Genomic DNA, 288,358 nt, shown 5'->3' with positions numbered 1-288,358 from the left:
CTATAAACAATATATTGAAACTTAAAAGTAAGTAAATGCAGAAAGATGTCTAGGTTAAATTATGTCAGACCAATGAGAAGTAATCACACACAACAGTCCTTAAGGAAATGCTTTTTATAAATCCTGCAGGTTTCATGTTGCTGACAGATGTTAGTGATTAAAAAAAAAAAAATCCTTGAAAAAGAAAGCAGGTTGTTTTGATCCAGGATGATGTGTTTTTCTGTCTTGCATGGCATGGAAACTATTTCAGTGCCAAATTCCCTTGAGAAGAGAAGGAAAAGCCCACAGGACTCCAAGAGTGCCAGATGCAGTAGCTGTAAGACTTTTAGACTGTAGTACTAAGTTTCCTTTTAGATTGAGGTATTAAAGGCTCATGGTTAGCACTGATGCAGTGTCACTAACTATAGTCCCGTGACAACTGATAAGAACCAGAACCAGACATCTGTGCTGAATCTAGGGCTTTCTGGATTGAAAATTTGGTGAATACCAATAAAATCTATGCTGCTTATATTTACAAGGGAGAAAAGGCATCCATTACTGACAACACATGAAACTCAAGAAATGTGGGCTCTTTCCCCAAAACCCAGATATTTTTCTAATAAAATAAGCGGTGAACTTCAAACAGCTCTGAAGTTATGACATAATGGTGCAATCACACACATAACCCCTTAGGCTTACACTGTAACACACGAACCAATCCTGTAATAATCACATAAGCCAGAGGAATTGAATTACCCACCAAAACAAGCCAATTTCAAGTTAAGAGCAGAGGGTCTTCCATTTGAGGGCTTTTTAGGGGCAAAAAGTTTAATCCACTTACTTTCTTTACTAAACTGAGACATTATAATTCACATGCCTGATAAATATATTCTTAGAATTTTACGTATTTTTCCCTCCATGTTCCATGACAGAGCTGTTGGCAGTACTTCTACTGTTCACACAGATGTGGCTCAATTGGCTCTTTACATTCTTGTGTTTCAAGTCAATAAATCACCGGAAGAGATGAGAGAAAGGAGGAGTCATGAGGATAAAGGACGGTGAAGAGGAAAATCCTTTTACCATGAAATGGTTACTTATTCTGTCTGTCTCCCTTGAACCCTGGATGATGAAAATAAAGAAAAAAAGAAGGTTTCTATGTAATATCCCTTCATATGCAATTATTAGAAGATTGGTAAGAGAGTATAAATTATGAAAAAGTATAAATTGGGGTAAATGCTAAATAAGACATTGTCTTGTATGGAATAACCTTTCAGTTGGAAGCATTTACATGTTTTAAAATGTAATCTGAGACATTTGGCCATGATACAGTAACCAGGACCAGGTTTATCCCCCTACCTGAAACAAGTTAAAATACTAAACAAAATATAGGAAGCATCACTCTAGGATTCAAATAATAAAGTCAAACAGTGGCAAGGAGAGAGAGTAAAGATGAAGATAATTAATTGTGTTAAAAGGAAGTCAATATTTGTTGTTATGATAAATATAAACACAACTAATCACCTGACACACTGTCTGGCACACAGAAGGCACTCAACAAATATCTGTTGGTGGCATCAGTTAAATCAAAAAGCTAAGAAAAATTAGACAGTGATGACATTAAGCTCTCTTGATAACCATCAAAGCAGAGTAGTTTGATACGGGTCAGAGAAATCAGAGTATTCAGGGAAAATGATTATATTAATAACAAGTTAAACAGGCAGTTCAGAGCTGAGAGCTTAGATACATGATTTCCAGAGAAGTGAAAGTAAAGTACTGGGTGATAATGATGGTTGAGCAGTTAAAAAAAAAAAAAAAAAAAAAAACCGATCTGGAGAATCCACCAGGCGAAAAAGAAGATACGTTTTGAAGCAAACAGGTAAAAATCAGTCAAGAAAAGACAAGTATAACTAGGAGCACTTAACTAGAATTTTCCATTTAGAAAAGAGAGGGAAAAAAAAACAGGGTAATCTGGGACTAGGAATTCATAAAGTTATTCAATTGACTGTGAGAAGAACAGTTCGGAACTAGAGCCAAAGTATGACTAACTTAGGCAGAAAGTATGAATTTCTTTTACAAATATAAAGAAGGCAGAAAACATACAGGCTATCTGACTTAAGTGAGGTATTGACAATAGCATGTTTCCATATTCTATTTTGATAAAATGAAAAATTTACCTATCAAAACCCAGCCCTTCCACTTGTGCCCTGGGACCCCTCCCCTTTCACCTTCCCAAGGAATTTTCTCCAGCTTTCCTCCCATATGGTTAACTCTCACACCCTACACAGGATCATTTCCATCAAACATGTTCCTGTGTCTCCTCCTTTGAAAAATCCTCCCTTCACTCCAACTTTCCCTCTGGCAACTGCTCCATTTTTCTATTTCCATTCAGAGTCCATTTTCAATAGCTTTTCTAAGCATGATGCTATCTAACCTCACCTCCTATTCACTCACCCACACTGGTCTAGTTGCTAAAACCAATGATCACTTCTGTGTCTCCATTATACCCAAACTTTCCTGGCTACAGTCTCCCCAGCAAGTATCGTTCAGTTCGAAATCTTAAATGTCACCAGTATACTAATAATGCACAAATTTTATCTTCAGTCCAAACCTTTCCCCTCCAGATACATTTATGTGCAACTGCGAACTTTACATTTCTACTTGGATATCTGGTAGGTGTCTTCATTTTGACATGTCAAAAACTCTTGATTCCTTTGCCCCAAACTCGATCAACCCCCAGTTTTCTCCAGTTCAGCAAATCGCATCATAATGCCTAAAACTGCTTCAGCACCCTTAATTCTTCCCCTCCTCCCCCTATGGTCATTATAGCTTTCAGTTCTGCCATTTCTATTTCCAGAATCTATCTTGAATTGGTTCCTTTCCTTCCACCCCCACTGTCCCCCACTGTCCCCCTCGGGTCCAAACCTTCTTTCTTCCTGCTCAGACCATTACCGTGGCTCTAACTTGCCTTTCTGCTTTCACTCTTGACCCTTATCTGCGCTCCACCTTGCATACAGAAAGATCTTTTTAAAATGCAAATTATTTTACTACAAGCCCTAAACCTTTCAATACTTCCCATTAACCTAAGAATAAATTCTGAACTCCTTAAAATAACCTACAGGGCCCTGTGCGATGGAGCTCCTGATTTCCTTTCCAATTTCAAATTGTACCACTTCTTCATCTCGCTTGCCACACTTCTAACTGTATGTCATCCTTTCTATTCATAATGTAACAATCTCTCACCTTTGCACCTGCCATTCCTTCTTCATGGTGTGCTCTTCTCCTAAATCTTTCTATAACTGGCTTCATCTTATCTTTCATATCGCAGCTGAAATATCACCTACACAGAAACCACGTGTACCCAATGTGTATGTGTTAGTTTGTTCTCACACTGCAATAAAGACATACCTAAGACTGGGTAATTTATAAAGAAAAGAGGTTTAATTGACTCACAGTTCTGTGGCTATATAGGAAGCATGGCTAGGAGGCCACAGGAAACTTACAATCATGGCAGAGGGTGAAGAGGAAGAAGGCATATCTTACATGGCCTGAGGAAAAGGAAGAGAGAGAAGCGGGAGGTATTACACCCTTTTAAACAACCAGATCTCATGAGAACTCATTCACTATCACAAGAAGAGCAAAAGGGAAGTCTGCCCCATGATCCAGTCACCTCCCACCAGGCCCCATCTCCAACACTCAAGATTACAATTTGACATGAGATTTGGGTGGGAACACAGAGCCAAACCATATCAGTGTGCATTGCTTGCTCCCTGAGATTCCTAAAGATGGTAACCTACTTCTTATAATTTAATTAGATAATATGGTGATCAAGTGAGCACAATAGAGAGACCACAGGAACATGAATTGTTTATACTAGTCATTCTCACCTCTGACTGTATATTAGAATTTGCAACGCCCAGGATTCATCTAGACCAACTAGACAAGAATCTCTGGGAGTACAGTGTAGGAATCCATCTTTTTACAAACCAAACCCCTTCCCCAGGTGAGTCTCACATCCAGGGAATGTTAGGTTCTGCAGTCTAACATGCAGAACCACTGGCTTAGTGAAGACCAGTATTCCCCTAATTCTATCCCCTTCTGATCAATTGCATGGTTTTCAGCCTCTGTATATTAAAAATAATCTAAGAAAAAAATTTAAATATCAGTTCTCAAGTTATATCCTGGGCAGTTAAGTCAGAATTTCTAAAGATGTGTCCTAGCTATTGATATTTTAGAAACCTCTCAAGTTATTATAACATACAATCAAGACTGAGAACCACTGGCCTAAAAAGTAGCAAAATTAGTGAAGGTATCTTTGGTTTAAGGAATGTTTGGGGATGTCTTATCACATGTTTATTCACTTTGAGCATGTAGAATACAGGAGTGAGAAACATGCTAATCAATATCTGTGCTTCCTTCATGATGGAATCCTTTCTCTCAGCTCTGACATCAAGGCAAATCTAACACAAGAGATCGTCCATTTTCAGTATTTGTAAAAGCATAATTACAGCTTTACTCATACTCCCTTTTGACCATCCTAGCTGGAAGGCTTTAGAAAAGGTTCTGTGCCATAAATATTGTTTTTGCTGCCTCAGTTAAACTGTACAACATCAAGGGGTCTCAATAGTAAACAACTCTTCAGGCCCAAGTTGCTCAAGCCCTGCACATTCCAAATAAAGACCTGACTTCAAGAGGGCTGACCCTTGACCAGCTCCTAAACATGACCTCTGAACCTTTGGAACATCCTGCCTAATAGAGTGTTTTTATATGCCTAAGGCCTTGGACCAGGTTGTATCAGTTTGACCAAATAGTTTCTGCTAAAATGTGACATGTGGTGAATGTGTGTTTTCATGCAACTGAGGCCCTAACACACATGTGTCAGTTTAACTTTTATAGGACAGGAGACTGAGTGACTCAGATTAATCACACAGGTGCTGCATGCATATGTGACTGACCCCCAGTAAAATACCTGGACACTGAAGTTCAGGTGAGCTTCTCTGGTTTGCAATACTTTACCCATATCATCATACATCATTTCTGGGAGAAATCTCCATGTGATTTTACTGGGAGGGAGCACCAGGAACCTTGTGCCAGCTTTATTCTGGACTTTGCCCATGTGCTTTTTCCCTTTGCTGATTTTGATCTGTATCCTTTTACTGTAAGAAACCACTGTGAGTACAACAGCCTGAGACCTGTGAGTCCTTCTAGTGAAGCACTGAGCCTAGGAGTGGTCTTGAGACTCCTGACTACCAGGTGGCCCTCAAAAAGCTTCTTCTTTGATTCTTCATCACTTAGAAAATACTCAGAGAAACAAGGGCCTACAGAATAGTTACTTTCTCAGTATCTTTTAAAAAGAAGAAAAAAAGAAATAAAACCTCATTTAAATCATCATGAAGTAGAAATTAATTTAATACACACTTCTCTTTTGAATTGGTCAACTTGCCTGTTACCATTTCTTACTCTTTCTTCTGTTCTTACACTTCATTCCCTAAAACAAACATATTGGCTCCATCAGGGATTAATAAAGCTATGTTGGCAAGCTAATTTGGGATCCTAAGCTTCTTTTCAAAAATATTATTTACAACATGATTTCTTTAGAAACATATATCCTGTAACAGACAAAGAGAAAGGAATACAATTCATCAAGGAATGCTTATCTCAGCAGACCTCCCACCACAAATCTAATAACCACAAGACACCCAGCACCCATGACAAACTGTCTTGCTTTTGGAGGAGTACACGGTGATGCCATCCAGTGAGGCTGCTGGGCATCACATCTTAGCCTGTCCCACAGCAGAGATCATCAGTGAACAAGAAACAAAACTATTTCTCCACATCTTTCTTCCTCTCCATTCCTCCAAAACATACTCCTTTCCCCCAAGTTCTGGGCAGGCTTAAGCACTCATTTTTATGTGCACTTCAGATATTTGAGACTCAGGTTTACCAGAAGATGTATCTCAAGCTAAACGTAATTTCAAAATATAAAGTCACTCTGAGGGCTTTTCTTGTGATTAATTCACAATACTGAAGAAAATCAAAGCCCACACCCAAGTTTGAGGCATATATAAAGCTCTTGAGAGCCAGCAAACTGTCAGCTTCTGAAATTTTCTTCTTATCTTATCCAAGCATCACCACTTGGGAACTTGGGACCACCTAACAATCATATCCTAGACAATTAATTTTTCACACTATCTACATAATGACATGCACAGGAGACAGGAAAATACTGAGTAGAAGAGGGTGGTTTGCCAGCAAAAGCCCAACCCTCAAGCCTTTGAAGACCCATGGCCCTAAATAAGGGCAGACATTTCTGGTTCTGTGCCCAAAAAGTTGCCTTTTGGCCCACTACACCCCCATTCTACCCCCATATAAACCTCAAACCCTAAGTTCCAGACAAGACCTGCAAGCGAGGAGATGAGAAGGCAAGCAGACCCGTGGACTGGCAGACCAGCAGACCAGTGATGGCAGAACAATGCGGCAGACAAAGAAGAGAAGGGATGTATGGACATTGAGGGGAGTTTGGCTGGGGCAGTCAGAGAAGAGTCCGGCGCTGGGTAACTCCAGGGGAAGACCACTTTACCACTGCATCCCCTTTTGCAGCTCCCCATCCACCTCGCTGAGAGCCCCCTTCACCACTCAATAAAATCTTACACTCATCCTTTGAGCCCACATTGGATCCAATTCTTTCAGGACACTGGGCAAGAGCTTGGAATACAGAAGTCTGTCACAATGGTCCCCTGTCCTTGCAATAAGGCAGATGATCCATTAGGCTGATGAACACACAAGCTATCTGCAGACATCAAAGCTATAAGAACACATGGTAACACATGCCCAGCTGGGCTTCAGGGGTTGCAGACACCCACCCCTAGGCACTGCCATGGGGACAGAGCCCAAAAGCATTCACCGCGGTTCCTGCACCTGCCTGTCTGCATGCTCCTTGTCCCGTAAGGGGTTTGAGCTGTGGGGCGACCAGTCAAGTGACATCCCTGTTGCACATCCTGTGAGGGGAATCAGGAAACTCCCATTTCATTAAGAAATACTGATTACTCCAGTACCCTCTGATGGAAGCAGATATTGGAGTAATACGCATTAAAAATGGAAGAAGGGACCTCACCCCAAGCCAAGGAACAGAAGCTGCTTTAGAGGAAGCTCAGAAAGACAAGGAAACATTCTCTGTCAGAAGGATCCAGAAGGATCCAGCCCTGCCAACACCTTGACTTTAGCCCAGTGAAACTCATTTCAGACTTCTGACCTCCAGAACCTTAAGAGAATAAATTTATGGTATTGTAAGGCACTAAGTTTGTATCAGTTTGTTACAGCAAAATAGAAAACTAATATGCCATATTTATGGGCCCACAGGTATTTCACTGTGAGAAGCATCAAGAAATTCTGGTGGGGGACACCTTTCCAAGTACATAGATTAACTTTATTCAAAAGCCATTTTACACACAGCATTCCTTTGTGCAGGATTATCTTAAATTAGAGATAAAATATTACAGAAAGGAAAAAGCATTTGGTAAATTTTTAAAATTGCCACTTATCCAAAAAGTATTTGCCATGGCTAAAGAGAGTCTTTGTTGGGGAATCGGTCTTTAAATAGAGAAAATAATGATCCAAGTCTCAGATTCCTGCATTAGGGTTTATTACATGCAATGTCTAGGTTATATTAAACTCCTGGAAATCAGGGTTTATAATGGAATGGCTGACAGACCCTTAACTTTAATAGCCTTTCCAAGTACTGCAATAGTGAGCATTACTTTTTAATGTCGTAAAATGATGGTTAAAACACTACAGAATTTTCTCAAGACAGATAAGCAGGTGTTCAAGAGAGCAGAACTATTTAAACTTCATTGATTTATGGTCTATCTTATACTGAAGGCCAAAAGTTTTATTGAATTCCCACAGTTGATACTCTGAACTTGATTTTCCAAAATAGAACGATTTCAGCATTCCCCATAATATTAATTTCTTCATTTTAACATGTATGCTTCTGTATTCTTAAAGTTACGAGGCATAATGAAATAGAAACCATAGACAAAAATGTAAGTTATCCTATGTTTTCTTTTTATTGGTTGACTTTTCAAAGTACATTGTGTGTAATAAAATCCCATGTATAGCTACTAAATCATATAATCTAGGAATATAAGTCCCCAACTAGTTGTTTAAGCTATATTATATTTCTATCACTCTTTAGAATTGTGAATATGACCCAACTTCTTATTTTAGTGTGAAAGAATGTAAAACATTTCTCACAGGTCTTTTTCTCTCCAGGTATTCTCTCAACCCACCTCCAACCCCGCATCTCCAATCTTTATGCTGTCTGACTGTAAGTAAGGTGGCCATCAGAAAAACTCCAGTAAACTATCAAACATGTCATGTGATCTATAAGCCTTTTCTGTTGATTTACATAGAAGTCAATACTCTTGTAACTATTGGACCCAACCCTAATGATTTAGTTAAACTGTTACTTACTGTGGAAAAAAATAGAAATGCCATTAGCTCCCAAACCAAACACCATTAGAGGATGCTAGAAGCAAAATAATTACTATAATTTAGATATGTGGCTACCAAAGCATCTGCTATTCCAAGTTTACCAAGTTTATCTTTAGTACTAACTGTAGTAACTTTAAAGTCGTCTTGTGAGAGGCATGGCTGGGGAGTGACTCAGGTAGCTGATGAATAGACACACACACATGGCTTACAGTGTACCACCTCTCTGGCATTCCTCTTCATGCTCCTAGGCTCTGACAATTAAACTAGTCAAACTCAGAAAATAAAGAGTGCTAGACCCATACCAAGACTAAAATAACAACAAAATGATCAAAAACTAAAAATCTTAGCCAGTAGTAGTTCAAAAAAACCTTAGAACACACTCAATTCATCGAAATATCTCTGTAACTTCCATCCATGTGAACAATTAATTTTGTTGAAGTCTAAAAAAATTACCAAAGACATGTCTCTTTAAAATTAGTTATCAATATAAAGTTTTTTTTAAAAAAAAAAAATGATGGACTTCAGTAACATCCAGTGCCAGAGTATTCTTTGATACTCTTTCAATGAAATTGTTTATCTCATTTAGTAACATCAGTCTGCTCATTGAGATTTCTCACGCTGCATTCACTCCATTCCAAATACCAAGCAATTGAGTTGAAATAGAAGCCTCAATTTTTGAATAAATAAGGGAAGCTGCACAATACTGTATAAGTTACTTCTTAGATCTGTAAAATGTAAATATTTTTCATTTATATACAGCATGATTTTCATTGTTTATAAGACTGTGGGTTGGGTGTCTTTAAAAACATCATTCATTTAGGAGTATATCAAACTGAACATTACTTCCACAAAAATAGCCACTTATTAGACCATATTCATCTGAGCTTATTTTTCTCATCTGCTTTGTCAAATAAAAAGCACTTTTGTGAAGCAGAATGAGAAGACTAAACATAAGGGAAGCTGGAATTCTAGTCCTCTAAATCCTCATCTTCTGTGATTGAAAAACTCTGCAAGAAGGAAAATATAATTTTTGTCATAAAACAATATTCACTGTGACCTGAATTAAGACAACATTTTCCACCTAATATCTCTCTCTTCTCTAGGCAATTTCTATATGCAACTTCCCTAAAGTAATCCTGCACGTTCAAAATTGTGTTTGAATACTTATTGACAACAGGGAGTTTTTTAACTTTGTGAACTTCCCAACATGCCTTTCCTCTGAAGTGAAGCTGGTTAACTTTCACCATATTTTCTTGTTTCTTTACCTTTAACTTTGAGTTATTAGGCATGGGAGAGGGAGAGGGGCTGGCTTACTCTCTCATTTTGAAAATACATAGGAGAAAATAATATATAGCCGCATTTGTAATTTTTCTAATTCAAAGGAGTACATAATTATGTAATAATTTTAAAATTAAATACTGAGACATGCATATGCTTTTATTTTTATTATACTTAAATTTATTATACAAGTTCTAGGGTACATGTGCACAACATGCAGGTTTGTTACATATGTATACATGTGCCATGTTGGTGTGCTGCATCCATTAACTTGTCATTTACATTAGGTGTATCTCCTAATGCTATCCCTCCCCCTCACCCCACCACACAATAGGCCCTGGTGTGTGATGTTCCCCTTCCTGTGTCCAAGTGATCTCATTCTTCAATTCCCACCTGTAAGTGAGAACATGCGGTGTTTGGTTTTCTGTCCTTGCGATAGTTTGCTGAGAATGGTGGTTTCCAGCTACATCCATGTCCCTACAAAAGATATGAACTCATCCTTTTTATGGCTGCCTAGTATTCCGTGGTATATACATGCCACATTTTCTTAACCCAGTCTATCATTGATGGCCATTTGGGTTGATTCCAAGTCTTTGCTATTGTGAATAGTGCCACAATAAACATACGTGTGTATGTGTCTTTATAGCAGCATGATTTATAATCCTTTGGGTATATACCCAGTACTGGGATGACTGGGTCAAATGGTATTTCTAGCTCAATATCCTTGAGGAATCGCCACACGGTCTTCCACAATGGTTGAACTAGTTTACAGTCCCAGCAAGAGTGTAAAAGTGTTCCTATTTCTCCACATCCTCTCCAGCACCTGTTGTTTGTTGTCATTTTAATGATCACCCTTTTAACTGGTGTGAGATGGTATCTCATTGTGGTTTTGATTTGCATTTCTCTGATGGTCAGTAATGATGAGCATTTTTTCGTGTGTCTGTTGGCTGCATAAATGTCTTCTTTCGAGAAGTATCTGTTCATATCCTTCACCCACTTTTTGATGCGGTTGTTTTTTTCTTGTAAATTTGAGTTCTTTGTAGATTCTGGATATTAGTCCTTTGTCAGATGAGTAGATTGCAAAAATTTTCTCTCATTCTGTAGGTTGGCTGTTCACTCTGATAGTAGTTTCTTTTGCTGTGCAGAAGCTCTTTGGTTTAATTAGATCTCGTTTGTCAATTTTGGCTTTTGTTGCCATTGCTTTTGGTGTTTTAGTAATGAAGTCCTTGCCCATGCCTATGTCCTGAATGGTATTGCCTAGGTTTTCTTCTAAGGTTTTTATGGTTTTAGGTCTAACATTTAAGTTTTTAATCCTTCTTGAATTAATTTTTGTATAAGGTGTAAGAAAAGGATCCAGTTTCAGCTTTCTACATATGGCTAGCACAATGTTTTCCCAGCACCATTTATTAAATAGGGAATCCTTTCCCCATTTCTCGTTTTTGTCTGGTTTGTCAAAGATCAGATGGTTGTAGATGTGTGGTATTATTTCTGAGGACTCTGTTCTGTTCCATTGGTCTATATCTCTGTTTTGGTACCAGTACCATGCTGTTTTGGTTACTGTAGCCTTGTATTATAGTGTGAAGTCAGGTAGCTTGATGCCTCCAGCTTTGTTCTTTTGGTTTAGGATTGTCTTGGTAATGTGGGCTTTTTTTGGTTCCATGTGAACTTTAAAGTAGTTTTTTCCAATTCTGTGAAGAAAGTCATTGGTAGCTTGATGGGGATGGCAATGAATGTATAAGTTACCTTGGGCAGTATGGCCATTTTCATGATATTGATTCTTCCTATCCATGAGCATGGAATGTTCTTCCATTTGTTTGTGTCCTCTTTTATTTCATTGAGCAGTGGTTTGTAGTTCTCCTTGCAGAGGTCCTTCACATCACTTGTAAGTTGGATTCCTAGGTATTTTATTCTCTTTGAAGCAATTGTGAATAGGAGTTCACTCATGATTTGGCTCTCTGTTTGTCTGTTATTGGTGTATACGAATGCTTGTGATTTTTGCACATTGATTTTGTATCCTGAGACTTTGCTGAAGTTGCTTATCAGCTTAAGGAGATTTTGGGCTGAGTCAATGGAGTTTTCTAAACATACAATCATGTCACCTGCAAACAGGGACAATTCAACTTCCTCATTTCCTAATTCCCTTTATTTCTTTCTGCTGCCCGATTGCCCTGGCCAGAACTTCCAACACTATGTTAAATAGGAGTGGTGAGAGAGGGCACCCCTGTCTTGTGCCAGTTTTCAAAGGGAATGCTTCCAGTTTTTGCCCATTCAGTATGATATTGGTTGTGGGTTTGTCATAAATAGCTCTCATTATTTTGAGATACATCCCATCAATACCAAGTTTATTGAGACTTCTTAGCATGAAGGGCTGTTGAATTTTGTCAAAGGCCTTTTCTACATCTATTGAGATAATCACATGGTTTTTGTCTTTGGTTCTGTTTATGTGATGGATTACATTTATTTATTTGCATATGTTGAACCAGCCTTGCATCCCAGAGATGAAGCCCACTTATCATGGTGGATAAGCTTTTTGATGTGCTGCTGGATTCAGTTTGCCAGTATTTTACTGAGGATTTTTACATTGATGTTCATCAGGGATATTGATCTAAAATTCTCTTTTTTGTTGTGTTTCTGCTAGGCTTTGGTTTCAGGATGATGTTGGCCTCATGAAATGAGTTAGGGAGGATTCCATCTTTTTCTATTGATTGGAATAGTTTCAGAAGGAATGGTACCAGCTCCTCCTTGTACCTCTGGTAGAATCCAGCTGTGAATCCATCTGGTCCTGAACTTTTTTTGGTTAGTAGGCTATTAATTATTGCCTCAATTTCAGAGTCTTTACTGGTCTATTCAGGGATTCAACTTCTTCCTGGTTTAGTCTTGGGAGGGTGCATGTGTCCAGGAATTTATCCATTTCTTCCAGCTTTCCTAGTTTATTTGTGTAGAGGTGTTTATAGTATTCTCCGATGGTAGTTTGTATTTCTGTGGGATCGGTGGTGGTATCCCTTCATCATTTTTTATTGTGTCTATTTGATTCTTCTCTCTTTTCTTCTTTATTAGTCTCGCTAGCAGTCTATCAATTTTGTTGATCTTTCCAAAAAACCAGCTCCTGGATTCATTGATTTTTTGAAGTGTTTTTTTGTATCTCTCTCTCCATCAGTTCTGCTCTGATCTTAGTTATTTCTTGTCTTCTGCTAGCTTTTGAACGTGTTTGCTCTTGCTTCTCTAGTTCTTTTAATTGTGTTGTTAGGGTGTCAATTTTAGATCTTTCCTGATTTTTCTTGTGGGCATTTAGTGCTATAAATTTCCCTCTACACGCTGCTTTAAATGTGTCCCAGAGATTCTAGTATGTTGTATCTTTGTTCTCATTGGTTTCAAACAACATCTTTATTTCTGCCTTCATTTCGTTATGTACGCAGTAGTCATTCAGGAGTAGGTTGTTCATTTTCCATGTAGTTGAGCAGTTTTGAGTGGGTTTCTTAATCCTGAGTTCTAGTTTGATTGCACTGTCGTCTGAGAGACAGTTTATTATAGTTTCTGGTCTTTTACATTTGCTGAGGAGTGCTTTACTTCCAAGTATGTGGTCAATTTTGGAATAAGTGCAATGTAGTGCTGAAAAGAATGTATATCCTGTTGATTTGGGGTAGAGAGTTCTGTAGATGCCTATTAGGTCCACTTCGTGCAGAGCTGAGTTCAATTCCTGGATATCCTTGTTAACTTTCTGTCTCATTGATCTGTCTAATGTTGACAGTGGGGTGTCAAAGTCTCCCATTATTATTGTGTGGGAGTCTAAGTGTCTTTGTAAGTCTCTAAGGACTTGCTTTATGAATATGGGTGCTACTGTATTGGGTGCATATATATTTAGGATAGTTAGCTCTTCTTGTTGAATTGTTCCCTTTACCATTATGTAATGGCTTCTTTGTCTCTTTTGATCTTTGTTGGTTTAAAGTCTGTTTTATCAGAGACTGGGATTGCAACCCCTGCTTTTTTTGTTTTCCATTTCCTTGGCAAATCTTCCTCCATCCCTTTATTTTGAGCCTATGTGTTTCTCTGCACATGAGATGGGTATCCTGAATACAGCAAACTGATGGGTCTTGACTCTTTATCCTATTTGCCAGTCTGTGTCTTTAATTGGACCATTTAGCCTATTTACATTTAAGGTTAATATGGTTATGTGTGAATTTGATTCTGTCACTATGATGTTAGCTGGTTATTTTACTCATTAGTTGGTGCAGTTTCTTCCTAGCATCGATGGTCTTTACATTTTGGTATGTTTTTGCAGTGGCTGGTACCGGTTGTTCCTTTCCATGTTTAGTGCTTCCTTTAGGAGCTCTCGTAGGGCAAGCCTGGTGGTGACAAAATCTCTCAGCATTTGCTTGTCTCTAAAGGATTTTACTTCTCCTTCACTTATGAAGCTTAGTTTGGCTGGATATGAAATTCTGGGTTGAAAATTCCTTTCTTTAAGAATGTTGAATATTGCCCCCCACTCTCTTCTGGCTTGTAGAGTTTCTGCCAAGAGATCCTCTGTTAGTCTGATGGGCTTCCCTTTGTGGGTAACCCAACCTTTCTCTCTGGCTGCCCTTAACATTTTTTCCTTCATTTCAACTTTGGTGAATCTGACAATTATGTGTCTTGGAGTTGCTCTTCTCAAGGAGCATCTTTGTGGCATTCTCTGTATTTCCTGAATTTGAATGTTGGCCTGCCTTGCTAGGTTGGGGAAGTTCTCCTGGATAATATCCTGAAGAGTGTTTTCCAACTCGGTTCCATTCTCCCCATCACTTTCAGGTACACCAATCAGAGTAGATTTGGTCTTTTCACATAGTCCCATATTTCTTGGAGGCTTTGTTCATTTCTTTTTACTCTTTTTTCTCAAAACTTCTCTTCTCGCTTCATTTCATTCATTTGATATTCTATCACTGATACCCTTTCTTCCAGTTGATCGAATTGGTTACTGAAGCTTGTGCATTTGTCACGTAGTTCTCTGAAAAGCCATGGTTTTCAGCTCCATGAGGTCATTTAAAGAATTCTCTGCACTGGATATTCTAGTTAGCCATTCGTCTAATCTTTTTTCAAGGTTTTTAGCTTCTTCGCAATGGGTTCAAACTTCCTCCTTTAGCTCTGAGAAGTTTGATCATCTGAAACCTTCTTCTCTCAACTCAAAGTCATTCTCTGTCCAGCCTTATTCCATTGCTGGCGAGGAGCTGTGTTCCTTTGGATGGGGAGAGGTGCTCTGATTTTTAGAATTTTCAGCTTTTCTGCTCTGTTTTTTCCCCATCTTTGTGGTTTTATCTACCTTTTGTCTTTGATGATGGTGACATACAGATGGTGTTTTGGTGTGGATGTCCTTTCTGTTTGTTAGTTTTCCTTCTAACAGTCAGGACTGCATCAGAGTCTCTTAGCAGAATTGATCAAGCAGAAGAAAATAATTAATTATCTCCAAGACAATCTATGAAAATACAGTTAGAGGAGAAAAAAGAATACATCCAATAAAGGAATCCTACAAGATATTTTTAAAAAATTGCCTCAAAAGAGAAAAACCTAAGAATTATTGGCCTTAAAGAGGATACATATAGATAGAGGTTAGGTTAGAAATGTTATTCAAATTAAGAAGAACACAGAATTTTGTACAACTAGAGAAATATGTGAATATCCAGGTACAAGAAGGTCAAAGAACACCAGGAAGTTTTCAACCAAATAAGACTACCTCAAGGAATATAATAATCAAACTCTCAAAGGTAAAAGATAAAGGATCCCAAAAGCTGCAAGAGAAAGAAAACAACATATAGAGGAGCAACTATACATCTGGAAATAGACTTCTCAGTGGAAATCTTATGTGCCAGGAGAGAGTAGAATAACATATTTAAACTACTGAAGGGAAAAAATAACTTCCCATGTAGAATATTATATTCAGCAAACTTATCCTTCAAACATGAAGAAGAAATAAAGATTTTTCCCAGACAATCAAAAGCTGAGAGATTTCATCAACACCAGACCTGTCTTACAAGAAATGCTAGGTGACTTCTGAGGCTCAAGACCACCATTTTGGCCTGCTGGATCCAGGGAGTCTGGGCAGTCCAGACCAGGAGGAATTCCCCACAGCCAGCACAGCTACTGTGGCACATCACAGCCAGACTGTTTCTTTAAGTGGATACTCAATCTATCCCTCCTCACCTGGCAGGGCCTCCCTGTGGGAATTTCAAAAACTCCAGCCAGGGTTTTATGAACAGAATTCTGATCTCTTCCTGGAACAGAGCCACTGAGAGGAGGGGCAGCTGCTGTATTTGCAGCTAAGCTGATAGCCTTTCCCACCTGATGGCTCTGAAAAGTACAGGTGGTGTGGACAAGGGAGATTCGCCCCAGCACAGTGCACCTGCCCGGCCAAGGGGCAGGCTGAGTGCTTAGAGTCTGAGTGATCCTGTACCACCTTACTGGGTGAGACCACCCAGTAAGGATCTCCAGACACCTCCTACAAGAGCGTTCCAGCAAGCATTAGGTCAGTGATCCCTGAGACAGACCGACCAGAGGAAGGAGCAGGCTACCATATTTGGTGTTTTGTAGCCTTTACTGGTGAAACCTCCTGGTGAGGAAGGGTCTGAGGAGACTACGGTCTGGAGCAGACCCCCAGCAAACTGCAGCAGCCCTACGGAAGAGAGGCCTGACTGTAAAACAAACAGAAAGCAACAACAACAACAATATCAACAAAAACAACCCCACAAAAACCACATTGAAAGGTCAGCAGCCTCAAAGATTGAGCACAAAGGCTAGGAATCATGATAAAACATTATAGGAGCTAATAACCAGAATACCCAGTTTAGAGAGGAAAACAAACCGACCTGATGGAGCTGAAAAACACAACACAAGAACTTCACAATGCAATCACAAGTATCAACAGCCAAATAGAATAACAAGAGGAACAAATCTCAGAGCCTGAAGACTGTATTTCTGAAATAAGACAGGAAGATAAGAATAGAAAAAAAGAATGAAAAGGAATGAACAAAACCACTGAGAAATAGAAAATTATGTAAAAAGACCAAACCTATGAAAGATTGGGCTACCTGAAAGAGAGGGGGAGAAGGGAGCCAAGTTGTAAAACATACTTCAGGATATCATCCAGGAGAACTTCCCCAACCTAGCAAGACAGGACAACATTCAAATCAGAAAAAGCAGAGAACCCAAGTAGGATAACACATGAGAAGATCAACCCCAAGACACATAATCATCAGATTCTCCAAGGTAAAAATGAAAGAAAAAATGTTAACGACAGCAAGAGACAAAGGCAAGGTCACCTACAAACAGAGGCCCATCAGACTAACAGTGGACTTCTCACTGGAAACCCCACAAGCCAGCAGAGATTTGGGGGCCAATATTCACCCCATTCTTTTTTTTTTTTCTTGAGACAAAGTCCTGCTCTGTCACCCAGGCTGGAGGGCAGTGGCGTGATCTTGACTCACTGCAACCCCTGCCTCCCAGGTTCAAGCAATTCTCCTGCCTCAGCCTCCTGAATAGCTGCAATTACAGGTGCACACCACCACACCTGGCTAATTTTTGTATTGTTAGTAGAGATGGCGTTTCACCATGTTGGCCAGGCTTATCTCAAATTCCTGACCTCAAGTGATCTGCCCGCCTCAGCCTCCCAAAGTACTGTGACAACAGGCATGAGCCATCATGCCCAACCCAATATTCAAGATTCTTAAAGAAAAGAATTTCCAACCCAGAATTTCGTATCTGGCCAAACTAAGCTTCATAAGGGAAGAAGAAATAAGATGCTTTTCAGACAAGCAAATGCTAAGGGAATTCATCACCACCAGACTGCCTTGCAAAGGCTTCTGAAGGAAACACTAAATATGGAAAGGAAAAATCATTACCAGCCACTACGAAAACACACTGAAGTACATGGACCAGTGACACTGTGAAGTAACTGGATAAACAAATCTGCAAAATGACCAGGTAATATCATGATGACAGGATCAAATTTACACACAACACTATTAACCTTAAATATAAATGGGCTAAATGCCCCCAATTAAAAGGCATAGAACGGCAAGCTAGATAAAGAGTGAAGGGCAGTGGGTATGTTGTCTTCAAGAGACACACCTCACATGCAAAAATACACATAGGCTCAAAATAAAGGGATGGAGGAAAATTTACCAAAGAAATGGAAAACAGAAAACATCAGGGTTACAATCCAAGTTTCTGACAAAATGAAATTTAAACCAACAAAGATCAAAACAGACAAAGAAGGGCATTATGTAATGGTAAAGGGTTCAATTCAACAAGAGCTAACTATCCTAAATATTGATGCACCCAATATGCACCCATATTCATATAGCAAGTTTTTAGAGGCCTACAAAGAGACTTAGACTCCCACAAAATAATAGTGGGAGACTTTAACACCCCACTGACAATATTAGACAGATCATCAAGACAGAAAATTACCAAAGATACTCAGGACCTGAACTCAGCTCTAGATCAAGTGAACCTGATAGATATCTATGGAACTATCCACCCAAAACAGCAGAATATACCTTCTTCTCATCACCACATGGCACTTCCTCTAAAATTGATCACATGATAGGAAGTAAAACACTCCTCAGCAAATGCAAAAGAACTGAAATCATAACAACCAGTCTCAGATCACAGCACAATCAAATTAGAACTCAAGATTAAGAAACTCACTCAAAACCACACAGTTACATGGAAATTGAACAACCTGCTTCTAAATGACTACTGAGTAATTAATAATATTAAGACAGAAATCAAGAAGTTCTTTGAAACTAATGAGAACAAACAGACAACATACCACAATCTCTGGGCCACAGCTAAAGCAGTGTTAAGGAAATTTAGAGCACTAAATGCCCATATCAAAAAGCTAGAAAGATCTCAAATTGACAACCTGACATCATAATTAAAAGAATGAGAACCACGAGCAAACAAACCCCAAAGTTAACAGAAGACAAGAAATAACTAAGATCAGAGTAGAACTGAAGGAGATAGAGACATGAAAAATTCTTAATAAAAAAAAAAAAAAAAGAAAAGAAAATTCAATGGATCCAAGAGCTGGTTTTTTGAAAAAATTAATAAAATAGCTAGACCTCTGGCTAGATTAATAAAGAAGGAAAGAGAGAAGAATCAAACAGATACAACCAGAAATGATAAGGGGTATATCACCACTGCCCCACAGAAATACAAACAACCTTCAGAGGATACTATAAACACCTCTATGCACATAAACGAGAAAATCTAGAAGAAATTGATAAATTCCTGGACATGTACACCTTCCCAAGCCTGAATCAGGAAGAAAGTGAATCCCTGAATAGACCAATATTGAGATGGCAATAAATGGCCTACCAACCAAAAAAAGCCCAGGACCACACAGTTTCACAGGTTACTTCTACCAGAGGTACAGAGAGGAGCTGGTACCATTTCTACTGAAACTATTCCAAACTGTAGAAAAGTAGGGACTTCTCCCTAAGTCATTTTATGGGCGAGCACCATCCTGATTCCAAAACCTGGCAGAGACACATCAAAAAAAAGAAAACGTCAGGCCAATATCCCTGATTAACATCAATGAAAAAAATTCTCAATAAAGTACTGGTAAACTGAATCCAGCAGCACATCAAAAAGATTATCCATCACGATCAAGTTGGCTTCTTTCCTAGGATGCAAGGTTGGTTCAACATGCACAAATCAATAAATGTAGTTCATTACATAAACACAACTAAAGACAAAAACTACATGATTATCTCAATAGACACAGAAAAGACCTTCAATAAAAATCAACATCTCTTCATGTTAAAGACTTTCAACAAACTAGGTATTGAAGAAACATACCTGAAAATAGTAAGAGCCATCAATGACAAACCCATAGACAACATCATACTGAATAGGCAAAAGCTGGAAGCATTCCCCTTGAAAACCAGCACAAGACAAGGTTGCCCTCTCTCACCATTCTTATTCAACACAGTATCAGATGTCCTTGCCAGGGCAATTAAGCAAGAGAAAGAAATAAAGAGTGTCCAAATAGAAAGAGAGGAAGTCAAACTATGCCTGTTTGCAGAGAACATGATCGCTAGCATTTCTACACACCAACAACAGACAAGTGGAGAGGCAAATCATGAATGAATTCCCATTCGCAATTGCTACAAAAAGAATAAAATGTCTATGAATACAGCTAACAAGGGAAGTGAAGGACCTCTTCAAAGATAACTACAAACCACTGCTTGAGGAAATCAGAGAGGATACAAACAATGGGAAAATACTCCATGTTCATGGATAAGCAGAATCAATACCATGAAAATGACCATACTTCCCAAAGTAATTTATAAATTCAATGCTAATCCCATTAAACTACCATTGACATTGTTCACATAATTAGAAAAAACTATTTTAAAATTCCTACAGAATCAAAAAAAGGCTGTGTAGCCAAAACAATCCTAAGCAAAAAGAACAAAGCTGGAGGCACCACATTACCTGACTTCAAACTATACTACAAGGCTAGAGTAACCAAAACAGCATGGTACTGGTACAAAAGCAGACACATGGACCAATGGAACAGAATAGAGAACTCAGAAATAAGACCACACACCTACAACCATCTGATCTTTGACAAACCTGACAAAAACAAGCAATAGAGAAAGAAATTCCTATTTGATAAATGGTACTGGGAGAATTGGCTATGTATGTGCAAAAAATTCAAACTGAACCTCTTGCTTACACCTTATATAAAAACCAACTCAAGATGGATTAAAGACTTAAATGTAAAACCCAAAACTATAAAAATTCTAGAAGAATATCTAGGCAATACTATTCAGGACATAGGCATGGGCAAAGAATTCATTACAAAAATGCCTAAAGCAATTGCAACAAAAGCAAAAGTTGACAAATGGAATCTATTAGATTGGTGCAAAAGTAATTGCTGTTTTTGCCATTACTTTTAATTACTTTTTAATGGCAAAAATAGCAATTACTTTTGCAACAACCTAATAATTAAACTAAACAGCTTCTGCACAGCAAAAGAAACTATCATCAGAGTGAACAGACAACCTACAGAATGGGAGAAAAATTTTGCAATTTATCCATCTGACAAAGGCCTAATATCCAGAATCTACAATGAACTTAAACAAATTTACAAGAAAAAAAACAAACAACCCCATTAAAAAACGGGGCAAAATACATGAAAAGACACTTCTAAAAAGAAGACATTTGTGCGCCCAACAAATGTATGAAAAAAAGCTCAATATCACTGATCATTAGAGAAATGCAAATCAAAACCACAATGGGAAACCATCTCATGCTAGTCAGAATGACAGTTATTAAAAAGTCAAGAAAACAGATGCTCTTGAAGTTGCGGAAGAAAAGGAATGCTTCCACACTGTTGGCAGGAATGTAAATTAGTTCAACTATTGTAGAAGACATTGTGGTGATTCCTCAAAACCTAGAGGCAAAAATATTATTTGACCCAGGAATCCCATTACTAGCTATATACCCAGAGGAATATAAACCATACTATTATAAAGATACATGCATGCATATGTTCATTGCAACACTGTTTGCAATAGCAAAGATATGCAATCAACCTAAATGTCCATCAGTGATAGACTGGATAAAGACAACATGGTTCATATACAACATGGTACACATGGAATCAAAAAAGGAATGAGATCATGTCCTTTACAGGGTCATGGATGGATCTGGAAGCCATTATCCTTAGCAAACTAATGCAGAAAGAGAAAACCAAACATCACACGATCTAACTTATAATTGGGAGATGAACAATAAGAATATATGGACAAATGGCGGGCAACAACACACTGGGGCCTGTTGCGGGAGCAGGGAGAGGGAGAGCATCAGGAAGCACAGCTAATGGGTGCTGGGCTTAATACGTAGGTGATGGGTTGATCTGTGCAGCAAACCACCATGGCACACGTTTCCCTATGTAATAAACCTGCACATCCTGAACATGTATCCCAGAACTTAAAATAAACGTTGATAAAAAAAGAAATGCTGAAGGAAAATGTTCAATCCAAAAGAAAAGAACATTAATTAGCAAAAACAAATAATCTGAAGGTATAAAATTCAATGGTAATAGTAAGTGCACAAACACTGAAAAACTGAATGTTCTGACATAATTGTGGTGTATAAACCACTCATATCTTTAGTAGAAAGATGAAAAGCCAAACCTATCAAACATAATAACCATAACTTTTTAAGAGACAGACAATATAAAAAGATATAAATAGAGACAACAAAAAGTCAAAAAGGTAGGGGGCAAGGATGGAGTTAAATTGTACTTTTGGGGTTTTTTTTTAGTTTTCTCTCTTGCTTTTTCTTTTATTTATAATCAGAGCTATGCTTTCATTCATTTAAAATAATTGGTTATAGGATGTTATTTGCAAGCATCAAAATTCATAACAAATACACAATTTAAGGCAAGAAATTAAAAGATACTACCCAAGGAAATCACTTTTACACAAAGGAAGAAAAATGGGAGAGGACCAACAAATAAAACAGTCAGAAAAAAAAAAATAACAAAATGGCAGTAATAAGTCCTAAACTGTCAATAACATTGAATGCAAATTGACTAAATTGTCCAATCAAAAGACATACAGTGCATACAGTGGCTGAGTGGATTTTTAAAAAAGACCCAACCATATTTTGCCTACAAGAAACTTACTTTGCCTACAAAGAAACAGGTGGACTCAAAATAAAGGGATGGGAAAAGATATTTCATCCAAATGGAAACCAAGAAAGAACAGGAATAGCTATATTCATAGCAGATAAAACAGATTTCAAGGCAAAACCTGTAAAAAGACAAAAGAACTTCATTATATAATGATAAAGGGGTCAGTTTAGCAAGAAGATATAACAAGTGTTAATTTATATGCCTTGAACACGGGAGCATGCGGATATATTTGTAGCAAGTACTATTAGAGCTAAAGGGAGAGATAGACCCCAATGCAATGACAGCTGGGGAATTCAACAGCCCAGTTCCAGCATTGAACAGATCATCCAGATAGAAAATCAACAAAGGAACTTCATACTTAATCTGTACTGTAGACAAATGGACCTAATAAGCATTTACAGAAAATTTTCTCCAACAGCTGCAGGATGCACATTCTTCTCCTCAGCACATGGAACATTCTCAAGGATAGATGATATGTAATCCACAAAATAAGTCTCAAAAATTTCAAAGAAATTGAAAACATATCAAGTATTTTTTTCTGATCAAAGTGGAATAAAACTAGAAATCAATAACAAGAGGAAGTTTGAAAATTATAAAAACACGTGGAAATCAAACAGTATGCTTCGGAATGACCATTGGGTAAATAAAGGAGTTAAGAAGAAAATTTAAAAATTTTTTGAAAGTCTCAAAAAAAAAAAAAAAAAATTTTTTTGAAACAGGCCGGGCGCGGTGGCTCAAGCCTGTAATCCCAGCACTTTGGGAGGCCGAGATGGGCGGATCACGAGGTCAGAAGATCGAGACCATCCTGGTTAACACGGTGAAACCTCGTCTCTACTAAAAAAAATACAAAAAACTAGCCGGGCGAGATGGCGGGCGCCTGTAGTCCCAGCTACTCGGGAGGCTGAGGCAGGAGAATGGCGTAAACCCGGGAGGCGGAGCTTGCAGTGAGCTGAGATCCGGCCACTGCACTCCAGCCTGGGCGACAGAGCGAGACTCCGTCTCAAAAAAAAAAAAAAAAAAAAATTTTTTTGAAACAAATAAAAATGTAAATACAATATACCAAAATCTAGAGGATACAACAAAAGCCGTACTAAGAAAGAAGTTTATAGCAACAAATGCCCACAACAAAATAGTGGAAAAACTTCAAATAAAAAACCTACAGATGCATCTTAAAAAACTAGAAATAAGCAAACCAAATCCATAATTAGTAGGAAAGAAAGATAGATAAGAGCAGAACTAAAGGATATAGAGGTTTAAAAAATACAAAAAAAAAAAAAAGTTTTGAAAAGATCAGCAAAGTCAACAAACCTTTAGCCAGACTAAGAAAAAAGGAGAAAAGACCCAAATAAAATAATAGATGCAAAAGGAAACATTAAAACTGACGCTACAGAAATTCAAAGGATCACTAGAGAGTATAGTGAGGAACTATAAGGCAATAAATTGGAAAATCTAGAAATAATGGATACATTCCTAGACACACACAACCTAACAAGATTGAACTATGAACAGACCAACAACAAGTAACGAGAATGAAGCAGTAATAAAATGTCTCTCATGAAAGTAAAGCCCAGGACCTGAGGGCTTTACTACTGAATTCTACCAAACATTTAAAGAAGAACTAATATCAATCCTATTTAAACTATTTCAAAAAGTCAAGGAGGAAGTGATACTTCCAAACTCATTCTACAAGGCCAGTATCACCCTGATATCAAAACTAGACAAAGACACACACACACACACACACACACACACACACACAACTACAGGCCAATGTCCCTGATGAATATAGATATAAAAATATTCAAAAAATACTAGAAACTGGCCGGGTGCAGTGGCTCATGCCTGTAATCCCAGCACTTTGGGAGGCCGAGGTGGATTGATCACCTGAGGTCAAGAGTTTGAGTCCAGCCTGACCAACATGGAAAAATGCCGTCTGAACTAAAAATACTAAATTAGCTGGGCATGGTGGTGCATGCCTGTAATCTCAGCTACTCAGGAGGCTGAGGCAGGAGAATCACTTGAACTCGGGAGGCAGAGGTTGTGGTAAGCCAAGATCACGCCATTGCACTCCAGCCTGGGCAACAAGAGTGAAACTCTATCTCAAAAAAAAAAAAAAAAAAAAAAAAAAAATACTAGAAACTGAATTCAACAACACATTACAAAGATCGTTCATCATGATCAAGTGGGACTTATCCCAAGGATGCAAGGATGGTTCAATATACAAAAATCAATAAATGTGATACATCTAATTAACAGAATGAAGGACAAAAACTGTATGATTATTTCAAGAGATGCCAAAAAACATTCAACACAATATAACATCCTTTCACAATAAAAATTCTCAAAAACCTGGGGGATTAATAGGGGGTTAAGTTAATCATGTCCTTAAAATATACTTGAGGGTGACAGGCAGTGTGTGCATGCTTTATGGCCTTATTAAATTAAGCACTCTGCTCTTAATTTACTGCTAAATTCTCCTTGGGCCCTTAGGTTTCATAAGGATTATCATGGGATTTTCTAGGAGTAGAAAATGTAGCCCATTTCTTACCACCTCATGAGCTATACTTTGATCTAACATTTTTATGTAGACACTTGTGCTTACTTTGCAGCTTTTACTAGGGTTTGCTGAAGATGGTGGTATATAGGCTGAGCAAGAGATGGTGAGGTAAATTGGGGTTTATCGATTATAGAACAGGCTCCTCTAGGGGGATATAAAGCACCGCCGAGTCCTTTGAGTTTTAACCTATTGCTTGTAGTGTTCTGGTGAATAGTTTTGTTGATTTAACTATTGGAGTTTAGGGCTAAGCATAGTAGGGTGTCTAATCCCAGTTTGGGTCTTAGCTATTGTGTCTTCAGAAATATTAAAGCCACCTTCATAGTTTATTTTATTTCAGCTAGGGTTTTTTACAACTTAGATGAAGCTTAGCTTTACTGACAATAAATCTAAAACACTCTTTACACCAAATTCTATTAACTTGAGTTAATCATATGGCCATGGTGGCTGGCACGAAATTAACCAACCCTGGGTATTAGTATAGTTTAGTTAAACTTTCGTTTATTGCTAAAGGTTTATCACTGCTGTTTCCCATGGGGGTGTGACTGAGCAAAGTGTTTTGAGCTGCATTTGTGTGTGCTTGATACTTACTCCTTTTGATTGTAATGATTTAGAGGGTATTTTCACTGGGATGGGGATACATGCATGTGTAATCTTACTAAGAGTTAATAGAAAGGCCAGGACCAAACCTATGTGTTTATGGGGTAATGTAAGTCCGTCTAGACATTTTCAGGGTCATGCTTTTAATAATTAAGCTATATAAACTGTATATACGTTAAGTGAAAACTTGGAGCCTAGAAGAGACAAATATTATTCAGAGTTGTAGGGCTTAGGGGTTTAAAGTGGAGTTAGCAGGAGTTGGTGGGGTAGTTGCCAGTACTGGTGAGTGGTTGGGGGAGTGGGGTGGGGGGATAGATGATGCTTTTGGGAGTGCATCAATTTAGGGTATGGGCTTAGTAATGGATGAGTATATGCATTAGATGAAGTTACTATAAAAACAGAATTCGATTTGGGAGGGTGATGGAGTGGAGTTTCTAAAAATAAATGCATTAGTTGAGGGGTAGCTGTTGAGAATACCCATAGCTAAAATATAAATATTCAGGCTCTGGCTGAATTAGATTAAGACTTTTTTGTTTTTGGGGTTTGGCAAGGGTGCCTTTTTCCTGGGTTGGTGAGGTCAGAGATGGGGGAGGGGAGGTTTGTGGAATTTTATTGTAAGGTCTGGTATAGGGAGCAGTTGAGAGTTTATCCATTAATTGTTATTATGTCCTACAAGCATGAATTAATTAACACCTTATGGTATTATGCTTGGCCAGAGTATTGAACGTAGGTGCGGTTAACAAGAGCAGGTGCCAAGAATCAAAGACAGGTCTAGCTGCAGGTAATGGGGAGGGGTATGGAAGAAACATATCTCAATGTGATAAAAATCATACACAACATATCTACAGCTAGTATTATACTGAGTAGGGTAAAACTGAAAGCCTTTCCTCTAAGATCTGGAACAGTACAACAGTGCCCCCATTACCACTTTTATTCAACATAGTGCTAGAAGTCCTAGCCAGAGCAATGAGACAAGAAAAAGAAAGTGCATCCAAATTGGAAAGGAAGAAGTCAAATTAGTGTTGTTTGCAGATCATATGATCTTGTATTTAGAAAACCCTAAAGACGTCAACAAAAAAACTATTAGGCTGATAAACAAATTCAGTAAAGTTGCAGGACACAAAATCAACATACAAAAATCAATAGCATTTCTATATAACAACAGCAGACAATTTGAAAAAGAAATCGAGACAGTAGTATCATTTACAACAGCTACAAATACTATAAAAATACCTATGAATAAACTTAATCTAAGGAGTGAAATATATCTATGATGAAAACTGTAAAACATTGAAATTCAAGGTTTTGAATCCTGAAATTTAACCTTGATAGAAATTGAAGAGGATACAAACATATGAAAAGGTATTCCATGTTCATGGATTACAAGAATCAATATTGTTAAAATGTCTATTCTCCACAAGGCAATTTATAGATCATATGATTCAATGCAATCCCTATCAAAATACCAATGACATTCTTCATAAAATAGAAAAAATAATCATAAAATTTACGTAGAACAAAAGACCCAGAATAAACAAAGTAATTCAGAGCAAAAAAACACACAAACAAACAAACAAAAAAAACCCTAGAGGCATCACATTATACTACTTGCCTTCAAATTGTACTACAAAGCTATAGTAACCAAAACAGCATGGTACTGGCATAAAAAAAGACACATAGACCAATGGAACAGAATAGAGAATCCTGAAATAAATTATTTATATTTACAGTCAACTCATTTTTGACGAAGGTACCAAGAATATACATTGCTGAAAGGACAGTGTCTTCAATAAACGGTGCTGGAAAACTGGATATTCATATGCAAAAGAATGAAACTAGACCCTTGTCTCTCACCATATACAAAGAAAAAATAAAAATGGTTTGAAGACTTAAATCTGACTTAAATCTAAGATCTAAAACTATGAAATTATTAATATTAGACAAAATTCTTGAAGAAACATTCCAGGACATTGGTCTGGATAAAGCTTTTTTGAGTAAGACCTCAAAAGTGTAGGCAACCAAAGCAAAAATTAACAAATAGGATCACATGGAGCTTAAAAGCTTCTGCTCAGAAAAGAAGAAATCAGCAAAGTAAAGAGACAAACAACAGAATGGGAGAAAATATTTGCAAACTATGCATCTGACAAGGGATTAATAACCAGAGCATATAAGGAGCTCAAACAGCTTAATAGAAAATAAACAATCCAGTTTTTAAACGGGCAACAGATCTGAACAAACATTTCTCAAAAGAAGACATACAAATATCCAACAGGTATATTTTAAAATGTGTAACATCACTAAGCATCAGAGACATGCAAATTAAAACAATGAGATATCACCTCACCCCAGTTAAAATGGCTTTTATACAAAAGACAAGCAATCATGAATGCTGGCAAGGACGTGGAGAAAGGGGAACTCTCATACTCTGTTGGTGGAAATGTAAATTAGTATAGCAACTATGAAGAAGAGTATGGAGGTTTCTCAAAAGAAACTTAAAATCAAACTACTATATGATCCTGCAATCCCACTGTTGGGTATATATCCAAAAGAAAGGAAATCGGTATATTAAAGTGATATCTGCTGTCCCATGTTGATTGCAGCAGTATTTACAATATCCAACATATGAACCTAAGTGTCTATTATCAGATGAATGAAGAAAATGTGGTATATATACACAACGGAATATTATCCAGCCACAAAAAAAAGAATGAAATCTTGTCATTTGCAACAACATGGATGGAAATGAAGGACATTAAGTAAAATAAGCCAGGCACAAAAAGATAAATGTCATATGTACTCACCGTAAGTGGGAACTAAAAAATAAAAAATAAATTTAAAACACTTGAATTCATAGAGATAGAGAGTAGAAGGAAGGTTACCAAATGTTGGGAAGGGTAGTAGGTAGGAGAAGAAAAAGTGAAAATGATTAATGGGCACCACATACTGTTAGACAAAAGGAACAAGATCCGATGTTCAGTAGTACAACAGGGAACTATAGTTAAGTATAATTTATTGTATATTACAAAATAACTAGAAGAGTTGAAGTAGAATGTTCCTAACACAAAGAAATGATAGATGTTTGAGGTGATGGATAGCCCAATTGCCCTGATTTGATCATTACACATTGCATGCCTGGGTCAAAACATCACATGAACCCCATAAATATGTACTATAACAACTATTGTGTGTCCATGATTAAAAATATTTTTAATTTACTTATATAAGGGTACAGTAATATATCTGTACTCATTTCCTGATCATTAACTCCTCCAAATAATTCCTTTGACCAAATAACATACAATTCTAATAAAGAAAAAATATATCCATCTAATTTTTAAAAGACCAAGATAAATAAAACAGCTGCTCCTGAAGAATTATAGTATGCCACCCCAAAGGCTACCATCTCATTTTGAAATAAAATTATTTTTAAGTCCTTGTTAGACAGTAATGTTTCATAGGGATAGAAAGAGAATACTTAGAACTAGACATAACTCAGCAGACTTTTAAGTAAAAATATACTTTGAAGATGCCTTAGAAATTACTATTCGACTACAACCTGTGAAGGGTGGATTTGGGGAGGTGAGATTATTATTAATATTCCAGAAAGAAATATATTTAGCCACTAGACTCTCTGGCAACCAAGGTGCTGATTCTAGTACAGATACACAACCTTATTCAATCATTATTCACGGAATAAGTTGCTTTAAACTGCACTGGCAAAAAGGTTTTCATATTCTATTTAGTCTCAAAATAATACTTGACCAGTTGATTTTTTAAAAATTCTGCTAGTATGGTATTTCTTATTTCTATAGGTCTCTTAAATCATCTTTTATTTTTTTTGCCAGCTTGGATATTAATGGTTGTGTATGATGTTTCATAGCTATCCCAAACAATCAGAATAGCTGACAATAACTTGAGAGTAATTTAGATGCTTTGAAATCTCTGACATATAAAACCATCAGTTCATCCAACTCTGATATCATTAAATAAGACTATTCTTTTTATCAGTGAAATCGTTTGGTTCATTCCAACCTCTGCCCTCCTAACTTCTGTGGTAAAGTGTTCTTTAAAATGTATAAATTATTACCAAGGGATATTATTAAAAAATAATTAGAAGAGTAACTAGCAGGCTCTTATGTTCTGCCAGGCATGTGAACCTATCCATTATTGAATTAAGATGTCTTTTTCATCTTCCTTGAATAGATATAAATGAAACTGCCTCTTCTTCAGAGAGGAAAATCCACTTTAGAGCAATGACATTTGCTGATCAATATATGGGTCAAAAAAAAAAAGGAATCTAGGACTTAAAATATTAAAACTAAATAAACTAAAACCTAAAGTGGAAAATCATCTAAAAGTAGGATACTAATTCTTATTAAAATCCACTAGGTTTAAAATGTGAGCTGAATCAGGTCCATTGTTGTAATTTCCTGAGCATTTGTCTTGAAAACTAATTACAAAATCTAGAGATAGTACTTGGTATTCCTAACATGTTCGGGAAACCTTTGTGTTTGTTCTTTTGATTCCAACCTCCCATTTGGAAGCAGCCCAGAATCCAACAATCACACAAGTTTAACTAACCAAGATTCACACTCTCAAAGTATATCACTCAGTGAGAATATGAGAACAGTAACTTGCTATACTGTGTTAGAGACAAAAACTGAGAAAAGCTATTCTATTACAATAACACCAAAACAGCTCTCCATCAGTCTCATACATTCAGTCTTTATAAAACAAATGTGTTGTTGCTTTGCTTTTGTACACAGATACGTCTTTAAATATGCAAGAGAAACCACACAGAGTAACTGGAAATCAATCATGTCAGCATTATGCTCTGCTTATTTCTAAACCATAGGCTGAAGTTCAGCTAACCTAAACTTAACTGAATGTTAATATAACAGCTGGCAACATGAATTTTTTAAAAAGGATTCCAAGAGTAATGAAAATGAAAATATAACACATGACATTGATCTAAGTTTTGACAGACGTTTTTGGTCAGCATAACGTATGAGCTCAGAAATGAAGTTCCAGTCATGTACCTTTCAGAAAAGACTTCCTCTATACATAAAGTTGTTACAGAAAATGACTAGCAGCATCATATCCTAAGCATCTTGGCCAATAATAAATTGAACATTAATGGAAACTGACTATTTCTTACATGTCCCCATGAACTAATAGACTAAACATCCAAGGCATCTGGAATTACTTGTTCTGCTATGGGCTGTCATACCGTTTATCATCCCAGGACCCATTTGACATGGATGTTACTCCTAAAAGCCCCAGTAATTCTGCTGCTGAACTGAAATTCCATTTTGAGTAGCAGTAGCATTTGTTGATCAGGACAGTTGGGAAGAGAAGGTGTGTGAAGAGAACTACTTATCATGCTCAAATAATATTCACAGAGAGAAGAATGGGACCAATGCATTATTTTAAAATTGTGTCTGGCCAGCATGTCAGTATTGATTGAAGAATCCAGCAGCAGTGAAAACAGTCATGTCTGCATTCAGAGAAGAAGAGGCAGTTACGTTATCCACTCTCTTATCAACTGGTTAGATCAGTCCCTCATTTTTAGGACAAATAATAATACAAATCGTGAACATCTTGCAGGACCTCAAAAGAAAGTGTTGCTTTCCCTTCCAAAAAAACTAAAAAAAACAAACAAACAAAAAAAAAAAACTAATACCTTCCTCCCCTTCACGTAGAAAGGCAATTTGATGCGAAAATGTTTTCTCCTAAGTGATGGAATGTGCAGTCATGCACCAGCAACCCAGTGCTGAATATCAACTTGCCTGTTCTGGATGAAACTGCTCTGGGGTTGGACAGAACACACTGTTAGAAAAGGAGGTACTTCAATACATGAGGAGAGGCTGTGCACTCTATTTCAGAAGATGGAGGTTTATCTTCCAGTGGAGGGCTTTGATGTTATTCATATGCTAACAATATCACCATTTCCTCACAGCACTCAATACACAGAGAATAAAAGACATCATTTGCTGACATGAGGCTCAACACTTTCTGTCCAGCATACTGATCAACAATCTGCATTCAGCTTCACAGCTAAGCCATCACATAACCTTTAAATTGTTCTTTTAACATTTTAAAATTCTGGTCAAAACAATTTACCATTTTATAGAATAAAATGATGAAACAAAGAACTCTAACTGTATTTTCCCTCTGCTCCTAAAATGTAGCTTCAGTGCCCCGGGGGCTCCTTTCATCTCGTCTAAGTGCTGGCATATGATGTGATTGTTAACATAGCTGGCCACCAGATGAAGTGAATTATCTAAACTGCCAAGGTTCCCACTTTCTTTCCAATTTAAACATCAATTTAACACAGAAACTGAAGGGTATTATGAAAGCTTTAATACGAACCATTTCAGACATGAGAAAAAAAAAATACTGGAAGGTTTTTTTCAAACAGCCAAACAAACATGCAATTTTTTGAAGCTGAAGATGAGTCAGGAAAATGAATGTACCACCAGTGCACACACAGTATGCACGTCAACCAACAGCAACAAAGAAGGGCCTCTTTGTCTGAAACATGCTTTTCTGAGCAGGGGGAGGATTTCACTAAAGAAAATACCCCGGATGATCTTGTTAGGTCATTAACTAAATACAAATTATCATCAACAAAGAGAACACTTCTTATTTTAAACATTTCAAAATGCGTATCATTCATGTGGATGATATGGAATTTTTTGATAGTCTTCTCTGGATTATTAGTGTTCTTTCATTATGTAACTTGCTTTTCTCATGGAAATGTTTTCTCCACTTGGATCACTAACTGCTAACAGAATGTGCAAGCATATGTCCTGCATATCTTTTTGAAAATGAGACCATTTCATAGCTAATTCATGACAATAAAAAGTGATGCTTTCTTACACAAAATAGAGTATTTCTTGCTATATGCCATTTCAATTAAGGCATACAAGTTCGAATCAAAACAAAGTGAACTATTTGCAGGCATAATCTTTATTCTTTTTAAGCCTTCACAATATAAATGATATTAATATGTAAAATATATAAAGAACTATAGTCACCATTATGTGTCCTTATGAAAATATGAGATTTAAAGATTTGAAATAAAATTTGAAGTTATATTTAACCAAGATTAAATAATATACAAGTTAAATATATATGATTTTGCTATCCAAAAGGATTCCTGAAAGTTAACATAATTACAGATTTTCCTCTGGAAAATAATCTTCCTTAGAGTCAGTTAATGAGGGAAAGAGAAAAGAAAAAGGGAGGGATGGATGGAGGGAGGGATGGAGAGAGGGAGGGGAGGGAAAGGGGGGAGGGAAGGGAGGGAAGGGAGGAGGGAAGGGAGGAGGGAAGGGAGGAGGGAAGGGAGGGACGGGAGGAAGGAAGGGAGGGACAGGAGGAGGGAAGGGAGGAGGGAAGGGAGGGAAGGAAGGGGACAGAAGGGGATGGAAAGGGAGGAGAGAGGAGGGAAGGGGAGGGGAGGGAGAAGGGAATTTTATTACACAGAGCTGCTCTAATTACTTTCTTCTTAAAGGTATATTTGGAGAACGTGCAAGACTATAAAACACATATGCATTAATTATACAAATCATAAACAGCACTATATAAAGTAAAAGGGATATTACCATATAAGGACTGCATAGCTGTTCCCATATGGAATGCACAGGGAACATTATTGACAAATCCAGAACAGCCATATGTAACGCTCAGTGGCACTTCCAAATATAAAATACAAATACAATATGTAATACACTTACAGTACGTTGCATACCAAATGATCAAGCAATTTACCAAAGATTAGCATTTAAGAAACAAATACTACTACAAATAACATATGCACCTGTTAATGATTTATTTTTTACATTGGTGGTATTCATCAGATTGATCTTATGTTAAAAAGAAGTTTCCAGGAAATTTTCTGGCCCAGGGCTCTTTGTGGTAAACTAAAGGAAAATTATAGAACCATCTTGCCAAAGAAATGTTAGAGATCATGCAGTTTTACTTTTAAGTGGGAAAATTGAAGCCCAGAAATGTTAAGTTGCTTGCTCAAGATTACAAAGTCCGTTCATGGCAGAATTCCAGAACTCCTGGCTCTCAGACCAGACCCCAAATTAAAGCTATCCTAATTAGCTCCTTTTAACTCACAACACATATATATTTTAAAATCTCCATTGTCTGCTCTGTTGTCCAGCACAGCAATCATCTGCGGAAACACCCAACTCTGGGTCTGACAGTGTAACACCACCATTCCATTCCCAGTGTGATTTCATTGACTCTGACTCACACTGCCCTGGGATTTGCTGGGGAACAGAAGGAGATGTTGACCTCAATGAAAAAAAAAAAAAAAAAAAAAAAAAAAACCAGCCATGACTCCATGAAAGTCATAACAGAGCCTAAAACTGTTTAATTCTGAAACCAGCCCCACAGAGAACGCCTTTGAAGAGGATGTTTTGTTCTTCCTCCAGAGCGCTTTAAGAAATACACTGAATGTGTGCCAAAGCCTCCTCTCCTCTGCCACTAGCCGTAACTGGAAGGCAAAAGGAAAAGGACTGAAAATTAAAGTGGAATATGTAGCTCTCAACTGCACACTTCAATATTTTGTAACTTTCCACCCCTTCTCTCACCACCTCAGAGAAGAGCCTCCCCAACCCTACCACTGTGGAAAACTGTTAAATCACTCAAGTGAACTTCCAGATATATACCTAGAAATAAAACAACAACTTTAAGAAAATCTGGCCAATCACTAAACATGTATTTTCCCCCAACAGGACCTTGAGAACTTTCTGAATACTTAAATGTTAAACATCTAGACAGGTTCTTAGTAAATTAAAACAGTGCAATCACTGTTTCTCCCTGAATATCAGCTTTTTCATTTCAAGGCAGACAGATCTAGCCTAAAACATTCCCTCAAAACCAGGATTAAAATAGGAATTCAGTGTTTCAACTTGAAAAATCATGCCAGAAAAATCATGTTTTCTTTGAGGGAGGGGTTCAGGGAGAGATTTAATTTTTTAATCACCAAAACAAGAAATTTCTGTTAGTCCTGGAAGTGCTTAGTCTTCTGTGGATTACTGAAATTGGGGATCCCTTATAAAACTAAGAGGATTCGTTAGTAAGTTTTAAAATCATTCCCCAACCATCAAATTTAATAATTCCACATTCAGCATTGTTCATAAGGTTCTGAGCACTGTAATTAACTAGACATAGAAAAGGACTCTGCTCCCAGATCAATCACTCTAATTCCTTCCCTGGCTCAGTAAATCCCCACTCTCCCATCTATCCAATTATAGTGAAAATTATCCTATGTTATTTTAACTTTCAACACATTTCTAAATACATTAAATGTAATACATAGAAATACCTTTTTTTTTTTTTCTGTTTGAGACGGAGTTTCGCTCTGTCACCAGGCTGCAGTGCAGTGGCGCGATCTTGGCTCACTGCAATCTCCTCCTCTCAGGTTTAACCGATTATCCTACCTGCAGTGGCGCAATCTTGGCTCACTGCACTCTCCTCCTCTCAGGTTTAACGGATTATCCTACCTCAGCCTCTCAAGTAGCTGGGACTACAGGCGCGCATCACTATGCCCGGCTTATTTTTCTATTTTTAGTAGAGATGGGGCTTCACCATGCTGGCCAGGCTAGTCTTGATCTTCTGACCTTGTGATCTGCCCACCTCGGCCTCCCAAAGTGCTAGGATTACAGGCATGAGCCACCACGCCCGACCAGAAATATCTGTACCAACCAAGCTATTTATTAGCCATGTTGTGTTATTAGTTTCCTTTAAAAAATTAATAAACCTGGATGTGTAGAAATTATATGACTAAAACATGTGCCCAATTTATCACTAATACAATGCAATAGCTACACAAACCAAATTTAATACTGAGACACTAGTCAGTTCGCATGACAGGTTCAAAGCAAAAAGGCACTGCAGTCCAGGCCCAGAGTTTTCACTGATCAGTGATAGCTGTTATGTCTCTTTTTGACATGGTATGTGATGTTACACTCTGGATTCTTTAAAATCAAAGTCTTCAAGATGACAGTTAGTTTATGGGTCTGGGTTCAGCTACACGAATGCAGCAGGACAAGTGATAGATGATGTCAACCCTGATGGAGTTACCACTTGAATTCAGTCCCCTGGAGAAAGAGAAGGAGCCATGCCTTCATTGAAGTTCAATTACAAATATCTGCACAGTGTATTCTCCAGATCAGTTTGGATACACCTTCAGATTAATTATACTGAGGATTTCCTTGCAGAAATAGTGACCAATAATCATTGCTTTGGCATGGAGAATTGGCAGGTTAGAAAAACTCCTCTGAAATAAGACCCAAGAAGAGAGCTGTTGTGGATATAGGGTGTTGATTCCCAACCTCCACCATGTTCATCATTTACCTGTACTAGAGATTGAGTCATATGATTTGCATTAAGATAATTTGTTCCGAATATTGTTATAATAACCAACTTTTATTTCTGTAGACTGCAATAGGACAAAGAGGAGAATTTTTTTAATGCACCACATTTCTTAGTGAAAGAAGAAAATATTAGGTAGCTTGAAGTGGTCAGTACATAATTATCTAGCACCTTGCTATTGACATGCATCTGTGGATTAGCACAATGGCCATCACCTGGAAACTTGTTGGAATGCAGAATCTCAGATACTACTGGACCTCATAAAGCAAAATTTACATGTACATTATATACATATTGTATACAATATGTATACTATAAGTACATGTTATATGTGTATATAATATATATGTACATATATGTGTATATAAGTACATATACATGTATATAAGTACATATTTTATGTGTATATAATATATAGCAATATTATTATATGTGTATTATATACTAGTATATATTGTGTATTACATATTAGCATATACTGTGTATTATATATTAGTATCTATAGTATATTCTATATTATATATTAGTGTATATAGTATATATTAGTATACATAAGTATATATTAGTATATATAATTCTAATTAGTATATATAGTAATATATTTATATTAGTATAATATATATTTTATATACTATATATTTATAGAGTATATATTTATATATTTTATATATTTATATATTGGTATATATAGTATAACATAGATTATATATACTATATAATATTCATATTTATATACTATATATAATTTTATATATTATATTTATATACATATATGATTATATGTCAGTATATATTACATATTAGTATATATATAGTATATTATACATTATATATTAGTATATATTATAATATATATTAGTATATATTATAATGTATAATATATTAGTATGTTATATATTATATATAATAGTATATATAATATACTAATATATAAATTATATATCAGTATATGTAATATACAATATATAATATAGTATAGTATATATACTATACAAACTATATTTTATACTATACTATATACTATATGTAGTATATAATATAGTATATATAATATATTATATATCAGTATATATAATATACTGATATATATAAGTATATTATATATTATACTATATATTATATATAGTATATTAGTATATATTATATGATATATAATATACTATATATCACATATTATTACTAATAATTAATATATGTTATATATGAGTATATATAGTATATTATATTTATAAAATATATTATATATTATATATTGTTTCTCAGAATTTAACATAAGGTGATTTATATGTATATTAAATTCTGAGAAGCACTGATATAATTATCTTTAGGATGTTAAAACCAAAGAGAAGAATCATAACCAATATAGTACCTGTACTTCTTTCCTGTGGCCCCTAGAAAATGCCAACTTGCATTTGATATAATTTTGTAAAGTCTCACGGCTAAAGAAGTAAAGGCCAATGGATTTGCTTGACACCACTTGAGTAATTTGTTTTCTCAAATCTCCAAATTATCAAATATTTTTTAACAGAAAATATAAGACTGAGAGTCAAAACATTCAAACACTAGCTCCAAACCCCAGCCAGTATTTGTGTGTCGTTGGGTAAGTCAATCTCCCTCTCTATGTCCCTTCCATGTTTGGGTTCTTGGGATTCAACAAGGGACAAAAGAGATATAATCTCTTTTCTTCAGTTTCCCATCTATAAATGAAAGAGCATTTTAAGAAAAAAAAATTAGTACATACATATATATAAACCGTCATGGTAATTTTAAAGAATAATGAGTAACTTGACAGAGAAGAACAGTCCACTTTGTTTAGAAGTCTGGTCTCAGGCTAAAGGAAGTCATCTCAAGTGTGTGAGGACGGGAGAGACATGAGAACTGAATTTTAGAACTATTTATCTGGCATTGGATAGATTTAACAAAAAACAGACTGAACGCAGGACATCCAGTTAGGATGTTGAAGTTGGCCAGCAAAGAGATGATAAAAACTTGAAGCAGTAGAAGTGGCACAGACAGAGCTGGTAGGACTAAAACTCACAGAAGTGTGCACATGTGTGCATGCATGTGTATGTATGAATGTGCATGCACATGTGCTGTGTGATGAGGGGAAGGAAAGGAGTTGTGAATAGCTCCTAAGTTTTGTAGGGCAATTGAAGGAAATGACGAGGCTACTGAGAGAGAAAACATGGTGGGAGGAAGTAGGTTTGGAACAAGGAAAGGAAAGAGATAATGAGTTTTACCTTGAGCACTCCAGATTTGAGAAGCCTGAGGACATCTAAGTGGTAACATCAATAGACTAGAAGGAATGAAGATCTGTTCCTCAAACAAGATGACACATAAAAGACAAACTAGTAAATCCATAGTATCAAAATGGAAAGTGCTGACATTTTGAAGGGCATATATATAGAAGGAAAGGCTTCTGATGATAGTGTATACGTACAGCCACTTCAGAAAGAACATTTAGAAATGCAATTAGCCTGGATTATTTTAACTCTAAGAAAAGTATGAAACTAAGACAGAGGAGACAAAATCAGGAGTATAGAGCGCCAGCAGCAGCAACTAATAGCTACTCAACAAACTGCAAAAGAACACAAATATGTTCTACAGACATAAAGAGGGACTTATAGAAAGATTTTCTTACATCTAGATTCTGTTCAATAATGACCTGTGGTTTTGTTGTGTTTTTTTTAATCATTTCTAGACTTAAGGGGTATATAGTCACAATATATCTCACTTTTACAAGAGATCATCTGTGATCTCTTGGTGTGAGGTCACAAGATATTAGATGTTTTCCTCTTTGTAAGTAATGAAACACATCCAGAATGCTCAATAAACCCATTTTCCAGTAAAGTACCCTGTCCGTTAGCTCTCACTATGTTGATTAATACACACCACTATGAATATTAAACACACATAAACTGTACGAAACATCCATAACTAGAGAAAAATGGGAGAGAACACTACAAAGCAAGGTAAGAAGCTGTTTCAATCGCTGGTCCAGAAGAGGCTTCTCCCTCATGTGTAGATGAGATGGGAGGGTAGATTGTTAGAATACTTAGCCTATTTGATTTAGAGATTCGAAAGTAAACCCAGTTTAGCTAATCTCACATTCTTGCAGCTCCTAACTGCTTTCTCATTCAATCCTATGGTGAGTATTTAAAAGAGTTGCAGAAGATTTGAGCTAATAAAGCATTAAATACAAAATCTTATTTAAAATGAGCACTATTGTAAAGAATCAATATTGTGTGTTTGCTTTTGTAAATCCGCCACCTATATACACATGCTTGCTTCAGCAAGCATTGGAGCAGCAGGACTGCCCTGTCCCTCAGAGAATGTAAGGGACTCTCCCTGGGATATCAGATTCTGACTTCAAAGAGTTGGTGGAAATAAGTGGCTTAAGTGGACTGACAGAGAAATACACCTTGGCTTCATCTCTTGCTTACCAGCATTCAGGGCCATCTTGAACTCTCAGGTGAGAAACGATGTTTTGGCACCTACCACAAGCCCCACCAGAAGTACTGAGGCTAACATTTCTGAAGCATACACACACACACACACACACACACACTCTCCCCCCCACCCCCCCACACACATACACTGTAAAGAGGAATTGGAACCACGGGAGAAGTTCTGTGGGCACAATATGAGTTTGCTGCTTTTGTCTTTCTTCCTGGGAAGGAAGAGAGACAGGAAGTAGTAGAGAAGAAACGCAGGTTGGAAAAGCTAACAGTACAGTGAAAGCAACTGGAAAAAATGAAAAGGAATGCAGCAATACCAGCGAACTGAACCAGTAATTAATTCAGAAGCAAGAGGTCATTATGGATTTAGTGTGGAAGAAGAAAGTAGCTTGAACTCATTTAGATAAACACCAACTAAATGTGAAACAAAGTGCCAAAGTCAGCAACGAAACCGGCAGAAATCAATTCAACAGAGAACATTTTTCAGAGTCGGACACCAAGCTAAGCAGAGGCATCAAAAAAGTCTCCTTCCTGCTTTTCTGCCTTTGTCTTCCAGCAATCCTTGAAGACTAGTCTATTTCCAACAGGAGAGAGAGGATGGGACAATAGCTGATGTTGGAGCATACTGAACTGGCCTGGGATTCGTGTTCAGATCCTAATTTTAGTAATTAACTTAGGATTTGGCCTAATTTTCCTTGTTTGTAAAATAGAGATGATTATAGTATGTTCATAGTTGGTTTGTTGTGATATTTTTCACAAGAGATAAATAATATTTAGCCCATTTGTGGTGATAACATTAACTACTCAATAACTAATAAATGTTATTAAAACCATGGAAGTCAGAATTGGAATAATAGCTTACTTACAGAATTTACCTGGGTAAGTAGTTTATACATATCAACTCAAATCCTTATAACAACCTTGTCACTGATGAGGACCCCGAGGCACAGAGAAGGTAAGTAATTTACTAAGGAATTGAACCTCAAGTAGTTCAGCTCCACTCTGTCCTTTAAAAACTAGGTTACATTATCAGAAGGGCACTTGGAACAAATCTGTACAACTTTTGCATTTCACAGATGAGAAAACTGAGGCTTACAATGGTGATGTTATTTATCCTGCATTGCACAGCCAGCCAGGACCATTGGTAGAGGAATTTAAGAGCCTGTTTCTATTGGAATCATTTCCCAACCCCAAATGTTTAATCTAGGGCCTGCCACTAAAGGTTAAAATAATTGTCACATTTTATCCAGCCACTTTCCTCTATAAAAAATGCAGTGAAACCTGTATTTATTTATATCAGATTCATAGTGGAAAAGGCATATTTGTAAAAAAACTTGATAAATCTGCAACTTGTGGTATTTGTTTTTATGATAAATACTAAGGAATAGAGAGGACGGGAACCAACCTCTATTAAGTAACAGCTATGCTTTGTACTTCATGTGCTATGAAAACAGACAGCCAACATCTGATCCACACAGATACAGGATAGGTCCTGTGGCCAGGAGAGTCTAATTAGAGTTAGTAAAAATAAGATTCTCATTCTGAAGGCTATAAATAAAACATGAGCAGTTGTATTATTTGGTAACATTTAATTGACTGGGAGGAGGTAAACTATGTGTTTATACTGAAGTAGAAATCTGATTATCACAGCCTTTGGAATTCACTCAAAATTTGTCGAGTAGTCATTAATTTGGTAGGTGATGAGTAACAAGCTTTCCTGGTACAACTTGAGCACCCCTAACTGGAAAATCTAAAATCTGAAATGCTTCAAACTCTGATAAATTTCATGTTTAGACTTGGGCCCATCCTCAAGATATCTCATTATGTGTATGCATATATCCTAAAATCAGGGAAAATCTGAAACCCAATACTTCCGGCCCCAAGCATTTTGGCTAAGAGATATTCAACCAGTATATGGGCAACTTTCCTTAGACTAAGCATGCTGCATCAAGCTGTAGGAAATCCACTTCAAACTGGCATCCAATAAGGTTCTCAACTTCAGTACCAGAATCCACCTCAGGTTACGATGTAGGTAAAGGGGCAGAAGGAGGTAACAGCTCCATCTAAAGAGTTGTTTGTCCTAAAACTACCTTTGGACAAACAAATGCAAATAAAGAATTGTTCTCTTCTCCACACTTCTTCTCCCACCTCAATATGAATCGAGGCTACCATAATAGTGGTGTTGAACTCTTTTAGGTGAAAATAGTGATTCCTGAAGACAGACACCAAAATTCAACATTAAAACCTCAAATAATTCTTCCTAAAATAAAGACTCCATGCTCTACAAACCAAATCTTGCATGGTGTCTTTACACTAATAACACTGTTCCCATTCATTCAGGTCCTAAAAGTGCTACAGCTGTGCAGTTCTGTTTACTAGTGTTTGTTCAGTTTTTTCCATGCACCTCAAATGGACACTTTCTCTCCACTGAGCCATTCGCTAGAACTTGTGGACTCAACTTATGGGAAACAGCAAGGGTGTGGTAGAATCAAGGCTATTGGAATATGAGCCACCATTACCCTAGCCCCCCACTAATATAAAGGCAATAAGTATGTGTCTTGGCAAAGAACTCCTGCTTGGGTGAGAAGAACAGGAGGATGGCCTGCTCTTTCTGCACTCTTGCACCTTATGCCTCCTGTCCAAGATAGCTTGTAGTGATTCCAAGTGCTGACTCTGCTGCAGCTGAAGATCGCAGTGGGGCAAGTGTTATGGAGAGTGATTGATTGAAATTCAGAGCACTTGGCAGAATGATTTGTTTGACATTCCCAGTAGGAAACTCTTGTTTGTTGAACTTATTATTCATTCATGTATTCATGAAAAAAATACAATAAATGCATAATCTCTGCATAGTGCCTCAATGATCACATTGAAATGAACCTGGAGCTTTCTAGCACTAAGCAAGGTCTTTAGTCTGCAACGGAACACTTTTACATTGCAATATCATTAACTGTGTCTAGAGTTTACATTATGTTTATAAATCAGCAAGGGAAATTTAACTTGCATTGTAATTTAAGGTTATACAGAGAATCAGACATTAAAAATGCATATGCATAATAATAACTCCTTGTGTGATTTTTTTTTTCCTCCTACTGAGTGATTTAACAATTACCATGTTGAGATGTAACTGAGTCTGTTCAGCTAGTGTTTGTGTTTTGACTTTTTGACAACTAGAATGTAAGCCAGGGGAAATGCAGAAATTATTTTCAACATCCATGGGTAACTTGGGAAAATGGTTCTTTATATAAGCTATTAGAGTAGGGGAAAACATGCTACATTATTTGGAAAACAACTGCTGTTAAATGCTGTTTTTTTGAAAAACAGCATTACTAGGCCTGAAACAGTAAGGTCAAAGTGTTATAATGGACTACACTCGTTCTGGACCTTAAATGTTTATATATACAGCTGCTATAGTGATAGTTTCTGGCCTTCCTATAAAGAGCCATAGCAGGAAATACAAGAAAGGACCATCAGAGCATAGTGACCTCTTTTCAAAATTGAGTACTCTCGTCAAGCATCAGAAGGCAAAAAGGAATTGCAGAACTATATTGTACCTTCTCTTGCTTCTGAGTTTTGCCTGTAATAACCTCTTTGATTCTTAAGCAATCCTGGCGAAGGCTTCTATTATCCCCCAGCATATTCTAAATAATAATAATAATAATAATAATAATAATAATGAATTTACCTGATTTTTTTTTCTTTTGGTGTTGTGGGGATGGAGTCTTGCTCTGTTGCTAGACTAGAGTGCAGTGGCACGATCTCGGCTTACTGCAACCTCTGCCTCCCAAGTTCAAGTGATTCCCCTGCCTCAGCCTCCCAAGTACCTGGGACTACAGGCATGTGCCACCACATCTGGCTAATTTTTTGTATTTTAGTAGAAATGGGATTCACCATGTTGGCCAGGATGGTCTTGATCTCCTGACCTCGTTATCTGCCTGCCTCTGCCTCTCAAAGGGCAGGGATTACAGGCATGAGCCACTACGCCCAGCCACCTGATGTTTATCCTGCTCAAATTGTTAGACTCAACTGGAAACACCAGATTTAACTCTCATTTAAGGGTTGTTAAAAAGCCAAAAAGAGAAACCTATCCACCTGAAAGTGCTTTTTGAAGCTTGAGGAAACCAGACCCCTGAAATCTTTGGTGACCCTGAATATGATTTTATATTTTATTCTTGTGTCTAGAACATCTGTAGAACATCTATTTAATATCACATAACTATTATGTATCCTGAGCAGATACCCGCTTGCCCCTTCCACCCTGTTAGGCAGCTCAACCCAATTTCTTTACCAACATTTATTATACCAGCTTTTTTTCAGTTCTCAAAATCTTAAAACTTTGCAACATTCTCCTTTTTAAAATTTTCCTTCTCATACCTTTTCCCACCGCTAAAACCACGCATGTATTTCCAGAGTCAATATACACCATATTCTCTTCAATATTATACTTTGGGTTCACACTTCATTTTTCCATTTTCAAAACAACTTATCTAAATCATCCTTGTGTTCTTTTAAGCCTTTCTGAGGCAGCATCCCAAGAAAAGCTCTCTGCCTTCAAAATCCGAGCATGTCAACATACCAAAGCTGTTGAAATAATTTTCTTCCAAGTCTATTTCAATTATATGTTTCCAAAGCTTATAAACATGGCATCATTTCTCATCATCAGCTGTTTCAACTCAGAAGTTCTTTGCCTAGCCCTTAGGATATTCCTCAAGACCCTTCATCCCACCCCCCTCTTCCATCTCAACATCTCACACACCTTTCCACACACATTCTTGCTTTGTCTTTATGTGTGTTCTTCTTCTTGTGTAATATAATGTTGTCTTCTCTCTTTAGCCCTCTCATTTCCTAAACTTCACTAAAAATACACTCTTTGAAAATGTCAAAATATGATTTGAAAAGGCAAAATAGGTAAAAGTTTGGTGAATGCAACAAAGAAAAAAGATTAAACAAATTTTAAAACATTAGAAGTCATATATAGGAAATGTCATATATAGGAAAATGCCATATATAGGAAAAGGATAAGGATTTTCTGAATCATGAGGGAATTATAGGTGTAAATACATACAACTTAGATGACATGATTAGGAAAATAAAAAGTCAAACAAGCAGAGGTAGAAGGCCAGACATGGTGACTCACACCTGTAATCCCAGCACTTTGGGAGGCTGAGATGGGAAGATTATTTGACCTCGGGAGTTCAAGACCAGCCTGGGAAAGATGGCAAGACCTTGTCTCTATTTAAAAACAAAATTAAGAGGTAGGAAACACTAATATATCAATAATTATAAAAGAAATTTAAAAGGCACTCCAGAAATAAAATTATTCCCTCTATCTCCTAATAAAAGATCTAATACAGATATTTTCATTAGAAATGTAAGATGAAAAGTATAAATTCTGGTTTTAGAACTATTACAGAGCATGTAAAAAGTTTAACAACTTTCTAAATAAATTTACAAATTACAACTCTGATACTAAAGTCAGGGAAAAATAGGATTAAAGGATACTCCCAATCATCCTTACTTATGAATCCAAATATAAAAATTCTAATTAAAATATTAGTGAAAGTACCTAAAAATGTATACATGAGTAACATATTATGAAAAGTAGGGTTCCAAATATCGATGTAATTTTTAGCAATGAAATTCAGTACATTAATATAAATAAAAACTAGAGAAAGAACTTCCACTTCTTCAATGAGGAAGTAAGTGGCTCCAGACCTATTCGTGTCACCCCATAAATAAAAATAAACCTACACAAATGCAAGAAGCAATGTTTTCAGACGTTAGATAACAGGTCCCATATGACTGCAATCTTTGAAGATAGGTAAATGATTAAGATAAGCCTCATGGCTGCTCTATCTTTTTGACTGAAGGCACTTTTTGGATCATGGTTAAGGAAGGTTCCAAACAAATTACACTTAATAAGTAATGTGAACCTCTACAAAGGCAAGCAACAAAGCACAATGGAAAACTAATCTGAACAATTTCCAAGTTCACAAAGAACTGAGAGATGTTCAATTTCTAATACGTCATAGTGAAGGGACCTTATTAAAAGCCCAGCACATTGAGGGAAGATCCCAAAAGGGTCATACTTAAATTATTTAAGGGTTATGCTTAAACAAGCAAACCAGATAGTCAATAAAACATCTAATATCCAATAAAAAATTACTATATGTGTGAAGAAGCAGAATAATGTGACAAATAAATAGGAGAAAAGTCATTCAATAGAAATAAAACCAAAAGCGATAGGCATAACAGAATTCTCATACAAGGATTTAAAAACAGGTAATATGAATTGTTCAAGGATTTTAAGAAATACAAGAAGGAAATGATAAAAAATGGAAACTATAAAATAAAATTATCAAATGGAGCTATACAGGTAGAAAACATGTTATCTAAAATTTAAAAAACTCAGTGAATAGGATTAGCAGCAGTTTAGTTACTATAAAAGAAAAGATCAGTAAACTTGAAAATACGTGCTAATTGCCTAAATTGAAGCACAAAAAAAAGCCAGAGCCAATTATATACTGTCTACAATAAATGGCTTTAAATAAAATTATAGAGAGGTTGAAAATGAAAGAATGAAAACAAATATTCTCAGCCAATAGTACTAAAAATAGCTAGCATAGCTTTATTAATATTAGACAAAAATTTCAGTGCAAAGAATATTATCAGAGATAAATCAGATCATTTTAAAATGACAAAGGAGACAAAAATCAAAAGGACATAACAACTCTAAATTTTCATGTCCCTGATAATGGAGATTCAAAATATATGAAACAAAACACATAGGACTGAAAAAGTGGTGGAAAAATTCACAACAATAGTCAGGGATGTCAGCACACTTCTCTCTATAATGATAGAATAAGTAGGCAGAAAATCAGTAAGTATATAGGACATTTAACCACTGCCATAAACAAATTTGAACTAATAGATACTTAAGTAGCATTACATCCAATAACAGCAGAATACACATTCTTTTCAAGTGTACACAGAATATTTATTAAAATAGGCCATATTCTGGGCCACAGAACAAGTCCTAGTAAATTTTAAAGGATTCAAGTCATGCAAAGTAAGTTTTCTGGTAACAGAGAATTGTATTAGGAATTGATAAGAGGAAATCTCAAAATATTTGGAAATCTAATGACACGTTACTAAATGCCTATTGATCAAAGAAGATATCACATACAAAATGAGAAAGTCTGTATCTGAATGAAAATTAAAACACAGGATATCAAAATTTGCATGCTGCAGTGCTTAAAAAGAAATGTATAACTTTAAATGTCTTTATTAGAAGTTAAGAAAGGGAGCTAGGCATCCACCTTAAGAAAATAAAAAAGAGGAAGAAATCTGCAGTTAGCTATAATCACACCACTACACTCCAGCCTAGACAAAAGACTCCATTTGTGAAAGAGAGAGAGAAAGAGAGAGAGAGAAAGAGAGAGAGAGAGAGAGAGAGAGAGAGAGAGAGAGAGAAATAGGAAGGAAGGAAGGAAGGAAGGAAGGAAGGAAGGAAGGAAGGAAGGAAGGAAGGAAGGAAGGAAGGGAGGCAGGCAGGCAGGCTCACGCCTGTAATCCCAGCACTTTGGGAGGCTGAGGTGGGCGGTGAGGAGATCGAGGTCACGAGGTCAGGAGCTCGAGACCATCCTGGTCGAACATGGTGAAACCCCATCTCTACTAAAAATTGGTTATGAGAAAAATCTCAAATAGGTATTTATAAATTTAGTGGATTTGTCTGCAACCCAGCCACTTGGGAGGCTAAGGCAGGAGAATGGTGGAATCTGGGAGCATGGAGCTTGGTGAGTGAGCCGGATCAAAGACCAGACCCAGCCTGGCAACAGACAAGATCCGGTCTGGAAAAAGAAAGAAAGAAAGAAAGAAAGAAAGAAAGAAAGAAAGAAAGAAAGAGAGAGAGAAAGAGAGAAAGAGAGAAAGAGAGAAGAGAAAGAGAAAGAGAGAAAGAGAGAAAGAGAGAAAGAGAAAGAGAAAGAGAGAAAGAGAGAAAGAGAGAAAGAGAAAGAGAGAGAGAGAAAGAGAGAGAAAAAGAGAGAGAAAGAGAAAGAGAAAGAAAGAAAGAAAAGAAAGAAAGAAAGAAAGAAGAAAGAAAGAGAAAGAAAGAAAGAAAGAGAAAGAAAGAGAAAGAAAGAAAGAAAGAAAAGAAAGAAAGAAAGAAAGAAAGAGAGAAAGATCAAACACAAAGCAAGCGAAAGTAAATTACAAAAATAAAGACAAAAACCAATAGAATTGAAAACAGAAAAAAACTGGAGAAAAATCAATGAACCAAAGAGCTGTCTCTGTGAGAAGTTTAATACATCTAATAAGTCTTTAGAAAGAATGATCAGAAAAAAAAATTGATTTACCAACATCAGGAAGAGAGAGGAGACATAACAACAGATCCTACAGATATTACAAAGATAATGAAGGAATATTATAAAGAACTTTATGCTAGTAAATTTCATAGTCTAGATAAAATAAATTTATTGAAACAAAGAATGCATGAAAGCTCACTTGGAAAGAATACATAACTCTAATAGCCTTTTACCTATTTTTTAAAAATATGACTCTGTACTTAAGAACCTCTCACAAAGGAAACTCCAGGCCTAAGTGGCTTTGTTGATGCATTTTATCACACTTTTAAAGAAGAAATACCATTTTTTTTGCAAACTCTTTTAGAAAACATATAAGAAGGTAATACTTTCCAACTTCTCCCATGAATCCAAAAATACTCTATTACTAAGACCAGTAATCAAGCATTAAGAAAAAGCAACTACAGAGCAATCATGAATATGGAAACAAACGTTCTTAACAAAAAAATTACTAAATGGAATCCAACATTATGTAAAAAGAATAAGAAATCATGATCAGGTGGGGTTTATCACAGAAATTCAGGGTTGGGTTAACAAAATACAATCAACCAATGTAACTCACTATATAAACAGATTACAATAACAACAAAAAAGTGATCATCTTCATAAATGCATTAAAGCATTTGACAAAATCCAAAATATCAAGTGATATTAACTAATAAGAAACTATAAAAAAGGAAATTTTTAAAACTTGATAACATCTATTGAAAATCTAAAGGTAACAGCACACATAATGGTAAAACAATGAACTCTTTCCTTCTCAAAGGAAAGGTGTCTACATTTCAGTGGAGGTCCTGGCAAGAACAATACAGCTAGAAAAAGAAATAATATGTATGGTAGAAAAGGAAAAAAGTAGAAAGAACATTCTTTGTGAATAAGATGGTTCTCTATGTAGAAAATCCTAAGTAGTCTACAAATGATTGCATGCATGAACCATACATTAATTATGCTGTTTGAGACCTTCTCAAAGAAGGGTGTGGGAGGTATTCTAGATGATGGGAAAGGCAGAGCAAGATCCTCAAGCAATATGAAAAAAGTGACATAAACAGAATAAGTATGCGAATGTAATATTTTAAATTGCCATGATAAGCTGATTATGCAATTTCTACCTAATCAAACAACTTTAAGAAGGATCAGAAGTAATAAAAGGATTTAGTAAGATGACCAGAACCACCATCACACAGATCAAAACATAGTGGTTCAAGAGCAGACTGTGGAGAAATTCTTTGCCTTGTTTCACTCTGGCTCCACTTTTTCCCAGATATAATTGTGTAGTCTAGTTACTCAACTTCTCCATATCTCAGTATCTTCTTCTGTAAAATCAGATTAATAATGGCACCATCCTCATTGAGTTGCTTTGAGAATTAAATGTTTTTATATATGTAAAGCACTATGCCTGGCATACAGTAAAGTATATTTAAGTGTTAGCTATTTTTTCTTATGTCAGAGCAATAAATAATTCAAAGATGTTATGAACAAAGGTACTCCTTACAATACCTGCAAATATTGTAATGTCTCATGATTTAGTCCTAAGTGCTAGAAGTATGTGAGGAAAGTTATAAGATACATGAAGAAAACTGTATTTTATGGAAGGACAAAGTAAAAACTGAACAAATTGGTAACTATATTTTAGATTTCAAGTCTTAACCTTATCAAGGTGTTTTATAAGCATTTAAGTCATGTAAAGTCATCTAGAAATTAATCTATAATTAATCTACAATTCAGTGCAATCCCAATCAAAATCCCAATGGGGTAATTTGTAGGACTTGATACATTAAGTTCACCTAGAAGAGCAAAGAAAGGAGACTTGCCCTACCAAATACAGTAATTAAAATAATATAGCAATAATTAGTATCAAATTGGTTCAGGAATGGAAAAATAAAATAATAAAACTAAATAGAATCTAGAAGCAGAGATAGTATCAATGAGACTTAGATAATAAAAGTAACATTTAAAATCATTCAGGAAACCTCAATAGAATTTTAGCTATCCACTGGAAAAAAAATTAAGTTAAACATCTATCTCACGTAATTCACAAAAAATAAATTCCATGTGGGTTGTTCCACAATTTTATATATGCACATTAAAATATAAAACATTTTTTATATTTGAGATGTAAAAAGCTTTTCTATGCAAGACATAAAATCCAGAAAGCTTAAAGATTGAAAGCTTTGACTACTTAATTTTTCAAAACAAATTATGCAATGAGAGATGGATAAAAACATTTAAAAAACAAGAGATTATGAAAAATATTTGCAACATATAGGCAAAGAGCTACTAATTATTGAAAATAAGGTAACACAATAAAAGTTCAGAAAAATTATAAACAGGAAATTCACAAGAAATAAGCCCTGAAATTGCCAGTAAGTATGAAAAAAGACTCAACCTCATTGGTCCTTTGGAAAAGCCAAGTTAAAATAACAATTATACTAAATGTTCACTTATTATTTTAACAGTAATGAAAAGAATTGTTAATAACCACAGGTGACAAGGCTGTGGGCAAATATGCATTTCTATAGGCCCAGAGTAAAGGTATAAATTGGTACTGTTTGAAGATCAGTTTGGTAGTATCTACTAACATTTAAAAATGCATATACACTTTGACACAACAACCTTACTTCTAGGAATCTATAATACAGAACTGTCTAATATGCACACAATAATAGGGCAATGTTAAATTGAGATCAAGGACACTCAAAGACATTGTAGTATAAAGACTTTAGGTTCAATGCTGCTTATGACTCATTAGCTGTGAGATTATGGTCAAGCTGCAAAATCTCTGAGCCTCAATTTTCTTACCTAAAATGGGAATGATTATGGGACCCAGTTTATAAATTCCTTGGAAAGGAACGATTAAATAATTCTTGGGAAGGGCTTAACACAGGTCATGGCACCTCATAAGCCTTTAGTAAAAAAACTTTTCTTCATCTTCTGCAGTACTTTCCAGAACTTGAAGTCGTACCTGTCATATAACAGGAGCTTCATAAACACTTGTTGAAGGAATTTCATATTACTGTTTCTCCTGCAGGTTCATTTCCCCTGCAATATGGTTTCCGTGGTGGATGCTGTCATCTCTCTGATGTGCCATGGAGGCCTCCTTCAAGATGCTATGAGTGCAGTCAGCAGCCAGCACTCCATTGCAGACCCCTTCAGGAATTATCTTAACTGAATAAAGCCACCTGGTTCAAGGACACAACTCCTTCCCAAGGTGGTCCACATTTAAGTGATTTATTGACATGAGGACTCAGCCCATCCCTCTTGTCCTAACTTGGTAGAGTTTTGAGAAGTCATTTTACCTCCAGAACTGCCACAGAGTCACCTGAGGTTCCAGCTGAGAAGGCATTGCAGCTCAACCTCTCGCCCTCCCAAATCCTGCTGTCTTTTCTCTCCCAGGTGGTGGTCTTAAGAACACACCCTAACAAACCCCCTAACTGCTAATTCTCTTCTGATTGGCTTCTAGAGAAAACCAATCTGTGACAGTCTCTGACACCTGAACCTAATGTAGCACAGGATCCTCTTATAATAGCCTATTGTTTTCCCTCATCACAATTTGTGAATAATAGTAATAATAATAATTTTGTATTTATTTAACGTCTCCTTAACTAGACTATGAGCTAGCTACAGACTCTTTTTATTTAAAATTCTCATATTTTATCATAGAACTTTTAATTAATTTTGACCTTTAAAAAATATTGCATTAAAGTATTTATCATGATTACTAAGTCCATGGTCCCAACTCTATCAGTAACCACATATTTTTGTTATCATTGGTTTGTTGGTTGGTTAGTTGTGTGTTTTTTGTTCATTTTTGCCACACCTAAGGCAATGCCTGACATATGGTAGTCACTCAATAAACATCTATCAAGTGAATAAATAAATGAATTAACTGCAAGAATTTTCATTGCAATGCTGTTTGTGATAGATGAAATGTAAAAATCAATAAATGAAAGTTTACATTAGGATACATACATGCTATATAAAATTTTTCAAAAAAATATATACATAATACATATATATGCATTCTAACATGAGAAAAATTGTAAAAATATTGACAAATTAAAGAGAAAATTGCAGAATATATATAGTTTGATCTCATTCATGGACAGATACATAGAAAGAAAAATAGATGATAGATAAATAGAGATAATCTGAATATAGCATATCATATAGCAAATGCTAACAGAAGTTACCTTACATAAGTGAATAGAATTGGAAGTTTGAGAAAGGATATAAAGGAAAACTTATATCCGGTACTATATGTACTTCTGAATTGTTTGAATGTCCAAAGAACCTATGTGCATATATTAGTTTTATAAGGTTTTTAAATAAAATTTTTCAAAAATAATTACTAACTCCAGGAAGTCTTCTGTATTGGAATACTGCCGAATACCACTTTGTCGTGAGCCTTCTTAGCACAGGGCATTGGCCACCACTTGTTTGCATGATGCACCATAAGACCCAAGTGATTCACATCTATGTGTATTCTGTCTCACCCACCAGATGGAAATACTCCTTTAACGCTGAAACTGAGAGCCCTATTTCTTATGGCTTTCCAATAATATAGTTCAATAGTACTCTACTGTTGTATCTAAGGTTATATCTGACCACCTTATAAATATGAGGCCATGTTGGTCTTTTTTATAATATTTGTATATTACATACAAATCTGTTACTGTGAGATTTCTTTTATACGTATACCTCTTTATATACATGTTAGAAATTATAGTAAGCACTAGGCTGAACCAAAGTTATAAAAAACATTTATGGGCCTGTTTTGGTTAGGGTTCTCTAGAGGGACAGAACTAATAGGATATACGTATATATGAAAGGGAGTTTATTAACAAGAATTGGCTCACACAGTCACAAGGCAAAGTCACATGATAGGTCATCTGCAAGCTGGGGAAGAAGGAAACGAGTAGTGGCTCAGTGTAAGACCAAAGCCTCAAAAGCAGGGAAGCCAACAGTGCAGCCTTCAGTCTGTGACTGGAGGCCTGAGAACCCCCAGCAAACCACTGGTGTAAATCCAAGAGTTCAAAGGCTGAAGAACCTGGAGTCTGACATAGAGGGACAGGAGGAATGGAAGGGAGCATCCAGCATGGGAGAAAGATGAAAGCCAGAAGACTCAGTGAGCCAGCTTATGCCACCTTCTTCAACCTGCTTTGTTCTAGTGGTGCTGGCAGCCCATTAGATGGTGGCTACCCACATTGAGGGTGGGTCTTCCTCTCCCAGTCCACCAACTCAAACGTCATTCTCCTCTGGCAACACCCTCACAGACACACCCAGAAACAATACTTTACCAGCCACCTAGGCATCCTTCAATCAAGTTGACACTAATATTAACCATCACAGGACCATACTTAGTCTGCAGATTTCCTTCCCATAGGAGTTTCCATGCACCAGTTTTACTTATGGTAAAACTAAAATAGTATCATAGGATAACAACTTAATGTCAAATTTAAGAGAAATGACTACAAAACAACCACCAATCAAGTATATCATTCATCTCTGTTATCTGTAAAACTTTTCAGCAAGTATTGAATCAGACAAAAGAGGCAACAACAACCAATGACAGATTTTTAGTAAAGTGTCTTATACTCAAGACAGTATGTCTTGAGTATACTGTACATTCTCACACTGCCGATACGGACATACCTGAGACTGGAAAGAAAAAGAGGTTTAATTAGACTTATAGTTCCACATGGCTGGGGAGGCCTCAGAATCATGGAGGGAGGTGAAAGGCACTTCTTACATGGCAAGGGCAAGAGAAAATAAGAAAGAAGCAAAAGTGGAAACCCCTGATAAACCCATCAGATCTCACAAGATCCATTTACTATCACAAGAATGGCCTGGGAAAGACCGGCCCCCATGATTAAATTACCTGCCCCTGGATACCTCCCATAACACGTGGGAATTCTGGGAGATACAGTTCAACTTGAGATTTGGGTGGGGACACAGCCAAACAATATCATTCCACCCCCTAGACCCTTCAAATTTCATGTCCTCACATTTCAAAACCAACCATGCTTTCCTAACAGTTCCCCAAAGTCTTAACTCATTTCAGCATTAACCCAAAAGTCCACAGCCCAAATTTTCATCTGAGGCAAGGCAAGTCCCTTCTGCCTATGAACCTGTCAAACCAAAAGCAAGATAGTTACTTTTTAGATAAAATGGGGGTACAGGTATTGGGTAAATACAGCCATCCTAAACGTGAGAAATTGACCAAAACAAAGGGGTTACAGGGCCCATGCGAGTACATAATTCAGTGGGGCAGTCAAATTTTACAGCTCCAAAATTATCTCCTTTGACTACAGGTCTCACATTCAGGTCACACTTACGCAAGATGTATGTTCTCATGGTCTTGGGCAGCTCTGCCCCTATGGCTTCGCTGAGTACAGACTCTCTCCCAGCTGCTTTCACTGATGTGGGGTGTCTGCAGATTTTCCAGGCACATGGTGCAAGCTGTCCATGGATCTACCATTCTGAGGTCCAGAGGACAGTGGCCCTCTTCTCACAGCTCCACTAGGCAGTGCCCCAGTAGGGACTGTGTGTGGGGGCTCCAACCCCACATTTCCCTCCCACACTGCCCTAGCAGAGGTTCTCCATGAGGGCCTTGCCCTTGGGGAAAACTTTTGCCTGACCATCTAGGCATTTTCATACATCTTCTGAAATCTAGGTAGAGGTTCCCAAACCTCAATTCTTGACTTCTGTGCACCTGCAGGCTCAACAATATGTGAAAGCTACTGAGGCTTGAGGTTTCCACTCTCTGAAGCCACAGACAAAGCTCTACATTGGCCCCTCTCAGCCATGGCTGGAGCAGCTGGGACACAGGACACTAAGTCCCTAGGCTGCACACAGCATGGGGACCTTGCGCCTGGCCCACAAAACATTTTTTCCTCCTGGGTCTCTGGGCCTATGATGGGAAGGGCTGTCATGAAGCTCTCTGACATGGCCTGGAAACATTTTCTCCATGGTCTTGGGGATTGACATTAGGTTCCTTGCTACTTATGTAAATTCCTGAAGCCAGCTTGAATTTCTTCTCAAAAAACAAAAGGGTTTTTCTTTTCTACTACGTCATCAGGCTGCAAATTTTCTGAACTTTTATGCTTTGTTTCCCTTTTGAAACAGAATGCTTTTAACAGCACCCAAGTCACCTTTTGAATGCTTTGCTGCTTAGAAATTTCTTCTACCAGATACCCTAAATCATTTCTCTCAAGTTCAAAGTTCTGCAAATCTTTAGGGCAGGGGAAAAATGCTGCCAGTCTTTTTGCTAAAACATAACAAGAGTCACCTTTGCTCCAGTTCCCAACAAGTTCTTTACCTTCTTCATCTGAGACCACCTGACCCTGGACCTCATTGTCCATATTGCTATCAGTATTTTAGGCAAAACCATTCCCATTCAACAAATCTCTAGGACGTTCCAAACTTTCCCACATTTCCCTGTCTTCTTCTGAGGCCTCCAAACTGTTCCAAACTCTGCCTGTTACCCAGTTCCAAAGTCACTTCCACATTTTCAGATATCTTTTAAGTAACACCCCACTCTACTGGCACCAATTTCCTGTATTAGTCCATTTCCACGCTGCTGACAAGACATACCTGAAACTGGAAGAAAAAGAAGTTTAATTGGACTTACAGTTCCACATGGCTGTGGAGGCCTCAGAATCATGGCAGGAGGCAAAAGGCACTTCTTACATGGTGGTGGCAAGAGAAAATAAGGAAGAAGCAAAAGCGGAAACCCCTGATAAACCCATCAGATCTAGTAAGACCCATTCACGATCACTAGAACAGTTGGGGGAAGACCAGCCCCCATGACTCAGTTATCTCCCCTCAGGTCTCTCCCACAACACATGGGAATTCTGGGAGATACAATTCAAGTTAAGATTTGGGTGAGGACACAGCCAAACCATATCATATATGAGGATTTTTAATTTTTTACTTTTAATTTTTGTGAGTACATAGTACATGTATATATGAGGTACATGAAATATTTTGATACAAACATAAAATGTGTAATAATTACATCATGGCAAAGGGGGTATCTATTCCTTCTGGCATTTATCCTTTGTATTACAATCAATCCAATTATTCTCTTTTAGTTGATTTAGAAAATTACAATTAAATTATTTTGGTTATAGTCACCCTATTGTGCTACTAAATACTAATTAATATTTATTCTATGTTTTTAACTTTTAATTTTGTGTATACATAGGTAGGTGTATATATTTATGGAGCACATGAGATGGTTTGATACAGGCATGCAACGTGAAATAATCACATCATAAAGAATACGGTATCCATCTCCTAAAGCATTTTGTGCTATCAAATAGTAGGTCTTATTCATTCATTCATTCTTTTTTTAACCCATTAGCAATCCCCACCTCCCATCTAGGCCTGCACTACCCTTCCCAGTCTCTAGTAACAATCCTTTTACTCTCTGTGTCCATGAATTCAATTGTTTTAATTTTCAGGTCCCACAAATAAGTGAGAACACGTGATATTTATCTTTCTGTGCCTGGTTTACTTTAGCTAATATAATCACCTTTAGTTCAATCCATGTTGGTTGCAAACCAACACGCCATCTTTTTGATGTCTGAGTAGTATTCTATTATATACAAGTACTACATTTTCTTTATCCAATCATCTATTGATATACACTTAGGTTACTTCCATATCTTGGCTATCATGAACAGTACTACAACAAACACAGGAGTACAGATAATTCTTCAATATATTGATTTCACTTCTTTTGAGTACACACCCAGCAATGAGATTGCTGGATTACATGGTAGCCCTATTTTTGGTTTTTTGAGAAACTTCCAAACTGTTCTCTACAGTGGCTGGAATAATTTAAATTGCCAACAGTTGTGTATAAGAGTTCCCTTTTCTCCACATCTTTACCAGCATTTGTTATTTCCTGTCTTTTGGATAAAAGCCATTTTAATTGAGATTTTATCATCTCTGGGGTGTGATATCCCATTGCAATTTTGATTTCCATTTCTATAATGATGATATTCAACACCTGTTTGTATGCCTGTTTGTCATTTGTCTTCTTTTGAGACATGTCTGTTCAAATATTTTGCCCATTTTTAATTGAATTTTTTTTTCTATAGGGTTGTCTGAGTTCCTTTTATGTTCTAGTTGTTAGTCTCTTCTCAGATGGGTTATTTGCAAATATTTTCTCCCATTTTCTGGGATGTCTCTTCATTTTGTTGGTTGTTTACTCTGCTGTGCAGAAGATTAACTTGATATGATTAAATTTGTCCATTTTTGCTTTGGTTGCCTGTGTTTGTGAGACAATACTCACGAAATTTTGCCCAGACCAATATTCTGGAGAGTTTCTACAAAGTTTTCTTGTAGTGGCTTCATAGTTTGAGGTCTTAGAATTAAGTCTTTAATTCATCTTGATTTGATTTTTGTATGTGGTAAGAGATAGGGGTCAAGTTTCATTCTTCTATATAGGGATATCCAGTTTTCCTAACCAAATTTATTGAAGAGACTGTCCTTTCTCCAACATATGTGCTTGGCAACTTTGTTGAAAGTGAATTCACTGTAGGTGTATGGATTTGTTTCTGGTTTCTCTCTTCTGCTCCATTGGTCTGTGTCTCATTTTTATGCCACTACCATGCTGTTCTGGTTAATATAGCTCTATATACTACAATTAGAAGTCAGGAAATGTGATTCTTCAGTTTTGTTCTTTTTGCTCAGGATAGCTTTGCTTATTCTGGGTCTTTTGTGGTTCCATATAAATTTCAGGATTATTTTTTTCTATTCTGTGAAGAATGTCATTGGTATTTTTATAAGGATTGCATTGAATCTATAGATTACTTTGGGTAGTATGAAGATTTTAACAGCATTAATTCTTCCAATTCATGAACATGGAATATCTTTCCCTTTATTTGTATTCTCTTCAAGTTCTTTCATCAGTGTTTTTATAGTTTTCGTTGTAGAGATCTTTCACTTCTTAGGTTAAGTTAATTCCTAGGTATTTATGTGTGGCTATTGTAAATGAGATTACATTTTTTAATTTCTTTTTCAGATTGTTCACTGTTGGCATATAGAAATGCTACTGATTTTTGTGCATTGATCTTCTATCCCACAATTTGTCCATTTCCTCTACATTTTCCAAATTATTGGCATATCATTCCTCACAGTAGCCACTAATAATTCTTTGAATTTCTGTGGTATCAGTTGTAATTTCTCCTTTTTCATTTCTGATTTATTTGGGTCTATTCCCCTTTTTATCTTCATAGTCTGGATAAAGGTTTGTCAATTTTGTTTATCTTTTCAAAAAAACAAACTTTTTGTTGATCTTTTGTACCGTTTTCTTCAATTCAAATTCATTTATTTCTGCTCTGATCTTTATTATTTATTCTACTATTTTGGGGTTCAGTTTGCTCTTGCTTTTCTACTTCTTTAAGATGTATCATTAGATTATTTATTTGAAGTTTTTTTTCTTTTTTGATATAGACACATAGCTATAAATTTCCCTCTCAGTACTGCTTTTGCTGTGTCTCATAGGTTTTGATATGTGTCTCATAGGTTATGGTATCACTTGTATCAATAAATTTTTCTATTTCCTGCTTTCTTCATCAATTCACTGGTCATTCAGGAGCATTTTTGTTTAATTTCCATATTTTTATATACTTTCCAAAATCCCTATTGTTGATTTCTAGTTTTATTCCATTGTAATCAGAGAAGATACTTGATATTATTTCAATTTTTTAAAATGGTTTCAGACTTGTTTTGTGACCTAACGTGTGCTCTATCCTTGAGAGTAAGCCACGTGCTAGACAGAAGAATGTGTTCTACAGGCTTTGGATAAAATGTAATATAACTATTAGGTCCCTTTGTTCTATAGTACAGATTAAATTCCATGTTTCTTTGTTGAATTTCTGTCTGGGAGCTCTCTCCAATGCTGAAAGTGGGGTGTTGAAGTTGCAGCTATTATAGTCTTGAGGTCTATCTCTCTCTTTAGCTCTAATAATATTAGTATTTCCTTCATATATCTGTGCACTGCAGTGTTGGGTGCATATATATTTAAAATTATGACTTCTTGTGGATTGACCCCTTTATCATTATATAATGACTTTCTTTGTATTTTCTTACAGTTTTTCTTCTGAAATCTATTTTGTCTAATATAAGTATAGCTACTCCTGCTCTTTTTGGGTTCCTTTTGGCATGGAATCTCTTTTCCATTCTTTTACTTTCAGTATATGTGTATCTTGATAGATGAGTGTGATTCTTTTAGGCAACATATTATTGGGTCTTATTTTTTTAATCCATTCAGCCACTGTATATATTTTGATTAGGGAGTTTAGTCCATTTTCATTCAATATTATTGCTAAGTAGGGACTTACTTCTGCCATTTTGTTGTTTTCTGGTTGTTTTATGATCTTCTCTTCCTTCTTTCCTCTTTTCCTGTCTTCCTTTTAGTGAAGGTGATTTTCTCTGTTAGTATGATTTACTTTCTTGCTTTTTGTCTTTTGTGTATCTATGTTGTTCAATTTGAAGTTACCATGAGGTTTGCAAATGCTATCTTATAACTCATTATTTTAAGCTGATGACAACTTAACACTGATCACATAAACAATTAAAACTCTACATTTTAACTTTGTCCATCTGCTTTATAACTTTTTTTCTCTATGTCTTATTGTACTGTCTTGAAAAGTTGTAGTTATTTTTCATTGGTTCATCATGTAGTCTTTCTACTTAATAGTTGACACACCACAATTTTAGTGCTACAATATTCTATATTTTTCTGTGTGTTTACTATTACCAGTGAGTTTTGTTCCTTTGGATTCTTCCTGTTCATTAACATCCTTTTCTTTCAGGTTGAAGAGCTCTCTTTAGCATTTCTTGTAGGACAGTTCTGGTGTTGATGAACTCCCTCAGCTATTGTTTGTCTTGGAAGATCATTATTTCTGCTCTGTGATTGAAGGATATTTTCACCAGATATACTATTCTAGGGTAAAAGGTTTTTCCTTCAGTGTTTTAAATATGTCATGTCACTGTGTCCTGGCCTGTAAGGTTTCCACTGAAAAGTCTGCTTCCAGATGTATTGGAGCTCTATTTTATATTATTTTTTTCTTTCTGCTTTTAGGATCCTCTTTTTATCCTTGATCATTGGGAGTTTGGTTACTATATGCCTTGAGGTGGTCTTCTTTGGGTTAAATCTGCATGATGTTCTATAACCTTCTTGTACGTGAATGTTTATATCTATCTTTAAGTTTGGGAAGTTCTCTGATATTATCCCTTGGAATAAAATTTCTACCCCTCACTCTACCTCCTATTTAAGCCCAAAAACTCTTAAATTTGTCCTTTTGAGGTTATTTTCTAGATCCTGTAGGTATGCTTCATTCTCGTATCTTTTTTTCTTTTGTCTCCTCTGACTGTATATTTTCAAATGGTGTGTGTCTTCAAGCTAATTCTTCTGCTTGATCAGTTCCACTATTGGGTGACTCTGATGCATTCTTCAGTATGTCAACTGCATTTTTCAACTCTAGAGAAGCACCACAAGCCCAGTATCACTGTGGTTTTTACAGACTCATAGAGGTACCACCTTGGTGATCTTGGATAAGATCTGGAAGAATTCTCTGGCTTACCAGGTAGAAACTCTTGTTATTTTCCCTTACTTTCTCCTAAACAAATGGAGTCCTTCTCTCTGTGCTGAGTCACCCAGAAGTTGAGGTGTGGTGATGCAAACACCCCTGTGGCCATTGCCACTGGGACTATGCAGGGTCAAATCTGAAGTCAGCGCAGCACTAGGTCTTGCCCAAGGCCCAACATAACAACTACCTGGCTACCATCTATGTTCACTCAAGGCCCTAGAGCTCTACAATCAGCAGTTTATGAAGCCAGCCATGTTTGTGTCCTCTTCTTCAGGGTGGCAAGTTCCCCCAGGCAGGTCCAGAGATGCTGTCTGGGAGCTAGGGATTAGAACCAAAAACCTGAGAAATTTGCTGGATGTTCTATTCTACTGTGGCTATACTGGCACTCAAATCACAATATAAAGTTCCTCCCACACTTCACTCCCTATGGGTACAACCACCCCCATCCCATGGCAGGGGAGTTCTTCTAGGCTACCACTAACATTCACTTAAAGTCCAACGGCTCTTCAATCAGTTTGTGGTGAGTGCTGCCAGGCCTGGGACTCATGTTTCAGGGCAGTAGGGTCCTCTCTGGCCCAGAACAGGTGTCTAGAATGCTGTCCAAGAGCCTTGGCCTGGACTCAGGGAACCCAAGAGACTGCTTGCTACTCTATCCTACTGTAGCCAAGCTGGTACCTAAGGTGTAACAAATTTCTCTTCACTTTTTCCTCTGATTTTCTCTAACAGGAGTCTTTCACTGTAGCCACCACAGCTGAGAATGTGCTGGGTTACCATAGTCAGTATATCTCAGAACCCAGAGTCCACCATATACTACCTGGGCATTGCTAATGGTTCTTCAAGACCCAAGGGCCCTTTATTCAGCAGGTGATAAATCCTGCTAGGATGGGGCCCTTCAAGGCAACAGGCCCAGGGTGTGTCTAAAAATGTCATCCAGGAATTAGGGCCTAGAATGGGGACCTCACAACTCTGCCCAGTGCCCTATCCTATTGTGGCCAAGATGTAAGACAAAATCCTTTTTATTCTTTGCTCTCCTCTTGTTAGTGGAGGGACGATACTTTTATTCCTGTGAGCTTCACTGCCTGGGCATTGTGGGAGGGATGGTACAAGCTCTCCTTTAGCTGCCCAACTGGTATCTCCCTAAGTCACATGCAACCCTAGTCCTCTTGGCCCAGCTCAACACTAACAGTTGCCTAGGAATTGCAGTCCTTGTGTCCTAGACTGCTTTTCAAGATTTAGGACCCCAGAGCACTTTTGGTCTGCAATGGCAAGGCTTGCCAAGAAGCTCAAGTTTCAGTTGATGGAATGGGCAATTCCTTTCTGGCTAGGTCAGGTCCAAAAGCTCCCTCTACATACAGACACTGGCTGAACCCAGCACATCTTTGATCTCTGCTATGACAGAGCAGCAATGAGTTCAATGTAAAGTTCCCCAGTCACTGCACTCTCCCCTCCCTCAATGCACAGATCCTCCATGCTGCATGGCCATTGCTGGGGGATGGGGAAGCGATGGTGTTGGCAATCTGAGAGTATCTCTTCTCTCCCACCCTCCTCAATGCCTCTTTCCATTATATGAAGTTAAAACCGGGTGCTGTGATTGTTCACCTGATGTTTGGTTTTTGAGACACTGCTTTCCTGTGTATTCAGCTGTTAAAATTTGATGTTCCTGCAGAAGGTATGAACAGTGTAGATTCCTATTCCACTATCTTATTCCCTCCTCCTTTATACAATGATTTTATCTTTCTTTTTCTAACTCCTGATTCTGGAGATGGTTCAGCATGTTCTTCCACATCCTGGAATTCCCAGAAGAGTGGATGACTAGATGCTGATGGGCATGGCTGTGAAGACTTGAAGACAAAATTAAATGATTTCCCATGAACCAAGTTCATTGAGGTTTACCTTTTTGTTTCTTAGTAAATGTACTGCAGTTTCTACTTGTCTTGTATTACATTACAACATAGTTCTTGAAAGTTGACTAATGTTTGTGTAGAGCCTAAAGTGAATAGAGTAGATCTAAACATGAGTTTAAATCTCTGAATACAGAGATATTCAATATAATTCATTCTTACATTTCCGGTTAACAACACATTAAATTTGGAGACCAAATGCATTTAAAATTTCATTGTTCCCATGTTCGCATTCAGATTTAGAATCTAACATTCTTATCTGCAGGCTGCAAAACTCTAGATTCTAAATTTTCTGTTGGAGAATGGCAAAGAGAATATATTTTAAAAAGTTAATGGGGAGATTTTTTTAAACCTGGCATCTGAAAGTTATAAATTTTAAAGCCTCATTTTAATTTCCAGTTAAAACTAATTATCTTTATTTAATGCTCCAATTAAAAATGAATGTGATGCAACTGCAAATGTTAAGATTAGCACAGACACCTAGGAGGAAAAAAATAGGCATAATTCTCTGGTTTATTTTGAAGTAAACATGCTTCAAATTCTTTTTTCTTTTAAATAAAGTCACTCAATGTTTACCACTTATTTGCTATCCATCATCACTTACTATTTCTGAACCAAAATTTTCTTGTGCATTTTATGCTTAAGTTCCTACATAACAATAATAGTGCGAATGATAAATTAACACAATCATAAAAGCATACAGAAAACAGCATCTAACATGTTATTGAATAGCCAAGGCCCAATTTTACTTAGAACCCCTTATAATCAATGTCAGCTGAGAGAAATGCTGATTCATTTTCATAAGAGTCAGTACATAATCAGACTGGAAAGACAGAAAAGTCATACCAGAAGTAAGTGCCAGATTTAGTTCACACTGTTGGAAGTCACACTTTTTTTTTTTTTTTTTTTTTTTTTTGAGACAGAGTCTCACTCTGTCGCCCGGGCTGGAGTACAGTGGCGTAATCTCGGCTCACTGCAAGCTCCGCCTCCCGGGTTCCCACCATTCTCCTGCCTCAGCCTCCCAAGTAGATGGGACTACAGGTGCCCGCCACCATGCCTGGCTAATTTTTTGTATTTTTTAGTAGAGACAGGGTTTCAACGTGTTAGCCAAGATGGTCTCGATCTTCTGCACTCGTGATTCGCCTGCCTCAGCCTCCCAAAGTGCTGGGATTACAGGCGTGAGCCACCGCACCCAGCCAGAAGTCACACTTTTATCCTCAAATACAAAGATTGAAAAGATCATGCTTTGCATAAATTCTGTCTTATAGGGAAATACTCATGTGTCTTAATTCTAGTTGAGGATTAAGAGTTGTTTTAAATTTTTTTTTCCCTAGAAAATTCAAAATAACAATTGAGATACTGAAGCTCTCCACCGACTGGGAAAATAACAAGTTCAACAAATAAATTTATAAATAATATAGCCTAGAAAATATTCCTAAAAATGTCTTCCTCCCTCCTTACAGATGCTTAACTTAAATGTCGAGGGGTATGGAACTACTTCTTTCATTGCACTGGAAACTAATTGTAAATGCAAAATAATATGCGTCTTGAACTGCAGCTCTACCTCTCCATTAACAGAATTGGCTCTGGAAACATGGTGTAACAAAGAATGACTGAGGGCTTTGGCATCAGAAGATCAGGGTTTTGCTTTTTCTCTTCCCATTCTTCAGCCAATTATTTACCTTTTTTGAACCTCAGTTCCATCATCTATAAAATGGTCAAATGAATTGTCTACACAGTAATGCACGTAACACAATGACATGGTACATAAGGTTGCTCAGATGGTAACTTTTTCCTATTGTTTCCCTTTTGTATGATTGTATCTTTTCACAGCATGGCCTATTTTCTTTATAGCAAGGGTACTAGCCGCATCTGCCATGCTGGGAACATTTCACAAGTATTCAGCAGCATTCTGGATTACTAGAGGCACAAACTAGGACTTTGAATTACCAAAGAGGTGAACAAAATTATTCACTTAGTGATGACTCAAGTTCTTGGGAGTGAATTAACATTTACCTGTTCTAACTAAATATCTCATTGGGTAAATTGTTGGCAGACGCTGAAAGAAAATAAATTGCTGTTAAACAAATATGATTTTATCAAATGAGCTAAGCTTCTGTGAGTTTTACTTTATGTTTTATGTAGAAATAAACATATCTATCACATCAGTGAATTTGTGCTAGGCTTCTTAATGTTCTATTTTAGAGATTTTTTTTCAAGTGTTCCTTTTTTACAAAATCCTGATTTAGGCTTGCTGCTTAGAATAAAATATCAAAATGACATTTTAAAAAATATTGAAACTCTCCATCTATTGGAAATATGATATACCACCAATAAATTCATAAATACAACCTAGAAAACATTTCTATAAATTTCTTCCTCTCCCCATTCCCACTGAACCGGCAACTTCCGTGCCTGAGGCATTTGAAAGAGTGACCAGAGTATTAAAAATGAAAGCGTAGCAAGGTAAGCAAAAAGGAGACAATGGATTACTCTGGGGAAAAAAAGGTGTCAGCACTTACCAAAATATGTATCCCCATGAGCACACAGAAAACCAAACCGCTACAGCATTCTTGACTTCATAAATACCAAAAGAAAAGGGAAGAGAGCATGTGTTAACCACTCACACTCCCTCATTAAAAACGGTTTGGCATATGAAAGATAAGCTATTGCCAAAGTAGCAAAAAAGACTTTTTCAGGCCCTACACCCAAAGTCTATCTGCCACAAGGGGCCACAGCATGACACTAAAAATGATGTGCTTCCTGCCTAGGAAATGATACAGATGGCTGTGCCTGACTGAGTGCAACAGTAGTGTAATGGCAGGCTCTGAAGGCTGCTTTATTTGGTAATTGTTTGGGAATAGGTCTCTATACTAGCTACATAATTTCTCACAGGGATGCTATATCATCTGAGGGCTTCAATTCTATTCACCTGGAAAATGTAATCTACAATGAGGGAGAAGAAAAAAAGTGTACGACAGCATGACCATGATGTCTCTACAAGGCGAAAATGCCTGCAGTAAAGAACGACACACTGATTTAAGCGCTGCTGTCAACATTTGCTTCCTGTAGGCTCCAAGGACCAATACGCTCTTGCAGGGAAGCAAATTTGGGTCTTATAGACAGACAAAGCTCCTAGAACTGATTATTCAGTCAAGTCCCTAGGAACTCTTAACACATTTCATATTTTTCAATTTGAAAGAATGTACTACTTATCTAGAAACCTCCTTTCTCCCAGAAATATAATCCATCAACAAAAATATCACATCAGCAAAAAAAGGAGAATTAAATGTCTTCCTATTTACTGTTACCTTTTGAGTGTCCTGAACATTGATGTATGTCTAGTATCTAGCTGCCTGTCTAAAAATAATCATTACTCGGCAGTACCATTCTCACCCGTCACAGTGAATGACTCAGTAAAATGTTGCTGAGTAGGGATCTCAAACGCTACTAGTCCTGATAACCAGCATCACAAGATTCATCCCAGGAAGTGTGTATTTAGAGAATTGACCTAAGACAAATGCAGTAAGAGAGACAGACTGACAAATCCAAATCGTTTAGACAGATCTTAGCTCTGGTGACAAGTTCTGATATATTAATAAATTTTCAATTTTCATCATGTCATTTGATATTATCACTTGGAACTTACCATTCATTTAATGTTATAAATTGTCCTGACATTTTTAGCCAATGACTCAGACCAGGATAAAGCTAGGAGCCTTAAATAGTCACTCTTTAGAACTGACATTTATGCTTACTCTACCAATTTCTATAAACATTCAAACTTTTGGGGCAGAGAAAAAACAAAACTGAAAAACCACCTGTACAAATTGGAATGAAAGGAAGCTGATTAATCATAGACTCCCAGTGTGGGTCACACAAAAGTGGGTGTAGCCCACCTAAAAGATTCAGGAGACCAAAGCAAGGTTCCACTTCATTTCACTTCACAGTGTCTGCTCTCTTTTGGCCCCAGACACTGTTCTAGGGCCATGTATAGAAAGGTGAATAACACCAAATTCCTACCCTCAGCAATCTCTTAGTTTATTAAGAGAAAAGATAAAACACAAACCTTTACTCTACAAAACTCCTAAGAAGATTTAAGAAGGTCATCTGAAGAGTTAAGGGAGGAGGGAAACCTGATTCTTTAGAAGATACTGGAGGGATATGAAGAGTTAAGCAAGTCTCAGAGGAGCTCACACTTCATCATGGCATGTGATAAGGGAAGGTTCTTGCCTCAAGATTGTTGAGGGGATGAAATAATGTCATTTGCTGCAATGGGTGGGGCAACTTATTGTTGACTTAAAATCTGTGAACATTATTTGTGTCATAATTACATTGTCTTGAAACAAGATAGGAGCCCAGGGCTCTTCATGCCCAGTCCATCCTCCTCCCATTGGGTGGCCCCTCTAACAGGTACATCAGTGGCTGCAGCAGCAGCTTGGCCTGCACAGTGACGTGCCTCTTTTTATGCCACGATGTACTTGAAGGGATGTACATCCATGTGTACCTAGAGGAAACATGCCATTTAAACTACTAGGCTGTGGCTCCTCATAAGATGCTGATTTCTCAGACATCATGGCAGTTATCTCATTGGGTGGAAATGTTTGATTAAAGCAAGTCTTTCCAACTGGATTTTTTTTAAAGGTATTTATGCCCCTTAAATAGTAGCTATTTAAATTTACTGGTGAATTAATGAAAATGTGAATGGTGTTTCTGATGTACACCAGAACATAAGCATGATTTCTAAACAAAGGGACTTTAATCAAGACATGCTAAGAGTGTTTAGTGTTATTCTCTCTTCTTTCCAAGAGACAGTCCATGTCTCTGAAAGGTCACAGATACCTTAGAATGCCTAAGAATACAAGAACAACAGCAACATGAATCCATCTGTTCTACCAAAAAGGAAAAATTGTTTCAGGTAAGTAATAGATACTATGGAATCCATTTCATCAAGGGTCCCCAACCCCCAGGCCACAGACTGGTACCAGTCCGCAGCCTGTTAGTAACTGAGTAAGTGGTGGATGACTTAAGCATTCCTGCCTGAGCTCTGCCTCCTGTCAGATCAGCAGTGGCATTAGATTCCCATAGAAGTGCAAACACTATTGTGAACTGCACATGTGAGGCATCTAGGTTGCATACTCCTTATGAGAGTCTAATGTCTGATGATCTGAACAGTTTCATTCTGAAACCATCCTCCTCCTTCCTCTGTCTGTGGAAAAAAATATCTTCCATGAAATCAGTCCCTGCTGCCAAAAAGTTGGGGACTGCTGTATCACCTAGTCATTTAAAAACAAATATTATGTGGCAATATCCAGGTCTGAAAAGGAGAGAATAAGAGATGAAATATCATTGTTGAACATGTTAAGTGACTTTTATCTCCCCCCTCTTTCTGTGGAATATAGTAAATAAACTTATGAAAAAATGTTCAACTCCTAAAGTTATAAGGAAAGTACCAATTAAAGCAGCAATGAGATACAATTTTACACCCATTAAATTGGCAAACATCTTAAAGTCAGACAATACCAAGTGTTGAAGTTGTTGAATAATAGGACTTCTCATATACCACCCGGGAGAGAGAAGATTGGTACAGATATCTTATAGAGCAATTAGGTTATAACAAGTAAACTTAAAGATGTTGAGCTTACACTCTATTCCTCTGGAGAAATTTGCATGCATACACAAGAACTGCATAATAATATTCCTCACAGCACTGTGCAAGAGCAAAAAAACGGGAAACAAATTAAAGGCTTATTAACAAGGGACTAGATATATCACAGAATATTCAACAATGGAAAACTCTGACTGTTAAAATGAATAAATTGGGGTCACATTAACATGGAAAGTCCTCAGAAACATAATGTTGTAAGAAAAAATGAGTTGTAGAAAAACACATACAGTACAGCAAGTTTTCAAAATCTGCAAAAATACACCAATTACAGAATATAGATTTGTACCAAAAGTACTTTTAAAAACCATTAAAATAAAAGACATCAAATTCAAATCCATGATAGTGGTTATTTCTGTATGGAGGACAGGGGAATAGGACTGGGGAGGAGTATTCAACTGTCAAAAGACAAAATTACAACAAATTTAATTTAAGGATTTAATAGGCTTTTATTTGCAATTCTAGAATCTAGCAACACTCTATCTATAAAACAGAATGAATACTCCAATGAGCCAAGCACAGGTTGTCTTTATAGGCAGAAAAAGGGCAGAAGTAAGCATAATCAAAGAACAAAAAGTAGATTGGTTATTTTGAAGTTACTTTCCTAAGAGGGTTAAAACAGGGGACTTCCTTATTATGCTGACTCAGGTTGAATGGAATCTCCAGCTGTCTGGAAAACTGGCCTGTTTCAAAGTTCAATTTGATTATGTGGCACATAGCATAAGTCACTCTACTATGGTTTGGCATAGTCTGCTGGGGCCTAGTACAGGAGGCTAGTCCAAAACAATAGCCTCTCATAAACTTTATTTAACACAGCAGTCCTAAACTCTTACCATAATGATTTGAGGTTTTTAAAAAATATATCTGAAGTGAACATGTAAAATCTTAAAGTTTAACAAATCTGATTGGTAGATATGTAGACGCCCACAATGTTGACCTCTATACTTTCCCACAAAAGTAAAATGTTTATAACATTGATTTTTAAATAAAATAAAATGAGATTAGATGAAATTTGTTTCTTTGTACCTAAAATAAGGCAAATAGAATTTGCGAACATGGGCTCATACTACCTACTCTGAAGAAAGTAATTTTAAAAATCAGCATGTTCTATTTTCCACTTGTTCCTGCCCCAACTCCCAGAGTAGATCATTCACTGGTTATCCCTGCAGTTGGTGGCAGCTGGCTGCTGCCTGCATGAAAAACCCCTCTGCCGTTGACCCCGCCAGCCACTGCCCAAAGACTGTTTGAACCTGTGTAGAATCTATCTTCAGGAAGGGGTGGGAAGAACAGGAAGTCATCCTCTAATACTTGGCCTTGCAATCTATAGGGAAGAAACTGACACAATTCATTGGCCATTCTCTATGTTTCATTTTCTTTGTAATTCTCATTTTGTTGCATTTAAAAAAAAAGGAGTCAAGGTATGACCTTTCCCAGAGTGAACAGACATTGCCAATAGAAACACAAAGTACTAATAGTAAATCATTGCTTACCCTTCTTCAATCCTATCTTAAAGTTTTTTTTTTTAAATACTAGCTTCATTTATTTGTTTTAATTTCCATAGCTAATAGGTTCATGTATCATCTTGTCTTAGGCACTGCACACCACTTCCTTTGTGAAATGACATCACCCTTATAAAGGCAAGCAATTTAGTGCCATCTTTATTTTCCATATCATACTCATCTCCCTAGTGAGGTAGAAAAGACAAGCATCCAAATTATATAGAAATCCCTAGCCAATAAAACCTAAGGATTTTTATATTGTTTGGATGTTTGACTCCTTCAAATCTCATTGAAATGTGATTTTCAATGCTGGAGGTAGGGCCTGGTGGGAGGTGATTTGATCATGGTGGGGGGTGCCTCAAGAATGGTTTAGCACCATCCCCTTGATAAGTGAGTTCTCAGTTCATGTGAGATCTAATTGTTTAAAAGTGTATGGCATCTGCCGCCTTGCTCTGTTGCTCCTGCACTTGCCATGTGACATTCTGGCTCCTTCTTTGCCTTCTGCCATAACTATAAGCTTCCTGAGGCCCTCACCAGAAGCTGAGCAGATGACAGCACCACACTTCCTGTACGGACTGCAGAACTGTAAGTCAATTAAACTTCTTTTCTTTATAAATTACCCAGCCTCACGTATTTCTTTATAGCAACACACACAAAAAAGGCCTAATGCAGGTTTAAATACAAAGTTTTGTTTTATTACATTATTATATATCATTTTTCAAGGATGGTTTTTAAAGCACTAAGATTATTTGGACATCTTTATATGTTTAATTGGTATCAGTGGATACTTTTTTTTTAATAGTCAGACTTCTCCACATTTTACTTTTTTCTTTCTATGTTTAATCAGCTAGGACTGTGCTTCCCAAACTTTAATGTGCATATTGATCACCTGGAGATCTTGGGGTGGGGCTTGAGAGTCTGTATTGCTAACAAGCTCCCAGGTGATGCTGATGCATTACGTTTGAGCAGCAAGAAGCACAAGTACGTTTTTCAAGGATGGGTAAATAGTAAATTACCCAAACCTTTGCATATTTGAGAATGTCTTTCTATTGTCTATACATATGAATAACACATTCACTAGGAACAGAATACTTGAAGCATAGACTTTCGCCCCAAATCTCTTTGGGTAGATGCTTTATTATCTTCCAGCATTCTGTGTTGCAGGGAATATTGAGGATTACTTTCTGTGAGCCCCTTAGAATATGGGACCAATTATTTTTTCTGTCTGGAAACTTGAAGGAGGTTTTTTTTAGTCATACAAATTCAAAATTTTGTCAGAATATGTCTAGATGTATTTCTACTTTCACTTAATTTGGTCACAAATTTTTAATTTGAAATTAATAATTTTTTTCAAACTTATAAAAATCTTTCTACTATGAATATGTTAAAAGGACAAAAGAAAACCAGTGTATAAACAATTACAGTAAACAAAGTAGCAATATGTAGGATAAACAACTCAAAGCATCTAATGTACAACATAAGGACTATAATTAATAGTAGTGTATTATAGTTAAGATTAAGGCTGCTTTTACCATGGGGGGAAGAATCGGTAACAATATGAAATGGCACATGTGTTCATCTGTCCCACTATAGTAACCATTTACTATGTATATCTTATAGCATCATGTTGTGTACCTTAAATATGCACAATAAAATTTATTTTAAAAAATAATTAAAGCCAGAAAGTGAGAAGACAAGCCATAAACTGAGATAAAATATTTGCAAAAGACATATCTGATAAAGGACTATTGTGCTAAATATACAAAAGTACTTTTAAAACTCAACAACAAAATGAACAACTAGACTGAGAAACATCCACATAACTGAACAGATATCTCTCCAAAGAAGATATATTGATGTCAAATAATCATATGCAAAGAGACTTGACATCATACCTCATCAGGAAATTACAAATCCAAGCTGCACTGAGATACCATTACACATCATTAAATGGTGAAATCCAAAACATTGACAACACTAAGTGCTAACAAGGATGTGGAGCAACAGAAATCCTCATTCATTGCTGACAGAAATGTAAATGGTACAACCATTTTGGAAGAATTTGGCAGTTCTTACAATCTAAACAGATTCTTACTGTACAATCTAGCCATCACACTCCTTGATATTTATCAAATTAGTTGAAAACTTATATCTATATAAAAACCTGAACCCAGATGTTTATGGCAGCTTTATTCATAATTGCCAAAACTCAGAAGCAACCAAGATATCCTTCAGTAGGTGGATGGTTAAATAAACTACAATATATATAAACAAAATATCATACAACATTAAAGAGAAGTTAGCTGTCAAGCCATGATGAGACATGAAGGAACCTGTATTAGTCCATTCTCACACTGCTAATAAAGACATATCCAAGGGTAGTTTATTTTCTTAAAAAAAAAGAGGCTTAATTGACTCACAGTTCTGCAGGGCTGGGGAGGCCTCAAGAAACTTATAATCATGGTGGAAGGGGAAGCAAACATGTCTTTCTTCATGTGGCAGCAACAAAGTACAGAGTGAAGTGAGGGAAAAGTCCTTATAATACCATCAGATCTCAAGAGAACTCACTATCACAAAAACAGCATGGAGGTAACTGCCTCCATTATTCAATTACCTCCAACTAGGTCCCTCCCACAACACCTGGGGATTATGGGCATTACAGATCAAGTTGAGATTTGGGTGAGGACACAGCCAAATCATATCAGAATCTTAATTGCATATAACTAATTGAAATACTCACAACACATAGGGATTATGGGAGCTACCGCTCAAGATGAGATTTGGGTGAGGACACAGCCAAACCATATCAGAACCTTGATTGCATATAATTAAGTGAAATACTGACAACATGTGGGGATTATGAGAACTACAGTTCAAGATGAGATTTGGGAGAGGACACAGTCAAAGCATATCAAAACATTAATTGCATATAACTAAGTGAAAGAAGCTAATCTGAAAACAATTATATCTGTTTGATTCCAACTTTATGGCATTCTGGAAATGACAAACCTATGGAGATATAGAAAGAATCAGTGGTTTCCACTTTCCTAGCAGGTGAGAGGAATAAATCAGAGCAGAGAGGATTTTTATGGCAGTGAAATTATTCTGCATGATACTGTAATAGTGGGTACATGTCATACATTTGTCAAAACCTGTGTAATGTACAACACTGTGAGTGAATCCAAACTATGAGTGATAATTATGTGTTAGTGCTGGTTCATTAGTTATAAAAAATGTAACTACTCTGATGTGAGATGTTGATAGTAGAAGAGGCTGTGTGTGGGGAGGGTTGTATATGGGAACTGTCTGTACATTCTGTTAAATTTTGTTATGAACCTAAAACTGGTCTAAAAAATAAGATCTATATATTCAAAAATTAAAGGAAAGAATGACAACAATTCTCATATAATGACAACAATATCTCACAGAATAGAAAATATCAATAGAGAATTAGAAATTATAAAAGTAACACAGAAATTCTGGAGTTGAAAAGTACAATAACTGAAATAAAAAATGTATCAGAGGAACTCAACAACAGATTTATTCTGGCAGAAGACAGAATCAGCAAACTTTAAGATATGTCAGTTGAGGCAATCCAGTCTGAGAAACAGAAAGAATAATGAAGAAAAATAAATAGAGCCTCAGAGATCTCTGGGAGGCCATCAAGCATACCGACATGCCTAAAAGAAGTCTCAGATGGAACAGAAAAAGAGAAGGGGGCAGAAACAGTATGGGAAGAAATAATGGCTGAAAACATTAATCTATAACCCAACAAGCTCAGTAAATTCCAAGTAGAATAAATTCAAGGATATCCACACCTAAACAAAGCATAATTAAACTCTTAAAGACAAAGACAAAGAAAAAAAAATTTGAAAGCAGTGAGAGAAAAATGATCCATGGTATACAAGGAATTATCAATAAAATTAACAGCCGATTTCTCAACAGAAACTAGAGGCCTCAAGAGAGTGGGTTGACAAAATCAACACACTGAAAGAAAAAGATAGTCAGCCAAGTATTCTATATGCAGAAAAATTATCCTTCAAAAATAAAGGAGAAATTAAGATATTTTCAAATAAGCAAAATTGAGAGAACTAATCACTATGAGGCCCAGTCTTCAAGAAACACTAAGAGATTCCTTCAAGCTAAAGGAAAGGACACAGGAGTACAACTTGAGTTCACACAAAGAAACAAAGGACACTGGTAACGGTAATTACATAGGTAAATATAGGACAGTACAAATATATTTTTATAATGTTTTTCTTCTATCTGATTTACAGGGCAACTGTATAAAGCAATTATTATAAAACTGTATTTAGGAGATTATAGTATATAAACATGTAATCTGATAATAATCACACAAATAAGTGGGGAGAAAATGAAGTTATATTAGATCAAAGTTTTGTGTACTATTGAAATTAAGTTGGTATTAATGCAAACTAGACTATTTCTGGTTAAGATATTAATTTTAATTCCCAGGGCAATCACTAAGAAAACAAATCAAAAAATATAGTAAAGGAAATAACAAGAGAATTTTTCCCTAGAATGGTTCATACCCAGAGTCTCACCCAGACCTGGTTAAGATAATTTAGAAGACGAGACTTGTAACTTTGAGTGGATGACATTTAGATGGGACTGATGCTATGAGTTGAGGCTTTGAGGGATGTTGGAAGGAGCTCTATGTATTTTGCATGTGAGATGTTACATGAATATTGGGAAGCCAGAGTACAAACTGCAGTAGGTTTAACAGTGGCCCCCCAAGAAGTTATGTCTAGGCCCTAATTATCAGAATCTGGATGTTATCTTATTTGGGGGAAAAAAAGGTATCTGCAAATATAATTAAGGATCTCGAGGCAAGATTATCCTGGATTACCCAAGTAAGCCCTAACTCCAATGATAAGTATGCCTAAAAGAAACAGAAGAGGAAGAAGGGCAGAGGAGAAGGAAGCAATGGCAAACTCCAAAATAAGGTGAATTAGAGATTGGAATAACATGGCCACAAGTGAAGGAATGCTGATAGTCACCAGTTGGAAGAGGCAAAGAACAGGTTTTCCCCTAGAGCTAGAGGGAACATGACCCTCCTAGATCTGATTTCTGGCCTCCAGAGCAGTGATAGAATATATTTCTGTGGCTTTAAGCCACCGATTTGTGGTCATTTGTTATAGAAGCCATAGAGAACTATTTCATATTCCAGTCGAAAGGTGGAGATTGGCAGAATGGATTAAAAAAGAAAAAACATGACCCAACTATATGAGATCACACTTGAGACCAAAGACACAAAAAGGTTGAAAGTACGAGAGTGGGAAACAATACAATACTATGCACACAAGAACCAAAAGAGAGCTAGAGTTACTGGCTATACTAATATCAAATGAAATATACTTTAAGACAAAAGCTGTTAGCAGAGACAAAGAAAGACATGATAATAAAATGGTTAATCCATCAGCACAGCATGATAATTATAAATACATATGCATCTTACAACCAAAACCCAAAATGCACGTAGCAAAACTGACAGAATTTTAAAAAAAGAGACAATTCAAAAATAATAGTTGGGGGCTTCAACACTACCACTTTCAATAATGGATACAACAACTGAACAGAAGATCAATAAGGCTATTGAATACTTTAACACTATAAACCACTTAGACCTAACAGACATCTACAGAACACTCCACCCAACAATAGCAGAATACACATTCTTCTCAAGAGCACATGGAATATTGTCCAGATTAGACAAGATGCTTCATTATAAAATAGGCCTAACTAAACTTAAAAGGGCTGAAATCATACAAAATATATTCTCTAAAATGGAATTAAACAGAAATCACTAACAGAAGCAAACTTGGGAAATTCACAAAAATATGCAAATTAAATACTCCTAAATTACCGATGAGTTAAAGAAGAAATCACAAGAAAAATTAGAAAATATTTTTAATGAAATAAAAAACACAACATACCAAAACCTGCAAGTTACAACTAAAACAGTGCTTACAGGGAAATTAATAGCTATAAATGCTCATATTGAAAAAGAATAATTATGTTAGTGGGATAATACTTATGAAATATTAATTGATGAGTTGTTTCTAACTTCTATTATTTCTCCTTGGGTTTCCCAGCAGTCAGTTCTCAAGGTAGCCAGGGAAACTACATCATTACTTTATCCATATTAAATCATTTAATCATCATAACCCTAAGCTATAAGTACTACTATTATCTCCATTTCACCAGTGAGGGAAAGCACAGAGAAGTAACTTGTCCAAGATCACAGAGCTTATAACTGAGACACAGGGAAAGAAACTTAAAATGTCTAGTATCTAAAGACAGAGTGCACTCAGCTAAAGGACTCAGTTCTTGGCTTCTGAGTTGCAAAATGAAAGTTTAAATTTTTTAGTAATATACCACAACTTGGCAAACCATGCCCATGGTCTGTTTTCATAGGGTCCAGGAGCTAAGAATGTTTTTCAACTTCTAATTTGTTTTTCCAAAAGTCCAAAGAGGAATACTTTCTGACCCATGAAAATTATATAAAATCATTGTTAGTGGCATTTGTTTTGTCAGAATAGAAGTCAAATTGCCTCACTTATCATACCATACAGCGGTTCCATGGTTTAGCATGGTAAAGTTTTATTCCTATGTTTTTTTGTTCAGGGCCAAGACTGAACTTTTCTGAGTGAAAACTGCCCTCAACTGTGATTATCAGACACCGAATGGATTTTGAAATAAGTTTTGTTGAAGATTTGACAATGTTTCTAGACTTAAAAGTTTTCCTTCAAATTTCTAGCTCTGGCCGTGACAATGTAGATGATACTGGGCTAACTCTCATGCCCAATGCAATTATGAAAGCTGAACAACATGTTTAAAAATTACTTGAAGGCATTACAGAGCAGTCATTGCAGGCGGTATTTAGGGGACTGCATGTTCCTTGAGCAAAACGAAACACGGGAAATGAACTTTATAATCACTTTGGCTTTTTTTCCTAAAAACATTTCCCAGTTTACAGAGCTGAAGAATCAATGGAGCCCAAGCAGAAGCAGTGGTCTCACTGGGCTGGCAGAGCCGATCTCCAACAAAGGGCAGCGAAAGAGATTAAAATGTAAGGGCAAAGACTCAAGGAACAGGGACCACAGAGAAAAGAACCTCAAAATCTGCAAACAAATTCCTCTTTTGTAGTCAGCTGACACTAAATTGCATGTGCACAGGATTGTGCTGCAGCAAGTCCAGAAGTAAACAGCAGCCGGCAGGTTAAAAAACGTCAGCACCAGCTGAGCCGCCTCTTAGTGCTGGAGAGACAGGGGTAGAGTTCAAGGCCCCAGCCATGTTAGAGGGGCTGAAATTTCTGTGCACCCAAATGGTCACACCCGAGGTATGAGGACTACATTCTAGGATTAAGAGAGAAATATGAACCCTTTAAAAACAGCCATTTATAGAATCAAAATGATTTGCTGTACTCATCCCTCTGTCAAAAAAAATCAACCCTCTTTAGTCTACCTTTCCCCCAGCATATGGTCTATTTGGGAACGGTGTATTACCAGTTATGAGCTGAAAAATGTTGCAAAACCATCTTGTGGGGGGGCATATCCTGATTTATAGCATTTATTTCTTTCCCTTGTGTAAATACTTCCACTATGACCAATTTCAAGTTAGCAGTGTAACATCATGAACAGAGATTTGGGAAGGGATGTGTACAATTGAGTCTCATCAGCGGTGTGTGCCAGCTCCAGAACACAGCTACAATCACACACCTAAACCCCGTATTTCACATCTTCAACCCAAATAAAAAGGAAAGAATGACCATAAACCAACATCTGTGTAATAACTTATCATTTGTTTTAATATTTGGAAATGTTGAATTCATTTGAATAATTCCCTTTTCAGATATTTTCTTTTCTATAAGATGAGACTTAGAAGATAATATTATTCTTGAACATAATTTCTTCCCTAGGCTACAGCCTGAGTCTCTCTCATTCAAAGACAAACAAAAGAAGTGACTTGGGCACCAATGAATAATTTTTCCATTGATTTGCCTTAAACAGATGGTGATTAAACATAGTTCAATTCAACAAATATTTATGGAATGTGTACTCTATTTAAGTCACTCAGCAATGTAATGAAGGGTTTCCCATGTCTTCAATTATTCTTATCAAAACAAATATTCAACAGCCTAAAAGAAAACTTGTAAGGAAATATTTATTTCTCAAGATTGCAGAAAGGAGGGGGGAACCTACCCAAAGCAAAGAGCAGGGATATAACTGCATACATGATGAGTTGGAAAGACCAGAAAATGAAAACACTGTGACTCCAAGTCTTCATTTGTTGTCCTTCTGTGGCACATGACTCAGCTTGAAATCATTCCCACCATGACCCATGCCAAAAAGAGACAACGTTTACATTTTGATTTCATTATTCTGGTACCTTATTATCTTATTTTTGGCTCTCCTCCACTATCAGGGAAGAACCAGACAAGTCCTCTGGGGCAGTTCATGTATGCCTAACTCACTTGTTTTCTAACACTTAGGAAAAGCATCTGGCCAGGCACAGTGGCTCACTTCTGTAATCCCAGTAATTTGGGAGGCCAAGGTGGGCAGATTATATGAGACCAGGAGTTCAAGACCAGTCTGGCCAAAAAGGCAAAACCCCATCTCTATTAAAAACACAAAAATGAGGCAGGCATGGTGGTACACACCTGTGGCTATGCCACAGCTACTCACAGAGGCTGAGACATGAAAATCACTTGAACCCCAGAGGCGGAGATTGCAGTCTGTCAAGACTGCACTACTGTACTCCAGCCTGGGCAACAAGAGCAAGATTCTTGATGTAGAAAAACATATATTCTAATATTAAATTATCTAGCCTGCTGAAATGCAGCCATTATGTTTTCCCTGGCTTATGTGATCTTACTTGTGCCAGTTTCTACTTAGCTTTATTATGTTAATTTATCTGTCATAGTAATATGGAAAAGTGTATCAGTTCCCTACTGCTGCTATAACAAATTACCACAAATTTAGTGGCTTAAAACAATGCAGATTTATCTTACTGTTATGAATATGAGAAATCTGAAATTGGTCTCACTGGGCTAAAATGAAGGAGTCAGCATGGCTGAATTCCTTCTGGAGCCTCTAGAAGGGAATCATTACTTACCTCTTCCTGCTTCTAGAGGCTGTCTGCACTTTGTGGTTTGTGGCCCTTTTCTCTACCTACTAAGCCAACAGTGACCAGTCAAGTCTCTCCCACCTCACATTACTCTGACACTGACTCCCCTGCCTCCCTCATTTACTTATAAGGACCCATCTCAAATAATCTCTCCATATCAGTTATCTGACTTAGCAATCTTAATTCCCTCTGCAACCTTAGTTCCACTCTTGGCATGTAACATGGCATATTCACGAGTTCCAGAGACTAGGACATGGACATTTTAGGATGGCCATTATTCTGCCTACTATGAAAGGGGAGAAGGTAACAGTGAGTTTCAGCCAGAAAAAGACCAAAGAGTAAAGAGTACACAGAACATTTTACAAGTCCATTTGTTCTAAAAAAAAAAAAAAAAGGAATTATACATTGTCATTCTGAAAATGAAAATACCTAATTTTAATGGACAATTCTTCATCCTGCATGTGCATGGCTGAGGTACTTTTTTTGCAAATGGAATGCCCTTAAAAATATCTGCATTACTACAATAGAGAGGTGCTTTATCTATTGACTGTTCTGCAGAAGTTACCTCATGTGACCCCGAAGTTGAAGCATGAGAGTCAACATTCCACAGCCAAGGAGCTTCATACCCAAAGGCATGATGAAACTCACCTGCATTTTCACACTTTGTGAGTGAGAGACTGACTTCAAAACCCTGTCTCTTAACTCCCACTTCAGGGTTATTTTCCTACACAAGACCACATACCAGTGACTGAGGATCCTTGGTAACTTTCTTACTATTGGCTTTAGAGAGAAATTGAGTATAAAGTTCATTACTTTAGAAAATTAAGGGAGAACAGACATCTGAATGCTACTGTAAGTACTGATACAATTTATCGTTACAAGGAGATGGAGTAGATCACAACTTTGTTCTGAATGTTCCTGTGACAGACAGTGTTGATTGACTGACTCCACAGTTATTCCAAATTCCCTCATAGGATAGAGGTTCGAAAACACTCATTTTTTCCTACTGCTTAATGAGAAAAAAATAGGAACTCTGCCAAAGGGTTGAAAGATGCTCTCAGAAAGCTTTTGCCTTCATGGTTAAATTAACAATCAGGCCTAGATTTCCTCTTCCTTTTTATTCCTACTTGGAGATAGGCTTTTTTTGTTTGTTGCTCTATCCAGAGCATCAGAACATTGCCTGGAACATAAATATTTGTTGAATAAATGAATAAATATGTTTGAATGATGCCAGAAGTTAGAGCAGCTACTTGAGACTTAAAAGGAAATCGGGAGAATTCCAGAAACATCATCCTTGATATCATGGTGTCACTGAATTAATACCAACAGCTGCTCATTTCCATATTTCTTGTTATATGACAAGATTTAACTCCACTTGATATTTTCATATGCCAGGTTTTTTGTTCCTTGCAGCCAAAAGCATTCCTTCTCAACAGAGTCACTTTGTGTGTTGCAACTCTGCAAATGAGACATATAAAAATATCCTTCTTTAGTATGAGGGAAATGTATAGGGTAATGTTAATTTTCAATATCTTGATAGAGGATCATATATGCATTTTTCAAATCTTAGTAAATGTGACACTTAGGATTTGTGCATTTAATTATGTCTAAATTTTAATTCAAAGAATAAAAGCCATAAACAAGTATTGAATTCTGGTTAATAAAATGCATTATGAAGTTTTAAAAGGGAAGTATATAGGTATCTGTAATTTACCTTGCAATGCATCAAAAAAATAAGCTATGAATTGAAGGATTGACAGAAGAATTTATAGGCATGTAATAAAGCAAGTATTCTCTAAAACAAGGTACAGCCAAGTAAGATGTACTTGGGAGTTTACCCTAAAATTAGTTCAATTTTTCTATCCATTTGACAATGTTCATAATATCCTCATCTTATAAATATATGTACCAAAGCTACAGAAAATGCTGATTCTGAAATTTTTAATTTATGTGAGACTGAGTAACTCTCTAGCTGGGAGCAGTAGGAAACGGCTTACTACACATCTACATACATCTGAAAATGTGTAGTAACCATATGGTTACATCTGAGGGTATGTAGTATCCACAGTACTAATCCACCCAAAATGAAATTCTCAATGGTAATTTCTTTTTGAACTTGATAAAATTAATACTAAATTTACCTGGAAGAATGAATAGATAACAATAATTATGAATTAAGAAAAAAAGAGTAAAAAGGAAAAATTCATTCAACTGTACATTAAAACAATAGAAGAGTAATGAGAAGGCATTTACCCTGATTGAAATATAATATACTCTATTTTTGGAATTACAACATATAATATATTTTTTAAAACTTTCTGGAAATACTGGGTGACATGCAACTGACATCCTTTTAAAGGCATAACTGAGATGTAAAAAAAAAAAAAAAGTAAGGGAAGTCTCTGAGGCCAAAACCCCGGAGCCCAACTAAGAACCTCTTGCCAACTACTTTGTGTCTGACATAGAACACATTTAACCATGATGGAGTGTGAGAATAGAGACACCAAAAGGAGAAATTATAAAGAATAATTTTATTAAGTAAGAGCTACACTGAAAAACAAGAATAGCTTTATGGGCAAGTGTGAAGATGATCATATAAATAAATAATCTCCAAAATATTGACATTATGGTTTGATCAGGAAAAAGCTATTTTGGTTTATAACCCCCACTACATATGTTTATTCATATATTAAATATTATACACATATACAAAATGCTAACATATTATGAATATTATAAAAGCACACCCAGAATGAAAATTTAGGTTGGGTACTGTGGCACATGCCTGTAATCCTAGCATTTTGAGTGGATGAGGCTGAGGCAGGAGGATCATTTGAGCTGAGCCTCAAATGATGACTGAGACTGGCCTGAGAAACGTAGGGAAACCCCACCTCTACAAAAAATAAAATCATAAAATAATGAAGAAAGAAATGTAAATTTAAAATTTAAAATAGGAGTTGTCTATATGTGCACACATATGTGTGTGTATGTGGGTGTATTCTAATATGGATTATCCTGAGCACTGCCTGGGATGCTCACACTCTCCTCCCCTACTTTGTTGTTTTTGTTTTTGTTTTGTTTTTGTTTTTGAGATGGAGCCTCACCCTGTCGCCAAGGTTGGAGTGCAGTGGCAATATTTCGGCTTGCTGCAACCTCCGCCTCCCAAGTTCAAGTGATTCTCCTGCTTCAGCCTCCAGAGTAGCTGGGATTACAGGTCCGTGCCACCACACCCAGCTAATTTTTGTATTTTTAGTAGAGACACAGCTTCACCATGTTGGCTAGGCTGGTCTCAAACTCCTGACCTCAGGTGATCCACCTGCCTCAACCTTCCAAAGTGCTGGGATTACAGGCGAGAGCCACCGCGCCCACCCTACTCTCCTCCCCAACTTTAGAAACCCTTGGTCTTTATGAATCTATGTCATGTGAAGTGAGGATGAATTAGTTAGAAAGTCCCATGTCCTTTGACTTCCTGGCTGATGACTGAATGTATTTATTTAGTTTTAGCCTGTAGCATAAATAATTCCTAGTTATTTTCCTGGGAATTCATTTAATTACAAAATGTGAAGCGCAAGCATGGAAGCAGCAGCTAACTCAGTGGGGAAGAGATCAATCTGGAAAGCAGAGAAAAGCATTCTAAGTCCTGAGATCCCTTCATGTCTTTTAGGGACATGAAGTCATTTACTTGGGAGGAATTTAGAGCACATAATTTGACAAAACTAGAATATTTCTCATTTCTTACAAGTTTTATTTTTAAATAAAACATTTAATGATCAGCCTACTTCTTTATTCCAAATAGATAAGAGAATAAGCCACAGTATCTTCCACCCCACTCATCTACACATCAGGTTTGGTGCAACTGGCTGGCTGGACAGCCCCCACTCTAACTTTTGCCACTCCCATTCTCCTCACACTCCACCTCTGGTCAAAAAGAATAAGGCACCAATGAAGGTCAAGAATTTCTGGGTATTACATTTCTTTCACCCCAGCTGGATTGAGGACTTGGATTTTTTTAATTCTGGAATTTTCCATGCTTCTAATCTTCCTTAATCATTAAAAACAACCCTTAAAAAAAAACTTTGGATTATTTCGAATTATATTCTTTCAATTGCTTTTGCTATTTTCCATTCATTTTGTAATCTTGAGGATATAGCTATTTTAGCTTTGAGTAAATGAAATTAATAAAATTCAAAATAAAATCTAATAATTTTCCTTAGCTTTTACAGAAAATTAAAATTCTAGCTAATCTAATGAGAAAAAGAATTAGGAGGGAAAGTTTGTTTTTTGTTGGGCTGTTTGTGAATATATGGAAAACTCCTATTCTTTCTTTCAGATGTAGCCCTAATGCAGTCTTCTTTCTCTATTGACACAGATGTGGGCTAGAGCTAGGACTGACTGACATACTCAAAGCTTCCATTATCATTCCACTGCATCCACACATCTATAAGTCAAACGCCACCCACAGCTACAGCTTCCAATCTCCGTTTTAAGGAAGAAGAGCTATTCCAAATACCACGTAATAGAGAGTATAGCCCTTTGCATATCAAAAGGCTTTTTTACTTTAAAATCAAAAAACTTGCAAAAATAAATGTTATGTTCTAATTCAAAAGACATCAGACATAATGTGATATCTTATTGGTAGATTTGGGACTGTTATGATGAATACCAATTTCTGTACCTTCATGCAAGAATGAAATAATGCCCTTAACATCTGTGGAATATCCAAATCAGCCCAGACATATATACTTCTTAAATTCACATTCATTTCTTATCTTGTTCTTGCCCCTTTCCTCCCCGTCTCTTATTATGAATTTCCTTGTGGCCAATATGTCTGAATGCAGGAACTCTTTTACCAACTGGAAATCTGTACCCCCTAATGGACTATAGCTTAGAAAATAGAAGCCATCCTGTAAGTGGTAGTGGATAGCCCCCATGGGAGAATCTGAAAGATGTTCCTATGAAAAGTGCAAGGTACTCTTACCTAATTTGGTTGTTTATCATACTCTTGGCTATATTTGTCTTTCAGCTGTAATGTAAATTGTGAATGCAAGGTAGGTAAAATATCATTTAAGAACTAATCCTCAGAATATCCATGTAATAACCCAGAGTATATCAGTATCTTGAGTGGAAAAACCAAGGCTCCAAGCAAAAATTTCTTATCCAAGTCACATTAAATCCATTATGATACTGAAAACTGAATTCATGCATTCATGCATATACTAAGTAGGTTTGTTTCCACTTGGAGATTAATAGATATGCTGAATTTTGATTACGTATTACTCAGTCTGCTCTTCTAGTCCACAATCTCTAACACTTCATTTCACTCTATGCCTTGGAAATGTATTCCATTGAGAATTTCTAGGCATGCGCATGATGCCAGAAAGGCAGAATCAGTATGGGTCAACCCCTAAATTGCAGATTCTTAAGTAACAGAGGCAAAAAAGTAAACTGACCAAAAATAATCACATCCCCTTGGAACCAAGTATTTACTTTAAAAGATTAAGGCAATTTTTCTGCTTCCTGAATTATCAGGATTATAACTTCAATTCTTCACTTACTTGGACTTTGCCAGACTTGGCTTCAAATCATGTGGCACTGATGTAAAACACACCCAGAGACCTACCATGAAGTTAAAGCATCAGGAAAGCAGCGCCACAAGCAGAACAAGCAAAAAGTAGCAAAACAGAAAAGTTAACCACTGCCAGGATTTCTAGAACACATCATCCATAAGAGGTGAAACCAGAGAATCTCCTACATGGGAAAACTTTGTCTTATGGGGAAATGTCAGGCACAAAAATAACCCATGTGACAAATAAAGATGATAGAAACAGTTAGCAAAATCCTACAACAGGCAAGAATGCATCTGATGTCATCTGTGACACCAAATTTCAGATTCTCTCTCATGTATAAAGAGAGTGGGCTTCAGCCACAGGGTGAGGGACTGCCCATTGAAAACTACATATTGTACCTCTAAAATGGTATGCTGTCCACAATTTTTTTAGAACAACTAGACCAGAAAATCTGTTCTGAATGGAATAAGCCCCTTAAGATCTGTATTTGGTTCTTCCCTAACCGAACAGCATCATCACCCGGCTCTCCTTTCTACAATGCAGTGATGAATAAACTAAGTGCAACAAAACCGCACTAGTATGGGTGGAATAAAATAGATCCAGGCAGGCACAATGGGTTATGTTTCAGGAGGCTGGATAATTCAGTATTAAAATATGTGCCTCTGTATACCAAGATGCAATGAGCATCCCAGCCATTTCATTCAGCAAATCAAATAGTCTTTCTTTCTCAAAGATGACCATGTTGTGGAGCAAATACATTTAGGACCAGTGTTTCAGGAAGCAAAAGAATGTTTTTCCTAAGTGCCAGAAAACAGGTGATTTAGACATAAGCAAACAGCCCAAAGAAGCTGGCTGCCTCTTCCCTGACAGAGGAGAGCCACAAATAAGGTAATAACATTTCAATTTCATGAGTCAGATGCTAGAGAATGAAAAGATTTCCTCTTTCTGCTGTGGGTCATTGTGGGGATGACTTGAAGAGATATCACCATGGAGTTCACACAGCACAACAAGCACAACAATGGAAACTTGGAATGACAGCATTGCCTGCTCTCTAACGTGCCAAACCCTTAATGTTAGCTCTTACACACATGCTATTTGCTTAGAGTATTATTTTTTTCCTCCTCATCTCTGCAAGTTTGATAAGTAAATAGCTTCTTTCCCGTAAGTTTCTTACCCGACTGCAGAATCTAATGGCCTTATAAGAATAATTGAAGAAATGTAAAGCCTCTCATTACCAACCAGAGAGCCTTAAATACATGTTCCATAAATGTTTGTGGAATCAAACTTTGCTTAATCAACATGTTTGAGGCAAATACATGTAAAAGTTATTCATTAAGGTCCAGGTCATCTCCACTATTTGACTTTGAGTAAGATTTGCTCCTGATCTAATCCAAAGGAGAAGTTACGTTCATGAATATTTAATTAGTGCCACCTTTTAGAAAAAAAAAAAAAAACTAAAAGGAGAGCAAATAGCAGTTGCTTTCTAAAACCTTACTCTTTCCTGCATCCTCAACCTCCAACAAGAATTCTAGCCAACCATGCTGCATATACAGATGTTTTAACTTTCCTCCCTGTGGCAACAATTATAGAATTTGTCTCACAACTCCAGCCCAATTCTTTTGGAATATACTCCACTGACAATTAGGGCAGGAAAGCTTAGGGCTCCCAGGCACTGACATAGCTTGGGCTCCTTCCATGACCCAGTCTCTACCAAGTAGACACACCCACATGTGATTTGGAAGGCCAGAGGCAGAACCTCAACTTGTGCTGCTTCTTTCTGTTGATGAGCACAGCCATGGAAGATACTAATTTCTCTGTTGCAGTAGTAATCAAAGACCCAGGGTCAAGTCCTTAGCATGGTGCCACACTGGACCCAGTAAGCCTTTCCTGGGGCCAGAAAAGGAGGACTGAGCATAAGGCAAGAGAGAAAATATCCAGACTCAAGGTTCCTGACTCACAGCTCAGAAGGAAAAATAAAAACTTGTGGAGGGAGAGACACCCAGATAGCTGAGGCCTGAATTGATAAATAGTAGGGCTAGTGCGCTTCTCTCCTAACCTAGGCAGATAGCAACCCTTTTAGAAAAGTATCACGTTTGTGAAGGATATGAACAGACACTTCTCAAAAGAAAACAATCAAAAGAAAACATTTATGCGGCCAAGAAACATAAGAAAAAAAGCTCACATCATCACTGGTCATCAGAGAACTGCAAATCAAAACCACAATGAGATACCATCTCACACCAGTTAGAATAGTGATTATTAAAAAGTCAGGAAACAACAGATGCTGGAGAGAATGTGGAGAAATAGGAATGCTTTTACATTGTTGGTGGGAGTATAAATTAGTTCAACCATTGTGGAAAACAGTGTGGCGATTCCTCAAGGATCTAGAACTAGAAATACCATTTTACCCAGCAATCCCATTACTGGGTATATACCCAAAGGATTATAAATCATGCTGCTGTAAAGACACATGCACATGTATGTTTATTGCAGCACTGTTTACAATAGCAAAGACTTGGAATCAACCCAAATGCCCATCAATGATGGACTGGATAAAGAAAATATGGCACATATATACCATGGAATACTATGCAGCCATAAAAAAGGAATGAGATCATGTCCTTTGAAGGGATATGGATGAAGCTGGAAGCCATAATTCTCAGCAAACTAACACAGGAACAGAAAATGAAACACTGCATGTTCTCACTCATAAGTGGGAGATGAACAGTGAGAACACGTGGACACAGGGAGGGGAATATCACACACACTGGGGCCTGTCAGGGGGTTGGGGGGCAGGGGGAGGGAGAGCATTAGGACAAATACCTAATGCATGTAGGGCTTAAAGCCTAGATTATGGGTTGATGGGTGCAGCAAACCACCGTGGCACATATATATCTATGTAACAAACCTGTACGTTCTGTACATGTATCCCAGACTTAAAGTAAAATAAAATAAAATAAGAAAAGTCCCACATTTAACATGATGCTGTATTCAACATGAGAGAGATGGAGTAAGCAATAGCTGAGGGCAGATGGGTGTCAGGACAACAACGTAGGGTTCCACTCCAGAAGGATATATAAAGAATAATCAAGAGTTCTTAGTACTCCACCTACAACAACAATTAGAGGGGGCAGAAATATTATGGGAGGTGGTGAATAGGAAGATATATGAGGTCAGGAGGTGGTAGCTGCAAAGTTCAGGGCTTTTGCAATTGGAGGCAAAAGCCAATTGCCAATATGCACCACACCTTGGTGGATACCAGCTCAGGATGTTCAGGGAACAGGTACACCACGGAACATCACTGCAGGTAACACAGTGACAGACTGATGCCCAAGTCCAAACAAGAGCAGATGAATAATATGTAAGCTGTCCTGTGAAAATAGACCACTCTCAAGTGGTAGTAAAAGGACACAAGTGAGACATAAACAAAACACGAAAGATTGAGAATGTATGCAAAAGTAGCTAAGATAGAAATTGAACTATTATTGTAATAATATTTTAATGTCACTGCAAACGCACTGATTGGACCGAAAATACTGGAATTAGAAAAAAGGAATAAGTTGTCTGATCAAGACAGACTGGGAGAGTAGAGGACAAAATGGAATTATAAAAAAATACAATTAAAGAAAATAGAATTACTTTAAAACACACACACACACCAATCGTTATGTATTAATTTTGACCCTACTCTCATAGATAGAATTTATTAGTGTTTACCATGTGCCAGTCACTGCTCTAATTAAATATAATGAATATTATGTAATCTTGGTGTCTAATTATCTTCATTTCACAGGTAAGGAAACTCAATCTCACAACTATTAAGCAACTTGCCCAAGGATGAACAAAATTATCTATATGATAAAGATATGATAAAGTCATATCTATAGCCAAGCAGTTGCACAAATTATCCCCAATGACTAATCAGTCACTTCAGATGTTTTCTTTCTTCTTCATCCATTTGATAGATACTACAGAGACAGACAGTAATGACTGCTGTTTGCACTGTGGGTAGGAAGGGAAGAAGAAAATGCATCTCCCCAAAGCTGAGATTTTCTTCCCATAACTAGAGTTCGCTTTCCTTGCCTTTCTCTTAACAGTATTTCCAACTTCATGAAAATAAAGACTAAGAACAAAAATCATGGTGTTTGGACATGGAAGAGATGGTTGTTTCTGTATATTAGACATGACCCATGTCCTCTTCTGGGATTCAAATCACTTATTCTGTCATTAATTTACTCAAAAAAGGACTGGCTGTCAGATATTCTTCATCTCTAAGACTTAAAGAAAGAATTATAAAATCAATGCTGACATTATTTTTAAAATTCTAATGCAACATAATTTTAGTGTGGCATAAGATTTAACATAAAAGAACTTGCCTATGGCATTTTCTTGTTCTGCTTAGTCCTTTGGGACTAAGCCTGGATGCATTGTTTTTCAATGTTTAAAATTGTAGTCCTCCTTTGCTCACAGCACTTGTAACAGACCATACAGGCTTATAGCATTCTGGACACACTCTGCCCAGTCCTGTCATCCAGATTCCATTCTCTTTCTCTTTGCCCATCAGGCCATCCCGGAAGCTGAGGAGGAGGGTGTGGGTGCCAGCTGTCAGTTCTGAGTTGGAGAGCTAGAGCCAACCCAGGCCCAACTGGGAGCCCAGAAACCAAGCTTCCCCAGCCAAGCAGTGCCTGCTTACTTTGCTGAGAGCTTGCAGGGTGCAGTCACTGAACATGTTCTGGATGGTTGTCTTCATAACTTGTGCTGTCATTGTCAGACTGCTGAGCTGGGAACTTTTCCCAGAGGATCAGCAGCATATTTCACTCCAGCTTATGTGCTTCTTTCTGCATCTATTTTTGTATTCGAAACACAGCAATTTCTTAGCATGTCCTGTTTGCTTTTGTATACACCCATTATGGAGCCCAAAATATAATAAGTACTCACTAAATACTTATTGAATAGATGAATGAATAAATGATAGAATTAATCAGGAACTCAAGGATAACCATGTAAAAATAGATTTAATTTAAAAAGCAAACTTTTTAGCCAGGCCCAGTGGCTCACGCCTGTAATCTCAACCATTTGGGAGGCCAGCAGCTAGAAACAAGCCTGGGCAACATAATGAGACCAATTCTACAAAAAAATTAAATAAATTAGCTAGGCATTTTGACACGTGCCTGTATTCCCAGCTACCCAGGAGGTGGAGATGGGAGGAGAATTGTTCTAGCTGGGGAGATCAAGGCAGCAGTGAGCCATGACCACACCACTGCACTCCAACCTGGTGACACAGCAAGACCCTGTCTCAAAAAAATAATAATACAGCCAGGCATGGTAGCTCACACCTGTAATCCCAGTACTTTGGGAGGCTGAGGCTGGTAGATTGTTTGAGGTCAGGAGTTCGAGATCATCCTGGCCAATATGGCAAACCCCGTCTCTACTAAAAACACAAAAATTAGTTGGGCGTGGTGATGCACACCTGTAATCCCAGCTACTTGGGAGGCTGAGGCAAGAGAATCACTTGAATCCAGGAAGCGGAGGTTGCAGTGAGCCAAGATTGCACCATTGCACTCCAGCCTGGGCGTTGCAGTGAGACTCCATCTCAAAAATAATAATAATAATAATTTTTAAAGCAGCTTTTCTTGAATCTGGCATTGCTGTCAGATAACAGGGTTCCCAGTGTGGATTTCTGGTGCTTCTCTAACTTTAACATGTATAAGAACCACTTAAAGATCTTGTTGTAATGCAGGTTTTGATTCTTTTGGTCTAGGATTGGGCTTAAGTTTCTGCATGTCTGAAAAGCTCCCAGGTGATGCTGTTTACTCAGACAACATTTTCAGTAGCAATGTCCTAATCAATTAATTGGTGTCACCATCATTAGAATCTCAGTGAACTTCTGAGGTCAGGCAAACCTATCCATGGTTAATAAAACAACACATATATCTTGTATCATAATAAGCAAGAAATAAACATGAAATCAGGATTTCATCAGGAAAGGAATAAATTTGGCTGACATAAAGTACAGGAGAATTTCTCTAGCAATTCAAAAGGAATGTTTACATGAAAAGTTTTCTCACTCCTACACCTCAGAATGAATTTCAAAACTGCCTATAAAATGAATGCAGTGTTGCCACTTTTGAGTCATGGCTTAAATTCACTTAAGATTGTGAATTTAAGATTCACTGCATTCACTTTATAGAAAGTGGATTTAAATTCATTCAAATCTTCAGTTATAAAATGTATTCAAACCAAGATGTAGTTCTTCCAAACTGCTTCACTAACTTCACGCTCATGAGAAATGGGGGAAAAAAAGTGAAAACCTGACCAGTAGCTCACTTGACAGTTAATTTCATGTGGCAACTTGACTGGGCCACCAGATGCTCAGATATCTGATTCGACGTTATATCTGGATGTGTCTGTAAAGATGTTTCTGGAAAAGATTCACATTTTAATTGACGGACTGAGTAAGGTATATGGCCACTCCCCAGTGTGGGTGGCATCATTCAATCCGCTGAGGGCCTCAATAGAACAAAAAGGCGGAGAAAAGTTGTATTTGCCCTCCCTCTGCCTAATTGCTTGAGCTGGAACATCAATCTTCTGTTCTCAGTGCCCCTGGTTCTCAGGTTTTCAGATTCAGACTTGGAATCTACACCATTGGCTCTCCAGCTCTCAGGACTTCAGGCTACAACACTGGCCTTCCTGGGTCTCCAGCTTCCATTCACCAGATCATGGGACTTACCAGGTTCCATAATCGTGTGCCTATACTTTATCATAAATCTCTTTCTAGATTATATATATAAACATAGAATATATATATACCAATAACATATACACATACACGCACACACTGATTATCTGGAGAACCCTGGCTAATATACCAGAAGAGTTTTTAAATGTTGACATGTGTTGTTGATAAGAAGGGGAAAGTAGAGAGTAAAATGGAACTTAAATTAACAGAGTAAATTACAGATGAAGTAGGCTGCAGTTTTCCAGAAACTGAAACCTTTGGAGATAGAATGGAAAGAGACAAGATATTCCTCTAAGTAATGCAAAGCATGATTTTGGAGAAAAATACTGATGTATTTACAGGGGCTTTAGGTCACAGATTGATATGTAGTGGCTTCTACAAATTAAATAATTACAGGAAAATCTCTCTCTTAAACTTTGTGTTTTAGAAACAAATATTTTAAATAGTGGCTATGTTTAACCCGGGTGTTAATGTGCAAGCTAAAATCATAATAGGACCTCACTAATAAATATATAACCTAAAATGCAGAGAAATGAGTTGCTCATCCTCCCAAGTTTATAACACAGTCATCAATTATTCGTATAAGGCTCCTCTTTTGCTTTTATTTTTCTTCCTTTTGCCTCAATCTGCACTGACAATCTCTTCCTAGACCTGTGGGAAATAACTCTATTGTGTGTAGCATTTTCCCTGATATGTAGGTATATTTCAAATATGGTACTGTTTTATTGTGTGTTTATGTTTTAAATTTGCCCAAGTAAATGATGTTATAGAACTTGCTACCTTACTTTTTCCTCTGAACATTATGTTTGAAAGATTCATCCACATAGGAGTTTTGTTTCCTCTGGGAGCATCCCCAATATTTTTCACCCATCTGGTTCCCTAGATACAGTTGCATAGGTTGTCTACAATGCCCTATTGTACAAATAATGCTTAATCAAATACACATGCCTCCTTAGGGACCAGAACACAAATTCCACAGGATGAGCAGGAGACCTATGTGTACGAAACTAGACTAAAATATCTAAACAAAATATCTCCAGATTACTCTCCAAATTAGCCCTTTGAGTTGATAGTCTCTGCTTCACATGTTTCTGTATTGGTTCCCTATTTTTTTCTAAGGTTTTGTAGGGTTGGGGGAATTTTTTGTATTCTAGTTATCAATATCTTCTCAGTTTTTGACTTCTCAAATAATTCCTCCTGACCAGGCATGGTTGCTCAGGCTTATGATCCCAGCACTTTGGGAAGCCAAGGCAAAGTTAGGAGAATTTCTTGAGGCCAAAAGTTCAAGGCCAGCCTCAGCAACAAAACAAGACCCTGTCTCTATTTTTAAAATAAGAATAATTTCCTGAGGCAGGAGAATGGCGTAAACCCGGGAGGCGAAGCTTGCAGTGAGCTGAGATCCGGCCACTGCACTCCAGCCTGGGCGACAGAGCGAGACTCCGTCTCAAAAAAAAAAAAAGAATAATTTCTCCCAATCTGTTCCTTGTTGGTTGACTTTATTAATGGTGCCCTTTATTAAATAGAAATGTATAATTTTTTATGTGGTCAAGTTCTTTTATTTTCGTTTTTTGTTTTTTGTTTTAGCTCATTGCAACCTCTGCCTCCCAGGTTCAAGTGATTCTCCTGCTTCAGCCTCCCAAGTAGCTAAGATGACAGGCACACGCCACTACACCCAATTAATTTTTGTATTTTCAGTAGAGACGGAGTTTTGCCACGTTGGCCAAGCTAGTCTCAAACTCCTGACGTCAGGTGATCCACCCATCTCAGCCTCCCAAAGTGCTGGGATTACAGATCTGAGCCGCCACACCCAGTCAAGTTCATTGTTTTTAATCTTATGACATACTTTTGGGATCTTATATACTAAGTCTTCCACAATTCAAAATCACAAAGCTGTTTTCTGATGTATTTTTTTTCACTTCATAGTTTTACCTTTCATACGTAAGCCTGTAGTCAATTTAAATTGTAAATTTGAAAACTAACTTTTTTTTTCTATGTAGTGGCCAGTTTTCCCAATATCCATTGATTAAAAAACAATCCTTTTCCATTTGGCCCCCTTCTATTAAATATCAGTTTCTCATGTAAGCATGGGCTTGTTTTTAGAGCATTTAATTTTGTTCCATTTCTATGGCCTTGTAGTAGTCTTTGGTTTCTGAATTGACTGACATTTTTCTGAGATAAATCCAACTACATCATAATTATTTTTAGTTTCTGGATTCAGCTTGCTAACATTTGAGTAAAAATTTTTACATCTATATTCATAAGGGAGAGCCACACAAAAGTAGTCTTTCTTGAACTATTGGGAGCAGTTATGATCCCCCTAGTTTTTCCCAGGCAATAGAATACAGACTTTGTAGCAGGAATAGATTCCTTGATTTCAGGGGCAAAGTAGGCCATTCTCTGACCATAGAAGATGAATCAGGATTGGTTTAATCCCAGTCATAGGAATTCCACACTCTTCTGCCGGTGACTGCCTGGGAATCTGCATGTGACCTAGTTCTGGCCAAGGACGTGTGTTCTGGAACTTCCCTTCCTTAATATATAAATAACCGCACTTGGGGAAAGCCCTATCCCTGCCTCTTCCTTTCCTAGAAACTCTAGTTTGAGATTGTGAGGCTCTAAGTCACAACATGTGGTATCAACCATTACGATAAAAAAGCAAAAATAAAAAGGATAGAGATAAAAAGGTTAAAAAGAAACTAGGTTTCTGATAGTATCATTAAACAAGTAAATCAATTCTATCAACTTTAAGCACTATAGTTTTTGTATGTAAGAAAAGTAATCACATTTGTTTAAGCATGGCTAAGTTTTTTTGTGATTTGAAGCTGAATTCATCTTAAATTATACACTTCTGGCCGGGCGCGGTGGCTCAAGCCTGTAATCCCAGCACTTTGGGAGGCCGAGACGGGCGGATCACGAGGTCAGGAGATCGAGACCATCCTGGCTAACACAGTGAAACCCCGTCTCTACTAAAAAAATACAAAAAACTAGCCGGGCGAGGTGGCGGGCGCCTGTGGTCCCAGCTACTCGGGAGGCTGAGGCAGGAGAATGGCGTAAACCCGGGAGGCGGAGCTTGCAGTGAGCCGAGATCCGGCCATTGCACTCCAGCCTGGGCGACAGAGCGAGACTCCGTCTCAAAAAAAAAAAAAAAAAAAATTATACACTTCTGTCTTATAGTAGGTTTCCCCAGAAACAGACCCTAAGGTAAAGCTTCAAGAGTAAAAATCCTATGTAAATATTAACAAAGTGCAAAGATACATGAAACGGATAATATACCAAGATTTAATTGGTTTTATTCTAGTAATATAAGGCTGATTTAACATTTGAAAATCAATGTAATTCACTTCATCAAATATTAAATTAGAAAAATCATATAATCTCAGTAGATGCAAGAAAATGATGTTATTAAATTAAATCATTTTAATATAATTAAAATGTAATTAAATCATTTATTCATGATATAAATTGCTATCATACTAGGAATATATGGAATAGCGTATTGTGTAAAAAGGTATCTGTGAATCCTATTGCAAACATCATGGTGAATGGTAAAATATTGAAAACTTTACATCTGAGAATAAGGACAAGATACAGATATCTGCTTTCACCACTTCTCATCATCAGAGTCCTTGCTATTGCAATAAGGCAAGGCAAGACAAAAATAAGAAAAAGATTGGAGGAAAAACTAAAATGATCATTTTTTCCGGATGACATGATATTTGGGTATGTAAAGAAGTCCCAAAGTATCTACAAATTAATATTATAACTGATACATGAATTCAGAGCAATTACAATATCCCAAATCTGTTTTATGTCTATATACTAGTAACAAACAAAATTTAAATTTAAAGAAATTTTATAATGACATTAAAAAAATCTAACAGCTTGGAAAAAATCTGACAAAATAAAAAAGTCTGCAAAATATTACTTAGAGAAATACAGAAGCCCTAAGTAAATAATGAGATGTAATATGTTCCTGAATTATGTATCAGTATTGCAAAGATGTTCATTTTCATAGTTGATCTATAGATTCAATGAAATTCCAAACAAAATCCCAGCAAGTGTGTTTGTGGAAACTGGCTAATTTAAATGATATACAGAAATAAAAATGATTGTTACAGCTAAGACCTCTTGAAGAAAAACAGATTGGATCACAGACACACCCAGAATAATCAGAGAGAAAAACATATTGGGAAACTTCCACTAATGGATATAAAACTACATTAATCAAGGCAGTGACGTATTGGTGTAAAAATAGACAAACCAATGTAACAGAATAGAGTCCAGAGCAAGATAGTGGAATAGGAAGCTCCAGACCCTCCTTTCCCCCAGGGAGACACTGACTCAACAAGAGTACATAGACTATAATCCTTTGTGAGAAATACGGAGAAAAGTTAAGAGGTTACTGCACCAGAGGAGAGCATGAAGCCAATCACATTGAAAACAGCAGGGAAATTTGTGGCACTGACTCACCATTCCAGAACTCCAACAGATCAATAAGAAAAAGACAAATGACCTAATTAAAAATAGCCAAAAGATTTGAACAGACATTTTAGAAAAGAATATTAAAATTAAAATTGCAATAAATAGGCAAAATGTTACTCAACCTTATAAGAAATTAGAGAAATGCAAATTAAAATTCACAATTTGATACCATTACACACTGAATGAAATAGCTAGAATTAAGACTGACACCAACATGAGGTACTCCTGTGAATCAACAGAAGCTCGCATATACTGCTGATGAAAGTATAAATAGATACAAATAGTTGAAAAACTGTTGGTCATAAGTAAAGCTGACCATACATATACCTGATAGCCCAGCAATTTTGTTCTCTGTAATTTACATAAGAAAAATGTGGACCTATGTGCACCAAAGGTCATACACACAAAAAAAAGAATTTTCATGGCAACGTTATTCATAATGGTTAAGATTTTGAAGCAAATCAAATGTCCACAAAGAGTGAAATGAATAACTAAATTGCAATTTATACAATAGGATACCAGATAGCAATAAAAATGAACAAATTATCACTACATGCACCACGGCAGATGAATCTCGTATAGATGATATTGAGTTATAATAGCAAGATACAAAAGAATGATACCTGTATGGTTCAATTTTTATAAAATTTGGAAACGGGCAAAACTAATCTGTGGTTGTTAAATTCAAGGCAATGACTACATTTAGAGAGATAGAGGGAGTAGTCAAGAGAGGAGACACAAAGGGAATTTCTGAGGTCTGCTCCTATCCTACTTCTTAATCTGAGTGGTGCTTACATGGGTAGGTACATTTTGTGTTAAGTCATCAAGATATGAACATCATTTGTGCATTTTCCTGTAAGTATGTTGAGAAAAAGACATATAGTAACAATTATCCCTGTTTCTGCTAACTCCCTTCTACTTACCATTTCTACCATCCAGCCCAGGGTAAAACTTTTTCTTTTTAGTTTGACTCCCTCTATATTTTGTTGTTTTGTGTTTTGTAATTAAATATTTTGATATGATTACAGATTAACATGCAGTTGTAAGAAAGAATACAGAGAAATTCTATGTATCCTTTACCCAGTTTCCTCCAAGGGTAACATTTTGTAAAACTATAGTACAATATCACAACCAGAATGTTGACTTAGATACAGTCAAGATTTCAAAAAAAAGAAGAAAAAAGATTTCCGTCACCACAAATATCTTTCACGTTATTTATAGCCACAGCTGCTTCCCTCCTGCCTCCACCCATGTGGCCAACCTCTGGCAACCATAACCTCTTTGTTTTCTTTCTATAATTTTGTCATTTCAAGAATATTATATAAATGTAACCATAAAGTATATAATATATTGAGGACTGAGTTTATTTTAACTCAGCATAATTAGCCAGAGATTCTTCAAAGTTGTTGCATGTATCAATAGTCCCTTCCTATTTATTGCAGAGTAGTATTTCACGGTTTGGAGGTACCACTGTTTTTTATAACCACTCACCTATTGTTTCCAGTTTGGGGCTATTATAAACTACTACTGTAAATATTCATGTACATGTTTGTGTAGAACACAAGTCTTCCTTTCTCTAGTTTTAATTTCCAAGAGTGTGATTGCTATTTTATGGTAGATGCATGTTTAGATTTAAAAAAAATAAAAACTGTGAAACTATTTTCTAGAGTGCCTGTGCCATTTTACATTCCCATCTGCAATGTATGAAGGATCCAGTTTCTCTGTATTCTCTGTTGGCATGGTTTTTTATTTTAGCCATTCTTATAGGTATGTAGTGATATATCTTTATGGTTGTAATTTGGATTCTCTTGTTGTCCACCGATGTTGAACATCTTTTCATTTATTTACTTACCACCCATGTATCTTTGTATCTTTGGTAAAATATCTCTTCATGCCTTTTGCCCATGTGCTACTTCAATTGTTTGCTTTTTTTTACCATTGAATTTTGAGAATTATTACTACAGCTTAGATACAAGTCCCTTGTTGGATATATGGTTTGCTAGTCCTTTTTCAGTTACATGGGTTTTCTCCCACTCTGTAACTTGTCTTTTTGTTCTCAGCAGAGTCATCCATAGAACAAAAGATTTTAATTTTTATAAAGTCTGATTTATCAATTTTCCCTTTTATAGATTGTGCTTTGGTGTTAAGCCTAAGAACGTTTGCCTAGGCCGAGATCCTGAAGTTTTTCTCACATTTTCTTCTGAAAGTTTTATAGTTTTATGTTTTATATTTTAGTCTGTGGTTCATCTTAACTTTTTGGCTATGGATGTTCCATTGTTCCAGCATCATTTGCTGAACATTCTACCTTAACTCTATTAAATTGCTTTTGCACTTTTGTAGAAAATCAGTTGGGCATGTTTGTGTGGATATATTCCTTGGATTCTCTACATTCTGTCCCAATGATCTATTTGTCCCTCTGCAAATACCACACAGTACAGATTACTATAACTATGTAATAATGCTTGAAATTGAGAAAATGAATTTTTCTCATTTTATTCTGCTTTTTCAAAACTGTTCCAGCTCTTGCAGTTCCTTTTTCTTTTCAAATAAATTTCAGAATTATCTTGTCTATATCTACAAAAACTCTTGCTGAGATTTTGATAGCATTTTCATTAAACCTTAATCATTTTGAGTATGCTTTTCTGCACTGAATTAGATGACTATGTGATTTTTCTTTTTTAACCTATTAATGTGGTATATTACATGAATATGTTTTCAAATGCTGAATCAGCCTTGCATCCCTGAAACAGACCCAACTTGGTCACAGTGTATAATTCTTTGTTTATTTTGCTGAATTATAAGTGCTAATATTTTAAGTCTTTTTGAATCTATATTCATGAGAGATATTGGTCTGTAGTTCTTTTGGTTTTTGTTTTGTTTTGTTTCTGTATCTGTCTGGTTTTTGTACATGGATAACAGTAGTTCATAATATTGGTTGTGAAATGTTTCTACCTATGCATTTTCTGAAGCAGATTATGTAGAATTGATCTTAATTAGTGTTTAAACACTCAGTAAGATTCTTCAGGGAAATCATGTGGTTTTAGTGATTTTTTGGGAGTTTATAATTATGAATTCAACTTCCTTAAAAATTTCAACAGAACTACTGAAATTGTCTTTTTCTTATTGGGAGAGTTGTGGTTGCTAGTATTTTTCAAGGAAGTGATTCATTTCATCAAATTTATGTGTGTAGGGTTATTAATAATATTTCATTATTAGCTTTTTAATGTCTGTGAGGTCTGTGGTGATATTCCTTGTTTTATTCCAAATGATGATCATGTCTGCTCTCTTTTTCTGTCAGTGTGATGGTGAATTTTATGTGTCAAATTGGGTGAGTCATGGTACCCAGATATTTGGTCAAACATTATTGTGGGTATTTCTGGGAAGGTGATTTTGGATGATATTAACATTTAATTTAATTTTTTTCTAAATTTTGGATTCAGTGGGTACATGTACAGGTTTGTTATATGAGTATATTGAGTAATGTTGAGATTTGGGGTATAGACGGTCCCATCACCCAGTTAGTGAGCATAGTACCCAATAGGTAATATTTCACCCCAAACCCTCTCCCGCCTCTCTCCTCTAGTAGTTCCCAGTGTCTATTATTCTCATCTTTGTATCCATGTGTATTAAATGTTTTGCTCCCACTTATAGGTAAGAACATGTAGTATTTGGTTTTCTGTTCATATGTTAATTTCCTTAGGATAATGCCTTCAAGTTACATCCATGTTGCCACAAAGGATATGATTTTATTTTTTTATTCCATAGCATATCTGTACCACATTTTCTCTGTCCAGTCCACTATGGATGAACACCTAGGTTGATAACATGTATGTGCTTTTCTGAATAGTGCGGCAATGAACATATGAGTGTATGTCTTTTTGGTGTAATGATTGATTTTCCTTTGGGTATATACCCAGTAATGGAATTGCTGGAATAAATAGTAGTTCTGTTTTAAGTTCTTTGAGAAATCTCCAAACTGCTTTCCACAGTGCCTGAACCAATTTGCATTCCCACCAACAGTGTATAAGCATTGCACTGATATTCTTTGACTTTTTAATAATAGCCATTCTGACTCACATGAGGCAGTATAGTATCTCCTTGTGGTTTTGATTTGCATTTCTCTAATGACTAGTGATGTTGAGAATTTTTTCATATGTTTCTTGGCCACTTGTACATATTCTTTTGAGAAGTGTCTGTTCATGTCCTTTGCCCATTTTTAATTGGTTTGGTTTTGTTTTGTTTGTTTGGGTTTTTGTTTTTAATTTGTTTAAGTTCCTTCTAGATTCTGGATATTAGAACTTTGTCAGATGCACCATTTGTGAATATTTTCTTCCATTCTGTAGGGATTTACTCTGTTGATAATTTATTTTACTGGGCAGAAATTCTTTAGTCTGATTAGGTCCTACTTGTCAATTTTTGTTTTTGTTGCAATTGCTTTCAGGGATTCAGTCAAAAATTCTTTGCCAAATCTGATATAGAAAGTGTATTTCCCAGGCTTTCTTCTAGGATTTTTTAGTTTGATGTCTTATACTTAAATCTTTAATCCACCTGGCGTCAATTTTTGTACACGATGAAATGTAGTGGTCTAGTTTCTTCTTCTGCATATGGCTAGCCAGGTATCCCAGCACCATTTATTGAATAGGGAATCCTTTCCCCAGTGCTTACTTTTGTCAACTTTGTCAAAGATCAGATGGCTATAGTTGCACAGCTTTACTTCTGAATTCTCTAACCTGTTCCATTGGTCTATGTGTCTGTATTTGTACCAGGACAACGCTATTTTGGTTACTGTAACCTTATAGTATAATCTGAAGTTGGGTAATGACTTTATTCTTCTTGCTTACGAGTACTTTGGCTATTCAGTCTCTTTTTTTGTTCCATATGAATTCTAGAATAGTTTTTTCTACTGTGAAAATGGCATTGGTATTTTGATAGGGATGGCATTGAATGTATACATTGCTTTAGGTAGTATGGCCATTTAACAATATTCACTCTTCTAATCCATGAGCGTGGAATATTTTTCCATTTCTTTGCGTCAAATGTGATTTCTTTCAGCAGTATTTCACAGCTCTCCTTGTAAAAATATTTCACTTCCTTAGTTAGATGTATTCCTAAGTATTTTGTTTTATGTGGCATTATTGTAAGTGTGATTGTGTGCTTGATTTGGCTCTCAGCTAGAATGTTATTGGTGTATAGAAATGCTACTGATTTTTGTACATTAATTTTGTATCTTGAAACTTTATTGAAGTCATTTTTCAGTTCCAGGAGCCTTTTGGCAGAGTTGTTAGGGCTTTCTAGGCATACAATCATGTTGTCAGCAAATAGAGATAGTCTAAATTCTTTTCCTATTTGGATACCTTTTATTTCTTTCTCTTGCCTGATTGCTTTTGCTAGAACTTCTAGTACTCTGTTGAATAGGAGAGAGTGGGCATTCTTCTTTTGTTCCAGTTCCGAAGGAGAATACTTCCAGTTTTTGCCATTTCACTATGATGCTTCTGTGGGTTTGTCATAGATGGCTCCTATTATTTTGTGTTCCTTCTATGCCTAGCCTGTTGAGGATTTTTATCACGAAGGGATGTTAGATTTTATCAAATTCCACATCTATTGAGGTGGTCATACGTTTTTTGTTTCTGATTCTGTTGATGTGGTGAATCACATTTATTGATTTGCATATATTGAACCAACCTTGCATTCCAAGAATAAAGTGTATTTGATTGTGGTTGATTAACTTTTTGATGTGCTGTTGGATTCAGCTAGCTAGTTTTTTGTTTTGTTTTGTTTTGTTTGAGGATTTTTATGTTGTATTCATCAAGCATATTGGCCTGAGGTTTTCTTTTTCTGTTGTGTCTCTGTTAGATTTTGGTATCAGGATGATGCTGGCTTCATAGAATGAGTTAGAAAGGGCCCTTACTCCATTATTTTTTGGAATAGTTTCAGTAGGGTTGGTACCAGTTTTTTTTGTACATCTGGTATAATTTGGCTGTGAATTCACCTGGTCCAGGACTTTTTTAGTTGGTAGGTTTTTTATTACTAATTCAATTTCAGAGTTTAGAGATTAGCATTTTAAGTTAGTGGGCATTGAGTAAAGCAGATTGCCCTCCAGAATGTGAGTGGGCCTCAACCAATCAGTAGAAGACCTGAATAGAACAAAAGACTGATCTATCCTGAGCAAGAGAGGATTCTGCCAGTAGATGGCCTTCAGACTTGAACTGCAACATCAGCTCTTTCCTAGGTCTCCAGCATGCCATCCTACCATGCAGATTTTGAAGTTGCAAGCCTTAATGATCACATGAGCCAATCCTCACAAGAAAAATAAAACCTCTCTCTCTTTCTCTATTTATATCTTTATGTCTTCACATCCTATTGGTTCTGTTTCTCTGAAGAACCCAGACAAAGTTGGTCTTGCTAGAAGTGTATCATTTTTATTGATCTTTTCAAATAACTATGTCTTTATTTTATTAATTTTCTCTATTGTTTTTCTGGTTTCAACTTCATTGATTTCTTCTCTTGGTTTTATTTATTCCTCCCTTCTCTTTCCTTTGGGCTTATTTTGCTCTTCATTTTCTAGAGTTTTCATGTGAGAGCTTAGATTATTGATTTGAAACTCTCCTCCTTTCTAAAGTATGCATTTAGTACTATAAGTTTTTTTCTCAGCACTGATTTAGCTATGTTCCACAAATTTTGATATGTTTAATTTTATCTTCATTCAGCTCAATGTGTATGTTTATTTCTTTGAGACTTCCTCTTTGACCCATGGATTATCTAGAAAAGTGTCATTTAGTTTCCAAGTGTTTGGAGATCCTTTTGCTATCTTTTTGGCTTTATTTCTGCCGTAATTCCATTGTGGTTAGAGGACACAGTCTGTATAATTTCAATTCTTTCCAATTTAGTTCAAATTTTTTAATGGCTCAGGATATAGTTTATCTTAGTATATGTTCTGTGGGCACTTGAGAAAATGTGGATTCTAGTATTGTTAGGTGGAGTGCTCTATGAACATTGATCAGATATAATTGATTGATAGGGATCTTTTAGCTACTCTATATTCTCTCTGATTTCTGTCTAGTTGTTCTATCATTGTTGAGAGAGTAACATTGAAGCCTCTAACAGTAATTGTGTACATTTTCCTTTCAGTTTTATTAGTTTTAATTCACATATTTTGCAGCTCTTTTGTTCGGTGCATTCACATTTAGGATTTCCACATCTCCTTGTGAAATGACATTTCTATCATTATATGACACTATCTGTCTCTTATAATATTCTTTGCTCTCTAGTCTACTTTATCTGGTATTAATATAGACACATCTGCTTTCCTTCAATTGATCTTCATATCATATATCTTTTTCTGTCCTTTTGCCTTCACCGTGACTATATTATTATATTTGAAGTGAGTTTCTTTATTGACAGCTTAGAATGGGGTGAGATTTTTTAATCCACATGTGTATTTAGAGCATTTGCATTTAATGTAATTATTGCTATATTATGCCTTACATCTGTCATTTTAATTTTTTTGATTTCTGTTTTTTCTGTTCTTCATTTCTCTGGGTTTTTTCCCCTGCTTTCCTGAAAATTACTTGGATAATTTTGAGAATTCCATTTGATTTAGTTACAGCATTTTGAATGTATCAACTTCATATAACTTTTCTAGTGGTTGTTCCACTACACTAGAAAATATATATACCACAGTCTTCTGGTATTGTCATTTCACCAGGTCAAGTGAAATACAGAAACCTTACCTCGCTCACCCTCCCCTATTTATTATATAATTATCTTGTGTTTCTTTTACATATATTTAGAACCACACCAAACTGTTACATAATTTTTGCTTCAATCATCAAGCATACTTGAGAAAAATCAAAAAGAGAAAGAATGCTTATTGTTTTTAACCATATTTTTGCTGCTCATATTCTTTTTATCTTCCTGATGTTCCAGACTTCCTTCTTTTATTGTTTCCTTTCTCCTCTCCTTTCAGAACTCCAATGACACAAATATTAAGTCTTTTGTATGAGTCCTCCCAATTTGTTCTTCTTTTTCAAGATAGCTATAGCTATTCAGAGTTTCCTGTAATTTCACATGAATTTTAAGACTGGTCAGTCTACTTCTGGGAGAAAAGCAAAACAAAACAAAACAAAAACACCAGGTAGGATTTTTATAAGTATAATATCCAATCTGTAGATCAGTTGAGGAATGCTGCCATTACGACAATATTAAGTCCATAGACATGGGGACATGGGATATTTTTCCACTTAAATACATTTTCTTTTTGTTTCTTCAATAGTGTTTGTAGTTTGTAGTGTGCAAGTCTTGCATGTTTGTCCTTATATCTTAAATCTTAGGCATCCATATGATTCTTACTTTATTTGTAAATTTTAAATAACCTTTGACTATTAGCAATTAAAAATAAAGTCTTTAGCATGCTAACTTTTCTGCAACCCCTTCTCTCCTTCCTCTCTAACTTTGCTTCTTGTGTCATTTCCACATCATTAGAGTAAATATGTATATATACTGTGTTGTTATTCTAATCACCACATTTATTTTAGTCCCAGTTCTGTGGTTAAATATATGTAACCCACACAGAAGGCATTTTTCAATTGGATGAAGTCTATTTTTCTTTTTTCAGAACTGTATTCCTTGGACTTTTGGAAGTTATCATCTAGGTTTATAAGTGAAATAGGCTTATAATTTTATTTCTTGTATTTTCATTTGGATTTATAACCAAGGTTATAGTAGCTTATAAATGAGTTGGATGACTTTCTTTTTTATATTTTCTATAATTATCTGCATAATACAGAGATAGTCTATTACTTAATTTTTTGGTAAAATTCTTCTATCATCTATGAGATTTTCCAGAGAAAATTCTTTGATCTTTATTGCTGGGGGTTTTTTTTCTTTTTTTTTTAAATGATTATTGGTCTATTTATTTTCTTTCTTTTTCCTCATATCAATTTTGGCATTTTCAGAAATCACCCATTTCATCTACATTTTAAACTGTCTGCATATATTTTTTATAATATTTTTCTTATTTTAAACCCTGTGCTATCTGTAATTATTTGGCAATTTTTTCTGTACTTGGGCAATTTTTTTTGTACTTTGTCTTTTTTTTCCCCTCTTATATTGCCCAATCTAGATTAGTCTCAGTAGAGGTTTGTCTCTCATAAATCTTTTCAAACCAGTTCTTAATTTTGTTCTCTGCTGGAGGCCTTTAGACATAGATTAACAATGCTAATGTTCTCCAGATGCTTTGGTTATAAACATTTTTTCTGTAGATATAAGTTCAAAATATAATGAAGCAAATCAATTTTTTTTTACATGTAGATAGTGCTCAAGACCAATGGGGTTTCTTTCTTATTATGACCAGTATTTTCATTTGTCTGGCCCTCTTATACATATTTAGTACCTAAATCATGTCATTGTTATCACTGCTATTATGACAGACAAATCATTAGAACCTCAAAGTGTCTGAGTTGACCGTGCAACAGCTATCTTCCTAGGGGTCACCACATCACAACAAATAGCATTCTCCCTAAATAAATCATGTTTCCCAAGAAACAAAAACACTTCTATTGGTAAAAATGCATGCTGTGACAGAACTTCTTATACTTACTTGTTTTGTGGTGGTTGTGGTTAAAAAATAAAAGGAAAGCCAAGTGAACTCTTTCAAAAATTTTTTATAGGGGCAATGAAACTAAACTTAGAATCACATGATTTAGTGTGGTTTGGTGTTAAAAGTGACCATAGAAATAAAATAGTTCGTTGCCCTCATTTTGCAATTGAGAAAGGCTTGGCCTGGAGAATTGACATGTACAAGATGATGCAGTGAGAACCAGAACTCTTTCAGACCACTGATTACAGCTTGAGAATAAACTGATTTTTTTTCTTACTTTAACACACTAGAAAAGAAGCAAAATTCCCAGAAACTACAAACTTAGTAGTGATGGTAATGATGACAGGAGGATGGAGAATTGAAAATGCAAGATGGGAAACAGAACTTAGAGGAAGAATCCTACAAAGCAACATCAATGAGGAAAACATAAATTTGCAAATGCTATTTTATTTAAGGTGTCATATGATAATAAATGAAAACTATCTTTATTCATGTCATTTTTGTAAATCAAAGCCAAAGTGCCCATTTGTATTTTATTACGCATATTGGTATGATTGTTCTCACTGTTAAAACAATGATATGGTCCGGGCATGGTGGCTCACACCTGTAATCCCAGCACTTTGGAAGGCCAAGGCGGGTGGATCCCTTGAGGTCAGGAGTTCGAGACCAGCCTGACCAATGTGGTGAAACCTTGTCTCTACCAAAAAAAAAAAAAAATTAGTCAGGCATGGTGGTGGATGTCTATAGTCCCAGCTACTAGGGAGGCAGAGGTTGGAGAATTGCTTGAACCCGGGATGCAGAGGCTGCAGTAAGCCGAGATCATGCCACTGCACTCCAGCCTGGGCAACAGAGTGAGATCTGCCTCAAAAAAAAAAAATACATTTACCTTCAAGTTATCTTTGCAATTACAGAGGATGGGGTGCAAAAAAGAAGGCAAACAGAAAACAGGCATCAACATGACTTTTACTAGGTAATTCTAACTCATGCCAGCATTTTCTGTCCATTGTGTTTGCAATCTAGGAGGAAGAGGAAAATATATAATGTAATTTTATTTAAACTCAGAGCCTAATCACCAATGACCTTTAATCTCTGAAATCAGTACTACTGCCCACATGCTAAATGCAACTAAGAAATTTGATTTCCTATATGTAGTACGCAATGAAACTGTTTTAATTGACACTGATATATATTTGTAATAACTTCTGTAGAAATTAAAAATCAATGCCAATTTCAACTCTCTGAGTCATTTTTTATTGAACAGATAAAAAATTCACATGGGTTCAACACTTGCAAACAGCAAAACAACAAATGAAACAACAACAAAAAAAATCTGGCACAGCACTCTACTGTTCTAAACCCAAACCAGTCTTTAGGCTACAGGGCTTACCAAGTCCATTGACCAAACTTGCTAGACCCTAAGTTTGCTTCAGAATTTAGGGAGACTGGCAAATGTTCTGACAAGCAGGAGCACCTCAATCACTTTCACATTTTCTCTACTCCTTCTCTCAGACCAAACCGCCAGCCCTTCTATGCTTCATTCTCTTTTCTGAGACCTTTTTGTTATGCCTTAAATGAGACCCACAGCTGAGGATAATGTAGTAAATCTCACTATAATCAAAGTAGGTCCCTGTATTCAGACACCGCACAGTGGGAGGCCAGGTACACTGACCCAGGTTCCAGTAGTTGGCCTTTGATAGACTATGCTAACCAGAAGAGTCAACATAAATGAAACAATGTTCATGAATGCAGGGACGTGTGTGTGTGCACATGCGTGCGCACGCACACACACACACACACACACACACACCCCACTGGGTAATTGGTGAGACAGTTGTTGCTGAAGCTGTTGCAACTTACAGTTGGCATTTATAGGTAAGAAATTCCCAGTACCTTTCATTACCAGTGGGAGGGACAGCATTGTCCTGTGGGCACTCAATATCTCTGAGCACCAGGCAGATTGAAAACAAGCCTCTCCTAAAAGGACAGTCAGCCCCTCTTTAGTGCATTCACTTCAGCTTTTCCTTCCTAAACTGCTGGCTAGAATTTAACAAGACTTTACAGACAGCAAATGCTGCAGATTGGGAAAGCTGTCAGACCTATTATTTCCCTTTTCTTTCCCACATTGATTTCATCTGAAACTGAACATATCAGCAATTATGCCTGTCAAATCTAGAATTAAACTTCCTATATAATTTTGAAAGTATTCCCTGTTGTCATCAGGCCATCTGGAGTTGGGTCCTCCGTATGAATTCCCACAGGGACACAATCATACCAGGGGTCCAAGTCAGGTAGTGTCTTTTCCAGGGGTCCAAGCCAAGTAGTATTCCTCATAATAAGAAATATAAAGGTGAAGCATAATAAGAAATATATGCTTGTGTTAAAAAGAAGAGGAGTAGAGGTGAATTGTATAGCAATAGAAATTATGTTCAGCTGGGTTGGGAAAAGCTATGCAAAACTAATGTATGTTCTAATTTTTATAGTATAGATTTGTATTTATTTATAAGTGTGTGTATGTATGTGTGTGTGCATACATATATATAGAGAGAGAGAGTGCTAGACTGTAACAAATAATAGCATGGTAAGATATTATATGCTTTTATTTATTTTCACTTATCCATATTTTCTAAAGTTTCTACAGTAGTCTTGCATTAGTTTTCTTATATAAAAATATTTTAACTAGCATGAGATGAGCTATAGGAAGAATGTGTGTGGAACATAAATCTCCTTATATAGGGCCAGAAAACCCAACTGTGTATAAACAGAAGGAAATGTACAATTGTATGTAGGTAAACATACACAGAGCTCAGGAAAATAGAATTGAGCCTGTGAAAATAGCAGAGCTGGGATCGCCTCCCCAGAATATTTATATACACCCACAAAGTTATTTATATCAACTCATGGTCCAAGACTTCCCATGTTACATTCTTGCCATTGATGCAGCCCCAGTGGCCCCAGAAGAGCCTCCTTTACAGCTCTACTGTTGAGTACGTTAACCTTGCTCTGACATACAATTTCAAATAGCAATATATTATAATATGGGAATCTTCTCCAATCATAAAGCAAAAAGAAAAAAAAAAAGCCACCAAACTCTTCCAAATGCCAGTATTTTTTAGGAGAAATAAGGGGCCAGAGGAGAAGAAGGGGTGGTTTAAAAACAAACAAAAAAATGATTCCCTCCTTTCAAGCCAAAAGCACGAAATCATAACCACCTTATAAATCTCTACCAATTTGTGCCCTATGTAAATCTCAAATGGGAGTTCTCCTAGTGAACCCTCCCCTAGAAAGTTGTTGCCAGGATGTTTATAGAATCATTACTGGTAAGGTTTTTTTTTTTTCTTTTCCTGCAGGAAAAGTCTCAGCTGCAGTTCTATTATTTGGGGGGTATTTCAGGAAGCAGTATGCTCTTTTATTTTTTTAAAGACTAGTTCAGATCATAATTATATTCTCACAAAGAAATTGAGAAATAGGAAATTTTTTTGGTAGATCAATGGCTTTATTCAAGCAACGGCTCATGAATAAATCTCTTTTTAAAGACCTAAAATGTGACACAAGCTCATTATTAAAAAAATATTCAAATAACTAAGTATATAGCTTTAAGGGGAAAAGCTGTGGTATAGTATTCTGAACCAGAGCTGCGTTCTCAACGATAAATCTTATTTTTTAATTATTGGGAAAGTACATTTTTGGTTAGATTAAAATGAGATCTGTGAGATCACTTTTCCTACAGATATTTCAACTGTAACAAAATAATGCAACACTAATCTGTAAGACTTTTTCGGTAATAGATGTTTTTCCTCAGTAAATCAATGCAAAGGCTAATTGGGGTGGAAGGTGACTATCTCTCGTGGTTATAAATACATTTGCATTGCTATCAATCTTTTTTCCACCACCAATGTTAAACGAGGCTGAACAACCTAAAGCGGGGAAAAAAGAAAAATTGAAGTTCAATGTTAGCACATAGTAAATGCTGCCATCAAGTGGCCAAATAGAGAGTTGCCCTAACCAAAAAAGTTGTCAGCTAAATTACTAACACAATGTTTAAAATCAGCTATCAATCTTATTCATAGTTTGATATACATTTTTATCATAATCAGGGGCCATATGCGGTGTGTGGCCCATTTTTGTATGGCCCTCAAGTTAAAAATGTGGCCCATAAAGTCTGGAAAAAAAAAAATAAAACAACAAAACTCTGCAAGTGAATATTCCCACAGTAGCTTATTACTAAATCATATGTCCTGATCTCTTATTCGGTCTGTTGCAAGTTTTATGCTGGTGACAATTGACCTTGGACCATTTAATGTTAAGTCACTGAACTTTGTTTTCTGATATAAAAATAAATCGTTTTATTTAGTAGGCTGAGCACCTAATATCTGCAAATTTCATTTTAATAATTTCCACTTCTCATTGCTTAGGACCAACTTTGAAGTGGATGGGATATGTCTGAATGATAATAAGTAATTTCCCTAAAAGACAAACTAATGCTTTCACATATTAAACCGTGTGAGATACAGCTTTTCAAGTCCTTAAACCTCCGCCCCCATGTCACTATGATTAATTCTAATATTAATGATATTATTTCAATTTCATGTGTCAGGAAAGTAAAGTCTGATATGATGTTGAGAATCAAAAAAATGTGCACTTTTTTAAATCAAAAGATTTAATAATGGTCATGAAAATCAAATTTTTCTTTTATTTGCAAAATAACAGATGCAAAGCATCGCATACAAGTTAGAATATTTATTCGCAGACATTACAATGATGCAGACAAATAGATAATCATTGCTCTGTGAACAAACATTTTAAGTATGAATTTCATAATTAATAAAATTTTGAAAGTAGGCACAGGTTTTGAGGTTTCCAAAGGTCTATAAAATTTATAATATAAACGATTTCTCAAAGTAGAGTCACCATTCCTGGCACTGAAATTGTAAGTGCTTATTGTTTTTTTAAACTTTTAAGTTTGGGGTACATGTGCCAGTTTTTTACACAGGTAAACTTGCATCATTGGGGTTTGTTGTACAGATTATTTCATCACCTAAATATTAAGCCTAGTACCCATTAGTTATTTTTCCTGGTACTCCCCCTCCTTCCACCCTCCACACTCTGATAGGCCCCAGTGTGCATTGTTCCCCTCTATGTGTCCACATGTTCTCATCATTTAGCTCCCACTTATAAATGAGAACATGCAGTATTTGGCTTTCTGTTCCTGTGTTAGTTTGCTAAGGATAATGGCCTCCAGCTCTATGTATGTTCCAGCAAAAGACATGATCTCATTCTTTTTTATGGCTGCATGGTGTATATGTACCACGTTTTCTTTAACCAGTCTGTCACTGATGGGCATTTAGGTTGCTTCCATGTCTTTGCTATTATGAACCGTGCTGCAATGAACATAAATATGCATGTGTCTTTATGACAGAACAATTTATATTCCTTTGGGTATATACCCAGTAATGAAATTGCTGGATCAAATGGTAGTTCTGTTTTTAGCTCTTTGAGGAATCACCACACTATCTTCCACAATGATCGAACTAATTTACACTCCCACCAGAAGTTTATAAGCATTCTTTTTTCACTGCAACATCACCAGCGTCTGTTATTTTTTGACTTTTTAATAATAGTCACTCTGACTGGTGTGAGATGGTATCTCATTGTGGTTTTGATTTGCATTTCTCTAATGATCAGAGATATAAAGCGTTTTTCATTGCTTGTTGGCCACATGTATGTCTTCTTTTGAAAGTGTCTGTTCATAATCTTTGCCCACTTTTTAATAGTGCTTTTATTTCCTGTAAATTTAAGTTCCTTATAGATGCTGGATATTAGACCTTTGTCAGATGCATAGTTTGCAAAAATTTTCTCCCATTCTGTAGGTAGTCTGTTCACTCTGTTGATAGTTTCTTTTGCTGTGCAGAAGCTCTTTAGTTTAATTACATCCCATTTGTCAATTTTTACTTTTGTTGCAATGGCTTTTGGCATCTTCGTTATGAAATCTGTGTCCATTCTTGTGTCCAGAATGGTATTGCCTAGGTTGTCTTCCAAGGTTTTTATAGTTTTGGGGTTTACATTTAAGTCTTTAACCCACCTTGGGTTGATTTTTCTATATAATGTAAGGAATGGGTTCAATTTCAATCTTCTGCATAAGCCAGTGGGGGAGTCCTTTCCCCATTGCTTGATTTTGTCAGTTTTGTCAAAGATAAAATGGTTGTAGGTGTGCAGACTTATTTCCAGGCTCACTTTTCTTTCCATTGGTCTATGTGTCTGTTTTTGTACCAGTACCATGCTATTTTTGTTATTGTAGTTGTGTAGTAAAGTTTGAAGTCCGGTAGCATGATGCCTCCAGCTTTCTTCTTTTTGCTTAGGATTGCCTTCACTATTTGGGTTCTTTTTTGGTTCCATATGAATTTTTAAATGGCTTTTTCTAGTTCTGTGAAGAATGTCAATTGTAGTTTAATAGGAATAGCATTGAATCTATAAATTGCTTTGGGCAGTATGGCCATTTTAACAATATCAGTTCTTCTATCCATGAGCGTAGTATGTTTTTCCATTTGTTTGTGTCATCCCTGATTTCTTTGAGCAGTGTTTTACAGTTCTTGTGGAGATATTTCACCTCCCTGGTTAGCTGTATTCTTAGTACTTTTTCTTTTTTGTGGCAATTGTAAATGGGGTTGTGTTTCTGATTTGGCTCTCAGCTTGACTGTTTGTGGTATATAGGAATGTTAATAATTTTTGCACATTGATTTTGTATCATGAGACTTTGCTGAAGCTGTTTGTTAGCTTAAGGAGCTTTTGGGCTGAGATTATGGGGTTTAGGATCATGTTATCTAAAAACCGGAATAGCTTGACTTCCTCTTCCTATCTTGATCCCCTTTATTTATTTCTCTTGCCTGATTATCCTGGCCAGGACTTCCAACACTATGTTGAATAAAAGTGGTGAGAGAGGACATCCTTGTCTTGCGCTGGTTTTTAAGAATGCATCCAGCTTTTGTTCACTCAGTATGATATCGGCTGTGGTTTTATCATTGATGGCTCTTATTATTTTGAGGTATGTTCCTTCAATACCTAGCTTACTGAAAGTTTTTAATATAAAGAGGTGTTGAATTTTATTGAAAGCCTTTTCTGCATCTATTGAGATAATCATGTGGTTTTGTCTTTAGTTCTGTTATTGTGATGAATCACGTTTATTGATTTGCATATGTTGAACCAACCTTGCTCCTGTGAACAAAACCTACTTTATTGTGATGGATAAGCCTTCTGATGTGCTACTGGATTCAGTCTGCCAGTATTTTGTTGAGGATTTTTGCATCAATGTTCATCAAAGATATTAACCTAAATTTTTCTTTTTTTTGTTGTGTGTCTGCCAGGTTTTGGAATCAGGATGATGCTGGCCTCAAAGAATGAGGTAGGGAGGAGTTCTTCCCCCCCGGTTTTTTAGAGTACTTTCAGCAGGAATGATACCAGCTCTTCTTTGTACATCTGGTAGAATTCAGCTGTAAGTCTATCTGGTCCTGGGCTTGTTTTGTTTTGTTTTGTTTTGTTTTTTGGTTGGTAGGCTATGTATTATTGCCTCAATTTCAGAGCTCATTATTGGTCTGTTCAAGGATTCAGTTTCTTCCTGGTTCAGCCTTGGGAGGGCATATGTGTCCAGGAATTTATCCATTTCTTCTACATTTCTAGTTTGTGTGCATAGAGGTGTTCATAACATTCTCTGGTGGTCATTGTATTTCTATTGGGTCAGTGGTAATATGCTCCTTGTCATTTCTGATTGTGTTTATTTGAATCTTCTCTTTTGAAGTGCTTATTTTAAAAATTCAGATTCTTATACCTTATTTTTGACCTATTGAGTCAAAATGTCAAGGTGAAAAGGGACCAGGAATTTGAATTTTTAATAAATCCCACAGGTAACTTGTATGACCTTATAGTTTAGGAACTTCCTCATTGTAGTTAAGGAGCGACTAAACTGATTTTCTTAAGATCTCAAAGCTAGACTTGGAGAATTAGAATCAAAAGTAGAAGCCAGCCTTCCTTGCCTCCATTCCAAAATTTCTCACCCCAGACTGCATGAACTGGGAAATACTTTCCCATATCAGGTCTCAGCATCCTTGCACTATTAATGGAAGCTATTACCTACATGTAGAGGCATTTCTTAAGTTTTATTTTATAATCCTTTAAAAGATAAAAAAAATAAAATAAAATGTGCTATGTCATTTTTTAAAAGGCATAACATTGAGTTTTTAAAATTATTTGTCATCATTAAAATCAATAATAGTTTGATTTCCTGTTAAAAGCAGCAGTATAAAATTGTCTTTGCTCTATTCTTTACTATGACACCAAATAAAAATAAGGTCAAAAAACAGATCAATAGATGAACTCGATGGTAGATTATTTGCCCAAAGAAAGGCACAATAATCCTCCTACCAGTGGATGCCCACCCATTCTGAATGTGACTTTGCCACCCCTTAAAACTGGATTGGTCTCCTGACTTACTTTGACCAATAGAATGCAGAATAGCTGATGCTATGTGTTGTTCTAGCCTCAGCCATTAGCGGTCTGCAGCTTCTCACCCTCGTGGTACACAGCGATCTCCATGCTGTGAAGGCACCCAGGATGAAAAATCATGTGGAGAGAAAAAGGCCAGACATTTCATCTTTTTGAGCCATTCCAGTTGAGCCACCAGCTGACCACAGACACATAAGTGAACCTGGGTGAAACCAGCAGAACTGCCCAGTCAACCAGCAGAATTAGGAGAATTAATAAACTGTGGTTTATTTAAGTCTAAGTTTGGGTTGTTAATAACAATATATCATTAATATGCTAAGAAAAAAACATAAACCTAAACCACAACATATGAAAAAACAACCACAGTGCTAAACCACAGCCGCTGTCAAGAAAATAATACAAAGATAGAGGAGTGCTCCATGAAAGACATCACACTCTGTAGGCCTTGAGTGAGGCATTTTTCACACTAAGTGAAAGACAGCATGACAAAAAGAATCATCCTTTACTTGAATGGCCAACTGACTTTCATACAGATGTTGTGGAACCCTCGGTAAACCTTATTTTATACCACAGTGGCAATATTATCAGGCTGAATAAGAAAGCCTACAGACATGCCCGTTTTCAAGACAGTAGGTGAAACAGGGTGGTAGAGACATTATCAGTGGTAAGTAGCCCTGCAGAGAAGCAAGAAAACAATCACTACCAAAAAAGAAAGAAAAGAAGAAAGGAAAACAGAGAAAGAAAGAAGGAAAGAAAAGAGAAAGAAAGGAACGAAGGAAGAAAAAAAGGGAAGAAGAGGCTAGATAGATGATAAAGTAAATAAATACAATTGTGGCTTCCCTATGTGTCAGAGGTTTCTTGCTATCTCATAGTTGATTTGCATTCATAGGGAAGAATATTAGTGAGAATGTATTCAAAGCCATGGCCTAAAATTCAAACTACCTGCTGTACTCTACATAGTCTTCCTCTGTGCTATCCATCATCAAATAGCTGATTCAGGTGTGCATTAAAGATGAATAATAGTCAGAAAAAAAATCAGCTTGGGGCATGTACAAAGACAGTACCAAAACCTAAAGAAAAGAATATGGCAAACAGAAGACAAAAAATACAAAAGACTGAAACACAAATCAGGCAAAAAATTAACACATAAATCGGGCACACAAAACATAGTATTCTTAAAATATCAGGAATTTAAAAAATTATAACCCCTCTGAAACAAGAGTTCAGACAAGACATAATAGGACCCAAGAGAAAAGATAAGAAAATAAAGGTAATGAAAAATTATGTGTCAGAGTGAAAAAAATAGAAAGAAAAAATAAAACTATTCCATAAATGAAGGTTACATTAGAGGCATCAAAAGGAAAAAAAATCATTTCCAAAAACAGAACAATATAAAAGAATACAGATTGTTAAAGTATCAGAGGGAAAATTACCATTATCGAACCAAAGGAGATCCAACATGTGTATAATTGATATTTCTAAATAAGAAATATAACAGAATAAATATTCAAAGATATAATAAAATAAAATTGCCCTAAAGTAGAAAAAGAATCAAATGAATAAATTAAATTAGCATTGTGTATTCTTTAAGACAACTACTATAGCATAAACTTGGAGATGAATGGAAAAATCATTGTAAAGACACTACTCAACTGTGAGAATTAATAGTACTATAGAACAAAACATAAATGTAATAGGTCAATTTAGAAATGATAATAGAATCCACTTCAAGTAATATAAGGAAAGAAGTGGGAGGGGAAGTAAGATAAAGAGGAAGCATACTCACCTCAACACCTCTTAGAGGGGGAGTCAAACAGACATTGAATCTTAAAGTAATACCACCTCAAATCATGACTTACATATGCAAACACATTTTTAAAATAGACATCTTAGAGCATATAGCAAGCAAAAAATGATTAAAAACTAAAAGATTACTGATAAAATTACAGGTTTTAAGTCCAAAGTAGTTGTCAAAATTCTAAATGTAAAGGAGAAGAACATAACCCATGTGTGTATATAATCCCCTCATATTAGATAAAGAAGGAAAAATTTTCTATATAAAATTTTCTGAAAGTCTTGAAGAAAAAGAATGGCAAAGATACACCAGTAAACAAACAGACAGACCAGAAACTGCTGGTGAAAGAGCAGTCAGAGATCCACTGAGTAGTAGTTGAAAGACTCTACTCTTCCCTCATCCATGGCAAGGACAATGAAACCCATTCCTGGCTGAAGGAGGTATACAATCTAAAATAGGAAACCAAAATTTAACAAATAATCATAATAAATAATAGCCCAATTTCAACACACCTCACTCCCTCTTTCTATGTTTATTCATCAGCATCAACAATTTTTAAAACATTTTCACTATATTTGTAAGTCATTTTAAACTGAGAATTTAAACACGCATATCCTGAATTAAAGATTTCTTTTTTTAATAGCTGTATTTCAGAGTTGCTTTTACAAATAACAATACTTTCCCTTTTTACGTAATTTTTGAAATTCCTTTTTATTCTCTGGCACAATTTACTTGTTCACTCGAGAGAGAGGAGAAGAAAAAGGACTATCTGAAAGGTGATGGTAACCCACTGAGTTTGATATTATTTGCATAATTTTCACAATATGATTCAATGCTTCTTCAAAATGCACTAAAGTGGTCTGACAGCCACAAAAAAAGCTATGTTATAATCCTCCAGGAAAAGATACCTCCATAATATTCCATGCAGCTTAGGAAAACTCTAAGGCTCATGGAAAATGTGAGCTGTTACTAACACCAGAGAATCATAGGACAACGGGGAAAGCTGTCTCATTCCCCACAAACTTGGGTGTGATAGGTCTTCTTACTGAGGACATGATGACTGGAAATGACAATCTAGAAAACAACTGAGAGCGAAAACCAAAAGCTACCAGGATGTGGCAGGCAAAATTTTCACCGGGAAGTGTCAAGTTCAATAGAGACCATGGATACCACAACGTTGGACATAGTAGTAAGAAAGAAAGTCTCAGCAGAAGTTACCAATATGTATCATAAGTGCCCAACCAGAGGAGTAAATGAGTCCAGGTGATTTTAATACATGAAATTTTAGTTAATAAAGTTACATGTACCTAATCATGAGGTCCTAAAATTATTACTAATTAAGCTGTAACATTTGAAAGTGAATTCATTTTAACCCTTCCACTAAAATGGACCAACAGGTTTTGGGTGAGAGTTTGAGTCAATAAGAAAAAGGTAAATCACCAAGAAGCTGCTCTCTTATGTTCTTCTGCTAAAATGATTATACAATATTGACATGAGTTGATGTGCTTTCATGAGTTGATCAATCCTATCTAAATAAATGTTTAAAATGCATATCTTGGGTATTGTATGTGAAATTAGATAGGAACATTATTTCCCTTGTGTCTTGAAAGACAACTGACATGAGTAGTATATTGAAAGAGGGAAGGGGCTAAGAGGAAAAAAGCAGATACCTGAGAGAACAAAAAGCTGAAAACTGAACTAACCCATTATTTTCCTCTAGTCTAGATGTTTTACGGGGCCAACAATTCACTTTCAAGCCTTAACTATTTATTTATTTAATTATTTTCAGACAGAGTTTCAGTCTTTCACGCAGGCTGGAGTGCAGTGGTGCTATCTCAGCTCATTGCAACCTCTGCTCCCCGCCCCCTACTGCCGGTTTCAAGAGATTCTCCTGCCTCAGCCTCCCGAGTAGCTGGGATTATAGGCACCCACCACCATGCCCAGTTAATTTTTGTATTTTTAGTAGAGATTGGGTTTTGCCATATTGACCAGGCTGGTCTTGAACTGCTGACCTCAGGTGATCCACCAGCCTCAGCCTCTCAAAGTGCTAGGATTACAGGCATAAGCCACTGCACCCGGCCAAGCCATTAACTATTTTAACAGAATCACCTTCTTGAAAAAGTTATTTGTGCCTTAATTTCATATAGCTCACCACACAAAAATAAAAAATTTTCATTCATACATTTTAGGACTGCCACTATCCCAGTTAAGAACTGTTAAGAAGACAGCTGAGAAGCTTTTGTTTTTACATCCTGAGGAAAGCAGCAATGATCACAATGAAAACTTCGAGTGCCTATGTGAACCAGGTTTTCTCACATATACTATTTCATGTAGTTTAAGTGAGAGAATGCAAGGTCTTGAAGAGAAAATGGGGTTTGGTTCTAAGGGGTGAAGTTGCAGGTGGGCTAGGAAACAACTGGAAATCTCGGAATTGACAGGGGAGGGGATGGTTCTGGTTCTTGTATAGAAGACCAGAATCTCCCTCTAGTACAGTGTCCTGATGAGGTTGACTGAGATAAAAATGAAACCTAGGAGGTATGGCCTTGGCTACTACAGAAGAATTTCCACTGGCTTAGTTGTTTATAGGGAAAACTGATGCTCTGAACAACTGACCAATCCACTTTTAATTGTTCCAACTGGACTGAAACAACGAGCAGGGTCTGATCAACTATGCTCACAGAAAACCAGAGCCCCTACTGCAGATTTCTGGCCTGATGAAACTCTCAAGGATTTGTTCAGCTCTAGGGTAAGGGAGGGCCTTCCCAGTCATGACTGATATTGGTTGTCATGCTAACCTATGTGAACAGAGGCTTAGATTTAATTTGACTTAGAAAAATAAAGCAATACGACATGTCTTGCACTCAAGTGTTATGAAACAAATACATCTCTGCCTCAATCATAGTCACCACAAGCTCTCCCTCAGCAAAAAATGTATTGTGCTCAAACAACATGACTGCATTAAATTCAACTATTACCCAGAGTTTTTAGTCTACTGTCATTCTCTTCACACTTTGCCCATAACATGGCTGTTACACAGATTTAAATGAAATATTATCAATGGCAATTAACAGATGAAATTGATGTGAAGATGGGACAGAATTCTAAATTCAAGGCCAACCAGTAAGACTCACCATTTGCTTTCTAAGCTTAAATGTCAGTAGCCCAAGGGCTCTGATAGGCATCTCTCTTTGTGAGTCATTCCAATGGCCCAAACATATTAGGGGCAGTGAAACATTGTCAGGGACAAAACGCTGTAGCACTGCAAGCAAAGATACTCTCCTCTGATCTTTACATCTTGTGGTTGGCTAAATAATGGCCCCAAAGATGTTCATGTTCTGATCCCCAGAACCTATAAATATTAATTGATTTGACAAAAGGAACCTTGAAGAAATGATTAAGTTAAGGATTTTGAGATGGGATTGACCTAGATTATCCACATGGGCTCATGTATTCACAAGTATCCTTATAAAAGAAAGTTAGGATATCAGAGGGAGGAGAAGTTAATATGATGCCTGTGGAAGCAGAGACTGGAGTGATTCCGTGATAAGCCAAGGAATATGGGCAGCCTCTGGAAGCTCGAAAAAGTAAGAAACAGATTCTCTCCAAAGCCTCCAAAACAAACCAGTCTTACCGTACCCTGATTTTAGCCCAGTAACACTGATTCCAGACTTCTGACCTTCAGAAATGTGAGATAATAAATGTGTTATTTTAAGCCACTAGTTTTGTGATAACTTGTAATAGCAGTAACATGAAACTAATACATATCTCCTGCTTTCCATATTCAGAGTAGTGGATAATTTAGATTGTGCTTTTTTATGTAGCTGGCCTAAGAGTCAAACTGGTCTAATATTAATTTAGTTTTCCCATTCAAATTTTGGAATTCATGCATTTCAGGCTAGAAAGAGAGAAAATAAAGCCATCCACCGTGAACATAATGAAAACATGGAAAGCCTACATGTTCCAGGCTTTCTCACACATGCTACCTGGTATAATTCTCACTACAACCCTGAAGGATAGGTGGCAATTTCCCAATATTTTGCAGAAAAGGAAATAGGTCCAGAGATTAAGTAGCTTCCTTCCTCAAAACACATCTCCTCCAAGAAGCTTTTCCCTAATCCCTCTCCCCACTGTTATTAGGTTGGGTAGTATGACTGGGCTCCCTCACAATCTCACTATTCCCGTAGCACTCTGAGTCATAACACGTATCCACTTGTTCACCACATCCGCCCCTCTACACAGCCTTGAAGCCAGAAACTATGCTTCATTTATCTCATCTCTAGAAAAATAGCTAGTATACAGTTGGGGTTCAATATATGTTTGATAAATATATCAATTAAATACAAAATTAACACAAAATGTAGGAATTATGTAAGTATGCCCAAAGGATGAGAGCCCTCTGATAGCTCACACACCCATCCAGATAGGATATTAGGAATCTTCTGACCCTCCTGCAAGTTCTGTGACCCCAGCCTAGCCTTCTCAATTAGGAATAAGCCTTGATGATACACTTCAAATTCAGAGAAGCAAGGAGGAGATTAAAAACAAGGAAATAATCATCTCTAATTCTTATCTCAAGTTGTTTTTAGCTAACACTGTAGTTAAATAGAAAGCTACATAAATTTCTCCTCCTAAACTATCCCATAAAATTCTCAGTGTTTATCTAAGGAAAAATATACCATTTCTAGATAAAGTACGTACACTATTTTTTTGACAACCTACCTTGTTGATAACATTTTTAGTCATTAATTTCAGATTCAGGAAGAGAGGATTCAGCCATTTTTCATAGTCCTGCTGAAATCAGACACATTTCTGCTCAGCCAAGCACAGGATAATGCTCCATGATCTACTCAACTGAAACACATCACCTCAGCCACCATACGTTACCAACTATTAAAACAAAATGGGAATCAGCTTTTCAACCCAATAGTTTACCTAAAAGTCTCTCTTAGGCAGGTTTGACCTTTATAGCATGAATTTCATTTTGCTGTAAGCTCTTACATTTATATTACTGCTTAACATGCACTCTTCATAGAAATCTGCCCTAACAATTTCAAACTATATTTATTCATGCTGAACAGTCTGCTTAACTACAAGCCTAAAATGCAGTACAGTTACTGGAGAAATATTTCCTGTTATTTCAGAACTATGAAGGTCAAACTAGTTTTATGCAAAGGGAAATGAAATGTTTTGTGTCTTTAGGCTGTGGAGTATAATTTAAATGCTTTCCTTACTGTTTATGGTAGAGCCTTCCACTGTTCCTTCTTTTCCTGTTTTTTCACCATTGTTCTCCCCTGCCTTTTCTCCCTTCCCTTCTTAACTGAACACGGTTATTTCTAATACTCAGCCACCTATAGAAATTATATAACAGCCATTAAAAATTTAAGTTAAATGCAGCCTTTTTTTCCAACCAGAAAGCAAGAGTTACATTAATGAAATTGTTCTGCAAACTTCTTTAATCACATAATTAATCCCTTGGATAAAGTAATTTATTTCATTTTCTATACTATTTTGAGGAGTCAGATAAGCTCACAGAGATTGCCTATTGTTGGGTTCCTATTAAACTTGCACACAAGAGCAACACAAACCCAGTCCTGTTGTAAGCGACTGATTTCCAATGGAGCCTTACAGCACAGTGACTGAGTGCTTGAGCTCTGAGATTAGAAAGACCTGGGTTTAAAACTTAGTTCTGCCTGTCGTTTACTCTGTAAACCTAGGCAGCTTGCCTAGCCTCCTTTGTTCTGCGTTCATCAAATTTTTGAGCACTCACTGCTCTATCATCATTACTCCTTGCTTACGGAATTTCAACAAAATGAGCCTAGGTACAGTTGCAAAATTTGCAAATATTTTCTTCATTGAAAATCCAGTGAGTGCTGAAACCAGGCCAGGACCCCCACAATGTGGCTGAAAGTGGGAAAAAAAGTTCTATAGGGCCAAGCAGTGTGTCAAAGTTTGGGTCCAAAATAGGGTCAACCAAAGCACAATGAAAAAAGAAGAGAGCAAACTTAGTTGTGGGTGGGACAAGTATCAATGTCAGGGGAGTCCAGTCTTCAGGTAAGACACAGCAACAGGTAAAATCCTGGCTATATCCAAAAATAGGCATTTAAGTGGTCTTACAATTGTTCCTTGGTCTTCAACCACCACTGCACAATTCACTATTACTAGAGATCAATGGGCAAGAGGTGAAGCTGAGAATTCCCATAAATCTCAGCTTACAACTTTCCTGTATACCACCTTTTTACAGATGGACATATATGTGTGTTATACATGACAATGTCATCCAATATGTGTTTTGCAATTGTAATGGGTTGAATAGCCCCCCAAATATATGTCCACCCAGAACCTGTGAATGTGATCTTATTTGAAAAGAGGGTCTTTGTGGATATAATTAAGTTAAGGATCTTAAGATGAGATCATCCCAATTAACCAGGTGAACCTTAAATCCAACGACAGTGCCCTTTTTACAGACAGAAAAAAAAAGAGAGAGAGACTAGAGGAGAAAGCCATGTGAAGACAAAGGCACAGTAATGGGAACCCAAATTATTAGGCAAGTTAAAAGCCTGACTGTCTCTAGAAGACAAGGCATTTATTCATTCAGCAGATGTTTTATGAAAGACCCAGAATTTGATGGATATGGTCCAGTCAAATAATATAAGCTGGGGTAGTAGGAGGGTGTTTCTGTGACTTGAAGTCCACCAGAATACCTTGGACTTTTCCTTAACCTGTGGGTAGCACTGCTAATTCCGGGTCTTATCCACAAATAGATCTGGGCTTGTCAACATCTTAATTTTACCTTTGTCAGGGTTGTCTTGGGAACCAAAGAAGTACAGAGTCATCAGGAGAAGGACATCAGTGGCTACTACTGTCAGGGCAGTGCCTGGAACAAGGCATTACTTCTTCCCTCCTCAGCTTCTTCACCCTATAGACAGCTGTCACTCATGCTTCACTGGCACTTTTCCATGGCCTTAGAAATGTGATAAAAATAAATTCAGACTTTAGTGTTTCTGACTTAAAGTGTCATCATCTTTAATACATTGTCTTTAATGCATCATCTTATTGCATTAAAGTGTCCTTAATGGAATATCTCCATTCGAGAAAGAGACTGACAGTGAGAGAGCAATGCCTTCTCCAAAGGAATGGCTTTTGCGTGTGATCACTATAAAGATTTCTAGCTAAGAAAAAAAAAAAAAAAAATTTCTAGCTAATGTGGCAGAACTCAGACTCCCCTCTTTGAAATAAACACAAAACTACAATGTGAAGAAAAATCATAAGTACAAAATATAAATGGAAATATGAAATATAAAGGTATATGTGTGATATGGTTTTGCTCTGTGTCCCTATCCAAAATCTCATCTCAAATTGTAATCACCACATGTTGAAGGAGGGACCCAGTGGGAGGTGATGATCATAGGGGCGATTTCTCCCATGCTGTTCTTGTGATAGTGAGTGAGTTCTCATGAGATCTGATGGTTTTAAAGTTGTTGGCAGTTGCCTTCTTACTCTCTCTCTCTCTCTCCTGCTGCCATGTAAGACATGCCTTGCTTCCCCTTCACATTCTTCCATGATTGTAAGTTTCCTGAGGCCTCCCCAGTCATGCAGAACTGTGAGTTAATTAAGCCTCTTTTAGTTATGAATTACCCAGTCTCAGGTGATTCATTATAGCAATGTGAGAACGGACTAATACAGATGATTGGTACCGAGAGAAGTGGGACACTGCTATAAGATACCTGAAAATGTGGAAGCAACTTTGGAACTGGGTAATGGGCAGAGGTTGAAACAGTTTGGAGGGCTCAAAAGAAGACAGGAAGATGTGGGAAACTTTGGAACTTCCTAGAGACATGTTGAACGGTTTTGACTAAAATTCTGACAGTGATATGGACAATGAAATCCAGGCTGAGGTGGTCTCAGAAGGAGATGCAAAACTTATTGGAAACTAAAGAGGTCACACTTGCTATGTTTTAGCAAAGAAACTGGTGGCATTTTGCCCCTGCCTTAGAGATCTATGGGACTTTAAACTTGAGAAAGATTATTTAGGGTATCTGTCAGAATGAATTTCTAAGCAACAAAGCATTTAAGATGTGACCTGGTTATTTGTGAAAGTGTGTAGTCAAATGCATTCACAAAGAGATAATCAGAAATTGGAACTCATGTTTAAAAGAGAAAGAGAACATATAAGTTTTAAAATTTGCAGCCTGACCATGTGGTAAAAAAGAAAAACCCATTTTCTGGGGAGAAATTCAAGCCAGCTGCAGAAATTTCCATAAGTAATGAGGAGCTGAATGTTAATAGCCAAGATAATGGGGGAAAATGTCTCCAGGGCATTTCAGAGATCTTCATGGCAGCTTCTCATCACAGGTCTGAAGGCCTAGAAAGGAAAAATGGTTTTGTGGGCTGGGCCCCTGGCTTTGCTGCTCTGTGCAGCCTTGGGACATGGCGCCCTGTGTCCCAGCTGTTCCAGCTCTAGCCATGGCTAAAAGGGGCTAAGGTATAACTTGGGCCTTTGCTTCAGAGGGTATAAGCCTCAAGCTTTGGTGGCTTCCACCTGGTATTTGGCCTGTAGGTGCACAGAGGACAAGAGTTGAGCTTTGGGAGCCTCTGACTAGATTTCAGAGGATGTAAGGAAATGCATGGCTGTCCAGGCAAAAGTCTGCTGCAGGAGTGGAAGCTTCATGGAGAACCTCTACTAGGGCAATGCAGAGGAGAAATGTGGGATTGGAGCCCCCACTCAAAGTCCCCACTGGGTAATGGAGCTGTGAGAAGAGGGCCACCTTTCTCTAGACCCCAGAATGGTAGGAGGTGGAGCTGCCCAAGGACTTGGGAGCCTGGCCCTTGCATCACTGCGCCCTGGATGTGAGACATGGAGTCATAGGAGATCATTTTGAAGCTTTAAGATTTAATGACTCCCCCACCGGGCTTTGGACTTGCACAGGGCCTGTAACCTCTTTGTTTTGGCTAATTTCTCCCATTTGGAATGGGTGTATTTATCCAATGCCTGTACTCCCATGTATCTAGGAAGTCACTAACTTGTTTTTGATTTTACAGGCTCATAGAAAGGATTTGCCTCGTCCCAAATGAGACTTTGGAATTGGACCTTTGAGTTAATGCTGGAATTAGTTTAGACTTTGTTGGACTGTTAGGAAGGCATGATTGTGTTTTAAAATGTGAGAAGGACATGAGATTTGGGAAGGGCCAGGATGAAATGATATGTTTTGGCTCTGTGTCCCCACCCAAACCCCATCTCCAATTGTAATCATCACAAGTAGGGGAAGGACCTGGTGGGAAGTGACTGAATCATGGGGTGGTTCACCCATGCTCTTCTCAGGGTAATGAGTTCTCATAAGATCTGATGGCTTTAAAGTTTTTAGCAGTCCCCTACTCCTCCTGCCACTATGTAAGACATGCCTTGACTGCCCCAGTCAAACTCCCTACTTGGTACCATCCCCAGAGCGGGTCATACCCTCTTGAAGTCTCTCTTCAAAGTTCTTTCCAACTTTCCCTTATGGTACATGTTGACTATTGGTCTCACGCCAGTATTTAGCCATAGATGGAGTTTACCACTCACTTTGGTCTGCATTCCCAAGCAACCCAACTCTGGGAAGAACTGGGCCTGGTAAGCTGGGGACCACTACCAGCATCACACCGTCCATGGGCTGGGCCTCAATCAGAAGGACTTGGGCCCGCCGTGAACATCGCCAGGGAGTCGGTCTTCAATATGCCCCATTTCCCACACCCCACTGTGGGGCAGAGATTCAACACTGGGCTCTTCCCTGTTCACTTGCTACTGCTGAGGGAGTCCTGGTTAATTTCTTTTCCTCTGCTGACTAATATGCTTAAATTCAGTAGGTTGTCATGTCTGATCTGAGGTTATGTTCAGAAGGACTTGCCTCCTCACCTTCGCCTTTCATCATGATTATAAGTTTCCTGAGGCCTCCCTAGCCATGTGGAACTGTGAGAAAATTGAACCTCTTTTCCTTGTAAATTGCCTAGTCTCAGGGTAGTTCTTTAAAGCAGTGTGAAAACAGACTTATAAAATGTGTATGCAGCCACATTGATGAACCAAACTTCAAGAAGTCAACCAAAGGCAGTGAGTGTTAGAGCTCATTGAGAGAGGAAGCTGATAGTGGGATAATGCAGATCTTCAGTATTATGGGGAGATCACCAGATGAGGAGGGAAATCAATAACTCCTTACTTGCAAAGGCAAGGTCTGGATACATGGCAAAGCACTTGAGACTCCTTATAACTGTTTGACAACACACTGTGGCAATGGAAATCAAGATAAGTAAGGGAAAAATCTGATAAACTGAAAGAAAAACCCACCGGCTGGGGTGAGAGGAAAGAAATGAGATGGAGAATAGTGACCTGTTCTTGGTAAGATAAAAGGAACATCAATTCATAAGAAATCTTGTGACATGGGAACTTTCAATGTGACCAAAAAAGATATTCTACTAGATAATAGCAGAATCTAACCCACAAAGGGTTTTTTTTTCTTTATTTTGTAAAGCCTACAAAGACAATTAACACAGCTCACTCTTGCAGCCTTTCTGTTATATTTTATCTTTAAGAGAAATAACCAGCCCACTAAAAAATAGCTTTTCAAGCCTACTCTCTTCATCATTGACTGTGTTTCTGTGCCATCTACTCTATTCTTTGCAGCATCTAATGTTGTCTTGATTTCTGTTGGGTTTTTATTTTTCTCTCTCATTTCTTTTTGAGCTCTACCATTTCACTATTTATCTCTTTTTGCTGTTGTATCATTTTTTTTTCTTAAGGCTTTTTCATCTCTTCTCAATGCTCTTACATCGAAGGACTATGTTTTCTTTTATTTTGTTAAATGGTCCATCTTCTCCTACCTCACTTTTTTTCCCCAAAAACCTTAACTCTAAGATGAATAGTAACTAGAAATGAACCAGCATGAAATGTATAAAGCATGGAATGTACTACATACATAATACATGTAATGGAATGTATTATATTGTCTATATAAATACACATATATAAAAGAAATGTATATATAAAGAAATACTTCAAGAAAAAAACAAAAAGATAGCCAAATATGACAGAAAACTACATTATAAAGCATATTTTTAAAAAGCAAATGAAGGTCAAGGTGAAAATAGCTTTTCCATAAAATTAATAAAATAAAATAAATAGAAAAAATAAAACCATGATTTAAATGAAGGAAACATTTGACATACCAAAAGAGGACATAGACACTAGTGAAAATAAAGTCATAAATATGAAGAATCACATTGAGGAAACTGAGCAAAATGACATGAAAAAGAGAAAATACTGCACAAATAGCAGAGAGAAAATGAAAGAAAATGAAAGACAAAAGGGCTCCAAAATAGGAATAATTGGTATCGCTAAAAAAGGAAACAAAAGAAATAAGAGAAAGGTTTGCAAAAAAGGACAATAGGAAAAAACCTTCTATAAAAGATTGAAGAGGCATACTGTGGCCCTCTGAAATTGATATATAACAATCAACTCCAAAATTTCAAAGATGAACCTAAAAGATACTATAAGCACCCAGGCAACAATCAACCAATCAATCAATCAATCATCTCACCTATGGGGTGGGATGTGCAAGGAACTACTCCATTGGCCACGCAAAACCTTTGTTGCCAGAAGACTAAAGCAAGTCTACTGAGCCCCAGAAGTAAAAGGGTAGATATTTATTCCCAGCCAAGCTAGTTTTATAAATAAAGGCAAATAACATAAATTATTAAACACAAGGAGACTAAAAAATAATTGAAGAAATGATAGTTAAAGGCTTGGTGGAATAAATTGATTACACTCACATATAAAAGCTGCCATGCACGGTGGCTCACACCTGTAATCTCAGCGCTTTGGGAGGCCAAGGAGGGCAGATCACTTGAGTCCATGAGTTCAAGACCAGCCTGGACAACATGGCAAAACCCCGTCTCTACAAAAAATACAAAAATCAGCCAGGCATGGTAGCAGGCACCTGTAGTCCCAGCTACAGAGGGGCTGAGGTGGGAGGATCACTTGAGCCGGGGAGGTTGAGGCTGCAGTGAGTTATGATCGTGCCACTGCACTCCAGCCTGCACTACAGAGTGACACTCTGTTTCAAATTTTAAAAATCTGTGACATAATAAAAATATAAACATTAAAAATCATGATTACATTTTTCACAATCTAATTAAGAAATATTGAGAGAACGAAAGAAACAGTTTGGTATAAGAATGTAAACATGTTGAATTTTTTTAATTTTGTAAGGCATATTATTACTGGATTGTTTAAAGCTAATAAATCAAGCAATGGGAAATAGTTTAGGATATAAAAGGGAACACTTAAAGATACACAAATAATATACCCAGGCAAATTAAAATAATAGCATATCCTGTTATTCTATGAGACAGTAGGTTGTAATGACTTTACATCTCCATAAATCATATAAATTGTGATACCAGAAAAAAGAAAACTGTTCCAGGCTATTCTTTAACTAAAAAAATTAAATTTTAAGAATTAGGTCAGAAAATTAACATGCAAACATAAATGACTAGCTTAATCATATATTAAGATATATGATAAAGCTGTGGTAATTTTAAAAGCTGAGTAAACAAGTTGATTGAACAGAATACATTCCAATAATATGTACACATGGGACTTTATTATATGATAAAAGCTATTTTTCTGAAGCAGTGTTGAGAGATCTCCTGGTCAATAGGAGTCTTGGAGAAAACTAGCTGCAGTCTGGAAATGCATCAGCGTAGACCCCTATATAAATTGAAAAATTCTTTTTCATTAGGCTTCAATGATAAAACCAATCTGCAAACAATAATGTATTGTTTATCTGTAAAGCACTATACTGGGCACTTTGAGATGCCAGCATATTTTTGAATAACAAGGCCTCTGATGGAAGGATGCTAGAGAAAATCCATCTCAGTCTTGTTAGTCAGTCCTTGTTAACTGAGCATTTAAGCCTCCCAGCAGATTCTAGGTGACATAGGTAAGCAAGAGTCTTTATAAAATAAATGCAACCACTTAAATTTCCTTCAAAAAATTTGAGCCCACACAAACATTTCCCTCTACTTGCCACTAATATATATCTCATATCATACTAATATATTGTAGATCATTTTTTCACTGGATATATATAATATTCTACAATATAGTATAAAGTGCCTTTAATTGCAAATCAAAGTTTCAAATTTTGCAAATAAAAGATATCATGATGTCATTGAAAGTGATGTTTACAACTGTTCAGATCACATCCAAAGCTGTTAACAAATAAGGATTTTCTAGAGTTGGACCAGTTAACAAAAAAAGGAGGCGGGGGGTAATAATTACACATCTTTAATCATGTTTGGGTTTGTTAAAATTCTTGAATATGAGAAGTCGTGACTTGAACCAAATTAGGGAAATTTTCAGTCACTGTTTTTTCAAACAATTTCTAAGCCCCATGTTATCTTCTTACCTTCTTGAACACCAATCACACCCGTATTAATCCTTTTGCTTTTGTCTCACAGATGCCTGAGGCTCTATTTATTATTTGTAAATATTTTTTTCTAGTGTTCTTCAGATTAATTTCAATTTCTTTACCTTCAGGTTTAATAACTCTCATGTGTCATCTCCTTTCTGTTATTATGCCCATCCAATGAATTTTTTATTTTAGATATTTTATTTTTCAGTTCTAAAATTTCCATCTGGTTTTTAAAAAGTAGTTTATATTTTTTTATGAGGTTTCCTTCCTTTTTATTCTCTGTAAGAATATTTGTCTTTACATCTTTGAGGATACTTTTAATAGTCACTCTAAAATTCTTGTTTGCTAATTTTAAACTTGTGCCACTGTGGGTCTGGTTTCTACTGATTGACTCTTAAGAATTAGTTACATTTTCCTGTTTCTTTTTTTTGTTGTTGTTGTTTTTTGTTTTTTGAGACGGAGTCTCGCTCTGTCGCCCAGGCTGGAGTGCAGTGGCCGGATCTCAGCTCACTGCAAGCTCCGCCTCCCGGGTTCCCGCCATTCTCCTGCCTCAGCCTCCTGAGTAGCTGGGACTACAGGCGCCCGCCACCTCGCCCGGCTAGTTTTTTGTATTTTTTAGTAGAGACGGGGTTTCACCGTGTTCGCCAGGATGGTCTCGATCTCCTGACCTCGTGATCCGCCCGTCTCGGCCTCCCAAAGTGCTGGGATTACAGGCTTGAGCCACCGCGCCTGGCCTCCTGTTTCTTAATATATTGAATAACTTTGGATGGTATCTTGGCATTGTCAATGAATGTTAGGTTATGGAGACTCTCTATTACATTGTATTCCTCCAAAGATGAAGATGATTGCATTTGTTTGCTTGTTTTTTGCTTTGTTTGTTTGTTTGTTTGTTTGAGCTGGAGTCCTGCTCTGTTGCACAGGCTGGAATACAATGGCACGAACGTGGCTCACTGCAATCTGCACCTCCCAGGTTCCAGGGATTCTCCTGCCTCAGCTTCCCAAGTAGCTGGGATTACAGGTGCCCGCCACCATGCCTAGCTACTTTTTTTGTATTTTTAGTAGAGACGGGGTTTCACCATTTTGGCCAGGCTGGTCTCGAACTCCTGACCTCAAGTGATCTGCCCGCCTCGTCCTCCCAAAGTGTCAGGAATACAGGCGTGAACCATTGCTCCCGGCCACTTGTTTGTTTTAATACACTATCAATTAGGTTGTTTTCAAACTTCAAATTGTGTATTTTGTGTGATAGCTCAACTTTCATTTCATTTATTTTATCCTTAACTAAAACTTGCTCTTCACATGTGCAGTTTGCAGGGCTTACCTAGAGATTTTGTCAAAGATTACGCAAAGAATTTCCTCTCTGGAATTCCCTCCTCACTTTACATTCTCTGTGGATTCTCTGAAGTCTACTGTCTGGTAATGCAGCGCAGAAATAGTGCAGATTTTACATTTGAATTTTAGCTGCACCATAAACCAACCGCTGCCCTCTTCAGTCTTAAAGCCATGAAAATGGGTAAGTTACCTGTGCCATCCCTTCTTCCAAGTATTGAAAACCCTACATTGTCTTCCTGTTTTTGTTCACACGCTAGTTCCAGAGTTTATTGTGGTTATCTATAACCTGATCAGGTCTAGTAAGAGCTCATTTGGCCATATCAGAAATAGAAGCTGAAGATTCATGCTTCAAATAAAAAGGTTAAATTAAATGTCAAAAAGTTAAAATAATAAATTTGTCTAATAATTTTACAAAACTGACTTATTGTATGAGCATACTACAAAACCAAAGTGAAATGTCATATCTCGATAGCATACAATTTTGTTAGAAATGTTGCTTCAAAAAATATTAATTCCTTCTTTGATTTATATTCTAACTTACATTTGCTCAAATTAAATTTGTTATTTTTAAATTTTTTCAGTTTCCCTTTTTAAAAGCAAGACCATGAAACCTATCACACTTTTAAAAAGTTGCTATTTACTATAAACTATACTTTAAATTTTATTCAAATTTACTTTACATAGCTTTCTTTCCAGCATTAATTATCCTCAGTTAAGGAGTAGTTTCTGTACCTTCAGGTCCATCTCACATACCTAAGCATTGCCATTTATGATGGCAATTGGGAATCCTCAGAACTCAGAACAGTAGTATTTTAGACTTCAGGTCTGTTCTCAGTCCACTCTTTAATCCAGTTCCTGAATCAGCCCCACTTTTTGGTTAGGATCCTTCTTCTATGTCAAAAGCTTATATTTGGTCTCTCCCATCTCTCACATACTTTGATTTTGTTATTTCCTCTCTGGTCTTCCCTGCTGTCCAACATCTTCTGCTATGGTGTGGTACTGCTTCTGATATGAAACCTAGAGGTCCCTGCCTCCCGGTATTCATGCCCTTGTGTAATCCCATCCTCTAAGTGTGAGCTATAGCTAGGGACTTGCTTCTAATGAATATAACACTGCAAAATTTGGAAATGTCAGTTCTGTGATCAGGTTACAGATTATTGTGACTTTGTCCTGCTAGCAGACTCTCTCTACTTCCTCCTCAGCTTGTAGTTTGATGAAGCAAACTGCCACATTGGAGAGGCTCACATGGCAATGAGCTGAGGGTGACGTTCAGCCAACATCCATTGAGGAGCTAAGGACTTCAGTCTAACAACTCACGAGGAACCACATCCTGCAAAGAACCACATGAACCTAAACTTCCCTAATCAGCCCTTAAGATAACCGCAGCCCAGTCAACACTTCGACTGCAGCTTGTAAGAGGCCCTAAAATAGAGGACCTAGTTAAATTCTGTCTAGATTCCATCAAAAGACTTCAAACAATGAAAATATAGTATTTTAGAATAGTGGTTCTCAAACTTAAGCAAGCATCAGAATTACCCAGAGCATTTGTAGAACTATAGATTGCTGAGTCCCATCCTCCCCTTATATGATATTGATGATGCTGGTCTCGGGGGTCACACTTTGTGAACCACTGTTTTAGAACATGACTCTGGTTACATATGGAAAAAATAATGGGGGAGGAGGGCAAGCAAGGGACCTGTTGAAGGCTATTATAAGAATCCAGGGGCCCTGATCTAAAAAAGTGGCATTGAGAATAGAAGTAAGTGGGCAGATATGTTAGATACTTAGGAAGTATAATAAACAAGAATTGGTAACAAGTTGGATAAGGAGAGAAAGAGAAAAGCCAGGAATGACTCCTAGACTTCTGGCTTAACAAATTGGGTACATGGTCATGTCTTTTAAGGCAGAAGTGATTAAAAGACATGTAAAAGAATAACTATAAAATGTAGCAACAGGACAGTCACTGGCAACCTTAGTGGAAGCAGTTTTGTTAGAATGAAGGGAAGAGTGAGTGGGCTGTAGCCAAATCACAGTGGAGGAGGTAAGTGGAGACATAAGGCATACACAACTCTTTAAGAAACTGGGCGACTGGGGAAAAAAATAAATAAGACTTTAGCTAGAAAAGGACACTGAATTAGACTAGTAACTAAAGCCCAGGGTTAGTATTAAGACCAACCCAATCTATCTAATTCATCTTTCTCTGGATTAATTGAGCAGACAGTTCTCTGGATGCTGGTTTGGATAGTGAAAGGAGAAGAGGGAATCTGAGTTCAGAACATGGCAGGCTCTAGAGGGATTCTGGCATTTAGAAAATAGCTGTGTTGGTTAATTGGCAGGGGTGGGATAATAGCATCAGTTCCTAGGGCAAAGTGTTGATATGAAGGCACTAAATATTCCTGATCGATGTGAAACTGATAAAATACTTTGCATCTTGGTTTATTCATCAAGAGACTTTGAAGTGTACCTTCCTTTTTCTCAATAACTCTGCTTCTAAGATTTATCCTGAAAAAGTAGTTCTAAATATGAACAAGTGATTATGGAGGAAGATGTTCACCACAGCACTTTTTGTAGGAGATAATTAAAACCTTACACATCAAACAATAAAAAATAGATTAAAGAGACTATAGTATAACAGTTTGGTAGAATTATACTGCATTTTAAATGGTCATTTACAAAATGAGTAATAACATAGAAGAATACTTAGAGTATATTACGTTTTTTAAAAGTCCCTAAGGACTGAGGGACAAGGGGTATCACTAGAAGTAAATATGTCCAGTTGTATATAGCTGCTACATTCAGATAGTCAAACAACCTGAGGCTTAGTTTTATTTCTTTTAAAAATGCTCATACTTTGGCTATATTTAAAACTTCATAATTTGTTGTAAAATGTTCTGCCAACAACAGAGAAAATATAATAAAAATGTAAGTACAATGGCCTTGGAAGACCACCATATAAGTAGGAAGGATAAGATTACAAAAGTATCTGTTTTATTTAGATACTTTTTCTAACCTTATCTTTCCTACATTTTCACATCTCAAGGAGGAGGAGAATGAAAAAGAGAGGTGCCACATGAATTTCTAAGAACCAATTTTGCTATTTTCTAGCAATAAACTAGATGTATATTCATGGGTCTGGATCGCTAGTTAGCTGAATAAAAGAAACTAAAGTATGAATCACTTTTCTTCCTGTGATTGAAACTGAGATCTTCAGGTTCAAAGCAAAGAAGTAGAAAGCAGAAAACCTGAAATGACAGGTAAATAAATGCATATAAAAATAAATGAGATTAACCTTCTCAGGTGCAGGCCTTCCTCTGCTCTTGTTATGGTACATCAATTAACCAACTATTTCTGGCGACCCTTAACTTTTCCCAATGGCTCATAAAAACTTTTCCTTCCTGGTTTGAGAGCTTTCATAAAATCATACTCTCCCTTCTTTGAGACTTCACATCTTAACATAAAATTGACACCTAAGAGGAGTTTAACATTGCTCATTAAAGGCAACACTACTTCATTTCTCTTCTTTTAGGCAGAGTTTTGAAGTGGAAAAGAACACGAGTAATCAACCCAACTATTCTTCTTTTAATGATTATAATAGTGGTTCTCCTTTCCTTCAAAACAATGGAGAAAAGTTTGGACACCCCTCAAATCTGAAAGCAGTAGCAGATGGTGGAAACTTAGTTAGGATTTGTTGAAGTTGTAGAGAACAACTTCTATTCTGTTTTGAACATATGTACTTCAATCATTGATGACTCCCAGAGATAGTAAAATAGCCACAAGCATAGAAGACGGCGCACACACACACAAGCGCACACACACATACATGCACACACACACAGAGAGAGAAAGAGACCACTACGGAAAAGATATAAGAAGTAGATTTAGCAGAGTGTTTTTTAGTGTAGAGTAGACAAATAAAGAGATATAGATGACATGAGAGCCATTTTTATCCTGCAGAACCTTTAAGAGGCTAGGGTCTTGAAGAAACAAGGCAAGAAGGTGTTATGGGTGAGACACAGATTAAAAATAGGAAGATGGTTTATATGTTAATATAAAAAGAAGATGCTCCCTTTTTTTGTTGTTTTGTTTTTGTTTTTGTTTTTGTTTTTTTGAGACGGAGTCTGGCTCTGTCGCCCAGGCTGGAGTGCAGTGGCCGGATCTCAGCTCACTGCAAGCTCCGCCTCCTGGGTTCCCGCCATTCTCCTGCCTCAGCCTCCTGAGTAGCTGGGACTACAGGCGCCCGCCACCTCGCCCGGCTAGTTTTTTGTATTTTTTAGTAGAGACAGGATTTCACTGGGTTAGCCAGGATGATCTCGATCTCCTGACCTCGTGATCCGCCCGTCTCGGCCTCGCAAAGTGCTGGGATTGCAGGCTTGAGCCACCGCGCCCGGCCTATGCTCCCTTTTTAACACCAAATATAGAACACTAAAGGCTACGCACATACCCTTCAATGAGAGACACGCAATGTTCCCTATAGATATTAAACAATCTCAGATGAAAGACGCTCACATGTCAATAAATAAGGATGCTCTAGGAAAAATGGCCTCCTGTTTGGCCACTCCAAGAAAAAGACTATGCACAATACACAAATAGATTAAAAGTAAAAAGATAGGGAAAAAGATATCCTGTGCAAACAGTAACCAAAAGGGATCTGCAGTGGGTATACCAATGCCAGACAAAATATATTTTGAGACAAAAAAGTCTTTTTAATTAAAAGGAAGACTCTACATGCACTAGGATGTCTATAATTTTTTAAAAAATTTTTTAATGAATAATAAGTATTAACAAGGATGTGGAGAAATTGGAACACTCATATATTGCTGATGGAAATGTAAGAGTGCAGTTACTGTGGAAAAGTTTGGCAGTTCCATAAATTATTAAAAACAGAGTCACCATATAGCCTAGCATTCTACTCAGAGAATTGAGAACATAGGTTCACATAATTGTTAATAGCAACCCTATTCATAGTAAGAAAAAGGTGGAAACAACTCAAATGTCCTTTAACTAAATGGATAAACAAAATGTGGTATATCTATAAAATGGAATTCTATTCAGCCATAAAGAGAAATGAAGTATTGATACGTGATGCAACATAGATGAAACTTGGATCGCTAATTGAAAGAAGCCAGTTTTAAAGGCCACATCTTATGTAGTTTCATTTATATGAAATGTTCAGAACAGACAAAGCAATAGAGACTGGAAGCAGATTAATGGTTGAAAATGTTCTGGAATTAGATAGTGGTGCTAGTTGTACAACACGTAAATGTATTTAATGCCACTACATTGTTCACTGTAAATGGTGAATTTTTATATGAATTTGATCTCAATAAATAAATAGATGATAGTGTATGAGAAGAGGTTGGATGTTGCCTAATGTATACCTGTGTTCGAAGACAGAGAAATGTACAAGACTTTGCCTGTTTTAAGATTTTTTTAATTACAGAACAATATTTTTCCAATGATAAAATGTCTAGAAGGAAGAACCCTTTTAAGTGAGCAATTGAGAAGTGTTGCTGGTCTGCATTCATATTCTTTTTACCTCCTAAAAGTATTATCTCCCTTTCTTGTCACATACATTTTATTTACTGTAAGTATACTGTGAAAGCACAAAGGAGGAAAAAAAAAATGAAATCTGATTTCCCCTCTGGAAGAAGAAATTTCTATTTGCACTGATATACAAATATGTTGCAAATAGAAACTTATACATCTGTGTCTAAACCAGCAAATAGACTCAGACCTTAGCTGGTTAAAACATAAAATGTGTTATGTTCTAAAATAAAATGAAAATTTGAATTTAGTTTTTTAACTGATGAATGTACAACAAAGAAATCTAAGATCATTTTCCTGTTCTGCTTAATTACATTCCTTATTTATTTCCATTAATGAAATCAATTAGAAGCAATATAATTTTGTGTATTTTCTTTGTTTTTATTTTGGCTAACACCTGATTTAGGAAAGCCTTGTCCTTTGTGTATAATCTTCATAATGTATATATATAAAATTAGTGGGAGTTTTTGTTTTTGTCCCTTTTTTTTTTAACTTTTATTTTCAGTTTAGGGGTACATGTGCTCTGTACATATCTGAAAGCAAACTGATAAATTGCATTGATACTGAATTTTTAGATCTTGAACTAATTAGATTTCTACATCTATACAAAAAAATGTAAGATGATGAATATGGAACATTCATGAAAGGTCAGTACATGCATAATGCGTCTAATATGGCCAAGAACTCTTTAAAAGAGCAATTTGCTTATGAAATATTTCTTATATATAAAGATACTTTTAAAAATTATTTCTTAACATGACAGAGGAGAAAAGAGTTCTTCATTTTAACACAAGTTTATAATTCAATCATTTTTATGTCAGTAACTTTATACATTGCCCAAAGGAAGACTGAAGGCCATGAGTAACAAATATTATAACAAAATTAAGTTTGAAATAATTATGCTTGCTCTTTGAAATTTTTGAGAACCACCCTTAGTCTCTTGATGGTTCCATTTTCTCTCAGATAAACAGCAACTTGTGGGCAGCCTTCTCTCAGACTCACTTACATCTCAATCAAACAAAAACACTATAGCCAATCCCTGTCTCACCTCCCTCATACACACCATCCCTACAAAGCCTAAATCTAGGTAGCCCCTTCTTTTCACTTTCCCCTTTCTTTGGAATCCTAGCTCACCTTCCCAAGGTTTTAGTTTCCTCCACATTCTCTCTCTCCCCAGTAGCTTAGTCTATCCTCACTGATAGATTCTTCCCTCAGTAAGCAAAGTCAAGCTTCTCCAATCCTAAAAACACAAGCAAAACACTCTCCCTTGATGTTCTGCTCCTCCCTCATTATTTTGCTGTCTCCTTTCCTCTCAGCCAAGCTTCTTGAATAGAGAATTTAAGCAATTCAAAGTCTCCGTTTCCTCACCTCTTCATTCACGTACTTCACTGGTTTTAAATTTTCATTTGAAAATTATGTATATGTACACACACGCGCGTGTGTATACGTATATGTGCGCGCGCGCGTGTGTGTACGTATATGTGCATGTGCGTGTGCGTGTGTGTATGTATATGTGCGCGCGCGTGTGTGTATGTATATGTGCGCGCGCGTGTGTGTCTATATGTGTAATTTCCTCATGATCTCACCACTTCTTAAGAAAAATATGTTAAAACATGAAAGTTTACCTTCTCCATTTGTGCCTCTCTTTGTCAGGCTCCTAGAAAACTATGCCAAGGCCTTCTCTGGGATAAAGATGAGCCATGTGCAGGGTAGCACTAAAACATAAAACTTGCTCTTTTATTCCTTTGAAGTAATTTATATACCTTACTATCAGAAGGAAGCAAAATCATGCAATAGTTTTCAATCATTTTATCTCCCTCAATGTCATGAGAACTTTTACATGCTTACAGCTTTGAATATTTCTATGAGAGAAGAAAGGAAATATACTTCTCAGTGTCCTAAATGTGAAAGGAAAGGTAATATCATTGTTGGTATTTGGTACACAAAAAAAGGAGCATTGGACTAGATTGCATCATGGAGCTTAATCACAGATAAACCTCTTATAGGGTGATATGGTTTGGATTTGTGTCCCTGCCCAAATCTCATGTCGAATTGTAATCCCAGTGTTGGAGGAGGGGCCTAGTGGGAGGTGATTGGATCATGGAGGTGGATTTGCCCCTTGTTGTTCTTGTGACAGGGAGTGAGTTCTCAGGCAATCTGGTTGTTTAAAAGTGTGTGACACCTCCCACTTTGCTCTCTCTTCCTCCTGCTCCAGCCATGTAAGTCGTGCCTGCTTCCCCTTGGCCTTCCACCATGATTGTATATTTCCTGAGGCCTCTTTAGCCATGCTGCTTGTACAGCCTGCAGATATATGAGTCAACTAAACTTTTTCCTTTATAAGTTGCCCAATCTCAGGTAGTTCTTTATAGCAAGGCAAGAATGGACTAATACATAGGGCTGTCTTCATTCTTTAAGTTTCTTAAGTAATTCGAGGAAAGAAGCCACACAAGCAAGAACGGAGAAACTAATGGGAATAATATGTAATAATCACTTTATATAATCTTAAGTAGAAATAGAAGGGTTTTTGTTGAAGAGCCTTTCTAGCTGAATCTGTCCCTTGGTGTTCTGAACTTTTCACTCACTGTCTTATAGGAAGAACTCATTAATTAACTTGGGATCTGGTCAGAAGAAGAGTTTTAGCCAATAATTTCCTTAAACACCACACCAACTGACTTCTAAGATTTTCCATTTTTTTCTTGCATTTATCTGTACTTATCTATGGATGTTCACAAAACACAGAATAAAACAAGAATTGCATTTCAAACAAATTCAAATGCTATAGGATTTACTTTTACAGTTCTGGCTCCCAAAGCAGCAAGAGTAGGCTAGCCCTAAGAAGGCCAGGCAGTGGTCAAGTAATCACTGATTCAGTCCCCGGAATATTAAAGGAAAATACTATATCTCTTGTTTCAAGAAGGCTGACTGGAAAGAAAGGAGAAAACAGAGGAATAACTAGATGGGAGATCGGGATTAAGAGAGGGTGTTTTCCTTGTGTTTTTAGGATCGGAGGGGACTGGATGTATGTATTTACTGGGGATTGGGCAGTATTGGCCTAGATCTGAGAAGGAAGGCCAGTCAGAAGCTAAAATAGTGAATATTAAGACCGTTGAGCAGCGTCAGAAAAGCAAGTCTTCTATATCCATTATTTCATGTGATCAACACATTATATGAAAATGCCAAAGGCTAAGAGAATCTTCTCCACAGAATCTTTTAGTTTGTTTTCTTGAAGGAAGGTGTCTTAGTCTGTCTTGTGTTGCTATAACAGAATACCTGAGACTGGGTAATTTATAAAGAAAAGACTTTTTTTGCTCACAATTCTGGAAGCTGGGAAGTCCAAGAAGCATGGCAACTGCATCTGCTTGGCTTCTGGGAAGGGTGTCATGTTGTGTTACAACATGGTGAAGAAGTAGAAGTAGTGGGCATGTGCAAAGAGGTCAAACATGAGAGTCAACCTCACTTTGTAACAACCCGTTCTGGCAGAAACAAATTCATTCCTAGAAAAACTAATCCATTTCCATAAGAACTATTTCAGTTTCTTGAAAAAGATATTAATCTATTTTAATGACCTAATGATCTCTTAAAGACATGACCTCCCAATATGGTTGTACTGGGAATTAAGGTTCCAACACGAGTTTTGGCAAAGACACCTAGACCACATATTCCTTTATAGATACAAAATTGAAGACCAGAAGGACTGAGTGACACAACTAACTAGTTAGTGGCTGATCTGTTGCATGAGGGATCCAGTTCCCTTTCTGAGGCCACTGTGCCACTGCTGAGGTGGAAGAGAAGAAGAAGAGAAAGGAGACAGGAAACATTTGACACCTACTTAACATGGGATTATGACCATCTCTCAGCAGTCTTTTCTATTTTCTACAAAATAAATTCAATTTCCTCATTGATTTGTTGCCACAAATACCTTACTTGCAGAGATTTGAATTACTACAAACATGTGCCCCAGTTTCATGCTGAGTAAATGTGCAGTCAGGGTTTTCACACATCATCTTTTGCTTGACATCTCTACTCTCTGTATGACTTAAATGATAATAGCCAATAATACTACCATTCGTTAAATACCTACTGTGAACCAAGGATTTTGTTACAATTAACATATCACATCTTCCTCACTAAAACTTCATAAAATGAGATTTATTGATTTCCTTCTTGAAATGAGGAAATCAAGGCTTAGGAAGTTAAATAAGTTTCCCAAGGTCACATAGTCAGGAAGTATTGGACCATGATATAAATGGTTTACCCAACTGTAGAATTCAAATCTTCAACCATACCACCACTCTGTCTTAATCCTAACTGCCATCTTCTCTTCAGAGTCCCATGTTACCCTCATATCTGAGAGTCACAATTGTCCAAAATCACTGATAATAATTCATCTTTTTGTGAGAGAGCTCAAACTCAGAGTTATTTCTTTTCTTTTCTCAGATTGATAGTATTTGGTTATTTTTTCAAATTTATTTATGTATTTTAAACTAACAAATAAAATTGTATGTACTTATTAGGTACGACATGATACTTTGAAGTATATAAACATTGTAAAATGACTAAGTCTAGCTAAAATATAAGTTACTTCACGTAGTTATTTTATGGAGAGCATTGTTCAAAAATACAATATATGGTCATTAACTATGGTCATCATGCTACAGATCTCTTGAACTTATTCCTCCTAATTGTAATTTTGTATCCTTTGACCAACATCTCTCCGAATCGCCCCCTCTCCCACTCCCTGCCAACCAGCCCAGTCTCTGGTAAACAAGATTCTTTTCTGCTTCTATGAGATCAACAATTTTAGATTCCATATATGAGTGAGATCCTATGGTATTTGTTTTCCTGTGCTTGGCTTATGTCACTTAACAGAATGTCATAGAGGTTTATTCATGTTGTCATAAATAACAGAATTTCCTTCTTTTTATGGCTGAATAGTATTCCATAGTATATATATATCTCACATTTTCTTCACCCATTCATTCATGGATAAACACTTAGATTGATTCCATATCTTGGCTATTGTGAATAAACATGGGAGTGTAGATATCTCTTCGACATATAGATTTCATTTCTTTGGTGTATATACCTACTAGTAGGATTGCTGAATCGTATGGTAGTTCTATTTTTATTGTTTGAGGGACATCCGTGCTATTTTCTATAGTGGCTGTATTAATTTACATTCTCACCAACAATGTAAAAGAATTCCCTTTTCTCTATATCCTCACCAATATTTGTTCTCATTTGTGTTTTTGATAATAGGCGTTCTTACAGGAGTGAAGTGATATCTCATTGTGGTTTTAATTTGCATTTCCCTGATGACTAGTGACATTGAGCATATTTTCATATGCCCATTGAACATTTGTACGTCTTCTTTTCAGAAATGTCAGTTTAGGTTCTTTGTCCATTTTTTAAATTGGATTACTTTCTTTTTATTTAATTGAATTCCTTATACACTTTGGGTATTAACCCTTATCAGATATATAGTTTGCCAATACTTTCTCCAATTCTGTAGGTTATCTCTTCACTCTGTTTATCATTTCCTATACTGTGAAGAAGCACTTTAGTTTAATGGAATCCCATTTGCCTATTTTTGCTTTTGTTGCCTGTGTTTTTTAAGTCAAAAAATTATTGCCCAGATCAATATAATGGAGACTTTGCCCAATGTTCTCTTCAGACAGTTTCATTGCTTTGGCTCTTATATTTAAGTCTTTAATCTATTTTGAGTTGATTTTTGCAAATGGTGTAAGATAAAGATCTAATTTTATTCTTCTGCACTTACTTGAATATCTAGTTTTCCCAACACAATTTATTGAAGACAATGTCCTTTCTCCATTGTATGTTCTTGGCACCTTTGTCAAAAGTCAGTTGGCTATAAATGTGTGGATTTATTTCTGGGATTTCTACTGTGTTCAGTTGGTCTATGGGTCTTTTTCTTTCTTTCTTTCTTTTTTGACATCCAATGACCTTTGAACTTTTTATTGGCTTCCTGCTCCCCAAAGGGTACCCTGCTTCTGCTGGCTTAATGCCTCACAACTTTGGTGTCCTTGGTCTCAGACACCACTTTGCCACCCACTGTCCGGCGGGTGGTAGTCTTTTGGATGGTTTGCGTGGAGTTACTGCTATGCAGGGTATCACCAAGATTGAAGTCCTCACCATCTTCCAGCAGGCAGTGGTAGGTGGCAATCCGGGCCTCCAGCTTGACCTTGAGGTTCAGCAGGCCCTCTTTGTGGTTCTTCTTCATGACGAGCAGATCTCCTTGAGAGCCTCTATCTCTGTCTCCAGCTGCAGCCAAGTGACATTAGTGTCATCAATGACCTTGCAGAGCCCATGGATGTCGTTTTCCACAGACTGGTGCATGGCCAGCTCTGTCTCATTCTTGACTCTAAAGTCATTAGCAGCAAGGCGGGCATCGTCAATCTGCAGAATTATGTGAGCATTGTCCACAGTATTTGCGAAGATCTGAGTCCTCAGGTTCTCCATGGTCTTGAAGTAATGGCATCAGTCTCTGACCTGGGGTCCCTTCTTCTCCAAGTGCTCCCAGATTTTGCTCTCCAGCCTCGGGTTCTCGGTCTCCAGGCTCCTCACGCTGTCCAGGTAGGAGGCCAGGTGGTCGCTCAGGCTTTGCACAGTCTCCTTCTCTTGCTGGATGCCTCCCATCCCTGCCAGACCCCCGGCCATCCCCGCGGCCAGGCTCCTGGACCCCATGCCGCCCCGGAAGCTGGTGGAGCGGGACACAGAGATCCGGGAACCAGAGCCCCCGGCGCCTGCATAGACGCTGTCTGCTCTGCTGACTGGCCAGGCGCCCTAGCTAGGCGCCTGGACAGAGCCCAGGGACCGGTAGTTGGTGGAAAAGGTGGAGTGAGTGGTGAAGTTCATGCTGTCCCGGGAGGAGGGCGACAGGACAGGACTCAGGCTTTGCCGACCCTATGTGTCCATTTTTATGCCACTACTATGCTTTTTTTTGATTACCATAGCTTTATATATTTTGAAGTCAGGTCGTATGATGCTTTTAGTTTTGTTCTTTCTGCTCTAGATTTCTTTGGTTATTCAAGGTCTTTTGTGGTTCCATACAAAATTTTGGATTGTTCTTTCTATTTCTGTGAAGAATGTGATTGGTATTTTGGCAGGGATTGAACTGAATCTGTAGATCACTTTGGGTAGTATGAACATTTTAACAATGTTAATTTTTCCAATTCGTGAATGTGGGCTGTCTTTCCATTTAATTCTGTCTTCCTCAATTTCCTTCATCAATGCTTTATAGTTTTCAGTGTACCTCCTTGGTTAAATTCGTTTTTAAGTACTTTTTTTTAATCTTTTTTGTAGCTCTTATAAATATTTTTTATTTCTTTTTCAGATAGTTTACTGTTAGTATATAGAAACACTACTGATGTTTGTATGTTGATTTTGTATCATGCAACGTTTCTGAATTCACTTATTGGTTCTAACAGTTTTTCAGTGGAGTCCCTAGAGTTTTCCATATATAAGATCATGTTGTCTGCAAGTGAGGAAAATTTAACTTCTTCCTTTCTAATTTGGATGCCTTCTGTTTCTCCTTTTGCCTGATTGCTCTGCCTAGGATTTCCAGTAATATGTTTAATAAAAGTGCCAAGAGGCTGGATCTTAGAAGAAAACTTTCAACTTTTCCCTATTTGGTATGACTTTAGAGGTGGGTTAGTCATATATGACCTTTATTATTTTGAGGTATGTTTCTCGTATACTTAATTTGTTGAGATTTTTTATGAAGAAAGGATGTTGAATTTTGTCAGATGCTTTTTCTGCACCTACTGAAATTATCAGATGATTTTTGTCCTTGATTTTATTAATGTGATGTATTATCTTTATTGGATTTGCTTATAGTGAATTATCCTTGAATCCCTGGGATGTATCCCACTTGATCATGGTGAATAATATTTTTAATGCACTATTAAATTTCATTTGCTAGTATTTTGCTGGAAATTTTTGCATCAGGCACATTGTCCTGTCATTTTTTACTTTTTGTAGAGCTCTTGTCTGGCTTTGGTATCAGATCAAAGTGTCCTCAAAATGAGTTTGGATGTATTTCTTTCTCTTCATTTTTTGAAAAGAGTTTGAGAAGAATTTGTGTTTGTTCTTCTTTAAATGTTTGGTAGAATTCAACCATAAAACAATCTGGAACTGGGCTTTTCTTTTTTTTTTTTTTTTTTTACTTTTAAGTTTAAGGGTACATGTGCATGTTTGTTATATACCTACACTTGTGTCATGGGGGTTTGTTGTACAGATAATTTCATCACCCAGGTATTAAGCCTAGTACCCATTAGTTATTTTTCCTGGTGTTATCCCTCCTCCCACCCTCCACCCTCCAATAAGCCCCAGTGTGTGTTGTTCCCTTCTATGTGTCCATGTGTTCCCATCATTTAGCTCCCAATTATAACTGAGAACATACAGTATTTGGTTTTCTGTTACTGCATTAGTTTGCTAAGGATAATGGCCTCCAGCTCATCCATGTTCCTGTAAAGAACATGATCTCATTCTTTTTTATGGCTGCATAGTATTCCATGGTATATATCTAACACGTTTTCTTTATCTAGTCTATCACTGAAGGGCTTTTAAGTTGATTCCATGTCTTCACTATTATGAATAGTGCTGCAATGAACATACACGTGCATGTGACTTTATGACAGAATAATTTATATTCCTTTGGGTATATACACAGTAATGGGATTGCTGGGTCAAATGGTAGTTCTGTTTTTAGCTTTTTGAAGAATTGTCACACTGCTTTCCACAATGGTTGAACTAATTTACACTCCTACCAACAGTGTATAAGTGTTCCCTTTTCTCTGCAACCTAGCTGGCATCTACTATTTTTTGACTTTTTAATACTGGCCATTCTGACTGGTGTGAGGTGGTATCTCATTGTGGTTTTGGTTTACCTTTCTCTAATGATTGAGTTTTTTGTTGGCCACATGTATGTCTTCTTTTGAAAAGTGTGTGTTTATGCCCTTTGCCCACTTTTTAATGGGGTTGTTTATTTTTTGCTTGTAAATTTGTTTCGTTCCTTACAGATGTTGGATATTAGACCTTTGTCAGATGACAGTTTGCAAACATTTTCTCCCATTCTGTAGGTTGTCTGTTAACTCTGTTGATAGTTTCCTTGGCTGTGCAGAAGCTCTTTAGTGTAATTAGATCACATTTGTCAATTTTTGCTTTTATTGAAATTGTTTTTGGCATCTTTATCATGAAATTGTTGCCTATTCTTGCATTCAGAATAGTGTTGTCTAGGTTGTCTTCCATGATGTTTACAGTTTTGGGGTTTACATTTAATTCTTTAATCCATATTGAGTTGATTTTTGTATATGGTATAAGGAATAGGTTCAATTTTGATCTTCTGCATAAGCCAGTTATCCCAGCACCATTTATTGAATAGTGAGCCCTTTCCCCATTGCTTGCTATTGTCAGTTTTGTTGAATATCAGATGGTTGTAGTTGTGTAGCTTTATATCTGGGTTCTCTATTCTGTTCCATTGGTCTATGTGTCTGTTTTTGTACCAGTACCATGCTGTTTTGGTTACTATGGCCCTGTAGTATAGTTTGAAGTCAGGTAGCGTGATGCCTCCAGCTTTCTTCTTTTTAGTTAGGATTGCCTTGGCTATTTGGGCTCTTTTTTGTTTTAATATGAATTTTGAAATAATTTTTTTCTAGTCCCGTGAAGAACGTCATCAGTAGTTTAGTACGAATAGCACTGAGTCTTTATATTGCTTTGGGCAGTATAGCCACTTTAATGATACTGATTTTTCCTATCAATTTGTATGAAATGTTTCCCCATTGTTTGTGTCATCTCTGATTTCTTTGAACCGTGTGTTGTAGTTCTTATTATAGAGATCTTGTTAGCTGAATTCCTAGGTATTTTACTCTTTCTGAGGCAATTGAGAATGGGAACACATTCCTAATTTGGCTTTTGGGTTAGCCATTGTTGGTGTAGGAATGATAGTAGCTTTTTTCTTTTGACTTTCTATCCTGTGAGCTTAAGGAACCATTTGGCCAATACTATGGGGTTTTCTAGATCTAGAATCATGTCATCTACAAATAGAGATAGTTTGACTTCCTCTCTTCCTATGTGGATGCCCTTTATTTCATTCACTTGCCTAATTGCTCTGGCTAGGACTTCCAATACTATATTAAATAGGAATGGTAAGAGACAGCATCCTTGTCTTGTGCCAGTTTTTAAGGGGAATGCTTCCAGCTTTTGCTCATTCAGTATGATGTTGCTGTGCATTTGTCATAGATGGCTGTTATTATTTTGAAGTATGTTCCTGCAAAACCTAGCTTACTGAGAGTTTTTAATATAAAGGGTGTTGAATTTTATTGAAAACATTTTCTGCATCTATTCAAATAAGTATGTGGTTTTTGTCTTTAGTTATGTTTATGTAATGAATCACATTTATTGATTTGCTTATGTTGAACCAACCTTGCTCCCAGGGATAAAGCCTACTTGATCATGCTGGATAAGCTTTTTGATAATGCTGCTGGATTTGGTTTTCCAGTATTTTGTTGAGGATTTTTACATCAATGGTCACCAAGGATATTGGCCTAAAGTTTCCTTTTTTGTTGTTGTTGTGTCTCTGACAGGTTTTGGAATCAGGATGATGCTGGCCTCATAGAATAAGTTAAGGAAGAGTCTGTCCTCCTCAATCTTTTGGAACAGTTTAGTAGGAATCATACCAGCTCTTCTTTGTACATCTGGTAGAATTCAGCTGTGGATCATCTGGTCCTGGGCTTTTTTTGGTTGGTAGGCCATTTATTACTGATTCAATTTGGAGCTCATTACTGATCGGTTCAGGGATTCAATTTCTTCCTGGTTCAGTCTTGGGAAGGTGTATGTATCCAGGAATTTATCCATTTCTTATTTATTTACTAGTTTCTGGGCATAGGCCTGTTCATAATATTCTGTGGTGATTATTTGTATTTCTGTGGGGTCAGTGGTAATATCCCCTTTGTCATTTCTAATTGTGTTTATTTGGATCTTCTCTCTTCTTTATTAATCTAGCTAGTGATCTATATATTTTTGTTAATTTTTTCAAAAAACAGACTCCTAGATTTGTTTATCTTATGAATGTTTCTTCATGTCTCAATCTTCTTCAGTTCAACTCTGATTTTGGTTATTCCTTGTTTTCTATTAGCTTTGGGGTTGGTTTGTTTTTGCTTTTTCTGGTTTTTTTTTTTTAAGTGATGTTAGGTTGTTAATTTAAGATCTTTCTAACTTTTTGCTGTGGGCCTTTAATGCTATAAATTTCCTGCTTAACACTGCTTTAGCCGTGTTCCAGAGATTCTGGTATATTGTATGTTTGTTCTCATTAGTTTCAAAGGACTTTTAGATTTCTGCCTTAATTTCAGTATTTACCCAAAAGTCATTCAGGAGCAGGTTATTTGATGTTCATGTAATTGTATGGTTTTGAGTGATTTTCTTCGTCTTGATATCTAATTTTATTGTGCTGTGGTCCAAAAGAGTGTTTGTTTTTTTATTATTTCAGTTCTTTTGCCCTTGCTGTAGAGTGTTTTGTGTCTGATTGTGTGGTCAGTTTTAGAATATGTGCCATGTGGTGATGAGAAGAATGTATATTCTGCTGTTTTGGGGTGGAGAGTTCTGTTGAACTCATTTATCACATCCATTTGATCCAGTGCTGAGTTCAGGTCCTGAAGATCTTTCTTAATTTTCTGCCTCAATGATTTGTCCATTACTTTTAGTGGGGTGTTGAAATCTTCAATGATTTATTGTGTGGGATGCTAGGTCTCTGTAGGTCTCTTAGAACTTTCTTTATGAATTCGGGTGCTCCTGTGTTGAGTGCATATATATTTAGGATAGTTAGCTCTCCTTGTTGAATTGAACATTTTGCCATTATGTAATGCCCTTATTTGTCTTTTTTTAATCTTTGCTGGTTTAAAGTCTCCTTCATCAGAAACTAGGATTGCAACCCCTGCTTTTTTCTGATTTCCATTTGCTTGGTATATTTTCCTCCATACTTTATTTTGAACCTATGGGTGTCATTATGTGTGAGATGGGTCTGTTGAAGACAGCATATCATTGGGTATTGCCTTTTTGAATCCAGCTTGCCACTCTGTGTCTTTTAATTGGGGCATTTAGCCCATTTACCTTCAAGGTTAGTATTGATATGTGTAGATTTGACCCTGTCATTGTATTGTTAGCTGGTTATTATACTGGTTTGTTTGTGGTTGCTTTATTGTGTCACTGGTCTGTGTATTTAAGTGTGTTTTTGTACTGGTTGATAACAGTCTTTCCTTTCCATATTTACTGCTTCCTTTAGGAGCTCTTGTAAGGCAGGTTTGGTGGTAAAAATTCCCTCAGCATTTGCTTGTCTGAAAAGAATCTTATTTCTCCTTTGCTTACAAAATTTAGTTTGGCCAATGTAAAATTCTTGGCTGGAATTTCTTTTCTTTAACAATGTTGAATATTGGCCTCCAATCTCTTTTGGGTTGTAGGGTTGCTGCTGAGAGATCTGCTGTTAGTCTTATGGGCTTCCTTTTCTAGGTGACATGACCTTTCTCTCTAGCTGCCTGTAACATTTTTTCTTTCATTTTGACATTGGAGAATCTGAGGATTACATGTCTTGAGGATGATCTTCTTGTGACTTATCTTACTGGGTTTATCTGCATTTCCTGAATTTGAAGTTTGGCCTCTCTAGCTAGTTTGGGGAAGCCCTCATGGATGATTTCCTGAAATACATTTTTCAAGTTGCTTCCAGTCTCCCCATTTCTTTCAGGCACACCAGTGATTAATAGATTTGATCTCTTTACATAATCCCATATTTCTTAAAGGTAATGTTCATTCCTTTTTATTCTTTTTCTCTGTTTTTGTCTAACTGTCTTATTTCAGAAAGCCTATCTTCAAGCTCTGAGATTCTTTCTTTATCTTAGTCTATTCTGCCACTAGTACTTGCAATTGCATAAAATTCTTGTAGTGTGTTTTTCAGCTCTAACAAGTCAATTACATTCTTTTCTATACTGGCTATTTTGTCTATCAGTTCCTGTATCATTTTATTGTGATTTTTAGCTTCCTTGGATTGGGTTTCAATATGCTCCTGCATCTCAATGATCTTTATTCCTATGTTTATTTGAATTCTATGTCTGTCATTTCAGCCATCTCAGTTCAGTTCTGAATCTTTACTGGAGACCTAGTGTGGTTGTTTGGAGGAAAGACAGCACTCTGGCTTTTTGAGTTTTCAGAGTTGTTGCACTGGTTCTTTCTTATCTTCCTGGGCTGATGTTCCTTCAGTCTTTGAAGTTGCTGCCCTTTTATCCTATTTGATGACCTTGAGAATTTGACTGTGGTATAAGGTGGTTTCGTTTATGGAAGATTTGAGAGAGCCATGGTTCATCTCACAACTCCTAGACTGCATGCTCTAACTCTGGGGAACTGGTATCAGTCCCCAGAATTTGTTCTCTGGTAACTTGAGATTAGGAACCCACTGCACTGGCAGTGCCACAGTGCTCCAGGACCAGGGTGTCATAGCACTCTGATGGATGGTGACACTCAAAGCTTTTTGTATGGTGGCAGCAGCAGGATCTTTCCTCATTTGCATGTGCCAGTGGCAGTGGCAGCAGCAGCAGAGCAGGGTGGACTTCTCTGCTGTGGCAGGGTGCTGGCAGGTTCTGGGGTGCTGGCCTCTGAGAAGGCATTCACAGTAGCAGAGGAGGCAGCATGGCTGAGGGGGCCTCTGGCAATTATGTGCACAGTGGTGCTGGTGATGGTGTTAGCACAGCGGGCAGGGTGCTGGTGGGCATAGGACTGAGCGTGCGCTCTATGAGCATTCACACAGGTGGAGATGGCTGCTCAAGGTGGGGAAGGGCCCACGCTTCTCTGTGCCTAGTTTCACTCCCATGGCAGTGTTGTCACAGGGGTGGGGTGCAGGGGGTCGGCTGGCAGGCTCTGTGCCTACCAAGGCTTTAACTGCAATGGAGATTTGGCGGGGGTTGGGGTGGCAGGGAGCCAGGGGATAGAGTGTACTCATGCAGGCATTTCTTCTTGGTTTTTCAGAAGTTGGGTGTATAATTGTTGGGTGTATAATTGTCCATAATAGTCTCATAATCCTTTATATTTCTGTGTTATCAGTTTTAATGTCCCTTTTTCCTCTCTGATTTTATTTGAGTCTTCTTTTTTTCTTAGTCCAACTGGCAGGTTTATTAATTTTATCTTTTTTCAAAAACAAAAACACAACTCTTTGTTCTGTTGATCCTTTCTATTGTTTTTCTAGTCTCTATTTTATTTGTTTCTGCTCTGATGTTTATTATTTCCTTCCTTCTACTAATTTGGGGCTTAGTTTATTCTTTTTTCAAGTCCTTGAAATAAAATATTAGGTTGTTTACTTGGTATCTTCTTTTTTGATGTAGGTGTTTATTGCTATAAACTTCCATCTTAGAAATGCTTTTGCTGCAGCAAAAGAAACTACCATCAGAGTGAACAGACAACCTACAGAATAGGAGAAAATTTTTGCAACCTACTCATCTGACAAAGGGCTAATATCCAGAACCTATAAAGAACTCAATCAAATTTACAAGAAAAAAACAACCCCATCAAAAAGTGGGCAAAGGATATGAACAGACACTTCTCAAAAGAAGACATTCATACAGCCAACAGACACATGAAAAAATGCTCATCATCACTCGCCATCAAAGAAATGCAAATCAAAACCACAATGAGATACCATCTCACACCAGTTAGAATGGCAATCATTAAAAAGTCAGGAAACAATAGGTGCTGGAGAGGATGTGGAGAAATAGGAACAGTTTTACACTGTTGGTGGGACTGTAAACTAGTTCAACCATTGTGGAAAACAGTGTGGCGATTCCTCAAGGATCTAGAACTAGAAATACCATTTGACCCAGCCATCCCAGTACTGGGGATATACCCAAAGGATTATAAGTCATGCTGCTATAAAGACGCATGCACAACGTATGTTTATTGTGGCACTATTCACAATAGCAAAGACTTGGAATCAACCCAAATGTCCATCAGTGACAGACTGGATTAAGGAAATGTGGCACATATACACCATGGAATACTATGCAGCCATAAAAAAGGATGAGTTCGTGTCCTTTGTAGGGACGTGGATGCAGCTGGAAACTTGCATCAGCAAACTATTGCAAGAACAGAAAACCAAATACTGCATGTTCTCACTCATGGGTGGGAATTGAACAATGAGATCACTTGGACACAGGAAGGGGATCATCACACACCAGGTCCTATTGTGGGGAGTGGGGGGAGGGATAGCATTAGGAGATATACCTAATATAAATGACTAGTTAACGGGTGCAGCACACCAACATGGCACATGTATACATATGTAACAAACCTGCACACTGTGCACATGTACCCTAGAACTTAAAAATATATATATATATAAAAAGAAATGCTTTTGCTGCATCCCAGAAGTTTTGATATGTTGTGTTTCCATTTTCATTTGCTCAAGACATTTTTTAATTTTACTTGTAATTTCTTCATTGACCTATTGGTTGTTCAAGATGTTCATTTTTCATGTATTTGTGAATTTTTCAAAGTTCTTCCTGTTATTTTTAGTTTTGTACTATTGTGGTCAGAAAAGATACTTGATGTGATTTCAATCTTCTTAAACTTGTTAAGATTTGCTTTGTGACTTAATGCATGATCTAGCCTAGATAATGTTCCATCTGCACTTAAGAAGCATGTAATTTCTGCAACTCTTGAATGTAAGAATGTAAATTCTGCAACTCTTGAATGAAATGCTCTGTATAAATCTGTTAGGTCTATTTGGTCTAAAGTGGAGTTTGAGTCCAAAGTCTCAATGCTAATTTTCTGTCTGAATGATTTTTCCATTGCTGAAAGTGGGGTGTTAATGTCCTGTACTGTTACTGTACATACTATTATTGTCTATCTCTCCCTTTAAATCTGTTAATATATGTATTGTATGTTTAGGTGCTCTAATGTTGGATGCATATATATTTGTAATTGTCATATCATGTCCTCCTGCAGATTAACCCCTTTATCATTATATAATGCCCTTTTTCATCTTATTTCACAGTTTTTTATTTAACGTCTATTTTGTCTAATACTCATCTAATATGCACCTAATATGCATCTAATACTTTTAATTTCCACGTGCATGTAGTATCTTTTTTCATCCCTTCTTTCAGTCTATGTGTGTCCTTACAGCTGAAGTGAGTCTCTCATTTGCAGCATATACTTAGATCTCATCTTTTTAAAAATCCCTTTAGCCATTCTGTGTCTTCTGATTGGATAATTTAACGTATTTACATTAAAAGTAATTATCGCTAGATGAGGACTTAACCACTGCCCTTTCACTTGTTTTCTAGTTGTTCTGTAGATTATTTGCTCCTTTCATTCTCTTTTGCTGTCTTCCTTTATGATTGTTTTTCTCTAGTAGTATGTTTTTATTCCTTTTTTGTGCGCATCTACTATAGGTCTTTGCTTTGTGATGACAATGAGGCTTACCAAAAAAAATCTTATAATGAAAACAAGTTATTTTAAGGTGATAAATTAACTTCAATTTAAAAAAAAAAACAACTTTACACTTTTACTCCACTGCCCCTAACTTTGAATTTTTATCATAATTTACATCTTTTTGTATTGAATATCCCTTAACAAATTATTATGATTATTTTCAATAGTTTGTCTTTTAATCGTCACACTAAAGGTACAAGTGATCTTTTTTTTTTCTTACCACGATTACAGTATTAGAGTATTCCGAATTTGATTGTATCCCTACTTTTACTAGTGAGTTTTATACTCTCAGATGTTTTCATGTTACTCATTAGCATCCTTTTCTTTCAGCTTGAAGAACTGTCTTTAGCATTTCTTGTAAGACAGGTCTGACGATGATAAACTTCTTCAGCATTTGTTTGTGTGGGAAAGTATTTATCCTTTTCTCCTTCTTCTTTTTTTTTTTTTTTTTTTCATTTTGAGACAGGGTCTCACGCTGTCACCAAGGCTGGAGTACAGTGGCATGATCATGGCTCACTGCAGCCTCCGCTTCCCAGGTTCAAGCGATTCTCCTGCCTCAGCCACCCAAGTAGCTGGGATTACAGGTGTATGCCACCACACCCTGCTAATTTTTTGTGTTTTTAGTAGAGATGGGGTTTTGCCATGTTAGCCAGTCTGGTCTCAAACTCCTGGCCTCAAGTGATCCATCTACCTTGTCCTCCCAAAGTGCTGGGATTATAGGTATGAGTTGCCATGCCTGACCCTTCATTTATAAAGAACAGATTTTCTGAGTACAGTATTTTAATTGGTAGTAGTTGTTGTTGTTGTTTCTTCCCTTCACCACTTTGAGTATATCATCTCAGTCTCCTGGCCTATAAGATTTCTAGTGAGAAGTCTTCTGCTATGTGTACTGGAATTCCTTTATATGTTATTTGCTTCTTTTCTCTTGCTGCTTTCAGGATTCCCTGTCTTAGATATTTGACATTTTGATAATAATATGTCTTGAAGTAGCCCTATTTGGACTGAATCTGACTGAAGATCTTTGACCTTCCTATAATTAGATATTTATATCTTTCTCCAGGTTGGGAAAGCTTTTTGGCTATCATTTCTTTAAACACACTTTTTGTCCCTTTATTTTTCTCCTCTGCTTCTCTAACTCCTATAACTCAAATATTTTCTCTTTTGATACGTTCTCACAAATCCCATAAGCTTTCCTCATTTCTTTTCATTATTTTTCCTTTTTTCCCCTCTATTTATTTTGAAATAACCTGCCTTTGAGTTCACAGTTTTGCTTGATCGGTTCTTCTGTTTATGTTCTCTATGGCATTTTTTATTTCGTTCATTGTATTTCTCAGTTCCAGGATTTCTATTTGATTTTTATTTTTATTTCATTCTGTTAAATTTCTTGTTCTGATCACTTATGGTCTTCCTTTTATTAAATTGTTTCTCTGTGTTTTCTTGAAGTTCACTGAAAATGGTTACTTTCACTTCTTTATCAGGCAGCACATTCATTCATCTCCATTTCCTTAGGGTTGGTCACTGGCACTTTATTTTGTCCATTTGGTGGTAACATGTTTCCCTGATTATTCTTGATCTTTGCTGTTCATTGATGTCTGAGCAGAGATTCTAGGTAAATCATCTGGCATGCTCTCTAAAGCTGGTACCACTGAAGTACCATTGAGACACTGAGGGATGCCCTGATCCTGGGATCACTGCAGCCATATGATGCCAGGCTGGAATCTCATGTCTGCTGAGGATATCATGGAGCTGGGATGTGACTGAAACTCACAGCTGCTGAGGTTTACCTTCCACTGGGGGTTGTCCAGAGCCCAAGGTCACTGTAGTAAGCTGTCAGTGATGCATACAGCAGACTGAGTTCACCTCATAGAAGCTATGGGTTTCTGCTGATGCCAGGGCATGTCTGGAGGCTCGGTCTGCAGGTACTCCCCTAAAGTCAGGGGTTGTGGGAGGTCTGCCTGGTGCTACCTAACTTTAGGTTTGAAGACAAAATCCTATGCTCATTTCTCTTCCCTCCAATTTCATGATATCTTTTCACTTTGCTGCCTAGGGTTGGGAAAGCAGTGACATGGGTAACGTGAAACTGTCCTTTCTACTCCCTTCAATGCATATTTTTAATAATTGTGCTATTACCGGCCGGGCATGGTGGCTCACACCTGTAATCCTAGCACTGTGGGAGGTTGTGGCAGGCAGATGGCCTGAGCTCAGGAGTTCAAGACCAGCCTGGGCAACATGGTGAAACCCTGTCTCTACTAAAAAATACAAAAAATTAGCCGGGTGTGGTGGTATGTGCCTGTAGTCCCAGTTACTTGGGAGGCTGAGGCAGAAGAATTGCCTGAACCCAGGAGGCAGAGGTTGCAGTGAACTGAGATTGCACCACTGCACTCCAGCCTGGGTGACAGAGCAAGACTCTGTCTCAAAAAAAGAACAAAAATTCTGCTATTACCAAGTACCATGATTGTTCACCCGACTCACTTAGCTCCTGTGAAGATATTTTTGTGCATGGATAGTTGTTCAAACTGATGTTTCTGCAAGGGGAAAGCACTAAAAAGTCCTGTTCTGCCATCTTGCTTTGCCTTCTTCCCTTCTTCTCCATTTCTTTTTTTAAATGTGAATAAAGGAGACATAATCTACTCTGCCAAACTGGTCCTCTTGCAGAATAAAGACTCAGCAGAAGGATAGTCTTGACCATGAAAGCTTACCAGTCCAGATGCCAGAACTTGTTTAATACATTTGGATGGAGATCTCTCTACATCTTTAGTACATAGCATACAAAATACAGAGTGCATAGTTTTCTGATTTCCTAAGCACTGCATAATAAGTTTAATAGTTCACATTAGTTAGGGCAGTACTTTTCAAGCATTTTTTAAAAGAAGAACCCATTTTTGAAACATTTTTCCTGGAATCTTAGTGTAACAGAAGGAAAGAGAGGGTAACAGTAATAGAGTAGCTGAGAAAAGTGTAACAAATTGACTCTTTAGAAAGGTGCAGCAGGGTTAAAAGAAGTCAAAAAGGCTGATAATATTCCTGGGTGTGGTATTTCACTGGAAGAAGCTGCTGTTGACCAACAGACTTTCTACAGCCTGGTTACTGAAGCAAGGCACTTGCTGATCAGCTATTGTCTAGAAGCATGGGGCTGTCATTAACTTGCTTTCTTTCAGAAGACTAGAGTGAAGCTGTTGTTGACTAGCTTATTTCCAGAAGCATGGCCAATGGATGTCATTGATTGATTTTTTTGTGTATTTACTAAAGTTATCTTAAACTAACAGCGGTTACTTGTTCACAACTTGGGGCTTTGGCTAAAATTCAAATAGCCTTTTTCTTTCTCAAATATGAAACAAAAGTACTTTCAAGTTTTACTCCCCACTTTTGGTATTCATTCAAACCTGCAGGAGAGATAAGGGATTGTTCAGATGTTTACTTGTGGAGGAATAATTTTCAGCTGCTGTTACCACGTAAGTAATTTAAGCATTCCACATTACTGTGGAGTAAAAAGGGCTCTAATTGCCAATATTCTTGTAATTTATATATTTTAAAAAGGCCTAATAAATACAGGACATTTAGGGCACCCTGACAAAGTCAATACAGGATTCAGGACAAAATACTGTACAAGAAAGACATGATTGATTTTCTACCTATATGACATTTAAAATGAGATGTTCATTTCCAAGACTTAATTTAAGATGGCTAGAATGTAATGGTATAAGCATAATTGACATGTTAAAATGATTTTTTTTTTTTTTTTTTTTTTGCAATGAGGAGGATGAGGGTGAAAAAAGAAGATAAAAATCACAAAAGGGATTGTTATATATACCATCTGGTTAGAGATGACCAAATGATTCACTCCAGAGAACTGAGCAGGAAGTCTGAAAATAACAACAAGAAGTCTTCACACTAATGCACATACAAGACTATGATCAAGAAAACTTACATACAAATCAGGGTAGTGCAAGTAAGACATAGAAATCATTGACATGGTATGATGAGGTTTCTGACTGGAATACACACTTATGAGAAGGAAGGGGCAGAGGAGTATACTGAAAAGACGTATACTTGCAATGAAATTTAGTACACCCAAGGTAAATGCACTGTGGAAAATATTTGGGCAGAGAGGGGAAATTAAGATAGTATTATGAAAGTACATTACAAAATGCCAGGCCAGTTAAAGAAAATCAGTATTTAAGCACACAAGCCACTGCCTGACACGAGGTGTTCAAGAGGAGCGTAAACACTAAACATAAAATTGAGTAGTGATAGAGACCCCCGATTGTCTGGAAATTTCTAGTTCTTATTTTACTTAAGCTAGAGTTTCTGATGTTCTCACTCCTTTGTGGGAGCTAAAAATCAATACAATGTATCTCATGGAGATAGAGAGTTGAAGGATTGTTATGAGGCTTCAAAGGGTAGTGGGGAGGGAAAGGGGTAGGATAAACTGGGGATGGTATTAATGGGCACAATATATAGTTAGATCGAGGTGGGTATGGTGGCTCACACCTGTAATTCCAGAACTTTGGGAGGCTAAGGTGGGCAGATCACTTAAGATCAGGAGTTCGAGACCAGCCTGGCCAACATGGTGAAACCCCATCTCTATGAAAAATACAAAAATTAGCCCAGCGTGGTGGTGGCACACACCTGTAGTCTCAGCTATCGGGAGGCTGAGACAGGACAATCAGTTAAACCAGAGGTTAGCCGAGATCACGCCACTGCACTCCAGCCTGGGAGACAGAGCTAGACTCCGTCTCAAATATATATATATATATATATATATATATATATATATACACACACACACACACACACATACACATAGTTAGATCAAATGAGTAAGATCTAGCTTTTGGTAGCACAAGGTGACTATAGTCAACAATAATTTATTACATATTTTAAAATAACTAAGAGTGGAATCGGAATGTTCCTAACACAAAGAAATGATAAATGCTTGAAGTGCTGGATACCTTAATGACCCTGACTTCATTATTACACATCGTATGCCTCTATCAAAACATCACAGGTACCCCATATAGATACCTATCATGTACTTGTAATAACTACAAACAAAAACAAAAACACTTTAAACCCAGAAACTCTGTAAATTCTTTATATGCCTAAAATCTAATCTTCCAGGAAACAGAGAAAGCAAAAACTGAAGCTACTATTCTGGACCACAAAAATGACTAGCAAGAGGAATGTGTTCATAAAGCAGAATGGTCGGCCACCTTAAGAGAATGTGAGTATCTCATCTTAGGTTTATGATAACCTTGTGAAAAGAACTCAAGACTCTGATTTCATTTCTGCAATGAAAAGTGATCCTAAAAAGAAAAAACGTTTTGAGAAAACAGTCTCCTTTCTAACAAGCCCAGCTTTTAAAAGAGTATAGGAAATAAATGTAAAAAAATAAATAAATAACATCTTTAAGGTTTTGTATTAGCTGGAGATTCTTTTTAATGCTAAAGCCAACAAAAAAAGAGTTTATAATCTGTATGTGGAGCCATATGTAAAGGAAAGACAGAGGAATGAGGAAGAGAATGTAAGGCTCAGCTTTTTTAAAATTAAGAATAATTTTTAGCCTTAAAAGTTAAGGGGGTGGGGGAGAAATGGCAAGAAGGAAATAAAATCTAAAACTAAATTCAATTCCCTTTTTGATGGCATAATGAGAATGACAGGGCATGGAAACAGACCAAATGGTTTACTTGGATTTCAGCAAAGCTTCTGATAAATTACTATTAGCTAATAGTAATTAAGTGGTGTTGAAGGATTCATACATTACAGAGAACATTTAGACATGTTATTGGTTCAATGGATTGATATTGACCCTAACATGGACTACAGCAGCTTCAGACAGGACTTTGCCCTGGCCCTCTCCTGTTGTCATTTTTATCAATAAGGGTATAAAATTAAATATTTTGAACTTGTTGATGTCATTAAGTGAGGCAGAATGGCAACTGTACAATGTGATAGAATTAGGGCCCAATATTTTTAAACAGATAGGAATAATGGTGTCAGTCTAGGAAGACAAAGTCTAATACCAGACCTTACCCTTATCTTAAAGAGCAGAAGTGTACACACTGTATGAGAAATTAAGGTGTTGCTCAGTTTAAAATCGTACTTTTAATGAAGGTAATGGTAAATGCATTGAGCTATTATAAAGATCATTCACTAATCCTCAGAATCACACCTCAAAGTAGGCATTATCTCCAGTTTAAGGTGAAGAAACAGGGTGAGTTAACTTGCCACAGTTCTCACAAGAAGTTTAAACTAAAATTAAATTTGTCTAATCCTGACATTCATGGGCTAAGGCTGCACACTGCTTCAACATCTAAGTTAATATGTGAGCTCATTTGATTACTAACTCCCTATGTACTGTGGTTGCATTTTCCGTAATATTTTAATTCTTGGTGCTATTTCAAAATGAAATTTTCTTTTATAAACGGAGGAGAAAAGGTCATCTTTTGGTAAGCAGTTTCATGCAATTAAGTAAAAACTAATTTACTTCAAACATTCAAATCTTTCCAGTGTGGCATAAAGCAAACGTTGGCAAACTACGGTCTGAAGGCCAAGTCCAGCCCACCTCCTATTTTTGCTCAGTTCACAAACTAAGAATGACACTTAACATTTCTAAATGGTTGAAAAAAATCGAGAGGGAATTTTATGACACATAAAAATTATATGAAATTCAAATTTTAGTGTCCATAAATAAAATTTTATTAGAACACAGCCATGTTCATTCATTTACATATTGACTATGGCTGCTTTCATGCTACAAAGGCAGAGTTGAATTAATTGTGACAGTAACCATATGTGGTGCTCTCATTGTTTTGCACTGCTATTCAACATGCTACAAATCTCAGTGATGGCTATAAAACTCAACAGCATTTCAAGTGTCATACATATTGTCATACAGACATTTTATTTTTTATTACCAGTGCATATACATCATGTCAAAAAAAGTTTTAAAAAGTGGACTTTGAGTGTTGCACTTTTAAGGCACAGTGGAGTGTGAATTGTCGTACAACTATATCGCAAAGCATTGTGTTTATTATGCAATGACACTTTCACTGTGCTAAAAAAATATATTTGCAGACTAAGCACTCATCACAATATTCCCAACCCACAGGAAATCAACAGTTAGAACAATCAGAAAACTTAAAATGTAGTATCTTATCACAGCATAATCTACTAATTTAAAAAATTAGAATAAGGGTGTAACCAAAGTAACTTTCTGAGTGGCTCATTTGTTAGCCAAGCAAAGACAGCTATATACTGATGGTGAGTTAGAGTTAATTCAATTGTGTTTGATTGTAGCAACCAGAGAGTGGGCCCAGAGAAAAACTTCTTCAACAGTACCAGCTTTTCACCAAGAATACTTGCTTGGAGACATGAGGACACTGTGGCAACACCAACAGTCAATTAAAAAACAAGGCAAATGATTTCAAGTAGCTTTGCTTTGCTTTTGGTGAGTCAACAGATGTTACCAATACTGCCCAGCTGTACACTTGAGAAGTCAATGCTGAGTTTGAAGTGACTCAAAAACTAGCCTTTATGAATAGTCTGCATACAATAACTATAGGAAAGAATATTTCAAAGAAGTCGAGAAAACACCAATTTAGTACAACCTGAAGTAGAATCTGCTAAGATGTGTTGCAATTCATGGTGGTAAAAATGTGTGAAGTGGCAAAAAAATGCATAGTTGAATAAATTAGTCAATGGTTACATGCTGCATTATTCATCAGCAGGTATTTGTGGGAAATATTTAAATATATCATGTCATCAAACTAGTAAAGTCAATGGTAAATTTTATTCACTTGTGATCTTAATCATCATTGGTTCCATTTGGTTTTGTCAGAAATAGAAGTTCAGTATTCTGACTTGCCCAATTACATAGCGGTTTGATGGCAGCAGTAAAGTTTTTTGGTTTTGTTTGTTAGACACAGGATCTCACTCTGTCGCCCACGCTAGAGTGCAGCATCATAATCATGGCTCGCTGCAGCCTCGACTCCTGGACTCAGGACATCCTCCCACCTCAGCCTCCTGGGTAGCTGGGACTGTGGGTGTATGCCACCATGCCTAATTTTTTTTAGAGATGGGGTTTTGCCATGTTGCCCAGGTTGGAACGGTAGTTTTATTGTAACTTTTTAAGCTCAGAACCAAGACTGAAATTGTTATGAATGAGGAGAACCACCCTCAAACTATTTTCAAACACTGAATAGCTTTGGAAATTACTTTTGCTGCAAACTTAATAATGCTTTTTAATAAATTCAACCTACAATTACAAGGCAAAATGGCACTTATATGTGAAACATACTGTGACAAGGTCATTTTGATGGCAACTAATGTTGTTTAAATCACAAGTATTATCAAGCTGGCTTTATATATTTCCCATGCTATCAAGATAAGAAGCAAGATCTCCATTCCCACACAAACCTGTAGTGAACATATTTTCCAAGTTCCACTATTGTTCAAGCTGCACTACTGGACCTTAATGCAAGTGCAAAGGAAATTTTTCTATTTCAATATTCATTTAAATATACAATTGAGCATCCACCTAACCTTCAATAGGAAGTGATTAATATGCAATGTAATGACAGCTAAAAGGCAAATAACAATAGCAGAATCTAATAGAATTCTATAAATACCTTCCAAATGATGAATATGATCAATTAAAATTACACACTCAATCACAACTGATAACAGTACACGGATGTATCTATTTGAGTGAGAAGACGTTTTCAAAGATGAAATACAAAAAATCACATTATAGGCCAGCATTAACAAATGAATACTTGCAATTAATTTTGAACCCCAATTTAGTGAGACATTATCCCCTCAAAATCACTCGATTCTTATCATTAGTAGCCCTGTATCACAAAAAAATATTAAAGTATTAATATATTTTGAATTTTATCAATAAAATATATGCGAAAAGTTTTCTTTCCCATTACTTAAATATATAAAAGCCTCAATTTTGCCTTTTGGCTCACAAAGCTAAACTTTGCCAAAAAAGTTTCCAACCCCTAGTCTGCAGAAGTGCCAGAGCGTCTGTCCATTTAAGTGAAATCAAAGTATAAGTATCCCAATAAACAACTGGTCTAACAAAACCATTTTTATATCCCAGTAATATTACCTGATCATCCTTCTATATATAGTCCTTTCTTTGGTTATGATCCACGTAGTCTTATGAACAAGTAAATTTCCTAAGAAAATAATTTATGTGGGTCTGTATTACAGCTAGGCAGAGAAGAAATTAGTTATCCTGAATATCAGCAAATCTTTATAATTGTATTGGCACTCTAGTAGAAAAAAATGTTCTTAACTCTTCTCAACCAGTTCCATCACCAATGTGTCTCCTCAAGGTCAAACCATGACTCAGGCTCAGCCACTGGGAGAACAATATTCCCTCGTCCATAGTAATTGGCTCAGGGGTGGGCACATCAACCAATAAGGGAATGTCAGTCTTAGGCTTCTGTTGGAGCTATTGAGAAAAATGGCCCTTTGTTTTTTGTTTTGCTGAGAATACTAAGATGGTGGATGGCCACTTTACCATGACACATAGAAAGTCTTCCTGATAGTGAAAACAGCAGGGTAGGAAAGCAAAACCAAAAGATATGGAGAAGATTCCTGTCTTAACTCCAGGATTAAGCATGTCTGAAGGCAGTCCTACCACTCGACTTTTCAGTTAAATGAGATAATGCACACTCTTATTGCTCAAGCCAGGTTAAATTTCTGTCACTTTCAATTCAAAGAGTTCTGACTAATGCAACTATATATTCATTCAGATTGAAATCCCCATCTTAAGTCAAATTTTTCTAAATAGAACCTTTACAGTTATGTGTCATCTCCAGATCTTTCTCCTGCTTCTGAAGGTCTCTGCTGCTTAATGGACACAATATTCACAGGCTGAGAGCAGGCTGCTTTGCCTTATCTTACCTGTAGCATCCCTCAGTAAGTAGCATACCATTAATGCCATTTTGTAAACTCCCGTAAAGCACCTAGCACAATGATGAACTATGAGATACTGTTAGAAATATGGGCTCCCCATCTGCAATGATTTTAAAGTCATTCACTTAAAACTGGAATAATGCTTAATTTCTGTGAACATAATAGTATGATTCCATTCTCAAAGAGGAAAAATGATTCTATTTCCCTTAATTTATCAGAAGATGTATTTAACTATTGCTCTATTAAACAGTTCAGAGAAGTATAATTTTTTTTTCAATATTAAAGAAAGCTTAGATCCTTTCTAGTGTGTGCTCTTTACCACTGGATTTCAAGAAAGCAAAACAAAACATAAACAAAATAACAAAAGCATATTCCTTTAGCTCTGCTTCTCATATATAACCAACTAAATAAAGCAAAATTTTAAAATTCCTATCTTAAATTAGGGAGTGACATTATTTTACCCATCATTAGAGGAAATGGGAAAGAGCAAGTTTAAAAAAACTACTTTTATTTTTTTTTTATTTCTTTTTCAGTTACATACTTTTAAACAGGGATGTGTTTCATTATTCAGACATTCAGGCAATGTTGACTTCATTAGTGTTGACAGAAAATAAGCATAAAAATGCAAAACATTGTTGGCTTAACCTGAACATACCTGCATTACCTATTATTGACCAGTTTGTGTTGCCAAAAGACTTATTCCTTGGCATTAAAATGGAGCACTTAAAAATATTGCTAAAAAGCAAATGTCTACACACTGGTCTTTGCAGCAAATAAGGGTATTTATACTTTTAAAATATTTTAAGTCCATAATTGGATTAATATACACACCTTCTTATGTATAAGGAGTTCAGATCATATAAACACTGTACAATCCAAAAAACCCTACTGAGAATAAAACTAAATAGGCTTATGATAAGAAATACAGATATTCGCATGTATTTACAAATATCATAGACACACAAATTTGGTCAAATACTGTAAAGAAAGAAGTGGTTTCACATTATAATTGCCAAAACATCCATCTACCTTGCTCAAAGCAAATAAAAATATAAACTCAGTATGTAACTCCTGCAGTTTAAGACATCATGACAGTATACAGATAGACAGAATGGAAACTGTTGACCAAATTATACAGCAAATGTTTTCTAGGTTAAGTGTAGGTCTTTAAAATAAAAAGAGATCATTCACAGGATTCATAGCAACAATGAAAAACAATGTCCTGATTTGTGGTGTTCATGTGGGTGCCTAATTCATCAAAAAAATGCATTAAACTTTTGGCTAATAAGAAAAATAAATTACAAAGTATAATTAAATCCCTGTAAATGCAATAATGAAGTAAAAAAATGTAGATTTACTTTAATATACATCTTAAATGTTACCTTGAGACAATAAAAATAAATAAGCATGCCTGAAGGCACACACTTAAAGACAACGAAGAGACTGCATGGAAGGAGTAAGTAACAATTTTATAAATGAAAGATGAATATGAGATTTGTTCAAAATAATTATCCTTCTAGCCAGGCTTTGTTTTAACCCTTCTTGAAAATTCTGGCTAGCAGAATGTGACAAAACTACATGTGTGTCTTTATGGCTTAAAACAAAGCATACTTGAAAAGTGGAATGGGCTTCCTTTTTTACAGAATTAGTTTTTTTTTTTTGTTCATATGCAGGCACTTCAAAAGACTATGGAGGCAAAGCACCTGACCCATCCTTTCCAAAATATTTTTCAATCATCAAAATTATGCTAAAGAGTAGGAAAATTCCAGAGAATCAGCAAAGTTGAATACAAGAGACTAATGTGCACAGAGGGCATAGAGTGACCCACTTTTTATTGCTGGGGGTCTTTTTTTTTTATCAAAGAGCAAAATAATTACACAGACACCATTGCATGGCACATCCAAAGTTTTCTGCTTAGGGGAGAATGTAATCATTCAGCAGTAAGTTTCAGTGAGATTTCTTTAGGCTTCCACCTTACACATTGCAACAAGGTTCACATTTACTACCTCTCCTTAGTGTATTTCTTTGTAACTCCAACATATATCACTGTTTAAAGTATTCATTTCTTGCTGTCTAACATACATTATTATTTGGAAGCATAAAGTTACATTGTACAAATATTTTGCATTTTAAAAAATAAGCGCTTTTGCCACTTCTGCAACACAGTACTTCACATGGTGGTGCAACAAAAGCAGAGCACATATTTACCGCACTACTTAAGATTCATTTTACCACTACCATCTGCGGAACCCATATTGCTTTTTCCTCAGTACCTCTGGGCAGTGACTGTACCATGATTTCACAGAGAGAATGTTAATATGACTTATGAATAACAGTACCATCAGTAACACTGAAATCAATGCAGATGTCACAAAATATGAACTTCTCAAGGAATAACTTCTTTTAAATATTTGGGCAACTCTGTTTTCTCTGTTGTATTATCCACTGAGAAAGAAAATTCCTGTTTGATTATGCCCTTACAGAAGTTATAAAAAACCAGATTAGGTATACAACTGGTTGACACTTAAGATACTGTATGCTTTCTGCAACAGAAGAACTTCTGAAAAATGTTCTATAGAATTATATTCATCGATACCACCTCATTGGTCCATTCCATTCACTGATGCGCACAGCACTCATGTTTTGACAAAACTTTAAAGCTTCCATAAAAGTTCAATTAGAAAAAAAAAAAGAATGTAAGACAACCACAAAATGAAGTATGAAAGTATGACATTTTTGTTTCTAAGAGTGAGTCCTTGAAAATATATGTGGTCACTACAGAGATGATTTTAATCACAAGACAGCAGATGAACATGTAAGTAACTCCCCAGGATCTGTCTGTGTCCAGAGTCATTTGTGGCGCTGTATGGTTTTCCTTTTCCTTCGTTTGAAAAAACAGCAGCACCTGCAGATGAGGGAAACACTCTTTTTAGTTTAAAAGCACTAAAATGTCACAAAGTTGACTGTATCATATTAACTTAAATGATCATAAAAAGCAACAGTCTAGTGCAAGATAAACAGTGATTACACCAATGAAGCGTATGTATTAGTGAAAATATGGCAGAGTTATTACTATTATGTTTCATCCACATGCCTTTTAAGAATAGCAAGACACTCTATGCAACATAAAAAGGAGCCATTAAATTCAAAAGGTTTTTCACTAAGACTAACTGAGAATTTCATTCTATGCATTCTCACCCTTTCTCCCGGATATTTATATGTGATTGTTGAAGCCATTAGGAAGGCAATAATGATCCTAACACTGGGGAGCTTATTCTTACCAATAATCAGTTTAGACTCCAAAAATAAAAAGATACTCCAATATACACTAGTCAACATTTTCCATCATATTAAAAAAGTGAAAAACAGAAAACACATTTTATAGAATGTCAAGACTGGCAATTTTAAATTCTTTAAGAGTTAAAGAAGGTCAAGTTTATTGAAAGTTTAGTTAAGGTAAAAACTATGCTTAATATTTAAAGTAGCACAACTGAGGTGATTCCATTGTACAAGTCAAAATTGCATATGCAAAACAATATAATCCTGACTTTTATTTCTAGGTGAAAAAAAATCTTAGCTGGGCACAGTGGCTCATGCCTGTAATCCCAGCACTTTGGGAGGCCAAGGCAGGAGGACTGCTTGAGCTCAGGAGTTTAAGAATTCAAGACTAGCCTGGGCAATACAGCAAGACCCCATCTCTAAATCTCTCTCTCTCTTTAACTATATATACACATACACAAGTATCTCTAAATATACACACACACACACACACATGCTGGACATGGTGGCACCCGCCTGTTGTCCCAGCTCCTTGAGAGGCGGAGGCAGGAAGAATGTTTGAACTATGATTGTGCCACTGAATCCCAGTCTGTGTAACAGAACAAGACCCTGCCTCTAAAAGAAAAAGTTTAAAAAAAAAAAAATCTAGATGTAATCCTTAAGAGAACTAGTTTCTCTCACAGTAAATTCTTCTAGTCATGAGGAGATGCAACACATCAAGGCTGCTGTGGGAAAATGCTGTGGTCTGGTATGAAATGAAGAATGAGAATCACTGATCTGCTCCCACCAAAAAAAAAAAAGAAAAAAAATTACATACACACCTATCTTAAAAGCCTCACAGTCTGAGTCAGTCTATTAGAATATACAACATGACAACACTACATATAGTTAGGCACCTTTTCTTTTAACCTTTAACAGTCAACCCCTTCCTAACATTGAGTTTACTTTTGGCACAGACAAGCATGGTTGGGTATCCCTGATTTCCACTGAAACCCTCTGTGCGTGTGTGGGCATGTTTATAAATCACATTTTGTAATAAAAGCAAAGTATATTTATACACATGGTGATTTCATCACCGAGAGCTCCCAATTCAGACTGTGTATAATATGACCTTATAAAGATGTTTCTATAATTCTTACCAATCTATATTCATAAAAGAATAGCTTTGGCCCTGTGCGGTGGCTCATGCCTGTAATCCCAGCACTTTGGGAGGTCAAGGTGGGTGGATCACAAGGTCAGGAGTTCAAGACCAGCCTGACCAACATGGTGAAACCTTGTCTCTACTAAAAATACAAAAATTAGCTGGGCGTGGTGGTGGGCGCCTGTAATCCCAGCTACTCAGGAGGCTGAGGCAGAAGAATCACTTGAACCCAGGAGATGGAGGTTGCAGTGAGCCAAGATTGCACCATCGCACTCCAGCCTGGACAACAGAGTGAGACTCTGTCTCAAAAAAAAAAAAAAAAAAAAAGCTTCAGGTGTCCCATCCAGCAAAAGATTACTGAATATAACATAACTTCTAGATATGTTTTATATACTTCCGTGAAATAAATGTAAACAGAAATCTACATCGTCCAGTTAAATTACATAATCTCTCTACCCACATTATCTTCAGTCAAAAATAATTTTAAATTATTTATTGTGATTTCTGCCATAATTATGAAACGACTATGAGGGTACTGAAAACCAAATTACACAACTGCATTTTTTAAGTAAACCAAACAGTACACATCGACTAGACCATGGAATGTAAATAATAAAGATTCAACTAGAAATATATGTAATGATGAATGTTTATCAACTTTACTCTCATGGAGATGACTAGCAGAAAGAACGGAAATGGATTACCCAGTCAAGAGCCTAGAGAAGAGCTGCCACAGTACAAGACTACAGATGTAAGAGATTTGTTCTGGATTTAAAAAAATAAGTCAAATTTATTTTTAACTGTCAGCTACCTAATATTTCTCAAATCTCAATTACTTTCTAAAAAATAAAATCCTTTACTCCAAATGAACCTTTAAATTTAAGACTTAGAAAAGAGAAGAAAAATGTCCAAATGGCAGAAAGCAAGACATAAAATAGGTATTTAGAAGTGACAGAACAAATACTTAGAATATTAAATTTAAGTATATAGCCATATTTCAATTGAAATTTATTGTTTGATATAAAATTCCTTTAATAATGCTCACTATTCTTAAACACTGTCCTTTCAAATTCCAAATAGATTCTTTCAAAATTTTCTAAAGTTGTATTAGCCCTTTGAAATGGGTAATTTAATGTAATACACATTTTGATGAACAAGACCAAGTCCTAGATTTTCTACACTTGTATCAGCAATTTACTTTGCTTAGTTTGTATTTCCAGTACTGAGAGTTCTGAGAGTTGAGATCTTCACACTTAAGTAATCTTTCCTTCAACAGTGTTTTACTGAACTATGACAAGCACTTATTTGAAACTAAATAAGATTTTCAAATAAATTCTAATGGCCCTTAAATTCAAACACAATCTAAAAAGGATATCTATTTTAAATAAATCCCACTAAATAAAGAACACATCCTTATAACAGATTTGCAAAAGTACAGCTGGCATGCTATTAAAGTTACTACCACCAGAGGACAGCATTGCCTTATGTGATACAAATACATCCAAACACATAGATAAGAGAGAGGTGCTAAAAATATGATATACTTACAGAAGTTAGGAAATAAATTGATGTTTTAACCTTATGGCTTATTTCTTAAGATAAAAGCAATTACCGAAATAGCTAATTTATAGCCTTAGAAATTAAGAAATCAGGTCTCATCTCAATTGCTTCCTCTTCCCCAGCACTTAATCTGAAACAGTGCTGCTCCCATGTAGCCACTTGATCACACTATTGTTTTATTTTTCTGTAATAACTTACTCTTACTTTGAAATTATTTTATTTATTATCTGCCTTTGCACTAGAATTTAAGCTTCATAAAGGACTGCTCAGTTATAGCCCAACAAACTGGCACAAAGTTAGTACTTATTTAATAGTGGTCCTCTCACTTCAGCCTCCTGAGTAGCTGGGACTACAGGCACCCAGCAGGCAATTTTTTAAAAATTATTTTTAGTGGAGACAAGATCTCACTATGTTGCCCAGGCTGGTATCAAACTCCTGAGCTCAAGTAATCCTTCCACATCAGCCTCTCAAAATGTGAAGCTACATCTCTACTCTAAAATTATTTGGGAATAAATGTTAAGTCCTAAGATGAACTTTAGAAACAACTTTAGTTTCTTTAAATACTATTAGGCAACAAACAGGCAATCAAAACGGATCAAAGTCCGAAAACACACAAAGGCTTTTGCTATTGACACCGCACCACCATTTCTCCTTTGTTCACTGCCTTTTTCTTCATCTATTTGCCTTGTCTTCCTGGATATATGACATATACTTTCTTCTCTCAAATCCACCCAGAAACTGAAGCATGTTTCCCTATCTGGATATGATGTTCTTATTTATCCCTTCTAAGATGACTCACTGCTCACCCTTTGGTTGAGAGACTGTTGGTACCTCCTAGACCTACCCACGTAGGACTCCAGGACCTAGCTTCTCCTGACCTGGGTTGATGAGTGTACAGAAAGTATCTTTTATGGCATCTAATCTTTAATTCTTTCACAAAGAATATTTCCCCTTAAGGTTTAAACCTGAAGTGTAATTTCGTATCTCTGGATCTCTTGATTTACAGAAAAAACGAGGAACCGTTTAGCTAAGCAAAAAGAGTTTAGATCAGAGAACAAGATCATCTACAAAATTACTCCACCCAAAAGCCTGCAGGCCCATTTTCATCTCCAACTTCTTCCTCCCTGTCCACTTGCAATTAGTCCCTTAAGTCTGAAATGACTTTCAAAATTTTCCCATCTTCTCATGTTGGCTTAGTTCAGAACTTTTCAACTTGCCGCCACCACTGCTAAGTGCCTTTTAAAGGACTTCCCAGTCTAAGTCTCTCCTCTCTCCAATCTGTCATCCAAATTGCCCCCATCATAAATAAGGCCATGCCCTTTTCCTCTTAAATCTCATCAATGATTCTACATTGACTAAAGCATTAGGTTCACACAGCTCTTCGGAATTTGGTTCCCAACTTATTTCCACCCTCCTCTTAGTCTCATCCTCCATTAGGCTTCCTTCCCAGGTGGCCTATACTATGGATGGAAGGAAGGGAAAAGTAAGAAGAAGCAAAAAATCTCCTTGCCATTCCCAGAATATGCCAAGTGGGATTTCTTACCTCTGTATCTTTGCATATGCTCTTCTTTCCACTTAAAATCCATTTGCTCTCTCCCAAAAGAGTGACACAGTCTCTGTCACTTTGTATTATAATTTTTATACCTCTCTCTTCCTCACTGAACTGATCTCTTGAGGAAACATATTATTCTTTACTTATCTTTACAGTTCTAGAGACTATCAAACTCCTGAACACTCAGTATTATAGAAACTAAACAAATGGTCCCATACTGTAATCTTAAAACATTTTTTAAGGAACAGTTTGTTTACTAGAGACTACTAACCCAAAATATAAATTCTCCATCTAGTTTCATAGGAAAACTTAATTTATATTCTTAAACCATTTTCTGCAATCTGTTGAACCCCAGGAAGTGACATAAGCCTCATAACTGCAGCCAAATTAATTTTCCTAAGGATCAACCTGATCATAGTTTCTTGGCTTAAAACCACATGTCATTTCTTGGCTTCCTTTCTTTTGCTGAGAAAGATAATGTCCAAATTTGTTTACTGGCTACCAAGGCCCTTTGAGATTTGGGAAATTAGCCTATCTCAATTTTCATTAATGTGTTCATATATTCTCTGCCTGCATGAGTTACTCCTTGGACTGGTTCAATTCTTTCCTTGCTCCAACCTCTTCTCCCTGACTCCTTCCACCCATTTCCCTTGCCAAATCATTCTCATCTTTCAGAACTAGTGTAAATGCATCCTTACCCATGAGGACTTCTCTGATCTTCCCAACTAGGAGGACATACTCCATTTTCTGAACTCCAGTAACAATTATCCCTCTCCTACATGATTAGCAATCGTGTAATACTTTGTATTAGACCAATGATCCTTAACACTGGCTGCTCCTTAGAGTCACCTGAGAAGTTTTTTAAAAATACTGATAACCAAGCCCCACCATAGACCAACTAGTAAAATCAGAAACCTTGAAAATACAGCCGAAATATTAGTACATTTTTAAAATTCCCTAGGTAACTATAATGTGAAATCAAGGTTGAGAACCATTGTATAAAAGTTGTTGGTATACGTTCCATCCAACCTAATGGTATACAAACTTTGACATATCTTAATAATCATCATATTATCAAACACACGATAATCTGTTCAGTAAATGTTGGAAGACGGAAAGAAAGAAAAAGAATAAAAGACGGTTTCATACTACTTAAAAAGTAAATACTTAAACTATTTTGTTCTCCTAAATACCTGGAATGAATGATGAAGGTGCTATCATTTGTATCACCTGTCTTAAAATTCTCAACTACAGTAAACAAGAAAGACAAAACCTCATTACTAATGAAGCTAATTAGCTTTCCCATCATTTTCCATATGGGAGAAAGAGTATTTTCCATCATTTGGAAATCAAATATTTACCCCAATGAGGTACTATTCTCAGGAAACATGAGGATGCTAAAATGTGCATTATAGAATACATTCTACTTAATGGGGTGGGGTGAGAAGGATCTCTGCTAATTATAGGTAAGACGAAAGATGAAAAAGAAATTCTGAAAGAGAATTCTAAGCACGTCCCTAGTCATGTGTCAAATGGTGGCAGAGAGAAGTGTAAGATGCAATTTAGAAAAGGAGCTGGGTATGGTGGTGTGCACCTATAGTCCCACCTACTGGGGAGTCTGAGGCAGGAAAATCACTTGAGCCCAGTAGTTCAAGGCCAGCCTTGGCAATATAGCAAGATTCCTATCTCTTAAAAAAGAAAAAAAATCATGCCCAAATTTCTTAGTCACAGATTAAGAGGAGATGAGGAACACAATAATAAACTTGTAGAAATGTTAGAATAAACCTAAAGAAAAAAATCTTGTTTAAATAGAATGTTTATCCAGCAAAGAGGTAGGAAAGTTCTGAGGATTTCTGTAACCTACCTAACCCACCTGATGTAAGGCTTCACTGATATCATGAGTTGCTATACTTTTTTTAAAACAACCATTTTATTAAGATATTTTTCACGTTATAAAATTTATCCTTTCAAAGTATATAATTCAGTGTGTTTTAGTATTCACAATTGAGCAGCTATCACCACTATCTAATTTCAGAACATTTCCATCACTCTATAAATATATCCCATCCTCCTCTTCCCTGCCCTGGGCAATCACCAATCTTTTGGTGCCTATATATTTGCCTATTCTGGACATTTCAATTAAATGGATTCACATAACATGTGGCCTTTTGTATCTGGCTTCTTTCATTTAGCACAATGTTTTCAATTTCATTTCTTTATATTGTCAAATGGCAGTCCATTGTATGGGTATACCACATTGTTAATTATTTAGTAATGATTTATTAGGACATACAGCCACTAGGAATCTGAGGATGAAAAAAATCCTTGTTTTCAAGAAATTCAGTAAGTTTCAAGAAGTGGGAAGTATATAAAGAGGATAACATAGCAAAGGCAGATTTAAGGAACCAATGCTATATAAAGTTCAGAATGGAAAACGGAGTTGCAAAGATAGGCAAGGGCCAGACTATGACAGGTACGAGAGGCCTTGATGTCATGCCAAGAAATATGGCAGGCAATGGAGAACGCTTCCTATAGGAACAGCCTTCCCACCACTTCCTTTTTTCACATCCTCCAGTGTCTACAGATAGGGACCCAAACACACACCCACACTCATCCCAGCTGCATAAATTACTATGCCATTCTTCAGAGCCACTTTCCATCAAGTATTCTCTGATCATCCATGTCAGCAAGTAATCTTTATCTTTACAACCTCTAACCATTTTTAAAAATATCTTTTTCATCATATTAATCATATACCGACATATACTAGTACAACTGCAATCTTCCTGCTGGCTTGTACTTAAGAACAAGGACAGTATTAGGTATTTCGGAAACCTCAGCAGTGTAACTGCTAAATGAATAAATGGATAAATTTAATAAATTTGATTAAAAGCAAGTCTCCAGGAGGATGTAAACACAGAACCGCTAGTTTCAGTGAAGAGTGTGGGTATGGAAGTAAAAATATAGAACACAGATAAAGAGGCACAAGCCCAAAAACAGAGATGAGAAATGTCACTGGCAGCTGGAAGAGAAGAAATAAACAGGGGTAATAATAGCTATTGAGCACCTGCTGTGTGCCAGACAAAACACCAGGGCTTTATCACATTTAATTTTCTCAACCTCTGAAGTAGGTATTATTAGCTTCATTTTACAGAAAAAGAAACAAAACTTTCTTGAAGGTAACAAATCAGTGGCAGAAACAGGATTCTACAAACTATGTTTAACTGCAAAGGACATGTGCAGTCGAATCTGTCACACCACCACCCTACTTTCCTGTCTTAGGATTGTACCTAAAATTCACAAAGATAAGCTGTTGTTTTTATCTCTGATTTAAAAACACACAAGTAAGACTATACTTTCAGGGATTTATTTCTGTGGTTCATAAAAATATACAAGTATACAGCTAATTATATCTTGAAATACACTAGTCTTAGTCACACTGTCAATACATTCTATAGTCAAAAGTGATTAAAATGGATTCTTAATCACTGCTCTTTAAGAAAAAAATCCACGAAAGTTTCCTAATTTTGCAGCCAGCAAATGAGCATTATTTTGAAAATTATATAAGGTGTCTTTGGATATAAGTAAAATATTTCAAAATTTACTAAACTAAGCAACTTCCTTTATTCACTCCCAGTCTGACTCAAAATTTGTCCTGAAACTGACAGAAGCATTTTAAGCACAGTATTACAACTAAAGGCAAATGTCAGAAAATAATTTAAATCCCCAATTATTTCTATTAATACTACTTTCCATAATATCTGCAATTATTAGTAACTATTTAGATGAGGATTTTTAAAATGGCTTTCTCACTACAAGGTTATCATGAAATTTATCAATATTGTATTCAAGGGCAATGATAACTGGTTAGTAAATGAAATACTGTTTTAGTGATACTACTGTGGGGGATGAGATCTGCTACATGTATTTAACAATTGCAAACAGAAAAAAGAAAGCTTAATGCAAAAATCTATCTATTTAAACAGCAAATAAAAACTATTATAAAACAAATGCACAAGCACAAGCAGGGTTGGTGTATCATCTATGCAATTAAAAAGTGGCCCCAAATCTATGTCACTTAAAGTAAAAAAGTTGCAGCAGGCAAAAGAGCTCCTCAAACAATTATTTCTTGCTTTTTCTGAGCTATCTTAATGATATCAAATACTTTTGAATAACTTTTACCAATTATAATTGCTGTGTTGAGAGTTTTGTTTTCAAAATACACAAAATGATGCTAAATATTTGAAATTACAGTCAACGGAGCTATTTCTGCCTGCCTACACTTGAGACTCACCACATGTTCAACACTTTCTGGCAGCTATACACACACAAAAAAAAATACAAGGAAAAAAAAGAGAGACAGAGAGAGAGAATCAGAAACAGCCCACATTGAAATTATCACATTGTTTTTCATACTTAATTTTTTCCAAGCAATGTTGTTATAATTTATGTTTTGAAAAACTAATTCAAAATATTAAAACATGCATTTTATAAAGTTAATATTTACTCTTATGCTTACAGAAAAAAGACTGATAGTACATCAATAACTTCCATGCATCAACACTCCTAAAACTCAAAAGCTAAAAATAACGCTGTCAATTCTAAATAAGAATTTGAACACAGTTCTTAAATATTTTGTATTATTAAAATATTTACTGGAATAGAACTGTTTTAAACTTATTCTAGTGATTAAAATAATTAAGTATACCACTTGTTTTGCATGCACCTATTCCCTAAAAAAAATTTCCTGAAATAATTGTATGTAACTATAAATCTCAAACATGCATAATTTAAAAACAGAGAGTTACTAAAACAAGTAAAATAAACACATACTTGGTTTCATCCATCACTTCTACTTCAGTAGGGGCTGTGATGGGTGCATTTGAACGTCCTGCGGTGGGGTCATCTGTGTTTAACTCTCCATTTGTAGAACTTACAACCTGTTTAAAAAAATTTTTTATATATATACATATGTACACACACTCATAAATATACATACATACTAAATAGGTTATACAAGGATAAACATAATTAAGGTTAAAGTATTTCAATTAGAAAGTTAATGTGAGGAACAAAACAATAGGTAGCAACATGTTCATAACTAAATACAGTAATAGGTCTAGCATTGTATTAAAGATCAAGGTCATCTAATACGTGCTTTTCAACTTCCTTTCCTTTTCGAAATCTCTGTCTTCTGTCTCCTTCCCTCTGGTTTTTAAGGCTAACTCCTACATGTATGTCTCAATCAGTTTCCTCTTGTGTGCCTATGTCCTTTGGCACCTTGCTATATCATGAATTACTTTCCTTGAATATTGAAAAACTTCAATATTACTCCTTCTAATGGACCCTTCACTTCAATCTGCAATTATGCTCAAGTCTCCATTTCAAACCGCCCGTTTAAATAGACAACACCATCATTCACCCAGTTGTTCAAATGTAGGGGTCACTGTGATTCCTCTTTAACTTAAAACCCACATCTAATCCATCAATGGCAGATCCTGTTAAATCCTTCTCCAAACATATCCCGTATCTAATCAGTTCTTACCATCTCTATTAATACAAGGACTCCAGTCCAAGCCACTATGATATCTTATGTGATTAAGAGCAAAAACCTATCATCTAGTCTTCTGCTTTGTCCCCCACTCAAAAGTATTATCCACACAGCAATCAGGGTGCTCCTTTTAACATGCAAATCACATCACATATAGCTCCCTGCTTAAAACTCTCCAACTGTTGGCTTCCCGTTCCACTTAGAATAAAAAATCTATACTCCTTACACAAATTGACAAAGTCCCACATGATGTGATGCCTGCCTACCTTTCTGATCTCACATCACCTTCTCTGAAGCTCACTAGCCTCCATCCAGTATGTCAAGATTCTTCCCACTTACAGGCCTTGGCATTATCTATTGTCACTGCCTAGAATTCTCTTCCTACTTATTAGCTGACTTCTCATCTTTCAGATTCTCAAAGAGCATCTCTGAGACAGGCCTTTTCTATCACACAGCTAAAAATGTCTATGCTGACACAGTCTTTTATGTTACACCCTATTTTAAATTATCTGTACAGTATTTATCAGTGTTTGTGTTTTTCTTATCCGCTTGTTCATTTATTTGTTGTATTTCTTGACATCCGTCCCTACCTCCATTAAAATTAAGCTCCAGGGTAACAGAGACCTTGTATTGTTTCCTGCTATGCCTGGCACAGAATAGGCACTCAATAAATATTTGTTGAAATAAATGAATGCATGTACGCATGAATGAAATCCTGAAACAAGATAAAAATCATGCGGAAATTCCCAAATTCTCCCAAATTCTCTCGTTTCCGCAAATTCGCCTTATTGTCCTATTTCTTCCTTTTCCCTCATCACTAAACTTTTTGGAAAAAAAGTATATAACTCACCACTTCCATTTTTATAAAATTTTCCATGTGTTTATTCCTTTACTCCTTGCAATCAGTTCTCCAACCCTACATAAGAACCCTAATAAGAGTTATCTTAAAGGTTACCAAAGATTCCTAGAAAATGTATTCAGGATACTCTGCTCGGTGCCTCATTTTCTTGTACATCACATCAACTCACTTGGCAATCGCTGAAAATTCTGAAGTAAGTTGGGTCTAGACTCAAAGCCTAGCTCTACCACTTACCAGCTATGAGACTCTGGGAAAGATACCTTACCTTGCTAAACCTTAGTGTTCTCAAGTATGAAATGGTGAACAGTAGCATCTAATTAACAAAGCTGACATGAGGGTGAGATGAGATCAATATATAAATGTCAACATATAAAGCACAGTGCCTGGCATATGGGAAGAGCTCAATAAATGGTCGCCATCATTATCACTATGTTTCATCTATAATCATGGCTTCAACTATCACCTCTAGGTAAAGGACTCCCTAGGCCTAACGACTCACCCATATCCTCAGTTTGCTAAGCCAAGTTTGGCACTTCAAACTCTGCATTTCTGAAGGAAAATTTATCCTACTCCCTCTGAAATGTATTGCTCTTCCTATGGCTCCCATTTCAGTTAAAGCCCTCCCATCTTCTAGACTTCCAGACTCAAAAATCTAAGAATTCTCTTTGATGCCCCTCCTACTCACTACCTAATCTCTTTAAATGAAATAAAAGGTTAGCAACACTGGCATGGGCTACAGAGTTGACAACTGACTATTAGACTTAAAAGTAGTATTTTAGTACATTATATTTTTAAAACTTAATTAAGTTCTTACTTTAGTCTACAACATGCTAGGCACTGTTCTAGGTATTTGGAATATCAAAGTAAGCAAGATAAACATCCCTGTCCTTGTAGACCTGACACTTTAATGTAGAGAAACAAGACCCTCTCCATTTCCAAGGAAAGTATTAATAACTACAAATCAACCAACATATTTGAGTTAACTTAGGAATAGTGGAAATTCAGTTTCCTATATCCTATATGGAGTAAGTACTTAGAAATGAACACTGCATTTGTGCCTACAGCTGAAAACACACAAAACTGCCTTGATAATCTTCAAAGGCAATCTAAAGAAAAGAATACTCTTAGATCTAAGCATGCCTCTCCTTTTCTGGGGTACTTGCTTCCTCCTTTCTGTCATTCTATTGAGTTGTAAATTTTTTCTCTTTATTTCTCTCTCTCTGAAAACATTTAAAAATAATTATCTGTTCTAATTATTGAACATAATTTGGTTCTTTATTCTTAATTTTGAAAATGTCAGAGCCTCTGCACTAAATTGGAAAGGAGATAGAAAGCAGTATTCTTATCTCACATATTCTCCACTACCTTGAACAGAGTACATGTATCCAGTACATAATCAAACAGTTCACTGAACAATTTCCACTGCTCTTTTCTCAACATACTATACAACAGGTTTCTTAGTCTCCCTTTTGTTCAATGGCCCTAGAAAGGTAGAGGGATGCCACCTCAACTTACAGGCAGCTCCTCTGACACGTCTTCCCTTATTTTAAGCAACATAACTGAAAATTTTAAAACCCAGGTAGTCTAAATTCTAGCAACATTAATTACAACACATTTTCTAGCAACAGTGACTATATATACACTGCAATTATATAATCTGATTTACTTCAGTTCACAGAGGAAGACTTTTTATAGCTGACTTTGGTAAACTTTATTTTATTGAAATGTTTCAAATCCCATTTTACCTGGTTGACCAGAACCAGACCAGAAAGAAGCAACATCTTCCTTTAATGTAAATATTCCAGGGTTTCCCAGATTCCCCAATCCTCTGAGTAGAGACTAGTATCCCAAGCTCAGAATAGAATCACTGTGGTAACAGAGTTAAGATAGGATATTGTTGTTGACCTTCATAAAACTGGCCTATTTAACACCAGTGACTTGAGACTGTATCATGGCATTAAAAGTATTTTCACTTAAAATTTGTGTCTTTTTGCAAAAGGGTTTTACAAAGAAGTAATGAAGATATAATACTGTAAATAATATATCATTATATTCCTGGAAGGCTAAAACAATCAAATATGTACAAATTTTTTTATAAGCCAAATTCTAAAGAACAATTCTATTTAAGTGACATTTCTAGAATTATAACTTGAACTAGAAGATGAGTCTCTGAAATACTAGTGTACATCAGGCTGATTTCTTAAAAGTATATAAAAATGGCAGATATTCTGAGTTTTGACATTTCAAAAAATAATTCAGGCATTATACAGGATTGTTGTTGTTCTTAAAAAAAAATTTCCTCTGACATTCCCAATTTAACAAGAAACTTACTACGGTTCTGATTTTAAGAAGATTAAAAAAAAAAAAGGCAACTAGACTCCAGTTTTACTGTCAGAATTTAAGAGGGATATTGGAGAAAGAGCTCACAAGCAAGTCTGAGACATAATCGTAAACTTAACAGATGCCTGACAAATCCAATTCCAAAAGATGTTATTCTTATAGACTTTATAGAGTACAGACATAACACGTAGTATCTTTATTGTCAATGATTTTTAAAAGCCAATTAATGTACTTTCCAAATATAATGAATTAAATTAGTTATACTACTGTCTTCCTAATTGCCTTTTTTTTTTTTTTTTTTTGAGATGGCGTCTCATTCTGTCACCCAGGCTGAAGTGCAGTGGCACAATCTTGGCTCATTGCAACCTCCGCCTCCCGGGTTCAAGCGATTCGCCTACCTCAGCCTCCCAAGTAGCTGGGATTACAGGTGTGCACCACCATGCCCGGCTAATTTTTGTATTTTTAGTAGAGATGGGGTTTCATCATGTTGGCCAGGCTGATCTTGAACTCCTGACCTCAAGTGATCACCTGCCTCAGTCTCCCAAAGTGCTGGGATTACAGGCATAAGCCACCACGCCCCGCCTGTCTTCCTATTTGATATCCTGTAAGCAAGATTACCAAGTAGAGCCTTGATACAATGTATGAATTTACCAAATATATTAATTAGCCAAATTCTCATCTATCCAATCATCGATTAGAAATTCTAAAACATTATATATTTATGTATTCAGCTTTTTTAAAAGGCATCTATAAGAAAGCACACTAATGAGATATATTAATAGTTAAAAGAGTGACTTCAAATAATTTCCTGAACCTGTGTTACAGTATACATATACTATATGAAACCAACTTCTTTACATATCCTAAAGACTAAAGGCATAATTGGTATTCTTGGTATTGCAAAAGATGACCCTAAAGCACAGTGACATGCTCACAAACTTTCAACAAAGATAAGCCAAAATGGATTTTCAATTAACTCCCACTCAGGATAATTATTTTCCTTGATCATCCCAGTCTTCAGAGATGTTACTGTAAATATTAATGCAAAAAAAAAAGATCATAATACTGATTTACCCCAATGATAATAGATAAGGAATTTCCTAAACTAGATCAAAGGAGATGAACTACAATTTATGTAATAAAGGCATATAACTATACTCCTTCCACAACCTCTCTTTTGCAGATTTCAGTACCCCAGAAAACTATGAATAGAAAGATGTGATTGTAATAGTCACTAGATTTTGTTCCTTGTTAATAACTGCATTTTCAAATATTTTATAGACTAAAACTAGTATTAGAAGTGTTTTAGAAAGGTCAGTATTCACAATTAATGTAATTGAGATAATGGTATCTACTATTCCTCTTGACTTTTAATCACGTATGTTTTATTATCATCTCAAGATACATTTGCCTAATCCTTTTCCGTTATCACCAGCTGTATTTTTATTTGTTCTGATGCTTTATCGGCTGAAAGATCAGACTGCTTATTACAACAATGAATGTTATTCTTTCGTTTTCCTCAACAATGCCTGGTTGCACAACATATATGCACCATTTGTAATTCTGCCCCTTTTTCTCCCAAGTGCTCAGAGTCACACTATTCGTTAGATTCAAACCAAAGACTGTACAACTATAAGAGATTTCCAAACAATCAGGAGGTATTCATAGTACATGTACATAGTACAAGCATGTAAACAATTTTTCAGCAGTGTCCTTAATATTTGTCTTTTTACCTTTGCTTACAGTTGCCTCTATACAGGATCAGATTTTCAGTTGGCACTGAGCTCAATGGATTTGTGCTACAGTGAAAAGCACAGCTAAAATGGAATTAGAGATTACTACTATCTGTTGTCAGTGGTATATTTTAAAACCTAATTTTGGGGATCTTGATTTGCCATGTAGAAACATATCAAAAAGGGGTAACAACGGAACTTTTCCTCAGGCCCATACCCAACTAAACTCAACCTTCTAATTCTTTTCAAAGTCTTTCATTTCTTGTTATCCCCACTACTCAATATTTTTCCTCAACTACAGACTTTTGACAGCTGTATCCCTTATTTAGACTTGTCTCCTTTCAATCTAGTCTCCAGCAAAAGCAATCTTTAGAAAACACTAATCAAACTTGGTCTCCCAATCCCCTTATGGCTACCCATTATCCTCAGAATAAAGCCAAATTTAGTAACAAGACCCGGTAGATCCTTTGTGATTTACCTCCAGCATACCTTCTCAGTCTCATTTCTCAACACACACCAGCTTGACTAAATCAGCTTCTCAATATGTCTCTCTCGCCACAACCTTATTCATACTGTCTTCACTGCCTGGTATACTCCTCTCTTGACCCCTTCTATCTTCTTCAGTTGATTAACTCCCACTGATTCTTTATGTCTCAGTTTAGATGTCACTTTCCCCAGAAAGTCTTGACTCATCCAGGTTAGGTGCTTTTCCTATCAATTCTCCTAGTACCCTGTGCTATCTCCACGTATCACCCTGCGTGTTCATCAGCCTTCTCCACTGACTTCTTTATGGACACAGGCACCATGTCTTTATACACTTCTTTTCATTCAAAAAAACCTAGAAGAGCCTAGCATATAACGAACACTTAGCTATTTGCTGAGTAATGAATGGCCAAGACACTGAATGTGGTTAAGTCTGAGTTTCTCAGCCATATTTATTATTACCAATGATTCTAAGAGAGAACCAAGAGGGGCACACTTGATTACCCTAGGGGTTTTCCAGAACACAGGCCGATACAAAATAAAGTTTTTAGATATTTGAATATTATTCTTATTCTCGTGAATGGAAAAAGTTTATCGAATGTACAGCTGTTTCTTTTTAGCTACTGACTTAATATGATTGAACTAAAGAGATAAAATTAGAAAAATCCCATTCATCAATGCTTTCTTTTGACTATACCTCTAATACTTCACTTCCCAGAGATCAATAAAATAAAACTACTACTCAAGTTTCTTAATTTGCAAAAACAACAGATTCTACTTATCTAACATTTCCTAAGCCTCAAGCTCTATGCTAATTACTCTTTAAAATTTTCACAACAAAACCATAAGGTAGAGGAATTGTTAAAATCCTCATTTACTAATAAATAAACTTGGCACAGAATTTGAACTCAAATCTGACTGCAGAGCTTGGGATCTTAACTGCAACATCATCAACTTGGTAACTCTATGTCTGGTCTGCTATACAGTAATTCTGGAAAGGTGGGGAGTTCAAATGTAGACTCTGCTGGTAATTTCCACTAAAAGTACATGTGAAATAAATATCTGAGGATTTTTCCATAGGTCAAAAATGGCAAGAGATTTCATCTTATATGTCAACTCTAAACAGCTTGGAATGATTTTCAGTGCTGCACTGACAGCAAAGATCAGTTCCAAGGAAAAGACTGCACTGATGAGGAGTGAAAGCCATAGTTTTACCAAGGCTCATTTTAAGTAACTGTTGATTCTGTTTCTGGATATCTTAAATCTGTATCACATTTCAACACCAGACAGCTACCTATTAATTATGGAAATGTCTTTCCTAAAATATCTATCTGATGATACACTCTTAGTATGTTTGTTATGAATAATTCAATTGCCATATAAAGTCTTTGCCTCTCCTACAAAGCCAATGCTTGAAAGTTTGTTCAACAGGTGATTTAATGATCATTGCACAAAGAAGCCCAAGGCAAATTCTTCTCATACTTTTGTATTACTAAAAAGTTTTTTTCTCTATTTCTCCTCCATCAGACAACGAGAGTAATATTAATAGAACATATTGTTTCCCTTTCTGCCTTCATTTAGAATCAAACATAGTATTCAATTATAATAATATTAGTTCAAATTTCAGGTACTTTTCTTTGGTCTTATTATGTTTTAATTTATAATTTCATTAGTCCAATTACACAAGGGTCATACCATAAATTTTCAAATAATTTTGAAAGTGTACAGGACATAAATTATAAATGAATTCAGTCTTTATTTTGGAGTGGGAAGGATTCAGGCATGATCCTACTTAGGCTGTCATATTAGTCCATCATATCATGTGTCAGTTAATATTATAAAATACATGAAGTCAATGAAAATACTATTCTTTGTTTTACCTATGTATTTATGTATTACTAGAAATCTATTAAGTTGATCACTTATTGAACATTAGGATGAAGTCCAATGTAGTCTCAGTAGGCTGAAAACTCTTAGAAATAATGAGAAATGAGCAATGTTCAAACACCTCTGTGAAAACATGTGAAACAATAAACATGAAGTAGTGAAATAATGAGTGAATAATGAAATTCATTGACCCTTTGAGCCACCTCAGGGAATCACATACGAGTAAGAAGAGGCTAAGAAAATAAATCTGGTAATGGTACAGAAATGGTAGGACAATTTTCTAATAGTGCCTTAATTGTTGCACTGAGCAAAACACTTGCACACATACACACAAACTTAAAAACATATGAACATATATAGATATGTACAAAATATAGTTTGTGTTATGCAAATAGAATATAATTTGCTTGGTTAGCTTTTCTAACTATATGAATTGAGGTCATAAAAATTTTTACAATTTAGATACCCTTGCCTCTAAGTCCTTCACCCTAGACTTTTATAGATCTACTCAAATAAGTCTACCACACATTACTGAAAATTCCATAAACTACAAAAGTCTACAAAAGTACTTGATTACATAATTTAAATTACCTCTAAAATTTAATGGTGAGAAAGACTTGAGAGCTCATAAGATTTAATTTTTAGAATTCAAATCAAGAAAGAATAGAATCCAGAGTACAGAATCAGTTGATTAAATATATACATTAAGAAAAATGCAAATTTGATAAAATTGCAAATTATTCAGGTGAAAATATGTAAAGAAAAAATAAAAATATAAAAAAAATTCTAAATAGAAATGTACTGAGATAACATTTGTTATCTCACTTACTTTAAGCTTTTAGATTACCTAAAACTAACGTTTTAAAAGACAATACGAGATGCAGCAATCTTTCCCTATTTCTACAATATACATAAATGATTAAAATTTACGGGGCAATGGAGGGCTGAGTACATATAAGTAGCTGTCTCTAAGTGTATAAAAAAGGTGAAAAGAAATCATAAATAAGGGAGTGCTTTAAATTTATCTAAAAAGGCACACAATTTATTGACGGGAGTATTAAACATTTGTCATCAAAATTTCCATCTCATATTTTTTATAAGTACAAACAAAACATGCTATTATAAAAATTAGGGTCATGTTTATTTGAACAATTAATCAGAAAGTATATTCTGAGTACTAAGGATGAAAAAAGATATTTAACTGATTAAGTTTAAAGGAGGCAAAGTCAATGAATGGGAAAAAATACAAAAATGTTCTATTAATTAAAGCATTAAAAAGACTGATCTTATTATTAGAAAGTCAAGTTTAATACCTATTTCAAGCACAATACTGTTTATTTTTCTAATCTCCTGTATGACTTAAATACTGTTGCATATAGTTGCAAAAATGAACAAAGGAAAAATCTTGGTATTCCTGATGGTCTTTCTAGACCATGTTAATTTTGGCTTTTCTGGTTAAATAACAAAGGAATAGAATTATGGCTAGAGAAGTTCAGCAACAAATTTTCCATTAAGATATGAAATCATGCCATGAGTTCCAAAAAAAAGGGTTAGTTGTATAAATCTGGGTAATAATCACTCATGCAAAAATCAGAAAATACCTGTACCGAGCCACCATGTCTGTCTGCTGCAAGGTGAGCTCTCAAATGGTGGGGATTTGCCTGCTGGGAGTCCCAAGCTGCCCTGTGGTCTGCCGACTGCCATTTATTAAATGCATATGGCATGCATGGAAGAAGAAAAACCCAATATGTTAAACATCTTATCCTCATAATATATAAAACAAATGTATAAAAGGAAATTTAAAATACCCTTACTATTCTGAAGCACGGTGCAGTTATCTTTGTATACAGAATGTGGAGTGATTTTAGCTAAGTTGTCAAATTGTGTAATGATCAACAATAAAAATAAAATAGAACCATAAAATTTTAGAAGTAAAAATACCTTAGAAATCACAGACTCTACCCTCTGGCTTTATAAATGAACTAACAAAGAACCAGAAAGGTAAAAATGCCATGACCAAGACAGAACTCCAAATAAATTATGGGCACACTAGAAGCCCACCCACTATATTTTTACACAGTAGAGGTCATCACTGGTTTTCTGATGAGGAGCTATTTCTAGCAAGGTACAAATGATAGCCCTTAAATAACTGTACCTGAGATTCTAAAAATATTTTCTCTCTTGCTTAGTCCCCCATTTCTGATTGTGAGAATAATATGAGAAAACAGAAAAGTTCTTTGAAAAGGGAGAAGCACTATACAGAATACTATCAGAATATGACAAAACAAACATTTTTTTTTCTAAGTGATAATCCTATACATATGAATCTCTTTGCTTCCTTGATCTCCTTTTATCTGGTTCAAATTAAGGAATCCATGTCTATGAAATAATCTGAAAACTCTTGATGTTTTTAGATCCCTTGGCAAATCTGCATGGCAATAACAAACCAGTAAAATTCATAATCTACCAGTAAAATTAAGACTAGTTTCTTAATAGGGGTCAACTTCTGTTTCAGGAAAATGTGGACAACACTAATAAAAAGTAGGGAGAAGAATATACTACTTAAGCTTTATTACATGTGTGATTCTGAATTAGCTGCTTTATATTTTATCGTATTTTGAGGTAAATATTATCATCCCCTTTTACTGATGAAGACAGTGAGACATTAAGCACTTCCCTACAGTCACAGACCTAGCAAGGAGTACAAGAGGAATTCCAACTCAGAGCCTAATGCTCTTCCAGTAATACTACCCAGCTCCTTAGCAAAATTAAATACATTCTAAAGCCTTCAGTACTCTTTTCTTTCTTTCTTTCTTTCTTTTTCAAACAAAGTCATGAAAATCTTGCCACAAAGTGCCAAGCATATTGGAGTATAGGGACCCTCCAGCATATTGTTGGCCAGAGCAACCTTAAGGGGAGAGATGTAAAATTCAAGTAGACACATGAATAAATGTTCTGGCACTAAGCTTCCTAAATTGTACACTGCAAAATTACATACTCTGTGGCATAAAGTATGTCATCAAAACAATGATAGTTCTATAATGTCTTTTCATTAAACCCTCCAAATTCATAACCAGAATTAAGCAGATTTGTAACTTAAGTTAAAATCAATCAGATGAAGTCAAGTCTAGAAAAGATTAAAGAATAAAAATGATGCTAAAATTGAGACAAATATCTAGGGCAATCAGCAATATTTTGGGGTCGTGGAACTCTCTAAGAATACAGTAAGAGCTACACATTCTCTCCTGAAAATAAATAATTACAGGTACCCCACAATTTCAGGATCCCCTCAACTTAAATTTATCATTTGTCTAGGGGAATTACGAGGTTTAAGTCATTTGAAACAATCTTTCTTCCTCTGGGATTGTGAACTGTGGGTTTCTCGTAGAACTTAAGCTGCTTAGTGGTCTAGAGATATTTAAGAAGAGTTATTTTTAGATATACAACTTTTCTATCATGATGAAAATCTGTATATTCACATCCCAAATTCAATATATAAGGCTATCCTAAAGAATTGCCTACAAATTATATATATACATATATATACATATATACATACATATACATATATACACATACATATACATATATATACACACACACACATATATACACCCTACATTTAGTGCAACAAGGACTGGACAAATGAAACATGGTTCCCACTCTCAGTGAGCTTACAATCTAGTTAGCAAGACATGTCTGAAACATGTAGAAAACTAAAAGTCTAAAATATTAGATTTGTAATTTAATTCAACAATAGAGGAATTTCACTTATTATAATACCTAACAGCTCAAGTAGAGAATTTCTAGGAATACCATATTAATCTTCTTCCAAGTACATTCAAGGAATTAACTCTGGTTTATAAAACACATACTAAGTCTCAACTTCTGAGCCATTTCTTTCTTTATACAGAATCTTTTCACAGCACTCCAGCTGTCAACTAATTTTAATTTATATATGAAGTAATTTATGTATGAGATGCTTTATAGTACCAATTTTTCTAAGTCAAAAATGTAATATTAATCTTTTAAAATTGGCCATGATTTACAGCATAATATTGTTAAACACTCCCTAAAATGTAGCATTTTATTTTGCTATGATTTTTAACAAGTGGTGTTCTTTCTTTTGATTTTCATCCTGTTTTTATCTTTAATCTTCACTTAAACTTTGATGGGATAAACAATATAAAAGTAAAAAAGGATGGCACGCTATCCTTCTCCAGAAAGGATTGTAACAGAAAATTTCTAGCCACTCCTTAACTCAGCGTGATAGCAAAATTTTTAAGTCAAAGATGTCTTCAATAAAACTTTCTTACCAAAAAAAAAGAGAAAGAGAGAGAGAGAGAGAGAAATTAAAACACTGCCCAAAATTTCAACAGCTTTCCATTCCTTTACCTGGCCAGGAAACATGAACTCTCTACTTGATCAACTTCTATGCCTTATCTCAGACTGACTCTCTACTCCCTCTCTAATCCATCTCTACCTACTCTCTGCTCCAAACAAATTGAACCGCTTGCTATTCCTCAAATTCTCTATTTTTAAACTTCTGCTTCATATTTTATATTATTCACTCTCCCCAAAATGCCCTTATTTCTACATTTCCCTTTAAAAATTCCATTCATTCTCTGGGTTTGTGTCAAAAGCTACCTTTTCCATAAAATCTTCATAGAGCCCCACATATGATCTCCTCCATGGCACTTTATTAGTGCTTCGTGTAATATAACTTATTCTCTTTTTAAATATAGTTATTTCTGTATTTATTATAATAATAATGATAACAGTAACAGCAGACACAGAGTTTTGATTGAATGAAAGCTTACTGTATGCTATAAATTAACATGTATTATTTCCATTTTATAGATGAGGAAACTGAGGCTTTGAGAGATTAACTTATTTGCCCAGGGTCAAACCATATCCATGTATTCCTGATTCTAGAGAACTGAGTGAGCTCTTAGCTACAATACTGCTTTTAGTCACTGGTGACAAAATCATTCTTAAAGGTTATACATTCTTCTTTACTTCTGAATTTCTATAATGTGTAGAATAGTAGCTTTACAATAGCAGAAATTCAATAAATAATTTACTGAACTAAACTACAGTTAGAAAGATCAAGTGCTATTACAATTCATTCCAATAGGGTATCCAAATACCCCCATTCTAACAGAATATCCAATATTGCTCAGTTTACACTAATTTGTACCATTAATTAGGGATTTATGATCAAACATTTTAATGCTATTATTAAACTAATAAACAGTGAAAATTAAGAGAAAATAGTTTATCTATTAAAAATATGTATTTTCAATCCTTCAGTATGTTTTATCTATTGAAGAAAAAAGTGTATGTTTCAATCATGAAAGGAAGATATTTCATATCTAAAGGGCAGCAAACCTGGTTTTTGGATTGTTGCATCTTATCTCTGTGTTGATGTGCTTCTCTGTTTGATGACAGAGCAGGATCTTGCTGAACTGCACCCACTGGAGTAGGCTACAATACAATAACAATTGGTATCAATACATTCTATTTCAGAAATCTTATTTAAAATCATTTATTTATCTGCTTAAAAGAATTAAGGAAAAAACAAAAGACTGTTAAATAAACTAAGGCTTTAAGTAAAGGCATCATTCTCAAAATAGGTTGTTAAAGCTAAGAAGATAAAGCAAAGAGAATATACCTAGTTTTTAAAGTGTTTTTAAAATATTTAAATTCTTTATAAAGTACTTATTTTTACATCTACAAAAGATCTTCTAATGCTGCCATCACTTTTAGGTTACATTTTCATATCAAAATGATAAAAATGTGTATGTTTATGCCTCTCATTTCCAAAGCAAATGTATAAATAGAATAAATTTTCAAGAAAATTAGAAGAATTTTTAAAAACTATTAAAATTGCTTATTTCCAATATTTTGACTTGAAGAGACTTATACAAATTTTAATTTTCATCAAGGTATTAAAGTATTAAATTAATCATGAGAATATTACACAAAAAGTTATTAAGAACTAAATCAGGATGGAAGTTAAAAGTAACTCTTCATGCTAAAATGCAAAGAATCCAGATGTAGGGCTTTTGAGAAACTCAAAGAATACTAGTACGGCGCTACCTGCAGAAACGTCCTTTAAAAAACAATAAAATGAATCCTTTAAAACAACTATTTGTTCTCCACTCTTTTCAACTGAAGATACTGTACTATTAAAAAGACAACAGATACTATAAATAATATTTTATTATGTAGAATACTCACCAACTGTTTACCAATCCAGTCATATTCATAATCAAACATATATCCTTTTCGATCAAACAAGTCAGTAAAAAGCTTTCTTAAGTAGTCATAGTCTGGTTTTTCAAAAAAATCTAGCCTTCTTACATAACGAAGATATGTTGCCATTTCTTCTAGAAATAATATAAAAATTATCTGGACTATTCTTTTCTTTAATACTCAATAATAAAATTAAGTATCTAAAAGCACATTGTATTATATAAAAACACTTGAAAAGTAACAAAATTATATTTCAATTTAAATTTTTCTAAGTTAAATTACAACAAAATAAAAAAAGAGGAAAAGAAGGAAGGGTATATAGACACAAGAAAAATGAGAGGTTTAGTTTAACAACCACTATTTTTGCTTCATTTCATTAGGAAAAGCTAAAATTTTTATTTTTATAAGATTATTTTTAATATTTGGCAGTATGAGAAGTTGAATAAGCAGTTTAATAATGCATGATTAATCACAAAGCATCATATTCAGTTTACAAATTTAAAATTTTTTTAAAAATACTGGTGAGAACTGATTTATATGAAAGCGTCTGTATTGGCCTGCTGGATTTCCTTTAAAATCAGTGACATATACCAACTAACTAACAGAGAATTCAAATTCCTAACCTTGGTTTTGAGCAGTATTCTAACCAATCAAGCTAACAAAGGAAAGCTAAAACAAATCTCAAAAACATAACACAAGAGCACAGTGTAAGTCTTCTCTTAATTTCCAGTCAGATATTTAACAATTATTTGGCAATATACAAATCTCTGCATGCTATTGTAATTCCCAAATGTATTAGATATAAGTATTTTTAAGGGTAATACTTTTCAGAAGGAAAAGAAAAACAAAAAAACAAACATATATATATATAAAAAACAATAGGCAAAATGGTGAGCAATTAGTAAAGCAGGGCATTTCACCATCACGACAGGGCACAGAAAATCACTACAGTAAGAGATGGTAAGTTACACCTAGCATTCACAGGCAGCCCCAGACAGTAGGAAAAAGGTCACACCCAGCACAATGAGGCAATAAAAGTGGTATGCAGTGGCCTTCTTTATGTGGTGACTCTCCCACTATTCCACTTTCTAGCTAAATACCTGGCCAATTTAATTCGGCAACCCCATTTTCCCACTTTTATATAGGCTTCCTTAATGACAACTATCCTATCTGCCTACACCTAAACTGCTAGTACTATTAACCGATATTTTAAAAAACCTACTTCTAGATATTACAGCAAGAAAGGAAAATATATAAAGTTTGCTGTCAATGAATAATATAAACAAGCTTGAGAAAGAGCTACTTTCGTTATGTTGATGATAATATCATTATTACATTAATAATGCCAGCATTATACAGGAGAACCAGGGAATACTAAAGTGAGATAGGAATTCAATATTTTATCTTCAAATTTAGTTCTCTTTTCACTTAATGTGGCTGCACAAATAAATCACAGTCGTTATTTTAATATACTAACAAGTTATTCTTATTCCTTAATTGATTTAGAAACCTTAAGTAAATTTTTGTTGGCTTAATTTGAGTTGCCATAAATCTACTTGAAAGCAAAATTATTTTCATAAATGCATACAGCTCCCCAATAAAAAATTAGCACAAGGCCGGGCGCGGTGGCTCAAGCCTGTAATCCCAGCACTTTGGGAGGCCGAGACGGGCGGATCACGAGGTCAGGAGATCGAGACCATCCTGGCTAACACGGTGAAACCCCGTCTTTACTAAAAAAAAAAAAAAAAAAAAAAAACCCGCCGGGCGAGGTGGCGAGCGCCTGTAGTCCCAGCTACTCGGGTGGCTGAGACAGGAGAATGGCGTAAACCTGGGAGGTGGAGCTTGCAGTGAGGTGAGATTCGGCCACTGCACTCCAGTCTGGGCGATAGAGCGAGACTCCGTCTCAAAAAAAAAAAAAAAATTAGCACAAAACTAGTGAGGTCAGTAAGGTTTTACTGGCCTTACTTAATTTAAGTAAGTTTAATTTGAAAACTAAACCAAATCATACTTCATATACCTCCTTTGAGCTTGACATTGAGACCCAAATGACTAACACTGTATACCAAAACTTTGTAACTGGCATTTCTTAGCAAAAATTTTAACTTATTAAAAGTACATCACGAAAGAAAATATTACTTCAGCTGGTACTGATCAACACTATTAACAGATAGGATTTTCTTCTATTAATACCATTTGCAAAGCAAAGGTACAAAGTGTTCCTGTGGGTTCGGCATCAAATGCTGACATCCTTTAAATCATATTTTTAGCTCTTTTTTTTTTTTAAAGCATAGAAAAAAAATTTATAAACTTAAGCAATAAAAATTAGCATTTCTTGTTTTCTGTATATAATGCATCAACCTCACATTATTCATTACCTGGAAAATTTTCACATAATACTTCTATTGGTGTAGCCCGTTTTGTATCTCCAATTTTCTGATACCTCTCTTTTAATGTGTCAGCCTAAAACAGAAAAAAAAAAATCTTGAGACTGTGGTAATTTAAAAATTATTTAGCTGGGGTAGCCTGTAATCCCAGAGCTTTGGAAGGCCAAGGCAGAAGGAATGCTTGAGCCCAGGAGTTTGAGACCAGCCTGGGCAACACAGTGAGCCCTGATGCCTACTTACAAAATAAAATGTTAAAATATGAAAATTGTTTACTTGGAAGAGAGGACCTTAATATCTTCATATTTCGTGAAATTCAATAAAGAAACACAAAAACAATTACCTTTAAGCCTTGCCAAGGAAGACTGCCTCTCAGAAAGTACATGAACATATGACCTAAAGCTTCTAAATCATCTCTTCTACTTTGTTCTGAAATACAAAAGAAATATAAATTTCACTTTTCTCTAACAGTTAAGGATGGAAGAATGGAGAGTTTGTTCTTTCATTATGTATAAATTAATTTTCAAAAGTTCAACATATAAATACAAAATACAGATATAGTACCTATAAGTGATAAATTATATCTATATAATGTTTTTACATTAAGATTATTGTGCATCTTTAAAATATTCCTTTATAATTTTTAGATGCTGTTAGAGATTTATTTTTCTGCTTAGATATCTATTCATGGAAGTACAGGTCAAGGGGAAAAGAATTCCATGGTCAATCAGAGTCACTATATACTATAGCTCTGTCTTAAAGATTCAGAAGGTAACATATTAAAACTTCTGAGAAGTCTAGAGTTTAAAATGTTTAACTTTTTCAACCCTGCATTTCCTAAAGTTATATGAGCACAAAACTTCCATGATAAATATTCTCCATTAAATTAAACATGATTATGGGGTATTGTGTTTAATATATTTTAAGAAAAACTTGTGTTTGACACATACCAACCTTAATAACCCCTTCACTATCACCAAAAATACTGCTTGACCAACTGTCATTTTCAAGTTGTTGTAACAAAATGTCATTTAGCACATACGTGAATAAAGATCACAGACAAAGGCTCAGGGAGATGCTTATAAATATTTGTTGACTGAATGATATTTCAATTTTTCTGTCACTGAAGTTAAATACTTAAGATTTCTCGATATTTTAAAATAATACCAAAATGTTAACTATCAATGAGAAAATACTTTAATAAGAGGATGTTTGTTTATGTGCAAGATGTTGTATCCACATCAACAACCATACTATTTAGGCAGTACTCAATGCTTTCAGAAAAGCAAACTTTTGAAAGTATGGATCTGAACTAGGATGAAGGGTCAGAAAAGGTTCTGATTTTTACTGTGTAAACATTCTATACTTGTTGATATGGTTTGGCTGTGTTTACACCCAAATCTCATCTTGAATTCCCATGTGTTGTGAGAGGGACGCAGTGGGAGGTAACTGAATCATGGAGCCAGGTTTTTCCCATGCTGTTCTCATGACAGTGAATAAGTCTTATGAGACCTGATGGTTTTATAAGGAGTTTCCCTGCACAAGCTCTCTCTTTGCCTGCTGCCAGCCACATGAGATGTGACTTGTTCCTCCTTGCCTTCCGCCATGACTGTGAGGCCTCCCCAGCCATGTGGAACTGTAAGTCCATTAAACCTCTTTCTTTTGTAAATTGCCCAGTCTCAGCTATATCTTTATCAGCAGCAGCAGCAGCAGCATGAAAACAGATGAATACACTTGTTTTTAATAACACTTGTTATGATTTAAAGATACTATGTTTGCTTTTATTTAATCCATATATATACTTCCACCAGACTGCAAGTTGAAGAAGTATACATCAAAATTGGTAGTCATTAAGGCTACGAGACTGGAAGACTAGAGAAAAGATTTCAACTTGCCATTTCACAAGCTAAAAATGTGATATAATGGAGAGTTTTTTTTTTATTTTTTGCACTTTTTGTTATAAAATATAAGTATACGTTATTAAAAATAGCAAATTTTCCAAAATAAGTAGTGGCCTTAAAGTCCCTACATCCACTAATGAAAGTGGGGATGAGAATATGAAAAAAAATGTTACAACTTTTATAACAAAAACTTTACTTCATTAGATTCTGGTAGTCTTAAGGGTATAGTTTGATAAGTTTTAACAACACACACACCTGCATAACTACCACCACAATCAAGAGGCATTTCTAATGCTCCAAAAGGTTTCCTAAAGTCTCTTGCCTATTACTCTCCTCCAACTCCCACAATACCATTAGCCTCAGGCAACCACTTATCTGCCTTCATCACTACAGATTAGACAGGTGCACATGAATGGAATCATACAGTATAGATTTGTGTCCAAATTCTTTCACCTACTAAGTTTTCAGGATTTATCCATGTTGTTATGTACAATTATACCTCATTACTTTTTAATGCTGAGTAGTACATTAAAATGTGTTTATTCATCTGTTGACGGACATTTGAGTAGGTTCCAGTTCGAGGCTATTGTGAATAAAGCTGTTATGAACATTCTTCTTGTACTAGTCTATGTTGACATAGGTTTTCATTTATGTTGGGTTAATATCTAGAAAGCAGATTGCAACATGTTGTTGTAAGTATAGGTTTAACTTTATAAAAACCTTCTATACCGTTTTCCAAAGGGATTGTGTCATTTCACATTTCTACCAGCAATGTATGAGAGTTTCAGTTGTTTCATAACCTGTCCAACCTTTAGTATGGTCTTCTAAATTTTAGCCATGCTAGTGGCTATGAAGTATAAGCAGTAATAAATCCTTTCAGAAAAGCAAACTTCAAAGTATGGATTAACTGACTGAACTTGCATTTCACTGGTGACTAAAGTTGAACTTTATTTCATGCGTTTGCCCATTTAATAAACTGGGTTGTCTTATTAAACAGTTGTAATAGCTCCTTGTATATTCTGGATACAAGTTATTTTCAGATATGTTTTGCCAATGCCTTTTCCCTTCAAGAAAACAGTTTGCTATTTTTTTGTTTCCTTAAAAGTAGGTTTAAAAGAAATTTTACATTTTGATGAAGTCCAATTTATCAGGGTTTTTTTCCTCTTACTTTTTATACTTTTTGATGTCCAATCTAGGAAATCTCTACTCACAGGACCACAAAGATCTTCTCCTGTTTTTTCTTCTAGAAATTTTATAGTTATGGTTCCTACATTTTAACCTATTATTCATTTTGAAGTAATTTTTCTTTTTGCTTTTCGTGTGGAGTAAGGATTTAGATTTATTTTTTTCAAATTGATATCTAGCTACTCTCGTATAGTTTCTCGGCAAAACTATCCTTTCCCCTCAAGTTGCTTTTGCACCATTCTCAAAATTCAATCAACCATCTATGTATAAGTCTATTTCAGACTCTGTATTCTGACCAACTTATCTTTATCTGCCTTCATATCAATACCACCCCAAATAAACAGAAAGACAAAATAATGACAAATGAGGAAATCAATGACCAGAGAATGACCAATGGACAATCAGTAATGAAAACCGATGAAAACAAAAGCTCAATAAAATCATTAATCTTCTTAGCAGGCTAAAAAAAGAAACACAAATTACCAATAACAGAAGAAACAGAGGAGGCATCAGAACAAATCCCACAGATATTAAAAGAATGATAAAAGGGTACTACGAAACAATACAATAAGTTAAACAACTTATATGAAATGGACAAATATCTTGAAAGCTACTAATAACTAAAACTGCCTCAAGAAGAAAATGTAAATAGCTCTGCATCAATTAAAGAAATTAAATTTATTATTTAAAAACTTCCCAAAATACAATCCAAATAGCATCGCTACTGAATCCTATTAAACAGTTCAAGAATAATACCAATTCTACACAAACTTGGGATTAGAAGAGTTCCCAACTCACTGCATTACCCTGTTACCAACAACAGATAAAGACATTACAATTAAAGGAAACTACAAGAAATATTCCTCATAAACACAGACACGAAATCCTTAAAAAGATAATACCTCATGACTAAGTAAGGCTCATCCTAGGAATGTAGGTTTGGTTTAACTTTTAAAAATCAATCAATATAATTCACCAAATTAATAGAATAAAATATAAATCATGTCATCATCTCAGATACAGAAAAAGCACTTGACAAAATTCAACATGTATTAATGATTTTTAAAAACTCTCAGCAAACTAGGAACTACAGGGCAACTTCATCCTGACAACAACTATGAAAAAAGTCAACTAACATAATTCTTAAATGATAAAAGTCACTCCTAAGATCGGGAACGAACAAAGATATCCACTCTTACCCTTTCTATTCAGTATTGTACTGGAAGTTCTTGCCAGTACAAAGAAGCAAAGAAAACAAAATTAACAGATATTCAGATTGGAAATGAAGAAATAAAACTATTGCTCTCTGCAGACAACGGGATTGTATATGTAGAAAAACCTAAATAATCTACAAAAGGTCTATTACAACTAGTAGGTGAGTTTTAGCAAGGTTACAGGATATAAGGTTAATATATAAAAATCAACTGGGGCCAGGCTTGGTGGCTCACACCTGTAATTTCAGCACTTTGGGGAGGTCGAGGCAGGAGGATAGCCTGAGACCAGGAGTTCAACACTAGCTTGAGCAACACAGAGAAACCCCAACTTTATGAAAAAAAATTTTTTTTTAATTAGCTGGTGACTGGGTGTGTTGGCATGCACCTATAGTCCCAGCTACTAGGGAGGCTGAGGTGGGAGGATTTCTTGAGCCTAGGAGGATGAGGCTGCAGGGAGCCATGGTTGCACCATTGCATTCCAGCCTGGGCAACAGAGCAAGACCCTGTCTCTACAAAATAAAAATAAAAATCAACTGGATTTCTATACTCACAACGAGTAAGTAAAAATTGAATTTTAAAACCAATACCTTTACAACAGCATCAAAAAACACGAAATAAGTAGGGATACATTTATCAATGTATATGCAAGACATATATTATATGCATATAATATATATACTATATATGCATATAGTTTAAAGAACTTAAAATACAGTACAGTAGGGATACATTTATCAGTGTATATGCAAGACATATATTATATGCATATAGTTTAAGAAACTTAAAATACAGTACAAGTAAAAGTATGCTGAGCCCTACAGTAAGACTTTGTTAAGGAGAGAAACTCAATATAAAAGGCAAGTCCTCTTTGAATTCTATCCAAGAGGAGCTTTAGTCACATAGTGCTAATAAGTCATGGTCATAAGGTGATCTCGCCTACATGGTTCTATCAGAGAACAGTATTAGTCTCATAACCCACAAAGCATTTCAAAATTCAAGCCATAAATATTAGCTAGTAAAATAAATCTACTACTGAAAGTCTCAAATGCTCTTTACCCTCATAATTCCTCTCTTTGTGTTCTTTCACCAAATGACATATCTGGAAATAAATATTGCCATGTAGTAAGTTATAGAAATCACAGGAAGGCTTTCTTTTTGAAACACAGTAACTCAAGAACACCCCCTAGGGTCTTTAGTAGTTCTTTTACATGAAAAAAATCTCCCAACAGTAATCTGGCCCTTATTAAACCCTGTTCATATTTTTTAAAGCACTTAACTACAAAGGCCTGTTTGAAAACGAATGTTTTTCCACAAGGCCAAGAATCATTATAAGAACTCTTGCCATGAGCACCTAAAGAAACCAGAAAGTCATTATTTTTCTTTACAATAGGTTTCATTAAAGATTCTTTTAAAAAGGTCTTGAAACCAATTTAAAAAGGTACACAGTCAATTAAAATTTTCCTCTTCAGGAATATATGTACCATACAAAATAATCAACACGTATTAAGAGTCCGTGTCCATGCTTTATATACACTATCTTTCAAAATTACAGCTACACTGAAAACAGTTATTTGTAATCCCAAATAAGGAAAGTAAAGCTCAGAAAGATTAAGTGACTACTTCAAAACTAGGTACCTAATAAGTGAAGGGCAAGATTTCAGCCCAGTTGTCTACAGTTCTTTCATTTCGGAAAGCATTTCATCACTTAATCAAATGTTAACTGGAAACCTTCTGCAATGTTTTTCTATTTAAAAATTCTACCCTTAATATCTCAACATTATTTATTTTTCTTTTTTTAAATCTGATTTCATTACTCACTTGCCTAGCACTGTTTCCATTTCAATTGAAATTTCAATTCAATTTTCAACAGAAAAATATTCCCTATTTCGTTAACTCAAATTTATCGACGCTTCACATAGAAACAGGAAATTTTCTATGACACATGCATATATTTGCAAAAATAAACTTACTACTGCATTTTCTAACATAATGAAAAACAATGAGGCCAAAAGACATGTTGGCTAAGCTAAGTAGGGACATGAGAAGACAAAAAAGACAGCTCAAACAACAAAAATTCTCCCTGAAGAAAGTTTAAATCATTTCTTATAAGTAAAAAAAAAAAAGATACACATTATCTACTACAAGGAAGTAAAAGGTTCACTTCATATTTCCTTCTTAAATATTAAAAGTTACTTTAGTTGGCACTACCCTAAAAAAAAAAAACAAAAATACATCTTCCTCAAGATTCATTGAGCTCTGTTTTCAAAATTATATAACAAGGATTTTGAAAAAAAAAAAAAAAAAGAGGGAGAACACAAACCTAAAAAGGAAAAGAACAAAACACAATCATGCAAGACAATACACAGCAACAGTTCACTAAACACCGAATCTAGTAATATAAACAAAACTTAGAAATAAAAGTTTTCTGTGCAACTGAACCCAGTACATGCATTCACTTAATTCCTAAAGTTCTTCTGAAATCTAGTTCTCTTAATTTAGACATAATTCTAGTAAGTTTGGTGACAAGGTCAAAAGAAGTAAACCAAAGGTAGAGAAAAGCAAAGTATTGCCAGCAGTAGCTATACTACATACAATATCAAAAATTAAGGGAAAACACAGGTGAAAGTCAAAAAAAAAAAAAAAAAGAGAGAGAGAGAGAATCTATTAAAAAGTATAAATAAGGCCGGGCGCGGTGGCTCATGCCTGTAATCCCAGCACTTTGGGAGTCCGAGGCGGGCGGATCACGAGGTCAGGAGATCGAGACCATCCTGGCGAACACGGTGAAACCGCTGTCTCTACTAAAAATACAAAAAAATTAGCCGGGTGTGGTGGCGGGCGCCTGTAGTCCCAGCTTCTAGGGAGGCTGAGGCAGGAGAATGGCGTTACCCTGGGAGGTGGTGCAACTTGCAGTGAGCAGAGATCGCGCCACTGCACTCCAGCCTGGGTGACAGAGCAAGACTCCATCTCAAGAAAAAAAAAAAAAAGTATAAATAAAATTGTCTCCAAATTTATTTAAATACAGATATCCATCCTAACCTTCTCCAACTGATCTTGAGAATATTGCTATATAATAGCAATCATATTAAAAAACTATACCCTGAAACATCAAGAAAATATCAACTATGTACATTATACTCTAACAAGAAATTATACAATACATTTTAAACTGTTAAAATATAATTACAAAATGTAAATACATGTTTTTAAACTGCAGAAAAGCTGTGTGAGCAGCTTAAAGAACAGGCCTCAGAAATTGAGACAATTAACCCAGAAATTAAATTATATTAATCACACCACAGAATGACAGCACAGAAAGAAGGCATTTTTGGAACACCGTAATTATGTGGTTCCTTCTCTCCTATTCAGAGAACTTACCACTTAGAAGCTTGAAACATCATTCTTCTACGAACACAGGTTTTTACTAACACTTACGAAGCAACTCCCAACTTATCCCTCAAATGCTAGTTTTTTTATTCTTGAATAATAAATAAAAATTTAAAAATAAAAGACTTGATTTTTATCTCAAGACTACTCATCAAAGAGAAATAGACATTATTTACTTAATATCAAATGACTTCAACAAGAGAAGACATAAAAGGGAAAAACAGTCATCCAAAGGAAGATTATGAGGTTCAAGGCAGCTGACAAAAGTCTTTAAAAAGATATTAAAAAGTAGACACATGATCAGATGTAACACAAAAATAATTCAATATGACAACACTAAAGAAAGTTTTCATGCAAGGACACCATGGAAATCCACATCTGTAACACAAAGCATTATCAAGACTGCATCTTGGACAGAGACTTAAGCAGATATAAGAAAGGTATAAATGTGAACTGCAATGTCTGCCTTCTGAACATAAATCACCTAGTTAAGATCAACAGATACTACAAGAATAAAATGTTAATTCCTATTATGTGATTTTACACTATTCTTCTATATTATTGTATTAGGAACATCTTTTTCCTTTTTAAGTCTAAGATAGTGTCAGTCTCCAAAAAGGAAAAATACTTACAAACCCATATAATGTTTCTTTGACCAAACTCTCTATTTTGAAAAGTTCATGTGAGCAAGAAGTCCTTGAGTGCCTAAGAATGAATGAATGGATGGAAAGATGGGTGAATGAATAAGGCTTTAAAAGTAATCACCAAGATCCAGGCAAAGCAGGGAGGGCAGAAATAAGATATGCACAAATTAAAATCACATTAAAAAGTCATGTTTTCTCTGCTCCTTTTCCTTCTTTATCTCTTCCTGACTCCTCACAAAACCAAGTACTCTAAACTTAAAACACCACTATGTATTCCATGTCCAAAGGCATCACAATTTACCAAATGTTTTAATTCCTCAGCATCCAAATTCGTATTACCTTAGCTTACTCTTAATTTTTAAATAGGAATTCATGTAATTTTAGACACAAAATTTTTTATCTGTTAATATTACCTACCTACTCCTGAGTTTTACATGAAAACTGAGGGTGTTTATAAATGGGGAAAAGTAAACATTAAACATTCATTGTTTGCTAAATAAATAAATTTTTGTTTTATTCCTGAAAGAGGAGTAAAGAGAGATTATTATAATAGTTAAATTTCATTTCCCAGGTACTGATGACTTTTCCTAACAATGACAAACAAATCACACTCACTTTGCCATTTCTACAAATAGAATGCTGTTACATTTACCATTGTTCAGAGAAGGAACATTAGGCCCTAAGGAAGTTGTGACTTCATGTCTCACAATAAAATAGTGGTGAACCTTTGTTAGTTGTTATAGTCTGCTAACAACTCCCGTAAAATGAAAATTTCTCACAGTCACTGCACATGTAAATAAAGTGTGCCTGATTTTAATAGAAGTCACAATCCCAAAAGTTGTATAGCTACCCAATCATATTTTTAAATCTATCAGGAAAGTCAGCTATTGAAAGCTACTCCCTGAACATATTAACTGAATAAAACTCGTGTTTTTAAATTTTAAATATTTGAAACTTACTTTTCTTTAAAAAAAAAAAAAAAAAACCAGTAAATTTACATTTCTCAGGCATTTCAGATGTCTGAAAACAAAAAAATACCATAAGCCTACAGTCAGGTCAGCTGTCAGGAAAGATGTCACATCCTATTGAGTTATGATTGAGAGACAGAGCAGGGACATGCTCTATAGAGTAGCTAAGGCTGAGAATGGTTAGAGAAAAAGCTAAAATCGGGATCTGAAAGTTGGATTAGACGACTTCCAAGATCCTGTCCAAATCTGTGATAGCATATCTGAAGGTACTTTTGAGCAGCAGTGATGGATATATATTGATTGGTTCACATTTCTGTCTATCTGTTGTGAGATGTTTAACAGTAACTGAAAGCAGAACAATATCTAAAAGCAGATAATTAAGTTTGTACTTTCTCTGATATGAATACTGAATGTGGCAAATATAATCTAGAAGTGACTTTTTAAGAAACAAAAGTAATTCAATAGGAAAGAATATATCATAGAAAGAACCGCATCCCCTATCTCACACGATATAAAAAATCAATTCTGATGGATCATAGATATAAAAAGCTAAAACTATAAAGCTTCTAGAAGAAAGCATAAAATGTAATGAAGGTAAAGATTTGTTTACTTTATCACATGAAGGTAAAGATTTGTTAGAATTCAAAAGGCAATAACCATAAACAAAAAAATGGATAAACTAGACTCCATAAATACTTAACAGTTCTGCTCATCAAAAGATACCATTAAGAAAATGAATAGGAGCAAGCCCAGACTGGAAGAAATTATTCACAATGCATATATATGACAAAATAATCATACCCAGAATATATAAAGAACTCTATAAATTAACAATGAAATGACACACACTTCTCAAAAGAAGATATACAAATAGCCAATAAATACATGAAACAGATCTCAGAAACAATAATCACAAGGAATTAAAAGACCACCCCTTGGCCACTAGAATAGGTACAATGAAAAAGACTGACAAACTCTAAACGTTGTCAAGAATATGAAACAAACAAATTCTCATTCATTATTGGTGGAAATAAAAAAAGGTATGAACACTTCCCAGAACAGACAGGCAGTTTCTTATAAAGTTAAATAATACCTGCCATAGGACCAAACTGAAAAATATGCCCACAAAAAGATTTGTAAGAATATTATACAAGTTTTATTTATAAGTCAAAAACTTAACCCAAATATCCATCAACATTCAAATGGATAAGCAGTCTGTGCTATGTTTATGCAATGGAATATTACTTAGCATTAAAAAAGAATAAACTACTGATATTTGCAAAAACATAGATGAATCTTAAAGACATTATACCAACCAAAATAAGTTGGATGATTCTATTTACATGAAGTAATAGAATCAGCAAAACTCAACTGTTGTGATACAAATCAGATCGGTGATTGCTTCTAGAAAAGGAGGGGAATGACTAAGATGGGTAAAATGGAAGTCTATAGGATAATGAAAGTGTTCTAAATCTTGATAGTGCTGTGGATTACATAGTGTGCACATTCATTAATACTCACAAATTTATATAATCAAATGTTGTATACTTTACCCAATGTAAATTTTACTTCAAATAAAAACTCTTCAATAAAATAAGAATTACAAATGCTATAATTCTATTAGACTTGCTATATAAAGTGGTATCACTTGGCAATCTGAAACTACTTTCTGAGTATCCTCAGCTTTTAAAAACAAGTAAATATATTATGAGTAGTGATAGCCAGATTTCTCACTGTTGGTTAAAAAAAAAAGATACAAATATGGAAAAGGGATGGGAATTACAAATATAGAAAAAGGAAATACTATTTTGTACTGACAGACTGAAATTAAAAGTGTATCAGTGTAAACTCAAAATTTTTAACAGATATTAATGTATGTGTGTCACACACACACATATATAGGCATATTTCTATGTGTGTATGTATATACATACACGCACAAACATTTCCTAGTTCTGCTGCAGAAAGGGCCTGGCAGTTAACAACAGACCACAGTAATGAGCATATCCAGTGGCCAAATCTTGGTTTCTAAATACCATTATCCAATAAAAGGATTCAGAACTTCTTGGAGAAAAGGACTGATTATGGGGCTGCAGAAGAGAAACTGCAAGATGAGTTTATTTATAAGAACTTGCTGTACCAGAAAGAAAGAACTCAAAGATTCATGAGAACATGTTAAAAGGACAGAGAAGCCAGCTTGAAGGGGCAACCAGTGGCCACATCTGGAACCCTTTGGCTATCAAAATAAATAATAACATATTCAATACATTACATTAAATAAGGTAAGAATTAATAAGTTCATATAGACGTAAGTCAATAACTGGGGGACAAGGGAAGGCTTCTGCTTACATTAGAATATCAACTGACAAATAAGGAAATATAAACATTAGAAATAATAGAGTTAGAAAATCATCAATGGATGCTAAATCTAGAGGGTAAAAATCTGATGAGGAACATGTTTACATAATCCCAAAATCTAACTACAAGAAACTTTTCAGTAGAGAAATTTGGCAGATATCACCCAAGCAAGCAATCCCAAACTGATGCACTAAGAACACATTACTTCTGTGATATTTGTGCTCAAAATGCCTACCCAAATCTAGTCAAAAAGAAATAACAGACCCAAATTGGAGATATCCTATAAAATAGCCTGAGCTCCTAAAAAATATTAAGGTCATGAGCCATAAAGAACGACTGAGGAACTGTTTCAGATGAAAATGATTTAAGGGATATGATAAATATGAACCTGGGTGAAGGAGGAATGCTATAAAAAAATCCTGCGAAGTTGATATTGTTTTACTCTTTTTACCAATAAGAAACCCCTTAAAACGGTTAAACTTGTCCGAAGTCACAGTTAGCATACAGGTAAGCCAGCTCTGCCCACCTCTAAGGTCATGTACTTATTAGGCTAGTTGCTATTTCTGTGGCTAGCCATACTGGAGAGCTATAGTCTCAATCCAATATTTCCACATGCATTAAATTCAGTTAAAATTTGGTATTCTCTCATATTTTGTAAGAGAAATAATTAAAAGAATCCCCATAACTGTATCAAAGATGCACACTTCAAGTTATATAAATACAAAAAATACAGTGAATGTAAAGATAGCTGTCACTCATTTACTCTATAGTAACTTACTTTCAAAGCGTTTTATTAAAATATAAGTGAAAGTAAACTCTAGGTAGATCTGATAAGTGAAAATTATAATAAAAGCTATTGTAATCTGCAAAAACTGAACCATAACAAATAAAAACGCACAGTGTTAGCATAGCTGCTGAATTCAAACTTCCATACTTACGAAAGGTACACATACCTTTTCCTAAATGTGTGTTTATGCTCATATATCTAGCTGTTCCTGTAAGGCTCTTGTGTTCTCTGTATGGTATGTGTTTCTTTGTCTCTGGATCAATATATTCCTTTGCCAAACCAAAATCTATAATGTGAATTACTTGCTGGGTTTTGTTTCCTGGTCGTCCTATTAAGAAGTTCTCAGGTTTTACATCTCTGTATATCAAGTTCTTTGAATGGACATATTCCATGCGAGAAATCTTAGTTTAAGAAAAAAAGAAGAGAAGTTTCATTTTGGGCTTTGACTAGCCTAAGCAAGTATGATAAAGGCAAGACAGAATGAAAACATACAAAAGAAATAAATCAGAAATTGTTTCAACCCTTTAAAAGTAAAATGATGTCAGCCCATCGTTCTTCAAATACATATAGCAAATTACAATTTAAAATCTTTGCCTTTACTATTATGGTCACTGCTAAACAAGAGTATTTGAATTTTATGAATTCCTTTCATATCAGTAAGTCTGATTCAATCAACACTTTCAGAGGATGCTACTTCATAAAATCAAAAAGTCATATTGATACAAGACCTTGAACTCAAAAGTATAAGCAGACATATGCAAAACGTTGCAATATAGTCTTCCTTATCAATTCAATAACCAAGCAACTTTTACAAGTATAAAAACAACAGCACTATTCAGTATCTTTTTCTTTTTCATAACATGTTTCCCTTACTTTTTCCTAGGTATTAAACATTTAAAAATGATTAATCTTAAAGTTAGAAAGATCTTAAAGCTAGAAAAGTCTGGAATCCAACTCTAATATTAATAATATAGCTCATTTTTATTAATTATTTTACAAATTCTCAATGTTCATTGGACAAACTGTCATAAAACAGAGTATTACAAATAAGAAAATAAAACTGCTTCACTTAGTGATAATCATGGTTAACAATGCAATGTAAACATACGGTTACACAGGTCATTTTCGTTTGCTTAACAAACTTTGCAGCATACAATATACAGTATTCTATGTCTATAGATTCTTAATGATATGAGCATTTTCAAGGTCATGAAATATTCTTTGTTTTGTTTGGGGGAGTTGTTTGGTTTTTTGGTGTTTGGTGTGTGGTGGGCGGGGCAGGGTGGGGGGAGGAGAGGACAGGATCCCACACTCTGCCACCCAGGCTGGAACGCATAGCTCGCTGCAGCTTCAACCTTCAACCTCTGGGTTCAAGCAATCCTCCTGCCTCAACCTCCTCAGCAGCTGGGACTACACAAGCACACCACCACACTCGGCTTTTTTTTTTTTTTTTTTTTTTTAATTTTTTGTAGAGACGGAGTCACACTAAGTTGCCCAGATTGATCTTGAACTCCTGGGCTCAAGTGATCCTCTAGCCTCAGCCTCCCAAAGCACTGGAATTATAGGCACAAGCCACCACACTTAGCCTATGAAACAATCTTTAACGTGCACTTTTTAATAGCTGCATATTTTCCTCTGGCTATTAATTTATTCAACTAACCCTGTTATTTCTGCACATTTGGGTTGCTTCTCATTTTTTTATTATAAACATCCTTTCATATAAAGCTTTAAGCACCTGTGAAAACATCCACAGGACAAATTTGTAGAAGTAGAATTAATGAGTCAATGAATAAAAACAATTTTAAGACTTCTGCAGCACACTTCTGTTGGCATTTATTTCAAAACTGCCCTAAAACATTCTCTAATTGTTATCCAATGGATTCCCTGAAGTCTAAGTAGTTTATCAAGACTCTCTAATTCATTAGTTTGCCGCTTGTTTTTCCAGGTCATAAAGTCTATTACCAAAATTAAGAATCCATGTTTCTGGCCAGGCATGGTGGCTCACGCCTATAATCCCAGCACTTTGGAAGGCCAAGGCAGGTGGATTACAAGGTCAGATCGAGACCATCCTGACTAACATGGTGAAACCCCATCTCTACAAAAAATACAAAAAAATTGGCTGGGTGTGGTGGCACGCACCTGTAGTCCCAGCTACTCAGGAGGCTGAGGCGGGAGAATAGCTTGAACCTGGGAGGCAGAGGTTACAGTAAGCCGAGATCTCACCACTGCTCTCCAGCCTGGGCAACAAAGCAAGACTCTATCTCAAAAAAAAAAAAAAAAAATTTAAAAAATTTAAAAAAAATCTATGTTTCTGAGGTTCTCTTTTGAAGTATTCATCTTTTATATGAAGAAATGGCTAGTGACAACTTAATTATCAAACTGAGCATTTTGATCTTAAAGCAATTATTATATTAGTTTTCATACAAATAAAATATACTTGACTCAGTTATTTTAAGTTACATGGATCCCAGAAAGACAGTATGAAAAGTAGAAACATTTGTATTAGGTCAAATGCTCTGTAAGACAATATCACAGAACTTTAAACTTTTAATATGAATTTGTGACCAACAACCATGTAATCGTTCAAACAACTTCAAATACCCTATTTTACTTACCAGTTGTATAGCTATCATGAGAACTGTTTTAAGAGAAAATGTTCTGTCACACAAGTCAAACAAGTCTTCCAAACTAGGTCCCAGTAGTTCCAGCACCATAGCATTGTATTTACCACAAGGGCCGAAATAGTAAACTTGAGGTATACCATCTGGGGGAAAAGAAATACTCATTTAATAATTTCATCATCTTAAATACTAAGGTTTTCCTCTTAAAAACTGGTTTTAAAATTTAGTTTCAAGAACTAAAGCAGTACTATCACTTTTTCCAAATACATAACTTTTCCTGACCAAACCTCCCCACCTCCCAATACCTTCTCTTTGATGTTCACACTGTAGCCTGGATACACCTCTATTGCAGCTGCGTGACTGAATTACATCATAAACAGTACTTCATTCTTTCTCTCTACCACCTTACTACTGGACAAAAGCTGGGCTTTTTAGCTTTATATTTCCATAGCCTGGAGAAACGCTTAGCACACAGTTAAAAGATTCCAGTTCTATTGAACAAGAGAGTCGCTACTGGCTTTAATAACCCTGTGGTAGGTATACTGCTAAGATCACCACTGTCAAGATTCCCATCCTCTGGTTTATACACCTTGTATAAACGCCTCCCCCTGAAAGTGGCCAGGATTCCTAGGATCTCACTATTGTGACCAGGCTAACTTATATGGCAGATGTAATCAAGGCTCCTATCAGTTGACTGTAAGTTGATCAAAAGGAAGAGAATCCTAGTGGACCTGACCTATTCAGGTGAGCCTTTAAAAAGATGGTCTAGAAGTCAGAGATATTGGAAACAGCAGAGAAACTCTCCTGCTGGCCTTAAAGTAGCAAACCACCATGCTGTGGAGCGAGCCACATGCCAGATAGGAATCCTCGAGGAAGTAAGGGCCACAGTTCTATTGCCATGAGGAACTGAATTCTGAAAAGAACCAGTGAACTTGGAAGAGAGTACTGAGGCTCATGTAAGATTGTAGTCCAGGCTTACACCTTAATTTCCACATGGTAAGACTCTAAACAGAAGACCCAGCTAAGCCACGCGTGTATTCCTGACCCACAGAAATTGTGAGATAGTAAAGTCTTTCATTTTAAGCCAGTAAGAGCTAGTAATAATTCATTATGAAGCTATATAGAATAATACAAACTCCAAATATGAAGTCTGAATGCCCAGAAGTCATCTGTATTTTATTTTCAGAACTAACAGATTCCCAATAAACTGAAATATAAGTGATCAATTTACTTTATATGGAAGTTGTCAGAATCAAAACGGAGTCACTTGTATTAAAACCCTGACAAACAGAGCTAGGGAAGGAGATGAAGGGAGGGTTCTCACACATATATATGCCTGATAACAAGAACTATCACAAAAGACTGCAAAAAGCACAACCTGGAACAAAAGCCACCACAACCTTACAAAAAATTACTCTGTGAGGACATCTGCCCAGGAACTGCCTGTCCAACCATGGACTGATGCCATTCTTGTTAATGATCCTTGTAGCCAAGGATAATCTCTCAAAACAACTTACGTGACCCTCCTCATTTTTCCTTTAAAAATTTTTGTCTTCCTTTACCTCCCTGAATATACTCACGTATATTCCCACTGTAATGCCCACTCCTAAATAACTATCATTTTCTTTTAGACAGCCTCCCTCTCTATTATTTAGTTTGAAACTTAACACTGCATTTATCTATTAGCATGAAAAAAAGTCTCAGTTTTACTTCCAAGTGATTTTTTTCAATATATTGAAAGAGAAAACAAATCTAATGAAAACTTCTCATTCTTTTTAATAAAAAGTTTTTTTAAATATAACATTCTTATTATTTACCCTATTATTTTGAATATAAATTATTGCAGGACAGAAAACAATGAACTAAAAATCAAGACAACTACATTCTTAGTGTCTAACCTAATATTCATCAGCTGTGTGGCTAGCTTGTCATTCAGTCTCTCAAGTGGGCCTCAGTTTACTAATCTATAATAATATTAGTGATTTGGATAAGACAAGTATTTCTTGGATATGAATATGAGTGAGGCAGCAGAACATCTACAGGTGGGAATGTAAGCTAGTGTAATCACTGAAGTCCCAGCTTCTCGGGAGGCTGAAGCAGGAGGATCGCTTGAACCCAGGAGGTGGAGGTTGCAGTGAGCCAAGATCACGCCACTGCACTCCAGCCTGGGTGACAGAGCAAGATTCTTTCTCAAAAAAAAAAAAAAAAAGAGATAGTGTAATCATAGCAGGAATGGATACAAATTCAAACTGCATACATGGTGCCCTCCCCAGAAACGGAGATTCTGATACACCCCAATATGTATATATCAGGACCCCCTGCAAACACACACACATCACACATGCTTGTCCCATCTCCTCCTGCTACTAGGAATCAAAGCCACTCCTACCACAGCCACTCTTATATGTATTTGTCATATCTACCCCTCACATGTGTAAAGGCAGAGAAAAGGTTCAGAAACAGGGAATGAGAGGCTTGTTAAGTTTATTCCAACTCTAAAATCCTGCTTTTACAATGTTATATACATTAAGAGGCTGGAGATGCAATTAAGATTTACAAACGGCTCTCAGCTACTAAGCTTTTAAAATTCTTTCCATAATGCTTTTTCCCCCTCTCTGCCACTGAAAGTTATTAATTTACATCCTCTCAATTTAACAATGTCTAATAACTTATTCCACTCCAGTTTGTTACTTCTGATATGCAGGGTGCATGGAAACTAGATCAAAACTTGGTAGAACTATATACAAAATGTAAAAATAAAAAGGTTTTGAACTTCTTCAATGAAAGGACTGTCGGCTGAGCGCGGTGGCTCATGCCTGTAATCCCAGCACTTTGGGAGGCTGAGGTGGGTAGATCATTTGAGGTCAGAAGTTTGAAACCAGCCTGGCCCACGTGGTGAAACCCCGTCTCTACTAAAAATACAAAACGGCCGGGGGGCATGGTGGCGTGCGTCTGTAATGCCAGCTACTTGGGAGGCTGAGGCAGGAGAACTGCTTGAACCCAGGAGGTGGAGGTTGCAATGAGTCAAGATTGCTCCACTGCACTCCAGCCTGGCTGACACAGCAAGACTCCATCTCAAAAAGAAAAAAAAAAAGGACTGTCAAAAGGTTCTCTACTTCCTTCTGAATCACCATCTATATTCCCAATAGTTAACGTTGTTGAGAAATGACTTCTGAGTACGACAGACAGCAGTGTATTTTGGTTTATAAAATGACTGTTTTTTTCAAAAGTTTTCAAGTTTCCAAAACAGGAAAACCATTTAAGGAATTTCACTGTCTTAATTAATTGAACAAATACTTACTGAACATATACTATAACTTTATGGGACTGGGTTGGGCATTACAGATATGTAAGTGAATGAGAGACCATGCTAAGAATGCTTTAATCCAGGAATACAAAGTTGGGTTAATATTTAAAAAACCACCAATATAATTCACGATAATAACAGAAGAAATGGCAAAAACCATAAGACCATCTTAATGGGTGCTAAGAAAGCATTTGATATAATACTCAAAAATTTGGAATAGAAGGTTTCTAAATCTGATAAAGGGAATACAGGAAAAACTACCAGCTAACACCACATTTAATGGTGAAAGACAGAATGCTTTCCATTAACAACTGAGAGCAAATCAAGAACATTCACTTTTAACTTTGCTATTCAAGAGTACAATGAAGCAAAATAAATAAATAAAAAGCATTCTCAAGAATGAATGAAGAGACTCTTACTTCAAGAAAACCTGACATTTATTACCAATAATAAAATTAAAGCTTTCAAGCAATTCGAATTTTGTAAAAATTTTTATATGTTATGATGACCTTGACAGTTTTCCAATACTTAAAAACTTGTTCTGATGGAACTATGGTGATATTAGCTATTATGATTTAATGTTGGGTAGTGAAATGTGTTAGTATTTGAAATACATGCATAACTCAATGAACCAGTGTCCTCCAAAAGATAATGCATGTAGTTACAAAATCACACGTGGGTAAATGGTTCATTCAAACTACAATGGATTTTAATGAATGAGAGCAGAAAAGGTTTTTTGGTATGATTTCTATACTCTACATTGTAACTGACCTTTAAGAAATGACTACTTGTCAAATTTTGGTTTAGTTTCAAAGGCATATTCATAATTTAAAAATTAATTAGTCAAGACTGACAGCTGTGGGTTAAAACATTGATGAGAAGAGAAAGTAGTACATTTTTGGAGGTAAATTACCCTATCCTTTTGCTTTTGGCGGAAAATTACCCTATCCTTTTCAAAGTAAGCATAAGTATGCATATAATGATGTTCAAGCTTCACTGTTTGTTACAGTTACAAAAAGAATTGGCAGCTACCTAAAAATCCACCAATTCTATGCTAATTAAACAAAGTATTAGCTTGGTGCAAATGTAATTGCAGTTTTTACATTGTTGGAATTTGCCATTTGATATTGAAATACATTATTAAATTAATATAAGACATCATTTTAATGCGTGTTTCTCATTTTATTATTTTTGCTAATGACATTACTTGTTGTTTGCTTAAAATTTATTTTAGACTATGGAAATGTTAGACAAAAATAAAATTTGAGTGATTTTCTTATTTGAGTTCAAAAATGGGTTGTAAGGCAGTGGAAACAACATGCAACATCAACAATGCATTTGCCCCACGAACTGCTAACAAACATACAGTATAGTGATGGTTCAAGAAGTTTTACAAAGGAGACAAGAGCCTTGAAGATGAGGAGCATAGTGGTTGGCCATCAGAAGCTGACAATGACCAACTGAGGGCAATCATCAAAACTGATCCTCTTACAACTATATAAGAAGTTGCCAAAGAACTCATTGTCGACCTTTCTATGGTTGTTCAGCATTTGAAGCAAGTTGGAAAGGTGAAAAAGCTCAATTAGTGGGTGCCTCATGAGCTGAGTAAAAATTTTTTTTGAAAACATCATTTTGAAGTGTCATCTTCTCTTACTTCACACAACAATGAACCATTTCTCAATCGTATTGTGACGTGAGACAAAGAATGGATTTTATATGACAACCAGTGACAACCAGCCCAGTGGATGGACCGAGAAGAAGCTCCAAAGCACTTCCCAGAGCCAAACTTGCACCGAAAAAAGGTCATAGTCGCGTTTGGTGGTCGGCTGCTGGACTGATCCACTACAGCTTTCTGAATCCCAGCGAAACCATTACATCTGAGAAGTATGCTCAGCAAATCAATGAGATGCACCGAAAACTGCAATGCCTGCAGCTGGCATTGGACAACAGAAAGGACGCAATTCTTCTCCATCACAACACCAACCACATACTGCACAACAAATGCTTCAATGGGCTATGAAGTATTGCCTCAACTGCCATATTCACCTGACCTCTCGCCAACCAACTACTACTTCTTCAAGCATCTTGACAACTTTTTGCAGGGAAAACGTTTCCACAACCAGCAAGATGCAGTAAAAATGCTTTCTAAGAGTTCATCAAATCCCAAAGCACCGATTTTTACGCTACATGAACAAACAAACTTATTTCTTGTTGGCAAAAAATGTGTTGACTGTAATGGTTCCTATTTTGATTAATAAAGATGTGCTTGAGACCAGTCATAATGACTTAAAATTCTTAGCCCGAAACTGCAATTATGTTTGCACCAACCTAATATGTCATACCCATTCTATGGAATATAATACAGCCTTCAACTATCTTTGGAGATAACTGTAAAAGACAAACTTTTATTACTTCTTATAATACTGATTAAAATTTTTGTTGTTTTAAACCATGTATTACTTTAAAAAAAAATTTTTTTTAAATGGAGTCTCACTGTATTGCCCAGACTGGAATACAGTGGTGCAATCTCAGCTCACCACAACCTCCGCTTCCCAGTTCAAGGGATTCTCCTGCCTCAGCCTCCCAAAAATAGCTGGGATTGTAAGCACCTGCCACCACGCCCAGCTAATATTTTTACTGTATTTTTAGTAGAGACAGGGTTTCCCTATGTTGGCCAGGATGGTCTCAAACTCCAAACCTCAAGTGATCCACCCACCTCGGCCTCCCAAAGTGCTGGGATTACAGGCGTGAGTCACCATGCCTGGCCTTAAAATATTTCTAATGAGTCATTGATATGGTTGGCTGTGACCCCACCCAAGTCTCATCTGGAATCGTAACTCCCACAATTCCACATGTTGTGGGAACCCAGTGGGAGGTGACTGAATTATGGGATTCGGTCTTTCCTGTACCGGTCTTGTAATAGTGAATGAGTCTCACAAGATCTGAAGGCTTTAAAAACGGGAGTTTGCCTGCACAAGCTCTTGTCTGCCAGTGAGATGTGCCTTTCACCTTCCGCCATGATTGTGAGGCCTCCCCAGCCACATGGAACTGTAAGTCTAATAAACCTCTTTCTTTTGTAAATTGCCCCATCTTGGGTATGTCTTTATCAGCAGCAAGAAAACGGACTAATACAGTCATTAAACATACATATGAATAGAAAAGATAATACAAGAAAAAAGCAGAAAGCTAACAGATTACTGGAAGCACTGGTGATTTCTACTTTCACTTTTTTAAAAAAAAACTTTTCCTAATTTTTATTATGAATGTATGCTATTTTTGCAATCAGGAAAAAAAAATGCTTTCTTTTTTCTAGGACCACAAAGAAAGACTTAAAATGATATTTACATCAAACTATAATTTTATTTCCCAGAACAAGTCTGGACAGTTTTTTTTTTTTTAATCACTGAGCAAACAACTTAAATTGTTAAGAGTTAAGAAGAACTGCAACTAACAAATAGAGGTTGAGGCAGGGTACACCCTAAGCAAAAACAAACCAAAACCACCACGGCAACGTAAATGGTAGGTTGTATCACAAGGTAGAGATTTTTTAGAAATGAGAGAGGTAAGGAAAAAGAGGGCACGAGAGGCTCAGAAAGAAGGTTTGTTCTTATACCTAGCGAATTTTCAATTATAAAATCTTACTCCACCCATTCCAGTGGTTCTAAAATTATTTTTATTTCAGACTAATATAAAAAGCTATCCGCTGTGAATTCATGAAAGTTAGGTCTGATAATTTCCAGTATCTTTACTTTTCTTTTTTTTTTTTTTTTTTTTTTTTTTTGAGACGGAGTCTTGCTCTGTCACCCAGGCTGGAGTGCAGTGGCCGGACCTCGGCTCACTGCAAGCTCTGCCTCCCGGGTTCACGCCATTCTCCTGCCTCAGCCTCCCGAGTAGCTGGGACTACAGGCACCCGCCACCTCGCCTGGCTAGTTTTTTGTAATTTTTAGTAGAGACGGGGTTTCACCGTGTTAGCCAGGATGGTCTCGATCTCCTGACCTCGTGATCCGCCCGTCTCGGCCTCCCAAAGTGCTGGGATTACAGGCTTGAGCCACCGCGCCCGGCCGTATCTTTACTTTTCAAGAGAAGTTTATTTTTCCCAAAAGTTCAAGGAGTATGAATACAAAATTCACATATCTGAAAATATAATCTCACCCTCACTCCCCAAAAATTCACTTCATTAAATATCTCATTTAATATGTTAGTGTTCCTTTTAAGTGACAAAACAAAATTAAGTCACACAACAGTAATACATAGGAACTATTAAAGACTGCTTGGTACTTTGTGTCAAGTTTTTAAATACTTCAGCTCCTAACAGGTAAGTTAAGTAGACCATTAAGGAAATAATATCATGATCCATTTCACAGTAGTATCATGATCCATTTTCAGGTCTAGAATTCTTCATGTAAAATGTAAAATACTGATACAGTTTGGATGTTGTACCCTCTAAATCTTACGTTGAGTTATAACCCTCAGAGTTAAAGGTGCGGCCTGATGGGAGTTAACTGGGTTAGTGGGGCAGATCCCTCATGGGTTTGTGCTGTTCTCATGATTGTGAGTTCTTATGAGATTTGGTTTAAAAGTGTGTGGTACCTAACCCTTACTTTCTCTCTCTCTGTCTTGCTCCCACTCTCTCCACGTGATAAGCTGGCTTCCCCTTTGCCTTCTGCCATGACTGTAAGCTTCCTGAGGCCTTACCTGAACAGATGCCTGGCACCATGCTTCCTATACAGCCTACAGAACCATAAGCCAATTAAACCTCTTTTCTTATAAATTACCCAGACTCCAGCATTTCTTTATAGCAACACAAGAACAGCCTAACACAAATAGGAAGAATTAGAACAAAAGTACTAACAAACTTATTAGGAAATTTAAACTTCCTGATTTAATTTAAACAGCTCTGATTAAGAAAACCTAAATCGTGGCTAGAAATGCTAAGTACAGAATTATCACACAGTATTACCCTATCTTTTTTTAAGGTAATTTTGCATTAAGGCATTCTTAACCTTTAGCACAAATGCTTATACTCCTAGGTCAACAGTTTTCAACATGTGGCCTGAAGCTCCTGAGGACAGGGGTGGTCCGTGAGACCCTTGCAGGAAGTCAGAAATATCAGAATTATTTTGTAATAACACAAATATTTTTTTTCACTCTCTTTCCAGAGACTATGGGACTTGTGTTATCACAATATACTAAATGCAGAAGATATGGGAATCTAGCTGTTTACTATTAAGCCAGACATTAAAAGAGATTTGCAAAATCTGTAAAACGATGTTACTTTTCTCACTGTTTTTATTTTGGAAAGTATATCAACAAAATTGCCTTGATTTTAAAATGTCTCAATTATTATTTTTATTTTAAACAAATATAGCAACATTTTTATATTTCTGTGTTAATTTCTAATATGGTAAATATCAATAGCTAAGACCCACAACAACAAAAGTGCTCTGACATACTCAAAAAGGGTAAGAGCATAAAAGAATCCCAAGACCTGGAAGTTTAAGAAGTGCTGTCTTAGCTGAATAGTAAGCGCTACTATGAACCAACAGGTGTACTGAGTTATAGACTTGGTAACAGTCCTTCCATTAAAAGACCACAATATCTGCCTGTAGTAGTAAAATTCTATCAGTTAACCCCAAATAAAAGGAATCAAGGTAGCCCACTGTAAAAAAGAGCAACAGTCCTTTCTGTGATGATTTAATTTACACATGTAGAAAATATTCTAACATTCAAACAACATTAAAAAAATAACATCACCGACAAACAAAAATTTATCCGTTGCAAAAACTGAAAAGAATTTAAGTTGTTATCCAATTTGGGCCTACAAAATTTAAGGAAAAAATGGACTCTATGATTCTTCCCCCCGCCAGTCCCTAAGCTACAAGCTTACAAATCTTTTATTCTTACAATGTGTTATATAACACTTAAAGCAAAACTAAATATGAAATTTTCGTAATTTTTCATGGTTTTATACTTTCTATCTTTTTGCTACTGCAGGAGGAATTACAAAAATTATGTATATTTAGTAATACCCTATTCAAAAGTATGGTTTGCTTTTTGTTTAAGATTCCTATGTGCTTAATCACTGAAAATACTATAGTATTCACACCACACACAACCACAGTAACACCTGCACCATATAAACCAAACTAAAACCACTATCAGGTAACACCTCTTTCTTACTGATAATGCATAACATTCTTCAAATGTACCCATTCTCCATAAACTACAACTTTAACAGAAAAAAAATGTACACTTCCATCTACTATGATAGTAGTACCAACGTAAGTATATATTCACATATAAATAAATGTTTAGCAATGCAAAACCTGTAGAAATTTCCATACAGAGAGACCTCTTTAAAGAATCAGAAGTATTACATATTTTTAAAGACTTCTTCTAAAAGCAATTTAGCTATGATAGAAAAAGGAATTCTAAGAATATGCTACATAAACTGTTGGTTATCTGGGCTAAGATTAAGTTTACACTACTGACTAACCCACTCATATCATATTTTCATTATTTTTGTTAATATCAAAATATAGTAATATTCTAAGTATTTATTCACTGAACATTCATGCTTTTTACAGTACTTCTTTTCAATTTTACCAAACAACAGCTTATAATATACATAAAGCAGAATTTTTTGAATGTCTTACCTAAAACATGGTCTGAGAAACTTGATCTGGTAACTGTGAATTAAATCAGTTTTAGATACTACTGAATGGTTTACACCCACAACTTTTAACAAAGTTTATACTATTACCCATAATACTTCTCAAAAGTGAACAGTACAATAAAATTTCCATGCATTACAAAATCACCAACGTTCATTTAACCAGCAGATGGAACTAAATTGTCTTGAAAGTGAAAATGTAGGTATCTATAAACCAGAGTAAAAAATGTAGGGAGTACATAAATCCAGACTTTATAACAAGGCACAAATCAAGAAGGCAGAAGGATCAGCATAAAGAAGAACGAGGGGGCTTTTCAAACACCTTTCAAAAGGCAACATTTTTATAAAGAGTTACAATTTTAGTAACAGCACCTGTGGCTACCATCAAATTATTGCTTAGAACTACATAGTACAAGGAATCTCAACAAGTCAAGCCACTTGAGAAATGATGATTTAACATATGCATGGTGTCAAACAGTATTTTTAATATCATTTCCATAGTTAGAGATTTGCCAAGAATAGTAATTTATGACAGAGAAAAAGTTCATTAACTTCCCCTGATAAGTAGTAATTTATGACAGAAAAAAGGTTTTATTTCCTATGATTAAAAATATCAGCTAATTAAGATGTTCCAAGGAATACATTAATTGCAGTTTCTCCTAATGTAGCCTATTTAAACTAATGTCAAAAAAAATTAAGAAGTGTTACTCAGAATCACAGATCTTCAAAAACAATTTTCCCATAAATTTCAAATATGTTCTATGCATTTTCATGAAATATCAACAATTCAAATATACTTTATTTTCAAGTAAATGAAGAAACTGAGTTAATTCTAATAATTAAAGCCCACCCTTCTCAAGTGATTAATTTTAGATGGCTGAGTTGTACAGTTCAGTAAGTTTTAATATAAAAATTTCTGCATATCTCCTTGGTTACCACTTCCATTAATTAGAAAATTCTCATCAATAATTTTTTCCTTTGATCTCTAGTTGTCTAAAATGAGAAAATAAATTTACCTAATCATAGGATAACACAAATGAAATTTTAAAAATTTAAAAATTTGAAATTGTATTATTTGTCCAGAAATAGAATAAACTCAAAATTAATAATACAATGATTTTGTGTAATATTAAAATATCACAGGATCACAGAAGTTAGAAAACTATAGGAAATTTGAAGATTATATATCCCAACTTCACATCTAATGAAAGAAAACAGTCTATTACTGTTATTTAAGAATTTATTCTTTCAACCATTTACCAAGAACCTACAACTGCCAATCATTCTGCTACCAAGAAGAAAAAGATGAACATATCATTATCACTGCCCTCAAAGAGTTCAAAACTCAGTGGAGAAGACATAGACAAATAATAATTACCATATGATAAAAGAAAAATAAAGGTTTCAAAGGTTTTCATATTCAAAATAATATCAGATCAAATAAGACGCTTTTCTGGAGAAGAAAAGATGTCAGAAAACGCATTGCTAAGCAGGTGACATTTAGCTAAGGCTTAAAGAAAAGAGCAATTAATTAGAAAAGAAAGATATTCCAGAAAGAATACAGACATGTGAAAATAGTAAGATCTACTCAAGGAATAGTAAGTGTAGTGCAACTGAAAAGTAGGTCAGTAGAAAGAGAAAGAAATTCGGACTTTATACCAAATGATGTGCCCCTATGTGCAGGTAGAGGTAAAAAGGGTGTTGAGATATTCAAGAGGAAGCCCAATTCGAAGAAAAGTGACAATGGGGACTGGAAGAGAACGAAGTCAAGAGAGATTTTAAGAGACAAAATTGACAGAACTTTACTACACCAATACACCAAAATCAGAGGAGGCTAACATTTCAGCTTGAACAGATGTGGAACTAATGGAACCAGGTAATCCAAAAGACCAAGCAGGAAGGTCTTTTAAGAGAGAGAGAAATTGTTGAGAAAATAAGGGCAAAAGAAGGTAGAGAACTCATTCCAGCTATATGAATTTCTGATTTCAGTAGGGATATTCATATACAGCTAGACTTAAAGAATGGAAGCAGGAGATAAAGAACTGGAAGTTATCTTTACACAAATAGTAACTTCATTTCTTCCTCCTTCCCTACTGTTAAAAAAATCCAGGATTGCAGGATGAAGCCACACACTAAGGTTAGGAGCCTGGTTCCTTACTTTTGAGCAGCTGTACCAACCCTACAATTGCCCACCTCTGAACTCATTTGTGTCACATTACATACCTTTACTTGTTTAAGCTACGGCAGCCACAATTTTTGTTATTAAGAGTCAAATCTATTTATAACCAATGGAGTGGTCCACACAACTTTGTTCTTGCTATTCTTTTCTTGTCAACCTCTATACTCTCCTCAGGGAGATCTCATCCATTTCTTTAGCTTTAAAAACCATCTATGTGCTGATGACTCCCAAATCTAGGTCTTCATTTGACTCAATGAATACTGAGTAGATGTGACAAAACAAGACTATTCAATATATTAAATTTTTGCTATCACAGAGAGTGATAATGGTATAAAACAATATTCTAATCCTATGCAAAGCTAAATAATGTAAAGAGAGATATTATCAGAGAAGCTACATAAAGAGAAAGAAAGAAGCATGGATTTACAGGAGGACCAAAACCCAAACAGGCAAAACCAAATTGTGTATTTTTTCACAGATACCTCACTAAATAATTCTAAATAAATCCATTTTCAATTTCTTTGTGGTAAAATACACATAGAACTTATCATTTAAACCATCTTTAAGTGTACAGTTCAGTGGTATTAAGTACATTTACATTATTATACAACCATCACCACTATCCATCCATCTCCAAAATGTGTTCATCATCCCATATTGAAACTCTTACCCAGTGAACAATAATTCCCCATTTCTGCCCTCTCCCCAAGCCCCCAGAAAACACCATTCTACTTTCTGCCTCTATGAATTTGACTATTCTAGGTGCCTCATGTAAGCGGAATTTATTTGTCCTTTATTTGTCTATTTTTGTTGGTGAGTTTTAGAAGTTCTTTATATATGCTAGATGTTACTTAAATCTATTTTTAAAGAGAATATTAACAAACAAATTGCTATATAAATGAAATTCAGCAAACCATAGGAAAATTACAGGCTGAGTTACTCTAAATAGCCCGTTTATAATTAAGAGCAGTCTGAAAATATAATCTTTTCAGATATGAATTCCAAAATCAAACTGTTTAAAAGTCATCAGTTCTTCCAAAACAATTAAGCACTCTTGATGTTCTACAAAGCTCATAAAGGTACTTAAAAATGCTTTCATAAAATTCACGAATGACCGAAAAAAAACACAAAAAACATGCTCAAATTCACGACTCGTACAAAATACTCTAAAATACCCACACGTGTCAGAGCTCAGAGCCACATGATGCACACCTTCAGTAAGATCATTTGTATTTCAATCTATGTAAATGACACCCATAGAGCACAGAGGAGCATAGCACCCTTAGTAAATAGAGACTACCCTGTAAATGGTGGTCCCTGCAGTTGTGCAACACTGCAGTCCTATGGCATTCAAGTCCTAAAAGATGTTTCTTTTTTAGTCTTACTATTTCTGATATAGTTTTTAAATATAAAACAGAAAAAAGTTAAAATAATAAAAGTACACATTTGTTATTCAATTCAATGACTTGCTAAACTCTAAACTGACTTACTCATTTCTAATTAAACCACTCAATCCTATTCCTTCAAATGACAGTTTTACTACTGTACTAGATAGATGTGTGTTGTTTCTTTTTTAATCACCCTGGCATCCAATCCCCCTTATATAACACCTCGATTTCCCTAAAGTTCGGATAAGCATTTGATCTAACTTGAGGCAATCAAATTCATAGTAATTAAATCAGGGATACGCATGACATAAGGCAGTAAGATTTAGTCCTACAACTTTTGCTGAAAGTTTTAGGAAAGAGATGTTTTCATAATTGCTAAGCCTAGGTTATTGGTGGCCACCTCCAGCATCTCTTAAGAAGGGCCAACCAGAGAGTGAAGCCTACACATACTCAAAAGGCGTATCATAGAGACTTGAGATGTTGATGACAGTATTTGAAGCACTGGATAGAACAATGTCTTATATATCAAGTCATTTCCTTGAATTTCCAAGTACATGAGTCAATAAATTCATTTTATTCCCACTTAACTTCTTATTTGCTAGTCTTAACTAATATGTATAGTTTCACACATAATTAGTTTTATCCCAATAGCCTTTAAATCCCAGTTGTCAGTGATAATTCTGATAACTCCCTGAGGCCTGTCTGTATCAGACTTAAATACATATTATAAGAAGTCTGTAGTGATGAACACATTACTACAAAATTTAAAACTTATTGTCCCTGCAATGACTATTCATTTGCAAAGTGTGCTCTTAGAAAAACAGAATGTAAATTTGGTATCAGTATTAAATGGACAGCTCTATCCACTAGAATGTAAACATGCTTACGAAAAGATACATGAAGAAATTCCATTTCATCAAATCTGGAGAAACAAAATTCCCCTACCTGTATCATACAAGAAGCTATACAAGTAAAATCCTTTATTGAATAGAAGTATACAGAAAAGTGCTGTGAGAACCTTTTCAACATAAAGAAAATGTAACATACAATAGAAAGTTTTTCCATGAATTATCTCTAGTGGCATGAAATAATCTCACTTAAATTTAGAGTTTATATAAAAACATACCCACATTAGTTGCCTAGGGTCGCTGTAACAAATTACTACAAATTTGGTGGCTTAAAACAACAGAAATTTATTTTTTCAGTTATGGAGGTGAGAGTCTGAAATCAGTTTCGCTGGGCCAAAAAATCAAGGTGTTTGCAAGGCCACACTCCCTCTAGAGACTCTAGGCAAAAGTACTAGAAGCCTCTCCCAGACTCTTATGGCTGCTCTGCTCCAGTCACAATGCCTACTCCTTTTCTGCATGCGTAAATGTCCCTCTGCCTCTCTTACAAAGACTTGTAATTGCATTTAATGCCCACTAGATAATCCAGAATAATCTCTCCGTCTCAAAATCCTTAATTTATTATACCTGCAAAGTCTTTCTCATACAGTAACATGTAGAGGTTCTAGGGATTATGATACGGATATCTTCTATGTGGCCATTTTTCAGCCTACCACTATATTATAAGCCATTTCAACAGCTATAATAGTGCCAAAAAGACTAAGAATATGGAAGAAGTATGCATTTTATATACTTAAATTAAATTTTTTCACAATGTTCTCTACTTGTATCCGCAGAAACATAAAAAGCTCCAAATTTGTCATAAAATTAAAAAGGGATCCTAAGACAATAGTAAGAAAATGTATAATAAACATAGCCGTATGAAGTGATTTTCTTAACCAAACTTAAAAAAACATTCCTTGAAACTAAAAAGTCATGACAATCCACTTTATTTCAAATTTAAAAATTAATACAAGACTTTACCTCCAGATCCTAACTGCTTATAGAATCTGTATTCCAAATGTAGCTGTGGTGCTCTTGATTTCATGGGCTCCTAATTGAAAAACAAACAAAAAAAGACATTTAAGTTATTAAAAGGGCACTAGGCCCCAACACAAATGTTACAAATTTTGGTGTCAATGCCATATATTACGTAATAGTCTACTAGGCATCTTTGTCTAAGATTAGATTCATATAAAAATCAACTTTCTGTTCAATGTAAAATAAAATGATGCTACAAATGTACATAAACTAAGTAGCCATTAGATCAGGCAGCAGAAAAATCCCTTAAGTTTGACTCTGACCCTGAGAAAAATATGTTCTGAACATTCATCACTAGAGAAATGATGGCCCTTTTACTATTTCTCCGGTTCCCCAAATTCACCTCTGAACTGTATATTTCTTCCATAAAGGTTCTAGATTAAAGTTAAGCCATAGGACAGTAAGAAAGAACAAAAATGGGAATATGAAAATGTTGATAGTAGCAACAATGTCTTAAATTTTTTTCCCTAAGGTATAATTCATATGCAATAAAACACACAGTTCATAAGTGTTAAATCCATATCAACTCCATGTATCCCTATAACCACCACACCAATCTATAGAGCATTTCCATCATCCCTTTTTTACTTACCACCTTTGGATTAGTTTTGCCTGTTGCTGGATTTCACCTAAATGATATACAGTGTATGCTTTCTGTTGTGTTCAGCTTTTATCATTCGACATAAAATGTTTTTGAGATTCATACACACACACACACACACACACACCACATACACACACACACAACATGTACAGAGGAAACATAGGTTTTAGACATTAGAAATAATATTAAATATGAAAATACAAGAAACAGAAAACTGTATCAGGGTAACAGGAAATCTTAAAAAGAACCAACAGAAAAGTATAAAGGTAAGAGAAAATTTCAAAAAGAATCAATAGAACTTTGAAAAATAAGAGAATACAATAACTAAATTTAAAACTCATTTTGCCAGCAGATTAGCATAACAGAAGAGAGAATTTGGAAACTGTAAGGCAGACAGAAAAACTATACAGAATGTATCATGAAGGAAGAAATACTGGAAAACAGAAGAAAAGATTAGAGACCTGGACAATCCAGTGAGGTTTAGTATGGATTTGATAAGAGTACCAGGAGGAAAGGAGACAGAAAAGTCAGCAGAGGCAATAATTGGATAAATTATTGCTATGAATATTCAAGAATTCATGAGGATAACAAACCACCAATTCAAGAGGAATGTGAATCCCAAACAGGGTAACTAAAAAGAATTTTATACCAACACATCATAACGAAACTATGAGCAACAACAAAAGAATTCACATAAACAACATTAATATCCCACTGCAAAATTTAGAAATTTTATTACAGGAGAAAAACAATCAGCTTAGTTCTTGAGAGGCAGGATAGTACAGTAGTTAAGAGCATAGACACTGAAACTAAATTGTACTAGGTTTGAATCCTAAATCCTCTACTTCTAACTGTGTAACTTTCAGCAAATTATTTAACTTTTCTGTACTTTCCAGTTCCCTCATCTGTAAAATTGGGTTAAAACTTAACCTTTCTATAAAGTACTTAAAACGGTGCCTTCTATACATATAGCACTATATTACCTATAATTATTCAGTTAACTACCTAGAAGTACATAACCTTAAGATGCAATAAAAAGGTGTCCATGTAAACAATCACAAATGAAATTAAATACATAACTTATTCAATCACTAATACCCCTTAGATAAAAATAGAGACCCAAATCTCACTTAGTTGAGTCATTTCAACTAGATTCCAGTACTTAAGCAGCAAAGTTTTAACACTAGTCACCTTCCCCAGGATGATATTTTCATTATTCATGTACAACAAGATATAAGGATGGTAGCTGAGGTAATATTAACAAATTATCTTGAAACAAACTTTTGATCTGAACTAGGGTAATATTAGACAAACGAAAAAAATCTTCATAAGAGATGACGAAGCTGAAAGCAGTCACAGAAATCTGCTCTCCGAACTCAGGTTATCAAATTATGCCTTTATTTGTACCAAGCAAAGTATAAAAGCCAGATAGCACTGAGGTATACAGACATAAGATTTTCAAGTGATTACTTTTATGGCAGGTCTAAACAAAATCACGTTATCTGGCACAAATAGATATAACAGATACAAATGAAAAAACATATAAGGAAATCATGAACTAAGTAACAAACTATCGTTTAATGGTATATGTGGAGAAGTTTTCTGTCCTTCCAATATTTTGGATGCACTTGAGGTGAACATGACTAGATACCACTCTACAACCTCAAAATACTAGAAACATAGATCCAAAACCATTCCTAGTTCCCCCAAAGAACAATGAGTAACCATAATTATTACATGTAATGCTGATCATTGTGCTTTAAACGATCATTTAAAGCTGATCATTGTGCTTTTTCTCTCTAAAAAAGGGATTGTTGTAGGTTCAGGACCACTGGCCTACAACATGAGAAAAGGAAGAATTTCAAAGAAATAAAAGTCGGCAATGCCTGTTCAAACAATGTCCAGGCTGGGCACAGTGGCTCAAGCCTGTAATCCCAGCACTTTGGGAGGCCGAGGCAAGCGGATCCCACAGTAGGCCTCCCCACTGTGATTAATATTCACCAACCTCTTGTTCTGATTTTATGCTCATGAGGGGATCCTGTAATTTTAACTTGGCTTTCTATGTACATCGGCCTATAGAAAAAAATTTGGGCTTTCTAGACCTGTAAAATACCTCATTATTAGTTAGAAATTCACTCTTTCCTGAATCTGAGAGCTTGATAGTGTGAATTGATTACTGTGAATCCACCTCTAAGAAACGCTGACAACTGGTGAGATAACCTTATCAGGTTTTGTTTCATAAGCCAAGGACCAGATCTTACTACCAAGATGGACTCATCTAGCTAAAACCCAGTCTAAAGCCACATGTCAGCCAACCAGTCTCTCTTCATGGCACTGCAACCCTACTGTACATCTTTATTTTGAGTGAAAATAAACACTTGTTACACTAAAACTTGATCTATACTCAAAAGATACTTAATATTAAATATTAGAGTTTTTCTATTTCCTCCCATTTGCCTCTTCTCCTAATAGTCTCTCTTTTATATATTCATTTCACATTACCCTAATAACAGAGGTTATATTGACAGACAAGGTTGAGAAAGGCAGAGAAAACCAAGCCATGCTAAACTTCAGGGAAACCTGGCTGGCAAACCAGACAGAAAAGTTGTACCAGAAAAAGTATGTTGTATAAAAATAATTCCTAGATCCCAATTTTTCCAAAAGAGATCTCTCTCTGCTTTGCAGCTGTCATACTGGGCATATTGAAGACTTCAGAATAATTTCACAGGAGTTTGCTTTCCCTGTTATCTATCACCTACCACATCAAGCATTTCTGGATCCCTGAAAGTCAAGCAATATCCAGCTTTGCCATATATATGAAGTAACAATTTAAAAAGAAACTTCAGAAGCTACCTGGAAGTATGTTGTCAGAGAATATAATCCTGAATACTAAGAACACTTTTGTTTTATCAAAATGTTTGAATCAGAAGGCAAAATCTTGTTAATTTTTATCTAATTAAAAATCCTTCCCTAAATTAAAAATAGGGCCATGATCCAGAAATTCAGTTCTATAATGCTGCCAAAGTAAAGGGATTCAGTTTCTGTGGCACAGACAAACAAAAATGTCCTACACATTACCATATACTTTAAGAGCAGGATGATGTTAGGAGCTTAACAACAAAAGATTAGCTATGCATATAACTGTCAAATAAACATCCAAATTACAAATGACATGCAAACAAAAAGTAATTAAAATATGTAAGTTAATCACTTAAAAAGTAACAAAGAAATAATTAAGAAAAATTAAGAAACAGGAACTTACCAACTTAATTGCCACATATTCATTTGTGTATAAATTTTTCCCTTGAAAAAGAAAAAAAAATCAGATTCTGCAAGTAACTGATTTTAAAGATACATTATATAAAACTGTACTCTGAAAAAAAAACACATAATACATTTAATTAAAGCATAGGTTTTTGCTTCTACTTGGCAAAAAAACTTAACAAGGAAATATTTAAACTTATTATCAACTCAATGATGTATTTAGTATTTCACCTAGATTCAGACTAGAAAGTGATACAAACACTACAGATACTAATAGCCCACTTATAAAAATGGAAAAATTCTGACTTTGTTGGAATATTGTATACAATTTAAAAGTAATCAATAGTCAAATGCATGCTTAAAAAATTTCAAAACCAGAACTCCTATATAAGAATACCAAATTCCTCTCCCAACCACCATTTCATTTTAAATCCATCGTTATTATGAGATGTAATCTTACTAGGACTCATATTTAATCCAGTAAATATATTAAATAAACTTAAAATATCTGAAATAAAATTTTAAAACATTCGATAATTGGCTGTGATAAACTAACCACTTTGAGGAGAAAAATAGTTACTGGCGCCTCACCTTACAACCAAATTAATTCCAAATATCTTAAGAGTTAAATACAAGCTAAAAACAAGAATATTTATCACATCCATACATTAAGGATTTTCTGAGCATAAGAAGATCATGTCTGGCGCAGTGGCTCACATCTGTAATCCCAACACGTTGGGAGGCCGAGGCAGGCGGATCACGAAGTCAGGAGTTCAAGACCAGACTGACCAACATGGTGAAATCCTGTCTCTACTAAAAATACAAAAATTAGCCAGGCATGGTGGCGCACACCTGTAATCCCAGCTACTCAGGAGGTTGAGGCAGGAGAATTGCTTGAACCCAGGAGGCGGAGGTTGCAGTGAGCCAAGATCGCACCACTGCACTCCAGCCTGGGCAACAAAGCGAGACTCCACCAAAAAAATTAAAAAATAAAAATTAGGATCATAATGTTTTATACAAATTTGATTACATAAAATATTTAAAATATTTAATATCACTAGAGATTTAATATCACTAACATGTAAAGAATTCAAATGAATTACAGTAATCTTTAGCACCGGCAAATCAAAAATAATCTAGAAAATTCCAACCGGTCAGCATCTGTAGTCAAAGTAGAGTACTAAGGAGAATTTTGGAAGCACTAAGTATATGAAAATAATTTGATTAATGTGTAGGAATATTAAAAAGAATTAAAAAACAGTACATGATTTCTGAATTTCCAGTATTTTTTCAATTAGCATATATTACTTTCATAGTGAGGAAAATAGAACAATAACAGTTTTTTGGTTTGTATTTTTTTAACAGTGAGAGTAACTGGCCCTGGTCACATTGGCTACTGAACACAGAAGCAGCAATCAACAACTTTGACACATGTGATTTTCCAGCATAATAGCCTGAACCTCCTTCCATACAGCAGCTGATGAACAGTAGTAAAACTTCTAGGCAAAATTTTAGCTTTAGTTGTGTTGCCACCTTTGTACAGTAGTGTTTATTTATACAAATATTATAATACTTTTCTGAATTTTGTCCTTATTGTACAAAATTGAGTGAAAATAAAGGACAAAAAGAAGTATTCATATTAACACTAAGTAACATAGGTGTCATAAACTCAATACAGTTGGCAAAAAGGATGGAACTCAACAGAAGTTCCAAAAGTGGTCAACTTTAAGCTCTTTTCATATACTCATTGAACTTATATACATATTTTCAAAAATTACAGAATATTTTCATATTTTTAGTCAATTAGTTCAACATTTAGATATACCTTCATATATATTTTCAAAAATGCATTATGTATGAAAAGTTAGGTTTCCTCTATTAAACTTGGCAGTAAATAATTTAATGATATTCACAATGAAGAACTTAATGTCAAAGAACATTAACAAAAGACAATTCTGGTTTTGAGTTCCAAGACAGAATTTGTATTTCCCAAACATATTATCATCTTTTCATAACTATTTTGTATATGATGTTTATTCATAAGTACACAAGGAAAAAACTTCACAGGACAAGAAGTTAGGTTAACTACAGATCTCAAAGAATCAAAATATACCAAATGCCTCTAAAAGTACTATTTTTGTACTCCAATGTCTACCTTTGAGGTCACAGCAGAAAGCACTAAATCCTAAAAGGATCATCTTTTTTTGAATACTAGAGATTTTGCTGAAACTTGAAGTCACAATGATGAACAAAGATTAAACAATAATACAAGTGCATTTTTGTCACCTAGCATAGCCACAGCCTCACTTTTAACCAGTATTTGTTATACACGTAAACAAACAAATGATGCAAAGTATGTGTTTATGGATGGTGTGAGTAAGGTGTGAATAAAAGGGAAGGAATGTGCATGTAGTGAGAATCCCATCAAAAGAAAAATCCAAGTAAACTGGTGCCAGTTAAGTGATGCTTTAATCCAATTTTAAAAGACATTTCCAGTAAAGCATTGTGCCATATTAAACTTGAAAATATAGTTTTACCAATTTTGTGGCTTTGGGGTGGTAATTATCAAAAACTATTTTCTTCAAAAACTATATATGTTTACAGCAGAAACAACTATTTACCCACCAATAGCCATTCTCCCCCTACAGAATGCCCAAGCTTGAAAATGGCTGCCCAGCTAAAGACTACACTGCCCGTCTCTCTTTCAGCTTAGTGTGGCCATGTGACTTAAGTTCTAAATATCAATGGACATTAAGTATGTTCCTCCTCACTTCCAGAAAGGAATGTATACGCTCCTGCCCCTTTTTTTCTGTATTCTTGCTGGCTGGGAGATGGAAACAGCTAAAGCAATTTGTGCACAGAGACTGAAGTCACATATTAAGGATGCAGAGGTACCCTGACAGCCTTGGGGTTTCTCCCTCTGGTCTGTGTGGTGTGAAATGAAAATAAACCATTTGCTTGGAACCACTATATACTGAATTTTTTTGTTACTGTCTTACAGTCTATTCCTTAGTTATTATATTTTTCAGATAAGTTTTATGGTAGCTTCGGTTAGAAACAGCAGAAAAATCAATAAACATGAAAATGATGAACCCATTCAAATCTATATATTCATTTGATAATATATTGTAAGGCCTGCAGAATTTTCAACAAAGCAATTATCAAATATAAACAATAAAATAAGGAGTTACTAGCTATGTAGGAATAAGAAAAGAAAAAACAAAAATAAGAGATGTTATGGAAGCTCCTGTGGCATACTTAATTATGTCAAAAGTTACAATGTCTTATTTCAGACATGGTTATTAATAAAGCAATACATAATATTCTCTTCTGTGCTCTTTTATATGATAGACAGATGTGGCCACAGAGTACAAAGGGAAGTCCCTCATGAAAACAAAGGTTATTATACTTACAAATTCTGGACAGGAAGTCACATCACATGCCACACAGGATCACAGGGGAAACGCTAGGTTTTGGTTAGGTGGCAGAAAAACGAGCAAGGGAAATGCCTAGGCCAAAGCATTTACTGGGGTTTCCCAGGGAAAGGCAAGGCAGGGCAGGGTAAATAGTTAAGGATTACTTAGTTTGAATAATTCCAGTGACTTCTGGGCTATAAGAATGGGTCTCTAGCTTCCAGGTACCTGGCCCTGGGGATGATAAGGTAGAGGATATTGCCTCCTAGGTGTATGGGCCAGATAGAAAAGGGGTGGGGATTGGTTAGTGCGCATATCATAGGCATGCTCCCAGCTCAGTTTTTGGCTACTTCTAAGAATTGGCTAACCTCTGGAGGGGCAATCTCTTCCCAGCCAGAAAGGTTTTTTAAGACGTCAAAACATCATAATATACAGAAAAATAAAAATACATATATAATACGACCCTATATTTTAGCTAGCTATGTTTGGTCTTATTCAGTGCCTGTCAAAAACATTCCTAGGAGTTTGACTGCCTGAACTAGACACATCTACCAATGCAGAATGCAAACCTTACTACCAACACATAAAAGACAACTACAAACACAGATGGTTCTCAACTATGATGGTTCAATTTGAGATATTTCAACTTTATATAATGATGTAAAAACAACACGTATTCAATAGAAACCATACTTTGAATTTTGATCTTTTCCTGAACTAGCAATATGAAGCAGGATACTATCTCACTATGCTGGGCAGATGCAGTGAGCTGCCGCTCTCAGTCAGCCACACAACCACAAGGGTAAACAACCAATATTCTACACCGTACTGTGTGGCCAGCATTTTCTGGATATTGTGTTTTGGGGTTTCCAATGTCATTATGTCTATAAAACGCCCATTTTCAACTTATGATATTTCAACTTAAGATGGGTTTACATCCTGATAAACCCATCAGTTTATCAGGATGTAAACCCATCTTAAGTTAAGGAGCATCTGCACACCAAATCACCATCCTTATTTATTTTTATTTTTTTTTAGAGACAGGATCTCACTATATTGTCCATGCTAGACTCAACCTCCTAGAATCAAGTGATCCTCCTAGCTCAGCCACTCCACTCCAGTAACTGGAACTACAGATATGCCCCACCACACTTGACTGTTCATTTTAAAATAAAAACAGAATCCAGATAAAAATGATAAACACATATTTAAATTTAAAAGCAAATAAATATAATTTAAAATTATTATTTTAAATGTTTACTTATTTTTTTTAATCTCATGGACTTTTTTTTTTTTTTTTTTGAAACAGAGCCTCACTCTGTCACCCAGGCTAGAATGCAGTGGCACAATCATAGCTCACTGCAACCTTAAACTCCTCAGCTCAAGTGATCTTTCTGCCTCAGGCTCCTGAATAGCTAGGACTATAGGCATAAACCATCATACCTGGCTAATTTTTTATTTTCTGTAGAGATAGACTCTCGCTATGTTGCAGAGGCTGGTCTTGAACTCCTGGCCTCAAGCCACCCTCCTGCCTTGGTCTCCCAAAGTTCTGGGATGATAGATGTGAGCCACCATGCCAAGCACCACAGGTCTCAACTTTTGAATGCCCTGCAATGTCTGGGACAGTCTTCTACCCCAAAAAAGAACTGCCCAGGCCCAAATACCAACAGCACCTTTTTGAAAATCACTTACCTATAGTATACCTTATAGTCTTTCTTACCCAATACTAACCATATAAAATTTCAGTACCAGTAATCAAATGTTAAAGATGTATCTATTAATGAGGTTTTAAAGAAAGTACTTTAAGAATATAAACCAGCTTTTAACATTAGTGTTTATCCAGGTATAGAAAGACTAATGCTTGTAATAACGTTTTCTTAACAAAGAAACCATCTGAGGCTTTTTGAAAAAGCAGTAAAATACCCTTTTAGAAGTCTATGAAAAAAGAATAAATGATTAAACTAGCTCTACACGTACATATTATAAGTATACATAAAACACAGAGATATAGAGATAATACATTTAAATAAATTTACATAAATATACAGATATATATATACACACACACACATATCAAAGACCCATACATAAATCAGATAGATAGAATAGACAGATAGATGTAATAAGAAGCCATCATACTCCTATTCCTGCCTATTCACAGACTACAAAAGAAAGGGGTGTTTTACTTCTTTTTCAGTACATGACATATATAGCCTCAGTATATGGTACATATAGTTTCTCATACTTCTCATATTGCCCTTGTTAAAATGGTCAACTAGCTTTGTGTGAATACACACACACACACACACACATACACACCCCTATATACATGTGCCGTGTGTGTGTATATATGTGTGTATTCACACAAATACATATATATCTGTGTATGTGTAGTTATTTTGAAATAAATTATATGAATCAGATTCTGAATAAAAATGGCCAAAGTATATGCAAGTATAGTGTTGGTCTTTTTACATTATCATCTAAATTTAATCCTATAACAATAACCTAGGAAGTGGAAATAATCCTGATATAAAAAAAATGTGAGGCCCTGAGTGGTTAAATGACTTATCTGTTCCATAAGGCACTATTTTTATATTTTTCCAGCATATTATCAATGACTAATCATGCCTGGTACATGATAAATATGTAATAAGTACTGGATGGATGTTGCTGAGAATTATATACAATAACAACAGATTATAAACACGTAAATAATGTTTTCTCTAACGCCAAAGTCTGAAACAATTTAAGAATTTCAAAGTATCTAATTCAATATCCTTCAAATAATAAAACATAAAACATTCACCCTTTCAAATATTTGAGTCCCTACTAAATGTGAGCCTGCCAGCCACATCATGTAACAACTATGTATAAACTATATTACTGCCTTTTATTGGCTTGCTTCATTCAAATATTTAACGTGTATCAACTACACAAAACTAGTAAGATGAAGGAGTCACTACAAATTAGGGTACTTTACAAAACGAAAAGGAGAAGTAGTTGAATAGGTAAACATAAAATTGGATTTATTTCTAGCAGCAGGACTGAATCGAAAAGAAACTGTGAAGTCAAATTTTCTTTTTACATCTAAAGTTCACTACTGGTGGTCCACTGACCAGAGCCCTCAGGGTACCTAAATACTGACTTCTATATACCATACCACCCTCCTTCTTAGTTTTCTGCAATGGAAAAGCTACATCACTACTGTATTAGAAGTTAAAACACCTAGATTTTGATCCTGAGCTTGTTATTCAATTGTTGTGGACATCTGACAATTAACTTTCCCTCACTGAGTTCCAGTTGCCTTGAATATAGAGTTAGGAAGCTTAATTAGTCCAGTGTTTCCCAAACTTGCCTAATTATAATAACCTGAATCAATACTCTGAGCCCCTTGTTAAGAATATAGACTCCTGAGCTCCACCCCAGACATACTTGGGGCAGAAGGAAGGGTAGAAAAGAAAAAATTAAATTACAGTGATGTAAATTTCATTAATTCTATGCAGTTTCAGTATATTAACTTGACTTTAAGCCATCCCTATGCCCCAAAAGTTATCAGTTACTAATCATTTTTGAATCTGAAAAAGTAGCCTACAGATCATTCCTAAAGAACACTGCAAAGGCTTTACTGGCAGCTATTTCAGCCTACTGGGCTATTTTAATTTAATTGTTTTCTCATAATCTGGATGGTCAATCTCCGGGTGGTTAAAGTAGACAGTCCTGTACTAGGGAATTTCTTACACATGAAAATACAAGTACAAAAGAAATTTCCAACATACGTATTCTTTAAAATTACCACAACCATTAAACAACTAAACAATTAAATAACTAAATCATTTTCATTAGAAAGTATCTTCCAATTTTTAAAATGTTTATAACATAATGGAATAAAAAAAAATAGTCTTACCTAATCGTAATTCTCCAAAATTGCCACATCCAATTTTTTTTCCAACTCTAAAGTTAGGTCCAACCATTAAAACTCCAGACGATGAAGACCCAGTTCCTCGAGTGTTGTGTCCTGATCGACCACTAGGTCGTGCCATTCTATCATCTGATTTGTCCTTGTCTTTCTTTTTATTTTCCATATCAAGTTTGCGGTACTCCACTTTGAATTCTTTAATCAAGACAAGCACACTGAAATAGGGTATTGTGAAAATAGGTACATCACTAGGTAACTGTACCAGATGGGTAATGTTAACATTCAAATTGCAGTAGGTAGTCAATTAACTGCAGCATGCTCATCCCATTCGTAAAATTTTTCTCAGTTGTCTTTTCAGCAAAACATGTCTTCAAAATTATCTTTTCAATGATGTGAGCTGATATTGATAGAGAGCTAGAATATTAAGAAAATGAAATTAGTCAACTAAGAATTTTAAAATACATGTCTGGGAAATTAGATAATATAACAAAAGTTTAGGCAAGAATTACTGCTATCTATTGATGCCCATTGAAATCAAACCACAGTACACTTTTTTATTTATATACCTTAATACCAAAGATATGAAACAAAGATATCAGGGATTCAATTACTTCTTAAAAATTAAGGAACAAAATTATATTGTTTCATAAATCAACATACATTCACTAATATAAACCTCCCAACTTAAAATTACCTCAATTAGACAAAAAGTACTCAAAAAATTCCAGTAAGTCAATATAAGATTTTCAATTTAGAAGCAGAAAGAGAATGAATTATAAAAATAAAATACCTTAATAAAAATATATATTCCCCATGTTCATCTACTTAATAATTTTCAGTCTTTTTTAAATATATATTCTCATATGATTTTCATTTATTCAAATATTACCCTATAATTACACATGGGATTGGAGCACAGAACTGACAACATCAAGAACATTCCTCCTATCCCTCAAGGAAAACAATTAATTCTTATATAACATTTAACCTGGGCCTTAAAAACATAAATGTAATTTTGCAAGACTATGAAATGTTGACAGGCATCAACCTTATCAGATGCAGAAATTAGGTATTAAATTTCTAATACACAGATAACAACATTAAAGCTCAAAATATTTTTCAAGGCTTTTGGAAGAGTCTGCCCCATTCATATTCTCTGGAAATTGCAGTGATCAAATGTACCTCAATTCTGTGGTAATTCTGCACCCTTATAGGATTTCCCTACTTTTGTTTGAACAATTTGAGTGGGTTCTCATTCTTTGCTGTTAAAGAAGCTGTAACTTCAAAATACAGTCACTAATGAAGAAACAAGGATTGATATCAAATACTTATTCCTATTACAGAAATTTTCTAATTATATAATGCAACCACAACAAGTGTTGAAACAAATAGTATTTTCTGGTAATTTTCAGCAACTCCCCAAATATGCAATTACTGTTACAAGTAGTGACTAACTGGGGCCTGTGGTGTAGGCAATAAGGGAATTTACCAAGACAGTTGGTAAAGAAAGGCAGACTTATTAGAAAAAGTAGGAAAACACTTTGCAAGAAAGCAATGGGCAGATTAGCGAGAGAGGAGCTGACTGAAAAGACACCAAGGCTTGGTGGGGATTTTATAGGATCGTTTTTGTGCTGGAGAGGGCTATGTGCAGCACTGATAATGCCAAGGTTGCAGTGAGCTAACCTGCATTTTTCTATCAGCAGAAGATCTGGTGTTAAGTTGGGCACAGGAAGATGGTGAGTTTTTTGGGCAGGAGGGCTACGTGTCCTGGACTATGAAGAAAGGCGGACTTACAGCTTATCTGCTTTTTCTTTTTACGCTCCCCTGCTCCCACCAGCCTGACTCCTTTTCCCTAATTAGGATTCCACAATCAGTCCTAACACCCAGTCTATTTATGAAGTTTCTTGTTTTATTTGCCATACTCTTATTTGCAGATGAAACTGTGAGCTCCTGTTCACTCTGCTTCCAGCCATGACAGAGTAACTATACTGAACATCTCTGCTTGTTGTAAACAAGTACAAAGCTGGACAAAACATATGAAGCACCTGTTTTTAAGCATCAAATAATAGGCAGTACAGACTGTGATCCCTGAGAAAAAAATACAAAAGGTGAGTCTCACCTTCATCCAAGCTCTCTGGCTAGGAGCAATTTCCTGACCACAGCACAAGGAGGTGAGGCTCAGGCAACACACCAGTTATCACAGATCAGAATTTGCAGCTGTTGAAGTAAATGAAATTCGCAGTACACAGTATCAAAAATGAAGGAGTTTTGCAGTGGTGTGGTGAGGTAAGGTGGCGGCAGGGCAGAAGGCTATGCTACATGTGTGCAAGGGAATAGTCTTAAAAAACGTAGCAGAAAATAGTTACTACAGTGTTAAATGAAGAATGGAGACACTGGAAGCTGCACAGAACTGAGAGACCTTAAAGTTCCTACTCAGTCATAGTAGAAGAAACTCACTAATATCCCAGCTGAACTGAGGCATTCAGCTCAGACGCCATAAAAACTCTTAAAAGTAAGGACCATACCCAACATAAGGCCTACTCTAGACTGTCCCAACTAAAGTCTAAAAATAAACCTAGATAGGATTCAGAGTAGCTCTGAGCACATTAACTGCATTCCAGAACAAAACTCAAGTCTCAAAAAGACAAAAAGCCAGACTCTTAAGAATACTGAATTTCCAATGTCCATGACACAACTAAAAATTACCAAACATGTAAAGCAGCATCAAATGTAACCCATGGCCAAGAAACAAAGTTGTCAAAGGAGACAGACCCCAAGATGACCCTGATGTTTGAATTAGAAGACACGACTTTAACACTAATAAATAGCTGTTAGAATCCTATTTAACTGGAGAAAAAGAAGAAATCAAATAAACAGCTAAAAACTCCCCAAATTTGGTAAAACAAACAAACAAAAATACTAAATCTAGGCATACCACAGTCAAGCTGCTAAAATCCAAAAATTTAAAAAATCTTGAAAGCCAAGAGAGAAAAAAATACACGTGACATACAGGGCAACTAACTTCTTATCAAAAACAACGGAGGCCCAAAAGAAAATGGAAGGATATTTTCAAAGCAATGAAAGGGGGAATAAAAACTTTCAACCTAGAATTATTTTTCCCCTCTTTTTGCCACAGGTGTTGATGAATTCAGAATTCTACATCCAGTAAAATTATTCTTTAAAACAAGGAGGAAAAAAAGCCATTTTTAGATGAAGGGAAGCTGAGAATTAGTTGCCAGCAGACCTGCACAACAGAAATGCTTTTAAAATAGTCCTTTAAGCTGAAGTAAATCACATAATACCAGACAGAAATTTGAAACTTTAAGAAGAAATCAAGAGCACTGAAACTAGGAAATGCATGGTTATTCTTTTCCTTTAAAGATAAATTACTATTTAAAGCATACACAATTTCTTAGTATCATATACAACAGGTAAAAGTAAAATATATGACAACATAAATGGCAATGAGGGGGAGTTGTAAATGGAATTACACTGTTTTAAGATTCCTTCTTGAAAATTATTGAGAGAAGATTTTAAGTCTTCTCACCACACACAAAAAAATGTGAGGTAATGTATATATTAATTAGCTCTATTTAGCTATTCCACAATGTATACTTATTTCAAAATATCATGTTCTACACAATAAATATATATAACTTTTATTTGTTAAATATATAAATTAAAAATAAAACAGATGAGGAAAATATTATATTTGTGAAGAATTATGTGGTTCCATATTAATTCCAGGTAGCCAATGATAAGTTAAAAACGCACATTTTAATACCTAGTTCAAACAATAAAAAATTAGTTACAATAGGAATAGCTAAAACACCAGGACAAGAAATAAAATGGAAGATTAAACACTACTTGGTTGAAACAACAGAAGAGAAACAAAAGACATACGAGATAAAATAAAACAAATAGCAAGACAGTGGATTTTAAAACATACATAAAATGAACTAGACCAGATTTTCCCCCAAAAAGGCAAAAATTGTCAGACTATATAAAAAAGCAAGACTCAACTACAAACTGTTTACAAGAAACTATTTTAAATACAAAGACAAGCAGTGGCTCACAACTGTAATCCCAGCATTTTGGGAGGCAGAGGTAGATGATTCTCTTGAGCTCAGGAGTTCAAGATCAGCCTGGGCAACATGGTGAGAGCCTGTCTCTACTAAAAACACAAAAATAAAAAGCCAAGAGTGGTGGTGCACACCTGTAGTCCCAGCTACTTGGGGGGCTGAGGTGGGAGAACGGCTTGAAGTTGTGAGGCAGAGGTTGTAGAAAGCTGAGATTCAGCCACTGCACTCCAGCCTGGGCAGCAGAGTGAGACCCTGTCTCAAAATAAATAAACAAATACAAATATAAGATAGACTGAAAATTAAATAATAGAAAAAGATATACTGTGTAAATAGCACATATACGAAGCTTGTGAGGCTATAATATTATCATACAAACTGGACATCAAAACAAAGGATTATCTCCAAATTTACAGAGGTGCATTTCATAATGATAAAAATATCAATTCAACAGAAAGACATAAAAACCATAAATATATATGAGCAAAATGAGGCAAAACAAAACTAAAAAGAAAAAAGGCAATCATTGTTAAAAAAATTTTAATAGCATGCTTTCAATAATCAACAAGGTATAAGACAAAAGATCAGTATGTATATGGTAGATCTAGATAATACCATCAACTACCTTGAGCTAACTAACATTCATAAAATACCGCAAAATAAAATTCCCTTTCGATGCTCACCAAGAAAAATCATACGCTGTGCTATAATTTAAATCTCAAGTAACTAAAATATTACAGAGTATATTTGGTCAAAATAGAATTAAATTAGAAATCACCGGCCGGGCGCGGTGGCTCAAGCCTGTAATCCCAGCACTTTGGGAGGCCGAGACGGGTGGATCACGAGGTCAGGAGATCGAGACCATCCTGGCTAACACGGTGAAACCCCGTCTCTACTAAGAAATACAAAAAACTAGCCGGGCGAGGTGGCGGGCGCCTGTAGTCCCAGCTACTCGGGAGGCTGAGGCCGGAGAATGGCGTGAACCCGGGAGGCGGAGCTTGCAGTGAGCTGAGATACGGCCACTGCACTCCAGCCTGGGCGACAGAGCGAGACTCCGTCTCAAAAAAAAAAAAAAAAAAGAAATCACCAGACTTGGTGGCTCATGCCTATAATCCCAGCACTTTGGGAGGCCAAGGTGGGTATATCACTTGAGGTCAAGAGTTCGAGACCAGTCTGGCCAACATGGTTAAACCCCATCTCTACAAAAAAATACAAAAATTAGCCAGACATGGTGGCGCATGCCTGTAGTCCCAGCTGCTCGGGAGGCTAAGGCAGGAAAATCACTTGAACCTGGGAGGTGGAGGTTGCAGTGAGCAAAGATCATGTCACTGCACTCCAGCCTGGGCAACAGAGCGAGATACTATCTCAAAAAAATAAAAAAAAATAATAATTAAATTAGAAATCAATAGCTGTATAGCAGCTACAAAAGTCCCAAAATTTGAAAATTAAACGCACATTTAAATTCATGAGTTGATAAAAAAATCACAACAGAAATTAGAAAAAAATCTAACTTGTAATTCTAATACTTAGCAGAAAACTAGAAGCTTTAAATGCCTATATTAGAAAAGAAGTTTTTAATTGGTTATCTGGACTTCCTTCTTAAAACAGCTAAAGAAAAGAGCAAATCAGACAAGAGTTGAGGAAGTACTTCAGTAGAGTTACTACTAACATAGACTTATAGGAAAATATAGTCTTAATGAGCAAAAACAGGAATTCTCAGCTGATAAACAGAAAAATACCAAAACAAAGAGAAAAAAAAAAGAGAACCTCGAATAAAAACTGTCATATCTGAAATGAAAAACTTCACTAGATACACTCAATGGCAAACTGGATAAAGCAGAAGAAAGTGTCAATAATTTCCAAAGAAATTATCCAGATAGGAAAATCAACAAAACAGAAAATAGACCACAGTAGAAAAAGTAAAGACAAAAACTGTTTCTTTGAAAAAGGTCAACGAAATTTCTACCTCTTAGCAAAAATGATCAAGAACAAAAGAGAATATACAAATTACCAATAAGAACAATGAAAGAAGGGATATCAAAATGATCCTATAAATACTGAAGGACAAAGGACTATGAGTAACTTTAGGTCAATAAATTTAATACCGATGAAATGGACAAATTCTTTGAAAAATGTAATATAGGGATACAAGGTGAAACAAAATATCAAAAGTTCCATATCTATTTTTAAAACTTAATCTATTAAAAAAAAGTATTCCCATAAAGATGATTTCACTGGTGAATTTTATCAAATATTAGGAAAAAGTAATACTATTCTAAAGCTCTTTCAGGACACAAGAATAATCAATTTACTTTGTGAGATCAGCACATTCCTAATACAAAAGCCTGACAAAAACAATTCCAAGCAAAGAAAATTAAACCTGCATTTCTCATGAGCATAGATACAAAAATTCTTCACAACATAAGCAAATATGTAGAAAGTTTAACAAATAATAAGCAAACAGGGTTTAATACTAGAAATGCAGGATTGACTTAACATTTGAAATCAACGTACCATCAAACTAACAGAAAAAAGAAACCCACAGGGACCTTTTTTTTTTTTTTTTTTTTTTTTTTACCTGCTCTGTCACCCAGGCTGAGTGCTGGAGTGCAGTGACACAATCACAGCTCACTGCAGCTTTGACTTGCTCAGGCTCTGGTGATATTACTACCCCAGCTTCCCAAGTAGTTGAGACCACAGGCGCACACCACCACACTCAGCTAATTACTTCTGTTTTTTGTACAGACAAGGTTTGCCATGTTGCCCAGGCTGGTCTCAAACCCTTAGGCTCAAGCAATATACCCGCCTCAGCCTCTCAAAGTGCTGGCATTACAGCCCAATGGGATAATTTCTACAGACAAGAGATTATGTTTGACAAAATTCAACCCACAACCAGGCGTGGTGGCTCATGTCTATAACTCCTGCATTTTGGAAGGCCAAGGCTGCAGGATTGCTTGAGGCCAGGCCAGGCTGAGAAACAAAGCAAAACCCTGTCTCTACAAAAATGTATTTTTAAAAAATAGTAATTTGAAATGGATCATAGACCTAAATACAAATACCAGAACCACAGAGAGGTATCTCTGCTATCTTAAGGTAAGTAAAAATTTCTTAGAAGATGCTAAAATCACTAATCATTAAAAATCTTACAGAGTCATCAAAATCAATCATTTCTCATCAAACGACAGCTTTAAAAAAACAAATACAAACACTTCACAATGGGCTAAATTATTTTATATGAGTGTGTATAAATATGCTGCAACTGAATAAGAAAAACAACTTTTTTAAAAAATTATTAAACTTTAAGTTCTAGGATACATGTGCAGAACATGCAGGTTTGTTACATAGGTACATGTGCCATGGTGGTTTGCTGCACCCATCAAACCATCATCTACATTAGGCATTTCTCCTAATGCTATTCCTCTCCTAGCCCCCCACTCCCTGACAGGCACCTGTGTGTGATATTCCCCTCCCTGTGTCCATGTGTTCTCATTGAACAACTCCATTTTTTAAAATACAGAAATCATTTGAGCAGACTCTTTTCACAAAGAATATATACAAATTGCCACAAAGCATATGAAGCAGTGCTCAAATCATTACTTGTCATGCAAATATAAATTAAAACCATAATGAAATATCATTTCACAGCCATTACAATAGCTAACATTTAAAAGACTGACAATATCAAGTGTTGGTAAGAATGAAGAACTAGAACTCTCAAAAAAGTGCTGGTGGGAGTAAAAAACAGTATGACTTTGGAAAAAAGATTGACAGTTTCCGACAAAGTAAAATATACCCCTATCCTATGATCTAGCAATGCCACTCTTAGATGTTTACACACGGAAATAAAAATGCATGTTTAGAAAAAGACTTGTACAGAAAACCAAACACCGCATGTTCTCACTCATAGGTGGGAACTGAACAACGAGATCACTTGGACTCAGGAAGGGGAACATCACACACCGGGGCCTATCATGGGGAGGGGGGAGGGGGGAGGGATTGCATTGGGAGTTATACCTGATGTAAATGACGAGTTGATGGGTGCAGCAGACTAACATGGCACAAGTATACATATGTAACAAACCTGCATGTTATGCACATGTACCCTACAACTTAAAGTATAATAATAATAAATAAATTTAAAAAAAAAAAAAAAAAGAAAAAGACTTGTACACTAATGTTTACAGCAGCCTCACTTATAGTAATAGTCAAAAACTGGAAACAATCCAAATGTGCATTAACAGAAGAATCAACAAATTGGTACAGTCATATAATAGATGACTACTCAGCATTAAAAAGGAACAAACTGCTGATACATGCAACAATATGGTGAATTTCTCAGATATTAGACTGAGTAAAAGAAGTCAGGCATAAACAATTACCTATTATATGATTCTAGTTATATTTAGCTCTAGAATCAGCAAAACTAAGCTGTGGTGATAGAAACCCTATCAGCGGTTAAGTAGGGTGGTGGGAAATTTGACTGTACAATGTCATGAGGAAACTTTCTGGAGGAAGGAAATGTTCTACATCTTAATTGGAAGGAAATTACATGGATATATACATTTGCCAAAACTCATCAAACTGTATTTAAAATCTATGCATTGTATGTAAATTGCATCTCAAAACATGATTTTTAAAAACTGCTCCCATACACACACAAAAAATTGCATGTTTCATCTCAACATGTATGTTTTCCCCAGTATACCATTACTGTAAAACTTACATTAAAATACTGCTTTTGTTTTTGTACAAATCTATGGGGTACATGTACAATTTTGTTGCAAACACAGATTGCATATGGTCAACCTCAGGGCTTTTACTATCATCCAAAACATGTACATTGTACCCACTAATTAGTTTCTCATCATCCCACTCCCTCCCATCCCCTCACCCTTCCAAGTCTCCACTGTGTGTCATTCCACTCTCTAAGTCCATGTATAAACATTTTTAGTACCCACTTATAAGTGAGAACACGTGATATTTGACTTTCTGTTCCTAGCTTGTTTAAGATAATGACCTCCAGTTCTAACCATGTTGCTGCAAAACACATGATTCATTCTTTTTTATGGCTGAATAGTATTCTATCATATATATACACTACATTTTCTTTACACATTCATCCTTTGATGGGCACTTAGGTTCATTCTATATCTTCGCTATTGTGAACAGTGTTGCCATAAACGTAGGAGTGCAAGTATCTTTTTGATATGTTGATTTCTCTTCCTTTGGGTAGATACCCAGTAGTGAGATTGCTGGATCCAGTGGTAGTTCTATTTTCAGTTATTTGAGAAGTCTCCATACTGTTCTCCACATAGGTTGCACTAATTTACATTCCCACCAACAGTGTATAGGAATTCCCTTTTCTCTGCATCCTCACCAACATCTGTGATTTTTTTGTCTTTTTAGTAACAGTCATTATAACTGAAGTAAGATGATACCTCATTGTGGTTTTAATTTGCATTTCCCTGATGATTTGTGATGCTGAATATTTTTTCATATGCCGTTGGCCATATGTATATTTTCTTTTGAAAAATGTCTATTCATGTCCTTTGCCCATTATTTCTTTTTTTATGCCACTTTTTAAATAGATAATGAACTTAATATTTTATTTTAGAAGTTTTGACATATAATGGTACATATTTATGGGGTACATGGTGATGTTTCAATACACATACTATAAAGTGATCACATCAGAGTAATTAGCATAGGCATCATCTCAAACATTTATGATTTCTTTGTGTTGGGAACATTCAATATACTCCTTCAAACTATTTGAAACTATGCATTACCGTTAACTATAGTCACCCTATAGTGGAACGGAGAACTAGAACTAATTCCTCCTATCTAGCTTTAAGAAGTTTTTTTTAAAACAATCCCTTCTGTACTTTTTCAATTTAGAAGGAAGTAATTTTCTTTTGGCAAATTTTCATGTTATTTTCAATATAAAGCTTTTCATTTATGTTCAATTAATCAAATACCAAAAAAAAGCATGCTACATGTAATAAGAATTCCAATATTACAATGAAGTAAAAATATCCCTTGGGATATCCATACCCCTTGTCCTCCATCCCACCTGCCCTTGTCAGAGAGAATCATTACTTTTCATTCAATGTGTATGCTCCAAAGCTTTTAATGCTTGTGCATGCATATAAATACTTATGTATAGAAATATGTGTAGGTGGGTTGGTTCATTTTACATAAGAGGTCCATATGAAGACTCTGGAGAACCAAAACTGTTCCACAATAGAAGCATTTAAAAGCACATAAAGGACTTTTGCCTTTTCCCTTTCCTATTCCTTCACCCTACATGAACCCTAGAGGAGCAAGGGGCAGCTAATGAATGGGAGAATGGAAGAAAGAAGAATGAAGAAATAACACCTACTTCCCTTCCTCGATAGAGGATCCAGAGTCAAGTGCCAAGTCTGAAACTAGGAGGAAGGGAGAGGCAGACTGATGAGTTAGCTTAAAATTGAACATCAAAATTTGAACAGGTCATTTTGATATCTGAAAAGTAATCCATTGAGAAAACAGAACTATTCTTATAAAGATACATAACAAGAAATCAGTGAAAACGGACTAGGATATCATTCATGAGTCGGGAAGCGAAAATAATCAAAATATATAGATGACAATAGTGGTTAGGGAGAAACTAAGCCATTTCCTATTTTATTCCATCTAGTTTAGTACATTCAGGTAAGTGTTCATAAACTTGTAATAACATATTTTTTTACTTTTCAAATATACTTTTAGCAAATTAGAATTTTAATTAAAATATTTTCTTAGTAAGAGTCTTAGTATGTTATAGTATTTACCCTATGATAGCACCTATCAAGCAGTATTAGAATTGCCTCCATGTTTGTCTATACCAGGAGTCATGAAACTACAGCCTGCAAGCTATTTCCCTATTTTTATAGAACCTTGGACCTAAGAATAGTCTTTACATTTTTACATAGTTGTGGGGGGGATTATAAGAAGACTAATATTTTATAACATGCGATAATGATAAGAAATCCAAGTTTAGTCTTCATAAATAAAATGGTATAGGAATCCATGCTAATTTTTTTACATGTTATGGATGCTTTTGTGCTACAAGAGCAGAGCTGAATAGTTGTGACAGAGACTATATGTGGTGCTCTTATCACTTTGCACTGCTGCTCAGAGAATGATAGCAGTGGCATAGTTATAACTTGACAGTAGTGCCACACACATAACCTACCACTACATCGTACTTATTTTTTTTATTACCAATGCATATGGATCATGTCAAAACCAATAGAGAAAGTGGACTTTCACTGTCGTGCTTTTAATGCACAATGGAGTGTTATTTGTTCTCAAATTAGATGAGAAAGCATTGTGTTTATTATATAATGGCACTATGCTGAACAACACAACACACTTGGACATGACCAAGTTTATTAGTTTTCTATTACTGTGTTACAACTTATTAAAAACTTAGAGGTTTAAAACAACACAAACTTATTATCTTGCAGTCTCTGTGGATCAAAGCCTGGGCACAGCTTAGCTAAGTGATCTGCTCAGGCTGTATTCAAGGTATTGGCTAGGACACTTTCTCATCTGGAGGTTCAAGTGGGGAAAAATCCTCTTCCAAGCTCCTTCAGACTGTGGGCAGAATTCATATGCTTGCAGTGTATAACTGAGAGCCCCCAGCTTTTTGCTGGCTGTCAGATGGAGGCCACCCTCAGTTTCTAGAGGTTACCTACAGTTTCTAGAAGCTGCCTATAGTTTGCCATGTGGGCTTCTCCAAAATGGCTGCTTATTTCTTCAAGCCCTCAAGAAAAATCTCTAGCTCTGATTTTCTAAGATTGAGTATTATATAAGGTAGCATACATAACCTTCTCTTATACCTAAGTCCCAAGCTTTGTATCCTGCTCCAACACACCAATTCTCCCAAGTCTTGGGATCCTTGATAGCTGCTTCCAGACCTCTTTAATGCTGCTTGCTAGACTAAGTACTATTATAAAGAGCACAGAATTAAACAAAAGTACTCCTGGAATCCCATTTAGCTCCTATTTAGTTGTATAGCATTGAGCAAGACACTTAAATCTGTCTAAGCTCATTTTAATAATTATAAAATAGAAGGATTAGACTTGGAAATTTCTAAGGAGATTCTTATATTATATGCAGTTTTATAATTGCCTGTTGTTATTTGATGACAAGGGCTCTAGTATATGTAACTTCATGATCCCTGAACCTAGCACACTGCCTGGCACCTAGGACAGTTAATTCATACTGTAAATGAATAAATGAGTTCTTTCTATCTCTAAACATTTCTGGTCAATAAGTCCCATCCGTGTACAGGATCCCAAGAAATTTATGAAGAAAAAAAACAGCAGAGCAAACAGAACAGCAAAAGAAACCTAAACCATTTACCCAGAAATACTGGCCTAGTCCCTCAATCACAAATATAAACTGACAATCAAGTACCACTAGATACATCAGGAAAGCTAACAGTACAAAAAACACGCTTTCCAAAAAAAAAAAAAAAAAAAAAAAAAAAAAAAAAAAAAAAGAAAAATACCTCTTGGGGAAGCAGATCATTTGAAGAACAGAAGAGAACTTTAAAAACAGCAGCAAAAATTGAAACAATTAGCCCCTAAGGGCTTTTGAGAAGTACAATTAACTCACAAATATAATAAGAAAATAATGCTGCATTAAATGGAATAAACAAGAACAAAGTGGGGGAATAATCCTAATATTTAAAACAAAAATATAAAGACATTAAAAAATAAAGAAAAAAAGATGGAAACAATCCAATATCTCCACCTTCCAACTTATAATAAAAATTAACAAGGAGGACAGAGAAAATTTTAAATAAGAAATCATAAAAGAAAATTTTCCTGAGCTGGGGCCAAAAGGGGCCGCAGAATGTTAAAAAGAAAAGCAAAGCAACTCTATCATACTACTTGATTCAAAAGCTTGTCATAATACTGCAAGATAGATAACTGATTTTCAGCTTTTAAATTCAGCCTTAGCAAAAAGAAAAAATGCAAGATAAAAGTCATATAAAAATATAAATTTAACCAACTTTGACAGTGTTAAATAATACTACAATTGAAACTGACAGAAGCTCAGTTGTTAAAGGGGAACAGGTAAGGTAAAAGGAAGGACAGGGCAAGAATATCCGCATCCTGCAAAGTATGGAGTTAAGAGATAACCTAAAAATTTACTAGAACAAGAAATAGAGATGTAAGAACATTATTTCAAGTATCAGTGGTAAGTAACAGATAAAGTAAACTTAATAACTACCCAAACATTTAAAGACACAAGAGAAAGTGGGAGTATGTGAGCTAAAATTTCATTCTTAGTGGAGAATTAAAATACAAAAATTTGTCATAGTATGAAAGAGAAAAGTATATGCTTATTGTTTAAAATTCATAAAAGTAACCATCTGAAGCATTTAAAACTGAAATAACTAAAAGTGGTTCTATCTACTGAAAAATTCAAAGACTAGAAATAAGAGGCAAGAGACTACTGCTTATATTTCTTTTCCATATACGGGCATTAATTTAATCTATCAATTCTACTATCAACAAATGAGTAACTTGCATCCTAAAGATAGCTAAAAAGCACTGTCAAATTTGAAAAGAATATTTCAACAAAATTAACAGTGCAAAGTATTAAGTGCCTCTACAAATCAGTTTTGGTTTTGCTTGCTTACTTTTAATGAAAACAGACTCCATCAATAATAGTGGAGACAGCTGTGGAGTTCTTAACCTGAAATCCATAGACTTCCTGAGAATTTTCTAAAGAGAAAACCCATAGTTTTCAACAGATTTGATATCAAAAGATTATATGATCTTTAAAAAAAAAGTTAAGAACCACTGAAGAGAATACTGTTATTTTCCCACTGAATTGCTTTATAAATATATTCTTAGAAGCAATCTATCCTAAAAACTTAAGTAATATCGGCACTTTATTTAAAAGCCAACTTTGTTATAAAAATTTATTTAGGGCAGTTTGTAATACATGCACTACAAAAAGGATGAAGAAAAGATTTACATAAAGAAATCAGCAGAAAAGTAAAATCTTAGAAATAAAACTATATAATACTAATAATATACCATGAGTTTCATTACCCATTCAAAGCAAATGTATTTTTTGCACTTTCTAGTAGTCGGGCAAAAACAAAAATATGATTAGAAATAGAATTAGCTACAAAATTCAGAGCATACATTAAAATTATACCAGTTGCTAAAAAGATCTACTAATAATCTTAGTATTGTATTATACCTGCAGATGCAGTCAATGGCAAAAACTGAAAATTTCCCTCACAGAAGCTTTAGATTTAAAAATTACAAGGAAGAGAATGGAAAAATGCATCTTGAAAACTTAAAAATTAGGCACCCATTAAAATATAAACTACTGAGAGAAGATTCACAGAAATATCCAGCTTACAATTTTTTGTAACATAGTTACTTATACTGCTTTATATTTTAATTTTTACAAGAGATTTTGCCTCGTTAACTGAAACCTTAATCCATCTACTACTAAAAATAACAGACAAAGATTTAATGTAGCATAAAGCCACATGTGTGAATAAATGGTAATAAAATATTTATGACTTCTATTCGAGACTGTAATTATTCTCAGTTTACTAACTTATTTAAATATCTATATTAAAAAGACAGGAATTCTTCAAAATAATGCTTTTAAAAATTATTTTTGAGCATAAATGAATACAATTTATTTGCTTTCACAAACAATTATAATTTTGATATAGTAATATCTACTAACAAAGATAAAAATGAGCTGCTAAATACAGAAAACATTAGACATAATCTGATTATATGAATAGAAATGTAGGTTGCTGGAATACTTCTAATTTGATGACCACTGATGAATCTACAAAACATAGAACAGAAAATCAGATTCTCTTATCCGCATGCCCCAATAATTTAGGACTTGACAAAGCCAAATGACCTCCTTCAGACCGCAAACTAGATAAAACAGAGAAAGTAGTCTAAGAACATATCAATATGAAGCACTGAAAGTTCCTATAGGTATCTTTTCATGTTTAGCATGTTATTCAATATTGTTCACAAGTATAAATTTACAACAAATGGAAATTTAAAAATCAAATTTTACAGTCAAATGTTACTTGTCATAGCATTGATTTCCCACAGCTTTGTTATCTCAAATGAAAAACTCCAAATTTAGTATATGAAATGACTCAGTGTTTCAAATGCTTTATTCAATCTCTATAAAAATTATATTACAATACATGTCTTCAGCCTTCTCCAAAATTTAAATCAGTAAAGATATTTGTGATGTGATGGCTAGCCGTTACATCACATGCTTCTATTAGCAGCAAGTGTCCCAGTTACTGGTTTCTGGCATTAGCTCAACTGTGGTTGTCTAAGAAAAGAAAAAACACTTATTTTTAAAAGCTAAATTATTAACTGTAATGTCAAAAATGGAGACCACTTTCTATAATTACATACTACAGAGACTTTTTTTATCCCAGAAAGATTTAGTAACTATCATCTACAACACTTTATATTTTTGAAACTTGATTTCAGTGATGTCTTTGTACATTCCTATTAAGACCCAGGAATTTCTAGCTTTCAAAAATTATCACCTAGTTTTGTTTGAACAATGTTCTCCAAACTGTGGATCAGGGCCCATTAGTGGGCCACTTAATCAATACAATGAGTCTCAGACAACAGGTTTTTTTTAATAAAATAGTACCAAAGAGGAAAGAAAATGGAGTGCACATATGTAATAAGGATAAGTCGTGTTTAACAAGATTTGTAAGCTTTAAATGAATGTACATGTATCATTGGGTCAGTAATCAAAAAGTATTTCTACAGTTTAAAAGCTACTGTTATTATGGCACAGGAGTATCATCAAAACATACTATATTATGATCAGTTACCATTAAGTCAATTATTAAATGAGAAACCTTATTAAAATTTAAATGTCCTAGGCATAAATATTACTGGAAGTCTAATTAATAGTCTATTCAGATCTCACTGTTCTCCAGTAACTACAATATGACCATTTCATAGATCCTCAAAATGTCTTTTATGCCTTCTATTCTCAATTTCACAAGTGAATTTACACTCCCATTTGTAATACCCTTTATCATAGCCCATATGTCTCAAGAGTTGGAAGGGGAGGAAATATTTAATTTTTATTTATTTATAATTATTATTTATTTATTCTTTTTTTGAGACATGGTCTCACTTTGTCACCCAGGCTGGAGTGAAGTGGCTCGAACACATCTCAAAATAGCTGGGACTACAGGTGCATGCCACACACCAGGCTAATTTTTGTATTTTTTGTAGAGACAGAGTTTTGCCATGTTGCCCAGGCTGGTTTCAAACTTCTGAGCTCATGCAATTCGCCTGCCTTCGTCTCCCAATGTGCTCATATAAGTATGAGCTACCGCATCCAGCAGAAATATCTAATTTGAAAATACACGGTCTCCTAAGTATTTATTATACATAAGTCCAGAAAAGCAAAGAGCACCTTCATCTTTAAGAATGACAAGAATCAAAAATCAAGCCAAGGTCATGCTAAATTTATAATACCGAAATATTCACCACACCAACCTCTGTGGGCAGGTCATCGCACTATCTACAATCAGAAATTTCACTGCAAACCCTAATCCTAACAATGCTATCAAATTTAAACTGCAAGCCATTAAGGAAATTTTGGGATGCTTATTTTCATTCAACAAATATTTACTGAGTATTTACCATGTACCAGACATCGGTACAGCATAGGTACAGGTCTAGGTGCTGGAAATACAGTGATGAACTTGCCCTCAAAAAGATCTCATCAGGACTCTTAATCATCTATCTAATTCCATTACCCATAACTTTCTATAGTACAGTTTTAATACTGATTTAAAAGAATTTTTTTTATCTCAGGAAAACCAAAAAACAGCTGATTTTTCAGCAGTTATGTTTTATAAAGTCACTTCAAATACTGAACCACTGCTTCCAAGATAAATACAGAGTTATGTTCTGCCAGCCTCTGGTCACAAGACTTTCATCAACCAATCAATATATAGTTTTGTTTTTTGTATGTTTCTCTTTCAAGACACCTTATTTAATATACATCTCTGATTCATTAACATTGCACTAACAGCCAACAGCATTATACTCATGCCTGAACTCAGCTTATTTAACACAGGAATTTTTTCCATAAGGCTTATCACATCTCTCTTGCACTTAGGACCACTAGGCAGCAGCACATCAGCCCTACACTTGGGGGCCATTTTAAACAGTGAAATCACCAGGAAAAAGGTAATAAATAGCTTGCAAAAAGCAAGCTTTTCATCAGAAAGCAGAGAATCACCTTATTCAACCTCAACTGGGAACATGCGCATTGGGTGACTTAAAATTTTTGCCACTCTGGGTATGCACATGTCTGTGAATGACTGGGACTACTGAGTTTAGGGTTAAAGCAAGTAAATTTACAAATATGGAATCTCTGAATAATGAGAATAAATTCTAATTGGTGAGGGGGATTTTCTCTTTAAAAGTACTCTAGCTAATAAATGAATAAGAAATGACAACTAAATTATAACCATTACACAACTCTTAGTAAATTAATGGACTAGGCAAGAATCATCAATGACTGCTAACGTTCCAAAAAGAATGACAACCTTTGATCTTCCCAATGGAAGAAAAAACAATTGAAACTGAATCTGATCAAACCTCTGCATCTCACTACCAATTTAGAGGAAAGATATGGGACGTTTTCACTCTTTAACATTAAGATACTCCATTTGTTAATCTGATGTCCTCAAGGAAAAGAGTCATTTTATTCAATTCTGTCTCCCTAATATCTATTATAACACATACTAGTCAACACCGATTAAAAGTTTCTTAAATAAATAAGTGAATAAATGAATAAATGACTGAACAACCTCTTAGAAATTTAAGAATGTTAATTTATACGATCATCACTTTTTCAAATAAAGGAGGAAAGAGAAAGTTATGGGCAGGCAGGCAATTTATAGCTCTAAGAGATATTACAGGTGGAATAACTCTCCACAAATCAAAGGTCATTTACACGGGGATTTCAACTCTTCAAAACAAAGCTATGAGCCAGAAGAAAAAGAAATTCACTAAAGGAGGTCACAATTGCATATTCTCTTCATTAAACAATAAAAGCCTCTAAATTCCACTTGAGTCAGACACTTTCATTTTTAAGTAACTCTAATAAGTTTATAATAGAATACAAATTAAAACAGAAAACTGAAGTGACTAGTAAAATTATGACTGAGAACAAGGTAGACAAACAACTTTATCCTCATCAATAGGTTTATAGATCTCTCTTCAAAACAGCACTTTATAGCTGAGGTTCAGAATGAGAGCCCTAAACTAACAAGATTTGAATATGTTCAGAAAACAGAGAAAACAGTACTACTTTGCAAAGTTTGCCATTAAAACAAACAAACAAAAAAAAAACTAAAATAAAATGTATTTTGGTAAAAGGCTATGCTATTTATCTATCAGATCATTCCCTATAATGCTAACTAAATGAGAAAGTACATCCAGAAAAGGCAGTGGTTGTATCACACATGGTTCTCGTAACAAAGTTATATTCATTCTTCTCAACTACAGTGATAATTTTCCAAAGTATAAAAATATATAAGCCTAGTATATGCAAAGGCTACAAATTTAAAAGGCTCATTTAAGGGTAATGATGTTTGGGTAAGTATATGTCAACTCTCCTCACAGAACAGACTTAGTATAACTGATAGTAAATTATAAATAAGTTAACTTCAAAATTCTAGAATGAAACGTGCAACAGATGATAGAAACAAGCTGAAAGTACTACTACTTCTCTGGAGACAGGATTTCCTTCTGCCCAGCTAAATCAAGAGACTTCTTCCCCCAAACTATGAAAGCCTTAAGACAGAGACAGAGAATTGACCCAAAGGTACCTTAAACCCCAATATGAACACAAGGCTTTAAAAGCCTAGTTTTTCTTATAGAGATCAGGACTATATTACTTGAACAAGAAACAATAGTTCCAGAACACAATGAAGATTGCATTCATTCAAAAATGAGGCTCCCGTAAATCAGTATTTCTAAATGACAGATCTACAGCAATAAAAATATCACATTCAGGATATTACTATACCAGTATTGCTGGTGTGCAATCAAGCTAACCAAAGTGATTCAATACAGCCAACTTAAATTTTAGAACTCTTCTATATCACCAGTGGGAATGAAAATGGTACTGCCACTTTGAAAAATAGTTTGGCAGTTTCTTATAAAGTTAAACACACACTTGCCATATGACCCAACAATCCCAACTTTAGCATCTTACTCAAGGAAAAAAAAAAATTATGTTCATAGACACACACACACACACAATCCTGTACATGAATGAAACATTTCTTAATGGGCAAATAGATAAACGTGGTGAGGTATACCCATACAATGGAATATTGCTCAGCAGTAAAAAGAAACCACTGACACTCACTACAATGTAGATGATTCTCAAGTGCATTCTGCAAAGTGAAAGAAGCCAGAATCAAAAGGTTATATAACACATGATTCAAGTTATATGATATTCTAGAAAAAGCAAAATCATAGAAAGAGAAAACAAATCAGTGGCTGCTAGGAGTGGGAGAAGTTGACTGCAAGGGGAATTTTAAGGGGTGATAGAACTGTCCTGTGTTTTGAATATTGGCAGAGTGAATTTTAGAGAGAAAAACTAATATAAAATATCTAAAAAGTAATTGAAATGCTAAAAAAAAAAAAAAAAAAAAAAAAGAATATTTCCTCTAACCAAACGTTCTGGCCACCCAATAATACATTTAATTTTAACTTCTGCCATTTAAAAAAAAAAAATGTATTTCTAGGCTGGTGGCTCATGCTTGTCATCCCAATACCTTGGGAGGCCAGAGTGGGAGGATCACTTGAGGCCAGTTCAAGACCAGCCTGGGCAATATACCAAGACCCTGTGTCTACAAAAAAATAATAATAAATAAATAAAATATTGTCAGGCATGGTGGCGTATGCTTGTAGTCCTGGCAACTTTGGAGGCTGAGGTGGGAGTATCACCTGAGCCCAGGAGTTTGAGGCTGCAGTGAGCCATGATTATCCCACTGCACTCCAGCCTTGGCAACGGAGTGAGACCCTATCTCTAAAAATAAAGTTAAAAATATTTCTGTAAAGTATTTCTACATTTTTTTTTTTTTTGAGACGGAGTCTTGCTCTGTCGCCCAGGCTGTAGTGCAGTGCAGTGGCACGATCTTGGATCACCGCAAGCTCCAACTCCCGGGTTCACGCCATTCTCCTGCCTCAGCCTCCCGAGTAGCTGGGACTACAGGCGACCGCCACCACGCCCGGCTAATTTTTTTTTTATATTATTAGTAGAGACTGAGTTTCACCATGTTAGCCAGGAGGTCTCGATCTCCTGACCTCATGATCCACCCGCCTCAGCCTTCCAAAGTGCTGGGATTACAGGCGTGAGCCACCGCGCCCGGCCAGTATTTCTACTTTTAAGCCTGAGCAGCTAAGTCAGATGCTTGTGTTTATTATTTTATTTAAACTGGAAACAGTTTATGTGTTTGAGATTGTCTCATACAACTGTAACAATGCAAACTGCCAGGCGTGGCGGCTCACGACTGTAATCCCAACACTTTGGGAGGCTGAGGTGGGCAGATCGCTTCAGGTCATGAGGTTAAGACCAAGCCTGGTCAATACGGTGAAAATACAAAAACTAGCTGGGCATGGTGGAACAAGCCTATAATCCCGGATACTTGGGAGGCTGAGGCAGGAGAAGTGCTTGAACCCAGAGACGAGGCCGCAGTGAGCCGAGATTGCACCACAGCACTCCAACCCGGGTGACAGAGTAAGACTTCGTCTCAAAAAAAAAAAAAATGCAAACAACTGGTGTAGGATAAGCTTGGTACCTTGCAAGGCATTTAATCAAGGTTCTCCCATGTTAACATTCTCCCTGATTTAAAAAAAAAAAAAAAAAAAAGAAACAATCCATTCAACAAATAAGTGATCATTAAAGACCTATTATGTGCTAAAGGCAGGAAATACAAATGGCAAACAAGACAACCCACCTGACATCACATAGTTTAAGCAAGCAACAAAAGAAAATATGATACAAACGACAATAGAATTATAGTGCTTTCCGAGCACAAAGCCAGTGCATATAACCTAACTGTGTAAATTTTAAACCTTATTCTTGAGGTGGAGAAGAATGGCTACCTGTAAGTTTCACATGCTCCTATTAGGATCTAGAGAGTGCCTGTTATCTTGTTGAACTTGAAAACATAGCTTAAAATGCATACAACGCTAGTGCTCCCCCTCCCATTATCCTTCAGTGTTTAAGGATGGAAAGAAAGCAAAGAGACCACATACACAGAACACTACCTCTGCACAAGAGGTACAATAACCATTCCCTTAAAACAAAAGTCCTCTTTAGGGAACTATAATACTAAAATATGCAGATTTATTTGTTACCTTTCTGGGAGGCAGAAAATTTTTCTGATACAGAATACCATAACTGTAAGTTTTTCTTCTTGAGGAATATTATCTTACAGTGGGGGAGGAGGAGGAAGAGGAAAAGAACCGAGAAGAACCAGAAAGTATGAGAAAAGGAACTGGAGGCAAAAAATAAGAATAAGCCAAAGCAGATATAAATATATTTGAAATGAAGTCTTAAAAACAAATTAAGGAAGTTTAAGGAAACTAAAACAGAGGCATTACAACCACACCCCTGCTTCTTTCTATTATTAAAAAAGGAAGCCAAGATATGTAAAAGAGAGGGCTGCCTGTAGGCACTTTGGCATGAAGTTATCATGTGCAAAGGTAAAATTATGTAACCCCAAGGACTAAAAAGAGTGTTTGATGAATACTCAGTTATGCCAAAGTTACCCAAAACATTTTCCATCTCAAGCATCCTAATTACACAACGCTTCTGGGACTACAGTGACCAGAGTTAATAACTTAGTGTCAAAAACCCAGGAGAGCTTTCAACAACTGTTAAAGAAACTAACACAGATTCAAATAAAATGCCATTTTGCATTTATATACTTACAAGAAAAAAGGCAGAAGAAATTTACTAGCATCTTACTGAAACTCCACCTCAGAGAAGTAAGATATGGAGTAGTTTCTATTAAGGGGCTGATGCAGGTCCACAGCTCGTTTTCCAACATTCTGGCAGTCAAACATGCCTTAGAATTCAGAATGTCTGGAGATTTTTGACAGGTGATACAGTGGGTATACACCATATATTTAACAACACCTCTAGAGAAGGCTGGGATAGTACAGAGAAGCCTGGGACAGCACACTATAATCAAACATTTGCTATTTCCACAATGAAACCTTTAAATATATGAAATAAAGAGAACAGTTCCGAACAGATTTTGTGAAAAAATCAATTTGTGCCAAACACACAGAAAAAGTTTTGGTTTTCAGAGTGCTGTGGATGTTAAAACTGTTGAAAAGGAATTATGGTCCTATAGAACGGTACTCATTACTCTTTATCATGTACCAATTTTATTGTGGTATTTTGGTGAATCCAGAATAATTCCAAAAGTCTCCTACTGGTTCACACAACATGTCCTCTAAACCCTACCCAGTGCTAAATTTCTGTACCACATTCTCCTTCCTATCAGGGCAGTTTTTAGAAATCTAACCCTTGCAATTTATAGAACTGCCAAATCCAATTTTGCCACCACACAAAAAATGTTCATTGAATTGAATATATTGAACTCATCCTAAAATGGCTTGCTCTCATTTTGTCACAGAAAAAACACTGTAACTGCTGAGGGTGTTCCTGACCCAGGAAGCAATATCAAGTCAGTCACTGAAAGGACCCTAATTTTGTCCCAGATATCGAGATGCAATAACCCTATAAAACCCTATTATCACAGTGTATTTACGTGTATATATTTCCAAACTATATGCAATATAAACAATATAATCTATATGCAATAAACACAATATACTATAACTAAGGTAAAATATTTTCACTGAACAGGAAAAAACAGAGACCGTTCCTCATCAACAGCGGTATAAAAAAGAATAAAGCAGTAGAAGTACAGTTATACTAAATAATCTTTGAAGTCCCTTCTATCCTGATGTTCCATAAAAAATACAACTCAATGACATTGTAAATATAGTAAATATAAACTAAAATGAATAACTTTATTAGTAACACTTCTTACCCTCTTATAATTTGTAACAACTTTAAAGATATCACTTAGGTCTCCTAAGATTTCCAGAAACAACTGAATTGATGCCTTAATTTATTTTTGATAAATTTCCCCGTAACAAACTTTCCAAGCTTTAGAAATTATCTAACTTTGGCATTATACTTATCAAAGACTGCTAATGAGCAATGAATACAGGGGCCTTACTAAGGATGCTAAGTACAATTGACCCTTGTTATCTATGCATCCTTGGATTCAACCAACCTCAGATTGAGATATTCAGGAAAAAAAAAAGCATCTGTACTAAACATGTACAGACTTTTTTTTTTAACCATTATTCCCTAAACAATACTTCATAACAACTATTTACACAGCATTTACATTGTATTAGGTATTACAAGTAATCTAGGAATAACCTAAAGTACAGGGGAAAGTGTCAAAGGTTACAGGCAAATACTGTGCCATTTTATATAGGTACTTGACCACATCCTTGGAAATTTTTTGTTTTGTTTTGTTTTGTTTTGTTTTTGAGACAGAGTCTTGCTCTGTCACCTAGGCTGGAGTACAATGGTGCGATCTCGCCTCACTGCAACCTCTACCTCCCAGGTTCAAGCAATTCTCCTGCCTCAGCCTCCCAAGTAGCTGGGACTACAGGCATGTGCCACCACACCCGGCTAATTTTCTATACTTTTAGTAGAGAAAAGGTTTCACCATGTTAGCCAGATGGTCTCAATATCATGACCTCGTGATCCGCCTGCCTCTGCCTCCCAAAGTGCTGGGGTGAGCCACAGCGCCCAGCTCATCCTTGGATTTTGGTAGCCGTGAGGGGTCCTGGAACCAATTACTGAGGAACAACTAACTGTATGAAGCTACTTTAACTTGATTCTCTTGCTAATATTTTCTTTGCATTTTCTTCTGTGTCATCTTCATATCTCCTTCCAAATTTTAAAAAGACAGTTGGAAAATAAAAGGAAGTCATTTTTTTAAAGGGCTAAGAGGAGAGTGTAAAACGAAGGAGAAATTAGTTTTTTTCAACCCTGCAACACACTGGAATCGTCTGTAGAAATCCTAAAATATATCAATGCCCTAGCCCTTTCCGGGCCCTACTGATTATTTATGGAATATAAATTAGCATGGGTAGGATCCCAACATCTGTCTTTTTTTTTTAAGCTGCCAAGAAAACTGTAATATGAAGTCGGGCCAAGAACCACTAGTAAAAACTTTCTCCACAAACCCTTCCCTCCTCTCATCTATTTAGTTAAATGTTAGCATTCCCAGCCCCATAGCAAGGACTGCAGGAACTCTCTTTAAAATTGCCCATTTTACTTCTTTCATTTACTCTATCACAGAAGAAAAATTACTAATTTTCAACTGGAAATTTGTAAACAAGTGTGTAGAGTAAAATTAATTTTAGCTTATTGGATATTCTCATTCCCAAATGTTCAGGATTTCTTTTCAGTCTTCAAAAAACCACCTTCATTAGTAGGGTATTAAGGTAAAGAGCAAAGCATACAATAATAAGCAAATACACAATATGCATTATTCTACTTATCAACTTTCAACAGATATCAGAAAATACTCAAAACAATTATCTTAAGGAGTTGATTATATTTCAATACTTTATTAACTACAAACATTTGCAGAATCTCAATTATATAAAGACACATCAGCTACAACATATCCTGATACTCATATGACAGAAAAAGTACTCAGTAAAGATCCTTTTTTTAAAATAAAAACTGGCATCACAAGATTTCACATCTTTAAGACTTAAAGATTTACATTTTTGAAGTAGGGAGAGTCAGACTGTTGTCAGATTCCCTAAAATAAATGTAGAAAAGAAAATAATGTTTTGTAAAAATTATGCATCTATAAACACTTTTTTTCAATGTCATCTACAACTGACACCTACTAGTTTCATCTCCAAAACGATACTAGACTATTGTTGTACTCCAAATTAGAATTTTATTAAAAGGTCCTATAGTCACAAATTTGCACACACTAAGACTTACAGAATACCAGAAATTTTCTCTCTTCTGTCTTGATTACCTAATATATTTGCCTGCCACTTGAAAGTATTCATTGCTAGAATATAAAATAAGTATTTTACAGAAATAGAAAATAAACATGACACAGACTGGGTGTAAAGAAAAAAAACATTTTCACTTCCCTTTTTACTAAAGGAAATTCTGAATATAATTTTAACTCTAATAAATCACAGTCTAATACACGGCCTAGTATACCACCTGAAGTCAAACCAAACAAATTTAAAAAATAGATAACACAATAATTTCAAAATATTCAGAAGTCCACTAATTTTATAACATATATTTGTACCAGAAGATATTATATGGCCAATTTCAACTTAAAACTTTAAGATAAGTAATTTTAATAAATCCAATTTTAAACATAAAACTGCAAAGTATCAATACATTTGAGGCACACTTTATTCATGGTAATATACAAGGAAAGCAAAGTTACATATTAAAATCTAAACTGGTAGTAAACACATCCCACCCCAAGATTCTACTCTCCTCAAAAAAAAAAAAAAAAATTACTGTTTTTTCTGATGGTAGAAATAATGCACAGTGATAGCTGAAAACCCAAACAATATAGAGAAGTATATGAAGTATAAAAATAAAAATCATCCTAAATCTCACCATATATAAGCAACTGTCATTAACATAAATATTCTTCCAGAAGATGGATGGGTTTACTCCACATACTTACAACCCATACATATATGTACCTATGTATATATGTATAGCATATATGCACATATATATTCCTTTCATTTACATATATTGACAGTAAAGAAATGTTTAAGATCATTTTCTTGAAAATAAAATAATAAATTGTCCCAAATAGTCTGCTTTTGTATTTTCATTTAAGCAGGCTAAGTTTAAGATTATTGTGTGTGTGGGTGTGTGTGTGTGTGTGTGTGTCTGTCTTTCTGTGTGATGTTGTCATTGTTGTTGACTGCTTGAGGCAAACTGAAAAACTTTGTCTATTTACTTCTTTTACTGGAAAAAAGAAAGAAAACTTCTGGTTAAATTTTTCCAAAGCCTAAGAACACAGGTATCTGTACTAAAGGTGATTAGCTGACTGATTTACAGTGGTAGCCCACAGTCCTGAGCAAAACTGCAAAGCAGACAAGATTATTATGGCCTCCTAATTCTTACTTAGAAACAGTATTACACTAGTAATTAGGATAAGAGTTCTACTAACCAGGAGTGTGACTTGAGCATTTCAATCTTCCTATGATTCACTTTAATTCTAAAATTCTATGGTTCTTCCCTTCTCCCCACTCCCTCACCAACTTTGCTGCTCTCGAAATACGTAAAAACCATCCTTTCCTCCAATCTCACTGGTATTCCAGGATTCAAAATAAATCCTTCTGACCAAGAAACTCCCATTTCCTCAATTCACTTATTCTCCCCAGACATGACAAGCAAAGTAATCAATGAAATCAAAGCTATGGGCAACTTTATGGTGAGGAAGGAAAGCAACAATGCAGAAGAAAATTTTAAATGAGTTTATAGGAACACATTTTTAATTTAAAATTAAATAGCTTCATGAGTTTCATGGAAAAAAATATAATCTTTCAACTTAACCACCTATTTTATTGACTCAAAGTTAGCCAATGAAAAAATAAAGTAGGGTTTTTAGCTCCTAAAATATTCAGACCCAGCCAGGCACGGTGGCTCACACCTGTAATCCAGCACTTTGGGAGACGGAAGCAGGAGGATCACCTGAGGTCAGGAGCTCAAGACCAGCCTGGCCAACATGGTGAAACCCCATCTCTACTAAAAATACAGCAATTAGCCAGGAAAGGTGGTGAGTGCCTGTAATCCCAGCTACTCAGGAGGCTAAGGCAGGAGAATCACTTGAACCCAAGAGGCAGAAGTTGCAATGAGCCGAGATCACACCATTGCACGCCAGCCCGGGAGACAAGAGTAAAACTCCATCTCAACAACAACAAAAAAAAGTAACTGGCCAGCCACGGTGACTCACACCTATAAGCCCAGCACATTGGGAGGCCAAGGCAGGCAGATCACTTGAGGCCAGGAGTTCGAGACCAGACTGGCCAGCATGGAGAAACTCCATCTATACTAAAAATACAAAAATTAGCTGGGTGCGGTGGCATGCGCCTGTAATCCCAGCTACTTGGGACACTGAAGCACGAGAATCGCTTCAAAACAGGTAGATATAGCGGTCACTATTGATCATCTCTCTTACATCCATATCCCCCAAATTCTTCCTTTCAACAATTTTTTAAAAATATCCTCCCTCTTCCACCTAACTCAGAAAAATGTGATCCCAACACCAATTGCAGAAGGTATCTCCTGATTAGTAGAAACCAACCATGATAACTTTACTTTCCTTGAGATAACTAGTTAGGACATACATGTGACCTAATTCTGGTCAATAAGATATGAAGAGAAAAGTATGTTGGTAGGCTTATGCAAAAGATTTATTTGCTTTTCCAGAGACAGAGACAGAAAAAGAGAGAGAGAGATCCATTCCTTCCTCGGGCCAATGCCTGTCTAGATGTGATCTTGCTGCTGGCCTTAGGATGACTCCAACACACAGAAGACAGAGAGCCAAGAATATCACAGAGAGGAAGGCCAGAGCCCTCAAGTACTAGCTTGGAGCCACCCACCCTACCTTCATACTTCAATGTGCCATTTCAGCATCTACTGTAATTCAGCAAGCAATGTGGTTACACCAAAATACAAAGCATACCACATATATCGCTCCTTCTCCAACCTGGACTTCCTGCTCCTTCAACTGAAAGTTCTCCTTTCCACTTGGACTGAGCTAGGTGAGACAGGAGGCTCAAGTGCTCCCGCATACATCAAGGGTGCCACATTTCCTCTTCCAAAGAACAATCTCCTCTACCTCCGCATTCCTACTTGGATGGAGGAGATGTTGGAACTATAAGAAGGCTTACCCCTCCAACCCTGACGTACATAAAAGTTGAAAGGTAGCTTATGAAATCAGATTAGGGACCATATTGGGAAATATGTGAGAACCATAGATTGATCACCTGACTAGACAATTAAACAATTCACTCTAAGGAATGAACCTCTGGGAAAACCAGAATCTTCTTTTTTTTTTTTTTTCCCCCTTAAAGAGGATGCTATTAAATAAATCTCTAAGCAGTAGCGTAAACTAGGAAAGATGATGTTTTAGAAGCAGACAACTTATTTAATACATTACAATTAATCAACGGTTCTGAAGTTAGCCTAAAAAGGAAATCATTTCTCAACATCTACAAACTCTATACATTTTATTACAACTAAAACAAAAATGTCCATTCACAAGACAATCTTATAATACAGAAGTATGGCCTTTTCTTCAAGTGTGGGTCTATTGATGAAAGTTCTATTTCATTTTTCTTGCAAAAACCACTCCCCATAAAACAACACCTGTGATTTCCAGTTTCTGTTTCTTAAACACAGAAAGACATTTTACAAACATGTAAAAACTAATATTATTGCAGATTTTTTTAGATTATTAGGGGTTTTTTTTCCCTGATCATTTAAAATTATTTCACCCTCATCTATTTCAACCATAATTGATTTTGGCTACTCACTTGATTTCAAAGCAGCCAACTGGTTCTCATACAAACACCTTTTTATCTTTGGAGTTCACTGAATAATAATTCATTAAACTATGCGATTACATCATCAAGTGCCATAACAGTGTGTTGGGTACAAACACACATGTCTCCTGGTAAGTATACAGTAACTGGGGGGAATAAAAGTCCAAGATCAAACTAAAGAATAGGCTACACTCAATGTAGCATGAGCATCAGTCAGCAAATTCTACAGAGAGAATGAAAACTATCATTTAATCTCACGAGTGGGTTAAGCAGAGGTCAGGTAAGAGACATTTTCCTGTAACAGGGTGTTCCTGAGAGTCTTTGCTTATCTACCCACCAATCCACCCTCTAAAATTCTTATCAGCAACTTCTGAAATGAAGGACAGAAGATTTACACAGTGCCCACTATGTGGCAGGCATCACATAGTCCTTGGCACTTTATATGAATTTCCTCCATTTTGATGAAGAACACAATGGCGGAGTAACAGGGTAACTCTCTTCCCTTTTTTTCCAAATGTAGCTATCAGCTAAAGAAAGTACTTCCAGGTAACACAAAGTGATCTAAATAAATGTAATAAATTTGAATACAACTTCAACCTCACATTACTACCCTAGAGAAAAAAACATTAAACTTTGCATTTAAGAAAAAGAGTATCATCAGATCTTATCTCATTCCATTGAAAAGTTATGAAAAATGTAGACATGATTTAGCCATGTGGACATACTCATAAATTTTCAATAAATTATAACTATGTAACATATCATTAGTAAACAAAGCAACCAAAAAAATATGTCTTATCTCCCCAATACTTCAATTCATTGTTAAAAATGATTTCTTGTAACTAAGATGATAAGCACCAAGTGGCAGGAGAGAGTATAACCAATCACTATGGTCTAAGAACAAATCAATACATATTTTCCTTAGGTTTCATAATAGAAGGGAAGCCCAAACATTTATAGTTGCTAAATCTCAGCTTTCAGAGAGAGCTTAAAAAAAAGAAACAAAAAATGTCTAACAGCAGCCTCCACTATGTCGCTAAAAGTTATACATTTCTACATTTATCTCTCCTTCCATATTTCCTGAGCAGTTCAGATGCTCCTGAAAATCATTTCACATTAATAGAGAACGCACACTTGATTTCTATACATTAAGAATCCAAGCATAGTTCTGTCCTGCAGATCAGCAAAAGGTGATGCTCTGAGGTACCTTAAATTACCGGAACCATACTGTCTGCACCTACAGAATCCCACAATTAAAGACAGATACCTCAAAACTGCCACTTCTGAAGAAATTACATCATAAAGAGCCAACACTCAGACGCATACTATCAATTAATACCACTAATTGCCAACTGCTTGAGAAAAGATCAGAAAAAGGATGAAGACGGAAAATAAGAAAAAATAGATCATTGGTGGATTAAGACTTTGAAAGTCAGAAAAAAAAAACTGATTCAAACATTCACTCTGCTACTTCCAAGATATATCTTCAACACATTATTTAAACTCCAGAAGACTGTTTCCTGCTCTCAAAAATGAGGTTACACCACCTAACTCATAGAGTTGTCTTAATAGTATCATTTATAGCCTCTATCAAAGTATGCACTTAATAAATTATAGGAGGTATTGTTGTTGTTACTGGGAGGTTGAAGGGAACACAAATTCAGTTATAAGTCCTTTTTGAATACTAAGAGGGGAATAATTAAGGAAGCTAAGAGGGAAATAATTAGGAGGAAAAAAAAACCTTCAATTTTCCCTGTAACATGATTCTACATGCACTTATAAACTGATTTTTTTTTCTAAGCACTCCTTTGATAATGATTAAGTGTGGGGTTACATTATTTTAGGGTCATCTAATATTTAAGATGACTTAAAAACTTCACACACATTTATCCGGAACTGTGAAAGTGTCTCATATTATCATCCCTCTGTTACTGTCAATTTTCTTCACGTACAGATTCCTTTATTATTACTTCATTAAAACCACTTTCTGTGAAAACATACACTCTTTACATTTCACTTCATCCACAGTAAATCTCACTATTAACAATATGTAACTATTCAATGACCTATATTTCGTTATTTAATACTTCAGCATTCCTTCTATTTAGTTTGATACATCCTTTTGGGAAGCCCTTTGGAATAAAACAACCACTTCTTCCATTCTGAAAAACATCTGAACCAATAAACTATACCAGAATAAGTCTACTCCCAGCATAGAGGGATTACAGGATGGATCAGAGGAGACACAGAGAAGTAACTGGAGAGCTTCTCTTCTTGAGTCACATTTTCACAGTCTGGATTGATTTCATGTATGACCAATTACTAGATTACCATACACACTCATATTAAAATGCAAATAAATAAATATAACGAAACTATGTATAGATTGTTTTGGATTATATACTTTTCTGCTTTCCTTCAGTAGTGCCAATGATAGAAAATTGACTATTTTGTTATAACTTGTTTCCTTAAACTTAACTATCCTTATTTGCCTACCTACTGTAGCATAGGTTCCGTACATTTGGACCTTCATGCCTCCAACTGACTCATCTTTAAAAACAAGTTGGACTTCCATGGCCTGATCTCCAGCTACTTTCATAGCTTCTCCCACAAAGACCTCCTGGCAAAACAGCCTTATGTCCAGTTCAACAAGCCCTGTAACACAATCACATGCCTTTGCTCAGGCTGTTCCCTTCACCCAGGAAACTACCCCCACCGTCACTCCCTCCGCCCCCATTTTGCCTATTAAACTATGTTAAGGCCCAGATGGAGTGTTACCAGCTCTACATTCATTCAAAATTTCCCAGTCAAAAATTAGTGTCTCACACACAACCCATGCGTCCAATACACCTCCAACAAAACCCACAGGAATCTGTGAATTACCTCTGTGTATGTCTGCTTCTCCCTTGAGGGCAGTACTGAGTCTCATTCATCTTCATATTCTACCCACTGTTCCATCCTTGCCACACAGTAAAGGTAGTCCTGGTTGAATTAATTCCTTGATTCCACTAATCCCAGTCCTTTATTTTCAAGGAAGTAATAAATGCCTTTCAAGTACAGAAGATTTTGTCAATATATTGTAAATGCTTGCAAAATCTAATGATGAAAATGTCAATAATTACATAATGCACTAATGTTTAAGCTGATGAATGGCAGAAGGGGTGGATGACTACAATAAATCATCAGTAAAGATAATCGTTTCTCAAGATCCCCCCAAAAATGTCATTCATAACATGAAAATTAACCTTTCTGTCCCCCATTCTAATAATTACTTCTACTTTATATTCAGAAATGCAAGTTCACATAAAGCAGAAGTGTCTGTACATTCTGCTAAGAATGTATCTCAAAGCCATACAATGTATTTGATAACATCTTTCTTCCAATGCCCATAAATGTAATTTTTATCTTTTATCTTCTGTGCAACTATAAAGGTTAACTATACAAAATAAGATAATTTTATCTTAAGATACAACTGGAGCAAAGTTTGTAAATAATTACAAAATACACTAAGTACATCTCCAAAAAAAACAAAAAAGAAAGAAAGCTATTAAGAATGTCACACACCAGATCTGATTTTTTTGACGAAAAATGATTTCTAGTTTCACATCTTTCTAATTCCACATTATTCTCACAATTCCTGTAATGTTTTTCTTCTAAATGTATGGGGAAAGCCAATATTCCTCGAACAAACATCTTTAAAAAGAAACATGTTTAAAATGTATACAGTTTTAATTTTATATCCCATCTTAGATATAGTTTGCTATCTCTTATATCTGTGGGCAAATGTCATTTGAATCGGAAGAATTACAAAAGTTAAAATAATGACTTATTTTCTTAATTCATTAAAAATAAGTACTTATATAATTCTCTAATTTAAAGTAGATATTTTAGCAGAAGAGTTAAAAGGGGCCACTGAGCAGCCTGGGTGATTACCACAAAAGAGTTAAAAGTAATTCACACAGTGTATCAACAGTAGCTGTCTCCCACACACACAGGCGCACTCTCTCTCTCCCCCATCTGAACTTTTCCTCCCTGAAACATGAGGTGGGAGAAGGGGAATGACCATGACACAGGCCTGACTACCCCCACCCCACGAATAGACACACATCTCCCTCCTCATCCTGCTGAAAAGAAATGTGGAGGCTATGGACCAAGAGACCCGACGCCTCTCAGAGTCACTTCCCCTGCATGTGGGATAAACAAACAAACCGGCACCATGAGAGTAACCATCAGAGTAATTATGTTAACCTTTGACTAATGTCTTAGTTAAGTTTTGAGCTGAGTCAAAGCTCTAAGAAACAGGTAAATCCCTGTGTCCCCCCACAAAACCCCTTAAACACTCCAACGGGAAGTTTATCCCTGAACTGAACGCTGGCCCCTGTCGCCTCCTCCCAGCCGATACATGCCTCCTTCCTGCCCAAAGCCCCTACTCCAAAGGTAATTGTCGGGACACAGTCAAGGAGCACCGTGGGCGACACTCCCCACCTCCCAATCTCTTCTAAGGAAGCCCCCGCCGGGCCAGCTGGCCCACCTCCCTCGTCGCCCCAGTCGCGCCGCACCACTCCGGCAACTTTTGCACCCAGCCCGGCCCGCCACCCGCGGCCCCCGCTGCCCCCTAGCCCTCCGCGCCCTCAGCCTCCGACCGCGGCCCCCTCCGGCCCACGCCTCCTGGCCGCCCGCCCCGGTCTTCGCCCACCCCTCCCCCGACACCCGCGCCGGCGGCGCCGCCCCCGCCGCACCCCACCCCACCCCGCCCGAGACCCCAGCCCCATCCGGGAGGGAGGGCGCCGCGGCCGCGCCGAGGCAGCCACCGGGCCGGGGCTGGCGGCCGAGCACCAACGCGCAGGGGGCTTTACCTCAGAGGCGCGGCCGCGAGCAGCGGGGTCGGTCCCGGGCGCGGGCGGCGCCCCCAGTCAGTCAGTCAGCGCCGGCGGGGGCAGCGACGGCGGCACATCACACCCGCCGGCGGCCGGAGGAGGAAAGCGAGCACGCAGGGAGCGAGCGAGCGAGGTAGGGGGGAAGGAGCGAGCGAGGTAACGCAGCGCTGCTCGGATTCGGTCCTTGCACTGCCGCTGGTGTCTTCTACCGCCGCCGCTGGCCGGAGAGTCGCCGCCCGAGCCTCTGCTGTCGCCACCGATGCAGCTGGGAATGAATGCACAGCGGCGCCTCGCTTATCCGGAGGTCAAACATCCTTCTGCCTCGGGCATCCGGATCGACGCCGGACCCGGAAGTGAACACATGGAAAAAAAATTAAAAAGGAAAGCGTCTCTCTAGCTGCCGCGGCCCCCAAGCTGCCCGCATCAGCGAAAAGAGCCGAGTAGAGCCGAAGATTGCACCAGCCTTCTTGGATTGGTCGGATTGCCGACCGGAAAGGAGACGGCGCGGTCATTGGCTGGCAAAGTATATAAAGCCTACGCCGCGCCCTCTCCTCGTCTTCCTAGAGCGGTGCGTGAGGGAAAGTGAGGAGCGGTGGTGGATACGAGTGTTTCTCTGGATGAGGCAGTGGGCGGAGAGGCATAGCAAAGTCTACGCAGAGAACTGGAAGAAAACACCCCCGTGCTTTAGGAGAGCTACTAAGAATTGAGTGAGCAAAGAGCCTTAAGGGTGCCATTGTGCCAAGTCAGAGTGCTGAGGCTTTCCCTATTGTGCTCAGCCCGCCAGGTTCCAAAAAATCTTACGGCCCGGCCTAGGAGTATGACATCACTGGGTTGACATTTTCCCCAACTTCTCTATAACCCCAGTGCTATATCAGGGCTCCAACTGCTTAGAAATATGAATTATGTCTCACATTTGCATCTCATTTGCTGTTTGTAAGCTGAGGTAATCCTCTGAATTATATAGTGTGGTATTATCTGTTTTTCAAATTCATCTCCCAAAGTTCTGAGAAGCCAAACATCACCCAAGTCATCAAGTTGTAGTGCACAGACTGAAATCAGTGTTTCTGACCCGTACTCAAGTCCACTTTGCCTACATAGAAAGAATATGACATTCCTTTCATTTTCCCTCTTGCAGTTAGTTCCCTGGGATGAAGATAAGTCATTTTGGTAGACTTCTACGGAAATTGATCCACCACGAAGGCATTGAAACTATAATTTTTTAAAATTGTGATTCATATGTCTCAAGTCCTTTCAAAAAGTTAGGCATGAAGGTGTGCAGGAAGAAGAATCATAGCCTGGTGCCATGTTTTTAAAATGTTCATTTTATCAAACACGTTTATATTCTTGATGTACTTACAGTATCAAGAAACTTGAGTCTTGTGTATAGCTCTCCTGTCCACCTCTCAAAACGAAATGCCTCTAATGAAACAAATGCACTCCTTCATTTTCCTCCCTACTTTGCCAGATTAATGGTATAGCTAATGCCTTACCTTTGGAGGGGTAGTTAGTATGGAAATCTGTGTTTGATTTTGGTTTGTAATACAACAGTGCCTTTTTTTTTTTTTTTTGAGACGGAGTCTCTCGCTCAGTCGCCCAGGAGTGCACACTGCAAGCCCCGCCTCCCGGGTTCATGCCATTCTCCTGCCTCAGCCTCCCAAGTAGCTGGGACTACAGGCGCCCGCCGCCACGCCTGGCTAATTTTTTGCGTTTTTAGTAGAGACGGGATTTCACCGTGTTAGCCAGGATGGTCTCGTTCTCCTGACCTCGTGATCCGCCCGCCTTGGCCTCCGAAAGTGCTGAGATTACAGGCGTGAGCCACCGCGCCCGGCCAACAGTGCCTTTAAAAAAAAAAAAACAAAAAAAACCCTCCCTTCTCACTTTCTTCTCCAAACTGGAAGTTAAGAAGTGACTAGCATCACCAGTCTTAGAAGGGTAGTGTTAAGAGCTCTGCTCCATATTTACCACACCGTCATTCTGTAGGAGACTCAAAAGCAGCTAAGAAGTATGCATGCTCAGAATTGTGAATGACTTGCCTAAGCAGATGACATATCCCAGAATTTCTGATCTCTCCCAGGACCCCCTGCTAGACAAGAAACAAAGTTGACATCTCACTCAGTAGAAGTGTCTGCAACACAGGAAACTAAATATTGTCCTCAACTCCCAACAAACCATTTTATTCTCTCTACCTCAAAAAACTCAGTTTTGATAAAGAACACCCACCCTTCTAAGTTTTCATAAATGGTTGAGAAAGTCAAGTATATAAATATATGATCAAATCACATTTTTAAATTAAAAATGAGCTAGTCTAAGTAAGTACAGTGGTACTTAAAACGAATTGATCACAGCCAGTTACAGATTTCTTTGTTCCTTCTCCCCTCCTGCTGTTTCACTTGACTGGTATTTATTAAATTATATTAGAAATGGATGGGAATAAGTGTTTACATTTTTAACACTGCAGTGAAGAATTTGGTTAAAATTTGGCCCATAAACTCCTATAGATTAAAATTGGCAAAGCCTGGTGTAGTGGTGAATGCCTATAGTCCCAGCAACTTGGGAGACTTGAGGCAGTAGGATCCCTTGATCCCAGGAGTCTAAGGCCAGCCTGGGCCGCATAGTAGGACCTTTTCTCAAAAAAAAAAAAAAAAAAAGACAAGTAACCCAGGTAGGAGGCAATGAAATTTTCAGGTCATTCTATTAACTTATAAAACAAATTGCTTTGGGAGGCCGAGGTGGGTGGATCACCTGAAGTCAGGAGTTAGAGACCAGCCTGGCCAATGTGGCAAAACCCCATCTCTACTAAAAATACAAAAATTAACCAGGTGTGGTAGCGTGCACCTCTAATCCCAGCTACTCTCAGGAGACTTGAGGCAGGAGAACCACTTGAACCTGGGAGGCGGAGGTTGCAATAAGCGGAGATAGCGCCACTGCACTCTAGCCTGGGCGACAGAGTGAGACTCAGTCTAAAAAAAAAAAAAAAAAAAATTTATATATATATGAAAAATTGGCAATGTGAAAACAGCTTATATTAATGAAGGAAAAGCCAAACCACAGGCATTGCAAGCAAAACTCTTTATCTTATAGCATGATGTTCCAGCCTAAGCAGCCAGATTATACTTTTCACTCTGCTATATTACAAATCAAATACAGTTTATTTGTTGTGTCACCTCACATTTCCTGGCATTACCACTCTTCAGGTATTTATATTCTATTAATATTTCTCATTATGATTATAGCATAAATTCATGTGATGCTGTTGTCACAATTTTATAGTACATTGGAAACTTGCGTTTATCAAATTCTCTTTTGACAAAAGCTTTGTCTACATGTCCTAAGATGCTTGGTGAGAGAGAATGGTATGTAGTTTGTGGAATGTAAAGCTGGCCATTTTTTCTCCTTTGTAAGCAGTAAAATTTAAAGTGGAAGAAAGATGGAAACGAAACAGTTTGATTATGGTTTTAAGCAGGAAATTATGAGATTAAGATATTTACCAAGACTTTTCAAAATAAAAACTGATAAAACATTCATTTTCTTCTTTCCAATATTTTGCTTAACTGTAATGGTAAACCTGGCATGGTGATTAACTGGTTGCCAGAATAAGGCCTGAGGCATCACCAAATTATACTTAATTCTTTATTTTTTAACATTGTTTTAAAGGAAAAGTACCTGGAAGAAAGATGTAATTAAGAAGTAAACAATGAAGTAGAACAGGGAAGGATGCAAAATGGAGAACTATAACAATAGCCAGGGGCTGGGAGCAGAGCAACATATTTTACTGCGACGAGGAGAATAATTTCTTCCCCCATCAAGCCTACAGTCAAGGGGAGGAACAAGAAGGATTCTGGGAGAAAGCAGCTATAGCAGGTTTTGGGGAAGCTATTGCTTAGCAACCTTTATTTCAGATTGTTACATGAGTACAGCTCGAAAGAGTCAAGACACTGTTTTATACCATCCTTAGAAGGATGGTTTGAAGTATTTGGTAGGTGGCAAAATAAATGTACAAGAATCACAAAACTTTTCTGAGAGACTTTATTGCATGTTATAATATTGATATTCAGAAATGTTTAATAAAATCACATTTTCAGGATTCCTTGTCTTAGCTCGGGTTGCCATAACAAAGTATTGCAGACTGAGTAACTTAAGCAATACAAATTCATTTTCTCACAGTTCTGGAAGCTGAAAGTCTGAGGTCAGGATATCAGCATGGTCAAAGTCTGGCGAAATCTTTCTTCCTGACTTTCGGATTGGCACCTTCTCCCTGCGTCCTCACATGGCCTTTCCTCAATGTGTGGGCATGGAGAAAGAGGGTGATCTCTCTCCCTTCCTCATGTTAATCCTATAGAAGGCCCCGCCTTCATGACCTCATCTAAACCTAATTACCTGCCAAAGGCCCCATCTCCAAATTCCATCACATTCGGGGTTAGGGATTCAACATATGAACTTTGGAGAGACAAAATTCAGTTCATAGCACTCCTCAAAGGAGTATTTTCCATGCAGAGAGTATATCATCTATAAATTAAAGGTAAAGGCTAGACAGGATATTAATAAGAGAAGACAACTTTTAGACCATGTTAAAATCTCGTGGAGAAGAGAATACATTCTTAAGAGAGAACTTCCATAAAGAAAACGCTCCATAGGGAAAAGCTAAAACAGCATAAAAATGTAAAAGTGTCTTGCCAAAAAGAGTGACTAAATCTCTAGCTAGGCAATTTAATTTTTGTTTTTATCCATTAGCAGACCTGAATGCTGGCAGTTTTTAAGTAAGTTTGGCTATCCAAAGAATGTTGTTTCGTGATAAATGGAAAAGAGTTAGCTAAAGCTGTGATTTTCTTGTAATGGTTTCAAGAACAGCTTGAATTCTGAGTAATATATGAATCTAAAGTTTGGAGATGGTCATAATAATTAGTCCCTGTTCCATTTTCCCTCTTCTTGTCTTCTTTTGCTCCCCGTGGTTATATCTTCATATTTCTACCTCAAGAGTCCTTCCCAGATCATGAACGAAATCTGAGCAAGACTAAATGTCTCAACAGCTCCCACGCATAAGAACCATGCAGCCCTCTGAAGATGTAGAATGCCAAGTAAGAGTGCTGGATTACAGGTAGACTTCAAGCTGTGCCACTCCCCTATATCCCTGATATTTTCCCAGTCTATAGCACTGGACTTCTCCTTTGCTTTTCTTTCATAATTGAAACTATATCAATTCCTAAGCTCCCATCTAATCTGAAAGTTTAAGCTTGGTTTGGAAAATTTTTCACTAGTCCCAGTTCTGACTAGATCCTAGTTCATTGGGCAGGATACTGTTATGATACATTACCCTCAAGCTACTGAACTTCTTCAAACATCACCCACTGACTAAGCTTACTACATTACTATATCCTTCTGCTGAATAGGACTGCACTGGTGCCACAGCTTGTCTATGCCATGTCTGAATTTCATGTACTCTGTGGACAGTGAACAAGGGCCTACCTTGTGGGCATCAGCCTCTCTGATTGTTTCTTTAGTCTCGGTCATGCTTGGTTATGCTTGGCGTTAACGTCATCCCTTTCTTCACCAACTAGTACTGCTAAATTCCTGACATGTCTTCATCCTCCTACCTATGCCTATTGTGGTATCAGTGCCATATCTGTCTGAATAAGATCACAGGGTCAATAAAAATTAAAATTGATGTGAGAGGATACTTTAGTTTAAATTCTCACTTCTGTTTAGTTCTCATTCTACTTCTGCTATACTTAGGATTATGCCACTTTTTGGCTTTCTTCTATATTCCTTCCTTATGCAAGCTTTTTAAATAGTCTGCACCTCAGCTCATCTGTAAAATGAGGCAATAATATATATACACCATATTGATATCAGGAAGATTAAATGAATGATATGTCTGCAATGCACTTGTCACAGTGTCTGACATATAGTAAACAATAAATAAATAGTTGTTGTTAGACACCACATGACCCCTAGGAACCTGCATTTTCCAATCCAACATGAGCAGTAATCAGAAGTTGAAAATATCAGATCCCAAGCTGTTTCCTAGCTTTAGGAGTCTAAGACTTGAAACCAGATCGTGGTTCTGAAGCAAAACATTATTATTTGAATTTGCTTCAGGCCCTTTCAAAATTTTATTTACCAAGTACTTATGGACATTTATGTTATATTGGCTGTCCAGCATCTATTTACCCTTTCCTAATAGCACTCAGATTTCCCTTTGATGAATCTTTTTCTATCTCACTCTATTCAGTGACCAGGGGCTGTGCCTTCCTATAGGTGTGGAGTAAGGGAGGAGTAATGGGGGACATGTTGCTGAAACAATATCAATTGGATTCTTTCTCCCTAGATTTGAATTATTGATATTATTATTATTATTGAGATAGGGTCTCATTCTGTCACCCAGGCTGGAGTGCACCTAGATTTGAATTATGAGGTGGGGAAAATGAAGACTAAAAACGGTTGGAATGGGAGGGACTCCATCCCAAGAGTGGCACCCTGACCACACAGTTTCAATAGTGGCTATGATCTTACTTGCCAGCCTCTGGAGCATTTTGGATTCTGCCTAGACCAAGTCTTCCAGCTTCTGTCAATTCTGTGACTCCCCTAATTGCCTTTCACTAAATTCTGTTTGATTGCATTACCCAGAGTATATTTCTTTTGTTTGCAATTGAATTATCTTGATCACTAGGTTTTCATTCTTAGCTTTTGGTTTTCCTCACCTCTTTCTCTTTCTCTCCCTCTCTCCTACAAAGTATTCTTTCTATTCATAATCTGGCTCTGCGTCCACATGAACATTTAAATTCAAATCTATAATTTGACCCTATTTCACTTCTCTGGTTTCACCCTAACATAATCTCTGACTGTCTCACTGTTGTGAGGCTCCCTAGCTTCAGACTTGTGTTCTCCTAATTGACAAAGCTAGCCACACCCTACGAAAGCTTTGTATTTCAGTGCAGCTGCCTTCTGTCACCAGGCAGCCCTACCTCAGCTTCTTGCTGAAACTCTGCCAATTGCAGACCTAACCCTTTGGACTGTGACTTAATGCTTTGTGTTCTGCCAGCTTCGGTGACCTGATCTAACTGACAACAAATTTCAACCAAATGCCAATGCTTGCTTTCTAGAACTGTTACTTTAGTATCTATTAGTGTATAGTTGTCAATTTATATTCGTAATAATAAAATCTAGTATAGCCCTCTATCTCGTTTCCTTTACAATACTGTCTATGCTCTTCTGATATTGTAGATTCATGTCAACCAAGATAAATCAACTTGGTCTGTCTATAATGAAAAGAATTATGTGTTATAAAGTAACTATAGCAATTTGGGTACTCAGTGCTGGGGTAACACTTGATTTTAAAAGCTGCCTAATCAACTCTGTTCTAGTTTTCAAATATTAAAGAGAATCCAGTTGTGAAGTGTTTGAGCTACAAACCAAAACAGCAGTCCTCAGCTTTCCCCTACATGCCTTTAAATCAGACATTAATATCTCACCGGAAATCTGTCAGTGGCATTGAACAGGCTACTCTAGAGAGTCATGGTTAAGGTTGCAAAAAAGAAGCTGACTTTAGAATTCATTTCCACATATAAAAAACCCCAATTGTAAATGATTAAGTGATAATAAATGTTAATTATTATTAAACTCAATAGAGTAAAATATTGTTCAAAGCAATAGAAAGAATATGTAGCAGATATTAAGATTATGACTGGTCAGTAAATGGAAAGAATACTGATTTTATCCTGCACATATAAAATAATTTTTAAAAGATCATAATTCCAAATGACTTTAAAATGTTGTATCTTATATATCCCTAGTGGGATTTATCATAAAGACAAAAAAATTATAAAAACTTTTTTTTTTGGTAGTCATATTGTTGGTGCTCATACTGTTTTTTCTGATACTATGATATGTGCAATGTGGGATAAAGCAAAATGAGTTACTATAATATATTGTAATTCTGTTATTCTTGACATTGACATACATTAAAAGAGAGAATAACTAAACTGCCTATAGTTGTAAATTTGAATTAGAAGTATCATCATGAACTCACAGTATTTCATACAGGTATTTCCTAATTCAGTTGACTGAAAAGGCCCAGAAGCAAGCCAAACTCAGTTGCGATGAGTATCCTTAGCCCTTGCACTTCAGACTTCATATAGCAGAGCCTTTGGAAGAGAAAAGTAGAATATGGTACTATATTCCCTTCCTATTGCTGCTATAACAAATTACCATAAATTTAATGGCTTAAAACAGTAAAAATTTATTATCTTACAGGTCTAGAGGTCAGAAGTCCAAAATGGTTCTCACTGAACCAAAATCCAGGCATTAGCAGGGCTGTGTTCCTTCTGGAGGCTCTGGGATTTAATTCATTTGCTTCTGTTTTCCAGCTTCTAGAGGCTTCCTACATTCCACTTGCACCTTCAGAGCCAGTATCATACCACTTCAAATTCTGCTTCCATCATCACATCTCTGACTCTCACTGTTACTTCCCTTCTTGACTTTGAAGGAATCCTATTATTACATTGAGCCCACCAGGATAATCCAGGATAATCTCCCTGTCTCAAAATCCTTAATTTAATCTTAATGCAAAGTCCCCTTTGCCATGTGAGATAATATATTCATAGTTTCTGGGGATTAGGATATGGACGTCTTTGGGGGAAGGGACATATTTTGCCTACCACAAGCACCAAGTCAAATAGAAGGGCTTTAGGTTTTAAAAAGGGGTTGAGTCTAACCACAGTTGCTGAGATAAGACTTAATACCTACAAATGCCACATCTGGCTCTTAGAATAATTTTATCAGTATTGCCCACAAGCCTTATATAATGGCAAATTGGATGAAATAAAACTAACAACTAGTGAGTGCCTAACTGAAGACTTTCAGGCATTTTCTAGAAAACATTTCTTAATTGCCATAGATAGGTATCATTTCTCTTTCTTTGTAAATGAGAAAAGTAAGACTCAGAGTTTAAGCAAAGTGTTCAGGTCATTCAGCTAGTAAAAGACAGAGCTACAATTTCTATACAGGTATGTCTGACTCCAAAGTCCATGTATTTACCCTGCTTTTCATGATGTGGTAGAAGGGGTGAGTTAGGAGATCCTGGGACACACTGTCAGACTTAGGGATTGCTTATTATAATACAGTGTCTCCAGATTGAACGTGTTTAGGCAGAGGAATAAAGGAAAGAGAGAAGGAAGAGGAAAGAAAGGATAGAGAGATCCTAAAGTAGTGATTTATACCAAATTGAATTAGAGCAACTGCAAATATGTATATGAGAGAGCAATAAAAAGAGACAGGCTGAAGGAAAACCTTTTCAAAACACAACTTCAAGGATTGTAGCATTCACAGGAAACAGCACCAGTCAGAGAATTACTATGGTCTGTACTCAAAATACTCTTTAATCAACTCTTATTGCAAAATGTCAGGTCCCAAAGAATGACAGATTCTTTAAGCTAAAAAACCAATATTTACTTGTGTACAACTGGCTCACTTACATAAGTGATCCTTTCAGCCACATATCTACACAAATGATTGTTAATAATTATTTTTAGTAAACATTCCCCAACCTTTAGCTGCTTACAACTCCAGATTCTCTTCTCAACTACTTTATCCTTGAGGATTCAGTAGGAAGTTGCGTTGTTTGAAATTAGACAGTGTCTGTTCTAACATGTCCTGGTTAGGCTTAGCTTTGATAAAAAGGTTGTGAGTCTAATTAATGGGTCTGCCATTAATTAACAAGAGAGGTGTTTAAGAGTCTAACTTTAAACTGCCTTGTCAGATAATACTGAAAACATTTGAAAAAAGTATTTTGGGGGAATTTTCTAAAAAATATGCAGCCTTTCTATTACTATAGATATCTCAAATTTATGCTTTGATTTGGATACATCTGGCCCACATCATTTTGTATCTCCTCCACTGCCCCAACAAACCCTTGCATAGAACTTGCTTACCAAAACGTGGATTTCTGTTATGGATAACTTCTTTTTTTTTTTTTGAAACAGAGTTTTTACTTCTTGCCTAGGCTGGAGTGCAATGACACAATTTTGGCTCACTGCAACCTCTGCCTTCTGGGCTCAAGCGATTCTCCTGCCTCAGCCTCCCTGGTAGCTGGGATTATAGGCATGTGCCATCATGACTGGCTAATTTTTGTATTTTTAGTAGAGGTGGGGTTTCGCCATGTTGGTCAGGCTTGTGTTGAAGTCCTGACCTGAGGTGATCCACCCGCCTCGGCCTCCCAATGTGCTGGAATTACAGACGTGATCCACCGTGCCCGGCCCTGTTATGGATAACTAACGGATTACATTGTGGGGCAATGTAAGAAACTGTCCTATGAGACTCATTATAGTAATTGCTGTAGGAATATTTTTAAGGGTGATATTTACTCCATCATACCGTATCTTCGACATGAGAACCCAAAGAACAAGTTTATTTTAAGTTACAATACCAGGAAGAATTATGTTTCTTTTATACAGCTGGTTTGTTTTAATCTTACGGGTGCCATAAATCATTTAACATTTCTATTTCCTTATAGTGCTGATTGCTAGCAAACCCAGAGCCAACTTTGTAGTCTATCTCAAGGTATTCCATGTATCTTAAAACATGCATTTTAGTTAAGCAACTCTGGTGGTATAATCCTGTCTTGTATACTACTCCCTTTCATTTTTGTATTGTGCTATATGTATTTTTATAAACTGTCTTGATTTCTTTAAAGCACAGTATAGAAAATATGATGGGGAAGGTCAGTTTATCTTTGTGTACTTAGGCATGTTGCATGAAAATTATTGGGGTTTTTTCCCCCAAATTTGGAGAGTATCTTTGGGTTAGTCTTGCCTAAATGTGACACTCCTGAATTTCACACCAAGGGTTATTGAAGGGCACCTCAAGGAGAAACACATTCGGTTTCTAGAGAGGCCAAAACTGAGGTGCAAGGAGGTCAATATGACTTCTAATCAGGAGAAATATACTATTAAAGTGTTTGGGTCAGAGAAAACAAGCAAATATAAGCTTAAACTCAAAAGAAGCAAGGACCGGCAAGTATTGGCACATGAAGCCGCTTTTTACATGGACACTCCCTATATGTATTTTGCTCCAAATTATATAATGTTCCTGTAATAGCAGGAACTTGTGTATTTAACCATAGTTAATGAATCTCCTGAGCAACCCTGAATGGTCACTAGTAATTGAAAAAGAATTACAAGTGTAAGATAACTATCAACTCATTACACGTTGAAAAAAATATAATAATAGCAATGCTACCACTGAACATTTGTTGAGTGTCTACGATATGTACCAGGCACTGTGGAAGTACTTTGTCTGCTCTATCTCGTTTGATTTTCAGAGTTCCAGTAAGTTAGCACTTTTGTAAGTCCATTTTACAAATGAGAAACGTAAAGGAAAGCCACTAGAGGATTCAAGTAGAAGCTTGAAAGAATCTGATTTACATCTGAAGAAGACTCTGGCTGCTATGAAGAGATTCGACTATAAGGGTCGCCAGTTTGGAAGCTGTTCCTTGCACAACATGCTGACTAGGACCAGAATGGGATAATGGGATAATGGAATTGCTGAGAGGTTTTAGACTCAGAATATATTTTAATTAACATGTGTGAGTGTAGGTGTGTGTGTATGTATGTGGTACACCACTATTTTTTCTCAAAGCCAATAAACTAAGTGAAGGTTATCAAATGTCAACGGAGTTCTCCTGTCATTCTGCTCCATGCTGAGGGTGAAGCCAGGGCCTTTTTTTTTCTGGTGATTTGATGCTACCAACTAGACCACCTTCCAATAAAGGGGTGTGATTTTGTTGTGGAAAGAGGAAGAAACTGCCAGCTTCCTTATTCTATTCCCTTTTGGTGAGTGCCATGGTAAGTGTCATTTCTCCTTTAAGCAGATCGTCATACCCACTATGTCAGGGAACTTATGGGAAGAGATGTTAGGAAGTCGAAAACTTGGAAATATATTAAAGTCCCAAAACTTCTTAGTTATTTCTTGACTTTTCCCTTCTATAAGCCTTCCCTCACTTTATACAGAGCTTTTTCATGTAAATAAGAGCAGTGGGGCTTCTAACAGCCAGGAAAGTCTGAGGTAAAGCTGTGAGAATCAGCTTGAATTCTTGCCAGGTCTCAACCCCAAGGTACGTGACTAAAATGAATTTTTTGTAGATCACTAAATCCATGCTCCCCAAAAACAAAATGTATTTCGAAATGACCTAGCATGACATAGACATTTCACTCCCACCAGAGTTCTAATTCTTGCCCTCTTTTTCTTGTCTCAAACGTATTTTCCTCCTTTATGATCTCCTCATTGTGGTCTCAGTAATATGGGTTTCCCATATGTCTTCCCACTGTCTGCGAGTAGATTATATGTTTTCTGAATTCTCTAATGTGGCATGAGGCTGCTGCCATGCTATTGGGCTAGCCTGAACCAGGGTTCAAGATGGGACGTGGTAGTCATAAAGGATGTCACTGTAAGTTTTTAGCTAGCTACATTTTAAATGTGTGTGTATATATAATATGCATTTAGATAATATATAATATGAATATAATATCCTTATATACGTATGTATATGTGTATATTAGAAAATAGGTAGCTGTGCTGTGGGTATATTTGTTTTAAACATTATCCATCCACCAGCTTCACCCACAACACACACACACACACACACACACACGAACACACACTTTTAGCGACATTGATTCTATATTACTTCATGTGGGCAAAGTCAACTACTTTAACCTCCAAAAATCTCCTGGACCACATGCTTTTCAGACTGAGGTTTTGTCACTCTCTGGGGAAATACATAGACTTTTTTCACCTTTAATTCCATGTCCTTTTACAAACGGTAGATTCCTAGATCACTGTGAAGCCCATCCTGAAGAGCCTCACATGCCCTCAGATTGGATTATGATGACTGCCTTGGTAAAGTTACTGGAAATAAAGAACAGGAAGCAAAAAGTACCTTTGCCTTTGGAAGACAGTCAGATCTAAATGTTCTGAAGTTAACTCCACTTTAATTTTGCTTCCAGAACCTGAGCTAATTCCAACTTACCCTTTGGTTCAAATCATCTACATCAGGGATCTGAAGGACCTACACTGGAATAAAGTCCCTAGAATAATCTCCCCCTGACTTTTTTACTCACTTTTCTTACTGTTCCTCCCCAAAGTACCCAATTTTCTAGAAGGAAATGTATTGCTAAGGTGACCCTTGGACAGAGTTACTTAGCTTTATAAATATCTTCAAGGTAAGGAGTAGAAGTAGCTTCCCACAATTACTAACTTCTAAACATCACTTTCCCTATCTTATCTTTCAGATCTTACAATGTTTTTGTTTTTTAAAAAATCCCTTCATTAAATCACCTGTGTTTGAAATACCTAAAGTGTTTCTATTTTCCTGATTGGGCACTGGCCCACAGAGATCTGAACTAGCACCTGAGAAGAACGCCACTCCTTGGAGCTGAACTGATATACAAAATTGGCTCACTCTCTCTCTCTCTTTTCTTAATTGGTAGCATTGTCTTTGGCACAATTCCTAGTCTTTCCTTTGATATTACGGTTTCTCCTCCTGGGCAGTTTGCTACTTACATACCTGGTTCTGTTGTTTGGTTCCCTGGTTGGTTAGAGCCATATTACCCATTGTTGGAGTGGCAGCTCATGCTCTACACTCTTCTTGAACTTCAATTTCCCAATCCAAACTAATTGCATTACTCCATTCTTACATTCCTATAAATAAATACCTGAGACTGGGTAATTTACAATGAAAAGGGGTTTAGTTGGCTCACAGTTCCACAGGCTGTACAGGAGTCATTGCAGCTTCTTCTGCACTTCTGGGGAGTCCTCAGGAAACTTTCAATTATGGCGGAAGGCACAGTGGGAGCAGGCATGTCTTACGTGGCCAGAGCAGGAGCAAGAGAGAGAGAGGGGAGGTGCCACACACTTCTAAACAATCAGATCTCATGAAAACTCACTATCGTGATGACAGCACCAAGGGGGAATTGTGTTGAGAAACTGCCCTCATGATCCAGTCACCTCCCGCTAGGCCCCACATCCAGCACTGGGGATTACAATTCTACATGAGATTTGGGCGGGGACACAGATCCAAACCATATCCCCAATTTAGCCTGTATGCCAAACTTAGTGCATTTTCCCTTCTGAAACATTACATAGCAGAAGAAACATTACATGTGTTCCCTCTGATACATTACAAAGAAGTTAGAGACAGAAGACCTAAGTTTATTTATCAGCTCCACCATTGGTGTGTGACTTTGGACAAGATAATAAATCCATTTGAGCCTCAGTTACCAAACTTGTAAAATAACAATAAAACTTGCTTTATAGGATTGTCGTAAACATCAAACGACATCAACCATGTTGAGGGCTTTGTAAACTACACAAGACTGTGCAATTTATTGTACTTTTCTAAGTCATAGCTCATTATCAGACAGACTTTCTGGATACAATTCCTCTAACAGCAGTCTATGATTATTATGAAAAACTTGTTATTTTAAAGAAAGTAAGAGACTTTCCTCAGTTTATCTTCTCAAAATCACAAATTTAAGAAGCCACTTACTCTACCAATATGTGAGTACCCAGGGGTATGCTGGTAAATGTTTAACAACCAGCTGTTGGTACAATATGCTAATTTGCATGGTGTAAATATTTCTACCTGCCCGATTTTAATCCACCAATGGGACATCAACTATCTTGCAAAATTCCTCATTATTTAACAATTGGCTGTCTAGCACATCACTGTTTTAATCAGCCTTGTTACCATAATAAGACTCGTTTTTGGTATTAACATAGGTTCTAGAAAAAAAATTCTGGATATTGGCGTTATTCAAGATCAGCTTTCGGCTGGGTGTGATGGCTCACTCCTGTAATCCCAGCACTTTGGGAGGCCGAGTGGGGTGGATCACCTGAGATCAGGAGCTCGAGACCAGCCTAGCCAACATGTTGAAACCCCATCTCCAATAAAAATACAAAAATTAGCTGGGCCTGGTGGCATGTGCCTGTAATCCCAGCTACTTGGGAGGCTGAAGCAGGAGAATTGCTTGAACCCAGGAGAAGGAGGTTGCAGTGAGCCGAGATCATGCCACTGAACTCCAGCCTGGAAAACAGAGTGAGACTGCATCTCAAAAAACAAACAAACAAAAAAAATTAGCTTTCAACCTGGAGACTGTCAGATTGAAAAACATTAGCTTTCTTTTTTTCTTGACTCCTTATCAGTTAGGGTTGATAGAATGCTTATTTCTATAATAATGTCCTTTTTCACAGCAAAAATCTCAAAAATGAAGCCTTTCTTTTATTTTCCTTATTAGTAAAATTGCACTCTGATGATAAAGATATGATTTAATTTTAAATTAATTAACTCTCAAGAGTTCAAAGGCTGTAAAGTACATTTTGGAAAGATTAACATGTAATATAATGACTACTCAAAGTGAAAATAATAATAGAATTTACATAGTACTAACTACAGAATATCTGATATTAACATGCATTTTTAAAATATTAACTAAGGCCTCTGCATCTTGGATACTGAAGTATACTTTTGCATTTGCTTTGTATTTCATTGGCTGACAGTTCTCTTATGGTTGATGTAACGAGATGATCACCATGGAGAGATTGTATTGGCGATGCGCCTGTGTGCCAACTGCACGCGTGCTTCTGAGAATTGATCTGGTTTCCAGTGACTCTTGGAGGTAGGAGTGCCAGGAGATTTCCGGCTGACTCAGACCATTTCCAACTGAAGGGTTTTTAGGTGTGTAATTTCTGGCCTGCTGTGGGTTTGAATTAATTCCACTGCATTTTTATACATTATTATGTTGTTGCTGCTGTTGTGATAGGATCCTTCTGCCACCCTAAACCTACCTCAGATCAGAATTAAATCCTTAAATAGTCAGGGTATGGTGGCTCACAGCTGTAATCTGAACACTTTGGAAGGCTGAGTTGGAAGGATCACTTCAGGATAGAAGTGCAAGACAAGCCTGAGCAAAAAAGCAAGACTCCATCTCTACAAAAAATATTTGTTTCAATTATTTGGGCATGGTGGTATGTGCCTGTAATCCCAGCTACTCAGGAGGCTGAAGTGAGAGGATCACTTGAGCACAGGAATTCAAGGCTGCAGTGAGCTGTGTTCTTGCCACTGCAGTTCAGCCTGTGTGACAGATCGTGACCCTGTCTCAAAAAAAAAAAAAAAAAAAAAAAAAATCCTTAAATAAGTTTTTATAGACTAGGGGTGAGCAAGATCAGAACTTCAGAACTAAGCCCAAATGGAAATCCTATTACCACATCACGGCAAAAAACCATATTGACACACCTGGCCATTTGGCACACTCTCGGACATAAGTTTATCATATCTGTGGTCTGAGTAGCTCTATGTATTCATCTTCTGGAGAAAAAAAGGATGTTAGCACGAATTGAGATTTTACTCTGTCCTCTCTCAGCTTTCTTCCAATCCATGCTAAGGACAACAGAAAATAAGGTATCTTGTAAAGCATCATACAAAAAACTTACATTTGAAAATTGTTATGGAATGCTGCTGAAAATGTGCTGAAAGAAACATTGGACAGGTGACTTTTTAGTATACCTTGGAATTATATTTATATGTCTTACAATGACCTTAATTATTATCTAAAAAGGAGAAAGGTTGGACTGGGTGTGGTGGCTCATGCCTGTAATCCCAGCAGTTTGGGAGGCCAAGGCGGGAGATTCATTTGAGTTCAGGAGTTCAAGACCAGCCTGGGCAACATGGTGAAATCAGTCCCTACAAAAAATTCAAAAATTAGCCTGATATGGTGGTTAGCATCTGTAGTCCCTGTTCCTCGGGAGGCTGAGGTGGGAGGATCGCCTGAGCTTGGGAGTTTAAGGCTGCAGTGAGCCATGATCACACCACCACACTCTAGCCTGAGCAACAGAGTGAGACATTGTCTCAAAAAAAAGAAAATAAAATAAAAAGATGGCAATTTGGGGACTTAATGTCTCAATGGATTACATTATGGCTTGTTTCAGCACAAAAAAAAATGGAAAATAGCCATTGCATTTGGCTATGCTGTTATTAAATTTGTCTTTATTTAAAATTATATTTTCTTGAGAACACAAAATTTGAATATCATGAGAGTCCTCCTTATAAACTAAAAGTATTTGTGTAAACTTGAACTTATACATGAATTTTTCCTTCAAAAACACCATTAAAAATTGCCAGTGATTGATGTTAGAAATAGCCAATTTCTAAATACTGTATTAAATCTCTGTCAGAAGCACTAAGAAATATTTTTGGAAGAGCATGAATTCCTCTAAAGCTTAGGTATAGTAATGAACACAGAATTTTTTTTCTTTTCTTTTCTTTTTTTTTTTTTTTTTTTTTTTGAGATGGAGTCCTACTCTGCCACCCAGGCTGCTGGAATATAGTGGCGCAATCTTGACTCACTGGAACCTTCACCTTCCGGGTTCAAGTGATTCTCCTGACTCAGCCTCCTGAGTAGCTGGAACTACAGGCACACACCACCACACCTGGCTAATTTTTGTATTTTTAGTAGAGACAGGGTTTCATCATGTTGGCTAAGCTGGTCTTGAACTCCTGACCTCAGGTGGTCCACCCACCTCGGCCTCTCAAAGTGCTGGGATTACAGACATGAGTTACCACGCCCAACCACCTAATCTTTTAACTACCTGGAGGAATCCCTTGTGGATGGATCATCTATATACAATTATTTCAAATTATTTTATTCTGCCCGTGTTTTCAGCTTCTGAAATTAAACCAATAAAGTCTATAAGTATGCAACCAACTTGTTTTTAATTGTCCTAAATTTACCAACTTCAGATACCAAGCTGACTGACTTTTCAATTGAAACTTTTTTTTTTTTTTTTTTTTTTTTTTTTTTTTTTTTTTTTTCTGAGATGGAGTCTTGCTCTGTCACCCAGTCTGGAGTGCAGTGGTGCTATCTCGGTTCACTGCAACCTCCGCCTGCTGGGTTCAAGTGATTCTCCTGCCTCAGCCTCCCTAGTAGCTGGGACTATAGGCGCGTGCCACCGCACCTGGCTAATTTTTTGTATTTTTAATAGAGATGGGGTTTCACCGTGTTAGCCAGAATGTCTCAATCTCCTGACCTCATGATCTGCCCCCCTTGGCCTCCCAAAGTGCTGGAATTACAGGCGTGAGCCACGCCCCCAGCCTCTGTTGAAACTTTTATTGAGATAACTATGGATTCACATGCAACTGTAAGAAATAATACAGAGTTATAGATTCCTTGTACACTATTCCCAGTTTACCCAAATGATAACATTTTGCTAAATTATAGTATATCATAACCAGGATATTGACATTAATAAAATCCGCCCATTTTATTCAGATTTCCCCAGTTATAATTTACCTCATTTTTGTGCATGCATGTGTGTAAGCACTATACAATTGTATTACCTGTGCAGATTCATATATCCACTGCCAATTATATAATCCTAATTGGATTATTTAGTTTTTTACTATTGAGTTTTGAGAGTTCTTTATATATTCTTGATACTAGTCATTCGTCAGATATGTGGTTTGCAAATATCTTCTCCCAGTCTCTACCTTGTCTTCTCATTTTCTTAACAGGGTCTTTACTGGAGCAAAAGGTATTTATTTTTATGAAATCCAATTTATCAATTTTTCCTTGTATGGATTGTGCTTTGGTGTCAAGTCCAACCACCCTTTGTCTGGCTCTAGATTCCTCCTATGCTTTTTTTCTATTAGCAAAAGTTTTATAGTTTTACATCTTATATTTAAGTCTATGATCCACTTAAAGTTAATTTTTCTATAGGTATTCTCCAGCACCCTTTGTTGAAAAGTCTATCATTCCTCCTTTGAATAGGTATTGCACCTTCGTCAAAATTAGTTGAGCATATCTGTGTGTGTGTTTTTCTGGGTTATCTATTCTAATACATTGACATATGTGTTTATCCCTATGCCAATGTCACATTTTTGATTATTGTACCTACATAGTAGATCTTGATATCAGGTAGAGCAGCTTTTCCCACTTTACTATTTTTTGTCATTTTTTTAAAGCTATTCTAAGGCCTGTGCCTTTCCATATAAATTCTAAAATAAACTTGTCTATGTCTTCACAAATTCTTGCTGTGGTAGAGATTTCATTAAAACTATAGATAAATTTGGAGAGAATTGGCATCCTTACTCAGTGGAGTCTCCCAATCTATAAATATGGTTGTGTCTCCATGTATTTATTTATTTCTTGACATTCTTCATGAGCATTTTCTAATTTTCATCAAACAGATTATGTACATGTTTTCTTTAGTGTTTAATTTTCTTTGGAGCAACTGTAAACTGGTATTATGTTTTACAATTTGGTTTCAGCATGTTTATTGTTGGTACACATAAGATGATTGATATATGTGTGTTGATCTTGTACCCTGTAATCTTCCTGAGCTCCCGTACAAGTTCTAGATGTTTGTGGGAGGTTTGTGTTTTTGTTTTCCCTTTGGAGATGTCGTGGTATTTTATGTATGGACAATTATGTAATTGGCCCGTAGAGATAACTTTATTTTTTCTTTACAAATGGTATGCCTATTATTCATTTTTCTTACCTTATTCCAGTCATTAGAACTTCCAGTACTATGTTGATTAAGAGTTGTGGGAGTGGATACCTTTGCCTTGTTCCTGTTAAGTATTATGTTAATTTTAGGATTTTTTTAATAGATGGTCATTATCAAGTTGTAGTAATTCTCTTCTATTACTAATTTGCTAAGAGTTTTATCATAAACAGGTGTTGGATTTTGTCAAGTATTTTTCTTTTTTTTTCTTATTTTATTTTACTTTATTTTATTTTATTTTATTTTGAGACAGAGTCTCGCTCTGATGCCAGGCTGGAGTGCAGTAGTGTGATCTCAGATCACTGCAACCTCCACCTCCTCGATTCAAGCAACTCTCCTGCCTTAGCCTCATGAGTAGCTGGGACTACAGGCATGCGCCACCATGCCCAGCTAATTTTTATACTTTTAGTAGAGACGTGGTTTCACCATGTTAGCCAGGATGGACTCAATCTCTTGACCTCGTGATCTACCCGTCTTGACCTCCCAAAGTGCTGGAATTACAGGCGTGAGCTACCACACCTGGCCTCTTTTTCTGCATCAATTAATATGACCCTATGGTTTTTCTTCTTCTTTAGCTTATTGATATTATAGAGAACATCATGTGATTTTAAAATATTTAACCAGTTTTACATACCTGGAAAAAAAATCCCACTTGGTCATGGTGTATAATTTTTAATACATTATGGCTTGCTAATATATATATACACACACACACACACACACACACATATATATATATATTTACTTATTTATTTATTTAAGAGACAGGAATCTTGCTGTATTGCTCAGGCTGACCTCAAACTCCTGGGCTCAAAGGATTTTCCTGCCTTAGTTTCTCAAGTAGCTGGGACTATAGGCATGTGCCGCCACACCCAGCTAGTTTACAACTATTTTGTTGAGGATATTTGTATCTATATTCATGAGAGATAGTGATCTGTAATTTTTGTTTTTTGGGTTTTGTTGGCTTTATGGTGCTGCCTTTGCTTGGTTTTGCTATTAGGGAAATACTGGCCTTATAAAATAAGTTTGGAAGTGTCCGTGTCTCTTCTATGTTCAGGAAGAGACTGTGTAAAATTAGCATTCATTCTTCTTAAGAAGAGATGCCACTACTGGTTTCTCCCTACTCCCACCTCCATCTGCTGCTCTGATGTCTCTGGGTTGGGGAGGAGAGTCTCAGGCTTGTGGAGACAAAGAAGATTCCTAGATCCAGCTGCTGGGTCTCTCCTGCTAGTTCTCCCTGTCTGCTTTGGTATCTCTCAATGGAAAGGGGAGACTCTGGCTCAGGAGAGGAGAGTATCTCCTCCAGTCGCTTATTTCCAGTTAGTTTTCCAACCCATCCCCTTTGCTGGTGTTGTCAGACTCACCTGATGTTGTCACTGGGACTCCAGTGTGGTCCAGAGAAATGTTTGAGCCTGTCGAGTTTGCCTCCTATTGCTAGGTCGGCTTTCAAACTAGGTCTGGGTGGCCTTTCACTGTTGGGTAGCGGTATGTAAGATACCCTGTCACTGTGCTATTCCTACAGTCTTGGGGTCCCACACCACCTTGTCTTCTGCTGACTACATTTTAGAGTTCTCCTTTGGTTATTTTTTTGTACTGTTTCCAGGGATTACAGTTGTGCTTAATGGAGAGAAGCAGAAAAAACAGGTCCAAACCATCTTTTCCAAATTGGAAATGACCTTTACTTTCAATCATAGATGCCCAAGTACTCACTCAGTTCCAAAAGGCCTTGAGTTGCTTGAATCCTCCATAAATGAACAAGGCCTTAATATGAAGATGAAGAAGGGAAAGAGAGACACAGCCATACATCATTAGAAGTGATTCAATCTAGTATGGCACAAATCACAAAGAGAAAAAAGCAAGCCAACAACATGAAACCGGGAACAACATATTTTTCTTTGTAATAGACACTGGCTAGCTTGTATTTTCTTGATATTTACCTCTCTGCTTCATGTTTTTAATGTAAAGCAAAGTTTTTTATCCAGTATTTTAATATGTGGATTGTGGAAAATTTGTAAAACTTGGGAGCAGTTGTACTATTTGAGAAGTTAGCTCAAACTATTGAGCAAACACAAAACATTTTATCATTCATCAGCCATACATTAAATGAAACATCAGGGTGGAGATAAGCAGTAACATGTGTTTGTTCCTTATTTTACATTATTTTCCCTCTTTTTAATCATCAGTTGTAGAAAAGATATATTCGTTCCTTAAGAAGTATTACAGGGATATATTTTTCTATCTTGAATAGAAACTGTTCCAGTTTTATAACCTCATTGATCAATTTTACCTGTAAAAGTCAA

The 288,358-nt window shown here is 36.1% G+C and overlaps 1 protein-coding gene across 25 annotated transcripts; it reads right to left on the bottom strand.

Annotated features, from left to right (window-relative positions):
• Positions 1–162,511: 162,511 nt before the first annotated feature.
• On the bottom strand, positions 162,512–267,870 carry CSNK1G3 (casein kinase 1 gamma 3). 25 transcript variants are annotated; one of them, XM_031666434.1, is made up of 17 exons: positions 266,487–267,870; positions 264,514–264,726; positions 264,127–264,285; positions 232,770–233,195; positions 225,448–225,488; positions 221,525–221,594; positions 216,073–216,105; positions 206,104–206,252; positions 203,655–203,889; positions 191,391–191,476; positions 191,042–191,126; positions 188,652–188,800; positions 187,800–187,895; positions 184,010–184,105; positions 174,389–174,495; positions 173,850–173,873; positions 162,512–164,928 (listed from the first exon to the last, which is right to left on the bottom strand). In XM_031666434.1, exons 4-17 carry the CDS (start codon positions 232,945–232,947, stop codon positions 164,874–164,876), a joined length of 1,404 nt encoding a protein of 467 aa, XP_031522294.1. In that variant the 5' UTR covers positions 232,948–233,195; positions 264,127–264,285; positions 264,514–264,726; positions 266,487–267,870; the 3' UTR covers positions 162,512–164,873. The 25 variants fall into 25 exon arrangements, with proteins under 25 accessions (XP_031522294.1, XP_031522298.1, XP_031522295.1 ...); XM_031666438.1 differs by having other exon boundaries at positions 264,514–264,677; XM_031666435.1 differs by lacking the exon at positions 266,487–267,870 and adding an exon at positions 265,195–266,131 and having other exon boundaries at positions 264,514–264,677.
• Between the last annotated feature and the right edge of the window lie 20,488 nt (positions 267,871–288,358).

This window comes from Papio anubis, chromosome 5, assembly GCF_008728515.1.
Source record: "Papio anubis isolate 15944 chromosome 5, Panubis1.0, whole genome shotgun sequence".
Classification (NCBI taxonomy): Eukaryota; Metazoa; Chordata; class Mammalia; order Primates; family Cercopithecidae; genus Papio; species Papio anubis.
This window is presented reverse-complemented; position numbering and strand designations above follow the sequence as displayed.

What these genes read in the sequence shown, in the direction of transcription:
- CSNK1G3 (XM_031666434.1), bottom strand. Translation starts at nt 232,947, where the DNA reads ATGGAAAATAAAAAGAAAGACAAGGACAAATCAGATGATAGAATGGCA. An exon ending in TGCAACAATCCAAAAACCAG is followed by an intron (nt 184,106 to 187,799) that starts GTTTGCTGCCCT and finishes AATAAATGGCAG; the next exon opens with TCGGCAGACCACAGGGCAGC. An exon ending in GACATGGTGGCTCGGTACAG is followed by an intron (nt 174,496 to 184,009) that starts GTATTTTCTGAT and finishes TTTTTTAAACAG; the next exon opens with GTTGTAAGTTCTACAAATGG.